General features: G+C 39.3%; 1 protein-coding gene, 1 non-coding gene and 1 pseudogene across 4 annotated transcripts; 2 read left to right on the top strand and 1 right to left on the bottom strand.

Annotated features, from left to right (window-relative positions):
* Positions 1-8770: 8770 nt before the first annotated feature.
* LOC120223580 lies at positions 8771-9129 on the top strand (annotated as a pseudogene).
* A 38900-nt stretch (positions 9130-48029) lies between these two features.
* Positions 48030-239645, bottom strand: SATB2 (SATB homeobox 2). 3 transcript variants are annotated; one of them, XM_039221780.1, is made up of 12 exons: positions 239622-239645; positions 237437-237518; positions 232878-233105; positions 211046-211222; positions 159426-159552; positions 158152-158275; positions 146374-146476; positions 123839-124311; positions 105524-105736; positions 101209-101364; positions 85130-85327; positions 48030-51178 (listed from the first exon to the last, which is right to left on the bottom strand). In XM_039221780.1, the coding sequence occupies exons 3-12, from the start codon at positions 233044-233046 to the stop codon at positions 50717-50719; spliced, it is 2202 nt and encodes a 733-aa protein (XP_039077711.1). In that variant the 5' UTR covers positions 233047-233105; positions 237437-237518; positions 239622-239645; the 3' UTR covers positions 48030-50716. The 3 variants fall into 3 exon arrangements, with proteins under 3 accessions (XP_039077711.1, XP_039077710.1, XP_039077712.1); XM_039221779.1 differs by lacking the exons at positions 237437-237518; positions 239622-239645 and adding an exon at positions 234311-235240; XM_039221781.1 differs by lacking the exons at positions 232878-233105; positions 237437-237518; positions 239622-239645 and adding an exon at positions 217934-217985.
* TRNAQ-UUG lies at positions 125882-125966 on the top strand. Its single transcript has one exon. It is a non-coding gene; the product is annotated as a tRNA-Gln (tRNA).
* Positions 239646-288358: the final 48713 nt, after the last annotated feature.

The following is a 288358-nucleotide window of genomic DNA, read 5'->3' as shown; positions in this document are numbered from 1 at the left end:
GAAAACCTTAATTAAACTACAACTTTAGTCTTGAAACAATTTAGCCACAAAACCCAGTGCTGGCTGAGGTGGTGCTCATAAGCTTAAACTCCCCCTTCCCACCTCTAGTCATATGACTCCTACTGTTCTTCTGTCGTTCTTTTTAATGTTTTATCTTCTAATTTTATTTATTTATTTCTCCTTTTATGTCTATGCCTTAAGATTGCCTGCCAGGGAATTCTTAAGCATGATGTTCTCCCTTGTGGCCACCTCAACTAGAAAAGATGGTGAGGTTGAAATACTTTGATCCTCTGCCTCTTGATTCATTAATTCATTCTTTCATTGAACCTCTACAGCAAAACTGCACCCTGCCATGACATGTATATGTAACTATTATCAAGTAAGTAAAGCAGCCTCAGTGATCCTACACAACTGAATGGCCAGAGGGCCCAAAGGTCTGATGTCTTATAGATGGCCATCTCGTCCTGTGTCTTCACATGGTCTTTCCTCTGGGCCTCCTTTAGACAGTTATGTGCGTGATTCAACTTTGTGTCCCCATATACCTCACCCCAAGCCTGGTACACATTAGTGGCAAATAAATATATGTTAAATAAATGAATTTACACTTGTCCTAGGTGCTTTTAAACTCAGTGAAGCCTACTGATTATTCACTCTTCCTCTTTAAATGGTTTCATCCTTTAATAGTAAAATATTTAATATTTAATTTGGCCACATTATAATGGTTAGTTTGAGCTCCTTCTTTCATGTCTTATATTGATAAGTTAGTATCCATGTATTGTGAGGTCTGATGATTCTTTAAAACTTCTTTCTTATATACGAGTCAAGTCGTTAGGGCTTTTTATCGGTGTTTTTCTATTATTCTAGTTTAGGGGACTCTATTGTCTTGATTTTTACCAAATACATATATTTTTTTGAAGATCAGACTCACATGTTTATGTAAGTCCTTTTGGGCATATACTGTAAATATCGGCAGATGACATCCCAATAGAAATTCTTTCATGAATTCAATAGCTATTGACCATGATAAACCCAGGAAAATCATATTGTTCTATGTGGCAGGTTGTTAGAAAAGACCTAAAAGAGCTTTAACTAAGGGGCCAGGGACATTACTATGCATTTGTCTATTTAACCTTGATTCAAGCAATAAGAGCATTATAAACATTTCTATGGAAGCTCAACCACCCAACATAAAGCCTAGTAAGATAATAATAAAAATCCTCATCTATTTCTACAGGCCTCTTAACACCTGCCACCCAGTGAAGATTCCTGTGGTACCCAACTCCCAATTCCCTCCTCACATGCTTACTGTAACTTACAACAAGGTCCATGAACCATTCTAAAGATGCTGTCCACCCTTTAATATCCTGCACAACCCTAAATTGTGCACAGCTGAGCCATCAGCAGCTAAGGAGAAGGTTCAAAGAATAGCTATTCACAGTAAAGACACAAGATGCAACATGAGGACCAAAGGGCATCCAAAGAATGAAGCCGCAAAGAGCAGACTGTTGGAGCGAGGCAGAGAGGCTCTTGAGAGAAAAGGAAACTTTGAGAGGGCACTTTTACAAAAGATTGAGATAAGTGACCCTGTTTATCCACACAGAGGATTGCTTCCTTTAATTAGATTTCTCAACAGGAAGAATTTGTGATTCTGAGGACATCACAAAGGGCAGGTAATATTCAGATACATCTCTTAAGCATCCTGAAAACCTTGGAGTATATTACTATAAAAGCAACTTTAAAAAAAGAAGAAGAAAGAAAATCCTGACAATTTGTCAGAGGCAGAATTTCTGCCTGTTTGCATTCACCCAGGTACAGTTTCAGTGTATGTAGGTGGTATTTTACATGTTTGTGTATTGAATTCCATGTGATGTATTTTTGAGGAATACAAAATAGTTGTTCAATGATAATAGTATTCAAATTGCACCCTTCCTTCAAAAAATGTACATGCCACAACAAAACCTGAATATAAGTCAAGCACAGACCTAAATGCTTATGATTTCACATGCCGTCCTTTGAATATTAATCATTCCAGTGACAATAATAGTAATCCCTTTTATTTTTATTATACTTTTCAGTTTAAAAAGTAGTTGGATCAGGGGAGTTTCATTTAAGAAATAATATTTGAAGGAATTTCACAACATTTTATAATGATTATATCTGATGGTAAAAATTTTTTTAATAAAAAATGTTTTTTATAGAAAAATACATTGGAAGAATTTAAAGAAGATAATTAAAAGCACTTTAATAACACACACACACACACACACACAGAAACCAACAATAAAATGTTGGTAAATTTCTTTCTCAGGCATATCTCATATAATAAATTATATAAATATATGTTATACACACAATATATATTATACACACAATATATAATTTGATTGTTTGATAGTCTGTTATATTAGGTATTTAGACTCCAATTATTTGCTATTATAACTATAATCTCCATGCTGTACATTACATCCCCAGGGCTTATTTATTTTCTACCTGCAAGTTTATTCCTTTTGACCATCTTTACTCATTTTACCCACCCCCACTTCAGCAACCACCAATCAATTTTCTATATCCATGAGTCCATGAGCTGAGCTCTTTTTTTTTTTTTTCTGGATTCCACATAAGTGAAAAAGTGAGATCATAACTATTTGTCTTTCTCTGTCTGATTTATTTCACTTAGCACAATACCCTTAAGGTCAGTCCATGTTGTCACAAATGGCAAGATTCCCTTTTTTTAAGGCTGAAATGTAATTATTATTTGTATAATATTATTATTTATATATGTTATATGAGATAAAATATATAAATATTTCTATCACATCTTCTTTCTATCAGAGATATCAATCTATATCTCACATCTTCTTTATTCATTCATCCATCAATGGGCACTTAGATTGTTTCCATCTCTTGGCTATTGTAAATAAAGCTGCAATGAACATGAAGGTACATGTACACTTTTGGGTTAGTGTTTGTGTTTTCTTTAGATGTATACTCTGAAGGGGCGCCTGGGTGGCTCAGTTGGTTAAGCATCTGACATCAGCTCAGGTCACAATCTTACAGTCTGTGGGTTTGAGCCCCACATCGGGCTCTGTGCTGACAGCTCATAGCCTGGAGCCTGCTTCAGATTCTGTGTCTCCTGCTCTCTCTGCCCCTCCCCTGCTCGCTCTCTGTCTCTGTGTCTCAAAATAAAATAAAGACACTAAAAAAAAAAAAAAAAAAGATGTATACCCTGAAGTGGAATTGCTGAGTCATATGATAATTCTACTTTAAATTTTTTGAAAAAACTACATGCTGTTTTCCATAGTGGCTGCACCAATTTATATTCCCACCAATAGTACACAGGGTTTCTTTTTCTCCACACTTTTTATTAGTTGTCTTTTTTTTTATAGTAGCCATTCTAACAGGTATGAGGTGACATTAGACTACAAATTCCATGAGAGCAAGTCTCATGCATTTTACTATTCAAGCCAACACCTGATGATAAGCCCTGGACCACTTTTTCTCGGAGCTTATACTAAAGGGAGCTTCCAAATGTAAGTCCTGCCTCTGTCTCTTTGATATGTACAGGTGATATCTCCTGCAGTGTAGGAGTGTCTTTCTCAAACACCTTCTCAAAGCCATTCCTTTAAAATGTAATCATCAGCACAATGAAGGAAATAATCAGCAAAACTAAAAGGCAATTGACAGAATAGGAGAAGATGTTTTCAAGTAACATATCAGGTAAAGGGTTAGTATCCAAAATCAATAGAGAACTTATCAAACTCAATACCCAAAAAACAAATAATCCAGTGAAGAAATGGGCAAAAAACATGAATAGACACTTCTTCGAAGAAAACATTCAGATGACCAACTGACACATGAAAAAAATGCTCAAAATCACTCATCATCCAGGAAATAAAAATCAAAACCACAATGAGATACCACTTCACACCTATGAGAATGGCTAACTTTAACAACTCAGGCAACAACAGATGTTGGTGAGGATGTAAAGAAAGAGGATCTCTTTTGAACTGCTAGTAGGAATGCAAACGGATGCAGCCACTCTGGAAAATGGTATGGAGGTTCCTCAAAAAATTAAAAATAGAACTACCCTATGACCCAGCAATTGCACTACTAGGTATTTGTCCAAGGAATACAGGTATGCTGTTTGAAGGGACACATGCACCCCAATGTTTATAGCAGCACTATCAACAATAGCCAAAGTATGGAAAGAACCCAAATGTCCATCGATGGATGAATGGATAAAGAAGATGTGGTATATATATCTATACAATGGAGTATTACTCAGCAATCAAAAAAGAATGAAATCTTGCCATTTGCAACTACGTAGATGGAACTAGAGGGTATCATGCTGAGCAAAATTACTCCATCAGAAAAAGACAAATATCATATGACTTCACTCATACGGGGACATTAGGATACAAAACAGATGAATATAAGGAAAGGGAAGCAAAAAAGTTATATAAAAACAGGCAGGGGGACAAAACATAAGAGACTCTTAAATATAGAGAACAAACAGGGTTGCTAGAAGGGTTGTGGGAGGGAAGATGGGCTAAATGGGTAAGGAGCTTAAAGAATCTACTCCTGAAATCATTGTTGCACCATATGCTAACTAACTTGGATTTAATTATAAAAAATAAATAAATTATTATGTTAAAATAATAATAATAAAATACACGTTATAATTTTTAAAAAATAAAATGCAGTCATCAGGACTGATAGGGCATGGGTATCTCACCTCTGCGAGAGGATAGAATTCCAACTTTGATAATTGCCAGCCAACAGACACAACTGGCCAAATCAGCATTTGTGCTAACCAATGCTTTGTAATTTTCTACTTCTCTTACTCTACTGAGCTCCTGCTCACCCCCTCCCTACTCCTCATTCTCTTTAAAATTCCAGGTCAACCTTGTACAAATGAAAGTTGAGTTCAGTTATCATTAGGCCCTCTCTGCTTTTGCAATAGTATATTAATAATAAAATCTGTCCTTACCCTTTAGTGTCTGGCTTCGTTTAGCTCTGACAAAGCTTATCCTTGTCTTCTCTATCATTTCAGCTACTATTAGTGAACCAAATATCCTAACAAAAGTAGTTATAACATCTTTCTGTAGGGTTTTATAACAAGGGTATCAGTCAACTGGCATTTTCTGTGTGGTTAGGTATTTTCTTGCTTACATCCCCCCCAGAAGCATTGGGCTTATATATGGTTATAATTGGAATAACATGTTAGACAACTATTTCCAAGCACAAAACCCCAGTGGCCAGTAAAACCTATAAAGATTTTTTAGTATGTGCCTGAAACTTTACTATCAGTCTCTTCATTTTTGCCCCAAAAAGTATATTATCTTTTCTAATCGAAAAGGTATCAAATATCATGACCATCTTTTTGAAGTTTTTCCATATTATATATTCCTTATTTTCTACATCTGCCTCTAGGTGTTAGTTGTCCACCCATATATAGTAATAAATGGCTACCCTCAGCAGGTGCCAACAGAGTATCACAATCTACTCGAGATGCTCCATGTGCTTCCTCACAAAACGTCCAACAACACAGTAAGACTACTGTTCTTAAAGATGAAGAAACTGAGGCTCAAAGAGGCTCAACAAATTGCCAATGATTGCAGTGCCTGTAGATAGCAGAGCTGTGATTTGAACATGGATTGTTTGACTTCAGAGTCTGTGCTTTGCAACCTAAGTGGATATAGTCATACATAGATTTTTGGCTCTTTCATATTTCTCATCTTTAATAACTAGCATGCAGTCAAAACAAAAGTGAATATGAAGGAAAATTATATACAGAAGAAATATTGTAATTATAAAGAAAGAAAAAAGAAAAAGAAGAAAACAGTCAAGCTGTGGCAGAGCAAACTCCAAAGCAATCAAGAGGCTTCTACACCCCTAGTTTTCTTTAAAGGCAGTGTATTACATTCCTTTGAAAACTCTTGCTTTGGAATGAAGGTGGCATACTGTGGGAAGACCAAGGAAATTAAACTTTTTTAATCTTATTGATTCCTATTCCTTTCATTCCATCTGTTTCCTTGGCATGGCAAAGGGGGTGACGATCAATGCAGAGTAAGTCGGCTCTGTCAGTCAGACGATGGTAGCTGACAAACCAGACACAGGCTTGGGAAGGCCTTCCATGAAGGAAAGAATCTGTGCCAGATGACAGGACTCACGGAGAGTCTGACAAAATGTTGCAGACAATCAGGAAGCGTCTGATCCAGATTTCATAGATAATAAGCAGACTCTTTCCCGCGTGCATGCGCATAGATTTGAATATTTCTGGTCAAGTGCCTCATTTTTGCATAGAACAGGAAGTAAATAGAACAGTAAAAAATAAAATGAAAGGGAGCCCAAAGGAGGGTCAAAAATAAAGGAACAATAAACAATTAAATTGGTAGTACAGAAACCTTGGGTATTTTGAGTTCACAGTTTATAATATAATGATGTGAGGGGGAAATGCCTCATAAGTTAATATTTCTGCTATCATTACGTGAGCACAAACACATGGGATTTCAGGAGTTTTCTACAGATTAGAGGCTTCTTTAAAATCATATAGAGCTCAGCTGCTCTTCTACCATACAGAGCATATTTTGCCATTTCTATAAAGTTGTCTCCAACGTAAACTCTAAAATAGCCATTAAATTTGATGACTTTTGCACATGAAAGAATCTAAAGCAAATCCCCAGACAGTCTTGTGATTAAACTCTATTAAGAGGTATAAATCCTATATGTCCTTAAGAGCTTCATGCAGAAGAGGCTTCTACTCTGGCAGAGAAAACACTAAAATGGAAAATCAGTTCATCACAGGAAGTTCATTTTGTTAGGAGCCAGAAGACCCATATATGGCAAGGCTGGAAAATGAATCAGTTTTACCATTTTGTGCTCTCCTCTCCTCACCCTCCCTGTGAAACTACTATCATCAACAAAAGGCATAATGTTATCTCTTTGCCTGCTTTCTCCTGGAGTTGGAGACTCTCATCAAAACAGATAAGAAATGTCAAAAACTGTAATCCTCTGAAAGCACAAGACTGATTTAGAAAATCCACAAGTGCATAATTTGGTTATAAACCCCCTTGGTCAACCCTTACAATTCAACTGTTATGGAGGATGATGGAGTCTTAACCCCAGTACCTCAGAATAAGTCCTTATTTGGAGATAGGGTTTTAACAGAGTGAATAAAGTTAAAATGGTGTCATTAGGGTGGGCCCTAATCCAATATAATGTGTGCACTTATAAAAAAGAGAAATTTGGATGCAAGGAGAGGTATCACATAGAGAGGATGCCATGTGAAGAGAGAACCATATTCTTCACAGAGAGAACACGATGATCTATAAGTCACAGAGAAAGGCTTGGAGCAACTCCTTTCCTCATTTCTAAACCTCAGAACTGTGACACAATAAATTTGTGTTGTTTAAGCCACACTGCTTGTGGGACTTTGTTATGGCAGTCCCAACAAATGAATATAGATTGTAGTATTGGGAAGTGGGGTGCTGCTGTAACAAATAGCTATAAGCGTGGAAGTGCTTTGGAATAGGGTAATAAGTAGAAGCTGGAAGAGTTTTCAGGTGCAGGAGAGAAAAAAAAACCCTGATGGCTTTAAAAAGAATGCTGCCAGAAACATGAATTCTCGGGGCACCTGCATGGCTCAGTTGGTTAAGCATCCAACTTCAGCTCATGTCATGATCTCACCATTCATGAGTTCAAGCCCTGCATCGGGCTCTGTGCTGACAACTCAGAGCCTGGAGACTGCTTCAGATTCTCTGTCTCTGTTTCTCTGTCTCTCTCTCTCTCTCTACCCTTCCCCCAGCTTGTTCTCTCTTTCTCTTTCAGAGATTAAAAATTTTTAAGAAAAAAAGAAAGAAACATGAATGCTCAAGGTGGAAATGAGGAGCATGATATTAGAAACTGGAGGAAAGCTGGCCCTTGCTCGAAAGTGGTAGAGCACTTGTCTGGATTGTGTTCCCTGGAATGGAAAGCACAACTTAAAAATGATGAACTTGGATATTTAGCTAAAGAGATTTCTAAGCAAAGTGTTGGAGGCATAGCTTGGTTTCTCCTTGCTCCTTATAGGGAGATGAGATGCAAGAAGGAGGGAGATGCAAAAGGAAAAAGATAAATTGAAGAAGCAAAAAGGAACCAGAACTTGAAGATTTGGAAAATACTCAGCTGATCCATGTTGTAAAAAAAAAAATGAGAGCAGGCTCTGGAGACGACTCCAAGTGTGTTGCTGGACACAGAGATTGGGCATGTGACTTGTGGATCTAACCACCCATCTCAGTAGAAATAGCACCATCCTGGTCTGAAGGGAACAGAGCTGGGATGAAATGAAGGAAGGCTGTCAGACTTCTGGGATTCTACCGGCAGGAAATGGGCTGATGGACCTATCAGGCAATGAACATGTGTTAACGTTCAAGAAAGGGAAGGATGCCCCAAGGGCAGTTCAGAGGCCCAAAGGGCAGGCTCAGGAGGTGGAGCTGTCTCCTCCTTAGTGCCAGAGGGCAGGGCCACTGCCTCCATTCCACATGGCAACAACCAGCCTCCTCATCATTTTCAGCACCCCCTCTTGACTTTCTTCTTTCTGTGGTCTCACTTCCAGTAACCCAAGTGAAAAATCTGTCATCAGTGACCCCTTTCCTTTCACTCATACTCAATTAGGCATCTGGTCCTGTTGATTCTTCCACTCTTCACAATCACTACTATGGCTAGGGACTGTACTTTTAGTAATAACATGCATCCTTTGCTCTCTCTGCCATCTTTCTGTGCCACAATAATGGTGCACATGAATGCCCTAGCAGATGTTCTCAAGAGCATTAACAATGCTGAAAAGAGAGGTAAATGTCACTTTCTTCTTAGCCTATCGTCCGGTTTCTAACTATGATGATGACGTATGGTGATGGATATCACAAAGCTGGGAAAATTGTTGTGAACCTCACAGGCAGGCTAAACAAGAGTGGAGTGATCAGCTCTAGATTGGATGAACAACTCAAAGATCTAGAAAAATGGCAGAATAATCTGTTCCCGTCCCGCCAGTTTGGTTTCATTGTACTGACAACCTCAGCTGGCATCACGGACCATGAAAAAGCAAGACAAAAACACACAGGAGGGAAAACACTGGGATAATTTTTCTAGAAATGTAATAGGTATGTGCAAATAAAATGCCTCGATGGACAAAAAAAGAAAATGCGTTCTTAACTAGTTTTATAACATTGCACTAAGAAATTTATGTGACTTTTGTTCTCTAATCCTTATAACCATGCAATGTGATGGTGCACTATTCATATTCATTTTATAGGTAAGCAAATTGAGACTCACAGAGGCACTGAATAATTATATTTGCCCAAGATCACACAGCAAAGAAGTGTCTGAGAAGCAAAACTTGAACCAGATCTTCTGGAGCCCCTGAACCAAACTCTTAACTGACATCCTCCCTCCTTTAAAACATCTCTCATATTTGTTTCTTCCTTCCCACTCCACGGTTGCCAGCATAGTTTCACAACCTCTTTTATTCATAAACCATTCCCTCATTCTTTTATTACTGCAAAACACTCCTTGCATTTCTCCCTTATTCCAATTTATCCTCCTTCCAAATGGTCTTTTTTAAATCTCATCTGAAAAAAAAAATCTGTCTTTAAGTTACTTCTTAGATCAAAGACTTATAGTGACTTCTCATTGCCTGTAGGATAAAGCAGAAATATCACAGACAGCTATTTCACAGTATCTTTTACTCATCATGACACCTGTTAAAATCTTGCCCACATATGGGTACTTAGGTGGCTCAGTTGGTTAAGCATTGGACTCTTGCTTTCGGCTCAGGTTGTGATCTCATGGTCATGAAATCGAGCCCCATGATGGGCTCCATGCCTAGCATGGAACCTGCTTAAGATTCTCTCTCTCCCTCTGCCTCTGCCCCTCCCCTGCTTACTCATGCTCTCTCTCAAAAAAATAAATAAAATAAAAATTATGCCCACCTAAATGCCCAGTATCTTTGTGAAAATGTACCTGTTAAACTTTTATCTGAGCATTCACTAGACAAAGGCTCCCCATTCTTGAAATTCTATAATTTTTAATATTCATCTAAACCAACCTCAGGATTAATATGCCAACCACAGAGCCTGTGATCATCATCTTCCCTCAAAAGTTCCTCTCCCAGAGTTCTCTGTCCACTTGCAACTACTCAACATTCACCTTAAATCTGATGCTGCTTTTGACTGCTTCTCTTCGCTTTATCTGCTGCCAAATTCTATTTTTTGTTCTGTCATTAAAGGTGTCTTCGATCTATCCCCTCCTCTCCATTGTCACTATCTCAAGTCTCGTTCATGCCCTCTGGACTTGAGGACATAACAGACCTATCACTAGACTAAATTTCCACCCCAAAATGAGCAAAGATTGACAAGCCAAAGGGGCCAGAGGAAAGAGTCTTGGGAGAGAGATGACAACAGGCCTACAGAGAATAAAGGCAAGAGAATAAAATCCAAACAGTCAGCATACGAATGGATCATGGAAGGTGCTAAAAGCTTGAAGATGAGGACTTGGAGGAGAAGAAAAGCCAAGGTGGGAGAGAGGTGGCTGTGATTAAGAATCAGTTCCTTTTTACTTACTTTGGAAGACGAGCAGAGTTTGGTATTCAGTTTAAGTCACATTTTGGCTATTAATATTGTGCCTCTTTGGCATAGCTGTCTTCTCTGAGCCAAAGTAGAGAGTCTTTCTCACTCTATCTTCTCTACAGCTCAGTTCTCAAATGTCTACCACAACTACTTCTGCATGGCATTTCAGGCTCTGAACCAACGGCTCCAGCCCACCAACTGGCTCCAGCCCCCTCGGCCTGCCAGCCCCATTACTGTGCTCCCCAACCTCTGCTGGCCCAGTCCTGTGCCCCACTCCCCTCCTCACCAGCTCCATCACTGTTTCCTTTCCCTTCCCCACAACCTTCTCCAGCCCCATTACTGTGTCCTGCCTCCCCTCCCTGACAGACCATCACTGTGCTCCCCCTCCCCACACTGGCCCCATCACTGTACACCACCAACAGCTTCCTTCTCCAGGGGCGTCCTTACCCATGCTCTTCTCCTCTGAGACTGCCTGCCTCTCAAAATCTTCTCCCTTTACTTGAGTCTAAGGAAAATGCCACCTTCCCAAGTGCCTCATCTGGAATGCTCTTGCCTCTTCCTTTGAACACAAACAATTCTTTGGTTTAAAAAAAAAATTTAGCCCTGTTTCTTTTCTAGCCCTGCTTGTCTCATGCTGGATATTCACCTGCCTTAGCTTCCCACTAGTAGGTACACAGCCCTTAAGGTAAGGGATAGGTTTGCTTATCTTGCCACATCTAACCAAATATTGTACACAAGTAGATCTCCCATACATATTTATCAAACTCAATGGCATTTAGGCCCACCAGCCTTCTTTATGTTTGCCCCTGTTAGGCAATGAGAATGAGGTGAGTTTCCACTCGGTTTCTGCATGAGAAAACTTCTCATGGAAAATGTTGGCCTCTTTGTTATAGATGAAGCATCAATTAAAAAGCACAAGGTGACACAGTCTGACCCTAGAATATTTCCTGGGGCCCAGACCAAAGAAAGGGACAAATTTAAAGTTGTACAAACCAAGAGTGGGAGGACCGTCTATACTTAGTGACTAGTCTGTCAGAGTGAAAAACCTCAAGTGGGTTGTAAATATAGGGTTGATGCTTTGGGAGATTTTTCTTCTATTTGCTGATTCAGCTCCTACAATCAAGAGATTTTGTTGGTGTTCAATTTTACTTAAGGCAGACTAAATCAACTGATTTCATGTTTACTCCTGAGTTTGTTTTTCTTACCTTGGCTAAACTCTGTTTTACAAGACCCTCTTCAGTTTCGGTGATCAGAGATATGCTTTCATCCTTTAAACTTTTTTTAAGTCACCTACTTCTTTGCTTGTGTCTTCTATGGAAATCTAACTAATTTGTTACAAAATGATTTTTTTTTTTTTAAATTTGCAGGAATCCACAGGACTCTTGCCTTCTAACATTCTGGGTGGTGATACTGATGGATTTTCTTCCCAGCTTTCATTAGGGCCCACTGTGATTTCATGTCTGCACAACATTTAGATGTCTCACTGGCTGGTATGAAACAGTTGTTTAACGTTTTGTATTCCCAAATATACCAGTGTAACTTCTTTCATGATTCTCATTCCTTAGAAATAGAAGGTAATATTGAAAGCATATCTTTCAAGGGACTACTCATTTCAGAAAATCCAGTCTACCCAGTGTTTACTTACGTATGATGACCTTAAATGGGGAAATTAGCAAAACAACAATGATTAAAGTTTCCCAAGCATTGATTGGGCAGAGATTTTAAAAGGCTTTCTCCTAGAGCTACCTGATATGGTCATTAGGCTTTTAGGGGAATAACTAGAAGATTAGACAAAACAGACCAGCATTCCCCTCCACCAAAGTTCTAGGCCAAAGAAAGAAAAAGAAAATAAAGGAAAAGGAAGAGCTCTTTTGGGTTCACCATGTTAATTACCAACCACCTATATTCTTCTTGAACAATTGCTAGCTTCCCCACCTTTCACCCATCTCTCCAAATTACAATCTTCCAAAAGGCTTTGTTTTTTGACAATCTATCCCTATTGCAGGCACCCACATACATGGGCATACATATGCACATGCATACACACATTCACATACTCACAGAGTTTTTCTTTCATATTTGGATTTGCAGAGGGGTCAGAGGAAAAGGGGAGGAAAGACTTAAAAAAAAAAAAACAAAAAAAAACCTCCAGTAAGTTTGATCTAAACAAAATGGTTATTCAAATGGGTCCCCTACTAATTTCACAAAGATGCGTGATAATATCCAACATATGGCTTTAACTATGTTTTTTAATATTAGAAATTGAATGCACATTTTAAGACACAAGTTTTGCTGATATGCTGTTGATAATATAAGAGAACTATTTTCCATTTGTTTCTAATTATCTTAAAGACAGCCTGGGGATCATTTACCCATGGTTTAAGAGCACTCAGATAAGTCCACAGATGCGACAGGCGGGCATGTGTGTCAGCTACTGCAGTAGGGCTGTGTGAGGGTGGTTTAGTAAAGACTATCCTCTTATGTCTGAAACCACTAGATACGGTTCCTAAGGTCAACCAGTACTAAAAAATAAAATCCTTCCTTTGTCAACATTCTTAGGGTGTGGGCTCTCGAGCCAGACTGCCTGGCTCCGCCATTTAACTGGCTGGGTATACTCGATCCAGTTAGTTAACCTCTCCTTGCCTCAATTTCCTCGTCTGAAAAATGGGGATGCACCAACATCATATGACCATCATGAGGAGTAAATACCCAGAATGGTGCCTAAAACATAGAAAGCACTTGATACTTGATCTGGCACCAGTTTAACTCTCTGCTTCTTCTGTCTCTGCCTCCCCACCCCCAACTCCTGAATCTTGCCAGCGAGATTTCTTCCAATTATTCCCACATGCCCTCCCTCAGCTCTCCTAGAACACTCTCTCCTCTTCTGGCTAATTTGTGTTATTCCTCAGTTTTCCAGAAAATATACCAATCTGAGTTAGGCACTTCTCACTTACATGTCCACAGCTCCCCAGGTTTATTCTATTATGGGGGTGTATAACATACCATTTTAATGCTCATTGGTATCCCCTCACTGGACTGTAAGCTCTGAGGCAGGAATTGAATCTGTTCTGTTCATTGTCATTAATCCCACCTTGTTCAAAAGCACTTTACACTGGAACTAACTGGATTTTTTCTTTGTAAAACAGAAAAAAAAAAATCCTCCTCTATCAGTGTACTCATCTAAAATAGATCATAATACAGAGGAAGTAGGAGGAAATTATATGCTTACTTGAGAGCGTTTTTAATTTTAATTCTTCTTGAGATTTGATGACCCCTTTCAATCTGAAAACTCAAGTGTTTATTCAGTGCAGGGACTCACACACATACTCGTGGGTATGCACACATACGTGGGTATGTCCATGCACTCACTTCTGTTATTGCTTCATTTCCATTTCTCACTTTTCCTCCTTTGGGAATGGTTACTAGAGCTCCTGGAGTTGTCTCTCTTATTTCTTATCTACCTCTCACTCATGATTTTTTATTTCTTCTGCTTTGTTTCTTTGCTATTTGTTTGAAATTGTCCTTTTACTTGATTTTACAGATCACTCATGTTGTTCCAGTGGTATGGATTGTTTTTCCCTTCCACTAATGATACTGTTCTAATGTGAAAGTTATGGTTTTTCTGTCTCATTTTCTAAAGCATTGCTAAAGCACTCCTCATTGGTTTTTGTCCATTCGCTTGTTTGTTGTTTCAGTTCTCTTTCTTAAAATCTTCACCCATAAATGTCAGCTCAGTACCTCATCTTCAAATAATTGAGACCCCTTTGCTTGCTCTGTCAGCTCACACCATGGAGTGGGTCTGTGAGTACCAAGCAGCTCAGGCTTCTGGAGCCCAGGGCAGTGTGAGACCAGCTGACTGTGAGAAATAAGGTTGGAGTTTCTCCTCCAGAAGGCTGGTCATGGAAGTGCTAGCAACCCACAAGGGCCTCTGTGCTGATTGCAGGGGCCTCTTGCAGCAGCCTCTGGGCCCCGGCAGCGAGGCTCCCGCCCCCGATGGCCCCTGAAACATCAGTGCCCTGCACCTACAACCCCCTCAGCCCCAGGCCCTGAACTTCTTCTTAAGGATCCCAGATCTAGAGTGGTTGAGCTTCTTTTCAACCTGAGTATATCCTCAGGAATCCTAGAGGTAAGACAGTGGTCATGGGTGTGTGTGAGGCTGCCACCATTTCCTCTTGTTTTCTTTCAAAATTATCTGAAGGGATGAGGGTCAGAGAGGACCATGTCAAAGCTTTTACTATGAAAGAAAACGTTTTTACACTCCAAACAGTTGAAATGCTCAAAGCTAAAACAATCGATTAGGAGCAATGTCCAATTTTTAAGAGAAAACTACAAGATTAAAACTTCTCTGAAGTTTAGTAAGATATCCGGCAAGACACCCAAATTCATATGGGAAAAATTAGCCTCAAAGCTTGATGTACTCTTTGAAATATAGCATGGCTCTCCTGAAACACTGACTATAGACGCGGTGTGGTGATTAAGAACACAGACTCAGTGTGTGTTGCTTTCTCTCTTTGCCTTAGTTTTTTTTTTTTAATGTTTTTTTAAAAATGTTTTTATTTATTTCTAGGAGAGAGAGAGAGAGAGCGTGAGCAGAGGAGGGTCAGAGAGAGAGGGAGATACAGACTCTGAAATAGGCTCCAGGCTCTGAGCTGGCAGTCAGCACAGAGCCCGACGCGGGGCTCGAACCCACGAACCGCGAGATCATGACCTAAGCGAAAGTCGGACGCTTAACCGACTAAGCCACCCAGGCGCCCCTCTTTGCCTTAGTTTTATCATCTGTAAGAGGGAGTTAATAAAAGTACTTGCTACATATAATTCTGTTAATATTAAATGAGTATTGTCTCATTTGGAAAGTGCTTAGCATAGTACCTGCTATAGAGTAAATGCTACAAGAGTGTTAAATAATATACAGTAAAATAAGTACAAGATCAGTATTTAAAGCTGTGAACACTATAGGAAATTTTGATATCCAGGATGTCACAGAAACTTTTTAATCCTTTCAAATGATATTTGCCATGAAAACAGGTCCACCGTTGTCTATTTGAAAATGATGCTCTGATAAACATGACACAGACCGTGGCACAGACAGTTCTGGAATGCCAAGAGTCTCCGATGAGAGGAAGGATGAGGAACGAAGTGGAAAATATCACTTGAAAATGTTTATTCATGCATATGTTTTCATTAGAGCCCATTTTCAACTTTATGGCAGAATCACACAGTCTTTCTGTCAGTTATCTGATATCAGAAATAGTCTAAAGTCTCACGTGTTTTAAAGGTTGGTATACCCTCAAGACACAGCAGAGGTATATTTGCCATGGCTCCCATTCGTTAAGTGTGCCCCACACATTCACACAGTTGCTAACACTCTAACAGACATGTGTAAACAAAGTGAGCAGCCTGCTGCCCCTTTCCTACCTCTACAGTCACAAAGGTGAGAGGAAGAGGAATTAATTCTCAGTATCTGAACAATGACAGAAGTGCCCCCAATTCTAGTACAATTAAAATTTTTTATAATAATAAATAACAAAAGCTAACATTCACAGAGGCACCTTAATATGCACTTCACGTGCATTATTTCATTTGGGTTTCCAAAAAGTAGGCTCTAATATTTTACTTCTCTGATTACCACTCAGCTCTCCAAGGTCTCTCAGGTTAGCTGTGTCTTTCCCATTCCTACAGGCTAGAAAACAAAACAATGAAGCCCATTAATTTAGTTTTAATAAATTTGATGACCCAACGGACAGCAGAGTTTTGAGGTAAAAATGCGTTTTTGATGTGTACAGAAGAAAGGTGTAAGTGGCGAGGTATAAATGGTTGACTATGAACCACTGAATAAGCTTCAATCGGCTGTATAATTCACGCAAAACATTCAGCTTAATCCAGACAACCAAGGACAATGTGGGATTTGATCCTCCTTGATCCGGAGGGGAAGTATTGACTCATTACATTTATTGTCAGCCTTCCATGTTATTGAATGTCATGAGGAATCCAGTTCAAAGATAATCTTATGGTAACATTTTTTTTTAAGAACAGCTGAGGCTCATGCATTGGAGAGAAAACAAATGTATGTGACACACAGAGCCAGCGAGGAGGTTGAGTCAACCGCAAATTTGGATTTTCAAAGCTCCACCATTGCCCAGGTCCTGACCCTAACCTTCTGTCTCCCACTGGCAAAGAGAACCAGAGTGTTCTGCCTCACACAACACGAGAGGCCACTCTTCTGTGTGAAATCCCCCATCAAATTTGCAGAGGTTTTCTGCCATTATCATAGTCCAGGTAGGCAGTTGTCATGAAGCATTAGAGCTGAAAGAGGCTGACAGCATAACTGCGGGCGAGCTCAGGGCTTAGCCGGGTCCAGCACCTGCCGCCTGCTCAGGCAGGAGTGTCCTCTGTCAAGACACAGCCTGGCAAGAGGCTTCAGGAATCTCTTTGTATCAGTGCCCTTCATTGACAGCATGCTGGAGGGCAGCCTGTCTAGCAAAAGCAGGACAGAAACCTTTGCCAGCCACCTGCCTGCCCCCATATGGTGGCCATTTAAAAACCCGTCACTTTTATAAAGAAGCTCTCGAATTATTCATTCATCAAGTACAGTTTTGACTGGCCCAACTGCTGCAATGTATGATCACCTGATTCTGTGATTTGAAGAACTTTGTTTTCACAGGACTACATGTGGGTGTTACTAAGGAAGAGATGGTTTAAATACAGCTGAGTGAGCAAGGCAAGTCCCTTCCACATACTGAGCTCACACTGCTCCAGGAAGGGCATTCCTGGGGAGCAAGAGCACTGTCACACCCAAGTGGATTACAGTCACGTGCCCAGGAGCCTCACGTGGGTCCAGGGATGGAGTGTCTGAGCACTCTTACAATGTGCTACCTTGTTTCCTCATTCACCTGAACTGGAGGCAGACAGCGAATAGGAGAGGAGGTGGTGGGAGTCTGTTCAGAAACCGTAACAACAACAATAACAACCACCACCACCACCACAACAACAACAAATCAAAGGCACCTGAGTGTTCACCTGGGAGGTCAACAAATTCCAGAAAATTTACCAACTGAAATGTACTTTAAAATCACCCATAAATCTGCTACTACTTGCACACATCTCAAACTTCTACCAAATTTTTTCTTTTAAATTAAATTCATGAGATAATGTAGGTATATGGCAATATTTCAGTGGACATGCTGAAATTGTTTTGTTTCCATATTGTTTTACTATCTCTCTCCACCATCACGTAAACTCCACAAGATTAGGGGCCTTGACTGTCATATACCACTATCCCTCTAGGGCCTGAACAGAGCTCAACGTATAAGAGGTGCTCAATAAATATTTAGGAGGAAATTGGGACAAATAAATGCAAAAGAGAATGCATGAATGAATGAATGATATCTGGAGTAAAGTATATGGCTTTTCAAATATTTTGCAGCGGTTGTGATAGAAGTTGAGTACAGCTGAGTGATGAGAGTACTAAAGACTTTTTAAATTTTAAATTAGAGTTGGTACATTTTGGTTGAACATTTAAAATTTTTTTTAAAACCTGGAATAATAAAGAATGAATGAACCAGTCACCTGAGAGTTTAACATAACTCTCTGCTGTTTGAGCATAAGGTTCATTATACACATCCCACCTCACAACGGAGGGGCTTTGAGAAGGCAAGCAGGTGAGTTTTTACATCCTTTCTTCTAAAACCAGATGCTAACGCCCTGGTTCTTTTTCCTCACTCTCTTCCTGCCAGTCTCATCCTCTTTATTCCACTGGCACCTGTGCTCAGAGGATTTCCATTTCCACCCTCAGGTTCCTTTGTGAGATTAAGTCGCTTCCATATATCTGCCTTCTAGGCCTCAAGCTCCACTTGGTGGCGGGGTGGGGGTGGGGGGGAGACCTTCCAATGCAACAGCCCCAGACTGAGCTCCTGTCCATGCTCCCACACCAAGTCCTCCTTCCCTGTCCCACATCTCAGGGAAGATCAATATCACCCAATCTAGAACTCTGGAGACACCCAGAATCCCTCTCAGACTCCACGTCCCATACCACATCCAATCAGTCACCAAGGCCAACGGACACTATGGCCTTAACATCTCTCTTCCGTCCTCCCCTCCCCTTTACTTCAAATACTACCTTCGTTCAGGCTTTCATTATCCTCTCTGGGATCATTGCAATAGTCTGTCACTGCTTGTCCTGCCTCCAGTTTTGTCTGAGTGATCTGTACAAAATGAAGATGTGCACATTACTCTACCTTTCCACCCAGATTGGCTTAAAATCTCTTTATGGCTCCCCATTGACTGATGGTGTATGGTTGAGCCTCTGTTATATATGACCTAGAAGAGCTTTTGTGATCTAGACATTGTCTTACCTCTCACCAAGACTCTTCCTTTGCTTTCTCTGCTCCAGGCACATAAACTACCCAGAGTTTCTCAGTGGGTAGGATTATTTCATCCATCCATCCATCCATCCACCCATCCGTCCATCCATTCATCCATCCATCTATCCATCCACCCACCAGGTAAGGCTCTTGCTGATCTATCTCCCTGTAATTCAATATGCCACTTCTGCCTTCAGCACCAAATGAGTTAGGCCTTGTAAAGGAAAGGTAGTACTCCAGAATGGAACTGTCCCCTCCCCCAAGGTGCTGGAATGGGAGAGGTAACTGAAGAGAGAAACATGGCTAATATTGGGACTGCTTGCTAAGAAACTCCACCAAGGACATCAACCCACAGAAGGCCTCAGTTGTTCTTCAATTTTGGTGTGGGAAAGTATTGGTCAGAGTCTCATAATTTCATGCCTGGGTCCGAAAAATGCCCTCTGAAGAATCTCATCTTCAGTCCTCCTAATCCATCTTCATACTGTTGCCTACCATCTTCCCAACCTTTAAGTAGGTTTCCATCATGCTCTAGCTAAAATGTCTTCAGTAGCTCCTTGTCTTCGACTTGGTTCCTAAGAATGTCTGCCACATCTCCAGTGCAGTACGAGGCACACTCAACACTTCTTGTTGAATGTCAGTGTATTAGCAACTTGAAAACTGATCCAACTAAATGTTTAATTTTTGAGTGAGAATAGACAGATTTAAAACAACAACAATAAACATTAGCCAGTCAGAGACCATGACTCTGTGACATGTGGTTAGGGTCCATGGTTGAGCTGCAGACCTGTCTCTTTGCTTCTCCCAAATTTAAGCAGCAGGAAGTGGTTGAAAAACTATAGGCTTTGGATGACATGGACATCGTTCAAATCGTGGCCCCACTGCCTGTGTGTGATCACGTACAAATGTCTTACTCTCTGTGAGCCTTGGTTCCTTATCTGCAAGTGGAGATCATAATTCCTACATCATAGATGAAGTGGTAACTATGCCCTTTTCAAAGGAAACCTAATTCCTCTTCTCTACTAACACGATATGGCCACCACCCATTCTGATTACTTACCTCAAATTTAGAAGGCACAATGTGTTCTAGCTAAATACTGTTGTTAAAATGACATTAGCAAAAATATAATAACAAAAATGTTTAGACCACAGATGGAGGTAAGATTCTGAGGCTTTGAAGGATAGGATGGTTTTTGAATTGTTTCCTTCTCTTGCACAGATGTTGGATTGTGAGGGACTGGCTGAAATAGATGCTACAGAGAGATCATGTGATGGAAGGAGTGGACTCCAAGGGAAGGAAAACCTTGTTTTTAATTCTTTTAAATTCTTAAGGTCAGCTTCAAACAGGGATTTGGAATAACCTACCCAAATTGGCAGTGACTAGGAAGTGACCCAAGCCAGGGAGCAAATTACTAGCTCAGAGAACCAAGTCACCTTTCTTACAGCCTCCAGCTGAGCTCCAGCTTTGTCTGCCTGCACTGACAGTGCAGTGGAAAGTGTGTCCTCAGAGGGACCACCTCCCACAGAGGCCAGCTCCAGTTTAGGGTTTAGATGGAAGGTATTTAGATAAACTAATAATTGCACAGGGATGTGGTTTGCTCTGGAGAAGTCAAAACTGTGTTTAAATGTCTGAAATTCCTGGTGTCACTAATAATTGTAACCTCTGCTTCAATAAAACACACAAATGATGTTACTGAAACATTGCCAATCACAAGGTATTATTTTTGGTCTAAAACAGATGCAGCCCTCGGTGTTTAAAAGGAGGATGTCTGGATGGATTTACCTCTGCTTGAAGGGAACTTTGACCAAGGCCCCAAGTGTGAGAAGCATCTATTGGAGTGATGGTAGCTCAGCAGCGTGACTGTGGTGCCATTCCTAGCACAGTAAGTAAGGATCACATTGGGAGACCTGTTTAAGGTGCCAGAAGCAATATAAGCCAGTAGTTCGAAGGCAAATGAGCTGGCATATTTAAACATTTACTTGGCAGGTGGGGTATTAATTAATATGGATTATCTCATTTAATCCTCCCATCAATCCCATTTTACAGATGACAAAATTAAATCCCAGAAAGGCTAGATCATGGATTCAAAGACATCCACATATTAAGCACAGAACTGGGATTTGACCCCAGCATTGTCTATACATAAAACCTATGCCCTTTCCATTCTAGCATGTAGCCTCTCTCAGGAATTATAAATAGTAGACCCCAAACAAATGGGTTCCTGGAGTAAAACTGTCAGGGTTCATATCTCTCCCACATCGTTTGCTATCTCAGTGACCAAGGCATTTAACCTCTCTGCCCTTCAGCTTCCTCATAATAAAATGGGAGAGTACACTAGTACCTACCTAACAGTATCATTAAGCAAATGAGAAGAGACAGTACAGATACAACACTCAGTGCTATGCTTCTAGCACTCTTGGACGCAACCAGACACTCAGACATCAAGCCATCAGGCAAGCAAACTTCAGCTCAGCCTGCTAGGGAGAACCCCTGGGTTAGCCCAGAGACCGACACCTAGTCCAACAGAGGACCCAACCTACCACCGATTATCTTGCAGAGAGCCATGGTTAAAAGCCAAGTGCTTCTTTCATCCGCCACAAGGCAGTAGGTATCTCCCAAGTTTTACACTGAGTTGCCCACCTAGGTCTGTCCTGGAGAACATTCCCCAGACACTGCAAACTCCTAGCCTAGTTGCAGTTATGTACTTTTTTTTAGTATTTCGCATCATGCTGGAGTACACCAATAAAGATCTGCTGGGCACATGTGGAAAATATTAGTTGCTATGTGGATTCAGGCAAAAGGTAGTTAGTATCCAAATAAATCAGATTGATGCTTTATCTTAGAACCATTAAAGCGAAGCCTGAATTCAACATGTTCTGGCTGTGGACAAGGCTTAATATAAAAAAACAATCACCCCAACTGGAAAGAACTAAAGTCTTTAGGTACGGTAGTGCTTTCTCCTTAGCCAAAAATTCAGGTACACCAATGTTATACAAGTTAATATCTTGCATGGGATATATTAAACAGAGATAAGGTACACAGCAATTGTACGGAATTATGAAAAATTAGGCAGTGAGGTAAAAGAAATTCTTCCTTTTTCAAGTTAATCATTAACATTTCTCCAGGAAACAAACAACTGAGACTATTGTCTTATTTCCAAAGGTTGCCCAGGGGTGAGCAAAAAAGCTAATTTCATTAGATGCAATACATAATCCAAGGGTGGTCATACAATCATTGCATGCATATGTGCCTGACCATAAAAATACCTCAAGGACTGGGAAGTTTCAAAGTAAATGTAAAAGTAGGATACACAAGGACACTTTCACACAGTGCTTAAACATGTGTATCCTTCAATAAAATGCACAAATAATGTAATTGTTTAAATACAGTCAACTGGCCATTATTCAATACATGTCAGGTGTTAGGAAGGGAGAAACTGACTTCCTCTTCAGTCCTGTTTCTGTACTCTTAGAACGAGAAGTACAGACTCTGTAAAAAAAATACATCATACAAGGCAATCAAGCAAAGCAGCAGAGAGGGGGGAAAATCAGAATTGTAAGTAACCAAAAATTTAAAAATTTTTTTGTAATGTTTATTTATTTTTGAGAGATAGAGAGACACATTTGTGAGCAGGAGAAGTGCAGAAAGAGAGGGAGACATGGAATCCAAAGCAAGCTCCAGGCTTTGATCTGTCAGCACAGAGCGGGACGTGGGGCTCAAGCTCACAAACGGTGAGATCATGCCATGAGCCGAAGTCAGACGCTTAACTGACTGAGCCACCCAGGTGCCCCAAGTAACCAAGAATTTTAAAAGAGTGATCTTTCCATATTTATTCTCACAGTTACTTACATTGCCAACAAAGTTAAAAGTTATAAGTTTTTCACCACTGCATGTAATTAGATTCCACTAACTTTAACAGCAATGAGTGCAGGGTTCCATAATGTAAGGAAAGACCTTAGCACGGTGCCTGACACGTGTAAGAACTTGGGACCCTTATTAATAAACTATTGTGCATTCCCTTTTCCTGAAATTGATCTTATCGATGACATATGTACCATATTTTTGTGTGTGGTTTTGGATATTTCTTCCTTGGAAAGCAAACATTAAAGGAAGGTAGCTGCCTCCTCAGGATTAATCCTGGATAAAGAGATTCAAATCATGTTAAGTTGTGAGGATACACTTGACTCTTGTTCACAGGCTGTGGCCACATCCATTTGTTGAGGCTCCTGATGTGATAGAAATGCCGCAACAGGATTACAAAATTGATAGTGAATGCTAGATGTTTACCCTTTGCAAATTTACATTTTTACATAGAAATTGCAACAGGAGTGTGCCATTCACAATATCATGACATGGTTTACTTTTAAGAAATTGAAATGTATGGACCTGTGGTTGGAGAGACATTTAAATTTTTCCAAAGCCTGTTGTCCTCTCTCAATTGCCAAAACTGTATGTAGAGCCTAAGAGATCCATCCAGTCTAAATATGAGGAACCCTGGCATTATGGGGTAAAATGCGTTCCTCTATAAAAAATGTTAAAAAGATACACTGAAGCCCTGACCGCCAGTGAGTCAGAATGTGACCTTATTCAGAAATAGGGTCTTCACAGAATTATTAGGTTAAAATGAAGTCTGATGGGTGAGCCCTAATCCAATATGCCTGGTATCCTTATAAGGGGAGGAGGGGGAGTTTGGACACAGAGACAGACACACACAGAGAGAAGACAATATGAAGAGATACAGGTAAGACACCACAGGGAAAAAGAGGACACGAGGGATCTATTTAACAAGTCATGAAAGCCAGATTGCTGGCAAGCCATCGGAAGCTAGGAAGAGGCGAGGGAGGATTCCCTATCAGTTTCAGAGCCCCTGCCAACACCTTAATTTCAGATTTCCAGCTTCCAGAACAGTTAAACAACAAACTTCTGTTGTTTTAAGCCACCATGTGTGTAGTACTCTTTAGGCAGCCCTCAGGAACTATGTACCTGGGATTTCAACACCTTCATGGTGGTTCTCGTGGCCTCTTGCCCTTGCTTTGCTGCTGACCACAGGGTCCCTCCCCTCAGACACATGAGGCAGCATGTGATTTCAGTCAATGACCAACCTGGCTCCAGCAACGAGACTAGACTTTGTGGTGTTATGAGATGCGCTGTGCACATGAGCAGAAGTAGTAGTTCATGAGTGTATTTTTGTGCATTACAAAATGAAATTCCAAAAAGAAAGGAGGTAACAATCCTCAGTTGCATGTTCATTTTAGTCACAAGATTATAAATGGTTATGAGGTAGGTCTTCAATCTTTCTGTGATGATCAAACTTAACATAATTTTCAAAGGTTAAAACAATTTTCACATGGGGAGTGTGGTCTGAATGTAGAAAGACCCACATCCACATCACAACCTATGTCAAATTCATATGTTACGCCAATCAAATATAAGAGTATATTTGAGGGGGCATTTGGTTCTTCATTTTTCTTCTTTTTGAATAATTTTTACATTTCTTTTTCCCTTGAATTTCCTCTGCCCTGGAAAGAGTCCCTGAATCTGAGAGAATAATGATTATACTAACAGTGATAATACGTATCACATGCCACCCACCGTGACGAATCTTTTATGCGTTTCCCTTCATTGAAGCCTCAGAATGGTCTTTTGAGGTAGGTACTATTATTTTTGCAGATAAAGAAACAAAATCAGAAGATAGAAGTCACTTGCTCAAGATAAGAAGGTGAGTGAACAGTAGGGGCCAAGCCTGAGCTCTGGCTTCTTGACCTAAAAGCCCCATACTCTTCAACACTGCACAACCCCTCCTCTGCTAGACATTCCCACCCCTGATATCATTTAGATGAGGCTAAATGCTGTGACAAAGATGCTTGGATGCTTCCTGTTTAGATTGACTGCTCTCCTTGTCAATAGTCCTCCTTGAGTTCTGAGTTCTGCATAAATCGCAACAAAAATCTGAGTCATCACTGGGTGGTGTTCATCCTTTCTCCACTCAGTACTTCTTTTCTAAACTCTCAGGGAGCCAGTTGAGGTTATTTACAGCATCATCTGATAATTTATATATACTTAAAAGCACGCAGAGAGTTGGTTTTGACTTCAGGCCAGCTATAGGTATTAATTAATAAAGTTACCATTCTCCTCTGTGATAAAAGGCTCAAAATAAAATTTACAACAAATGCCCAACAAATACCTTACATGTCCAGGTGTTTGTTGATTCATGACATCAGGCCAAATGTGGGTCTATTTAACTCTGTTGCACAGAAATATTACGTCTATTGGCAGTATGGCTTGATGCGAAATTCTTTCCATAGGAACAAAGAGTCCAAGAAAACAATAGGAACACCTGCCATTGGTTAAGTACCAACTCAGCCAGACCCAAAACTGTGTACAAAACTGATCATAAGGGGGCGCCTGGGTGGCCCAGTCAGTTGGGTGTCCAACTCTTGATTTTGGCTCAGGTCATGATCCCAGGGTCATGGGATTGAGTCCTGCATTGGGGCTACATGCTGAGCATGGAGCCTGCTTAAGATTCCCTCTGTCTCTCTCTCTTCTTCTCTCACCCCCATCCCTTCTTCCCCCTCCCTGCTGCTCTCCCCTACCTCTCTTTCTCAAGTTAAAAAAAAATTATAAGTTTCTCACTTTACAGATGAAGATCCTGACACCCAGAGGATGTCAGAACTTGCCGGTAGCCTCCCAGGCAGCAAAAGTCAGCACTAGAATTTCAGCAGAGGACAGTCTAACTCTTAACCACCTTGGTTCCCTAGCCACACTGTGAGGTGCTCACCTGGGGGACAGATAACAAAAGTAGTTTAGTCACCCAGGCAGCATCTGGAGTCCTACCTCAAACTCCATTTAAGTCATTTTTTCTACCCAGAAATATTTTTGTCTAGAGACAAAATGAAGAGAAAACTTACAGTCAATCACACCTGTAATTCTCTCATTAAATAATCCTGCGTCTGAAAAATCCGTGAGATTTAAATCAAGATTATCCAAAAAGACCAGGAAATCACTCAGTTCTCCTCATTCATCATCTCCCCAAGGACAAAACAAGAATATCGCTTTGAGGGAATCAACAGCAAATACTTTTTGATGGCAATATCAAGAGTAATACTTTTATTTGTTGAAAACACATTTACTCCAAAGTGATCTTTGGGGCTGTCACCGCAAATTGCTCATCAAGTTCTTTTATGGATGTCACTGAGTTCTGAGTCAGAGTCAGTTACCTACTACTGGCCCTGTCACCCCAGAAAAGGCCTTCATTGTCTCTATGCCCACTTTACCAATTGGTAAACAATACCCGCCTGTTTCAGGTGCTAATACCAGCAATGATACACATTGGAGGTACTAATACCACCACCATTTCTTTTTCCTTTTCTTAGCATTAATAATGACATATCCTCTGTAGTTCACCACTAAATACTAGGAAAGTACTATTTATTCAAATATTCTCTCATTTACTTCCAGTCACACCTCAATTAGAAAAACTCAGCAATTTTTTTTTTCCTGGGCCTTCACCCTGACATTGTTAGCAGCCAGCACAGAGCCATCCATGGGCAATGGGCCTTCCCTTCTCCCCACTCTGCCTTGTCTACCAGGTAATTAACATACCTGCAGTGGATACATTGATGTACTGAAACCCTCTCATTCTTGGCTTGCTAGATACTATTATAGGATTACATTTTAATTCCTCATCTCCATTACCCGTCAATTTCTTCCATTTAATATGACTGGCATCCATTCTTACTGAGAAGAAAAACTAATTAGCTCACTTTCTGCTTTACATTTATTAAGTATATTAAAGTTTGTTTATTTTTAATTGATAGGGCCAAATCTCTCTAGAAACTTCTGTAACTTTTTTTTCTTCCTTTATTATTTTAATGTTTTATTTATTTTTAAGAAAGAGAATATGAGCAAAGGAGGGGCAGAGAGAGAATGGAACAGATCTGAAGTGGGTTCTGCATCGACAGAAGAGAGCCTGAGGTGGGGCTTGAACTCATGAACCCTGAGATCATGACCTGAACCAAAGTTGGATGCTCAACCAGGGAAACCACCCAGGTGCTCCTTCATTTTCTCCTTTTGATGGAAAACTAGATCAATTACATCTATTCATTCATCCTTTTCTGACAAAGAACAATTATTTTAGTATTGGCAAATCACTGCCAAGTATGAGGCTTATTTGGTAGTTACTCAGAGCACTAGTTCTCAAACTTGGTGGCCCACTGGCATCACTTGGGGAGCTTTAAAAAGGCCAATGTCCAGATGCCATCCTCAAAAATTCTGATATAATCGGTGTGTGGCCTGGGCATTGGGATTTTTAAAAGTTCTCCAGGGGATTCTAAATGCAGTCAAGTTTTGAAAGCTACTGATTTAGAGCTTTGGAAAAGCTAGCTTGAGTAGATTTAGCAAGTCAGGGGAGAAAATTATAATAATAATAGGGATGAAGATATCTTGCTTTCTCTCAGGCAGGGCACAGACTTATGACTGGCAATTCCCGACATTTTCCAGTACACAGTCCTGCGAAGTCAGAGGGTTATACTTCCCCTACAATTTCCCTAATAGCCTCCTTTCTTTTGGAGTTACTCCTTGGGTTTCTTTGACTTTCAGAGTGGAGATATTTTTTAAACATTATTGAAATCAATTCTGATCTTGCTTTTGCAATGCCACAACTTTTAATAAAGAAGATCAGCTTTCAAACAAAGTTGAAGCAAACAAACCCTTCTGTTTGAAGTTGCTTAATAAAAATTCTTCTAAATACCAATCCCAGCAAAGAAAACAGAGAGGACAACCTGAGGGAATGGGGATCATTTCTCTACGATTTGTGACTAAGTTGCTGAGTGTCAAAATGACAAGCCAAGAAAACACCAGGTGAAGAAAGAATCCTGGTCAGTAACGCTCACATCAATGCGGCTAAAAAGGCAGTGTGGTCCTGAATATTTGGCCTTAATTTGGAATTTCCTTGTTTTGGTGAATTTAAATCCTTAGCATTAATGTCATGCAGTTATTTTTGTATGGTTTATTTTCTTTTTCTTTTGGTCACTCAATATTCAAAACAACATGAAATGTACATTCTTCTTCACATGGAAAATGAATTCAGCAACAACTCAAGCACATAATTCTTCTCTGCATGGGGGGAGAGAGTGGACATCTGCTCACCCCAGATCTATAAAACGTGGTGTGTGGAGGAACTGAGGGAGGAGGTTTCCTGTGAAGCTCCTCACTTCACACATTTCAGGAGAGAGGCAAAAATACCAGCTATATTAGAGGTAAAGAACCTGTAATTACCTGAGATTTTTAAAAAATTTATTATTTGTCTGTCTGTCCCCTTGAGAATGAAGGCTCCAAGAGACCTGTATAGTCTGTTCAAGCTGTATCCCTGGGCTGAAATAATGCCTGGCATATAGTAGATATTCAATAAATAGTTGATAATAGCATAAAGTGTTTCCACTTCAAATACCAAACCATGAAGATGAAGAAAAGTATATGTATTCTCTTCTTACTCTCACTGCGAAGAAATGGGATTAAAATGAGTGTTTTCCTCCTAAATTGCATGGACAAGTATGTGCACATGGAAGGGCACATATTCTATTTTCTGTGTACATTCTGCAAGCATCTTCCCCAGCCCGGTCATCTCAATCACTGTCACATCACATCCAAGAGTGATTTCGTGGGGCAGACAAGCTTCCATTCAGAGCCCCAGTCACTCCTCCATGCTCTCAAACAAAGCCTGCATCCACTCCACTCCTGACTCCCCAGGACAGTGGTCCTCCAGCATGGGCACACATCAGCATCACCTAGAGGGCTTATTAAGATACGATTCTGGGACCCCACGTTCATACCACAACAAAATACACCTATTTAACTAAGCCTGCATTTGAACCAGATTAGGAAACTCGGTCCTGTTTTGTGCCTCAGCTCCTGAGTTCCCACGGGGGTAATTTACTTTCACAGCAATTGCTCCCAGTGTGGCTTTCATAAAGCTCCTTAACTTCTCTAAGCCCTGAGCCTCAGATTTCTCAGATTTCTTTGGTATGGATGCATTTCTTTAAAAAAAAAAAATTAATACAGAGAGGGAAACAAACCATAAAAGACTCTTAAATATAGAGAACAAACTGAGGGCTGCTGGCAGGGTATTGGGTGGGGGGATGGGCCAAATGGGTGATGGGCACTAAGGAGGACACTTGTTGGGATGAGCACGAGGTGTTATATGTAAGTGATGAGTCACTAAATTCTATTTCTGAAATCATTATTACACTATATGTTACCTAACTTGGATTAAATTTTTTAAAAAATCTAAATAAATAAATAATAAATAAATAAATAAATAAATAAATAATAGACTGCATTTTAGAGCTGTTTTAGATTTACAGAAAAATTGAGCAGATAGTGCAGAGTGTTGCAATATACGCCTCCCCATACACACTCTCCCTTATTATTAACATCTTGCTTTAGCATGGTACATTTATTATAATTAAGGAATTGTTTCCATGTTCATTAGCGATATTGGCCTGAGATTTTCTTTTCTTGTGTGTGTGGTGTTTTTGTCTGGTTTTGCCATCAGCGTAATGCTGGCCTTGTAAAATGAGTTTGAAAGTGTTCCCTCCTCTTCTTCCTTTTGAAAGAATTTGAGAAAAAAATGGTATTAATCTTTTTTAAATGTTTGGTAGAATTCACCAGTGAAGACATCTGGTCCTGAATTTTGGATTGTTGGTAGTTTTTGATTACTGTTTCAAATTCTTACTAGTAATTGACCTGTTCAGATTTTCTATTTCTTCATAATTCACTCTTGGTAAATTATATGTTTCTAGGAATTTGTCCACTTCTAAGTTGTCCAATTTGCTGTCACTTAGTTGTTCATCGTCTCTTATGATTCTTTGTATTTCTGTGGCATTGGATGTAACATTTCTTCTTTCATTCCTGATTTTATTTATTTGAGTCTTCTCATTTTACTTGGTGAGTCTAGCTCAAGGTTTGTCTACTTTGCTTACTTTTTCCAAAGAAAATAGTCTTTAAGTTTCATTGATCTTCCCTATGGTCTGTCTTTTAATTCCTATATTTAGACCATTCACATTTAATGGGATTATTGATATACTTGGATTAATATCTACTACATTTCTAATTGTTTTCTATTTATTGTTTTTATTTCTTTTTTGCCTTTTTCTCTCCTCTTTATCTTCTGTTTTTATTTGAGCATTTTATGTGATACCTCTTCCCTCTTCCCTTACATATCAATTATATTTCTCTAAAAAAGATGTCAGTGGCCACCCTAGAATTTGCATTATGCATTTACAGCTGCTCTAAATCCACATTCAAGTAACATTTGGCTTAATAGGGGAGAGATCTCTGCTCCATCTCTTACAACATTGCTGTCATTCATTTCCTTTCTCCAAAGCCATAATCACCCAATGCATTGCTGCAGCTTTTATTTTTGAACAATCATTTGTGTAAGTAATTTAGAATATTGATGGACTTTTTGGTACCTTTATCTATTCCTTTCTTTTTGTAGATCTGAGTTTCTGCTCTATACCATTTTCCTTCTCCCTAAAGAACTTCTTTTAGCATTTCTTGCAAAGTGGCCATACTAGTCACAAAATTGCTTCACTTTTGTCTCAGAAAAACTTCTATTTCTTCTTCTTTTTACTAAAGTATATTGACATACAATATTATATTAGTTTCATGTGTCTCTCCTTCACTTTTGAAGGATACTTCCATTAAATACAGAATTCTAATTTGATGTGATTTTTTTCTTTCAACACTTTAAATATTTCTCTCTATTTTCTTATTGTTTGCATATGAAGTTGGATATAATTCTTATCCCTATTCCTTTGTAGATAAGGTGTTTTTTATTCTTTGCCTTCTTTCATGATCTTCTCTCTCTCTCTCTCTTTGCAATTTGAATATGATATGCCTACAGGTAGAAATTTTGTATTTATTTTGCTCTGTGTTCTCTGATTTCCTGGGTCTGTGCTTTCAAGTTCCTTAATAATTTTTGAAAATTCTCAGCATTCAAATATTTCTTCTCCACCTTTCTCTCTTTCTTCTCTTTCTGGTATTCCCATTATAAGTATGTTACACCTCTTGTAGTGGTCTCACAGTTGATGATATTCTCTTTCATTCTTTTCCTTCTCTTTGCTCTTTGTATTTTACTTTACAGTTTCTGCTGACCTATCTTCAAGGTCACTCACTTTTTCCCCCTTAGGACCTGTATTAGCTACTGAGGAACCCATGAAAGACATTCTTCGTTTCTATTACGGTTTTCTGATTTCTAGCATTTCTTTTGGTTGTCTCTTAGCATTTCCATTTCTCCGTTTACATTTCTACTTCTTCCATTAGAACACTAATATACTAATCATAAGTATTTTAAATTGCCTATCTGATATTTCCAAAACCTGGTTTTGATGGATGTTCTCTTTTTTCAGACTATGTTTTTTTTTTTTCTTTTCCTTTCCTTTTGGCATATCTTGTAATTTTTGTTGTTGTTGCTGTTGTTGGAAGCAAGACAGGATGTATCAATAATAAGAACTGAGGCAATCAGTCTTTCAGTGTAGGGTTTAATGTTCGTCTGGCTAGTGGCTGGCTGCAAACATTTGCTGTGGTGGTAGGTGCCAGAGCCTGCAGTTCCCTCTGGCTTCTTCCTCTTGAAGTTTCCTCTTCCTTGTTGTCTTCCTCTTGAGTTTCCCCAAGAAGCTCTTTCTTAAATACAGTGTGTGTCTCGAAGCTCTCTCAGCTGTTATCACTGCTATTATACCACAGCCCTGTTGATATGGTGATATGGTGTCATAGAGGGGGAGCCTCCTATTGAATTATTCTATGATTCGATCACAAGTTTCATAGTGGGCCTGAGTCCCTGAGCTGTGATATTTAGAAGAATTCCTTAGCCTTATTTTTTTTCTTCCACAATGTAAAACAGGAAAGCTATAGGAGGCTGGAGTTGTCTAATTGTCCTTGCCCTGATCAGATAAGGTCAGATAAGGCTCTTTTCAAGTAGTTTCCCTTGAGGGGCAGGCCTTTGTTATGGAGAATGCTCCGGACAAATTTCAAAATGGTTATTTTCCCCTCCCTCTGCTGGAAGCAGGAGGGAATTTTTCTTCAGTCTTCACCTTGAGACACTGGTAGAGGTTTTTTTGGATGTAAAACCCACAAAAGCATATCTTTTCTGCCCCAGGTCTGGGCCTCGGGGTTTTAAACTCAGCTCGCCTTCGGTCTCTAGCAATTCCATTAACCATTAACATTTCTTGTTAGTTGCTGGCCCCAACTGCTTCTGATTCAGTAAGGTCCTCTGCGCTGTCATTTTCTGCATTCTCCTCTCTTTCCAGTTTTGTGGGGCGGCAGTTTGCCCTGTGACCCTGATTCTCTGAGGAATCTAATAAAAGTCACTGGTTTTTAGTTTTTCTTTTTGTGATGACTCCAAGTCCTTTACATACTGGAGACAAACACATTTCTTAATTCATACTACTGTTGAGAAAACTGATGTCATGTTGTATATAAAAGGCCTACCCTGATGTCCATCAAATAGCAAAGAATAATAATTACAACAGTAGACAACCACTTTCAAAAGTACTTTACATGTCTTAACTCAATTCTCAGGGCCCTGTAATAGAAGCAGAATTATTCCCATTTCTACCTGTGGAAACTGAGGTACAGAGAGCTTTCATACCAACTCAAGGATTCTAACCTGAAAAGTCAGGTTCCAGGACACAGGCTGGCATAATCAATCCCTCCTCTCCAGCCACACCTTCGCCAGACCCTGCCTTGCCCTGACCAGTCACCATAAGGACTGGATTCCTGTCTCCACATCTATCTCATGGCTCAAGTCCTCCTATTGCAGCTAGATCTGCCCAACTCCATGCAGATCCTCAGTGGATGGCTCTAGAGCCTTACTAGCCTTTCTAGATCCACCCCAGGCACATCTGTCCCTTGATCTTTCCCACACCCCTGAGAAATGGTTCAGAATTCCCATCCTGACCTCACTCAAGTTACAGACAGAAAACTTGACAAAAGACATTTATATACATACATACATACACACAAGCACACACACACACACACACACACACACACACACACACACATTTTTAAGTGGGGTTCAAACTCATAACCCCGAGAGCAAGAGCCACTCACTCTTCCAACTGAGCCAGCCAGGCACCCCTAACAAAAGACATTAAAAAATGAGTTGTCAATTAACAAAAAATACATGTTAACAGAAGCACACACACTCATGTAACAAAGTCTGTGAATGGTTTTCCTGTAGTACCAAGGGGGATGACCAGAGATTTGAAGACTGTTCATCAGAGCTTTCCTGGGACCAAGAATGATAGAATGTGAATAAAGACAAACAAGGTAATTAACTTGACATAGCATTAAATTAAGGGTCTTAATGTTCCTGGTTAATTGGAGCCTGATCTGCTCTCCACGGTGAAAGGGAAGACACTCTTGTTCAAGGAGAGGCCCCCAGTGACGGTGAAAGCCTCCCCCGGATCTGCTTTACTAGGCCTGCCGACCTAATGGCTTCAACAAAAATGGTGTTTTCTTGATTCTCTCATTGTGGATAGCACATGCTTTCTGTGAATTGTTCTTTCCTGGGAACTACAGGGGAGTGGACAGTGTCCAGGAACTCAGCTGTGCTCACTCTGAAACTTACTTGCCACCTCTCTCTGGTGCAAGCTTTCACTGAGGACAGTTCTGGCAGAAACCACTTCATCTCTCATCAGTGGCTCACCCATTGATCTAACCTGCCCTTTATGAGGGATCAATTTACATCAGGAGATCAGTATTCCAGCATTGCTGTTCATTAGAATTCATTAACAGCTCAAATCAATTTCCCATTCTGTGACTTTTACGGCCCTGAAATCATCTGTCCAGCAGAGCTTTCTAATAAATTTGGGTCAACTTAATACCTATTATCCCACTTTTGTGCTAACAAAAAGCAGCAATGTCCAACCAGTAGTGAAGTGGTAAATGTTTAAAAACCAACTCTCAGAAAAAAGGTGTGTGGGAGGGTGCTCATTTGTAGCATTTGCCAATTTGTGTGGTATAAATACTGCCACTGTGGCAAATAAACTACCAACATGACGTCACCAAATGTAGACTTGGGGAGGGAGACAAACAGCACAGTATTATATAGTATTTCTGTCATACACAGATGGAAATGACTCAAGAGACTAACTAATGCTGGACAGTAATCATGTAGTGATAAGTTTTGAGTATAAACTTTATTTTAATTCATTTAATTGTAAGTTTATATAATTTAATTTTTAATAATGGCTATGTTTAGCCACTAGTTCACAGCATTCTAAAAAATGTAACAGCTATTGCATTGGCTTGAGTAGGCTCCCACATGCTCTTGAAAGGCAGCATGATAGAGGAATGGAAGAAGCATGGCAGTACAAAGGGCCCTAGAATTTAGCTGAGACCATAAGTAAACTGCTTAACTTTTCGGGCTTTAGTGGCTAGAGAAGGTTAACTCTTAAAATATATCCTATTCAAGGGTCCCCTGGGTGGCTTAGTGAGTTGAGCATCTGACTTTGGCTCAGGTCATGATCTCACGGTTTGGGCCCCATGTCAAGCTCTGTACTGACAGCTCAGAGCCTGGAGCCTGCTTAGGATTCTGTGTCTCCCTCTCTCCCTACCCCTCCCCAGCTTGTGCTCTATGTCAAAAATAAATAAGTAAATAGACTATATATATATATATATATATATATATATATATATCCATTTCAAGCTGTAGAACTCTGATTAACAGTTTGCCATCACCACCTCCAAGAACTCTATTCTGTTGCCCTTTGTACTTTATACTTGTAAGTTCCTTTCTACCAAACACAAATGAAATTAATGAATAATAGTTTTCAATAATAATAGCTCTGCATGCCAAGAATATTAACTTATTAAATCCCTACAACCCAATGAGATTGAGACTATGACTATGACTATTTCAAAGATGATGAGTAAATGAATACACTGAGAGGTTCAACAAATGCTGAATGTCCCACACCCTGACCTCTTTGCTTTTAATGTTTATACTCTAAATAAATCCACATGGCATTTCCATTATGGAGGAGCTTTTTTTTTTTTTTTTTTGAATATCTGGAATTCTGATTTCTAAAGGAAAACCTGAAAAACAAGAAGGCTATCTCTGGGAGCAGATACACAAAAGGGTAAATTTTTTTAATGGCTCAAATTTTGAAAAATTTATTACCATGGTGCAAGGCCCTTTTGTTTTTTAATCTAATATCTATAGTAGTTCCTGACAAAGGAAAGAATTCTTTATTAGTTTTTTACAAATACTCCCTTACTATATGATGAGAAAGAAGGCAGCATGGAGTAACAGAAATTTCCACAAACAACTTAGATATTCCTTTACCCCCCAATAAAATCTTATAAGATACCACCAATTACTGTGAGGATTATCTTCATTTTAACCATGTGGTTCTTCTGAATAGAGAGAGTGTATGCACATGAGCCTGAAAACAAGACAGAGAACTGTTGTTATCTTAACATATTGCAACATGTGAAAATAATTGCTTTTAGTGTGGTTGATACTCATATCACACAGAATAAAACTTTAGGGCAAAATTCTTGTGTGTGTTCCATATAAATAACTTGACTCCAACCTTCAACTCTCCTTATATGTCCAAAACTGAGTAGATAGCCTACGACTGACTTAATTTTGCATAAAATTTTCCCAACTAACTCAGTAATCAAAACTCAGACACAAGAAGAATAGGGAGTTAGTTTGTCTATTTCCATAATATTCACAAACATTTGACATGAGTTTCAAAAAAAAAAAAAAAAGTATGTGTACTATCTGTGCTGGTTCTTCTCTCTCCTCCCCTCAGATCTATCCCCCACCCTCCATTGCCCTGCCCTGTGCCAGAAGGATGGCCTCTATTGTTTTCATCATCCAGAGCCCACTGGCCACTGGCTTCCACTTGGAACTGAAACACAGAAGAACAAGGGTGTATGCTCTGCATGCTCTGGTGTGGTCTAAGGGACTTCATCGTCTGGGGCCAAAGGTCCAGCTACACAGTGCCCTGCCCCCGCCCTGCTCCTGGGTTCCTAAATCCCTGCACATGGTAATGGCTTCCCCTGTTGCTCCTCACTTGGGTGCCCAGTAGCCCTTCTTGGTTCCTTTAACGCTAACCACACCTCCATAGGCAAGCCCTTCATTAACCTCATTTTTGTTAAATACTTTGCACGTGCCATCTGTTCCCCGCCCAGACAGTCACGGAAACACCATACTTCAAAGAAATTAGATATGCATATCAAAAATATTTTAAATGATTGGGCTTGATTATTTGTTATATATGATAACTTATCATTTGTGTGTGTGTGTGTGTGTGTGTATACACATAGATCCACATATTTTCCCTTCTCAGTGTTCCTTTAAACAGAACACCTGAATTACTTGACTCAGGTAAAACTAACTTAAAGTAACTTTTCAGGAGATACCCTTGTTGCATAAATTGAGGTAACTGGAAATTCAGATTGCAGTTAGATGCTAAAGAAAAAAAAATAATTTTTAAAAATACATCTTGGTCTCCAGCCATATGTTTTGGCTACTAAATGGCTACTAAAACCTGCAAAGTCCAGAAGAAAATAGGATCCATTATATTCCACACTATAGGACTTTGATTTCATGGTTTTCCATCGTCACCTCAAAGAATTTTTTTTGCTGCCTTTTTACTTTATATCTGTGGATTCCTTTCAAGTCAAACATGAATAAAATGAATTAATAACAATTTTCAAAAATACACATACCTAACATTCATTGAGTCAAATATTGTTTGGTAGGCAAATATTGCATATGCATATTAAAAATTGTCATTTATCTGAAATTAAAATTTAACTATGTATCCTGTTTTTTAAATATTTTTAATGTTTATTTATTTTCTGAGAGAGAGATAGAGAGAGAGAGAGAGAGACTGAGCGGGGAAGGGGCAGAGAGAGAGGGAGACACGGAATCCAAAGCAGGCTCCAGGCTCTGAGCTGTCAGCACAGAACCTGACGTGTGGCTCGAACTCACGAACCACGAGATCATGACTTGAGTCAAAGTCGGATGCCTAACAGACTAAGCTACCCAGGCGCCCCACTATGTATCCTGCTTTTAAAACTTTTGTTTTTGCTAATTGTGGCCCCTCTACACATGTGCGAGGAGCTACCACATTAGACAACACAGACGTAGAACATTTCTATCACTGGGGAGTTTTGTTCTAGATTATTATTATGAGCTCGGTTTACATCATGTGCTAATTAATAAAATTAACAATAATGGTATGCATCATCCTCTCGCCATCTGAAGAGTAACAAACACATTTTGGTAAAAACAGACCTTCGTGTAGTTGAAATCTTCAATAATTACATTTACTTAATCTGCTTTGGGGTGAAGTAGCTACTGCGCCTGTTGACTACCAGCTTTCAAGTTAACATTTTAAGGAGCAGGACAGTCATTTTTCCCTCAGATTAGCCCTTTGAGATAGTTTTCCTTTCAATATCACACGAGGCATTCTTTCAAAAAAATGTATTGCAAAATACTATCTCCATATAGAAATGTATTTAGTATATTATTTGTATAGCTTCAAAAATAATCTTAAGTCTTGGCATTCCTTTGTGGTGTGTTAGAGGCTGGTTGCTCTTATGAGATCATTCCAGTTTCTTCCCTTATAGTTTTCTAAATCTGGCCAGAAATATTTTTCTGATGTTTTAAACACCCTTTCAGTCAGTACCTGGTAAATATGTTGTGATATTCCTCAATAAACTATTCAGAAATGGAAGAAATAGGTTGTATTAAAGGAAGGTATTAAGAAAATTGACCTCTGTTTCTCTAATAAAAGTGGGAGAGACAAGATCTTTCTCACCCAATCAATGCCATTAATTGGTTATTGGAGCAAATGAATGATTCTCTTTACCTGTTCTCCCCTAAGTTTAAGAGGAACGAATCTGCTCAATTAACCTTTGCCATCATGCATTTGAAGCAATTTGGGAAAAGGTTATTTTTCATTCCCCTGGGCTATTCTTGTGTCCCATGCGCTTTAAGAGAAAACTCTATCCAAGACATTCCAACAAATCCAGAAGGAAAAATTCTGATTCCCCTGATGCTTGAGAAGTGAGAATCACAAGCAGGCCTTGGGCCTTTATTTCTGGAGGGAGACAGCTGGAGCTAGCTCTCTCTGAGGGGCTAAGAGCATCTTGCTCTTTATTCGGCTTCTATGATCAGGCCTTCAGTTGGGCATCAGTTTACCCATTGGTAAATGGAGTTGAATAATATATACTTACCACTCCATAGTAAATGAATATTGAAGATCTTTGGCTAAAGAGGGTTATGAATATGTAAAAGCACTGTGAATACAAATCAAGAATTCATGACTTAGTAAAAGCTCAATATGTTGATAAATCTTGAATTTTTGCAAATGCTGAGATGTTTCACTTTTATTCAGAATATATAATAGTTAGGGATTGAGGTTTAGCCAGAGAGGCTTTATGCAAAGGACACATATGTAACTACATACAGTAAAAAGCTGTACATCTGGCATGTTGGGGGAAATTGGAGGCACCAATCAGTCAAAAGTTCTGACTAACAATTTTTTGTTGCTTTTGGTAGCTCTCTTGTTTCTTATCTTGGCCTCTCTGCTAAGGCTTAGAGGCAGAAAAAAAGGTGGAGATTCTACTGAGGCAAAGCTCTGTTGTTGCCCAGAGTCCACTGACACAGAGATGTAGCTTGGCCTCACCCCTGTGCAAAGCCCAAGACAGCCTGGGAGAGCTCCCTGTTCACAAATCATAAGATCTTTAGCTGTGGGATCCTGACGTCAGAGGATAAAAGTGGATACACACGTGGGAATGGATTTGTGCGTGAGTGTGGGCAGAAGTACTCATGGCCCATTCCACACCTTGGTGCTTGTTGGAAAAAAGGGCCTCTTTCTCTGGACAGAAGCAGACCACACAATAAAGCACATGGTTTGCTGAGCCTCTATCTGCCTCTTTACCTGGACACAGCACACCTGTGCTGTGAACAACCCACATAATCATGAGGTGGTCCCAAATATGAACTTAGGGAGTTCTTTGGTCTCTTCAGAAGGATGGATTTGCCTGTGTGAAGACATTTTATTAATTTTTAAATAGCTTGCTGCTGGGGCACCTGGGTGGTGGCTCAATTGGTTAAGTGGCTGACCAGCTCAGGTCATAATCTCACAGCTTGTGGGATCAAGCCCCATGTAGGGCTCTGTGCTGATAGCTCAGGGCCTGGAGCCTGCTTTGGATTCTCTGTCTTCCTCTCTCTCTACTCCTCCCCCATTCATACTCTTTCTCTGTCTCTTTCTCTCTCTCTCTCTCAAAAGAAGTAAACATTAAAAAAATATTTTAAACAACTTGCTACTAAAAGCTCTGTATTCTCTAAGCTCAGCCTGCTACGTAATTTCAGGCGTCACCTGTTTCTTATTTAGAGGTGCAGGGCTAATTCAGTGGCTACCAGTAACATTAGAATTGACTCTGAGCTTCCTAGTAGCTAGGGCAAAAAAGGCAACTCAAAAAATTCAATTGTTCTCATTATCAGCAAAAGAATATAACATACCCATTCCACTGGAGAAACAATGATCTTTTTTACTTCCAACTCTAAAAGAAATTTCTCAAGTGAAATTTCCCTGGGGAGCCAGGGACAGACATTACAGGCAACAGTTACATCATTAGTTTAACAGCAGAAGCAATGGTAAGGTCCATGAGGCAGTGGCTTCTTGTAACAAATGTTGATACCAGCAACGCACAGTTGATTTCACTCTTAGTAGGCTGAGCTCATTTTGGTTTAAGTATGGATCTTCTAGTGCCTGACTTAATCAAAACAGTATCTGGAGAAGTAAATACCCAGTGTATTCCTCAGACCAGCAGTTCTCAAACGTCACCTGCCATCAACTTCTGGGCTAGGATAGAGTTTTCACCGCTCCCCAAAGGAGAAAAAGAAGACCAAGACATATACATTTCATTGCTAATTGGTTAACTTTCATCATGCTTTATTCTAAGATTATGCCCTCCCAGATTTGATAGGGGTTAAAAGTCCTATCTCTGATATAATGTAGGTACAGCAGATGTCATTTTAGATTTAGTATAGTTTGTTGAATATTTTATTTGCCAATATGAACTAGACACCTCTCTGTTGGTCCTTACGTCTTGGGGAGTTGGTTATTACTGGTCCGTGAAGTCCTAATGTCTGGTGATGACACCATGGACTATCTTCCCAAAACAGTGTTTTCCAAAGTAGCAGAGAGTTGAGAGGCATATTTTTAAAAAAAAATTTTTTTTTACTGTTTTATTTATTTCTGAGAGAGAGTGAGAGAGACAGCATGAGCAGGAGAGGGTCAGAGAGGGAGGGAGATACAGAATCTGAAGCAGGCTCCAGGTTCTGAGCTGGCTGTCAGCACAGAGCTCGATGCAGGGCTTGAACCCATGAACCATGAGATCATGACCTGAGCCGAAGTCGGATGCTCAACCGACAGAGCTACCCAGGCACCCGGAGAGGCATACTTGATGAAGCCTTCACATAAGTTCTATGCTGATGCCAAAGATTGCAGAGTCTTCCCACTATTACGAATGCAATAGGCCTCCTCACTGACACTAGAACTGGGCCTCAAGACTACCTGCAGCAACTTTGATTACACGTAAATATTTGAACCCATGATTGGTCAAAACCCTGTCATTCCACTGTTTGAGTCTGGAGGCTTTCAAAGCAGTGTTATCTGTGATATCTGTTATCTGTGAGCTGTCTTTGACGTATAGAAAGGTATCTTATTTTTTGATGGTCCTTCTGATACTCAAGTACTCAAACCTGATGTTTGCCCACCGTGGAATTACTTTTAAAATGTGTTCCCAGATAATCTAATGAGTTGGACTGCATTTGGGAAATATTTAATAATATCCAACTGAATATGGGAAAATGAATAAAGATTGATGGATGTGATTTTACCTTTGACCAAGTCCACACTTAGTCACACTTTACAGTAGTAAAATATCAGGACTAAATATAATTTGAGGCCACTCCTGGTTTCTACTAAGAAGAGAAAACATCAGCACCTTGGGGGACACTGACCTTCCCATCCACAGTAGATCTAAGTTGTTCCTCCTTGGATTTTAGTATTTTGAGGTTTACATATTACCTATCCACTGACATTTCTCTTGAAGGGAAATACCATGACTTCCATAAACATTCCCACATTTACAAAACTGACCACTATACCAGGCATCATCCTTGGTGATAAGAATATAATGATATTGAAAGAAACCCATCATTTACAAGAAGACACTATACTTTAGGTGCTTTAACTTTGATTCTCATACACAAAAATACTGCAGAGAAGGTATTATTTTCCTCTTTTTATTGATGTGAAAACTGAGATTCAGGTTAAATAATAGCCCAAAGTCATAGAAAGCTAAGAAGTGGAGTAATCAGGATTCATACCAGATCTTTCTGATTTCAAACCAAACACCATGTTGTTTGAATAAGACACAGTATCTTTCCTCAAAGAGCTCACAGTCTAGCAATCCCATTTGGCATGCTTTTCAGCCTGGAGTACTTCTGACTATGTCTCCTATGTTTGGTGAAGTTCCCACCTATGAATCTGTATTTCCCCAAGATAGAAGACAGACATTCACATTCACAGTCTTCCCTGCACGTGACTTAGACTCCTTCAATCAGTTACACCTGCATGACACTTTGATTTGGAAGGGAGCACAATAACAAAAAGTGTGCCATGTGGATTCCATTCTGTTAAGGGAAATGGTAGAGTCATCCAGCCTTCAAAGGCAGGAGGGACAGAGACTCCACTGGCAGCATCCATGCTCAGGATCAGAGGACCACGTCCTGACATCTGTGCATCATGGGGAAACCGTGTGGTCTCCACTAGAGAAGTCTGGGACATTGACTCTAACTTCCAACCCTGATTTTCTGACTCTCCCTAGAATTCTCTGAGCACTGTAATGTCTCCTAGTAAATTCCCTTTTCTGCTCAAGCAGCTTGAGTTATTTCTGTTGTTGTTAACTAAAGATCCTGACTTTGTTTCCCTCATAGTGATTTCAAAATAATAGACATTTCAGAAATTTGGTTTGCTGGTTGATGAGTAGGAAGAATAAATTAATGGAAAATACACTTTCAAGGCCCTTCACCATCACAGTTACCTTCTGTCTTCTGAATATACATCCATTTACCAATATTTTTCCAAAACCCATCATCTAGAACTGAGAATAATGCTGTAATGTTGCGTGATTAGCCTAAAGAGGGTAGGATGATCGCTTCCCTTGATCTAAGCTGTATTCATAGAGTTTGAATGACATAAGCTTCCTGTATAGCTACCTCACATGATTAATACAAAAAACCCAAGCACTTGAGGGATTTGGCTCCACCATGAGCTCAAATATGTGAGGTGGTTACTAGAAGAGCTAATGCAGTCTTGGATGGCACCAATGATAGCTCAGGGACAGAAGGGCCGAGCAAGGGTGGAACGGGCTGATTTCCAAAGTCCTAAGCTCCTAACCAGGGAGGGACAAAGGTGCATGGCCTCCAGCCAACAGGGCTTCCAACATGAGAGGGGATTTCTGTCTGAAGAAGAAGATGTGCTAGACAACAAAATCTGTGGTTCAGTGATTTTGTCTTCCAAGAAAGCAGAGAATCACAGACCCGAGTGAATTATCCAGGTGTGGGCTTACAAATGTCAGCCTTATAGGTTCCTGAAGCATCAAGTACCCTGCTTATGCATTACAGAAATATTCAGATGAAGTTCATCTTTATAAAGTAATTCAAATCCTTAATCCTGGCTGAAGTTGAAAATTGAAAAGTCCAACTAGACAAAAACTAGGAAATGTACCCCACTTAAACATTTCTTGGTTAAAAAGAAAAAGAGGCTTTTTGTCCTCCTGGTATTTTCATTGGAGTGAGGGAACTGACAAACAAAAACATGGAAAATAATTATAGATTATGTTAAAAGTGATAAAAAAATTAAAATACGATAAAAGGGATCCAGAAGCAGAGGTGGGTTAGTTTGCAATTTCATTTTATTATTTTTTTATTACTTAAGACAATTTTTAATGGTTATTTTTGAGAGAGAGAGACAGAGACTGAGAGACAGAGTGTGAATGGGAGAAAGACAGAGAAAGAGAGTGATTTCACAGAATCTGAAGCTGACTCCAGGCTCAGAGCTGTCAGCACAGAACCTGATGTGGGGCTCAAACCCATGAACCATGAGCTCATGACCTGAGCTGAAGTCAGATGCTTAACTGAGTGAGCCACCCAGGTGTTCTATTATTTTTTTAAATGTTTATTTATTTTAAGAGAGAGAGTTTGCATGAACTGTCAGCACAGAACCTGATGTGGGGCTCAAACCCATGAACCATGAGCTCATGACCTGAGCTGAAGTCAGATGCTTAACTGAGTGAGCCACCCAGGTGTTCCATTTTTTTTTTTTTTAATGTTTATTTATTTTAAGAGAGAGAGTTTGCATGAATGGGGGAGGAGCAGAGAGAGAATCTTTAGCAGGTTCCACACTCAGCGCAGACCCAACACAGGGCTCAATCCCATGACCCTGGGATCACAACCTGAGTCAAAATCAAGAGTTGGACTCTTAAGCAATTGAGCCACCCAGGCACCCACACTCTGAAATAAGGGAGTCAGAATAGTCCTCACCAAAGAGGTGACCTGTGAGCGGACTGGAGGGAACGGAGGAGAGAGATGTTACTATCCTGAGGAGGAGCCCTCAGCTTTAGCAGGGAAGAGGGAGAAAAGTGAGGGAGAGAGTCGGCCTGGGCCTGTGTATTTTAGGCAGCAAGGAGGCACATGTGACTGGAGCCCGAACAGGGGAAGAGTGGAAGGGAAGGAGGTCAGGGAGGGTCAGATCAGGTAAGAGGATGGTGGCTCGAACCAAGCTTGTAGCAGTACGGAAGCTGAAAGGTTGTAAGACCGTGAATATACTTTGAAGGCAGACTCCCAGGAACTTTGCTGCCAGAATGAAAGTCTGAAATGTCGGGTGGTTAAAGAAACAGAATAAAGAAGAAATCCAAGGTTTTAGGTCTGAGCAACTGGAAGCTTGCAGCTGCTATCAGCTGGGTGGGACACATCCGGGAAGAGAAGGAGGTCATCTGAGCTGTGTGAGGAAGGCCATCCAAGTGGCCATGCTGAGTGGGCAAGAGAACCCTAACAACCTGGAGATCTGGAAAAGGTCTAAGCTGCAGGGAGACACCGGGTGTTGTTGGCATACGGCCACCCTAAGTAATCAAGACGGTGAATGAGGACAGAGTACAGATCCAGGAAAAAGAGGACCAGAAAGGAACCCTGTAGTCCCCTGGCCATTAAGGCCCTGGACAGAAAAGCGGGAATCAGCAACACACACTGAAACAAGCAAGACTGAAGCGGGAGGAAAGCCAGGCTGGGTGCCGTCCGTACTTAGACGCCCAATTGGGAAGATTTCAGAAGGCTACTGAAACATCACATTCACTTTCTTTCTCATTAAGAAAGAAGACCATATTCTAGCTCTTGACAGAAAGGAGAGGAAGGGAGGTGGGAAGGGAAGAAGCTGCAATAAAGGAGAGTGGAAGACAGAGGGAGAAATGAGAGACAAAGCTGTTAGCACAGTAGCCCTTTAGGCACAAAAGCTTTAGATTGTGTAACACTGAGTTTTGAGAACATCAGAGTGGATCCTACTTTCAGACTCATCTGAATTATTTTTAAAAAGTCATTTATAGCATTTTCTTATATTCTGCTTCTCTTTCTCTCTTAGAAAGATGGAGGAAAGAAAGGAAGAGGTTGTTGTAGATGCTTCTACCTATTTAATAATAACAATTCTGAGATATATGAATGATTAGCTCCATTCCCCACAGAGGAAACCGTGGGTCTGAAAAATAACTTAAACTGGCAAACTGGTGAGAATAGGTACTAGGATAGTTCACTGTCCCCTCACAATCAACCGGAGACAGGACGAAATTAGAAAGAATTTTCCCTTTACTTCTTTCTTAAGCCAAGGGAGGGTCCCTAGGACTGCTCAGCCCAAAGCTGTCACTGAGCCTCCCAGAATGCCTTTAGTCTCTGCTGTTTTATGTTAAAATAGGATTATGCCTGTTAATGGATAGTGAATAAATTATAGTTTCCTCTTTAATTAATCATTGCTCTGAACTATTTATTACAGTGTTAATGGAATATTTTTGTAATTATTTCTCCATATGTGAAGGTAACACTTTAAACCTTTTAAAATGTTACTGAAGAAGCTACTTCTAGATTCTTCTGGGACAGTTTTACTAGCAGAGCATGGTGCTTTTTTTTTTTAATAGCCTTTTCTTTCAGAACAAAATTCTATCAGAGATGTCATTCTCAGATAAAATTATGAAAAAGTATGTTAAGAGAAGTGAAAAGGTCATCTCGTATAAAGTATGTTGGCCAATAAATTGATGTTCAGTTCATCCAGCCTTTCTAGGACATTCTAGGACATACAGTGAGAGGTGGTGTGATACAAGGGAGCAAATGCAAGCTGTGGGGGCATGCAGACCTAGCTTTCGACCCTAGCGCTATTTCCTGACAACACTGAATCGGCAGCATTCGAAGTCACCTGTCCCTTATTGCACATTTCAGTCTTCATTTCTGTCTCTGACTCAATAGGACAGTCCTGGGGACATGCTCATCCAGAGAAGACACCGTCACACCTATCGCCACAGGGCCTGTGTCACCTCCAGCTGCCCACCCCTGTCCTCTGCATGGGCGAATGCGAAGAAAGACTTCCCACGTTCCTGCTGAGCAAGCACGGAAACGCAACCACAATGAGCCGCAAGTTCCGGGACAGTGATGGTGACATACCCTGGGAACTCTGTGAGCACAGAAGTATTTGTAACCACACTGGCAGAGCAGACGCAGCGGATCAAGAAGGGCTTCCTGGAAGAAGTGATGCTTGCTTGGGCTGATCCTTCAGTTTGGCCAGGGAAAGAACTCAGGGTGGTGAGGAGGAAGACGTGCAAGGTACAGTGAGTGACAGCAGAGCAAATGTGCCATTCCACTTACCTTCCTCCTATTGACTATGTTCAACACCTTCCCTCATGCCCTCTATGGCAAGAGGCTGTTAGTTGCCTACCCCAGTATCTATCTCCCCTTCCTTTTCTGTGGAATTAATAGAGCAGCTAGAAATATTTCCTAGTCATTCAGGAGTAGCGCTTGAAGAAGTCTCCACAAGAGAAAGGAAGTATGTTACTTTATTCCTCCTTTCATCTTGGTGTCTGGAAGGTGGGTGTGATGGTGAGAGCTCTAGCAGTCATCTTGGACCATGAGAAAAGAGGAACATGGGAACACCAGGAAAAGTGAAGTTGGGAGTGTGTGCGTCCCTGACAACTTCAAGAAGCTTACTTCAGCAATTTCTTTCTTGTAAGGAACAGGTAAACTTTTACCTTGTCTGCATCACTATTTCTTTGTTATTTTTTTCTGTTAACATGCAGCCTTCCCTAAGTGATCCACCTTTTAGGACCATTCCAGCTCACACACACAATTATCATTTTCTTCTCCAAATCCATAGCATGTGTTTGTAACACCCACTAAACAAATACCTCTCAGTCTGAAGACAACCACTGTAGGACTATTTCACTTTTCCTGGACTTATATTAAACCTTTCTGACAAGTTATAAGCTTCTTGGGGGAGAACATCAAGTCATCTATTTTTCCTTGTCACTTCAGTGCCTAACAAATGTTAGGCACTGTCTGGTATAGAGGACATGTTTAATAAATGTTTACTGTCTGATTATGCCAAGATGGCCCTTTAGAAAAAATGCAGGGACTTTTAAGTCTTGGTTCAAACCTTTACAGAAAGAGGAATAACAGCGTAAACAAAAATACCTCCTCTAAGAAAAATTTTAAAAAGATGAAAACTCAACCCATGAAGTGATGGCTCTGAGGTGCTATAATGTGACAATGTATAGAAGTCAAGAAACCTCTTACTCTTTCTTGGGAATAGAAGTTGCTCTCACAGAGCCCCCTTCTAGCAGAAGCCAGTCCATGTGTGGGCAGAGCTTCACTCTGAAGTTTGTCACCTATGATGAAGTTTGACCCCTAAAACACAACCTCATGCACACAGAAGCTACCTGGGCCACAAGGCAGATCCTGTCACGCATGCTTTCCTTCCACGCCTTTATGCCAACTGCACAACTCAGTCCCATTTGCATGAGTAATGTGTTTTGCTTTGTATCGAGCCTCGAATTTTTCTTTAAAAACTTTCAGAACTCTGTGCTTTGGGGCTGTCTGCTTTTCTGCAAATATCCGGCATCTGTCCTTGAAACCTATCTACATGGTCTATTTGTTAAGTATCATGGAATAAAAAGGCAAGTGAAACTAAGGAAGAAAGGAAAGAAAAATTACATCTGTATGTTAACCAAATGCAAAACACACACACACACACACACACACACACACAGGAAAGACAATTTATAATATCAAAAGAAAACAAAATCACTTTTTAATTGACTTTCTCTTTGCCAGTTCTGAAGCTAAGCACTTGCTCCTTCCTTATTAACTTTAGTCTTTTGAGCAATATTTTCCATTGTAAGCACTTTCTAAAAAATCATTTTCACACATTTCTCAGATACATCAATCCTTCCGGCATTCCTCTCTGCGCACATTATGGTACCCCAGCTCTAAATATAAAAGGCTTTTATTATGTCCATTAACCATGGACATATGTGCTCCAAAAGTTTCCTGACACGCAGTCATTTGTGGGTTTTTAATTATAAACAGAAAATATTCACTAGAAAAATAAAGAAGCAAGCCCATAAATATATCTTTATACATTGGAGTTTTGTCTGTATACAACAAAACGTTTGGATAGATGGCTTTCCCCGTGGCCGGCTTCAGAATGTGAGCCTGCATGCATTTATGAACACATAGAGATGTAAGTAAATTCACATATACAACTAAATCCACGCATCGTACAGGACTCAAACATCTGCCATTGTGGGTCCTGCTGCCTTACTTCTAAAACAAGGGAGCGGATGTTTCTTACACTCACCAGGTCTCACTCCACATGAAAGGTTAAAGGGGAAAGAAGGCGATGCCCAGTAAAATACTTGACAAACGAAGTCATATTTATTGAATGCGTTTTATTTTAACAACCAAAAAATTCTAACAGCCTAACAATGCACATAAGTTAAAAATTAATTATCACTTAGTGATAACAAAGATAGTTGATTTACATGGAAAAAAGAACATTTACAATATGTTAATCCTTATTCACATTGTTGATACCGCAATAAAACACAATTTGTTTTTTCATTTCACAAAAAAAAAAAAAAGGCGGGAAATTGTGCTTTGTCAAGAGGCACTACAAGAGAAAGTTTCTTCTTCCAAATAGATATTATATGACAGATATTGAATAAATAGACATATATGCATTGTAATTCGCAAAGATCTGGCAAGACCACAGGCTAAAATGCCCACAGATTCACTTAGAATCACTGCAAACTTGGCAGTGAAATTAAAAAATAAAAGGCAAGACTTAGCATTGAAAAATACCTAATAAATTTTTGGTTGAAGTGTAAAAGATACCAAATGCGGATGCCATCGATAGATGAACCACCTTGTAAGAGCTTGGCAACATCAGTTTCCATTACGTGTACAGAGTGACCTTCAGCAACAGTGTAAGAAGACAATTTGGAAAGAGTAACTCGGAGATCAGGAAGCAGCAAGCGTGGACTTTCGGATTAAAGCTGCAGCATACTACGGCAGCAGAAGGATGGGCCCAGGGCTTAACTGCAAACAGCCATCCTTTTGCAAAGGTATGTGACGCTCGTGTCAAGATAATTTTTTCAACATCGTTATTTGAAAAAGTACAGGAAAATGTCCCTTTAAAAACTCCAGAGGTTACTGAGCAGCTAGAATTAGCTTGTATTGCAACATGTCTTCTCCCTGTATATTGTAAGTTCTGAGTTAATATCTACACATAGAGGTTTTTTTTTTTTAACTCCTACCTTTTATAACTTTCAAATATATAAATAGTATTAACAGTTATATTACAATGTTTGTGTAGTAAACAGAAAATAACTTTCAAAGTGATATTGCATGAGGTCTTTGACAAGGTTGCATGAGAGCAGAACTCCAAAAAAATCCAACCGTGTGGGACTGTCTGGCGGCCACGTTGAAGCATGGGTTAGGTTTGCAAGGCCAGTCCTGAAGGTGAGGTCACCTCTTGCAATTACTCTAAGTACAAGTGGGAAGTAATGCTACTGGTGCTTCTGAGAGGAAGCTATAGGAGGTTTGGAGAGCTATAGTAGGTTGCAGCTTTAATGCTCATTCCACTAAACAGCCAGTCGGCATTAGTTCTGCTTTACGTAAGGTAATTGCTATGTCGGTAACTGAGAAAATGTTTCCGTTTACGATGAGTAGGTGATTCCACTGAAATCGCTTCGCTTACTCTATTGCCTGGAGCTGCACAATGATTCAGAGAAAGGTTCTTATTAGGGCTGCCATACCAGGGAAGGGACGAGGCATGTGAGAGCAGGGACTCTAGAAGTTTGGTCAGGTGGATGGAATGTGGACGAAGAAGAGGAAGCCCAAAGTGAAACAGAAATAGGAAACATCTTTTGGGAGATGGAAGGATGGAGGTTTATTTAAGAGGGAACCCCGTTAACTCGGTGGCAACTTCTTTTCTAACTTAACATTACATTGAACTATTTTCTATTAAAAAAAAGAAAGAAAAAAGAAAAAGAAAAAACAGCAACAACAAACAACTTTTAAATGAGCAGGCTTATTCATTTTAAGATATGAAGCCACAAACAGGTAAATAAGTTTCACAATAAAATGTGGCTCATACTATGAATTCCATACGTCCAACGTCAAAACGTTATTTTATCAAGACAAGTTTTCTCTGTACTGAATTTCAGTTTTATTCATTTGGAATTCCACAGAAATGCATCTGTTCACTACAGTAATGACAAGTTGAATAACGGAACACGTCGAGTCATTTTAAATGTGCATTGTGTCTTAAGAGCAATTTGACTTGTATCATTTTAAGGTGCCCTGATTTTTTTTTTCCACTTTCCTTTCTTCTTTCTTTTTGGCAGTGTTGATTTATTTTGTTTAAATACATACCTCAAAAATTACCCATCAAGCTGCCAGATAGGAAGCCATAGAATTAAAAAAAAAAAAAAAAAATCAGGGACAAACACAGAAAATAAATAGGAATTCAAAAATAGTCACCCCACCCTGAGAGCAGGCCGCAGTTTATCAAAAAGCCAAAGCGACTCACTGTGAAGTGGTTTTTTTTTTTTTTTAATACATAAACAAGTCTCTTCTTTAAGAACTCATTTCACAGTCTATTCTTTCAGATTGTAAAGTTCTCTGTCCCATGCAATTTAATATATATATGTAAATATATAGAGATATATACATATACATATACACACACACTTGTAGCTTCCTTCATTTGTTTCGTAGATCTTTTCGTCCTGGAACTTGCCTGGTGTCTCTTCCGTAAGTGCAAGGATAATGAAGGCAGAGTCTCCTGTGATTATAATTACTATGATCCAGTCAATTGTAAAAGTGTAACACTTTAGTGTCTTTGCCAAGGCGATGTCTGATTCGGGAATACTGAACTTATTCAGTCTATAGGTGTGTCCTGTGCAACAAAAAATGTCAAAAAGGTAAGAAAAATAAAACAGACCAAAAAAAGACAAAAATAAAATAAAATGAAGCAAAAAAAAAAAAAAGGCTTTTAAAGAAATTAAAACAGAAAATCCTTGGACCGATGTATTGCTTTGCCTGGTAGGAGTTCACATTATCTCTGGTCAATTTCAGCAGGCGCGGCCTTGCTTTTTTCGGCATTTTCCTCCTCGGCCTCTACTTTGTACATCTCCTCAGAGCCTTCCTCACTGTCGTTCTCCTCAGACTCTGTCAGCAGCTCCTCGTCCTTATACTCAGCCACGTCCACCGCGGAGCCCAGGTGTTCCTTGAGCTTCCCGTGATGCTTCACGTGATACCGCTGGTTCTGGAAGAACTTGATGATGGTGTGTTTGGGGAGATCCAGCTGAGCAGAAAGCGTGTGGATGGCTTCCTGATCAGGGTACAGGCCCACATCATGGATAAAGCTTTGGAGGATCCCCAGGGCTTCCAGGGAGATCTTGGTGCGAGACCTAGGCTTTTTGGCACAGCTGTCTTCAGTCGGAGGAGGTGGGGGTGGAGCTTCTTCTCTGGGAGGGGAGCTCTCCTTGGCTGGCTGTGACTGCTGTCTATGAAGGACCTGATAATTGAAATTTAAAAATATGTATATATTAACATATGATGCAGGATCTCACCTTTCCAAAGCCACCATTCCTCTAAGCATGTGTTGTCTATCTACCTTTGGAGTCATGCTGTAGTCTTTTGTAAATTCAAGTCTTTTGGAAACTTAAAAGAATTTCTGGAGATTCAGAATCTCATTTACAAAGCAAGAGGTTAAAAATGAGTTTGCTAATGTTTATATTCTGAGACACAAAGAAGTTAAGTCATTTATTGCCCAAGGTCATTTGCATTCAAACAATCTGGCTCCAGAGCCTTCCCTGCTGTTAATCAGCATGATATGCCTGCCTCCTCTCTAAAGCCTAGTGGCAAAGAAACTGGACTCAGTGAGAAAGTACAGGCCTTATGGGTTCAAGTCCAGACTCTTTCACTTAGTTGGATGTCCCTGTATAAGGGAATAACCTCTTTCAGCCTCAATTTCATGATCTATAAAAGAAAGATAAGACACTGACTTTCTAGGGATGCTGTAATAATTAAATAACAGAATGGATGTAAAGAATAGTGCTTACCTTAAATCAGAGGTTGACAAACTTTTTCAGTAAAGGGCCAAATTGTAAATACTGGAGGCTTTATAGGGCCTTAGAGTCTTTGTTGCAATGACTCAACTCTATCTTTGCAGTGTGAGAGCAGCCATAAGTAATATACAAGCAAATGAGCATGGCCGTGTTCCAATAAAACTTTACTTACAAAATAGGTGGCAGATCAGATTTGGCCATGGGCGACAGTCTGTCCACCTCAAGCTTAGGGCAAACATTCAATAAATGAGAGTAATTATTACCATCAGCCTCATGATTACTCTTAAGAGTATAACGGAGGAATAGTTGACATTTCAGCCAAAAAAATCAATACTTCATAAAATTAGGAAGAACTTCTGTTTATTTTCTTTTAGCCTTGATATTGATCCTTAAACAATGTTTTTAAAAAAATGTAAACCTTCCAAATTAATTTAAAGATATAATATTTTTCTTAAATTAAGAATTTTAAATGACTACTTTATACTCTAATCGGTGGGCCTTCTCAATATCACTTTATAAACTATTAAAATTCTGTTTGCATACATTCCCTAATTTGTTTTTTTAAACCTTAATGTTAAGGTTTTCTAGTTGTTGTAATTAATTTAAATTTCTCTTATATTTCTACATATTCCCCACTCATTTAAAAAACAAAGGGATGCCTGGGTGGCTCAGTCGGTTAAGCACCTGACTTTGGCTCAGGTCATGATCCGTGGTTTGTGGGTTCAAGGCCAGCATTGGGCTCTGTGCTGACAGCTCAGAGCCTGGAGCCTGTTTTGGATTCTGTGTCTCCCTCTCTCTCTGCCTCTCCCCCGCTCAGACTCTGTCTTTCTTCTCCAAAATAAACACACACACACACACACACACACAAAACAAAAAACTCTAATGTTTAAACAAATTTCTAGACCCAAGATACAGTTGCTCTTGCCTGTGATGCCATAACAGCCGACTGAACTTCTGAGTTCCTGTAAATGCTCCACTTGACCAGAAGCACAGTACACGGTACAGTGGGCCAATCCCCAAGCCCAATACTCTATATTTATTTTCTTGTTCTTCGATCTTTCTAAACAAAGTCAGATATTCAACCCCGGACAATCACACTCTGTTTGTATTGCTACTGCTAATGACCTATAAAACTTGATCTTGCCCAAATGCCTCAGGAAGAGTGTTCCACTATATGTGAGGCACCGTACTCCCTCAACCCATGGGTTATTTTCCTTGAATAAATGACACCAAACTCATTATTAAATCATTTTAGTTTTGTCATTTGACACTAGGTAGGCAAGCTTATTCTTGATCTTCAACATCATCTCCTCCATGATATAATTTCCTATTTTAATATTAACTTAGTGAACTTCTTCAATTGACCGAAGAAAGAAAGCTATGCAGAGGAGACTGTCCTAATGATTTGTGTCTGCTGCCATCCCAGGCCCATGTGAGATGGGCTTCTTGGACAGAGGAGAGGATCACTGGATCCTAGAGAGTAGCCTTAGCTGCTGCTCGTACATTGTAACACCAGCAACAATATTCTACAATTAAAAGGCTACTGTGATAGTCTCCACTAAAAAGCATTATGTCAACTCCAAAGACAGATCACATTTCCGATACTTGGATCAATGCCTAACTTTCTGGGTCCTTCCAAAGCCTTTACGAATGAATAGTGAGTTCACATTTTAAAAAACACACGTTTCTCTTTTACTCTTCTCTCATATTTTATGCAGCCTCTTTTGTGTTAAAGCAACAAATTAAACATTTTCCAGAACTCAGGGGGAAATCAACCCAATCAGTGCAGAAGAAAGCATGTCTGCTGACATTAAAGAATCAGTAGTACCACCATCCCCACCACCACTACTACCACCACAACACACTACCCATATGACCCATTTTTTTCTTCTTGGGCTAGGAAATATCAACATCAAAGCAAGAATTTAAGAAAAAAAATCTCTGCCATCAATTTCAGTCTCAGAGACCACCTGATGAAAAAAGTAACTTCCTACCAATGTGAAAATGTCAGCCTTTTATATGGAATTTAATAACAAGGAGAAGAGGATGAAACTTTTCAAATAATTATTAGTAATCATGTAACAATCAAAATAATAATAAAAAGGATAATCAAATGCAAATAAGAATATCCATCATAATAAGCTGACAGCTGGTGGCAGAAAGAAATCTAAAATACGGGACCATAAAACAGTGGCACTAAAGGTCCATATAATGTTGACCAATTAAAATGAATGTTCTTGGCATTTTCTTTACTACTTTCAACTAAGAGTAAACTCATGTGGTCTGCTGTGGTAAGCTGGCATCAGCAAAAAAATGAGAGCTCTGTTACTTCAACATCCTAATTATAGCCGGAAGGGAACATAGAGCTGAGCTGTGGGCCTGTTCATGGCACTTTGATGGCAGAAGATATTTGCTCTGAGGTCATAATCTGGGCTGCCTGACCATTGTCATAAATGAACCACCATGTCAACAGGTGAGAATTTTGGGTTTTTTGTTGAGAAAGAGAAAGATAGACACTGAAATTATATATGAAATATGTACTCAAAGAACATATATACTCAAGCACGAGTACCCCCTATTAGAGCAATTGTGTTAATTGGAAAACAAAAGAGAATTAAAATGCCCCATTTTCTAAATTATGCTTGCCTTCTGTAGTAAAAGTCAGCATAATGGTTCCATTTAGTTAAATAATTAGATTGGTTCTTTAGGGGTTTTCCATTTTGCACTGGTTAGATTTAAAGAGATTTTCCAAAACTATACTTTGAAGTTACTATAATCTTTCTGCATGATAGGGTTTGTTCTTCTCCTGGGTCCAACCCACAGGCCTACTTCACCTCCCCTTTCACGGACTCTAGCAGTCCTAACACATGCACGTAGGGAAGCCACACATGAAATAGTGGAACAAGAATAGCTACCCTTTACTGAATGCTTACTCTGTGCCATGTGAGGCTAAGAACTTCACACAGATTATTTTCTTTAATGCGCACAGTTCCTCCTGAAGGTGCTACTTCGATCAAGAATAACCTGGAAATATGCAGCATCTCAGGAAAAGCCTTTAAACTGGAACTTATACACAAAGGGAGCTGTCAGTGTGAGAAAGTAGGTTTCCAAGTGACAGTGGCAATGCCACTTTGGATCCTGTCTCCCTTTCTCTCTAACCCTCTTCTGCCCATTCTCTCTCTCAAAAATAAAAACATAAAATAAATTTTTTAAAAAAAGAAATTATATACAAAGAGAAATGTTTTATTTTGGTCAGACAATATTTTATAGTGAGTTGGGTGGCATGACAATATTTACATGAAGATTAAGTGACATTTCTAGCATCTTCGAGCACATAAGGAGAGAGCAGCCAGAATAGAGAATGACAAAATGAGCAGCTTTTATGTGCAACTGTCTCACAAGTAACCAAAAGGGTTGAATGAAGTTTTTTGGTCATACTGCCCCTTTTCTTTGGCTGTAATTCCCTTTCAATCACAGTATGCATACGACCTGAGACAAAGATTCTCCAGGTTGTGTCTTAACTATCTTCATTCCTCTAAAATGTTCTAAATACTCCAAGTAGAAAGTTGTTTATTATCTCTAGACAATTTTTAGAGAGAAAAAAACCCAAAAAACCCCAAAATACAAAACAGAAAGAGAAAAAAACCCTGCGTCTTCACTAACCAATTGCAATGGCTTATTAATATGACAATCAAGGAGTTCTTTTTTTTAACACTTATTCATTTTTTAAAACAATTTTTAATGTTTTATTTATTTCTGAGAGAGAGAGAGAGCGAGCGAGCGAGCAGGGGAGGGTCAGAGAGAGAGGGAGACACAGAATCCGAAACAGGCTCCAGGCTCTGAGCTGTCAGCACAGAGCCCAACATGGGATTTTCAAGGATTTCACAGACCGTGAGATCATGAGCTAAGCCAAAGTTGTACACTCAACTGACTAAGCCACCCAGGTGCCCCAACAATCAAGGAATTCTTTTTTTTTTTTTTTAATGTTTTATTTAGTTCTAGGAGAGAGAGAGAGAGAGAGACAGCATGAGCAGGGGAGGGTCAGAGAGAGAAGGAGTCACAGACTGAAACAGGCTCCAGGCTCTGAGCTGGCAGTCAGCACAGAGCCCGACGCGGGGCTCGAACCCACAAACCGCGAGTACATGACCTAAGCGAAAGTCGGACGCTTAACCGACTAAGCCACCCAGGCACCCCAACAATCAAGGAATTCTAAATGTCATGCGGTGCTTCCTTCAAGTGGTGTTAAGTACTCTAAGCAAAAGTAGAGTAGAGCCTAATGCTTATAAGACGGTCTTTCTGAGACAAGGAGATCAATATAACCCTCTCTTAATATCCTCCCATCTAAACAGCAGGGGTAGGAACTTTGCATTTTCTTACATTTTTTTCCATTTTATTTATTTTAGAGAGAGAGGGCATGAGCAGGGGAGAGGGGCATAGGGACAGAGAAAGAGAGAGAGAATCTTTAAAAAAAATTGTTTTTAATGTTTATTTTTGAGAGAGAGAAAGAAAGACAGAGCATGAGTGGGGGAGGAGCAGAGAGAGACATAGACACAGAATCCAAAGCAGGCTCCAGGCTCTGAGTCATCAGTACAGAGCCCAACATGGGGCTTGAATTCATGAACTATGAGATCCTGACCTGAGCTGAAGTCAGATGCTTAACCGACAGCCACCCAGGTGCCCTGAGAGAGAATCTTAACCAGACATCATGCCCAGGGCAGAGCCTGGCATGGGGCTCTATCCCATGATTCTGGGATTATGATGACCTAAGCCAAAAATTGAGAATCAGATGCTTTAAATTAAGGTTAATGGAGTATCTTCCCAGTATTTATGTAAAAAAACTGCCCAAGTCCACAAACTTTCCAGCCTCATCCTTTTTCCTCTTTTTCAACATGGGACCAGTAATTGATCTTTTCTTCTTTTCTGTTTGTAAAACCCACCATCTCTCTTCATGTGATTTCCCTAAATAACAGAATATATCCTTCTGTAGAGATAGCCATCCACCCTTTACTCGTTCTTTGCAAACTGAAGCCTTACCATTCATTCTAGCCTAGTTTGTTTTAGATTTTTCTCCAACACAACTGAACTTAAAATCAATTTAGTCAATACTTCTTCTCTGATAATCTCTGCAAAGGGTTTTATTTCATAGTTTCTCTTGTGGATTTTTCGATATCACAATTAGTGTTTATAGCACTGAAATGTCTAAGTAGTGACAATAATAATAATGATGGCAGTGGGAGAAGTAGCAATAGCAGTAGCATTTATATAAAGTTTATGAGCCAAACACTGGCCTAAATGCTATTAATATGTTAATATTATTTATTTTCACAAGAATCTTGCAGATAGGTATTACATCCCACTTTATGATGAGAAAACTGGAGTTCAGATAGCTAATTTGTGTGAGGTCACATAGCTTATAAGTAGCAGAACTGGTATTCTAAAACAGATCTGATTTTATTTTTTTATGTTTATTTATTTTTCAGAGTGAGAGAAACAGAGTGCGAGCAGGGGAGGGGCAGAGAGAGAGAGGGAGACGCAGAATCTGAAGCAGGTTCCAGGCTCTGAGCTGTCAGCACAGAGTCTGACATAGGGCTCGAACTCATGAACCACGAGACCATGACCTAAGCCAAAGTCAGAACCTTAACCAAAAGGCCACTCAGGCACCCCCAGATCTGCCTGATTTAAAGGGGGTGATCTGTCATGCCCTTAAACATTATGTTCTTCTGCCTTCTAAGAGCAAGATTACATAAGAAAATTGAACAGTCTCTAGACTTTGAGTTGACAGACCGTAAGTAAAATATCAGGTAGTAATAAATACTATAGGCAAAACATTAAGTAATTCATAAAGACAAGAGCTGGGGAGAGGAAAAGTCATTTTAGGTATGGTGACTCAAGGAAGCCTCCTTAAAGGCAGCATTTGAGCAGAGGTCTGAAGGAAACAAGGAACAAGCCACACAGACGAGCATTCCAAGCAAAGGAAACAGGAAGCAAAAGCCAGTAGGGAAGAATATCCTTGGTGTATTTGAAGAACATCAACGAAGGCAGCATGTTAGAGCTGTGCCACTCAGAACAGCAGCCACTAGCCACATGTGCCTATTTACATTTTGTTAGATTAATTAAAACTAAAAACAGAGCAAAACAAGACTTCGTTCCTCAGTCATATTAGCCACATTTCATGTGCTTGATTACCGCACTGTGCAATACCATATTGGACATTTCCATCATCACAGAAAGTAGCCCTACTTTAAATAGTCCTATGCTAGAGAGAAATGACAACTGTCAGGTGGCCAGGGCCAAAGCAGGTAGGGCCCTGGCATTTTACTGTCAAGGTGACAGAATGCCCTCACAATGAATTGCAATCATAATCTGATTTATCCAGAAATATAGTAGAGCTTGAAACTGCCACAGTTACTAGAGAAAAGAGAGATATTCATACAATAAGAAAATTAAAGTAAGAAAACCTAGCTTGTAAGGTACTTCTGGACTTTCAACACACTATCACAAATAGCAACACTGTCATAAAAACAACAAGAAGGATGCATTAGTACTTCTATCTTCAAGAGGATAGTTAATTTACATTTGACTGATGGCTGCCTTCTTCAACAGAGGTGCTTATCGTATCTAAAATGAATTATGTTGAAGACAATCCAACCTGGGTTAAAAGAGTAAAAAAAAAGAAGTTGATTTATCAAGTGTTTATGGAATGTCTATCATATTTGGAGGTATTAATTTACAAAACTTTTTAGTACATACTCCTATCTCCAACAATTACATGTTGATGAATAAGTTGTGGATAGGATATGAACATAGAGAAAGTTAAAAGTCTAATAAACTCTTTCTTATTTATTTGCCAAAATCTCTTTGGGCTGAAATAATGACATACATGTACATAAATGGACATAAAGATAGTAATGAATAAATAAAAGTTGTAAATATATTCAAAGGAGACATGAATTTCAAAATAAAACCCCAAATTTCCTTGCCCTGTGACAGAGCACAACCATAATCTGGGCACATGTTGTTCCTCTGCCTTCAAAACTGAAAAGTTTAAAAACACAGGGACAAAATGGTACCATGACAAAAGTCTACCCAGAAAGATAAAGCAGCTCTTCTTAAACCTCTCAGTGTTCAAATAGGTTTTGAAGGCCTCAATGAAAACCAGCTGGGAGCCATGTGTAAAATATAATGGTTTTTGCCTGCAGGGAAGGAAGTGAGATCTTGAATGATTAAGTTCAGGAAAGTATATAATTCACTGTATCATTATGGGGTGAACTAGATTACTTATAATAAGCCAAGACTTTGTGGTCTTTTTTATATAGAGAAAATGAGAAATTATTAGAAAGGTGACTGTAGAGGGTGGCTGCTCCAGGGTGGTAACAGGTTAAAACAGAAGCTTCCCAGATGGATACATCCACCTCTCAATGACAAGCCTAACCCAGAGGACTGAGCCTTACCCAGAACTTCAGGTCTTAAGTGGTGACGCTCAACAACAGGAGAGAACATGAACAAGATGACATTTGTCTCCCTTTATTTTGAGTTAATATCAGAATTATTTTTACTTATCTAATTTGCCTCCTCTATGACAACAGAATGTAAAATATTTGATCCAAAAAAGGAAAACATTCTTCAACTAGAAGTCCTGAGAAAATATATTTCACAGGCAATGAGAACAACTGGTTGGAACAACTGAAAAGTCCCTGTGCCAAACACAATTCGAATTTGTTATAAAAATAAATGAATAAATGGTGCTTTTCAAAAAAATAGATTATATATAAAATATCATGTAATGGAGATATCTGTCTTAAGTTTCAACAACCTAGCTCTATCCCCTAATACTCCATTTTCCCCAAAATCAGCATTTAAGACAATTAATTTTCTCAAAAATTTAGTGGGAAGAACTTAGCATTAATGATTGCTAACTAATATAAATGTTAATGTAATCATTATATATCTATCTCACTTATTGGACTGTGAGCTACATTAGCACACCATATGTCTGGCACACAGTAAGTGGTCAGTATGTCTTTGTTCCGATCTACCGGATTAATTCCATATTTGTTCTTATTTTCAGACCAGTTTTTTCCTGTTTTGCAAGTTATTATTTTTCTTGTTATTGTTCCATTTTAGCAAAACTATGTTAAAAAGTAAATAAACTGTTAGTTATTTTAGAAACATATCTAGTGGGTATCTGAGAGAAGATATGTATATTTTTTACCATTCCTTATTTAAAAAAAAAATTCTAGGCATTGTATAATGCAAATGATGGCACTGGTATATAAATAGTGAGTAGGAATTTGGAGGTCATAAAGTTTTGGCTTTGAATCCAGTCCTTACCCTGAAAAACACATCTGCTTACTAGCCTTGCAGTTCTGAGCAAGTTACTTTCTCTAAGCCACAGTGCTTGCCAATCTGTAAAATTTTCCTTCTAGTGTTGTGAGGATTCAATGAGATAATGCATGCTAAGTACTTAGCGAAGTGCTTGTCATAAGCAGGATTTCTGTAAGCAATAACTACCATTCAACAATGAGAGGAGGATGTAAGAATCAGTTGTATAATGCCTCATGTATTTTTCTATCAGTTATGTGTATTAAAAAATAAGCAACAAATTCAGAGATCTGTTTTTACTTTTTACTCCAAAGATTTACAAATCTACAAATGGGCATGTCTACTGGTAAGTTTTCTTACTTCTTTCTCTCATATTCTACATACCTCTTCATTCTTTAACATGACACCTAACACACAGAAGTTGCCTTTTAAGCATCTGTCACATGGAATTATCTCTCATAGTCATAGACCCGTTCAAGGTGACACCTTCTATTTGCACAGCCTAGGATCCTTTTAGGAAGACATACTTTAACAGTGGTTCTCAAATATAGTCCCCAGAGCCCCGGGGAAATCCTGATTCCCTATCAAGAGGTCTAGAACATCAAAACAAAGACATTATTTGCTTGTTTTTGGCCATGCTGAAATTTGTACTGATGGTACAAAAGCAAAGGTGGGAAAACCGCTGTTAAATGAATGAAGTCAGTGGCACCAAACTGTGCTGGTAGTTGTAGTCTTCACAGCCATATGCACACAGTAAAAGTGCCACTTTCATTTAAGAATGTCCTTGATGATGCAGTAATATCTTATTATATTAAATCTCAACCCTTGAGTACACACCTTTTTAAGAGTCTGTGTGTGGAAATGGGAAGTACCCATAAAGAATTTCAACAGGCTACTGCAGTTAGATGGATGTCATGAGAAAAGAGTGCTTGTGTGGTTATGTGATTTGTGACCTAATCTACACATCCTTGTCATGGAATATCATTTTTGCTTGAAAGAACAATTAACAGACAAACAGTGGTTATTCAGACTCAGGTATCCGGCAGATATTTTCTTAAAAACAAAGTGATCTTGCCACTTTAAAGAAAATAATCTGATAGTACTTTTGCCAATGATAAAGTTTGACCTTTCAAGTGAAAATTAGAATTTTGGAAAACATCTAGCTGCTACTATATGCCTAATAGCTCCCGAATACAAAAGACGTGCCTGATGATATTGGTGGTAATTTAACAAAATTTTTAAAATATACTAATGTGTCAGCATTTGGAAGGTCCACATCATTTGGTAGATCATTACTTTCCAAATGACCAATGCATGACATTACAAAATCACGAATAGGTAAAAGATCCATTCAAAGTACAAGGCAGATCAATGAATTATAAAGTATGAAAGTTTATCAACATGATTTTATATTCCACTTTGCAACTAACTTTTTTTAAATATTTATTTTGAAGAAACAAGAGAGCATGCTCGCATGTGAGAGCTAGAGAGGGGCAGAGAGAGAGAGAGAGAGAGAGAGAGAGAGAGAGAGAGAGAGGGAGAGAGAGAATCCCAAGCAGGCTCTGTGCTGACAGTGCTGAGTCTGAGCCTCAATACAAGACTCAGTCTCACAGACTGTGAGATCATGACCTGAGCTGAAATAAAGAGTCCAATGCTTAAGTGATTGAGCCACCCAGGCACCCTTGGTTTTTAAGAAACTTTTAAGAAACTACCACTTGTAAAGTTTCCCTGTTGTACCAAAGAAAAATATCGCAATTACCTGGAGAGGCTATTAAAATATTCCTCCCTTTTCTAATCACTTGTCTGTGTGAGGCTTGACTTTCTTTTACTCCAACCAAAGCCACATATTGTGTCAGGTAAATGCATAAGCAATTATGAGAATTCAGTTGTTTTCCATTAAGCCAGATATTTAAGATATCTGCAAAAAATATATATAAACAATGGTACTCTTCTCATTTTTTTGTTTTGCAAAGTTATTTTTCATAAAAATGTCTTATTTACATATATGTACATGTATTACTTACAATCGTTTTAAATTAATTAACATTTAAAACATTCTCAGAATTAATTTCGAATGTGGCATATATTGATAGATACATATTATCCTGGAGTCCTCAATAGTGAGAGTGAATGGTGATACTGAGACCAAAAAAGTTTAAAAACTTTTAACTACATGAATCACACTCAACATATCTTTCTCATGAAAATAAAGCATTTCATATAAAATGCAAAATATTCTCTACAGTTAAAAACATCCTTATTTAAGCCAAGACACCAAGGAAGGTCTTAGATAATGAGCGTAAGACAAATTACACATGCATTATGACTTGTCTCCTGATTTTATAAAAGACATTTTCACAGGCAAAACATGTTTAGATACACAACTCAGCACTATTTCTAACTTCAAATGATGTTACTTGAGTTCGACTCTAGGGCTGTAATTTCAGATCTTAACACTATTATAAGACTTATTAAAAACCATGGTTTAGTTTTGTTGCTTTTTTTGGATTATAGAGTATCCTAAGGTCAAAATTCAGGAAATCTGTTATTAAAAAAAAAAAGTATCCATGAAGTGATGACAAATTGCAGACTACAGGTGTTAGATTACATTTTGACTCCAGGCAGGTTTAATATAAGTTGGTTTCCTTTTACAATTGCTCTTAGCACATACAGCTATAGGAAAGGGATTTAAAAGAAAAAAAGAGAGAGAATAAGAAAAAAAAAAAAAGAGTGGTGCTCAATAAAAGAAGGCCACGTCAAGAGAAATCAATACAAACAAGCAAAATGGTAGGAAGTCTGACATGGAAATATGTGTTCAATTTCATCCAGCCTTAGTCTGAGTTTCCTTTAATATTGTAACCAAGATGGTATTGGAACATCGTGTATGTTTTTAATGCAGTTTAATAATTGTTTCTCAAAATAAACACTTTGGTCAAAGATAAAAGCATAAAAACACTGTGACACAATAATCTGTTAAAATAAACTTAGGGGATGGAGGAAGCATAGTTCTTAAAACAGCCTTTGGCTTATATCATTTCCTCTTTGGTAACAAATTGAGAACAACTATACCAACAACTCTGGTATGGTTTGGGGGAATGGTAGGGAAGAGTGTTGAGTCGTTAATCTGACTATTGGTAGTGGCCAGAATATGCAAACCTGGAGGTGGCGGGATGAACTGCTTCTTCAATATAAGGAGAGGAGTTGGCAGAGAGTAAATTAAGCAGGTTTAAGATGACCATCTCATTCAAATAGAGACCACACCAATCAACAATCATCTCTTCTGTCAGAATCCAAGAAAGGTAAACCATAGCCATATATTGAACTTAATGGAAATGATATCTTTCCCTTCATCAATATCACCTGTTAAATAAGTTTATTTGATCATTTGGGGCCTAACGTGACCCAAACCACTTCATAAATGTGACAGACATAATCCATTAGAGGTTTCAGGAAGAATGAACTCTTTAGGATGGTCCAGCCCACGTCTATGTGTCCTGTGTGGGAGAAACCAGCTCCCAGCCAACCTGCCCCAATCTCATTTGCCTGACACCCATGAGCATTCATTTCCTCCCTGTTCCCATACACCTCCACTACCTTTCACATTGTCTTCTCAAAACACAAAACTTACCCTAAAAATTCACAGAGAAAGTCTCTTTTGAAGACCAGATTCAAGGTACAGGTATTAAAGTGTTTTTAGAGACTTTATATTTGAGTTACAATGAGATAAGAGTAACATGGACCTGACCAGAGCTGGCAGTTACCTCTGGGGCTCTGATTTTTAAATGAATGCATGAATTTGTCTCATTGGTATAATCAAGAAGAGAGTGGCTCTTGAACCAGCAGAAATGAAAGAAGGGCTCTTAATTCAAGTTAAAGACACAAGGGTAACTAAATGAAATGTGTAAAGGTTAGGATGACTTCAGTCCCAAGAATTCATAATGGTATTAAAAGAAGAAACCTGGAAATTCATAATTCCTCATCAATGACAAAAGGCCAAGAGAAAAAAATGTGCCAAGGGTTCAAAATAAGAACAATCCATTAGAATTCTTAAACAGTTAATCCAGTTAACTAAGGAAGTCTCAGGTTAAGTAAAATGGAGCCCAAATGAAAACAACTTCATCAAATGCCAGTAATACATGGCCCAGTGAGATCTGAAATTTGATTTTTTTTTAAAGTAATTCAAGGTAAGCTTAAAAGAAAAGGATACAGAGATTACTTCAGATAAATAAGTATCATGTAATAAGTTTAACCAGAGCAGAGTTTTGAGTCCTTTTAAGTAAAAACATGTTACGTTAAATGGAGGTAGAGAACAGATAATATTTTGTAAGAACAGAAACATGTAGTCAGCCAAGGACTAGGTCAATGAAGACTTATATAATGATTCCTAAGGTAAAGCACTAGAGAAAATTGAAGCCACTTCCAAAGCACTGAAATAAAGCCTTACTCTTCCTGACTTACATATAGATTATATAATGCAGTTTGGTAGTCACATGTCAAATTTCTATAATTATTTAAATCCTATAATTATGGTATTATCAAAGCGCTTACTATCTTTTGGACTTTTTATGTTAAAAACAACAAATTAATCTCACAATGTCAATGGCTACCGTTGCAATTATATTTCACAGGAGAAAATGAATATATGAAATTGAGCTCTGAGACTAACATGTAACAAACATGCTTACTGCTATTTAGCTGGTAAATGGGGAAACATGCAAAAATATGTTCTGTTTAAATGAAAATTTTAACACAAATTCATGTTGGTGTGAATAAATGTCTAATTAAAATATAAAAATGAAGCTAAAAATGGCAGAAGATACTATTTAATGTTTCAAATGTAGAGTTTAAAAGTGAAGACAAAGAAGGAAAAATTAGAATACATTATGGAGAAGTTCCTCTCCCAAATGTTAATTTTGAGTGGGTTATAAAGGGATTTTTACCTTTTTAGTGTGTACCATTTTTAAAAAGCACATACCTAATTTTGTCAAAATTTGCTGGTATAAAAAAGAGATACTCTTCCTGACAAAGTTCAGCCAAGACTTGGTTTAAAATTAAAAAAAAAAAAAATCTCCTTAATTGTGATGGGATTTATGTGTTAGCACAACTTGTGACACTGCAATTATGCTGTTTTCTAGTTTCTTGAAGAAGAAGGTTTAAATTACTTATGAAGGGCGTACAGATTAGATTCTTAACTTGGGGGGGAGAAGGTAATCCATGTGCCTGAGGCCTCACATGGGCTATTTAGTATCCCATGATAGGCCACATTTTCTGTATAATTTTTACAGTTGGGGCACTCAGAAGTCAGAACAATCTGACAGTTATGGTTAGTGAAAATATTAGATGTTCGCCAATAAAATACTACCTCAGCATATTTTTCGCTTTCTGAATGTAACCACTTAATAACAGGACTTGAGAAAACTGTACTGTGTGAATCAAACACATAAAAGTACAAATCTTCCTTTTATAGAAAGCAAATCTTAAGTAGTGCATTATAATCAACGATTCTGGTAAAAGACAAAATATCTAGCATTACCACACCACTGACATACTATGGTTTATTATACCCTAAAGCAAACTGGGTAAACAAAGTCAAATGATCAATGAGGGTTTTTTCTCCTCAGACTGAGGTAGAGCCATTGATCTCTATGGAAAATTCCATGTGGTTCATACCAATGAAAAGGTGTCAAATGAGAACTTATTGAACACTTAAGTTTTCAACTTCATTTAATTTCATCAGAGATTGGCTTTCCTTGGTATTATTTTCTTTCAAGAGAAAAAGAATATGGAAAAATTAAATGATATGACGTAAAACTTCCCAAAGGTCAATTCTAGAGTATTCTTTTAAGTTCTAAACCACTTATAATTCAGTATGAGGACACTGGTCTTACATCCTCCACATTAATGATCTTACTAACTAAAACCAGGTATGGGGAAACTTTTGCTTCTAAACTTTGTGGTAAGTACACAGGGTGAGAGGTGGAAAACAGACAGCACCAGGCACTCTTATTTAGACAGTGGTTTCCTCAAGAAAATAAATCTGTTCCCAGAATACCAAGGATGGTCACTGGGAAGAGAAATCACAGTTCCTAATTCCCTGGGGTGAAGTAACTAGATTGGCAATTCCTTTTCCCACAAGAAAGATTCCAGTTTCCAAGCTGCAGATGAACCATTATATTTCCAGAAGGCCAGTCATGCAGCATCCTTATTTACCTCGGTTCATAAAGCAAATCCAGTTTTGTCTCTGTGCCACAGCACCTTGGCTTTCCTAAACATACTTGCTTACCCCTGTGTAGGCATCCTCAGACATGAGAACTGTCAAATCATTATACTTTCAAATGTGAATTTGCTTCAAGGTGGACTTACTTTAATAGCTGAAAACTCAGTACAAAACAAACATACTTACGAATGACATTAACAGGGAATTAATCATTAATGCTCTCAGCTGGTGTCCTAAGACTTCCTCAACCCAAGTTGCCCCAGCCAGCATCTGAGATTTCTTGCTGACTCCTCCACCTCGTCTGAAACTCCACATCTACTCAATCTGCTGCTGATTATGGCTTTTAAACAGTTCTTGGATTAAATTTCCCTTCTCTCTGTGAACCCCATTGCTATTACTCTGTCCTTTATATCTCTCTTATCTGAATTACTACAACTTCCCAATAGGCCTCCTCCCATGACCAACAGAGCATCTTGCCAAAGGCCTTCAGTGGCCTTAAGATGGGTCAAGGCCTCTTGCATATCCAAGAAGGCACTGTGACCTGACTGTAGCTTTTGTTCCTGTTCTGTCCTTGTTCTTCAACTCTTGCCTTTTGGGCAGTGCTCTAAAGCTGGAGCCCCACCCTCATGGTGTTTGGTCCCTCTGATCTCTGTGGCCTCACTTCCTCATGTCCCCTTTACCCAGAAAGTTCCTCTAATGAGGAATTATTTAAGGGACCCTGAGCAGCACTACTTTCTGGGAGCCCTCTGGCTCCTCTTGCTCACCAGGTATGGGCAAGCATACCCCCCTGTGCTTTTCTTTCTCTGTAATCACACACTGTTAGAGTCTTCTGTCCTCGTAACTGCTTCTCCAAGACGCTATGTGCTTGTTAGGGGTAGATTCTGTGTTACATTCATCTCCACACACTCAGCACAGGTTCAGGCACTGTGTTTTGAGTGAGCGGTTGAAACCTAAACTTTATCCTAAAATTTCCAGAATTTTTCTGTATTGGTAATAGCCAATTTGGTTATACAAACCAAAGGTCTTCCTAAAATTTAGAACACATCTAATAGGTCGAAGGGTTTGGGGAAAAGGGTCAAGTTCACATAGGCACTCATTAAAAAACAGTTATTACCGACAAGAGTTGAATTCCAATAGTTTTGTAGTAACGTATTAAATTCACAATACACTGTGCATGGTTAATAATAGCATAAAGTGGCTCATGCAGTTCTTTAATTTCCCCCCAAATCATCTGACAATTACTAACAATCAGAGATATACCTTTACTGGGTTACTATTCTCAAAACTGATATATTCATCATTTTGCTTCACTCTCCTCCTTCCCAATCTGTAGAATATTTCTACTATCAATAGAATTCAAAAAGGCCTACAGCAGTTTCTATGGCAAAAGTAAAAGTTGCAAAAGGGAAAACAGCAAATAGCAATGAGAGAATCCATACAAACATCAAAGAAAGGGAACCTTTAAAAAAGAATAGAGAAAATCTAGATATATTTACTTTAAAATGGATCACATGTATTGTAAGAAAAACCTGAGACAAAAATGGCTCTTAACTGAGTGAAATGTGAAAGAATGTTGTCTACCCTACAAAATGCTATTGAAAGCACTATAGGTTTTTCTTAAAACAAACATTAAATGCCAAAATGATGATCTTTGGAGTATAATGAATGACATTAACCCACATGTGAAGAACCAACAAAACAAAGTAACAAAATTAATTCTAAGTCTACTTGATTCAATTTCTTTAGTTCCAACAACACACAATCCAAAGTAAGGAAAATGGTTTAAAGTTAGGGCCAGACATTGTCTTTGCAGCTTCCTACCTGCCTTGGTAGCTTATTTAGATTTTGTTAAAATTTGTTTTTAAAAATATTCAACTAAAACTGGGGCACCTGGGTGGCTCAGTTGGTTAAGTGTCCAACTTTGGCTCAGGTCATGATCTCATGGTTCATGAGTTTGAGCCCCGCATCGGGCTCTGTGCCAACAGTTCAGAGCCTCTAGAGCCTGCTTCGGATTCTGTGTCTCCTTCTCTCTCCCTCTGCCCCTCCCTGGCTCTCGCTCTCTCTCAAAAATAAATAGCATCGCACAAAAAATTTTTTAAATAAATAAAAATATTCAACTAAAAAATGATTCAACTGTAAATCATGATTCAACTGTAAATCATGGACGTACAGAAAATCTAGAAGCTAAATATAAAGCTGATATCACACTAATACTTATGGAGACCAAAAAGCATTTGGATCCAAAGAATGTTTTTGTTTTAAGGTGTAGTGTGTTTAAGGTATTACATAATCACCCTTACTAAAAGTATAGTTTTTAGCTTTGTCAGGGTCTCTGTTGGAACTGTAATTCCAGACTGAACACAAGATTGTATCAAAAGTCTTTTATCATATTAAAACACTTGATCATGTGTTCCCTCAAGATTCTCAACTTTCTATTTCTGAGAAGAGAACAGATTTAATGAGATATTTTCAAAGTAGAGCTGGTAAAGGGAATATTTGTGAAAAGCACTGCCAAAAAGACAATTCATTTGGTAGACACAGAAAAAGCAAAATTTACCACATATACTGAAGGAATGGGTATTAAATAATCATCTCTGAATAAACTCTACAAATCAATATGGGCCTTTTGGTCTAAACTAAAGACAGCATTGCCTAAAGGAAATCTCTAAGGTCAACCAGCAATTAACTGAAAGGTTTTGATTGAAAATGCTATTGACTGCTTTCATATCAGACAGCTTCCTAGTTATTATACTTCATGGGCTAAGTAGGTGCCAAGACATTAAACTGTCAATAATCTATTAATACTGGATGGTTATGCTCACTCTCCCTGAATCTGCAGGCAAAGATATTCCAGCCAAGTACCTGCTTAGAACTGATGCAAATTCCCCAGCCCTGAGAGGAAAATCATATCTTTATTACCTCCCAGCTTCAATGCCTAGGAGTGTTGACAGAGTATATAAAAAAAATCCAGATAATAAATGCTTATTCAGAGGAGTTAAACTAACATTTGTTTTTCAAAAAATTGCTAAAGGGATGGTGAACATGTCCTGGAATCTGACTTTCTTTCTAAGCCATATTTAACAGTTTCTAAATTGAATGTAATAAACACTTTACAAAGAGGAATGAGAAGTTATTTAAAGTGAGGCTCATAGGTCCCTGCCACTCAGCATCTGGAAAGCAGTTATATATGGGGGCGGGGGGTTGGGGGGGGGGAGGACGACTTTTAATGAATTTAATAGAGAAAAGCACTTTAATTAAATGCTGTCAAAGTGGATTGTATTAATGACTGCACACAGAGGAATTTAAAGCAAGCCAAGTTTATTTAGCAAATAGAAACTGGGCGCTCGAGGCCTGCAAGTATTTATGTTTCCACAGTTGCTGTACATCTCGAAGATGATGATGGTGCCAAATGAAACCACTGAGTTATTAGATATGATTTTATTTATTGTGTATTATTAAAGTTTTGAAGGCCTCAGGGGAATGAATTTCATTTTCAAAATGAAATACCTCATTTGATCAGAAAGGGTTAAGAAAGCAGAATATTGTCCCCCAATGCTTCCTGTGCCCTGGAATTCTGCTACAGCTGAGTGGTTAATGGGGATGACCTTTTCTAGGTTTATCCTGTCAGAATTCACTCCACCACACAGTAGTGGGAAAGAAATCGATGACAGTATTTCTTCTATGACTTTTTCTGTTTTTTTCTTTTCAGTGATTTGCCACTAAACATAATTCATTCTATTACACATAGCAATAAGCTGAAAAATGACCAAAGCTCCTAAAAATCTCCATGAAAATTTGGTTGCCATAACTTTCTTAATGAAAAACATGAAAAGCACCAACTTCTACAAAGAAAAAGGTATCGAATGTTTGACTTGGGGCAACAGGGAAGAAGGGGTCTTCCTCAGTGTCTTCTATTCAGGGGCTGACCACAGAACAAACCTATTATTAATGATAATTTTTAAAAAATAAACAAAGAAAATGTGAGCCTTAATGCATGAAAGCTGTAAAAGATTGAAAAGCTGGTCTGGCTGGAAAATACTATGTGTGTGTCAAAATGATTTTCTCTACCGTTTGTAAAAATGTAATTATCCATGATATGCTATTATCCATGATATGCTACAAGGGTGAGGGATTTCTAGTAAATCCATTGGAAGCTCAGGATTCGCCTTTGGTCTTTAGTTCCTGACACCACCATGTCTGTGAGATCACTAACCACTGCCATGACTTACCACATCCTTCTTGCAGTTATATATACACTCTTTCTGTCTGTCTTTAGATTTTAATTCAAAACATGAGGAAGAGGGAGAAGGAAAACGTGAGGATGGGAGAGAAAAAAAAAACACAAAACCCAGCACTTATTTCCTTTCAAGAACAGAGTAATGATCACAAATGAAGACTTTTAACTTTCTAAATAAATAATCTAATTTTTAATCCCCCACTCTCCCCACCATCCAAGTTATTTATTAATATCACATGTTAGATCTCTGTCTTTGTAGTTCTGGAACTTATAAAGCAACTCTGCATTTCCCATCTGTGCCAAGATGTTTTAGACTAGTCTTTGAAATGCTGCAAATGCAGATGAATATGACATAAAATAGGAACTGATTACATACACATTCTATATGCGAATAATGGCAACATAGAACACAGATGACAGGACATGTTCACATAGTGTACTGTACAACTCTGCCTCATATACGCAAGTATGTAGAGACCATCAAAGTACAGCCTGCTGTCTCTAATATGTCTCCTATTCTAGGAGCTCAAAATAAATGGGTTGATTTCCTGTAAATAAAATGACAAGAAAACTTCTTCTCCCCTGGTACATCAGTAGTTCTAATATGAAGATATATCAAAGAATCATCAACTGATAGAACATACCGATGCATTTGATCCAGAGTGTGTTTTACAAGCCAAAGAATTCGTCAATTTGCTTCTCTCCTTTCATTACTAAGTACATGACTATATTAACTTAACTGCACACACTGCTTAACTAGTTTAGCTCTGCCTCTCTGGGAGGCTTTCATTTCACATGAGGTATAAACTCAAATAAGGATTTCTCTCAAAAGTATATCCCTAAATCACAGCTTACATGGAACTATTTGACATTTGTCCACGATAACTCCTTTCCATGCCTCTATTTCCATACTTTTGAGTATACTGTTGACACAAACTGTCCAAAAACTGAAATGAGAAAAACTATATTTTAAAAATCACTTGCAGGTAGGTATTGTACTTATATACTATATGCTCACATTAGCATGTTCTGTTCATTTAGATCACCATAAAAATAAGATCTTTCCATACTCACATGTATTTCTTTAGGAATTTACATCATGGATTTTAGCTCCCTAAGTTTAGAGTACCTTTTAAAACATAATTAACTTCTCATTTTGAAGAACATTTTGAAGTAAAGAGTTCGGTTTATCACATCTAAGAAAGTAACTCTGTTAACGTAACTTGTCCTTTTTTCTACCGAGAGTCCTCAAACCCACTGGGTGTTCAGGACTAGGAAATCAAACTAGGGACTCATCATGCTACATGGTTCTGATTCTGCAAAATGAGTCTAACCAGATACTCAAGTTAGCCTTGAATACTATATACACAAAGACAAACTTCCTTGAATATGAAAAAATAAATTTCAACTAAAATAGAGTATGAATGAGAAAGAGTAGAAACAAGGACTTTCTAAATAAACTATTTTTAAAAAATCTGGGTGATCAAGTGGGCTGTATACTACCAATCAGCCATTCAGTTCTGGAAATACCTTTCTTTTATACAATTCTTTTTTGTATGTCTTTATGAAAAATAAATACATGGATATCCATAGGGCTTTAAAAAAAAAAAAGTTAATGGGAGTCTATTCAGTGTTGTGCTAGTAAATGTATAACACTGGCTCTTCAGAGAAAAAAGCCCCACTGGATCATCTGCCAGTTCCCATAGTGTGAATAATCCTACCATGGCCAGTTCCATTCTACTAAGGGTAAAAGAAAATTTCAAAATTCCTGAAAACTCAACAGTCAGTGCTGCTAGCCAGTTTCAGCATACTTCAGCATACCCTGAGTCTGCTATAGAAAGTTATACCCATCCCTTTTCTGCCTCCCAGACTTGCTCACTGGAGTTCCTTTGCCTGGCCTTACTTACATGTCATTTTCCTACTCTCAAAGTGATTAGGATGATCCTGATGTGATACACAATTCAACAAAAGATTCCATAACAAAAGGTGAAGGGTTATATGATTTGCAGTGAATTAGATCTAGGAACAACTTGTGAGGAAATTGAACTTATGACCTTAGAACTGTCAAATCTATCCAGTTTGCTTGATCTCCCATTTCTAGGGTTAAACTGAGTAATAATAAAATAAATGAATTTCAGAACTTTGGCAGTTTTCCTTTAATTGAAAGTGGGCTTTTCTATCATTACAAGGGGAAGTTCCAGACTTCAACTTAATAAAAATCAGCAGTAGTTTTCAGCCACATTAGATTTCCACACTAAATAGAAACAGCTGAGAAGCCACAGTAGGTAGGTTTGGTTACAATAGTTTAAAACTCAGTGGCTGGCTTTTCCTTGCAATTGTCGTAACTATGAATCATAAGAAAATCAACGGGATCTCTCTGAGCAGATAAAAGGTGTTCATCATCTGGTATTTTGTTGCCAATTTGTTCTTTCAAAACACATTTGAACCTCCCAGGAGTAATATGGTTTTGTTTAATTTTTTGTTTTCTACATTTTCATTAAAATACTCAAATGGGAATCAGAAATAAATAAGTCAACTCATAGAATGAGTGTTTCAGATAGAAAGACTGGGATCGCCTAACCCATGTTATAACAGTTTACAAAACAAAAGAAGAATTCTAAGGGATATAACCCATCATCCAAGGTCACATGTCCAGTCCCAGTGACTAGAGTCTATGTCACTTGCAGGGCTCTTTTCTTTACCTTATCTTTTTACACATTTCATCAAAAATGGTTCATTGAAAACAGATAGAAACTAGTTTTTATTCTCTACAAGGTGCTCTAGTTCCTGAAACAGTGAATAGGAAGTCTTGGCAGGTAACAAACACATACAGAAATATTTTAAGTTTTTGAGAACTTTTTACTTTCATGTTCTACTACACTCAGATTTAAGCACATTCCAATCATCTATTTTAAATGCATTTTTAAACATTATAAACAGAAGCCCCTGCTTTCATATAAAGCATTTGTTTGTTTCTACCATTATGTAGTAAGCAAGACATCATGATTTTTCAAAATTTAAATCAAATGGTTGTATTTATTATCAAATTCTTAACCCTACAGCTTTTAGTCATGGAGCCATCACTTATGCATTTGTTATGACCTATACTTCAAATAATTTGTTACCATTAAGAACAAAATTTATAAGTATTTTTACTTTTTGTCTTTTGGTTTTGGTAAATTAGAGTTGATTCTGTATTCCTTCTACAATGACCCTAATCATATATACTATACTTTTACTCTTGTTTACTTGCATATATGGGAGGGAAAGAGGTAGAATTCCAGGTAGTGATGCTTGGAATTGAGTCACTTCCATGAAAACCACCCATTATTATTTTCAGTATGAAGGACCCATTAAAGAGTATGCTAAGATGTTAGCGAATTTTGCATCTTTGCTCAACATATCTATCACTACCTAGCCTGCTCTGCAAGTCTATATTCATTTCCCTGCTGGCCTCTAAGAAACTCAAGATCAGAGAAACTTTATTTTTCCTTGCTTGAGTCCATTGGAGGCCAGGACAGAGCTGTTGATGTGGCAGATGTTTATTTAATACTAGACCAAAGACACGCAAACATCACTGTGTGGCATCTTCACAGCTTTGTGAATTCTAATGTGTTGCAAGACAAGAAGGACAGCAGAACTCTCATTGTGCAAAAGCAGAGTGGTCTCTTCGCCTTTTTAAGCTTAAAAAAATAGTGCCAATCTACTTTTGTAATATCCAATGGCATTTTTTAATGCCCTAAAGGGACTGTATTCAGAGCCGAGAAGAAAAGCTCTCACTTACTTTCAAGTAACTTATAATGAGTTTTTAAAAGAGTCTGGAAATGTAGAAAGATCAGATGAAACCAGGCAGCTTGGAGTTTCTCAATCTGTCTCAAAACAATTGTACAACATGCACACAACAGAGGCGACGCACGCTCTCACGTCTTGCTAGTTACAGAATTATATGCTGACATCATCCTTGGTTCAACTCTGAACTCTTTTGGAGTAGGATTATACACTTATTCACCACTCTTCTGAGTAGAATTCTCTCACTGAGTACTGGTATTCACACTAATGATGCTCAGATACCATTATTATTTCTCAGGTGCCTTTCATGCAATCACCTTCTCATGTAAACCTCAAATAATCCTAAAGATTTGGAATCATCGCTGTTTGCAGAAAACTGCAGTGGCTTCTGCAAGACCAGAAAACTCCAATTCCACTGGTCGCCTGGGAATTCACACCCAGCTCTTCTGAAGGTCCAGGGCCCCCTCTCCTCAGGCTTCTGGTAGAGCTGTCATTTCAATCAATTCAGATAAGCTCCCTAACAATTTATATCACTTATGCTTAAAAAGGAAGAAAAGGGGGTTAGAAGAAATCCGTCATTTGGATATTCTACTTTCTATTGAAATATTTTTGAATCAGGTGGTTCAAAATCTTATAAAAATGGCTGTATTCATATTATCTGTAGGTCAAGTTTGTCAGTTCCATCAAATGCATGTCTCAAAAAGGCAATGGGGACCGAGCTTTCCTGGCCACCCTGATACCTGTTTCAGCTGCAACCGCCTCCCGGATTTATGAACTCGTTTGAGTGATTAGGCCCAAAGCCGAGTATGTGAAATTAGCATGTCTGCTCTGACCAAATAAGGAGAATTTCATCCACACAGGGAAGCCCTTCTCTGCAGATGTACATACCTGTTTCCTCTGTAAAGATGATAAATACCTCTCAAACCAACAATTACGTATGAATGAGAAACACTCTGGTAGAAAATTTAAGGAGAAAATGTGAAGCAGGCAGCTAAAACTGTAGGTGTTTTTCTGCCACATTAGCTCATTATTAAGAGACACTTGACCCTCCACAGACCACAGCTTTATCAACACATGCCCAGTGAGTGGTTCAGTTGAAGGACTCAGTTCAAGTACTAACAATGAATTAGCTCACACCCCCCTGCTAAGTAATAATAGGGTTGCTAGTTGAAGAAGTCGCCCTAGGTGGAGAGAATGAACATGGCCAGGGTAAAAAAAAAAAAAAAAAAAAAAAAAGTGTCTGTCTATGTGGTTGGGGAGAAATTAAGGAGGAACAGTCATACGTATTATCCATTTGTTTTCCACCAAAACCAACATTGTAAAATGCCACTCAGTCACTAATCTACATATGTAGTTCTTTCTAGAACTATTTAAATCATTTCAGACTCTAGAGCATACACTCAGAAAATCTATTTTGATACTTTCAAAAAAGTACCTTTACCATTTTTTAAAGGTAATATCATCTCTGAGAAGCTTAACATGTTTTAAAGATGTTATCCCAGTACATTCTGGAAACAACTGGAAAAATAGAAGAGATGGTACCCAAAGTCAACATCAGAGAAAGAAACAGAACCTATGGATCCCCTAAATCATAGTCTGAATTCTCTATTAAGGTAAGGTAGCCAGAGGGAAAATGAAATATGTTTAAAAAAATGCAACTCTGAGTGAAAGAGAAAAGTGCTCAATATATGTGTGAAATTTTATATGTTTTATTCACTGTTATACACATGGTGCCTAGACTTAATACCTGGCATGCTGAAGGAGCTATACAAATATTTGTTAAATAAGTTAGTAAAAATGTGAGAATAAAAATAGCCAGCCTTTTCAATCATGTCTATAACTTGAGGCCTGAAAACAGTTTTATCAAACAATTTTAATCATCTTTACCAAAAGCCAGACTTGGCTAGATATCTACAGAAGTATAAAGGAATGTATTTTCCTTCTCACAGATGAAGTGTAATGAGGCCCTTGGTTAGAACAATGACACATCAATGTCCACAAGTTAGCTTAAGTTAATTGTTGTTTTTTGCAGGTGGGGGAGAAGGGAGGATATGTTTCAACACACTATCATAGGCTATTTATTTTGTCTCTTTCTTTCTCAATATGCTCCCCATTACTCATATTTAACCAGTTTGCCCCTTCACAAAATTAGCCATTGCCCCCTGTTCTTTCAGATAAAAAAAAAAAAAGGCATTTCAGATTATTGAAAAGAAAAGAAGGAGGGTAGGAGGGAAGAAAGAAGGGAGGAAAAAATAGCCACATTGAGTTGGCTAGTAGAAGAATAGCATGAATATCCCCTAACAAATGCCATTGCAATATTTTAAAAAAGACCACTAAGCTTTATGTTCAAGAGCATTATCTTTAGTCTTATTTTCCTAGCAGAACATCAAGTATTGGCCAAGGTGGTAAAGGTTTTATATTATACCTGGTTTCATTTAATATAAACGGAAGAAAAAGACTACGACAATGTGTATCAGGAGAATTCTGCTGTCCCAAAACTTGAAAAAACAGACACAAAGATAATTTATATTAGTGATTTTAGTGGTTTGTAAGCAGTAGGCTCTGCAGACACTTGTATCAATGAGGAGCTATTGTACCAATGGAAATGACACAGTCAATCTCTTTTCTTCCCTTTACCTATTGAGCACTGTTAGGCAAAGTGCCTTCTCTTCAGTTTTAGCATCTAAAAAAATAAGGAGTGTTATCAGTAACCAATGGCATGAGCTGAAGGTACTGTCCTGCCTCTGAAAAATGAAAAATATCAAAATTAGGCTAGTATTTAAAGAAACATAGCAAACATAGAAGAACAAGTTACTAAGAAGACCAAGGTTCTCTATGTTCCCAGAGGGCAGGAAAAGACTGGAAGAAGTGGAACGCAGCTGTTTGACAATTCACTTAGAACCAGTAACTAACCCTGGACATTTAATTCGGAAGGCGGCATGCTGTTAAGGTTCAGCTACTCACAGAGAGAGCTCTGCTTGGCAAAAACACTAGAACAACCCTGCAAATAATGAGAAGCAGTAAGCTAACTCCAATTATTAAAATCATAAGCCTAGTAAATTGTTGAACCCACTTTAAAGAAATAAACAGGCCAGATTACTATAAAATTCTACATTTAATTTCTATGAGTATCTACAGCACAGTGCCTGAACCCATGGAAGAAGCACATGATAAATGTAAGAAAAACTACAATAAAATAAAAAGGCATAATACTTCGGGTATACACAGACCTTAAAATCAATCTTAGGCACTTGTTTCCTACTGCTTATATGTTTATAGCATTTCACATTTTAAAAGTCATATAAATCTCCCTTGATATCAGAATTTCATAAGAGACTTGTTAATCATTACTGTAACCATCTACTCTGATAAATGCAGGGTCATAGGAGCCATGATCTACTAAAAGGCTCTAACTTTCTGGCCCAAGGGAAACCCATTCATAGGTCACCTACAGATGGTCTACAGCCAGTTAGCTTTCTACTTCCCATTCTTTTGACTTAATTCTAATATGTTCCCAAGCTGAGTTCCTCCTTGAAAATGCAGTGCCCTCTAAATTAAACACTTGTATTATTGTTTGGAAATGAAATGTCAAGACAGTTTGCCTTCATGAGGGTAGGGTGGACCAGTCAATTTCTCTTGTTACAAAAATTTACAGTGGTAGTAAATATAGAGTGGGCAAAAAAAGCTGGATTTGATAACCAGAAAAAACCCAGGAGGTAGAGCAGAGGTCATGGGAAGGCCAACTTTTGAGGAGGCAGAATTATAATCCAGAGAAACTATGAGTAGCAAACAGAGGTTGTAAGACAGATAAAGATATAAGTGATAAATCAGATAATGATAGGAAGAAAAGCTTGACAACAGAAGGAATCTGACGTGGGGAAGAGGTGTGTTATATAAAGGATAGCAAAGGAGAAGATGAGCCCATGAATCTCTATGGGAAATTCACTGGGAACTGAATTCTCAGTTCCAGGCTTAGAGAAACCTAACTACATTCATAGTCCTACATCTGAATTTTCAAGAAGTTCTATCACTGTCAATTTCCCTTAATATATCTCCAAAAATTAAGCTAGAATTCCTGTCTTGCCACACACAGACACGCACACACACAGACACACACACCCAGACACACACTCAAAGCTTTAAGAAACTTTTAAAAAGCAGGCAATGAACTCATCTAAATCTGTAGAAAATAACAAAGCCATAGCTAATGTCTGATCTACTTGCTTAGCTACCAACTCTAATGAGCTCTGACATCATTGTCAAAGAAACCTCTCCACTATATTTTGGAAGAAATGGTCTCAAGATGGAAATGTCCTTTTTTTAAGAATAAAAAAATTGGTTGCAAATGACCTCCAAATCTCTTTACATTCCTGAATGACAAATTGAAAACTTCAAACATGGTAAAAAGCTAGAATGCTCCTCAAGTTGAGGGGCACCTGGGTGGCTCAGTTGATTAAGCATCTGACTCTTGATTTTGGCTCAGGTCATGATCTCATGGTTCGTGGGTTCAAGCCTCACATCAGGCTCTGTGGTGACAGTGTGGGACCTGCTTGGGATTTTCTTTCTCCCTTTCTCTCTGTTCCTCCCCTGCTTGTGCCTTCTCTGTCTCTTTTTCTCTCAAAATAAATGAATAAAAACTTAAAAAATAAAAAAGCTCTTCAAGTTGAAAAAATACATGTAGGATGACATAATGTTAATATGAAAAAAACTAGTGTGGCTCCTCATGGATGTTCAGGACTCCAAATATTCTCCCAAGGGAGGACCTACTTATAACCCACTGCTGCAATATATCATTAAAAATGGTGAAGTGTTCATTTGCATCTGTCCTCGGGACTAGAGTAGGGTTTCAGAACTCTGGAGCTCCCTTAGCACACTTTGAATAGCAGCTTGTAATGAACCCAAGAGGGGAGAAATTCTAGTAACCTGGTTAGAGAACTTGCAAACATCCTTAATCGATTAATTAATTAGCCTATTTATTTCTAGAAGTTGTTCCTTTGGAAACACATTCAGAAAGCAAGATATGGCCTATACAGATGGAGTAGAAAGGCATGATTGCATTCACACAACTTAAAGATAGATTTCAAGCACACTGACACATTAGCAGTGAGAGTCATATTCTAAAGCTATCTCAAAAAAGCTTGATGAAAAGTGGAAATTTCAGTCATACCAGTTCTGTGACATCACACTAGTGAGTTACAGGTTTCACCGTGTTAAGTATCCCGCAAAGAAGGCTCACAAAACTATTCAGTAGAATGCTCAGAAATTAAATGATATACATAAACAGCTTTACCTATTACCAGACAGCTAATGGTACATGTTCAGGGGATGGTGGCAGCTGCATGTTGGCAGTGCTTTCCAGCACACAGATACAAGTTAGACTCTAAAGGTAGACAAATGTGCTTTTAAGGTCTCACTTTGAGCATGTTACTTAACTTCTCTATGCTTCAGTTTTTTACATGTGAGAGTGGATAAAAACCACCCTCCCTTTTGGTTTTTCATGAGATTGAAAGAAGACAGATAAACATCTCACATTTTGAGAGCTCTGCACCCAAAAAGGCTAACTGCTGCCAAGGAAGAATTAGAATCATCATTGCCACCATCATCGTCCTCATTGTTATTAATTATTATTCCCAGATTTAATATAGGAAACACAGAATCAGCCTCATAGGTACTTACATTTTGTTTGTTTGTTTTTGTTTTTTTTAATCTTACGGTGTTAGGCAATGAATGGTATGTCTATTCTAGAGTGTCTCCACCCCAGCACTACTGACACTGTTGACAGATAGGTCTTTGTTTTAGGGGGCTGTTCTGTGCATTGCAGGGTAGACAGCAGCATTCCTGGCCCCCACCCAGTAGATACCAGTAACATCTCCAAGTTATAATAACGAAAAATGTCTCCAGATGCTGCCGAATATCCCATGAAAGGCAAATTCGCCGCTGTTTGAGAATCACTGGTTGATACCAATGACAAGGGATTGTTGGCTTTGAAAATGCTGAGAATTCTCTTGAGTGGGCGGCCATCCAGACAAGCAGAGGTACAATACTGGTGTCAGCTGTCACCCACCAGGTCTCACATTCTTACTCAGTGTATGGCATGGAATTTTAAAACAATTCCTTGTCAGGAAACCACACAGCAGCAAGCTCAGAATTCCTGAACTTACAAAATAAGCCATGGAAACACTGTGGTGGAAATATAATAAACCAGTAAAGCACAAACTACACAGACATGAACAATCTGGCAAATGCTCCCCAATCAACCCCACTCAGTGACCTAGTCATAGCATGAGCAATGTCCTTTCTTCTCTGCATTAATAGGGGAGTGTGGTCAGAGGAAAGACTGGGTGCCAAAAATGCCTGTGTTTTCATTCAGCTGGTGTTTCTGGCTTCAGGCAAGGCTCAGTGTCTATGCTCCAGTCTTTCCAACTGTAAAATGGAGTCGGTAATAAAGAATACCCTGATCTAACTAGTTTTTTATTCTAAGTTGAGGATATCCATTCACTACAGGGCTTCAGGTCAAAATAACCACTAGGTGATTTTCCCATCACTATAACCACAAGAAATAATTTTGTCTCTGACCTTTTGGCACGACAAAGTGGACTATATTTCATCTTTTTCATGGAATGTTTTAGTTTCCCATGTCATCTCACCTATATTGGTCTCCTGACCTTATCTATATAAGGACTGAAAACATTACATATATCAGTATTTCATGACCTTTTTTTTTTTCATTATTAACCATGAAGGAAACTTTTTAGGCAGTTTTCCCCCTAATCATCTCCCCTGATTCATGGAATTTTAATACCAGGGATATACTGAATATCTCTTTAATTACTGACTGTGTCCCTAGGGAGGGCCACAAACTATTGTAAAGTAAAGATGTCTATGCTACCCAAGAATCCATTTTCACTTTCTAAGGTAATACTACCCCTCCTGATGGTCAAGGTGAAGATGGATCGATCTAGTTTACAACATGTGTTCCGAGCTTGAAAAGTCACCTTTTATACAGCAGAGATTTTTTAAAAAGTAATCTCTACACCCATTGTGGGGCTTGAACTCATGAACCTGAGATCAAGAGTCATACACTCCACAAACTGAGTCAGCCAGGTGCCCCAACACAGCAGAGATTTAAATGAGTTTCTGAAGAGGCTTAGAATACTGGGAAGAAAACTGGAGAAAGCAGGTGACCCCACATGAGTTCAAAGCTGAACCTCACCCGGAGAGGTCTAGATTCCTAACCTCATTCTTCTAGCACCACAGTGTCTTGGGGCTGACAGCACCCCTAAGTGGCCCAAGCCTAACTTGGTCTCAACTATAACCTAGCTTCATTCTGAAGGGAAATTCCATCAAACACACATTTCTTCATAAACACACATAGGATTCTGTTAGGTGTTAGAATTATGAAAATAAATGGCTTATAATGGCTACCATGGAAGAAATCCGAACCAAGGGCAAAGCCACATGCAGCTTTGGTTTGGCATGTTTGGGTGTAGAGCTGGAGTCACAGAGGCAAGGTGGCCTTAGAGGGGCAGAGTGACATGACAGGGACAAGGCGTAAAGGAATCAAGCGGACAGGATGCATGTGCACATACCCAGTGTGGGCAAGGGGGATCTTGCAGCAGGATAGTGACTGTATGCCTTGAGTGGAGAGTGTCAGTTCCAGCCTTGTGGCCCAGTGGGTCAGATATGATTTTCTGCATTGTTACATAAAATCAACCAATCCTCCTGATGTTGAAGTGTAGGCTTCAGATTTTAAAACCCCTTGTGGCACCCTTCCATAACCACAAGTGGAGTAGTCTTCTGCATGATTTTATATCAGGAGCTCTTCATAATCATGGATTTCACCTATACTTAACAATTTAATGATGGTGCATTTTCTGCCTAGTTAGACAAAGTGCAACATCACCAAACTAGTATTACCCTATGGATGAATTTTAAAATTTTCAAAAACATGTAAATACTTATATCTCTCTAAAAATTTAGTTGATATAAGGGCACAAACGAATCCTAACCCTGAGTCCAATGTCTTAAATTTTGCCCTAATATAGACATTTTTTTAGAAGTCTGAGATCTTTTAGAATATAGTCCCTCCTAAGTAACAGCAGCTGTGCCAACTGTATTCTCGAGTCTCAGGAGTTCTGCCAGTTTGTTCCATTTATTTTTCTTCATTTTTTCATACCATGACTGTAATATAAAATTAATCCAAAGTTTTGTTATTTTGCTGACAAACAAACGCAGGACTTCAAAGCAGTGTCAGTGAGAGACCGGCACAATGTAAAAAAAAAAAAAAGACAAACAACCCATCCCCCCCCCCCAACAGTAATGTATTGAAGAGTTTTATAGTAGTTATGGGATCAAGATCAATGGACAAGGCAAAGTCAATGCAGATAAAATTACCTTATTTATAAACTCTTTAGCTAAGATCTGAATGATAGGAATAGCCTTTTATAGAGTAAGTGAATTCTCTTAGTGATATCAGAAGTTAATGTTAATAGCCACAAAGTGCTATTACAGGAAAATTACAAGCTGACTCTTTCCTAGTCATTAAATATTGTTAGCACACTCTAGTTTTGACATACTAACATAAAAGATAATAAAACTCATAAATCAACTGGTGGTCTGCTTCTAAAATTTACTTCATTCAAACTGGTCATTTAGAATATTCTATTGAATATCCTTTTAGCTACCTAAACATAGGGACCTCATGGAAATGAGAATTTCTGAACAAAGAATGGAGAAAGAAATGTATAGGATCCATGATCCAAATGAAGGAAGATCCTTAATTATAATGGTTTTAGAACTTTTATTTCAAATTTGTCTAAATTTAACTGTGTCATCTTATGATAAAAACTGGATGCTATAAACGTCTACAATCAATTTTTCACTTCTGTTCTATTCTACTTCACAAAGACTGAACTAAATGGACCCTGAATGAAAAGTCCACACAAAGTTGGTAGTTCCCTGAAGATAGTCCTTGGCCTGGGTTGGTTCAACACAGAAGTTTTAACTAGTTCACATCAAAACAAGAAAAACAAGGGTGACAGGAAGTTTCTCACATGACTGAATTTATATAGCATGTAAGATTATTTGTCTGGGGCTATCCTTTTCATTAATTTGTTGATATCAAAAAGTATTTGTTTTATAAAACGATATAGATAATAAATTGGAGCTTCCCTTGAATTTTTCAAATGAATGTATTTTTCGAAAGAAAAGGTTGGTGAACTTATATGGGTTCCCTCTTTAATTTTAATTTCTACTAAATCTCAAACTCTAAAAACCATGTTTTGTGTGACTTAGCATGTTTGTCTAATTATCGATAGGAAGGTGCCCTGGTACCTGGACAAGACCTCTGGGAGGAAAGGACAAGACAGGGGAAGGGGCAAGTGGGTCCTGAAGGGTATGCCCTGGGGCTCACCTCCATGGAAGGAGCTGCCCCTAGCAGAAGTCTAATGCCAGGACAGCAGGCTCCCCCACTTAGCTCTGTACTCTTGTCTTAAAATTTTTTTTAATGTTTATTTATTTTTGAGAGAGACAGAGACAGAGCACAAGCAAGGGAGAGGCAGAGAGGGAGGGAGACAAAGAATCCAAAGAAGGCTCCAGCCTCCAGGCTCTGAGCTGTCAGCACCAGAGCCTGATGCTCTTATCACCCACCTGCTCTGAGTTCACTGTGATCATATTGAGACTGCTTCTAGGTGCTTCTAGCGGTACGATTTCATGAGTCTAATCATTTGGGCAATTCACTCTGTGACTTTGGAAAATGACCAATGACAGCATGAAAGCACTGACTGAGATGTCAGTATTTGGATGACTGGTGATATAATGAACCCGTTGACTTCTGGCTTCTCCCCCAGGCATGTGGGATTGGATTGAGGTGAAAGGAGTTAAGGAGACCTCAGGGTAGAGCATTTTGCCAAATCCTTGACCACCTCTCCTTTGATATCTTGATCAAGAAATATACTCCTTGCTTCCTTCATTCTCCTCATCTTCTCTTCCATTCCATACACACATGCATGCATTCCTGCTTTCTTCTTGCTACACAAAAGGAGGTTCAGACAGAAACCCTGCAGGGTCCTCTTTGGCGGTAGTTGGCACTGGCAATATTGGACATCAGGACAAATCTCAAAACTCACCAAAAAATTTCTGGGCAAAACTCAGAAGTGGTCAAACCTTGGGATATTAACCTAGTTAATATTTCTTCCTAAAAGTTACTGGTTTTAGAATATAGCAAGACGTGGTAGCTAAACTCAATTGCTTTTAGAAAAAAATAGTATTTCTCTCAAAGAGAGCAAATACTAACTAAACAAAACATGCAACCCAAATGAACACAGATTTCTAACAGAGAGGAAACCAAAAACAGCACTCATCAAAACATATTAAGAACCTATCAAAATTTCTCAAAGATTCAGTTGAGTTCAATGGCATTTTCTAGCTCATGTGGATGTATTTCTTTTCCTCAGCCTAATCAACCATTCCTTGAGGGATTTCAGATTAATTTATTAGCTACTTCAGATTTTTTTCTTTAAAAAATAAGTAAACTGATGGAAACTATGAACTCTGTTTCCTGATTGGGAGATTGAATTCTCCACGTGTGCCCTGGTTTCACAGTCGCACAAATAAAACACACCCAGGAAAGCACTTCCTCTTGATTCAACTCCTCACTCATTTTCCCCCCGTGTGAGCATGTGCACACACACACACACTGTGCCCACTGTGAGAACAGGGTGCCCTGTCCTTAGGGACATGGCAGGAGACACCTCCCGATGGGAGGTGGTGTGACCCTTGACACTGTTGGCATCAACAGCCTCTCTCAGTTTGGAGGAGGAAGGGGGCGCTGACCTGCACTGGCTCGGGGGGAAGCTGGACCACATGCTGCATGCGCTCGCTGTGGTGATGCCTCGACTCTTCCTCATAGATCACATCCCTCTCGTGCTGGGGAAGGTTCAGGAAGCGACGGATGGTACACAGGTTCTCCCAGAGGGTGCGGTTCTCTGGGCTGGGGTTTTCCTTCCAGCGGAGCAGTTCACACAGCCAGCCCTAAACGGAGAGAAGGTCACTTGAGTTAATGTGTAGGCTGCAGAGCTGCAGAGGATAGCCTGACTGAGGTCACAGTCTGACAACTCTGAAAAACCAACCAATGACCACACAGGTGGTTACACCAATGGCCATGAATCTTCATTCTTCTTAATGTTCTTATCACTCTTCCTACTGAATATATTTTCAACTAATTTATGGTTCCTTTGTAAAAGATACTCAAGCAAGATTACAGTGATCTGATTCTCCAAAAATAAAAAAAATCATTCATGTTGGTCAGCTACAATTTTTAAAAACTGTCTACTTGGATCCCATTCTAAGAAAAGCTTGAAAATGAACAAATATGTATTGACATAGTGAATTCTAAAGAAGGAGAAATGTCAAAGTGTAAATAGCACTGAATTCTCTAGGAAGGAAATGGTCTTAGAATTATCAATAACTCCTCAAAATAAAAACAACAACCTTAGCAAGAATGAAAAAGTTGTGTGTGTTCTCAATCTCTGAATGCCTTGGGCCCTAGACCCACTTAACCATCACCATCCTGCCACAGCCACACCTGCAGGAAGGTAGGCAGTTGGCCGGGTCACACCTGCAAATGTGCTCCCAATTCTGGCATCCGGATGTTCTCTCACTTGAAACTGCACGAGAAAGAAAATGTAATGCAAATAATGATGGATTATATGAAAATAATACAGAGGATGCTGTCAACATCGCTCACTGACTCATGTCAAAATATTTTACCCAGTAGCTTTCTAACCCATCACTTCCAAGCTACATCGCTAATTTTTAAAACAAGAATTGTCCCACATCATGCCTCTTGCATAAGAGTAAGAATTTTTCTGAAAAGGTGCATAAAGAAACACAAATGACTTTGTAAAAATGAAATCCCAAATCCCAACAAATTCTATATCATAACTTGTAAGCCAATGAAAGTCCCTGACATGCATTATAAAAACCCCATATAATATCGTAAGCTGTTGTTTGTCTAACTCTCCACTGTGTCTTCTGCCTTTACCCAAAAAGAGGCAAGATTTGATTATCTCCGCTGCATCAGCCAAGACAGCAACACCAGCTGTTCTCATTGTGCAGCCTCTTCCTCGCGGCCTCCATGTTAATAACCTGATCATTCCATTTTCTCCTTCAACTGCCGGCTGCAGCACCGCGAAGAGACAAAAACCCAGGCCCATCTGCAGCAGCTGTAGGCACTGAACTGTGAAGCCACTGGGGATTTATAAACTAATCTGTAACACAACACTGCCTTGTTTTTACAAGTGAGAGGCCACATTTGCGCAGACCTGATCTTTTCTTGCAATAAACTGGGAGCTGGGGAGAGTTAGAGGGTTAGGAAGAATGAAAACAAGATACAAAATCATTTGCTTGGAAATGTTTTTCCAAGTATTTTCATAGATTTCTTTCAAGTCAATTGAGAGACAGGTAAATGCTGATTTTCAAGGTGCAATGTATATGAAAATTGAAGACAATTATTTTTATCTCTATCAGGAAATAAATTATATTTTTTAAAAAAATCTCCTAGTCCCAAAGTGTTTCCTCAAGGGCTTCTTTGTACAAAGGAAAGAATTCTTGAAATGGAAAATAAATCATCTGTGGAAAACTGAGCTATTTCTCTATCTCTATACAGATCTGAATAAGTCTCCAACCGAACTCTTTCAAATGTTTCAAACAGGTATGTTTAACATCTCCCAGGGGAGGCTATAGCATAGAGACCAATCATTTAAGAGAAAATAAAAACAAAAACCTACATCTGTTAAAAGATGAAGTTCTGAGATACCCAGACCTTAAGGAGGACACAGCACCTGCTGTTCAGCTTGAGGAGTGAACTGCATTGTGGGAAGCTGCAGCTTGAAAGGAGACAGGTGACAGCTGAGTGGTATCTCCACTTATGATACTTGGAATGTCTCGCACAACATTCATTGCCACATTTGATTTATATGCGCTGTTATAATCTGCACTCATTACAATCACTTAGAACAAACTACAGGCCTCGTTATGGACTGTGTGCTGTCTGCCATCAGTCTTTAAGAAGTGTGGTGCTCAATTTGCCCACTGACATGCAAGGTCCTGACCTTGAAGCTATTAGGGAGCAGATTAGACACAAGTGTGATCATGTGTGCAGGCATAAGCAAACCAAATTAATTTCTGGCACAGGGATGTAGCCAAAAAGACCCTGTTCTTAGGGAACCAGAGAACTTCCTCAAATCCCTGATGGAGCTGAGCTAATAGCATGTTTAAGGGAACCCGGTTTTGAAGATGAAGCACATTCATGGTATTTAGAGGGTTATTAATCTAGTTTCCCCACAAAGTGTTTGCTTGGCTGATCAGATTAAGGGATGGAGCCTTCCACAGTGCACCCCCACCACAGCAGGCCCCAAGAAATCTGTGATACTTCACAGCCTTGGACATATTGCACCATGTGTACCCAGCTGCTTCAATAATTAGCTTATGAATGTATCAGCTGGTTCTGTGATTTTTATAAATAATAACTAACCTACAGAGCAGAAAGATTGTCAAGAGCCTTACAGTAGCACAAAATTGCAAGGTGCTCCTAACTCTGACTTGCTCTTCCACTGAACGCCAATATCCCCTACTAGTAGGGCTCCTGTAATGTCATTTATAAATATTTATTTTGCATTTGAAATGGCAATCTATGTTTGTCAGTTTTCTTCATGGCAGCCACAATTTACTTTCTTTTTGCTCTGGCTCATCGCTCATTCCACGTATTTGTAGACTTACCTTCCGGAAATCTTTTCTCCCACCCCACTTCCCATCTCACCCTCCATCTTTTTATTCACATGATCCTTCCACCAGCCCATTTGGGATGCTTATCTCTGTTTTCTCAATGGGGGACTCTTATTAGCTTGTTTGGTGGCTAATGAATGTGTGAGAAAGTGCCATGTTGCTGCATGAACACACATGTATGAAACTGTGAGTGAACCCACCACAGAAGAGATAAAGAGTCCCCACATTGGGATTTTTTTTTTCATTTATATAATTTTTGCATGCCATCCAAGAAAGTTTTGCAGTATCAGGGAAAAAAAAGTGTAAATGTCAAATAAAACAGTGACAGATGACAGTATTCTCTATTGAATAGCACTGTTTCTGTCGTGCATGTTCAATGGGAACTCATGAATTATTAATAAACAAATCTCCTTTTTCTGTTAAAAATCTCAAGTAGGTTTTTTGTTGTTGTTCCCTGTGTGTTGTGTGGAGAATTCCAGGAGAATTATTTTCATTTCAGAAATGCTGATGCAGAAGTTTATCTGATTTTCAGTCTTGGTCAGCTCTGTAAGCAGGCACCATACCATAGGGTATATAGCTATCTGTAATTTCTCTTTTAGTCTGGCTGTAAATTCTGACCAAAGGTTAGCTGCGTATTCATATAGTCAGCTTAGCCTTTCTAGTATGGTAAAACTGTGGCTAAGTGAGTTACAGCTAGGAAGCTCAGAGAATTTTCAACTTGGAGCCCTGAGACCTAACTGCTAAATTCCTGGTCTGACATTAAATGATTGGGTTACCCTTGGGCAAGTGGTTATCCTTTTACAGCTTCTCGAAATAACCAGAAAAGGAGGGGTTTACAAAAGATGGTCTCTAAGTTCTCTTTCCAGCTCCACATTCCATGGTCTGTTACCTTGTTATTTGTCAGAAATAGCAGATAATAATTAGCCATCGGGGTTAAAGTACAAAGAAACCACCTTGAGTGGGTGATTAAGGGCAACATCACCAGTGATAACATACGGACATCATGAACCCTGTGGTATGACGCATTCCAAAGGACACAACGCAGTATCTGCAGTAGTCTTGCCAAAAATGCATAACCTCAGTTGAATTATGACAAACCCAAATTGAGAGATGTTCAACAAAATAACATATCAGTATTCTTCAAAAGTGGCAATGTCATTAAAAAAAAAAAAAGGAAAGGGGAGTGCCTGGGTAGCTCAGTCGGTTAAGCATCGAGTTCTTGGTTTTGGCTCAGGTCATGATCTCATAGGTCTGTGAGTTTGAGCCCTGCATTGGGTTCTGTGTGGACATCCAGGAGACTGCTTGGGATTCTATCTCCCTCTCTGCCCCTCCCTTGATCATGCTATACCTTTCTCTTGAAATTAATAAAAATAAACTTTAACAAAAAAAGGAAAAGAAAATGGAAAGACCAAGGAATGGCCACAGACTGCAGAAAACTTATGAGAAATAACTAAATGCAGTGTGGCCCCTAGATGGAATACTGGCACAGAAAATGGATATTAGTGGGAAAACTACGGAAATTAGAATAAACTTTTTAGGTTAGTTAGTAGTATTAAAACAATGTTAATTTCCTGGTTTTGATAACTATACTATGGTGATGTAAGAGGCTCACAATAGAGGAAGTTAAATGAGGGTTATATGGAAACTATACTATTTTGTAACATTTCTGTGACTCTAAAATTTATTAAAAACAAAAAATGTCAAAAAAACATAATGTAGAAAAATATACATGAAGCCTAAGTGTAATGATGCCAAGGAATTTATGATTAAAACTCTTTTACCTTCAAACTCTAAATTCAGAAAAGGAATAGAAGTTTAAAGTTCTCATCCTTGTAATCAATGGTTAAAGAGCTCTGAAGTATTCAATGCATAAGAGTAATATTTATAAACATCTCATTTTAGCCATCTAATCAGTCTCTTAACCAAATGTTTGCTTCAGTCAAAAAAACACTCTGACTACCCTTTGCAACTATGTAGGTGAGATGACACCCATACCAGTTAAGATATAGTTTGTTTATGATCCGTATGTTCTGGAAAAGTTGCCTGTCAATCTAAATTTGCAAAGCAAATCATGTTATAAATGTATTAGGAATCTTTACTACTTGAAGAAGTGTGCCATTATTTCTTTTTAAAAAATAAATAATCCCATAGTTTATTTTTTAGTGAATGAAAAGTTTTATTAAATATATACTTAAATGACACATCCCTATTTCCCAATTGAAAAAGCATTTTTAAAAAAGGCAACAATAAGAACCACTATTTGCTCCTGTTTTTCCTTCATGGTCTTGTATTCCTCATCAATTCCTCTATTGACTTTGTGCTCCAGCCATTGTAAATTACTTACAGACTCACAGAAGATGCTTGGTATTCTCATCTCCAGGCATGGACTATGGGGTATATACCTATCCATCTGTGATTTCTCTTTGGTTTTAACCTAAGGTTGGCTGAATATTTGCACAGTTGGTTTAGCATTTTTAGTATGGTAGAACTGAGGCAAAGTGAATTGTAAGTGTCTGAGCACAGCTAATATTGCTCATGTTACTCCCTTGACTGGAATGTACCATTTTCAACCTTCTGTCCCTCATGAGAAGATATATTCCAAGGTTCAGCTGACATGGTATCACCTCATCTGTGAGAACTGTTTGCTCACTTCTAGATGACCCCAAAGCATTTTAACTATACTCTTCCACAATTTGATGATGATTATTATATTATTATATGTGTATTCCCATCAGAATGGTCAGCTTCTTGGGGTGCCTTGGTGGCTCAGTCGGTTAAGTGCCCAACTTCGGCTCAGGTCATGATCTCACGGTTCGTGAGTTCAAGCCCCACGTCAGGCTCTGTGCTGACGGCTCAGAGCCTGAAGCCTACTTCAGATTCTGTCTCCCTCTCTCTCTGCCCCTCCCCTGCTCATGCTCTGTCTCTCAAAAATAAATACATGTGAAGAAGAAAGAAGGAAGAAGGAAGAAGGAAGAAGGAAGAAGGAAGAAGGAAGAAGAAGAAGAAGAAGAAGAAGAAGAAGAAGAAGAAGAAGAAGAAGAAGGAGTCGTCAGCTTCTTGATGGGAGTAGAGGGAAAAAGTTGGTTTCTTACTCATTTTAGCATTCCCAGAGCAGTGTGATTCCTTACACATAAAAGATGCTTAATATATAAATGCTCATTAGATTGAACTGAAATTATCTGAGTGCATAGAAATTAGCCTACTGGCATGTTTTACAGCCTCAAATTCAAAGAGGTGTGGTTGAAAAGGGGCACTATTTCTCTGAAGGAACCCTGTATATGTTCTGAAAATTGTTCTTTCATCTCTAATGCATGAATGCAATAAAGAAAATGGGATGACCCAATTTATATGTTAATATATTATATGTAATATATAAATGCAAACAGTGACAGGTCTCTCAGTACATTAATTCAGTTTGTAATCTTGTACTGAGCATCCTCTACTATGTGCCATGCAATGTGCTGGTATGTTACATATATCATTTGATTTGATTACTTTTATTGAAAAGGTGAATTGAGATCACCAGCAAGGAAGTGAGTTTTCAGGCTATGAAGCTCAGGAAAAATATCACCATAGAGAATATGATATATAAGGTGGATCTTGAAAGATAAAGATGGATTTTACCAGTTGGGGAGAGGAAGTGATCAGAAGCATATTCCAAGCAGAGATAACATTATCAGCAAATACAGGGATCTAGAAAATTATCACACCTCAGGAATCAGAAGCAACTTTGTAGGGCTACTGCAGTCTAGAAACAGAGGTGGGGTCAGATTATAAAGAATAACATGCAAAGAAATTTCCTCAATAGTATGGGCCATGGGACCTATAGAAAGCTTCTAAATGATATGATAAATAACTTTTCTTTCTTTTTTATTTAAAGTTTATTTTCAGAGAAAGAGAGAGTGAGTCTGAGTTGGAAAGGGGCAGAGAGAGAGAGAATCCCAAGCAGGCTCCACACTATCAGGGCAGAACCTGACATGGGGCTTGAACCCACAAAACCTGAGATCATGACCTGAGTCAAAACAAAGAGTAGGACACTCAACAGACTGAGCCACCTAGATGTCCCTTTTCTTTCTCTTTTCCTTTCTTTCCTTTTCTTCCTCCCTCATTCCTTCCTAACAACAAGTCCTTAGGAAAACGTCTATGATAAAGTCAAAACACCACTTGTCCTAGCCTAGATCTTTTGTTTTTCAACAATAAAATTAAGATTCACAGTGACCTGGTAATGGTAAAGTAGACATTTCATATGTTTCACCCAATAGGAGTTTTCATTCTCACACATAAAAAAGTGACATATATCAAAAACACACTATATCAATAATTTTTTAAAAATCTGTTCTCATCGTTTTGACCATTTTCTTTTTTCTGTGTTGTTATTGTTGTTATTCACATGAGAAGTTTTTTTTTTTACGGCTTTCCTGTATTAAAAACAAATCGGGAAGGCAATATCTATTTTACTTATAGAAAATAAGACAGTAACAGAGTGACATTCTCCAAACTACATACCAAAAGCTGAGAATGTCCAAATAATTAGGAATGTCTTTCACAAAACAATAATATGATCAGTGTTTTGAGTCCGGACCCCAGTAGATATGTGTTTGAATCCCATAAGCTCCAAACTACCTTGAAGTGATGGGGGGAGGGGAAGCAAATGGGAAGAGCAGTGTTCCTGTCCGTGGTACTGAAATGTCACTGTGTACTTAGTGATTTTCCTACCCCAGGACACTGGTAATGACTCCAACTTTTCCCAAGTCCCATGTTTTTTCCTTTAAACAATTTAAGTTCTGTGTTGGTGACTACTTTCCTAGTTGTTTACAATATTTCAGAATAAATATAAACCAGCATTTGCTTAGCAACAAACACAAGTTTTCAGCCTAGTCTGATCTACAAAGAGAAACAGAGTAAGTAACTGCTCCTGTTAAGTAAGGTTGTACTTGCCTTGAAGACAGGGCCTTGTCACAGTCATTATGTTGTAATGTGCCCTATGCACCTAACACAGAGCTGATAAGTGAATTCAGTCTACAAATAGTAAAACACCCCCTATCTCCCGTCTTTGCCCCTCTAGGAACTCCAATGAATGAATAAGTCAGCAAATGAACAGTTCTTCAGGAGAATGACTCAAAGCTTCTTGCACAGAAATGTAAAAGGCCATTTACTCACCCACATCCTCAATACAGAAAATGTCAGCATATGTAACCAAAAGGAAATGTTTTCTGAGTGTCTCAAAAGAAAATTCATATTATTAACCACAGACAGTTGCTTTCTAAATGGAAGCACATAAAGTCCCCAAACAAACTTTTGTAACTGTGAAAGGATTTCTCTTCAGCTGGTTGAAACTCTTCTGAAGTGTGAAATGAGCCAGATAATATTCAGCTCTTGTTTCTTAGTCACCAAATTCTCTTTTCATGAATCCAATAAGTGTCTATTAAAATAAATAAACCCCCTAATGATTCAAGATAACCTAATCAAGAAAACTGAAATGGATAAAAGGCTAACTGCAAGGGAGACTTGTCAAGGGCTTCAGTGACTCCCTGACGAGGAGGTCATCTAAACCCGAGAAAGGTTTGTACTTAGCATTTGGTTACAGTTCAAGGTTAATTATTTTATACCTTGAATGTGGTAACTAAAAATGATCTGCTTTTTTTGTATTTTTCAAAATTGTACACAGAGTTCTAAACTATTTTCATGGGGACCAATTTCCAGCTGTCTCTGGGCATGTCTCTCACATTTCTATGGATGTGTTTGTAAAGATTGAATCTGTAATTGAGAGTAATGAAAATTTTATTTCAAAACAACTCCTTAACTTCTGTTACAGAGGACTCAAGACAAGAGGGGATTTCATAAAATCTCCCTCCTTACCAAAGATAAATGGGATAAACACAGCTATATAATAATGTGGAGACATGGTATGATTTTATATAAATATGTACACACATGCATACATAGGAATATGCATCTGAAAAAAGCCATCCATATTTGTCAAAAAATGAATGAACTTCTCCACTTAAATACTAGAAAGGTATTAATAGCAAAACATGCTAGGCTAAAACATCAAGCAGAAAATAACCAAAATATTTCCAGTTCCTGATGTCAGGTCCAAATTCCACATACTTATGACATAATACTATATATTTTGCAGACTACTTCAAAAACTTGTAAGTGTGGGGTGGAGGTGGAGGGGGGAACCCAGACCCTGAGGATACTGGGAATATGACTGTTTTTTAAAATATCAGAGCTGGGATCCGAGTAAGGCAAACAAACAACTAATGCACAAAATTTAGGGAGTGCGACTCTGAAAGTGTGTACCACCTTAACATTTATGCCCTAGGACCCAGCTTGCCGCACCCTGGTCTTGGCCCCGTGAAAGGAAGATGATTAAACTGTTTCTACAGCAAAGTGGTAGGAGCTCTTCATAGGCACAAACATTCTCCAACTATAAGAACCCTGATTTAACTCAATGCACTCTTTGTAAGAGGGCTGGGAGAATTTGAAGAAGTAGTTTTAATATGTCAACCTGATTTGCTTCACATGCAAGTTTCCAAAGGTGCCATGTCATGAACTGGAAAAATAATGTAACTCAAGCATTTCTGCAGTAGATAAAGATGTGCTTAAAACTTATACAAAAACTTGAACTATGGGTAAATGTATCTGACTTTTAAGAACTGCCTATGAACTCCATGATTAATCTTCATTGATATCTAAATAAGAGCTCTCTTGAAAGCTACTGTTAGGGCATGAAACATTAACATAATTAATTATGGGGGTAGTAAAAAGAACCCCATTTCTCACTATAAGATTGATATAAAAACTGAAACCTTGAGGGAATTTCTGATGATAATCTCTCAGAAGAATGTAATCTTTTAACACTATGCTGAGGGGAAAAAAAAGGCAGAGAACGAAGGGCTCAATTTGATGCTTAAATGTCATTGTGTTGACTGGCTGCTTTAATCTGGCATTTGGGAATGTTGAGAAATCTAATTTCTTGACTGCTTGGCACAGTAACTCTTTTTCAAATGATAATTGTAGTGTAAATATATTAATTTTTTCCATTTGAATTTGGTGGATAGCCCTAAAACTGCAGTAAACATGCCCCAATTGACAAAAGTAGAAAGTGCTTCTTGATAGGCTGTCGATATGACCACATTACTGAGAAACCAGCCTGGCAGGAAGGGGCAGCTACCCAGGAAGGCTACATTTTAGCCTGCATTACATGCTAAATAGGAGAGAGCAAAATCATTAGGAGTGAGACTGAGACCACCCACTCACAAACCACTTCCTGTCACTTTTTATACCAGAGAGATGGGGCAGCCAGACATGTACTCCCAATCGCCTGGGCTATCCCAGTACCAGTAAAGCCATTCCCATAAAGGGAATGTAATAAGTTAAGATAAATGTCAAACATCTTTGTGAGCAAAGTAGCAAAACCTTGATCTTTGTGTAATATTTTTGAAAGACTAAGAAACTAATAATGAGATAAAAGGTAGTATTTCATACTTTATAAATTTACCCTCCTACATGAAAAGCTGGGCTTAAAAAAAGAATTATAGTTTTAATTCATCTTACAATTATGTGTTGTACAGTATGATCTCAATTAGTTAAACATGCATGTGCACATCCATATACATATTATACATTAGAAAGAAAGATTCTAAAAATGTTAATAGTGGGGCACCTGGGTGGCTCAGTTGGTTAAGCGTCTTAAGTCAGTTTCAGCTCAGATCACGATCTCATGGTCTGTAAATTGGCCTCCAGTACACAATTCTGAAATCCTTTTCCCCATAGAAGCTGTGTTCTCCATGGTGATTGGGTTTCAGTATGTCCTACGCTTCATGTACATTAGGATTAAGTAGATTTTGTGTACTGACCTTTATTCCTTCCTTATCACTTAGGAAGTAGATTTTGTGTATCGACCTTTATTCCTTCCTTATCACTTAGGAAAGCCCTGCATCGGGCTCCATGCTGACAGTATGGAGCCTGCTTGGGATTCTCTCTCCCTCGCTCTGCCCCGCCCCTGCTTGCTCTGTCTCTCTCTCAAAAAATAAATTAAAAAAATTAAAATGTTAATAACTATCCCTGCACTGTAGAATTACAGGTGATTCACGTTTTTACCTTTATAACTTTTCTTCACTTTCTAAATTTTCAAAAATAAGAATGCTATTACTTAAGTAATCATAAAATAGAAGTTTTTTCCTTAAAAAAATCTATGTACAACTAAATTGTGCCTAGGCATTTTTAAGAGATGCAAAAACAAAGGTTAATGTTGTAGCCCATGACTAAATGAAGAAAACATCTTAGCTCGATATAGTATCACATATACTGAATGTGATAAAAACTCTAACAGCAAAGAATAAAAGAAAACAAACCAAATAATATATCCATTGTTTTTCTTTATGTAGAGTCGTCTATCTTTGCTTTGTTTCTGCTTTATTTTAAAAGGATATGTCAAAAAGAGCTGCATATTTTAAATCATTCAGTGTGTTAAGCAAATCAGACCATCTATAAGGAGAAATTTTATGATAGGGAAGCAAGTTCATAAAATCTGAGTTTGTAATCTACATCTAAAGTTAAGTACCATTCTATTTAGAAATATAATTTATTAAGTCAGTAGGAACATAGAATACATTTTGTTGGGTAGAAACATAAGTGATAAGGAAGGAATAAAGGTCAGTACACAAAATCTACTTAATCCTAATGTACATGAAGCATAGAACATACTGAAACCCAATCACCATGGAGAACACAGCTTCTATGGGGAAAAGGATTTCAGAATTGTGTACTGGAGGCCAGAAACTCCTCTTCCCCAGCTGAAGTGGGATCATGATTATGGCTCCCTCTCTGACTTCTTCATGCAGTAGGAATAAAAGACTCTCCTATCCCTGGTCCTAGTGTTAGCTTCTGTGGCTTGTGGAAGTGGGAAAGTGTGTGTGGTGGGGAGGGGATCTCCAGGGTCTTTAATCTTGGTGGAGATAAGGATATCCTATGTCATCTCACTAGACAGGCCCCTGGGTCTCTGTTTGTTCCCAGATGACTCTCTTTCTGTTACCCCAGCAGTCTCTGGGGTTGGCCCTTTCATTGCCACCACCTGAGATTTCACAACTAGGTTATCTATCTCTCCTTTTTTGCAGTGCCTCAGCGTCTCTCTGCTTTCCAAATATAGAAGGAGCCCTCCCCTCACCAAAAAAGAAAGGTAAGCAAACCCAGTGCCCTGTTAAAGGTTCTGTTCATTTGTTGTCTTTCATATTTTTAAATGGGGGCACAGAAGAAGAGAAATTAAAATAAGCCCCTTCCTGTCTTTCTACCTGTCTTTCTGTCTATTCTGACCCAAACATAGTAGGAAAAGGCAGTCACGTACGTAGTTGGGTCTTTGAGTATACAAATAAGAAAGACTCACTCTCCTTGCCAAAAAAAACACGAACTTTAGATCATCCTCAGCATTCAATGAGCTGAACTACTATAGACTATAAAAAGGAGAAAAGGTCAGCATATGAGAGAAACAGTGAATTTGTTTTCAGGGAAAGGAACAGTTGATGTCAAGGGAAAGAAATGTGGCTGAAGATGCTGGCACAGAGCACATGGCCAGCCCTGAAGGACTGCAGTGGGCTACTGTGTTTTCTCTCTCTGGATTCCCATTTCCCAGATCACGTGTAACAGGTGCAGTTGGGGAGCAAGGCGGAAAGTAACTGCACAGAGAGTAAGACGAATAGAGAGATTACAAGAAGCAGCAGAACAAGGAATTCCTGTGTCCACTCAAACTGCACACTGGGGCCTTCATTCCCTGGTGGCTCTCTGTATGTAAGGGTCATACTGAAGTGATGCAAAAAATGTCCTATATGATTTTAAGTGATGGCTCCTATTGAGGACCCCTCCTACTAAGGACTCGTGATTCACAGAGAACAATCATGACTAACAGTGTGTTCGCTCCCATGAAGACCATCAACAATCTGAGTATTCTGAAGAAAGAAAAAAAAGATAATCCTCAGGATTCTCTCTCTCTCACACACACACTGATCCTAAATTGAAAGTGAGGTGAAATAAACATATCTGCATAACCATACCTTTCCTCTTGATTTTTTCTTCTGCTTTTCCTTCTTTGACTCCCCTCCCATGAAGAGGACGGCAAGGTCAGATAGGAAACATTCAATGGAATTCAATGACAGATTGGCCATGCATGACAAAGGAGCTAGAGCTGAACTGGAGAAAGAGGGCTGCAGATGCATCCTGACATCACACACACACACACACACACACACACACACACTTCCAGTAATATATTTTTGCTAACAGGACCATAGACAAAGCTGTACAAGGGAGTCACCCTTTCAACTCCTTTTCTGAACCCTTCTTCTCACTGTGTTCCTAAACACTCATAGACCTCATAGACCACCTTGGCTCACCACCCTAATCTCTCCAAAATGCTCCTTTCTTTGTCCCACTTCTCATTCAAAGCTTGCCTAACACTCGGCTTTAGGGATGATTCTTAATAGCTGATGACAGCAATTCACAACAAAGAGTGGATGAGGTTTAATGGAGGGTTCATTTCTATTTTAAAAGAAATTTAAAACGGAAGGGAAGGGGTTGCTCTGCATATTTGAACTGTGCCTTCAAGGTTCCAATCTGACTCCAGTTCACAAGAGTTCCTACTTAAAGGTCTTCTAATTTTACCTCCAAGACAATAGAGAGCCCTTGTTATTCTTCTGCCTCCTTAGTCACTTCAAGAACTTCTGAACCCTCCAAAGGAACATAGCAGGAAGAAAGGGGATGCAGAAGAGGAAATGAAAATCTCTGTATTTCCCAATCCCAATTGTATTACCAATCCAATAAAGAGGGTGTGGCCACTTCCCACTGAAGCTTGGAGTGGTTAAGTATTTTGGCCACACACACACACACACACACCTTATGGATACATGCCAAATATGTATACAAGGTATCAAATAGGGCAATCGGTTTCACTAAATGTGCTCTTTATGAAGTAAATGCTGGTACTTACAAAAAGGGAGTGAATATCTTATGTTAAACTGCCTTTGAAACTATCAGGTAGGTTCGCTTGGTTTGGGGGTACCATTTTTATAAAATCTTAGCACCTGATTTGCCAGTCTAGTCAACTCTCTATCTACAATAAGATTCCCCATTCATAACTGAGAGTGAGGTCACTGTCCTAATGAAAAACGGAAAAACCTCAAAGCAACTTATCCCCATGCAGGCTTACTCCTTAATGTCACCCTTTGGCATATTAATTCTCAGTACATCTTCCTCCAGATTCTACAAAATCAGGGCTACTGAGTTCTTCAGGAGGCAACAAAAATTTGGAAAGCCAAGCCTGTGCCAATTGGCAAATACAGCTTTCAATCAGCCACCTGAATTATTTTGGGAGTCTGGAGGCATCACCATTTCCAACAGCCATGGTGCCAAGTCAGCAGAGAGATTACAGGCAGTCTGAATCAAGCTCTCAGACTATGGGTTTCAGTTTTTCTTCATCATGGTTTATGAAAGAAGGACTGAGTGAAACTTTGATATTTACGTCAAGTCACGACTAAGGGGTAGGTTTGCAAAATCAATTGTGTAGCTTTTATACTCACTGCACATTTACCACATATGTCCTTTATTACACAGTGGAAAACCATTAAATGCACAGTAGTTTTGCCAAGTGGCATTATGCATTTAACAGCTTTATTCGTTTAACAGCCCCAACTCTCATTATATTTTGCCATGTGGTACATGGGATTTTATGCATTTAATAGTTTAAGAAGGCTCTATGGTGTTTTCTTTTCATGTATTTCATACTATGGTTGGACATCGTATCTTAACAAACTGTATTTCAATGATTTCATTGATGAGCGAAGAGTAAGAATAATCTGGAAAAATGACTACACTGAAAGTAAACAGGGAAACGAATATTTCAATCCTCTTCTAAATTCCTGGATATTCTACTCCTTTCTCTTTATCAACATCTGAAAAATAACTTAAGTAAGGTTACTGCAAAACTACAGGTAAAATAAGTAAGGTTACTGCAAAACTACAGGTAAAAAAAAAAAAGTCAAATCCCAAAACGATATAATTAGTCTAAATACAGTATTTAACTATCTATCATTTAAAAAAATGATAATTTAATTTTCATTGAAAATAGTCTTGCTTAACAGAAGTACAATATTCAGTAACTCCTTTTCTTTACAGCACACAACAGAAGATCTGTTAAGGAGATGCTGGGCCATTTTACCATTTACATATGTGGGATGAAAACATTTGTCATGCAAGGCCACAGAGGAAATCAAGCTCAGAATCAAAGGATTCTCAAAATTATGCTTCAGCTAACTTTTGTTTCCTCCACCCTGCACTGGATAATTATTCATCCTAGGGATAAATAAGTAACCACCTCAACCTAACCCATTCGAGGATAGGGTAGTAGTTGTCCCTTTAAACGAATTGAGACAGATAGTGGATCCCATCAACTGTTGCTGCTTACAGAAATAAAAAACCTAAGCATCTGTCTCCCCTTTTCCCTGGAGCATTCCATTCCCCACAATCCCGACACTGAGAAATTGTACTGGATAAGCTTCTATGTTTTCCTGTTATGAATTTTAGCACTCATTCTGGACTCCCCCACCGCCCCGCACATGTGTTTTCTCTGGAAAAACAACTGTATTCTACACATAAAAGCAACACCTGACATGGCGAGGTGTCTCTGGGGCTGGAGAAAAGAGGTTATTATAACAAAGTCAGCAGTTCCCCTGATGGGAATAAGAGAGGGGATGAGACAAGATTCCAGCTAACTGAGTCTCAGGAAGATGCTGTTTTGTACATACTAAGTTTTGCTCAAATACAAAAAAAAAAAAAAAAAAAAAGATACATAGCACTGCTTAGAACTATGAGAGAAATCATTCTAGACTGATTCTTTTTGAAAAGAATTTTTAAATTCTTTTAAAAGAAAAAAATCTGGATTTTAACTTAGTCTCTATTTTGAACCCTAATGGGTATAAAAGCAAACCATAGAGCAAAAGGCAGAACATGACAGGTTCCCTAGGGATTATTATTGTTATTATTATTATAGGAACAGATGTATTTTTATTGGTGGGAGGAGGAGAATGGTCTAATTCCAGTCCTCACTTTTGCTCTTTTAAAAAACCACTCACCTGACTTTTATTTGCAGCCACTTTGGCAAACAGGGCTTGAGACACCTTGGCCCTTTTCATCTCCTGTTGGATCTCGTCATAAATGGCAGCTGTGATGTTGACGTTGGCGCCGTCCACCTTAATGGGGAGGTCTGTTGTCGGTGTCGAGGTTTTGGCCTACCAAGAGACCATGAAAATAATAATTTAAAAAGTGCTGCATTCAGCCCAGCCATCTGTGCAGAAATTATCAAAGGATTTCAGTCAGCTGATGCCAAACTGCATTAGCTACAAAGGGACACTTCCTGTCCATTATTCTAATCAGGTTAATTGTGATTGGAAATAATTGCAGTGCATTCCTATAGGACATGCACAGTCTTGTCAACCCTGTCCTTCTCCTCACGGTATACTAGATGGTTCACAGGTACGATGGCTACCCCGGGCACCAAACTGTAAGAGATCCCCCAACTGCAAAACAAGCATGCAGAACACACAGAGTTACCTCTTTCTTTCTAAAAATGGCACACCTAGGAGAAAGAGCCAATTCTTCCAGGAAAAAATGAGTAAATGGGTAGAGGTCTCTAAATAATAAATTATTACTCAATTTAATGCACTCCCCCGAGTCTCTCTCATTCTTTATTAAAGCTTTACATATGTCATTTGAGTATGTATGGTTTCCCATCACTATCATCATTATGCTACCCAGATAGTCACCTAATTTCACCTAGGAAATCAGTGGAAATGAAACAAAATTTCATTTCATAAAACTAGGCTTCAGAATGCCTTTGATGTGCCGTTTTCATTTTCTTAAACTCATATTGTGGTTTTATGTATTCTGCCGTGTTCATTTTAATTGAATGATTTCCCATCAGCTTCAGAGACAAATGAAGGACAATGTAAAAGGTGTCTGTACGTCTTGAGGTTGAGATAACCCTAAAATATTTGCATCTCCGTGATCCAAAGGACTGCCAGAACATTCCTTCTGGTGTGTAATGATGGGGGGCTGGGAAACCTTCTCAGAACCCCAGGGAGCAGCACTCTGGGCAGAGTGGGCACCAATTTTTGGTTCCTGAGCACAGCTGGCTGATTTGAACTAAACTGAAATTTTTCTGTCTGCCCTCACCCTAGAGTCCCAAACCAAGGCAGTTGTCTCCAGATCATTACTTTCCTTTTGTGGAGGCCTTGAGCTAATCTCCCACTGAATCAAGCAGCACGCAGATTTGGAGAGAGACACAGCATGTAGTCTGGATACTGTGGGATCATTCTCCATAGCATCTCGAAGCCGGAGTTAACATCCTAAGTTTCTGTGAAGGTTTTAATTCATAAGACTGCTCACTGACTTTTGCATTCTCCTCTCTCCCTGTCTCATACTATTTTCTAATTACTGCAAAGTAGTAATAACTATAAGGTATGTGGTACTTTTATTTGCCAGGCACTCCAGAAAGTGTTTTACTTTTGTTATTTCATTTAATTCTTTGAAGCACCCAGTAGGTCAGACTTTATTATTTTCATTTTACTAAGGAAGACAAGTGAAAATAAAAGAAGACCCTTAACTTCCTGGAGAGACACACAGCAGGAATGGACAGAACCATGATATGAACTCAAGGGTTTCTGGCTTCGCAGCACTGGCCGGAGACCACTGTGCTAGCCCACCTCCAAAATCCCCAGGGGCTGTTTTTACAAGCATCCTCTTGCTTTCTAGTTTGGGGTCTTCCCATGATAATCCAATTTTCTGTCATTTTTTTCAAGAAACTTCTTTTTCTTCTCAAAATTTCTAATTAACCTGCAGTGCTTTTCCTGTTAAGTACCTATTTTAGAAAAACCTTTCCTCCTTTCCCAACTGAAATTTATTAGCGTCACTGACTATCTCATCTTACTTGACTGGCCAAATCTTCTCTAGAACCCTAGGGGCTAAAGCAAAACCCCTCAAGGCACTATAATATATGGTTAGGAGCCCAGGCCTTGGAAACAAGAGTTCAAATCCTAGCTCTATCATGCGATCTTACACAAATTACTTAACCCATTAAAACCTCAGTTTCCTTACCTGTAAAATGGGAATAACAACACAAAATGGTGAGGACTGAATTCACGCAAAATGCTCACAATACCTGACACAGACTGAGTGCTCAATAAAGGATCATTCTTATCCTTACGTTGTTGTTAAGTACATCAAGAAATACGAGCCAACTTAAAGATTATCAGATGGGACTCTGAAGGTTTAATTTCACATTTTAAATTTCTTCCATTTGTTTTAAACTGATAATAAAATGTTGATGGGGTTCTAGGAAATATTCTCCACCCACCTACGGAGGACTGCCTGAGTACTATAGATTGCTGGCTCCAACTAAAAGCTTAATCAGTGAGTATTCCTCTAATATTTGTTCTCACAAATGAAAGCTTCACTAAGGATCTTTACTATTGAGATATGTATGTAAAGAAGTTTGAGTAAGTAAGTAATCATGAAATGTTTTTAAAAAAAACTTTAATAACTTCCCTTTCTCAATGTTGAACAGAAAAAGAAAGTTCCAAAGAATGTACAAATACCAGTGCCATGGTTGTATTCTCAAAACTATTTTGAGAAGAAGATTTTATATTTATATTTAGAAATCTCAAACCTGTGAAATTAAATGATAAATTTCCCTGTTATTCTTGTCCCCAAAGGGCACTTCTACCTCAGAATTTTCTAGATGACATTTTTCTTCTATTCATTACGGCAAAATAGTGACCCTGGTCAGTTTTGCCTGGTAATTGGTCTGGCTCTGAAAGCTCTCAGGTCTTTGAAAAGGTGCCTAAGATAAAATTGCATTAGAAAAATATTACAAAGAAATGGAATACAAACTGCTTAGACATGAGTTATTTTCTAACAAGGAGAAGTGACTTTTTGAGAACTGGTTAAATGGCCATGAAGCATGGCTGGACTCTCTATAATGATTTAATGGGCTTCAAAAGTGGCAATAATATTGGTGAATTTAATAGAAGTAAATATTAGTGTTAATTAACAACTCATCCAACTCAGTAGCTCAATATGTATGCCTCAATATTTTTAAAAAAATAAATAAAAAGAAAAAAGCTTGGTTACACTCCTCCAAAGTAAGCAGTGAAGAGACTTATTTTTGGTTTCACAGTAACTAAAACCCATAATTCACCAAAGACTAAAGTGAAAGTATCACAATTTGGCACTGCATGACAGAAAACAATTTTCAATTAAAAATCTATTGCAGAGTAAAAAAAAAAAAAAGTTATGATGTGTGAAAAAAAATGGATGTACTTGAAAAAGCTCAAATATTTTTACTAGAATGAAATCTGCTTCTATGTTTAATCAGTTCCTTGGAACTTTCCAGAAAACACTCATAACACCAAAATTAAGCCAAAAAAAAATTTAGTTTCAGAGTACCCATTTTTCTGATTTGTACAAATGTGTACTTGTTAAGTATCTGTTTTGAGGCAAAACTTGCAACCATCTTGGCAACAGTGAATGAGATGGCTTTATCCTAAATCTATTGACTAGTAACAGTTTTGGAGAATTAGAAGTAGGCTAGAAACAAATAGGGTCAGAGGTGAAGTGGAAAGGACACTTGGCTGACTTGAGATGTTGACCCTTTAGTTAGGATCTCTAAAGCGCACAGCATTTCTAGACATGTGCATTTGCAGAAGGACCTGAGAGTAGAATGCTTTTAAGGTGTGGGACAAAAGGAGCGAAGAAAAGCTGGCTGAGTCACTGAGTCCTGTAGGGAGATCACCCAAGGAAGGAAAATCATTAAGGCCTGCCTACCTTCCCACTACCATTTTCTAAGGGATCCCTGAATGATCTCCCAAACGTTCTGATCCAGTCACTACATATGCATGCTTCAACCATACACAGATCTCTCCCCCATTTTGTCTTTTTTGAAGTGCTTAAATGAGAGCTTGGATTCCTCTCCTCGTTCCCTGCCTCCAACCCTAACTGCCACCCCCTCCAACCCCTGCTTCCAAACTAATATACAATTTAAGGAAAGTAGTGCTCTTGCTATGTAAACTCAGTTACAACTCAAATCCCCTGACCCCATCTTAGGTAACCAAATAGTTGTGTGTAAACATTCTACAACCTACCCATCCACCCACTCCTGCCCTTTCTGTGTGGAAGAATGGTATTTTCCTAAAGGGACAGAAATGCCATATGACACAGTAAAGGATAATCACCCTTACATGGTCAGAGGTTCACATCCTCAGACCAACATGACCAGCGAATTAAGAAATCTTTGAATTATGTCTCTTAGGTTTTGAGAAAAACACAGTATCAGCGAAGGCAAGATGTTTCCAAGGCCAAGAGTGAAAAGTTAGTGGAGTGAAAATATCTCACCTGAGGGGTTCGGGAGGAGCTGGGACTGCTAGAGGCTGATGAGACCATGCTCACATTAGGGTTCATGCTCCGTTCTCTCTCGTCCTGGTATATGCGATCCCGCTCCACTTCCGGCAGATTGAGGAAATTCTGCATGGCCCTCAGGTTTACTAAAAGAGACTGAGAGGCTGTCCGAGGGTCTTCTTCCTTACGCAAAATCTCAGACAACAACCCCTGATTAAATGGAAGGAAAAAACAAAACAAAACAGGCCAAGTCACATCTGCAGGTGTGTGTGTAGTTTCCATCATCTGCCCCCTCCCCCTTTATTTGTTGGATGTAACCAGCTGGCTGTGATGTCAAGAACCTCAGTCTAATTGCTGAGGGTTCTCCAGCAGGAAGGTTTTGTGGGAATTTGCTTGCCTTCCAGGGCTGTGCCTTATTCTGGACTGTTCTATTCTGACACTTTATCATCACTGTAATAATCGTCAGTGTACAGAGTTGCCAGCTAGCAAGGTAGGCGCTCGGAAGGCTTGTGAAACTGCAATTACCACCAGGTGCCTCCTACAAGTATTTCAGGAACTGTTAGAACTCTCTCTGCTTGAAACTGGGAACACTTGGCAGTCCTGCTCAGCTTTACAAATCTGCCAAGTTTGGTAAATTTAGTTCCGACATTTAAACAGCATGGGAGATTTACATCGACTTAAAAAAAAAAAGTTTGGCTGAATTTCTGTGTGACCGGCCACTGTTTTCAATATAGATGTTTCTCATGGCAAAAAAAAAAAAAAAAAAAAAAAGACAAAGGAAACGGCCATAATTTGTGTTAACCCTCTGGTAGCTTCTCAATCCACATACATAATTGGTATCCTTGTATATGTACCAAAGGGCACCCAAACTTTTTTTCATGAGATGCCCTCCTCCAGGAAGCTCTAATCCCACAGTTGTTAAAAGAATAGAAATGCAGGCACATCTGGTGAGGGGTCAGAACACACATCAGAGAATGCCATGTATAGACTCAAGATAATTTCGGAATATGTGTGTGACTCATCCCAATAGCTTTAAATAGGAAATTAGTGTTTTCATGTGCTCTGATGTCAGAGAGCTCACAAAGGAAAGGAAAATGTTGACAAGTCCAGAGAAAAGTAATATGCAGGCAAGAAAAGGGCTAAAACCTGAGTTCCAATCACTGAAGTAATGTGGGCAAAAGCTAAACAATTTCCATTCTGCACTCTTGTTAAACTTTCACATGGAGGCATCACTTTTCACCTTCCAATTCGGGGCGCCTCTTTTCAGGGCAGTCTAGGATTATCCTCCAGGAAGAGCTGAAATGCTAACTTCTGTATCTTAGAACACACAGGGCAACCCAAAATTGTGAAAAGTAGATGCCAGACATTTCCACTGAGGGAAATGTGAATGCAAAGAAAACACTATCAAGTTTGTAAAGTATGGCTTAAATATAAAAAGATGTTAGATCCAAGAAGAATATACCACCTCTGGTTGGCCAGAAATCTTCAGGGTAAAGTAGGCAATTTTTAGACAGAAGTAATACATTTATGATATAGTGAAGCAAATATCACAAGAGTGTGCATCACACAGCTATTAGCACTCCAAGGAGGCAATCACCACTCAAAGTATCACATAAGACAATTTATAAGGATGTATCAGTAGCATGCCATATGATAGTTCTGCAATATGCATGTCATGTTGCTTTGAATAGAGAAGTCTTTGCAAATAAGAATAAAATAAGCCATACAATGAAGCTAGAAGAAATGTTATGCTATGTGTGTGTCTGTGTGCATGCATGCCCAAGATAAGGAAAAGGTACGAAAATATGTGAAAATACTGTATTGGTAAAATGATCATAAGAAAATCTAGATTTCTTATCATGCTTTTAGAAGCAAAAGACATCTTTCGTCCAGAAAATGTTATACAATCTAGGTATGGATTCTTTTTTGAAACTCAAAGTCGGTTCTGCCTTAAGTTATCCTACTTTCTGCTTGCATGAAGCAACTTGAAATATTAATAATGAATTTGTTCTATGATAAAAAATCTCCAAATTAATATGTAGAGAAGAGGGAAGTGGATTTAAAATCAATACCAATAAGACACGAAGATTGATGTTTTCTGAGCTTTTCTTAATAATGAACTCGGTGCATACAGGATGAATCCGTCCCCTCCTCCTCCTTCTCTCTCCAGCATAAGCAACTTTAGCATTTTAATAAATCTCTGACTACCAAACATGAAGGAATTTTAGGGGCTGCATGAATATAGTCTTTACACTAGTTATTATAATTATGGTACCTCAAAGGCAGTGTGTAAAAGTATTTTTCTTCTGTGGAACTATTTTTGCAAGGGGAGTACATTATAGTAAAGATCTTACATACAAAATAGTGAAATAACAAAAACTACTGTTCTAGTGGACCAGGTTCAAAATAGCAAGTTTGTTCATTTGTAATCAATAAAAAAAAATTATTCTGAAGTATAGGTCTTTTACTTGTTTCCCATTTGGCTTGGTTGACTTTCTTCCCCCTCTACACCAAAATCCTTGCCCCACGTTTTTTACATGTTGGACAACCTTATAGAGAAATGAATCCATCTCTAAGAAAAATCAAGACAAAGCATCCTTGTAAATGATTGCTCATCAACATCAATTCTGAAGCGAAGGAGATGCGATGTTTGTATTTTAAGGGGCCAGTGGAATATACTATTGCCTCTGTTTTATTTGCCTAATTGAAGACAAAGTCTCTAACCAACAAGGTGGCCACTGCTGCCTCTATGTATTGCCCCAGAGAATGAGAACACTGTTCTAAATTATTTACTTAAAGTCTCATCTGTGTAGCCATGGTCCCAAAGCAGATTCTTTTTACCTCAGACATTTTCAATAACGAGTGGCTAACTGGTGAGCACAAAAAGAGTTTTAGTTGTTTTGTTAAGTCTTTTTCATTTTGGTTATTTATGTGCTCCTCATTATTTAAACTGGAATTTTAAAAAACAGAGTCCAAATTCTGTAGGTTCATAAATGTAGAGTGAGTTTATTTAGTTAGCTGAAAATCATCATAGTGAAAAAAATAAAAAAAAATCAGAAGAAAATCTATGGCATAATTTATACCACAAACCACCTTATCTAATTATCAAGATAAGTAAATGTTTATCATATTGAAACTGTCTTGAATAGAACATAAATTAATAATTTATCTCACATAAATATTTCTAAAGCCCTTGCCACTATGCTGTCTGGCATTTTAATTATCAACCAGCCAGGCAGGAGGTGTCACTTAAACATTCCCATTATGTGGCCTGAGATACAGAGAATGTGGCATGGCACCTGGGCACTGAAAGAGAAAAAACAAAAAAAAAGAAAGGAAGAAAAAAGTGTACTTTTATAAATAGAAAGGTCATGAATATTGAGAATGTGAAAATTGAGGGAAATTAATAAATTAACCAGGATATTGCTTATTAAACTTTCATATCAGTAATCATATTAAAACATATTGCGAGTATTGAGTAAAGTGGTCATTAAGAATTTTTCTCGTTGTAGGCAACAGAGCCTTCTCAAGGGAGAGATTATAACAATTCCCAGCATGGTGTTAGCTGAGGTTATGTAAGACCAAGAAACATGTTGACTGAAAAGGAGTAGTGTGAACATCTGCACAGGGAAGAAAGCCACCTTGCATGACAGCTCTTGGATTACAAGTCACTAAAAAAAGAAGTGAGTTGGGCACAAAAGAACCTCAAATTGGCCTTCTCCCTGGCCTTTTAATGAAAGATTTTGTATATGATGTTGGCAGAAAATGCAATAAAAACAACATAATTGAAAGCACAAGAGATAATATAATGCCATCTAGTTCCGTTGCTACTAGAGGCTATCTCCACAAACAAAACAAAGAATTTGGGCCGATTTTTAAAACGAAAAATTGATATGCTTATTTTGAGTGTTTTAAATAATAATTTCTTTGTGACAAATGAATTGACCTTATCGTTTCTGAATCTGCAATTCCTGTTGATGAGCTTTCTTGTTTATATTATTATGATCTCCATATTTCTTCAACAATTTATATAGTTTGCCCCAAATTGTTCCTGTGTAAAATACATGCTGATAACTCAGAAATGATTGGGAAAAATTACCATGACTGGCTCTCTAAAATTTAGTTTTAAGTTTCTGTACTAGCCTTGGGGCCTTGTCTGGGACAGGTGAGAAACTGCTTCTGATGAGCCCTTAATTGTTTTTGTTTGTTTTATTTTTATTTTTTAACGTTTATTTTTGAGCAGGGGAGGGGCATAGAGAGAGAGGGAGACACAGAATCTGAAGCAGGCTCCAGGCTCCAAGCTGTCAGCACAGAGCCCAACGTGGGGCTAGAACTCATAGACCAAGAGATCATGGCCGAAGTCGGCCGCTTAATCGACCTAGCCACTCAGGTGCCCTGAGCCCTTAATTAAGAGAACCAAAACCTGGGCCAGGTTTTACAAACGCTGAGTTCGAGCCCCTCAAACCTTCCCAGGCCACTCCAGGACTGACAGCAACACTGGAGGTCATTACTGCCTAGATTTCAACAGACACTAGTTCTTCGTATCTCCCAGACCTTTGGTAATTCTGTCAAATCAGGCTCTATTACCCACTGATTATCTAGGGAACCCCAGACTCAGTGTACCTATTACGAAAAAATGACAGATTAGTCTATTAATTCATTTCTTATTTATGACTTGGTATGAAGCTCAGAAAGGAATGAAAAGATTAAGAAGACACAGATTCTGTTGCCAAAGAGTTCACTGTATGATGGTTTATAGAAACACAATGTAAAAGATGACAAGTGTCATAAATTCCAGATAGAATGAACACCGGCTCAGTTCAGAAGAGTAAAAGTATTGCCAACTCAGGGAAAACATTTTGGAAGAAGTGGGACTTAACTTGACTGGGACTGGACATATACACAGTACGTGGCTATAGAGATAACAACGAGACCAGGCAAGGGAGGGATTGGCCAGCATTAAATCACTGGAAGGAAAAGAAACAGCATGACTGATCTAGAACACCAAGAGAAGTTTCTGTTTCCTTAAAAGCTTAAAAAAAAAAGATACAAAAACTGATAAAGTGGTAGAAGACATTTTGAAGTAAAACTACTATAGTCCACATTAATATAATTCTGAACTACTGGAGTATACACAAAATAACCAGCAAACATTACCCCTAAAATGAAGTGATATTAGATAATCTATTCAGCCTTTTTGTCACCTGCAACAAATTAGGCTTTCAATATGCAAAACATCTTCCTTCCAGAAAAACAAATGATCATGATTCCATTTAATTGTAATTTAATGAGGCATAATTTATTTTTTAAAGTGATATATACCAGGTGTGTACTGAGGAAACTGGCCCAGCAAACCCCAGTGCTCCCCCTTGGAAAAAGCTTCAAGCTAGCTGGAGACTGTTTTCATTTCTGTAAATTACACTTCTGTTTGTGGCAGCTGAAGTGGGAGGTATAAAGGGTAACTTGCAATGTTCACATATTTATTGTAACACATACCTTTGAAGTAACTCAACCAAAAAAAATACTCATTTATCATCAAAGCAAATAGTTTCAAAGTTTTGAGTTCCAATCTGAACAAAGATAGATTTTAGAGAAAATAAATCCCATTCCCTAATAATGTATTTTAATTGTATATAAGCTATTTAATAATGATCTTCAGAAATCAAGCTACAACTCTAAGGATGTATGGATTGAAATGTAATACGCAATAGTGAGTCTGAAAATACATATATTTTCATATTTATGTTTTGCTTTAAACAAATGATGTCATAAACAGTCACCAAGGTTCAAAGACACATATACCCCCATTCTACAGATTAAAATTATCGAGGGTCAAAGGTAGAAAGGGTCTTGTCAGTCATATCAGCCAAGCCTTCATCCTACTCCTGAGAATGATCTATCACATACTTGCCTCAAAATAAAAAAAATAAAAAATAAAAACAATCTTCCAAAGGCACTCTTCACGTCTCACTTTTCATGTCTTCCCTCTTTATGTTTGCGTGCTCATTTGTTAGCCTTACTTTTCACACAATTCTGAAATGTCTTGTTCCAGCTGACATGGGAGCCAAAAACCAGAAATCTTTTGTGAAAACCAAGTAACACCAAATTCCTGGTCTAATCGTACAAAGCCAGTTCTTGTATCTCAGCGGCTAGCGCACAGTTACAGAAGCTGTGGAGCCAGCTGTGTGGCTGCAGAATGTGCTGACATCCCACCTGAAGCTGGCCTAACGCAAGTGGTTCTCCCCTCATCTCCAATCTCATTTCCTTCCAGGCATTTTCCCCTCTGCTCACGAATATTAACAGGTTTCCCTGGGTTCCGTATCCATAATCCACAACCCCACTATGAACCTGAATGCTGAAATTCATTTGTGTAATGCTAAAAATACTCACCCTCCTCTCACCCCCTAGAGTACTGCTCAGCCACGAAGCCAGAGTACTTAGGCTGATTTGAATAAAAAGTATACAGGGCACAACAATGACAATTTGATTTTTATTATTAAAAATGATGTGTTAAATCCTCAAAGAAAATGTAGTTATTGCATTAGTTTAATAAAACCTCTCTTTATTACAATATTTCTTTATTAGGAGAGAGAGCCTATGCATGTAGCGTGGTTGTAGAATGGGGGTGGATAGAACTGAGCATCTAAAGGGAATTAATGTACTCTGCAAATATAAATGTATATACAAAAGTAACATTTGCAGACAAATGTTGTTGCTGTAGAAATGTATTCTGTAATTCACTAAAATACTATGTACATATGTGTGTATGCATATACACTGCGGTTGGCAATAGTCTCTCCCTCCTTTGAACTGAGATGGCACTGGTTCTATCTGGCATTTATGACACTCATCATCTTTTACATTGTGCTACCAGAAAACCTCTTCTCTCCATCATACAGTAAACTCCTTGGGAGAAGAATCTGTATAATTTGTGTTTAGTGGGTAGCTGGGAATATGCAGAAATACAAAGCTCTAAGAATGCACCAAATGTATTTTAAAAAAATTTTCTGAGATGTGGGAGTCCTATCTTTGCTGAAGAGACAGGAACTGGCCCTATTGGACCACGTATCACACTAAAGATCTTTTCATTCAACCTACCGTAAACACTAAGATAGTGGAAACTGAAATTCTGAGCCATTCAGACTCCACTTTAGAACAAATATTTCATGTACTCCCAATCTGCAAATTATTAAGTAAAACACTTCTCTCAGAGACAACTTTTCCTTCTAGTGGACACAAGAAAACTATAGTGTGCTACTGACACATCAGAATACAGTCGGCATGCAACACAAAGTGAGTGGGTACAACCAAAATCATCCGTGCTCTCCTAACAGCAATCCCTTTGTCCGGGCACATACAATGGAGGAATTTAGCTAGAAACAGATTTCTGGCAACTTTACTATTTTTACCTACCTATTCAATGCAAAGATAGATGCAATTAGATAAACAGGGTTTTTTTTCTCCCTTTTTTTTCCCTTTTTATCCCTTCCCTTCTTAGGTACTGGAATGGGGGGGTTATGCACAATCCAAGCCAAAATTTTCTAAACACATGAGTACCAAAAATCAAAAGCAAATAGAGAACTGAACAGGTTCTCCTTGGAAACATTTACCAGTGGTGTTCTCAGCTCTGGGCACATACGTGGTTTCTACTAACACCTCAAGTACCTGGCACATGACTATTGCATTCACAAAGTTCTGGGCCCTGGTTATTTCTAGTTTCTATGTGTATTATGTGAAACAACTGCTGGCAAACTGCCCAAAAAATTTACTAGCTTTGGCTACTTTGTCAAAACATTGGCAAAAATAGTACTTTCCCAAAACAAAACAAAACAAACCAAAAACATACATTTATTGAATATTTATATCTCAAATATATCAAACGCATTCAGATATAAAAAGTAAAGCAGTCTGTTAACATATGAGTTGACTTTGTCCTGAAACAGTTATAAAACATTTTTTTTTCCTGCTGAAATATTTCTGCATTAACTTCAATCACCTCCAAGGTCAAAAACATATGTTCTCACACAGTACATGTAACATATCGCAGTACTTATTATCCACAATGGGATTACTGGTTTGAAAGCCTGCTTACCCCTTCAACCTCCCTGAAAGAGGGGCTGTATCTTTCATGTTCTGTTCTATGAGATCAGAAATAATTGAGAATAAAATGGTTGTTGAGCATGTGAGCTCTAAGGGCAAAACTGCTGGGTTCAAAATAGGGCTTCAATTAGCCAAGGATTAAATTAATCTTCCTATGGCACAGTTTCCTCACCTGTAAAACTGATATAATAATTGTACTCCCCTCATAGGATTCCCTACAGCTTATAACTGATACATGTTAAGTGTTCAATAAATCTTAGCTTCCATTATAATGTTTACCATAGCTTCTGAATGCTTAATAAATATTTTTTAGATGAATGAATACAGAATATACAGAACTATATCAAATAATTACAGAACTAATACAAAGTATAATTCTTATTTTAAATTTGTAACTTCAAATCTTCAAGGTCCTCCACTTGCATTCTGCTAAACGTCTTCCCATATAGAAGGCAGAAAATGTAAAGAATAAATTTTAGGAAGCAGAATACTTAAAATTATTTGGAATAGAGGAATGTAAAGAAAATTTTAACTAATTATATAAATTGGAAGGATCATATGGTTTCCAGCACGTCACTAAACCAAAATACTCTTTTTATTTTTTAGAAAAGTGAAACTTTTCTTCAGTAAGTAACTCTGTAGTCATTTAAAATAAGCATTAATTTGCATCACTGTTTAAACATGGGCCATAATTATTAGTGGATGATAGATTTCAGTAGAACATAACTAGTTTTTTATAAGGACATGTAATTAAATAGATTGGAAATTACCAAGGTGTTTCATACATGGTGCGAGTATTATTACCTGAAGGGTTTTTTTTTTTCCCTTCATGAAGGTTTTGCTTTAGAAATATACAGATAGACAAAAGTACAGGTGGAAATGAGATGGAGCTCAAGACAGACAAGTACACATATGTGCATATGTGTGAGTGTGTGTACCAGCTCATGATGTAAAAGGTATTTCCCACAGGGCACTGCAGTCAAAGATGTTTGAAACTGAATGCTGTGATGTGCACTGATAATTTTAGGTACAAAACTTGTAGACAGAATGTAAACAACCTTATAATCTCCAACTGACTTCAAATTGATTCAGTTATATTTTTTTCACAGCATTTCTGGCCTCTAAACTTAATTTGTTTTATCTGAACAAACATGCACTTAACCCCAGGCCAAATGGTCATCATTTCAATCAATGGCCATGAAAGGAACACTCCTTGTGTATTTTTTTTTTTATTACTTTAAATAAGCAATGGTGAAAAGTATATAAATAATGGGATCTAAAGCTAGTGTTCCTTGTATTTCTTCTATAAAAATTCTACTTTAATTGTAAACATCACCCAGGATTGGAGGAGACTGGTTAAATACTAAAATAGACCTTCATACTAAAAATACAGGTCTATATTGAGACACTCATAGGAGGTATAAGAAAGTCCTTATTGAAAATCGAGACTACTTATCTGTGTCAAAGGAGCTGATCACTCCTTGTCAGAAAAAAAGGTGACAAAGGCTTATAAATCTACCCCCTAAAGGAAGACTTTTTAGTTAAAATGAAGAAAACTGAATTTTCTATAATTAGTTTAGTAACTAATTTTTAAGTTAGGGATACTGGTCAGGGATAGGAAATGACAAAACAGGGCTCCGTCATCTTTATTTCCTCTGATTTTTTGGTGCCAGTTTTGTAAAGGAGGGGCAGGTGTCTTTATATATTATGTTACACAAAACTTTCTCTTTCAAGTAGATTTAAGAATGAGGAGACAGTTATTCGGGCACCTGGGTGACTCTGTTGGTTAAATATCTGACTTGACTTTGGCTCAGTTTATGCATGATCTCAAGGTTTGTGAGTTTGAGCCCTGCATGGGCCTCCCCTGCACTGACGGTGCCAGGCCTGCTTGGGATTCTCTCCACTTCTCTCTCTGCCCCTCCCTGACATGCATGCAGTCTCTCTTTCTCTCTCTCAAATAAACATTTAAAAAGTAAATCTTTACCAAAAAAAAAAAAGTAATGAGGAGGGGTTATATATGTTTTGACAGCTACTGAGTCAACCTTCTCTCTACCCAGAACACAAAGCCAGTATCTCCTCCATCCTCTTCAGTTGGAATTGCCTAAAAGGTGCTAATTAATGTTAGTTTGTATATGCACAAGAGGAGCTAAAGTGAGACCACTAATAAGAGGCTATCCATCATCCTTAGGCCATCTAAGAACTTGGAGACACTGCTATCCTGAGAAATATTAATATTATTATAATCTTTAAATCTATGAATTCAAGCCAGTGGTTCTGAAATGAAAGACTGCCTATTTTATGAAGCAAGCAGGGCCATCTTTTCCCACTTTATTAATTTAATGTTCAAATCAAAAGAGGGTGTATTATTGGCTTCAAAACCCAATAACATGTTCATGCCTGATCTGCAGCATTTCATATATACAGGCCACCTTTCAGTGGATGGACTTCCTTTTTCTCACAGGCTTCCTTGTCATTTTATAACCAGCTCACTGGACCATGGAGTCAAGACCCCTGGATTTGCATTGTGCTCTACCTCTGTATGACTTGCTGAGCTCCCGTATCTCTATTGCATAGTAAGAAATAATGATGACTGAGACCAGAGGTTGGCCGAGAAATAATTCTGAATATCCTGGAGGTCAAGTTTTCTACAAATATAAACTTTATGTGTAATTAAATCATGCCTATCTTTGGCTAACAATATGTATAAATCAAACACAAGACTTTTTCCTCCCCCACACTGAATGGTAATACACTTAAGTTCAGATTTCCAAATATTTTGGTTGCTAAAATGTTCATGTTGTTGCTATATACCTCTTCCTAACTGTGCCACTTCAAAGTATACTGTTTAGCAAGTCCTTAGACATTTTTAACCTGAATAACACAGGTGTGCATATACTATAAGCATGGTGTCGATAAAGCATAAAAGCAAAACCCATGTCATTTCACACAGATATGTACATTTCTAGCTGTTGACCTTACTCCCAACTTTCCTGATACATTGTTCAATCTAATTTTCCAATCTGCTGAAAACATTCTCCAGTTGCTGAGTCACTTTATAAAATTGTATTTATGACCCTGGCTTTAAGTTTCTTCAAATGATGTGGCTTTGATGAGTAAAGAGCAGATTTTTTGCAAAATCTCATAAAAAATAAAAAGTAGTCAAATAAGGACAGGTCAACCAAATGACTTCCCAAAGGATTTTTAAAACCTTTTTTCTATCAGATAAGACCCACAATGAACACTTTCTCAAGCAAAGCCTACGACAAAAGGTTGCAAATTGTGTAACTCAGTGACTTTTGCATCAAACTGAAGAAGGAGCAAGATACCAAATTAGAGGCCTACTGTTACAGAATAGCACATTTTGTGAAACACATCTGTGTATCTACTGAAAACATGTTTCTAAGAATTGGCTCAGGAGAGCTACCTGAAACAGAAAATGGACCTGAACTTTCTGAGTTGTGATATAATATGCTAGAGGAAAAAGGAAAATAACTGTATTATATAAATAATGAAGGTGGAAAAAGCCTCATTTTCAAATTGTAGAAACTTCGGACTGTTGATTCCTTATGTAAGGGTATTTCCTGAACTCTAGCGCCAAGGAAAGGGGATAGTTGTGCAGAGAAGGAACGTGGGTCACACCTAATTTCCCCTTTCTGGCACTCTAATGCTCCCATTCATATGTGGGAGAGCAGCCGTTCCAATGGATTTAGCCTAGTTTGGATCAAAGCTTCCTCTACTTCATTTAACAGATTTGCTCAGATGGAAGGTCTCGGAGGAGAAACAGTGTTAGTAAATGAGGGATTTCTGAACATATGAATATGTAGGTCATTGGATTTTTAAATAAATTAGAGAATAGTTTATCTATTCAGGAAGATTCACTGTGCATATTTTATGAAGCCATCCTTATTATAGGTCAGCGGGCATCCCACAACCATTCCTTCATAATACTAAGTCTTTTAAAATACTGTCATGAACCTTTTCATACTGTCACAAGCCTTTGATTAATATTTTTAAGTCCACAAAGTGACAAGGGGCAAAAGAACACTTAAGGTTAGCTTTCATAATCTAACTGTCAAAAAAGCACAGATGTGAGTAAACATAGTAAATAGCAAAGCGACTTATTTAATGTCCATAGGCCTAGGAAGTGAAAGTATGCCAATACTAACATCAATTTAGGATATTAGCAAGGGAAAATGAACTACAAAAGAAAAGAGAAAAGGGAGCTAGGGAGGGGCAGAAGAAAGAAGGAAGGAAGGAAGGAAGAGAGAGAGAGAAAGAAAGAGAGGGAGGGAGGGAGGAAGAAAGAAAAAGAAAAGAAAAGAATAGAAAAGAAAAGAAAAGAAAAAAAAGAAAAGAAAAGAACACTTATTTCTTGTGTCTTCTTATTTCTTGAAATTATTAGTCCTACAAACACCACTTACATCACTGACAGAGCACTGGGCACAGCGAAGGAAAAAAACTACTCTGAATCTCACACGAATTCCATAATTCACCATTTAGGCTTGGTAAGGATGGTTTTCATTTAAGTCAAGTTTGGAAGATGTCATAGGGCTTCAAGTCCAGTATCCATTTCTGTTTCATTCCCTCTTTGTCTTTCTTGTATTTGATAATCATAAGTAAATCTGGCCAGTATCAGTATCAGTCCATTGAATACAGAGGGGTTTAAATAATAATAGTAATGATATTTCTAAGAGAAGGTAGTACAGTAAAACACCGATACTATTTGCATAGTGATATCTTACTTGAGATTCGGAAGGTAGTAAGGCATAAAATTGAAAACAAGTTTTATTCAAACTACTACCCCATGATATAACCAAAAGCCTATTTAGACTAGCAGTGACACAGATCTATAATCTGGGATTAAAACCACATCTTGAGATAAAGACTCCCGTGCAAGTGATTTATTAAGGAAGTGCAGAGGGAAACTGGTGAGGTAGTGGGAAAAGCGGGACAGGGAAGGGAAGAAACCCAAGCAGTCCCCACCTCAGCTTCATTTGTGGAGAGTTCTGGAGTGGAAGCCACACTTCAGTGCTGTCCCTACTACTGAAGGCAAGGGAGCTGGTCTTCCACCCTCCTGTACCTATTAGACTTTGGTTAAGTATTTCCAGCATTGTGCCAGTGTGAGTGAAGCAAAACCCAATAATCTGAGGAACGTCCTTTGAATGAAAAACTAACCAGCAGTTACTAGCTGCTAGAAGCAAAAGTATGGGGGAATAGGAGTGGAGGCAACGTAGAACACCAAAAACAGAGCAGGCATGTTATCTGCCTCGGCTTCCTCTGGTGTACTACCTGTACCACCTCACTTTGTGACCATAGGTAATAGAAATACTTAGAAATATATCACAGGAATTGCCTGAAAATTAATGACCAGGTGAGAAAACATCTCTCATTTGTCATAAATGTCTTCAGAGACTCAAAAAATGGGGTTAGCCTTTTCTTCCAAAAGACTAGTAAAGAAGAAAGTGACAATGCTCAGAATATATTTTCTGTAAGGTCATAATGACAAAACCAGTCTTCTATCACCCTGATGGCACAGACAGGATGTGACGCTCTGCTATACCCTGAATCTAGAACTACATTAGTCTCGTGACCATGCTGAAAATTTGATACCTTGGCATTGGGTGATCTCAAGACACATTGATTAAAATAAAAATGTATTCAAAGCAAGCTCTTGCAGGGCACCTGGGTGGCTTAGTTGGTTAAGCGTCCGACTTCGGCTCAAGTCATGATCTTGTATCTCATGAGTTCAAACCTCATGTCAGGCTCTGTGCTGACAGCTCAGAGCCTGGGGCCTAATTCAGATTCTGTGTCTCTCTCTCTGTCTGCTCCTCCTCCACTCGTGTTCTTTCTATCTCAAAAATAAATAAAAACATTAAAAAATTTTTAAAAAGCGAGCTCTTGGAAATACAGCTCTATTCCCTCGATTGTGTTATTTTATATCACCAGATGACAGAGTGGCAATGGATCAGATATACAGAGTAATTAATAGTTTCTCCTTGGAGACCTGGCATTTTCAAATGCTATTTGTTATGAATTTGAGTTGTTCCTCTAGAAGTTTTAAACATGAAAAGCCAGGCTGATGTGTTTTGTATTTTTCCAGCTTTAGCTTCATTTATGAATGTTATACATGTGATTTGTTCTCTCTCTAATTACTAGTTGTTCACGGTCCAATCATCAAGCACAAATCCATAAACACAAACTACAGTGTGACAAACCAAGGTAATTTTTACTGAATTTTTAATAAATGAATAATAGAGATCATGAACTATTTCTAGAAAATACTCAGTGTACTGAAGGTATGCTACATCTCACTAAAGCAACTGGATACAAGATTGATATTGGCCATAGGTATTCATCTAAAATAAATGATTCTGATCCTGTTTGCTTTGAGAAAAACAAAATGGTCAGATTCTTTTCTACCCAAAGATTAACATTTCATTTGCATTACTATCTATAAAGTTAATTTTTATTTGTTTATTATAGCTGACAAATCATGATATCATTCATAAATGTCTGATTTTACTCAAAAAAGCCTAACATTTGGAAAAATAATGGTTGGTTTCATGGGGCACAGTATACCATATTCTTCATTTAATGATGCTGCTGGTGAAACCCAGCTGTCCAACCTTGCTGTTAGTGACTACAGTATACACAGCAAAAACAATCTGCCTGTTGACCTCCGGCTTAAGTTCAAACTATGTCATTCTGTCAATACCATCTACCTTGATTAGGTTGGGCTTTATACACAACAGGTTATGATCCCAGAGGGATGAAAAGCTTTCCCAAATTAAAAGCAGAATTTTAAAAGGAAATACTCATACATTCCTATGCAGTTTCCATTTGATATCCTCAAGGCTGGCCCATGAACTCAAGCTCATGTTGATTGAAAGTGAATGTTCCTTTCTGGGTGTAGCCATCTTACAAATTTAATGGCAGGAGGAAAATAATAAAATGTGTTCCATGCTTCAATTAGACCTTTTATAACTTGGCACTTGAACGATGGCAATGCCAAAGAAAAATCATTAATCCATAAAAATAGACAAAAAGGATTGTGGAGGAGAAGACAGACCTCCAGGAGTGTAGGGCCTTGGCAGAGCTTTCTCTCACACCAACATGGTCTGTCTTTTGTCTAGCCTTTCTGTGAGTCTTCTCTCAGGCTTCATGCTATTTGGATAAAATATATACTGTATTTGATTCTAAAATCCAAAGTAATACAACCATGCTTTCAATTTTATCCTTAGCCGAAGGAACTGTATATATAACCAATAAAATGTTGGCTAGCTATGAAATGCCTATTCATGCACATAAACGACAGATGAAAGAACATACACACATATGCATGCACATACACACAAATACACAACTACACACATATACACAGAATAAAGACTAAAAGATGCATCCTTCCACTTTGTATTCGGCAATAACATGTAACACATTGGCTCAAAAGGACCAGAAATTTTCATAACCCTAGTTCAGATAACTGTAGACACACAAATGCTACTTTAGTACTTTGAGTCAAAAAAGAAATCATAGAGTGGTATCTGGAACATGTGCAGAACTCTGTAGACCTCCAAACTCATTTTCAAATGCTGTAAACGGAGTCTGTCAATAATAGAATGTATAAATTAGCTAAGAGTCAAGGGAGCAGGAGATTTCACCCTCTTGGTCTCCTGCCACGCCTAATCTGTCAGCACCAAACCTCAAATCATCCCACTGTGCTTCTTCCCGGCTCCCAGTCCTCTGGTTCCAGCATTCCTGAAGACTGTTACCAAACCACAGTGCTTGGTTCCATCACTAGTTCATGCCTGTTAACTTCAGCTGAGATCCCAGACTACCTCACAATTCCTTCTATCTCAGATTGATTCTCTATCACATTCAAGCTGTCAACACACTTTTGACCTCCTTTTCAACACCACAGTTTGGAAAGACTAATTTGCAGCCCCTGCTTCTGGATCCTCAATAGTTAGTCACTCCTCGACTCCTAAATTCTGGCTTCTGCCTTCTCAACTCTAATGAAATTATACTCTAAGTTTGCCAAAGGTCTCTCCCAACCAATTGCCAAATTTCATGGCATGGTTTCAAGCTTCTTATGCCTCTGCAAACTCTTTATTCATATTCTGTATACTCTCACTACTACCTCCCTATTCTTTCATCTCCACCTGCTCCCTTCTCTACTGGCATTTCTTTCACCTCTTTTCCTGGTGGGAGTAGTGGTGATGGTTTTTCCTCTTCCTTCCTTTGACTCTCTAAATCCCAGGCTCTATCAATAAATTTCTAATCTTTCTCTAACCCTGAAAACTCTTTTTAGCACCAAACTCATATTTTGAATGACTTCTGAATACATTTACAGAAATCTGCCAGTACGGGGCACTTGGGTGGCTCATTCAGTTCAGTGTCCAACTCTTGACTTCATTTCAGGTCATGATCTCATAGTTCATGAGTTTGAGGCCCCATCAGGCTCCGTACTGACAGCATAGATTCTGGTTGGGATTTTCTCTCTCCTTCTCTCTCTTCCCCTCCTCTGCTCTCTCCCTCTCTCAAAATAAATAAATCAACATTTAAAAAAAAAAAAAGGAAAGAAAGAAAGAAATCTGCCAGCACTTCAGAGACAAATAGTCTGATCCAAAATAATCTCTCACCTTACTCCAACTATCTCTTTCAGTGTTCTTTCTGATTCTCTAAATAATTACAGATTTATTCTCAGCCACAGGTGCAAACCTTGGCATTATCGTTACTGTCCACCCCTCTTTATCCATTCAGGTGGTTGCACTTTCTGTTAACTTTACTTCCACAATTCTTCTTGATTCTGTACCCTCTACCCAACCACCACTAGCCTAGTTCAAAACGTTACACATTTCAGCCGGACACTTATGGCTGTCTTCTAAAGAATATTCCTATCTTCTTGCTATCCTGAGACAGAAAAAGATCTTCCTAAGGCCCAGTTCTGATTATTAGATTATAGCATATTCCTATATAAGACCTTCAATGGCTTCTAGTGCCTGTTAAATAAAGTTCAAAGTTCCCAGCATGGCCCTAAGACCTTTTGTGATCTGTTTATCCCATTTAAGTTTTATTATCTAGCCTTGCTATCAACTACCAACTACTCCCCCACATGCCTGACTCAGCACTTTTCTTGTTGATTCCTTTAGCCTAAAGTACCCTTCTTCTTCATCTTTGGCTGTTAAATCCTATTTATCCTTCAAGGTCTAACTCCCCAGCAACGTAATATGTGCTGGCCTATGATCTTTTTCATCTTTGCATCTGCACTGAGCTTAGCTTCCTGCCCTGCATTTTGTAGGGTGGTCAAATTTAAACCTACTGTCCTCTTAAAGGCTCACTATATTATCCTACTGCAAGTATTCCTTACCCCCAGCTCCTCATGGATGCCCACTACAACCACTGTTACTCTATTCACCTTACTTTGCATTTTACTTTTGTTATCTGAATATATTTTGGTTTTTTTTTTAACTACTAGGTCATTATCTCCTTGAGATTTTTACTTTTGGTTACTCATGTAAGGACTAAATAAATCGTTCTCAAAATATGGCTACCAGACCAGCAGCATCAGAATCACCTGGGACCTTGCCTCAAATGCAAATTTCTAGGTCCTATCCCAGACTATGGAATCAGAAACTCTGAGATGAGGGCCTCAATAAAATAAGATCTACATAAACAAACTGTTCATCTTTGTATTGCTTACTATTATATTGGCATGTAATTCCCCCAAAATATTAAAAAAATATGAGTAAATTATCCATTACCACCTTATCAATATCTTTTTTTTAATGTTTATTTATTTTGAGAGAGAGAGAGCATGAGTGAGCAAGGTCAGGGCAGAGAGAGGAGAGAGAGAGAAAGTCCCAAGCAGGCTCCATACTGTCAGTACAGAGCCTGACATGGGGCTCAATCCCATGAACAATTAGATTATGATATGAGCCTAAGTCAAGAGTCAGATGCTTAACTGACTGAACCATCCAGGGTTCTTGAGTTGGGTGATGGGTTCACAGATATTCATTACCTTACTGAAATTAATTAATTAATTATGGTTATGCATGGATCAAGTATTTCCTGAGCTAAGGATTATTAGCTTATTCTGTGTGCTCTGAGATAGATAAAATTTTTTGAAGAGATAAAGATGTCACAATTCTGTCCTTCATATTATTCTTATTATTCTTAACCACCAACTATCACGTGCTATGCTAATCATACCTGTGTACGGTTGAATGCCACTCTTGCAAAGACAGCTTGGGACACACTGGCCCTCTTCAGCTCATCTCTGACTTGCTGGTAGATATCTGGAGAGACTTCTACAGAAGAGTTGGTTGGCTCTGGCTTAACTGCTCTGGGAATGGGTGGATGGTTCAGGAACTGCTGGTTGATGGCTTGAGGATGCTGGTGAGCCAGGAGCCGGCTAACGGCAATCTGTTGGTTTATCAGATGGGCCATGGCTATTTGTTGTCTAACAAGCTGTGGACTGAGCTGGGGAGAAAGAAGACCAGGGCTCATGATGGGCTGTAATGCGGGCACTTGGTTTCGGATTGGAGTACTGTGATGGATTTGGCTATGAGGAGACTGTTCGTTGGTTTTCCCCAAGGATGCCAGCTGGTTCATATTTGGTAAATGCATTGGACGCTGGCCCAGAACACAATAGTCAGAAAGGTTTTCTCGTTCCACTCTTTCCACTGTTAAGAGATAAAAACATGATAATTCATCATTATTTTCATTGGTATAATTTATTACTAATATATGTAGTGCTGAATTATCATATTTTTGATATATTAACAACATAAACTTTTTTCATACAAAGCTGGAAGCCCCGGAGTAAAAGTGAGTTTTCCTTCCTTGCAAAGTATTATAATAGATTTTTTCATAGGTGATATGAAAGTAATAATATTTACCACTTCATTTTTCTTCAGTTCTTAAAAGCAGGCATTTTATTGAATAACTAAGACAGAAACCACTAAGCATGATAAATTCTAAATCCTCTCATATTCCCAAGCTCTCTCATCTCCCTCATCACCCTCTGTTATAAAAACACCAGCTGTTCTCATCTTCTGTAGTTTGTGGTTAATGGTGTAGTTCATGGTTATCAGGAAATGACAAGGACAACATCTCCTGCCAAATTAACTGCTACCTCCTAATAAAAATCTCACACAATAAGTACTATACAACTATGGGAACATTCATAGACAATGTGTACCACGTAATATATCCTTTTATCTACTCGCTCTCTTTGTTATAGGAATAGGTCTTTAAAAATTGAATATGTTAATGATTGTGATATGCACCAGGATAAGAAAAAAACTCACAATATTTATAACACCTTCTTGACTTTCCATTAAATAAGATGCTTCTCCCCCCATCCCCAGGATATCTACCCTATTACATCTTATTACACTTTACTAGTGAAAACTTAAGGAATAACCTTGAAAGGCAGAAGTAAAAGTATCATATATGTTCAAGCACGAGAATTTTTTCCTCCCCCAAGAATATTTCCCAGGAAAGAGCAAATCATCTCATAGTTAAATACTTGTCTAAATCTCTGTATTACATTATTATGTAAAACAAAGCTTTGTTTGGAGAAAACACATTTAGGCTGAAACAGCCTCCATCATTCCTAGTTTTAAATCCTTGCAGATGTAACTTAACAATATCTGTTTTTTAAAGTAAAAATTTTAAACAGATATAGTAATTATTTCTTACAGTTGCAAATGTTGGATACGATCATGCAAATGACTACTAGACTTTAAAGAACACTACTTCAGGTAGTCACATCCTGGAGATCAAAAGTAGTCACCCATAGGACAAATTTTTAAAATAATTGTCCCACTATTATGTAAATGGTGCTGTAGTCTGGTATCTGGTTTACAGTGTCAGAATCATATTTTTATCAAAAAAGTACTAAGTCTCAAAATAAAGCTTTAGCAGAAATGGTGTATGCTAGAAAACTGGGCGACTCCAAAGATGGGGTCCTGTAATGACAGGGATATGCATGCCAAAGCACAAGAACTTTAAGGATGGAGAAAAGTAATATTTCTAATTAATATTCTATGTAATATGTGATTTTAAAATACACATGTGGAAGTTAATACATTAAAATGTAAGTAAATATTTGACCATTATCCATATGTCTAATTGCTATTTTATATATTCAAAACTTCTTATTTGAGAAATAAACATTAGTGTCTTGGGATCACCTTATATTCGCACATATACAGTATTTATTTTTGCTTAAAAAGGCAAAGTGAAGGTGCCTGGGTGGCTCAGTTGGTTAAGCGCCTGACTTTGGCTCAGGTCATGATCTCACGATTCGTGGGTTCGAGCCCCACGTCAGGCTCTGTGCGGACAGCTAGCTCAGAGCCTGGAGACTGTTTCAGATTCTGTGTCTCCCTCTCTCTCTGACCCTCCCCTGCTCACACTGTCTCTCTCTCTCTCTCTCTCAGAAATAAATAAAACTAAAAAAAATTTTTTTTAAAAGGCAAATTGAATGCCTAACTTTCCTATGGACCCCTAAATAAGTAAAGTTTACCTCAGACTTGTTTAAAGTCTCCATTTGTAACTTAATCCTTTAAATGTAATTCATATCATTGTATTCATCTTTCCTTCACAAGGTTCAAGGTGAGCAAATTATGTTAATCTCATCCTTTAAATGCAAACATTTTTCAGCCATTGTATTAATAAAACTTTAAGGCATACAGTCTTAAAACCAAACCAAGCAAATGGTTGAAATACTTCAAAAGGTAATCTAACATAGTTTGCCTAGGACAGGAATTACTGTTGTGATTCCTTCAAGAATTACAGGGACCATGGACTGTTTCTAGAGTAAAATTATACTTTATAGACAGAAATACTTGGCCCCTAGTAGACACTTGGTTCATTTTTGTTTAATTCCTTTTGAATTCAGCCCAAACAAAGGCAAATTCAAATACTAAATTATGTGCTCAGGTACTTAAGGAGTAAAAGTGTTTTCCATTTCTTTTTCTACTTAAATACAGAACCATCCTCTTACAGCATGCATTCTTTAACCAAAAGCTAATTTTCCAAAATTTCAGTATTTTCTTTTTTCAATGGCTTAATTACCTTTGAGTGAGTTACTTTCTGGAAATATATCTAAATCACATTATTAATAAAAAGCTCCATTGACAGATCTAGTTATAATTTGCACACAATTAAGCATTAACGTCAGGGGTCCAAGAAACCTGTATGAACTGGTGCAGTAACGATCTGAATAATGTCACTCCATAGTCCTTCAAGGTTATACACAGTATATTCCTTTTCTTATGAGTTCTCAGATCCTTAGACATTCATATAGTTAAAAACGGGACTGTGGAAGTGTCCTTATACAATGTAGTAACACCATGAAGTACTAACTACTTAGAAAACCATAATGAAGGAATTGCAAAGGCAAGTGTCTACACCTCCAGGTAGAGAAAAACAGCCAGAGAAGCCAGAAGCAGAGGTACTAGGGGGAGTATGAGAAAGCCTGCACAGTCCAAAGGAAGCAGACACTACCTTGCCTCAGCTAGGTTTTGTTTTTCTCACATTGTCATTTCTTCAGATTTTTTTTCAAGAAAATGGAAAATATGGATTATTACATGATCGTGCATAATTTTCAAGCATTGGCAACTAATTCAATTTGCATAACACAATAAACACCAAAGGAAACATTTCTGAAAAATAGACACTGCCTACAGTCTTAAAATTTTGCTCATAAGACAAAAGATACCCCTTAACTTGTAAAAGAAAAAAAAAATACTCAATGGCACTCATTAAAGACGGTGAGGCAGACTTTATCCAGGACCATCACAATAGGTAAAGGGACACCAGCAATGGGATTTTATGCTGGGGGAGAGAGAAGTGGCTCAACCCCTGAAACAGCATCAACACATGGGAATTTATAGTCAAAGAGCAAGGTGGGGATCGATGGATGGAAAATTACTAAGAGGAAACATGAGAAGTAAGGGAAGTTCTGACTAAACTAATTTAACTTGATTCTTTGCTAAAAACAGACCAAGGTGTTCAAACATCACCTGAGGGAGATGATAGAAGATGAGAAACCCAATCAGATATCAAGGGGTGATCAGACATCAAGGGTGGGGTTTCAGGTTGAACTGACTCAACAGGGTTCTTGCTCAAACTGGATTTTACAAGGAAGTGCACAGACAGGCCATGGAGAAGATTTAGAAGACTAAGTAAAGTGTGGTCAAATGAAGAAACTTTGTCAATGTTTTTCAGTCCCTGACAGCTCTACAAATAACAGCCAGGGAAGAAATAAAAAAAGGGCAGCCTGGGTGGCTCAGTCAGTTGACCCTCTGACTTCGGCTTAGGTCATGATCTTACAGTTTATGAGTTCGAGCCCCTTGTGGGGTTCTGTGCTGACAGCTCAGAGCATGGAGCCAGCTTCAGATTCTGTGTCTCCCTCTGTCTCTCTCAAATAAATAAATAAACATTAAAAAAAATAAAGAAAGAAAAATATCATCATCCTCACTTTTAAGAATGCTTAAAAATCAAATACTCATCAAGACTTACCAAAGGGTACATCTCCACTGACCAGAACAGTTTATGGTCTCAGTACAACTTGTATAGATTTTGCTAAATTTGAAAAACTTTTTCATTTTTTTCTGCTACCACTCTCATAAAAATAATATCATAATAATATTTTAGCCTCTAAAGCCACAGCAGGTGAAAGACAAATGCTTAAAAAGGTCAGAGGAGCATCACAATGTACAAGACTCCATCTAAAAACTGGGTTTAACTGCTAGGAATCTACCCAAGGGATACAGGAGTGCTGATGCATAGGAGCACATGTACCCCAATGTTCACAGCAGCACTCTCAACAATAGCCAAAACATGGAAAGAGCCAAGGTGTCCATCAATGGACGAATAGATCAAGAAGATGTGGTTTATCTATACGATGGAATACTACATGGCAATGAGAAAGAATGAAATCTGGCCATGCGTAGCAACATGGATGGAATTTGAGGGTGTTATGCTGAGCGAAATAAGTCAGACAGAGAAGGACAAATACCATATGTTTGCACATATAGGGGGATTAGGAGGAACTTAACGGAAGACCGAGGGGGGAGAAGAAGAAGGGGGGAAATAGTGGGGGAGAGGGAGAGAGGCAAACCATGAGGGACTCTTGAATGCTGAGAACAAACTGAAGACTGATGGGTGTGTGTGGGGGGCGGGGGGATGGGCATGGAGGAGGGCACTTGTGGGGATGAGCACTGGGTGTTATATGGAAACCAGCTTGACAATAAAGTATTTGTAAAAAAATAAAACTTCACAATTTTAGACATTTTTAAAAAAGAAATAAATAAAAACTGGGCTTAGGCATTCATTATTTCTTTTCTATTTCTCTCCCTTCCTTCCTTCTTCCCCCCCTTCTTTTCCCCTCTTCCTTCCTTTTCTTTCTTCCCTCCTTCCCCTTCTACTTTTCTTTCTCTTCCTTCCTTTTTTTTTTTTTTAGTGTTTTTTAACATTATTTTGGAGAGACAGAGAGAGACAGAGCATGAGTCCTTCTCTTCCTTTCTTTTTAAATTTATTTGAAAGTAATCACAATGGGTGAGGTGTAGACCTAACAGCAGTGTGTGATTTTGTGTTTTGTTTTTTACTCTAATAGGAAACATAATATTAAGTCTGTATCAAACTAAACCAACTTCAAAGACAACATGTTGGGTCTGAAGGTCCATCTCAGTCTCTGCAATATTTAGGTGTGGAACAAAAATCCTTAAAAGAAGTGAAGGATAAATGGTAGTCCTGCTTCTGATGATGAAAGCAATGTTCGCATTCACAACCAAAAATCTTCTCAATAGAGCCAAAATGCTTACTTATTAAAGGGACATAAAACACACAACCTCTAGGGCTTTGAATCAGAGTTGCAATTTAATTCACAACGAATTTGATTCTACTGTTGCCAAAGTCCTAAAGGTGATCTGTATTCCTGGGAAGGAATGATATCTCCACTTTCAAGTTCAAGTTTCCAAGTAGGATGTGGCTTGAGGAACTGTCAAGGCAAGTGGGGCTGAAATATTTATACGCCTAGTAGCTTCGAGGCTTTCTGTAGCTCTTCTAATCTCTGGGAAAGGGTCTCAGTCCAGGGGCCTTGCAGGTGAACAGTTCAGATCTGGAGTCAGCTCAGGTTTCTGAGGAACTCAGAGTTCCAGGATATCTCAAAGATTCCTCTGAGCTTTCTGGGACAGAGTGAAAACTTTAGGGAATGGGAAACCATTATCTAACCACTCTCTGAACTTCTGGGATTCCATTTAACTCTGAAGTAGGAAAAGGTCTTTGTAGCCCTACTTTAAAACTGCAGGGTCTTCTAAAGCCTCCCAAGTTCACAGATGTTCTAACCAAGAGCACCTAATGACCAGTTGCTATTTAGTGACAATGATTGCTGGCTGTGACTGGTTGTTCATACTAGAGAGTCACACTCCTCCCAGGGAATAATCTGCATTACAATTAAAAGATATTCGGTGCAAAAATCTCATTTTTTTAATGTTTATTTTTGAGAGAGAGAGAGAAAGAGAGAGAGAATGTGAGTAGGGGAAGGGCAGAGAGAAAGGGAGATACAGATCTGAAGCAGGCTCCAAGCTCTGAGCTAGCACAGAGTCCAATGAGGGGGTTGAACTCATGAACCATGAGGCCATAACCTGAGCTGAAGTCTGACGCTTAACCAACTGAGTCACACAGCACTCCACAAAAATCTCATTTTATTTCAAGCAATTTTGCATTACATCCAGGAAGTCAAGTATTTAATTATAACAAATCCCTGATATGTACTTATATTTTATGTACATCGTATATTTCAGGTCTATGCTGTCAGATAGAGTATAGTCCTTGAACCATCAAAATCAATATCACCTGGAAGACTGCTAGAAATACAAATTCATGAGCTCCAAATCAGAATCTCTCCAATGATTCTTATGTACACTAAAGTTTAAGCATCAACACCTATATCATCTTTGTATTAACTGTCTTTTGAAATGGGGAATTTTTATGTATGCTAAAGTTTGAGACTCACTGTTCTATGTTGTCTTTGCTTTTACATTGCTGTCTTTGAGGCTATACCAGACACTTATTAACTGTCAGTCTTATTTTTGCCTCTAACCTTACTTAACATTCACTCTATTATAAATGTATAAGCATTAAAAAATATATATATCTGGGGCACCTGGGTGGGTCAGTTGGTTAGGCATCCAACTTTGGCTCAGGGGATGATCTCAGTTTGTAGGTTCAAAACCCACCTCAGGCTCTATGGTGACAGCTCAGAGCCTGGAGCCTGCTTCAGATTCTGTTTCCCTCTCTCTGCCCCTCCCCCACTCACGCTCTGTCTCTGTCTCTGTCTCTCTCTCTCTCTTTCTCAAAAATAAACAAACATTAAAAAAATTATCTGTGATAAATCTTTAGTTTGGTTGATGATAAATGTTATACTGAAGAAGCAATGATTGGACCTGGTATTAGAAAGCTGTACTCAGCTCCATACCTCTTATTAGCTGTGGGGCCTCCTTGTGGGGCAAGTTGGAGATTCTCTGGATCTCAGTCTTACCATAGGAAAAATATTGCCTCAGAATTGTATCAGCAAAGTTTAGATGATCAGTATCTATGTGAAAGATCTTTGTCAAAGCACTATTGTAAATTTCAGAAAATATCTGTATAATTATGATTAACAGATCAAGCTTCCCATTTCAAAACTCCCTGATTAAGACACTCTGACAAACATCTGTTTCTGAAAGGTCACCTAAAGAACTGCAATCTTTTCTTTTTTTCAAGTCACTATGTCATGTGACATCATACTACTTTTAGAAACAAATCCTATAATTTTAAAGAATTCAGGGGCGCCTCGGTGGCTTAGTCGGTTAAGCGTCCTACTTTCGCTTAGGTCATGATCTCGCAGTTCGTGGGTTTGAGCCCCACATCGGGCTCTGTGCTGACTGCCAGCTCAGAGCCTGGAGCCTGTTTCAGAGTCTGTGACTCCCTCTCTCTCTGACCCTCCCCTGCTCACGCTGTCTCTCTCTCTCCTAGAAATAAATAAAAAGAAAAAAGAAAAGAAAAGAAAAGAAAAGAAAAGAAAAGAAAAGAAAAGAAAAGAAAAGAAAAAAGAAAAGAATTCATTATCAATATAGAATCACATGCCTCACACAGTATACACTGGGATATGTTGCTATTCAGTTTCTCCAAAGGAGGTTCAATAGTTCTTATTCTGGCCTTCAAATTAGGATGTAGAAAAATATATGGGAAATAAAATGGTATAATCTCACAACTCTTGAAATTAAACTTATAGAAATGTTACATAAATACAGTTTTAAGTTTCAAAAGTTAATATAAATAAAAATTTTTTAAAACTTAAGGAATAAAATATGCTCTAAATGTATACATGTTACATTTACTTCAACCAAAAGAAAGAAGGAAAATGTATGTCCTACAGTATTTTTAAAAAGCAAATGTTTGATGTCTTATTTGTATTTCCCAGGGAATGAGTAGGCATCAAAAATGTCCAAACTTAAAAACAAACAAACAAAACCCATAATTTTTCCTCTTTAGTTTACTGCTTTTCTCAGTTGGATTTCATTAGGTCTATTTGCTATAGATGCTATGTAAAGTAAACTTAGTAAAATTTCAATACTCAAAATCTACTCCATGACTAAATGCCCCCAAAATATACTGAAAATTTAAAAGCCAAAGGAGAAATGTCTGATCAGCATACATCAGACGCCTGCCAATCACAGCAAAGATGGCATAGGATAGGTGTTGGAGCAAATTGGGACTTTTTAAGGCCTGGGTTCTAACTTTCTGGGTGATTTTGAGATTATCTGTAAAACAGGGAGGATTATCTGCAAATTGGTTTTAAACCAGCCTTCCAGGTTACTTACCAAATAGTGTCTTAAAGAGAATTGCTGCTAGGATTTTCAAAACAATTCTCTTTCTCATAATGTTTGCTTCTGCTTCTTGACTCTTTATGGTAAGAATTTAAGACTTTCCTAAGACATGTCTCTTTGCCAAACTCCCCATTGCAACAAGAATAATATCAGTTTATATAGTGACACTATCGGTTGATGTAATATTGCTCCTGCAGGTTTATCTAGCAATACTGCTTAAAAGATTGATTAAAATTTCCAGAACTATGAACCTTGTGTTTTAATGCAAACCTTAACATAGTTGCTTTTGTGAAATAACTCCTGGGGTCTGTCCATACTTACAAAGCATGCAATGAATTGGGTAAAAGGCTTTGCACTGAGAAACTTCTGGAATTTTTCGCCTATGGATTTTTTCCTTAAACCATTAAGATGCTTATGCAAATGTAAACGGATTAGCATGAATGAGTGCTAATGGATTCCCTAATAAGATAACACTCTAGTATTCCCTAGAACCTCTCCTAAAAACCCTGAGTAGAAGAATATCAACCAAAGAAAGCGGGGTGGAGGGAATAGCAGAATTTCTCTGTGACTCCTTCAATTCAGAAAATACTCTAGAGGTGATTCTATAAATATATGACACAGGTTAGCTTCTGACACTCTTGGTAGAAATGTTGCCAATAAAGTTAATAATTTCTGATTGGTACCCAAACCTTGGGGAGTGTGGACAAAAGATATTCCTGAATATATCACTGCCTTGGATTTCCAAACCCCCACCCCAAGTTCCTGGCTCTTCAACCTCTTAGCCCCCAAAACTTGGAGCTCAATTTTAAAGACAATGATCCCATCTAATATCAGAGAGTTCCTATAATTTGTTCAAGGTCAAATAGCTGTCCAAATGTAGATAAATATTCAAAATGATTACAGCTGTTGGCTCTAAGCCTCATAAGCATAATAAACAAACCACATGAGCGATAAAACCTAGTTTTTTCTCTTTTTCTGCATAATTCAAAGAAATTCTCAGGGCCTAAATATGTCACAAATACTTTTAAATAAACTTTCTTTATAGAAAAATGCTTATTATAAGTGCAGAAATTCTCATATCTGTCTTGGTCATATACCTCTTTTACAACATAGTTGCATTTCAGGTAGCATGAAGCTCTACCTTTTATATGGTAGCTGAGGCACTGACCTAAGCCCTGCACATATCATTGTCATTAAACTCTCACAACAGTATGACATAGATATTATTATGATCACTTTACTGAAGAAGCTGAAATTCAGAAAAAAAGCATATCACGTACCTACTAAAGGAAGAATCCAATTCAAACCTGTCTTTAGGACCTTAACGCCTTTGTTCCACAGCTTATGCTAAAAGGCCCAACTTGGGGTATGTGGTTATTATTAATTTTAGGGTTTGAGTCAGGGCAAATCTACTTTCCTACAGAGAAGTCCCACTTCTTTATTAGTATGTGCACGCATACATGCACAAGGCATGCACAACCATCGGTGACATGAAGATGGACGGGCTATCTGAATGGTAAGGGTACAACCTGATGCCTCCACTACATGTCTTGTACACCCTTCTAATGTGACAGACTGAAAAGGTGGGTCAGTTCTAAAAAGTGATGAAATCACTGATTTCTCTACAGTTGAAGTAGCTAATCACTAAGACAGGATTATTCACACTTGTTTATTGTTTTAATTCATAAGTACTTACTAATCAACTATTATGTGCCAGAAATGATGCCAGCCCCTAGAGATACAGTACTGAATAATATTAGTTTTACATATTCAACCTATAGATTCGCTTCAGATAATTTAACTGTTTGTTACACACAAGGGCCTGTAACATCTGCTTACAATTTAAAATGTATTTCTATTTGATGATAAAACATAGTTCCATTCAATCTCAATGTTATCATTAGCAATTTATTCTAGTGATATACATATATATATACACACATATATACACAATAACACAAATCATACTCATATTTATTTTCACGAATCTGCAATTCTTTTGTTCTTTTATTTTTCTTGCAGCCAAAAAAGCTTTGTCCTAAAATGAGTGTCATCAGTATGGACTCCCAGCTGACTGATAAAAGACAGGATCACACAATTGAGAGCTTTGTCAAGTACTCTTTATAACCTCTATAAATATGAAATATTTCTTTGAAACATGTAAGCAACAAGAAGTAAAAGGGAGTATGCACACACATATAATATAGGTAATAACCTGAGAATCCCAAGCAATCACAATAAATTCCTGTATGATTGAACTATATGAAATTGACAATATCTAATTTCAATCTATAAAAATAGCAATATAATATGGTTCAGCTTGCTATGTACTTTGATTCTTCTCTCTGAGGTGGATTACATATTATCACTAATCAAATGTTACTGTCCACCCAAAGTCTTTCTTCACTGAGTTAAATTGTTTTTTTTTTTTTTTTTTTAAATTTTTTAATGTTTTATTTATTTCTAGGAGAGAGAGAGAGAGACAGCGTGAGCAGGGGAGGGTCGGAGAGAGAGGGAGTCACAGACTCTGAAACAGGCTCCAGGCTCTGAGCTGGCAGTCAGCACAGTGCCCGACGCGGGGCTCGAACCCACGGACCGCGAGATCATGACCTAAGCGAAAGTCGGATGCTTAACCGACTAAGCCACCCAGGCGCCCCTGAGTTAAATTGTTTTTAAAAAAAGGTATAACACTAATTTCCCTGACAAACCATAACAGCATCTCATGTGCCAATAATAAATATATGCCCAATCACTGAAAATATTTCTGATTTATTCTATCCTAGTCAATAACTGAGGTTCAAAGTCAATTTGTTATCTAAGATCCATTCTCTGTTAACACAGACATGATTTCTAGAGCTAAAGCTAATATTTTATACATATCAAATATAAATCCCACACCATTAAAAAAAAAAACTATTACCAGAAGAGTTCACTAAATATAATTAAAGAAAAATATTACGAGTTTGAAAAGACCGAAGGGTAAAAGGAAAAAAAAACCCAAAAAGCTAAGTCTTTTAGGACTACAAAAGTTAAAGATTTGTTTTTCTCTAAATTTGTTAAAGAGAATCTGTCTCTGGGTTGAGAACTTGCTTGCAAAGTCTCTGCCTAGAGCAAGATATTCAGAGCCAACTTGTTAACTCCTAATAAAACAAGGCTTGGAAGGAAAATGCTTCCAGCCCCATAAGCGAAGTATACCAGCCAGCCGGCATTGTGATAATACCATATGACTGGTTTTCTTAGGTGTATTTTCCCCTTATTATCAACTTCCTTTTTCCATCATATTAAGATCCACAAAAACATATATATCTACCATAAAGCACTTGAAGCCGGACACCTCTGTGTTTTGGCAAAAAAAGCTCAGAGGACCTATTATGTTCCATGGAAAAAGTGAGCATTATTCCACCTCTACCCCTACTGTGATCTCAGCACCCCCCTCCCCATCTGAATACTAGTGTCCCTTTTGGTTTCAAATAATGCTTTATCATAGTTTGATAACATTAGTCATTTTGTGTATTTCCGTAACTTTCTGTACAGGTTAAAGCAAGTTTTATCTATTTGTTTTTATTCTTTAGTCTGAAACTATAATCTCAAAGGTGAATTCAGCATGATAGAAAAAAAATTGCATTTCAAAAATTTAACATCATTGTTTAGGAGCATTCTACCATTGCCAGTTGGCATTCTATGTGTATTAATTCTTTCATCCAGACTATTAAAGGAAAGTTAATCAAAGAAACAATAAACCCATAATTCTTTCTTTTCCATTGGCTATTCTGTTCGGTTTTACAGGACTTAAATATTTTAGGTCATTATTTTAAGGAAAATATTTAATAAACTAGTTGGAAAAACCTTAAAGGGATGCATTTTGTAGGTCCCTAATTTTTACTTAACAAAGGTGTTACTGTCTCTTTCAGTGAAATTGACTATCGCTAAATCTTTAGCTCAGTAACTAATTAACAGGGAAAAAAGGAATGATTTTAACCTATTACTAATTTGCTAAGGACATCTATAATATGAATTAAAGGCAAAGATTGTCTTTTTTCTCTCAATCAAGACATTAGACAGCAAGTAAGAGTAGTCAAAATATCGTTATGTGTAAAAATAAAACTGTTTTAAATGTATAAGTTCAAATAAGTTCATATATTAAATTCAATTCTATTACCATTTACCAAAATAAATACCTACAATGTTCAAAGTCCTATGTTCACAAGGCTTTTGAGGAGGGCACAAAATGGATGTGTCCCTGAAGTGTTCTTTCGAAAAACTTTTGGTCTAATAGGGGATTATTCAAAAGTAAGTCAAAATTACTATAAAACATGGAACTTAGAAAGATGACATCTTGGAGGGCCCAATGTTAGAACACATAGACTGACTTATATTCTATGAGTTCAAATTTGTCTATTCCCTTGGGAGTTCAGGATTCCTATGTTAGATAATCTCAAATTCCTGCAAAAGGTGAAATGAATGACTATCATCAGTCAGGTGAATAGCTAGTAAAATGTCTAGCACAGGCAATGATCATGTTAGACCTAATATCTTACATAGTACTTGTACTTAGCTTTGAGTACCTTGTGAACTTAATAAGTGCTTTTCAGCTTTTAACTTTGTAAATCATCCAAGGAAAAACAAATACTTTTTATTTAATTGATCTAGAAACCAGAGAATTCTCTGATTCTAACCCACTGATTTCCCCCAAATAAGATGATGTCATCACAATCATATCAGATTTTTAATCAGCTAGACACTTCCTGGTCTACATACAAAAACTCACTTCCCAACTGTAGATTCCTCGTTAAGCACCATCAGATCTATCTTTGTTTTTGAGTTTCTCATTTTGTTTCAGGGCAGGACAAATGGAAATCTGAAGCTCTGAGAAATCTAAAGCATACCAAAAGGAAAAAGTAAGAAGTGAAGACCTGAGCCACTATAAACCCCTAACTTTGTCACTTCATTCAGCTCCCTATGCTACCATTGTTGCCAAAATATGGTTGCTCCAGAACCTATTTCAGGCATTCTCCTAACCAATCCCCATCCCAGACATTCTCTCTTTTACTGCTGGTTAATCACAACAGCTACCTATGGGATGACCCACCTCATTCTTTACCCCTCACTCCATCTCCAAAACCTGTCTTCTTGTTCATCTCCTTTCCTTTCCTTCAGATTCTAAAGAAGACACGGCTATTTCTCTTTCTTTCAAGGGCAAAGTATCCACTGTGCTGCAGACCCTATCCCTTCCTAGTTTGTAAACTCTCGCTTATCACTCTTCTTCTTCTCCAGAGCCTTTGGCCTCCACTGGGTCCATCCTCTTTCTCCTGAGTACTGGAGAGGAGGTGAGGAGTGTATGCTACACTTAATCCCAATGCTGTCATTAGCTACTTTTATATCCTTTCCTAAGTCAGTATCTGTTCTCATTTCTATGCCACCTTCCCTGCTTAGATGCATATATATTCCCTTGTTATCACACTACAAAGAAATAGCTCTCTCCAATGTCATTACGATCCCCCTTTTGCCAAAGCTAAGAACCTCCAAATACGTCTTTCCTTCTCCTCCTGGCATCCGTGATAATATTTCCCTACTATTAACCCATCTTGCCTTGGCTTCCATGAAATCTCACTTTCTTCCTATCTTCTTAAGCCATGGCTATTTTCCTCTCAAACCTTCCAATCCCCTCCTGTTCTCATTCTCTTGTTCAGAGAATGTTCTTTTGGTGGTGTTTTAACTATCATGTCAAAAAAATTAGCTTCAAAATTTATTCTCTAGTCCTGTCCTTTGGTCAGCTGGTTCCACATCTTGAATGGCCCAGTGGATATTTCTCCCTAGTTCATCAACTTTCACTAAAGTACCAGCAACCTCAACTTATATTGGTGTGTGTGTGTATGTATGTATGTATGTATGTATGTGTGTGTGTATATATACACACTTACCCCCACACATAGTTTTAGATGAATTCTAAAAGAATTTCTCTCTTTTTTTTTTTTAAGTTTATTTATTTATTTTGAGAGAGACAGAAAGTGTGAGCTGGGGAGAGGTAGATAGAGAGAGGAAGAGAGAGAATCCCAAGCAGGCTCCATGCTAAGCAATTCAATTTCACAACCCTGGGATCATGACTTGAGTTGATATCAAGAGTCAGACACTTAAGCAACTGAGCACCCAGGCTCCCCTAAAGGAATTTCTTTTTTAAATCCTCATTTTCACCATATCACTCCCTTGCTGAAAAGTTTTCACCAAGTCTCAATATACATCAGTGGAACTTACAGAGTTCCCCAAGGTAAGGTCCCAACCTTATTTTTCATTATAACATAAATGTTCCCTATAACCAGATCCAAAAAAAAAATCTTTGTTTATTTCCTAATGTTTGATACTATCATCAACCCCACACCTATTCATGCTCTACCGTTTCTTTTTCACCAAATGTCAGCCATTCTGGGCATCTCTTGCATGACAGTATTGTGATTAATGTACTGTCATGCTAGAGACGCTGGACAACCACCCATAGTTTTCTAAACATCTGTGCTCTTTTGCATCCCTGCATCTATACCCGATAACTTGCAGTTGCTTGAAATGTTCTCCCTTCTCTTTTTGTTCTTGCAAAATCCCACTGTCTTTAAAATATAACTCATGGGCTACTTTTCAAATTACCCTCCCCCCCAACCTAACACATATCAGGTAAAACTTATGGACCATTCTCTGCGCTACCACATGCTCAAGTTTATACCACTGCTCTATTTGCCAGATAGAGGGCTTCCTCCCTTGCTAGGCTGACTGCAATACTGTCAGAGGTAGGAACCATACCTCATGTGTTTCTGGATGTCTCTCACTGCTTCTAGAACTCAAAATGGCCTGTAATAGAAGCACTCACTAAACATTTGTTTGCTTAAAATTAGTTATTTAACTGTAACTATAATTTTCCCACAGGGAGGGACTGTGTAATGTTCCCCACTTAGAATCCTACCAGGTACATAAAGTGGATGCTCAAACTAATTTTATAGATGTAGGCCTTTAGAAACTAAGAACTGTATCTTCTACTTCTTTCAAACAATAATTATATATGATAGATGGATGGATAGATAGATGAGGAAGGAAAGGAGGGAGTTAGAAAAATATCAGTTTCCCCTTTGTATCCTTTTAAAACATATGTTTAAAATGGCATTATATATGGGGCGCCTGGGTGGCTTAGTCGGTTAAGCGTCCGACTTTCGCTTAGGTCATGATCTCGCGGTTCGTGGGTTCGAGCCCCGCGTCGGGCTCTGTGCTGACTGCCAGCTCAGAGCCTGGAGCCTGTTTCAGTCTGTGACTCCCTCTCTCTCTGACCCTCCCCTGCTCACGCTGTCTCTCTCTCTCTCCTAGAAATAAATAAAAAAAAAAAACCGTTAAAAAAAATGGCATTATATATAATATAAGCAGAGGGGAGCCTGGGTGGCTCAGTAGGTTAAGCGTCTCACTTCAGTTCAGGTCATGATCTCATGGTTTGTGAGTTGGAGCCCGTGTCAGGCTCTGTGCTGACAGCTCAGAGCCTGGAGCCTGCTTCGGATTCTGTGTCTCCCTCTCTCTCTGCCCCTCCCCCACTCACACCCTGACTCTTTCTCTCTTAAAAGTAAATAAACATTAAAAAACATTTTGAATAAATAGTATAAGCAGATAGCAAATTTGTTTCTTTTAATCTACAAACCACATTGTTGACAAATGATTGTTCCACATTTTGACATTGATGAACATTTAAAAACAAAGCTAAAGCCAAAGAAGCAACTACCAGTACAGCTAGAATGAGGTTTTTAAGATCCAGGTAAGGAATTGGCCCACACTTGAACTTAGGGTACATGACATTTCCCATATGCCATTCTTTCACTTGGTCACACAACCGATAACTTTTTTAAAAAGTTTTTAAAAAATGTTTATTTTTGAGAGAGAGAGAGAGAGAGAAACAGAGTGCAAGTGGAGGAGGGACAGAGAGAAGGAGACACAGAATCTGAAGCAGGCTCCAGTCTCTGTGCTGACAACTGGATGCGGGGCTCAAACTCACAACAATGAGATCATGACCTGAGCCAAAGTCAGATGCTTAACCTGCCTGAGCCATTCAGGCACCCCATGGCCAATAAAGTTCTTAATGGGAGGGCCAAACAGGCTAAAAGTCTTCAATGAATGCACATAAATGATTATCAGGGTAAAAAAGCACAAGACTCTTCTAAGTGTTGGGAAACCAGTAAGTGGTCGGTTGTGAAAGTGATGTTTCTATTTCCATGAATATTTATATAAAATTTATATAAGTTCAAGGATTTACATAAAAGTCAAGGATTTGATTTTGGCACTAATTTAAGCAAGATGCAGTACAGGCAGAGGAACAAACTTCCTTACCGAACACCTTCATTTAGATCCAAAGCTGAAAGAAAATTTCTTTCATGACTCAGAAAAATTAGGTAGACAAAAGTAAGTTGCTTTTACCTCATCAGAGCTAAACAACAGCAGAGGCAGAAGTACCGGCAGTTGATTAAAGGCATTGTCCTGACCACCGATACCACCATGGCTAAGCAAGGGCCGCCTTACAGAACCAGGTCAGGGGACGTTGATTTCTCTATTCAACTCTGAGGCACCACTTTGTAAATGACACAATCATTTTTGGGTACAAGAGGTGCTTTAAATGTGGTAACATTATATCATTTCAGCTATAATGATCATAATTACTTATTTCTTTTAATCACAACCCACTTAACCACTTTAGTACAGAGGACTAGTTCAAGGAGTTTAATTTTCATTCAACATCTAATCTTTGTGTTTACTGAAACCCTTCACGGGCTTTGTTTACTGTCTGCTTGCTGGCCTGGACGTTTGATCTTGCAAGACTAGATCAGACAGGGTCAGATAAAATACTGATTACTAGAATAACCCAGGCTTGGAAAAGTAACACTGGTTTTTAAAATCCTCATTTCTCCCAGCTTTTTAATATTTTGCAAAATAAGTTCAAATAAATAAAATTAAGACAACTAACAATCAGGGGGTTCTTGAGCAATGATTAAGAAAAGTGATGAGGATAATTTTGCTTTCTGGCCAAAATATGGGGTTTGGTTAGGTCCATTCATTCTAGTGGTATTATTTTATGACACAAATAATTTTACAATATCCACTAGTATATGGTTGAACTTTCAATGACCCTTATTTCTTGGGACACATTAAATACTTGAGATTGACCTCAGCAAAGATGACACTTCATTTTACTTTTGGTGTCAGATGAATATCACTTTAGACATAACATTATTTTCTTTTAACTCATTAATTTTTAATTAGGACACATTTAAAATATACGAGTCCTTTTTTGTTAAGGCACTTTTTTTAAAAAAAAAATATTTTTATTTATTTCTAGGAGAGAGAGAGAGAGAGAGACAGTGTGAGCAGGGGAGGGTCAGAGAGAGAGGAAGACACAGACTCTGAAATAGGCTCCAGGCTCTGAGCTGGCAGTCAGCACAGAGCCCGACGCGAGGCTCGAACCCACGAACCGCGAGTTCATGACCTAAGCGAAAGTCGGACGCTTAACCAACTAAGCCACCCAGGTGCCCCGTTAAGGCACTTTCTTATAAGGTCCCCTGAAAAGTGGATTACCATTAAGAGTGTAATTTCTGATGGTACTGCATATATAATTGCCACTTAGTTTCACAGAAATGATGAGGCAAGTTTACATCTAAATAGTTAATATAAAAGAGATAAGTTACAAAAATAAGTGTTTCATTAAAATGTGTAAACTTGTGAAAGAAAAATGGAAGGGGTAAATTCCACATAATCCGAAGAATTCTTGAAAATAATTTTGGAAGCATGAACATTTCCAGGTCCCTGTGGATTATCCTTGTGTCCAACATTAAAACTCCTACACACTAAACAACTGCTAATATTGGTCTCTTCTTCCCCCCTGCTTTTACACAATATGTACATTTTTTTTTCCTTATACTTGCTTAAGAGCGCTACACTGTAAAATCTAGGGCAGAAACAATTACAGTATGAGATGAACAGCAATAAAAAATGCCATCCAAACCAACCCACTACCCTATCTACATACTTCATTTTATTCAATTATCAAAAATTCCTGGGAAGCAGGTTCATAGTTCTGGACCTTAAAACCAGCGTATACAAACTCTCTCTCCCCATCCATCCTGAATCAACACTAATGTTAACTTAAATATGTCTGTGTCAACCATGATTGTCTTTGAAATTAAAGAAAAAAGGTAAACAGAATGTACTTTGTTGTGATCACTGGGTAAAATAAAGTTAACATGCTAAGCCAAACTAACTTTGGACATTTTAAAGAAGAAGTGTAAATAGTTTAGCTATAATAACAACAAATTCAAAAAATGCACATTAAAATGTTTACTTCAAAATTCAGACAATTCCATTTGTATATAGTTTTTACATCTGCTTTTAATGATATCAAATTATTGATTGTTCATTTTTCTCATATTTATTTAAGCATTAACTATAGAATTTGCAATCTGATCCCTTTTTTTAATCCTTTCAGTGGACTTTTATTTTTGCCAGGTTTTAGTCATATTTACTTTGATCTTCCCGAGTATATAATTATTTTACTGTTTATTTATTTCTATGAAGACAGAAAAAAATTTTGACTTAGGAGATCTATATGTGGCAATTTGTAACAGAATCACATAGCTTATGTCAGGAAATCATGGTTTTGATTAAGAAGCAACCATTTAGTTCCCACTGTTTTATTAAAACAGACATTAGCAGATAATAGGAAACATATTTAACAATGTAGCTGCATTTAGTTTGGAACATTATAAGTCAGCATGAGATTTTCTTCTATACATTATATCAGCCAGGATACATGTAAATTGGTAATGTGGGGGTGGAAACAGCATGGGTAGGGGGCAAGGAAGGGCATGGAACTCTTGACTTCTGGGTTCTCAGGCAGAACCCTAAGGTAGAGTTCTGATGTTGCTACCACTAATTTCCAGATTTGAAACTCAATACTTCTTTTTCTCATTTTGAAAATGGGTGGACACAAACAGAGATTTTACAAACAAAATCATTCCTTTCCCATTGGAAGTGGATTCTACTAGATAGGAACTCCCACAGCGACATCTATTCATAGCACAAAGCTTCCATCAGATGAAATGTGCCTGTATAGGTCCAACACTTCCTTTTCACTGAGGGTCGAAAGTTAATAAAATGTACTTCTCTGGGTGTTTATTTTCTGTACACCATTATACCTGCCATGAGTTCTTTGTTTTTCCTCCCACTCCCTTGGTTGATGAATCAACACCACTTGAACTGTTTTACGGCAGCTTGTGTTTACTTCACACATACCTTAACCTTCCCTTTTCTCCTCCTACTGACACACACACACATGCACACACACACTTTTCAACAGCAATGACTAGCTCCATCTCTTTGAATAGCATGTGTACACAGTGTCTGGCAGCCTCTTCAGGTGTGGATCCTTGACCTCCTGATTGAAATCAAGGTCTCAGTCTGCTTTTATGGCACTTAAGATTTAACTGTGCATTTACTATCTTGAAAAAAAATACAGCTTAAAGAATTGAATCTCTAAGAAAGGGGGAAAAAGTAGAAGATATAAGTGTTAATATATGTGTATGTGAACACACACACACACACACACACACACAGATTCTGTAGTGGCAATTCTGAAAACACTAGAGTGAAGAGCTTCCAGTCTTTCTGAATCTGGAATTATACTCTGGCCTATTAAAAGAGGACGCTCTCTTCCTTTTCTCTTCTAACAGCAAGTAAATGGGATCTAACAAATGACCTTGAAGCTGCATGATTCTTTTGATGTTTAGCCAAAGAGGATATGTTCAAACACTTCAACAATCTTATCTTAAAAGAAAAACTTAGAGACAGCGCTTAGAGAAAAGAAACCCTTCTGAACTACACAATCGTGTCTTATAATGAGAAGGAGTTATTCATCTTATCCTGTGTAAGAGTTAATATTAATAATATCCTAAAGTAAGTGCTCAGACTGAAATCTAAATGCGGCTAAGAATTTTAGAATATGTTGAAGAGAAATGGATCTTAATTCAATTTTCAGTGTACTTAATTCCTCCTGGGTAGTTCAACATCTTGACTTTCCTTATAAACTGGATAGTTAGCATAAAATACTCTCAGTCCTTTGTAATCAGAAACGTACTGCCGATGCATGTAAAGTTCATTTTGTCAAAAGGTAACCTTGTAAACAAGCTCCCAAATACACAAACACCAACAAGCATTACTTGGATACTGTCTCCCTAGAGGAAACCTGCAGGTAGTAAAACAAATAAACTCCTCTTTTACTTTTACCTACCCACCATAAATTGTCATTTGAACCTCATATGGGGGCAGAGGACTGTCAGCAAGGCTATGAATACCCATAATAAAATATGATGGATGATGTCATAATCATGCAAAATATAGACTGGCAGGATCCTTGAACATCAACCTATTATGTCACCCCAAAATTCCCGAAATCCCCTCAGGGCTCATAGCATTTGAATTTGAATAGCATTTGAATTGGGTGAGAACACCAGAATGTTTCCAACATTGACATATTTGCAAAGGCAAAATATCACTGATATATTTATAGGGCTGGATGGTCTAAATAGCATGCCACTTATTATATAAGAGGCTGTATTATCAGGACCAGACACAGTTCCACATTTATTACTGCTAATTCTACTACTACTATTAATTGTTGGTAGAGCATTATAATATTATAGTTATTATTTATTAAGAGACTTCCTTATACCAGTATTAACCTGATTAGTCCTCATAGCTAATGAGTGATTTAGACACTTATTGTTCCAATTTTCAGATGAGGAGATTGAATCTTGGTGCAGTTAAATACGTAATGTGTTTAAACTCACAAAAACACACTAGCAAATGCAGGATAGAGATTTGAACACAAGTCTGCTTACTGCAGAGTCCCTTTGATTTAACCACAGCTCTGAAACTGTCACCAAATAAGCACATCAAAACTCCATTTCTCACCAAAGATTTCCTGCTACCATTGCATCGTTTCAACCTACAATGCCGATTTAATCTACAATGACTGCTTTTAAATTTCCATTAATATGTCAATGGAAATGATTTATTGATTGAGCTATTTAAACAGACATGTCTATCTGAAATAAACCATTTCAAAGTATTTCTAAAAATCTTGGTCTTCACAGTGTCTCTTGTGAAAATAAACTTCATATATTATGCTAAGAATTTAATTCTAATACCACTTAATTTTTAAAAAAAAATTTTTATTTGTTTTTGAGACAGGGAGATAGAGTGCAAGCAGTGAAGGCTCAGGGAACGAGGGAGACACGGAATCTGAAGCAGGCCCCAGGCTCTGAGCTGTCAGCATAGAGCCCAACTTGGGGCTCAAACCCATGAGATCATGAACTGAGCAGAGGTTGAACGCCCAACTGACTGAGCCACCCAGGTGTCCCATAATACCATCTTAGTTTTAAGGGAGCTAATTAGGATCTTCTGATAGGAATATTAAGAATCTTACTTTTGGGGGCGCCTGGATGACTCAGTCGGTTAAGCGTCCGACTTCAGCTCAGGTCATGATCTCACAGTTCATGGGTTCGAGCCCCACGTCAGGCTCTGTGCTGACAGCCAGTGCAGAGCCTGGAGGCTGTTTCCAATTCTGTGTCTTCCTCTCTCTCTGACCCTCCCCTGCTCATGCTGTCTTTCTCTCACTCTCAGAAATAAATAAAACATTAAAAAAAAATTTTTTTTAAAGATTCTTACTTTTATAAAAATTATATACAAGTTTATAAAAATGTATATCTAAAATTAGCATAAACACCAAAGAACCAACAACTTATTGACCCAAGAAATTAAAAACAGGCTTTAAAAACAAAAAAAAAGTCAGTTTACCTTTAATCTTCTTGTACTTCTTATACCATCTCCCAAACTCCTGGCACTTGGTTGCTGACACGTTGGCATAATATGTGCTATTTACAATGGATGAAATCATACTCTGAAAAGGAAAGATACACATAATACTTAATTTTTTCATAAGTGAGCACTCCTTTTAGGGGATAGAAAGGACACATTATAGCCCACACCGATCTCCATCGTCTTTTAAATCTGAAGTAGTCACCCTCATGCAAACTAAACTATTAAATACCAAATACGATGACCCAAATTTACTTTCTTTAACTTGTACTTGTATGACGACAGTGCCTTCTCAAAAAAACCAAATGTGGGGCAATGTCAAGATGGAGGAAGCAGGACATACAGATAAAACACAAGGGGAAAAAACAGTTGTTTTAGGAACCAGAGTAAAAGGTGAGATCAGATGCTCCGGCATCGGTAATTCAGATAATGCCTTTCAGATGTTTCTGTTCTGCTTCCAACGGCAACAAGCTCACACAGCCAAGAATCTGAGAACATCCGTGCTACACACTGCAGAACAACATTTAGGGAAATAAGTTAAATTAATATAATTTATAGAAACGTGTGATTAGCACTTGTGTGAAAATTCACCAAATGAAAAAATTAACAGTGCTTATTTTAGAGCAGGAGAAACTAAACATAACACTTGCACTGTGTTTCAACCAAAAATGAATCAAGGCTAAAACTTTCTGAGTGTTTAAGTACATGATTCCTTCTTGCTCTTCATCCCGTCCCTACTCAACTCTACCCTTCAGCTGACTTGTAATCGGGATGAAAAGGAAAGAGAAGAGCATAACCTGACTTACCACTAAAAAATTAAATCATAATTGCACACCTTGAGTGAAATTTCCTACAGATATGTTTTCAGTCAATATGGCATATTTGGACCATATTTGTGACAGATGTTAACTTACACCTGAATTGACTGTGATAATACAGACAGATTTATACATAGATTTTTACTTCAGCAAATTCTAAAAGCAAATGGACATAAACTCAAGAGATCCAAATGACCTTTGTAAAGTTTTGTATCTTGCCTTGAAATCTCATCTTTCTTCAAAAAGGTATCTCCAGATATGGATGGAACAGCTGAGCAAAATCTCAAAACTTCTAATAGTATTTTTACGAAGTAGTCAAGATAAAAAAAAGATAACGATAAATCAAGGCAATGGTAAGTTATTTACCAAGAGGTTCAATCATCAGCAGACAGTACTGCATAGACTCCCATTAAAAAGTTGTGTCAGTAAGCCCACAGAGTCCTTTTTCAATCACTGTCCAGTACTGGTGGGGGAAGGGAATCCTAATTCAATTTATAGAAACCTCTTTGGCCCTTTCTGCATAGCATATGGCCAAATTCCCCCAGTTGCTGATCTCTAAATGGCAATTCTGTTCTCTAAGAGGAGATAGTAAGGAGAACCATTTTAATCTGAGCATCAGAACACAGCCCTAGGAATACAAAGAGCCAGTATCACCTGAGTGTATCACAGAAAGAGCCTTACCTACTGCCTTAGAGAATCAGTGGAATCCTAATCTCCCTATCTCCCTAAGCCAGGGTTCTGCTCTGTGTGTTATTAACAAAGAAGTAAAGAAGTCTCTTGGCTAGCTGGGCTAGTTCCCTCTCTGGAATGAGTTTTTCTTTTTGTCTTAATCTGTGAAACCCTTAAGGACAGTGACTGTGTCTATTTCATTTCCCCCCTACCCGTGTCTAACACAGTTCTGATGTGGGACATCTATCTGAGTCCCTGAAATAGAACAGATAAAAAGAGACAGAGATGAAATTTTAAAATGCAAACTGAAATGTCATAATAATGAAAATATTAACATGAATAATAGATGTACTAGCCACACTGGTGTATAGGAATAATTGCAAATGTACTTGTCATCTCTGTATGTTGTTTATATGAAAGTTATCCTCTAGAAAGGCATAGGATATATAGCTGTGATACAAAGCTGAGCTAAATCTTCTATTGCAAAGTGGTCTGGAAAGCAGACTAAAATGCAAAGTGTCTTAATTACTACCTGGAGCTGTCTCTCAACTTCCTGGCCCATAAGACCAGGCCACCAACCCACATCAGTGTGGCCCCAGAGAATCCACATTTCCCTCACTCTCTAGCCTCCCTATTTTGTGCTTGCTCCAGATGCACTTCATTGACACCGCACAAGGCCAGTGCCAATCTGTGTGGCAAGGAAGTTAATATCTAGGCTTTCATGGTCCCATCAGCAGATCTTATGCTAGAGTCATATTCACACAACTCATTTAAAAAAGGAGAAGTTGGCTACCCAGAGCCTCAATCAGATTTATTCTTTTCCCCAGATTACCATAAATGAGTCTCTATCTCTACAGACCACACAGAGGAAAAACAGATTTAAAATATGAGTTGAGCAAAGGAATCAGGTAGCAAATAAGGAAAGTTTCTGAGATAATGAGAATCTTTAGTCACTCAGAGGTCTCTCTGAGTTTGTGACACATTTTATTCATATTAATTCCCTGCAGGTCTTTACATTTAGTTGACACTCAAGCTAATTCTACTGATAAAAATTTTTAGAATTCATCTTCAGTGAGCCTTAAAAACCGAAGACGTATATCTGGGGAATATTTTAGACAAAAGGTCATGTTACGTCTTATTATTCCATTTTCAAACATGAATATTCTCTAACCCTAAATTAGACTGTTACATTCTCATAGTCTGAGTTTGAACCAGTGGGCCTCACTAGAATACTCTGGATACATATTAAGGTCATCTTAGTGTCAATTTGTTTTTAAAAGATCAAAACTTACTTCATCATAAACAAAACTGAAAGGAGCTAACACAGACCCAGCACATACTTTTACTCTACATGGAATATGTTTTCCAGAGGTCCTGGGGCAGAGAATCTGCATTTACCACATTTTATTCATTTTACAGCCACATTTTAAAAATACTTTAGTGCCATTGAAATTGGGATACATCTTACAATCAATAGCATCTTAGACCTGATGAGATACAGTTGCTACAAAAATGGGATGAGTAATGATTAAAATCTCTCCCACTTTCCACTCTGCCAAAAAAATCTAATTTCCATTTACTGCTTTAAAAAATATATATATATAGTTTTGTACTTTACATTGCTCTTTTATGTTTTCCAATAATTCTAGAGCAACAACACAATTAGACTTTTAGGATCTCCATGGTTTTTTCTTTTGACATATGAACAAAGATTTGAGTAGCCCTTTTCAATCCAGAATGTAACCAATTCCTGAGCATCCACGTTGTATAAAGCAATGTTGATACAAATGACCAGAAAGAGATGTGTATTATTCTTTTTAATACTTAAAATGATTACGTATTACTGAGGCTCATATTAAAATGACCTTGCATTAAAGCAAGCTTAACTCGGCAAAATGGTGGGCTGTGGGAAGTAGAGGGGAGGGCACACTACACAATCAGGCAGCCCCTTCAGGTACTCTGTCATAGCCATAAACACTACATGAATGGTAATTGTAGACCAAGCCATGCTATGAAAAATATTATGTGTTAAAATAAATAAGAAGGTTTAAAATGCCTTCCCAACTACAGAAACTTTTGGAAAATTTCAGACTTCTTTGTAATTAATCATGCAATCATAAATATGAAGATTTCAAGTGAAGAATAAAATCTAAGTTCCTCATTTGCAGTCACTCCTACACATAGTTTGCCAGTTATATTTGAAGGTTATTTTAAAAAAATAAAATAAGGCATTTGAGGAATTAAAATATACCAGAATCAGTTCCTTAAAAATTTACTGGCCGATTTGAATTTCCAACACACCAAACTGCAAGAGAATATTATACTGTTTTAAATAGATGTTGTTTAAAACAATAAAATACTGTTTTAATATTTATTATAGTTAAATAGATTGGCTTATCTAAGAAGAAATTTTTTTTAGCCTCCTGAGACAAATTTTACATTCACTTGTTTGTTTTTTGATTAGCTCAGAAAATAGAGGTCACCTCTGATTGGTTACATTTTCCAAACGGAGGGCCAAGAAGCTCATAATGAAGAAGCATCTTGCTCAAAGTAAAACAGCAATGGAAAACACCATAAAAAGACACTACCACCAGGCCACATTATTCTATGGTTCTCTTAGGAAGAGAAGCTAATTAATGAAAGAAAGGAAATATTCACCACCACCTCCATCAGTTCAGCAAACTCAACAGCACCTATTACAACCAGACAAAGAGGAAACAAGGTGATAAAAATGAGAAACATAAAGTTGTGACCTCAGGCCCTTTGGAGGGGTTAATTAAGGAGTTTAGGAGCAGATAAAACTAAAGAACCTAAAACCAATTTAGGGGTGCCTGGGTGGCTCAGTCAGTTAAGGGTCTGACTTCTGATCAGGTTATGATCTCATGGTTCATGAGTTCAAGCCCCATGACGGGCTCTGTGCTGACGGCTCAGAGGTTGGAGCGTCCTTCAGATTCTGTGTCTCCCTCTTTTTCTACCCCTCTCCCATTCATGCTCTGTCTCTCTCTCTGAAAAATAAGTAAACATTAAAAAAATGTTAATAAAATATAAAATAAATCTTAATAGGAGGGGTGGCTGGGTGCCTCAGTTGGTTAAGCATCTGACTCTTGGTTTCAGCTCAGGTCATGATCTCACAGTTCATGAATTCGAGACTCGTATCCGTCTCTGTGCTGACAGCACGGAGCCTGCTTGGAATTCTCTCTCTTTCCCTCTCTCTTTGCCCCTCCCATGCTCACATACTCTGTCTCTCTTAAGATGAATTTGAAAACTTAAAAAAAAACCTTAATAGGAAAAGCAAAACATTAAACACAGCTTAAAACAATTTGTACAACACACTTGGAAGACAGAGACCTGAGCACTCCCTCTTCCTCCCCAAGAAAAGAAAGGTAAAATAATTGGATATCTTTTACCACATTCTCCTTGGCTAAGTGAGATTTATTTGTTTGAATAGCAGTGTTATACTATGAGCAGCTAAGATGCACATACATAATATACTTGCTATAAAAAAGAACATTTTAAAACCAAAGTGAATGGTTACACATTCTGTCAGTAGGAGTGCCCTGTGTTAGCAAGAGGAGCGCCCGAGTGGGGAGAGAAGCTTCATCTCATAGCACCCCTTTCCACGTCTGCACGCCGGAGAGAGCATGATGCAGGCAATGAATAATCTATGCATTCTTGCTCATTTTCAGCTTTTTTATTCTGCTCTGCAGTATGCTAAATTACATATTAAACATGAGATTATAATGATACTTCAATCAAGTACAGTAAAGCGAAAAAACTGATTTGGAGGAATTACTTTGTCATGAAAAATTCAGTTAATGTTATTTGGCAGCCTTTTGCTCTCCCTTTCTATCCCCGTTTCTGAGCTATACTATCAGAACTGAAAACTTTGCCATTCTAGTTAAAGGAAACACTTCCCCTGGGATTTGGAGTAGGACAGGACTACCTCTGAGAGGTCCTCCCCTGGGGTGCTGCTGAGTGGTGTGCTTCTCTGCTAGTGGCCCTCTCATAGGCGAAAGAGGGATATTGCTACCTCAGGGGGCTGGAAGGATTCAGAGAGATGATTCATGTAAAAGGTCTGGCACAAGAGACAGAGTCAGAGAGTGTCGGCTCTCTCCCCTCCATGCAATAATTTCATACATTCACGACAATCACCCAGTGAGGGATTCTTTTCAAGCTGTCACTTGTAAGCCTCTGTCAACAAGAGTCATGAGTTTGGGCCTCGAACTAAAACAAACTCACATGAAAATAACTTAAAGGGACCGGTGGCAACTGGTTAACATAAGACAGGATGCATTCCCCACTACATACAAGAATTTAAGAGTAAATGAAATGGACAGTTGGCAACTAGTTAAGACAATACAGGTTCACACAGTTGATCAACCACCTGAATGAAGATGAACACATAGTCGGTTTGTGTTTTCTACCAATGCAACTAGCTTCTTGAGTTCACGGTCCTATTACTTTAGCATATTGTAGAGTCATGTTAGTCCTTTAATGATCTCCAAAAGAGCAACGCTTGCTCAGGATGATAGAAATAATTATCCTACAGTCTATAACTTAAAAAGACTATAAACACTGTATCACCATCATATTGGAAATCTAGTAACATTTTCACAGTTCAATAACTTATGCCAGTCATTTTGTTCCTCAAATATTTGGCAATAAAACCTCAGGTTAAGGGTGCGGGACAGAGTTGTTTTATTGTTCTTGTTGTTGTTTGTTTTTTAAGGGAAGCATTTAATTATTTATTTTAATGTTTGTTTATTTTTGAGAGAGGGAGAGAGAGAGAGAGACAGAGACAGAGTGTGAGAGGGGGAGGGGCAGAAAGAGAGAGAGACACAGAATCCAAAGCATGCTCTAGGCTTGAGCTGTCCGCACAGAGCCCGACGTGAGGCTCAAACTCACTGTGAGATCATGACCTGAGTTGAAGTCAGATACATAACTAACTGAGACACCCAGGTGTCCCCAAGAGCTGCTTTAAAGATATCTGTAAGCTAAACAAAATAAGCCAGATAAAAAGACAAGTATTCTAGGATTCTACTTTTATGAGGCATCTAGATTAAGTAATTTCATATAGCCAGAAAACAGAATACAGGTTATCTAGGGTTAGGATTGGGGAGAGGGGAATGGGGAGTTATTATATAATGGTTATAGACTTTCTTTTTGGGGTGATGAAAAGTTTCGGGAAAAGACAGATGTGAGGGTTGCACAACATTGTGAATGTGATTAATGCCACTGAATTATAAACTTAAATATGGTTAGAATGATAAACTTCGTGTTATGTACTTTTACCACAAAAATAATTTTTAAAAAATATCTAGAGATATTTTTTAACAACCACAAAGAACATGTGGGTGTTAAAGGGGTTGCAAGAAAACACTGGAAGGTGTATGCCTTTGCAAATTATTTGTTCTTTCATTGCAATTTTAAGTTAACAAGACTGTCTCCTCAGTCTTTCCATTTGATCATCGTAATAACCTATGAGGTAGACAAGGAAGGTTCTGGTAGCTCTACTTATTTTAATGGATCAACATCCAGAGGACCTCAGATTTTGTCTTGTAACTCTTCCTTGAGTAAAAGCAAGTAAGCCACAGAAAGATGTGTTCATAATGTCTCCAAACTGGAACAGTTAGTTAAAGAAGACTATTTAATAAGAGACCTAGGACTAAGGTATGTAAGTTAGGATGGTTGGGACACACTATATGACTGAAGGGAGAGGCTGGACCTGGCAACTCAGGGGGACATCAGAGGAAAAGGATGAGGCTGTCAGCACCTAAACACATTTGGAAAGGTGAAATCAAAAATAAATACACAGACACACACACACTCACACACAACCTATACTTTCCAAGCATCTGGCCAGACAGAAAATAACTAAATCATGACTTCCCTCCCTTTAAATATATATGCCTCAGCCCGTAATTGTTGCCCTTTTATGGATTTTCCCACTTTTCTCCTGCCTTCAGAGGCTGCTCTTTTGAACTGCAGAACACTGAGATGTTCAAGAAAATGGATACTGGCCATTGAACATCATTCCTTTATACAATCACTACATCTGAGTGAGGAAATATCTAATATGGGTTGGCCTGAGGATAATGAACAATTATTTCAAAAACAGCCATTTTTTCACTCATGAGCTAGATCTGTTTCACATAGTCCACTAAGCTACTTCTCCCTTTGAAGTAGGTAGTACTAGATACTGCACTCTCTTCATCCTAGGTTGAAAGCTCTATTCCTCTCTCATCTTGCCCACTGCATCCCCAGCCCACTGCAAAATGCCTGGCTCCTACCTGGGACTCCAGTTACGTTGGTGGACTACATCGTCGAATTATGTTTCACCTTCTCAGAACGGAAATGCATTCTTTTTCACATTACATAGGTTGAACCTTAAACAATGCATGCACCTGTTCTATGAGAACCACGGACAAACTAGGTGAGGTTATTTCCACACTGAAAGGCAACTGAGCTATGCAATTTAAGGGAATCATATGGACTGTTTAAAGGTAATAGCTGTAGGATTGATGCTGGGGGCCATAATACATGTCCATGCTCACTGAGGACTACCTCCAATAAGATTTTTCATAATCACACAGCATACTAGAAGCCTAAATCAAATCTCCCCCAAATTTAAGTAATAAAATTGAGACCTGTTTGATTGAAAATGTACTGGGTATCAACCACCAAATTACTGTATTCAATGTTTCTAGTTCAAAACATTTTAGAGCCGCCAAGAACACCATAAAAATAATAAGACTTTGCAGTTTATAGCACTTTCTAAAACATTTTTATATTTAATTCATTAAACATATTACAGCAGTGGTTCTCAACCAGGAATGATTTACTTCCCTCATAGGACATTTGGCAATGTCCAGAGACATTCTGGTTGTCACAACTAGGGGGGGGACGTAGGGGGGAGATGGTGGCATGTTACTGGCATCTAGTGGGTGGAGGCCAGGGATGCTGCTAGACATCCTACAATACACAGGACAGCTTCCCCCCCCCACCTCCCGCCCACCACAAAGAATTGCTCACCCCAAAGATAAATAGGGCCAAGTTGAAAACTTCTGCATCAGAATAACAACTACTTGCAAGGCATATATTGTGCTGAATGCTGAGGAAGTGTAGATGAACAAGAGATGGCTTCTGCTAGTGGGGCAGTCCATCAAGTGATGAGAACTGGCAGGTAGCACTAACAATAGGCTGTGATAAGCACTGTGACAGCAGCGTATACAAAAGTCCACCAAAAGCAGAAGTGACTGCTTCAACCAGGAGGTCAGGGTACTTCACCAGCAATGACTTTCCAGCTGGAATTTGAGAGGTGACTTCCTCAAGTACAAGAGAGCACTACATGCTAGTCAGAAGAAATCATAACTGCAAAATCAAGCAAGGATCAAACTGAAGGACACCAATGTCACCAGCATTGTGTACAAGGCTACCAAAGCCGGAGATTAGCATGGTTTACTTCCCTCTAAGGGCAGTCTCACATGGACAGAAGGAAAAGTACCGTTAAAGTGATTTTTCTGGCATCAAAAACAAATATCAAAAACACAGGTATATGGAGTAGAATATAAATTTTGCATAGTTTTTTTAATAACACAAGAAGTTGTTTTGTTAGACTTGTAATACTATGGGTTGCTCCCACCCTCAGGAATATTTTGGTGACCTGTGAGCAATGGCAAATGTTCTAAAATAATTAATCCCATGTGTCTGGAGCACAAAGAGGATGCAGGTAAAAGGGGGAAGGTGGTGGGTCTGGTGAGAGGTCAGGCTGGACGGTGTCATCTGAACAATTCTTCTAGGCTATGTTATGCAGTCTACCTCTTTCAGACAGGGCAGAGGCAGTCACTGGGGGCTTACAGAGGAGGAAACAGCAAACTCCCAGTGTTGAAAAAGCAGAAATGGCACAAAGGAGGAAGATTTCAGATATGAAGGCAGTAGTATCCACAGGATCAAACATTAGAGTGATAGAGAAGAAACTTTTTAGGCTGGGCAGCCAGCAGGACGGTTGGGGGACAAATAATTTGGGGGAGGGAAAAGGTTCTCATGGTAGGGGTAAAGGTGATCTCATTCAAACCTCAAGACAATCCTGCAAATTATGTGAAATATGTATAGATACAATCATGCCCAGTTTACAGATGAATTCAGTGAGGCTCTCCAGATAGGTGGGTTTGCCCAGGATCACACATCCAGCAAAAATAAATGAATGGAGATGGCAGCTAGGACTCTCAGCTCCCAATCTAGGTTCTTTTCACTCATGCTGTCTTTCTAGCCACATTGCACAGCGATAACTAAACTTGATAATCTTGATATATCAGTGGTGACCAAATTCCCATTGGCTGTAAGAGCCCTAGATAGAATTCTGAATTGGTGATATTAAGTTAGGAGCTTGTCTACTTCCAAGTAAAGCCCATTTTGACTTCCATGTAAATCCAAGAGACAATTAACTATGACTGTGAAATTCAGGACAAATGGATTCTTTTTCCTAAACTCTTCTTTATCCAATCCCTGTATAAGATCAGAATAATTTAAAATTCTTATTTTTGTAACTTCATAAGCAATTACACTGGGGTAAATCAAAATCCTAGCAGTAAGTGTTAGCACCTACATACATACCTGTAGGTAGGTACTGAAGTGGCCTGTGTGAAAGCTATAAACACAAGATTAAGTACATAACTGATGATCAAGAAATACCAGTGTTCCTTTCTATCTAGCTACCTACTACTCAGGTACATACCTTCTTGAGTATTTGGGGGAAAAAATATTAATGGCATGCTTCATCTCAGAGGATTTAAATTCTAAAACATGCTCACAACACATATGAAAAATATTCAGACAATATCATGTCTCAATAATAATCGCTGATACTGGGGGTCCCTGGGTGGCTCAGTCAGTTAAGCATCCAACTCTTTGATTTTGGCTCGGGTCATGATCTCTCAGTCTGTGGGATCAGTCCCCATGTCAGGCTCCCCGATGAGAGCACACAGCCAGCTTGGGATCTTTTCTCTCCCTCTCTCCCTGTCCTTCCCCACACTTACTCTCTCTCACTCAAAATAAATAAACCTAAAAAAATTTTTCTAAATAATAGCTAATACTGTTTATGGAGCATCCTTGTATGCCAGAGACCAAGCCAAGAATTTTTGTGATTTATCTCATTTACTTCTCATTATATGACTTAGAACTATTACTATCCTGGTTTTATTTATAAAGAAAGAAGCTTATGAAAGTGAGGTCATAGAAGCCTGTAAACCAGGACATGAATCCAGATCTAACTGATTCCAGAATTCATGCTCTTAACCACCAGGCTTCCTGCTTCCCCCCAAAGACTCTATTATCCTAGAACACAGCTCAGGGCACATCAAGTTTCTACCGTTCTTGTCACCTTCCCTTGAACTTGACAGACATGTAATTAGTCCATTGTCTTAAATCAAGTGTAGCAACTCACACAGGAAATGGATTTCCATTCATAGCTTTAAACAATGTCAACCTGAGTTCATTTCACAGAGGTCCTAAGCCACTGACCAGAGTCACCAAAATATTACCTCATCGTTAGAAAAAGTGGGTGGGTCCCTTGCCCATGAACACAAATGGAAAAGGCAGGCCTTTCCCACTCTGTTCCTTCCTTTGATCTTGTCTGTCTCTTATTTTTGTGGCTTTTGCTTCTGAACAGTTCACTAAAAATGGAGAACCGCTTTTTCTCATGATCCATTTTCACATGGCAAATCCACAGCAGAAACCATACAATTGTATAAGATGTAAGGATCATTTTTCTTTGCTAGTCAGGGGAAATGTTCAACAATGAAACAAAAATAAATTACGATGGGTTTGACACAGTTGACTCACTCTATTGACTAAATCAAGGAATGTCTAGAGCCTGAGTCTTAGGAGGGGAGTTCTGGATTAGCATCTCAACTTGCCACTTACGCTACTGAGTTAGCTTAGGAAGGTAAAGTGCTTTTCTGAGTCTTGGTTCCTTGATCTATAAAATGGAGATACCTACCAATACCTACCTACCTCCTGTGATATCCATGAGAAGTTAAAGATTGTGAATGTGAAATGTTTTCATATATGCCCATTACATCAAAGCTCTCAGGAAGTGATAACTCTACTCCATAACAGAAAAGCACCACAACCTCCATATTTTTTCCACCTAGAGTGTAGAGTAACTATAATAAAAGACAGTGGACAGCTGTCTGAGCAGGAGGGGCCCTCTTGCGAGAAAGTCCACCAGGGGCTTTCTTCGTTTCCCAGAACCCCGCCTGGATATACTGACCTGGGAGAGAGGGCATTCTTTGGCTAATGTGCTCTGGTTCATCTCTTTGAGCAGTTCCTTTAAGGCATTGCGGACTGTGGCATGGTTCCACTGCTCCGCAGGCAAGTCTTCCAACTTCGAACAACTGGGAAACAGAGTGAGAATGAACAACACGCAAACCTCAACAAAGTGTCCTGGATACAGAATGTGGCAGTTGCTCCTGGGTCCTGTGCCAGCAGTAGGAAAGGTGCTAATGATCAGGGTCTAGTGTGGGCCCAAAATGAGGGAAGGAGAGCAAAACAGCTTCTCTAGGACTTGAACAGAGCCTGACTCGGTCTAAGAAACATAGTCACTTCAGATATGAAGAACTGCTAATGTTTTAAAATATGGTTTTTCCAATTTGTTAATGAGAATGGCATGGCAATGTAATTACAAACTTCCATGATACAAGTTCAGTTATGGGACCTCCCTAACCTTAAATGTAGATAAATGTTCCATTAAATTCGAAGCATGAAGGCCTACTCTTCACTCTCATTGAACAATTCAGAGATGTTGCTTTCCTAACCAAAAAATAACTTTTAAGATAGGACACTAAAGCATCCCCAGGCAAAGATGGGGATGTTGAGTCCCTATTAAAGTACAGATTCTCCAAAGTGAGCACATTCAAAACCCTTACACTAAAGGACAACGTTTCTTAAACCATATCATTTATAGGCACTTTACAATACGAGATTCTGCAGAGAACCTTTAGCCTCTTTAGAGGCATAACTTGTTCTGGATGCTGTATCTGAAAAAAAATCATTTCCAGAACCTCTGTAGGCCTCAGAGTGTGCTTGTCTGAGGCAGCCAACAGAAAGGGAAAAAAAAGAGGCCCAGTGTCAGCACCTTCCTGGTAAGCCTGCTATACAAGCACAGAACTCAGCCCTCAAAACACAAACCCTAAAACAGTAGAAGTGTTTATTCTTCAAATTGTATGTGCTACGTATTTAAACAGAGAACCCATTAAATTAGGGGCTGTGGAAAGTTCCCCTTTAAGGGCCACAGATTTTTAATGATTTATCAAGCTTCCCCTAGGTTACCACTTCACTGCTTCTGAAAACAAAACATAAAACAGTTGGAATGTGGACTATAAAGATGCCTGGCGAAGTGTCCCTCCTTCCCTCCTCTCTCTCCTTTTTTTCATTTCATCCAATGTCTAGAAATCAACAAAGACAGGATGTGCTAATCTCTGCAGCAACTCTGAGTGACAGAGAGGCTCCACGGGTAAGGAAGGGCAGATGTTCAAAGACACCCACCTTTGTAATTGGATTTTCAACGTCACAACATGATAGACATCTTGCAGCATGTCGGCCACTGTTGCGTCGGGGGCATCTGTCACATAGCTGAGGGGGAGAGGGTTCCACCTCCCCAGCTTGATTATTCCTGCAAAGAGAAGAAAAACATAATAAACACATTTCTGCTATTTATTAAACCTTCTCATTGTTTGTTCAACGTTAACAAGGTCATTCAATAGTCAACATTCAAGGCCCACTCAGAGATATTTTACAACCCAGTGCAATAACCTATTTCTTCCTGGACGACGACTCAGTTAACTATACAGGAAGATGAGAATGAAAGGATTGAGGTTTAATCATGGACAATCAGTTCTTTTATGTTTTCCTGTTTCTTAAATTACTTAGAAAACCATACGGATACTTCCTTCCCCCAAAGTCTTGTTTCACATTCTAACTTAAGACTGATGCTAAATATACCGGACTGCTGATTTCATAGACCAAAAAAAAAAAAAAGAAAGAAAAAAAAAGCAAGCCTTAAGTAAATATAAGATTTGGTTTTGAATTGTACAAAATTCCTGTGTGTGGGCTCAGCACACACACAGTCACATCCTGACTGTGGTGTGATCCCCAGTGCAAACAGCATTTGGAGCTGATGAAGCAGTTAGAGTTCACTTCCAGATTTGTGTTTCACCAGGCAGAGGGGTTATTTTCCAATAGCACAATGACTGACCACAGATCAGAAATAGCAAAGATGCCTTCAGCTTCCTTTTTTATTTTAAATTTTATTCCTCTGCTCTTTTTAGAGTGACAATGGTACCATTTCCCTATGGTTTCCCAGCTATGTATGGTAAACATGCATGACAAAGGAGAGGGAATAAAAATCCTGGTCAAACTTACACTATATAGAGCAGTGACTTTAGGAATATCCCTGTGACAAGAGATTCTTCTGATAGCTTCACCAACATGTGGTGAAAATGCTAACTTAGTCATAAGATGGACCCATCTTATCTGGTCCATATATCTGTGTCCATAGGGCATATATAACACTGATGAAGAAAAAGAAAGAAAACTCCATTTCACAAATACAGAGTGACAAAAATTTTATTCGTATGTTTGAAAAACCCAGTGGTTCCCAAGATGTCAGAAACTGTCATACATACATTTCACTAAAACAGCTGTTTTAGTGAAAGAAAAGAAAGAAATTTTTGACAATACAGGTGGGTCCTACTACAGTGTCCTTTCAAAATATTTTTTATCAGAGACAGAGAACACCTGTATACCCAAGTGAACTTTTAAAAGCTTTGCAAAATAATGCTTTATAGCTATGGCAGAAAATTCCAATAATAGGAAATGAACTTTCTGGTCAGGGCACGTCCTGTCCAAGACGAAATCAATGAATGCGCAATGCTTGACATAATGCTTGAAAACAGGGAATAAACAGAACAAAAATATTAAAATGATGCACTGTTTCAGTATTAAGATTTAACAATCTGGTGCTGAATATGCTGCAGTATAAATAGTGCCTGGACTCAGATCCAATAAAGTAACACAGCTCTCATTCATAGTACCGTATGTCTCCAGTTCTGGCTCCTTAAGTCACATTTCACTTGCCAAGAAAAGCTGTTTTCTTGTGGGGATAGTTTTCCTAACATTCTCTCTCATGACAATGAAAAGTGCACAGCAACGCAGCATAAAGCAGTCATGAAATGAACATCCAGGGCCCACTGGACAAGCACCCATGAGAGGCTGGGTCTGCTTCCTGGCTTCCCTTACTCCTTCTGACATTTGAAAATACTAAAAAAGATAACATGCAACGTGTCTAACATACTTCCTTTTTTAAAAATCACTACATAATTTTAAATTCCTTTCCAAAAAATCACTACCATGATAGCCCATGAGTTGAGTATAAATTGACCATCATCTAAAGACACAATATTTTATCATAAGCACCTGGAGGGGAGAAAAATGAAGTCAGCAATTGCACCCTATGATAGACATGGCAAGTGGAAGAAGCCAATTTTGTGGACAAAGGTAACATGAAGCAAATGACTCTGGCAGTTGTCATGGTGCAGTGCACGACTCTAGGGGAGGTTCACCCATTCCTTTTCTTTGTTGAGTACTACTCCATGGTAATAATATGCCACAAGCAGTCAGACACAACAGAATATCTCTGTATGATTCAATTTATATAAAATACAAGAAGAGGCAAGACTACAGGACTAACCTATGGGATTGAAGTCAGAAAGCAGTTACCTCTGGACAGCAGGGGCAACTGGCTGGAAAGAAATATAAGGGGATTTTCTTGTTTGCGCTGGTGGTTGCATGAGTATAAATATTGTCAAATTCATCAAATGGAACACTTAATATGCGTACATTTTACTGTATGTAAATTGTACCTCAATACAAAAAAATGGTATTAGGGGAGGGATCTCTTCAGGATATGATAGACAAATCATTCCAATGGAAATTAGGTAATCTAATCTCCATTTAGGTAAATTCTATCCCCCAACCTTGATGAGCCGGAAGGAGACTTGTCTGGGCTGGAATGAGACACACACAGGTGTCTTCACAACACTTAATCCCTCCACAGAGAGCAGCTGCTACAGGTTGGCTTCTACATCTTGCAAGAGAGCTGTTGACACATGCTACATTCAGGCAATGGGAAGTGGCACGTGCTTTTTCCTTTTCACTCCATTATTAACTAACCTGCATGGTCACAGAAATCATGTTTTTTGCACTACTACCTACCAGGGTCGACAGGTGCAAGATCTGCTAGGATAGCCGTGTTGAGAAGGCTGCGCTCCTTGGCATTACTGTTTTTAGTAAGCCTTTCCTCCAGACAGGCACTTTGTCTAATGTATTAACCCTCTTTGGAAATATATTCCTTAGATACAGTCTTCCTTCCCCAACATAAAATAGATAAAAGTATTACTTGGGCTAGAAGTCAAATGTTAATTGAGGAAATCAAACTGGTAAGCAGTATAACAGTGACTAAGAATGCAGGCTTCCAAGTGAAATTGCCTCGGTTCACACCCTGGCTCCTCCACTCATTATGTAACCTCAGAAAGTTACTTAATTTCTCCATACCTCAAACCTCACTCTATAAAATAGAACAATAAAAGTACTGACCACTCTGGAATACTGTGCAGATTAAATGAAAAGCCCTTCCTTAGTACAGAACCTGGATATAATTAATCTCAACAATTAGCTGTTTACAGTAATTATTTAGACATTTTCAATGCTTCTTTAAAAAAAGATAAAGTCAACTTATTTTTACAAACATTGAGTCAAAGTTTTTTTTTTTATGATTTCATTATCTTTTAACTTTTAATTGCATGATAGGCCTGTAAAAAATCCTAATTATTTTTTATTGTTATTTATTTATTTTTAGAGAGACAGAGTGTGAGCAGGGTAGGGGAAGAGAAAAGGAGAGAGAGAATCCCAAGCAGGCTCTGCACTGGCAGCACTGGGCCTGACAAGAGGTCAAACTCACAACACATGAGATCATGATCTGAGCCCATATCGAGAGTCGGACACTTAATCAACTGAGCTACCCAGGCGCCCCAAAGGCCCTCAATATTTTAAATAAAAAAGGAAGACTACAGTGATTTATGTCAGTCCCTCTTTTCGCACCTGCCCTCCCCACTCATTTCTTCCACCCTTGCTCCTCAGTGCCTCCTTTCCTTCCACCCATAAGCAGGTTTAGATCTCCCCTACTTTAAAAGTAACAAAAACATTACAACAATCTCTTTCCCTTCAGTCTCTCATTTTTTACGTCACCAGATATATTGAAAGTGCACCTCCAATTTTCCGTCGGACCTTCATCCCTAGATATCTACTTTTGAAACTCTTTCCAAGGGAAATGGAAGTTCAGAAGGGTTGCATTACCATGAGTGATACTGCCAGGCAATAACTAAAACCAGATTCACTTCAAATACCATGCTCTCACTCTTCTTAGTATCCTGCAAGTCACAATGGTTCAGGTGTGAGGCACAGGAAAGACCGGAAAACAGCCTGGTTCCAACTTCGGAAGGCCCCGAACGCCTGACTCGGTAACCCACTATGTAGGTCAGCGGTCAGGAGCAAGTCCTGGAGTCAGTGCAGGCTCCTCTGCATGGCAGCTACGAGACTTGGGGGAGTTTGCATAGTCTCTCCAAGTCTGTTGGCATTGTCTGTAAACTGGGGATAAAGCGCTGCCTGCCCTTGAGGGGTGCTACAAGGCTTTAAATGGGAATGAGAATTCAGCAGTGCCGATTGACTCACAATGAAGAATTAGTAAACATTAGGGGAAAACAGATCCTTGGGAGTTTTTTAGTGTGTATGTCACACCACCAAAGCAAAGTGACAGGAAGATTAACCTATAGTGAATGCAGGTGGATTAAAAGAAGGCACCATTCTAAGGAGGGAAAAAGAGCTGAAAAGTTCAGACAGGTGTGTCTAAGTATAACCACTAGCAGCCTCTTCCTTGCTCCTTCCATGAGGATACAGACCCCATCGACTGTTCCAGTGCAGCAAAGGAGCACAAAGAAGAAAGAACAGGCCATGTGCCGGCTAGGGAGACCTGACTTCCTGTGTTGGAGAAAAACAGCGTAACTGTAAGTATACGAATAGAATCTTCACACCTCACGCTTTATGATTAGGCTTTACAACCCCTATCTAAAAAGTGAGCACTAATGATTAAATTAGATAGTGCTATATGCATGCGTATGTGTGTGCACACACGCGCACGCACACACACGCACACCTCAACCCCAGCCATGCATACAGTAAATGTTCAATAAATGACAGTTCCCATTTTTCTCCCGAATAAATTTCACACTCACAGTCTGAAGTACAGATCCCCAACATTCACTTCTAGAAATCGTACACATACTTCAAATCCTCCCTGAAAATATTTCCAACCTCTGCATAGCATTGCAGTCAATATTCCTGGTCAATCTGTGTATCTTACAAAGAACCTACTTTATGACAACACCCTTTTATGTTACTTCACAACTTATGAAGTATTTTTTTTCAAAGCATTCGTTCATTTTCATGAGGACAGCAAGGGGTTAGTATTATAACTGGAAGTGAACTGAAGAGTGACTTTTCAATCACATCAGTGGAGACAGCCAGGACTAGGTGTGGGCTTCATCTGACAAGTTTTCTATAGCTACTGGACTAAAAACCTTTCTTCTCAGCTCTGCTCATGTGCCAATGTTCAAACATACTATGGGCCTCTGGAGAGCCTGGTTAACGGCTTGTCCACAGTCACACATCAGACAGGGCCTTGATATTTAATGTTAAACAACAAAATATGTAAAACCAATGAGTGAACAGGTGACAAGCTCAGAAGACCGAAAAGCCAGCTATACTTGAGACTTCTCTGGAAGAAAACGATCTCCCACAACAGTGCCATTTCAGACATAGGTATTATTTCCCAAATCCGTCTTTCCTATTTCCAAGGAATTTATCATCTGCAAACATTTACAAAATGCCTGGTGTTTAGGACTATTAAAGATGCAGTTTCAAGGTCTTTGAGTCACAAATTACAGGACTTTATTTGGGGTTTTAAATTCATAAAAATGTTAACGTGATTGAATCGAGCACAATATACATAAAATTGTTTCTACCCAGACAAATCTGTTCGCTAAAGTGCACAGGACCTATTTACTTTCTGCACAATGCCTTTAGACCAAAGAACAAAATGCAATTGCAGGTAAATTTCCCATTACTAACATAATATTAGGTTGGGAATGGAGGCAATTTTTGTCTAAAATTAAAAAGATACAGTAATAGAAACCAGTTTTTCACTCTCTCGGTGCAGTATTCTGCCAGAGTCAAAGAGTGACCTATCACAAAAAGAAATCGCAAGAATGCTGTTTGTGTTCCTGTTTGTTATTTTTACTAGTTTGTAACCTATCTCACAGAAACCACATATTCTTCTCAGTGGATAAATAATCTATATCCTTGGTATTATTTACCTCTAACTATATGAAAGGAAGAATGGTGATTAATACACAGTACAGTTCATCAATATTTGATTCAAGTTTTCAAAACATCAATCACTTCTAAGGATAAAACAAAATGTGATGATAATACAATATAATCAATCAAATAGCAGAAAATTTGTATGAGGCACAAATCACCCATTCATTCAACAAATTCTTCTTCTGTTTCTCCAGCACAATTCACTATGATGTAAAGACAGCCCTTATACACACTATCCCTGTAATTACAGAGCTCACAACTGAGTAGAAAAGCTTATTACCACTATATATATACAACTAAGTGAAACCACTCTTAAACCAGAGATTACAGCTTTTACCCCTTGTGCCTCAAAAATGAGAAATAATTACTTCATGAGGGCCTGCAACAGATTGCCTGGAAAGAACATGAGAATAACTCTCATGGTTTGCCACGGCATATAGATCGGTGCTGAAAAAACAGGTATACAATGGGGGTACTGTAGAATTAAAGCCCACAAATCAATCTGTGAGACAGATAAACGAAGCCAGCAAGATACCAGCAGTATTCTTATAATACAGCTCAGTGAATAATTTTTCTTTTATTCTAGGTGCATTTTAACATTTAAAGCAAAGTGAAAACTCAGCCTGGAAAAAAACGAGACATTAGCTTTAATATCTAAAAGCTGGGGTTTATATACCTCATAACTCCCTGCAAAAGATCTCAGCAAAGGAGCATCAATAAAAACCCCAACCTCTGAGCTAAGCCTTGGGGCTTCTGGTTCACAGTATTATTTCCTCAATACACTAACTGCTGATGGAGCCCCTTGTAAAACCGGGAGAACTCATGACGTTGATTGCATCAGTTTATCCTCCTCAGTGGCTGTGTCCCTGTGGTACAGCGTATAATTTTCTGTTGTTCAGCCATGCTTTGTTAAAGAAATTAAAAACTGTCTGTGCCATATAATAAGAACATAGAATTATTTATCCATAAATCAGTTCACATGAAATCACTACCCAGCAGTATATAATAACTCAGCCTGGGTTTCTAACCTGGGCCTGACTGTGGTATATCATCAAATTGTAACAGCATAAAGGCATAAATTGTAGTTATTATTGCTAAACCTGTGGTGGGCATGACTTCTCAATGAGGAAAGAGAAAAAAGGCAAAACAAAGATGGTTTCTGAAGTATACGTGTCTTCTTTTGTACTGCATGGCTTCGCTACACCCCAATAAAATTTACTGGAACTCTTCTACACCTGCTTGGATTTTAAAGACTATCTGTATTTCAAATGTTTTACATTGGGGTAAAGATAAATGGAAAATGAAATAACATTCCTCTGGCATTTTACATTATTCAGGTGCCATTGTAACTTACACGAATTAATGAAACCTCAAAACATACTTGTCTGGGAACCTGCAATACACTTAATCCTGTGTTTATAATAATACAAAAGAAATCAACAGACAAAAATAAATAATTCAATGATTCAGAATAAATGTTGAAGCCATATTGTTATACAAATTTATCTAAAAATCAATAGACACACACATGCACACATGCACACATACTGAAAGCTCTACCTGCAACAATTCAGGCATTATTGACAAGCACAAAGGTGGATTTTTCATTCTTTAAGCACTTAAATTTTTATTTTTTTTTAAAAAAGTTTATTTATCTGTTTTGAGATAGAGGGAGAGAGAGAGCGTGCGAGCAGGGGGAGGGACAGAGAGAGGGAAAGGGAGAGAGAATCCCAAGCAGGCTCCACACTGTGAGCCCAGAGCCCTTTATGGGGCCCAAATCCACAAACCCATCAGATCATGACCTGAGCCAAAATCAAGAGTTGGACACCTGAACCACCCAGGTGCCCCTAACTTTTATTCTTAAATCATACCTGTATCTTTCAGGAGACAGTATTATCAAGAACATTATTAGCATTAAAATCTGAAATATTGGGTGCCTGGTTGGCTCAGTGGGTAGAATATGAGACTTTTGATCTCAGGGTCATGAGTTCAAGCCTCATGTCGGAGGTAGAATTTACTTTAAAAAATAAAATCCTGAAATATGAATTCAGCACACTTTCTGAATAAACTATAGTGATATATAGCTGTCTACCAATCTTTCCTGGAGCTGATCACCTCCTTCTGCTACAGAAACATTCTACTTAAAAAATATATACAGTACCATTTGGTGCCTTGTAATTCTATACATGGTTTTTACATTTTGCAGCATAAAGATTTTGTCTCATGTAATAGATGCTGCTTCACATTTGGGAAACGTTATGTTATAACATTTTATTAGATTATTTAATATAAGCACTAAGTAACTAGACTAAATTAATAAAGACCCTATTAAAAAAAAAAACAGAAAGAGAGAGAGAACAAAATCATTCCACAAATTAAATAAAACTTTCTGAAGTTGGTATTTTAAAAACCTTTATTTAATTTTCAAAATTCCAATTCTTCTGAAAAACAGCCAAAATATTGGTCAGGATATGAAAAAAATATGGTTGGCATTTAGTTATTTGTTTCATAAGAGTGCCATTCAAAACTATTACATGGGGGAAAGAGGAAAAATGAGAAAGAACAGTGTTAGGAGAAATTATTTGGGATCAGTTCTAAGATTCTGACACTGGTTAAAAATTATTTCATCTGGTATATATTTTCTTATTAGTGTTCTCAGTTTAATCACTATCTAAGAGTTTCAAATTAAAGGATTAATTTTGGCAGGTGACACAATCTTCTCTTTTTTTCTCTCCTTTCTATTCAGGAATACATTTGCATAAAGAAATTTCCCTCTAGCACTTGTCCCCCTAAAATATCTTCAATAATCGAAGGCACAAGGGAAAACGTATATGGTGTTAAGCATAGTTTGCTACATTCTAGCAGATGCTATTCATAACTTATGTTTAGCCAGTGTTTCTGCATCCTCTGGGGTAAGAAGTATCCACTACAGATCTAAAAATACAGTTGCTGCACATATTTCCCATACTAATTAATTACATGTACTCTTTTCAGATGGGAGCTCCAATGTTGCAGTAAGTTTTCCTGATGACCTAGCTTCCCATCACTGGACTTAAGACCCTTGGAAACCCTATCAACTGCAAACTCCCAATTATATATTCCAGAATTGTCCCTCAGGCATATTCTGTTTCCTATAATTTAAGGTTACATAATATCTGATCTTAAGTGCAATATTATGGTGGCAGGTTGATTATCAAAGAAAATGTTGCCATATAATATGCAGAAAAAAGTATACTCCTTTATGTTGTACATTTTTATTCATGTGCCAACTAATCTGATTTCACAGTAATTTGTTAAGAAACTGTAGGACATCGAAGCAAATATGGCTATAACTATTACAAAATGGCAACTGCTTTTGGTTTGAAGGCTTTTTCTTTCGGTTTGGTTCCTTTAAGAACATTTTAATAATTTTTACTTTCTATAAATCTTCATACAGACTCTACCACTACTACATCTTATTTTTTTTAATGTTTTATGTATTTTTGAGAGAGACAGAGAGCACAAGCTGGGGAGGGGCAGAGAGAGGAGGAGACACAGAATGTGAAGCAGGCTCTAGGCTCTGAGCTGTCAGCACAGAGCCCAGTGCAGGGCTCAAATCCATGAACCGTGAGATCATGACCTAAGTTGAAGTCAGATGCCCCACTGACTGAGCCACCCAGCTTCCCCAACATCTTATTTTTATTAATGTTTATTTTTGAGAGAGATAAAGAGATAGAGAGACAGAGCGTGAGCAGGGGAGAAGCAGAGAGAGAGAGAGACAGAATCCAAAGCAGGCCTCAAGTTCTAAGCTATGAGCACAGAACCTGATGCAGGGCTTGAACCCACGAAATGTGAGATCATGACCTGAGCCGAAGTCAGATGCTTAACTGACTGAGCCACCTAGGCACCCCTACCATTATATCTTATAATGTACCCAGTTTACAGGTTTCAGAGATGTCACCTTCAAAGAAGTTCTGAAAATTCCCTGACATCCATTTATGTAGGAAATGTCCTATTTAAAGACAACAAACCACACTTTTAAACATGGCACTACGACCTTAATGGTTACAATACAGAAGCCAAGGATCCAATACAAAGGTGCTTGCTCATTAGGCACATGCTTTTTTAATGTTTATTTATTATTTATTTTGAGAGAGAGAGAGCACAAGCGCATTAGCAGGGGAAGGACACAGAGTTGGGGAGAGAGAATCTCAAGAGGGCTCACTGTTTTTGGCACAGAGTGAACACAGGCCTAGATCTCACTTACCATGAGACGAGGACCTGAGCTGAAATCAAAAGTCAGACCCTTAACTGACTGAGCCACCCAAGTGCCCCTAGGCAAATGTTTTTGAATCAAATCAAAGGTAGATTTGTAGTCACAACATACCTGGTGAAGAATAATGACAATGGCCTGTCTGAGCCCCCAAAATATTCAGCCATGTTAGAAAAGTGCCAAATCAATCAATGGGCAACTGAATGGTGGTAGAGACCTAGCAATCATTCCTAAAGAGATGCCTAGTTATCCCATGATAAGCCGGCGAAACAGCTGGAGATGACCTGGAGGGTAGGTGAAGGTCAGAAATCAATTATTTTTTCCCCCAGGACTTTGCAGTTTCGGGATCACTGTGCTGTTGAGAGAGGCCTAATAAAGTGAATGGGTTCTAAATTCATCCCTAGAGCAGCTGCGGGCCCCGCCCTGACTTCTAGAACATAAAGCTCCAAGGACAGATTCTGGGAGATGCTGAGGATGAACCAAGTTTGAGAAGCACTGCCCAAGATGTCCAGTAAAAAAAGGAGGACCTGAATGTGAAAACTCCAATTCACTGATTTTCAAGAGAAGGGCACACAGACCACAAAATTCCCAGGTTCCTTTTTTCCAATTTATCAGCAAAGATTCTCATACTTGTCAATTGAAGAGAAAGGAGAAAGTTATGACATGTGAGAAGAAAAAAAATGAGGTCAGGACTGCATTGTAACTGTTTCTTTTTAAATTTGCAGGATTTGGCATAGGCTGAAAAGGTAAAAGCAGAAGAAAATGATTCCCCATCTATACATAAACTCCAGAACCTCTTTACCTTACTTGGACTATATACCACCAGAAAACACATGCCATGTCATTAACTGTTTTATACAACTCTAGCTACAGCCCCATAAGGTATGACAGTCATATAACAAGAAAGCCACTTTCTTTGGAAGAGCAGTAGACTGAGATCAAGATATGTAAGGATGGTCTTAGATCTGGGGTGTCAGCTGCAGCTCTGCACCTGTAGGCAACCCATTTAACTCCTCTAGGCCCCTATTTTCTCTTCCATAAAATGGGGATTTAAAAGCAAAAACAAGCAAAAAAACCCACCACCACCGATAATAAAAATTCCTCTTGCCTGAATCACAAAGTGGTAATTATAATAAAACATAAGTTAAACACTGAAAATACAAAGCATTATATAAACATATGCTAGTATTCATGAACTGTAAGTTAATATAAAAGAGGAAAGCATTGCATTTTTTTTTAGAATGCTTTTAAGGGAAAGTTTTCTTGAGCAAAAACATGAATCTTCTAAAATGTCACTGGCTAACATGGCAAGTCATCTGACATAATCAAAAGAATCTGGGGGATGTCACTTAATCTCTCTGAAGCCTCCATTTTACCATCTTCAGGAGAGGCTGCAGTATGAGAGGTGTCAGGAGTAGCATCTCGCCACCCGCATCTACTGTACAGCATCCCAGAGATGGATGGATGAAGACGAAGGGTGGGTAGGAAGGTAGGTAGAAAGGAAGGCAGACAGACAGGGGCAGGAAGGAAGAAGGAAAGGAGGGTGGGCCCCTCTGCCACGATCCATGCGCAGCACTAGCTTACTGTGCAGACCCACCCGATGAGCCCTACCAGGACTCTGTCCTCACCATCCTGCTAACCCTCACCACGCAGAAAACTGAGCTCGTACACTTTTAGCACCTTGGGTATCCAGGCAGACCAGCACAAGAGATATTCTAGACAGCTGCTGAAGACACAAAGAAAGGCCTGAGGTGGTAAAACAATCCTCAAATCAAACTTTCTCATGGAATCCATGCCCCTCCACCCCCCAGAGACTTATTGATCTCCCCCTTGTAGCTCTGACATTCTAAATCAAAACACTGCTTGAATACTTTGGGGCCCAGTAATGGTGGCTTTGATTACTGTCATTTTAAACATGCATTAAGCCTTCAAAACTGTGAAAATAAACTCAACATTGAATTGGTGGGTTGATTTTTCTTTCATTAAAATTCTACTTTTCTATTAAAAAAATGGCAAGCACCCAGCTTTTTGTTTCTCAGGGAGGGCTCATTTTTAAACTTTCAAAGTATAGTAAACAACTTCTAAATTCAGGATAATTGAAGGTCTGCCAGTTGGTGAACAAAACAACAATGGCTTTCATATCAACCAAAAAAGGGAACATGGCTCAATCAGGATTTTTTTCTAACTGAATATCATTTTGCCAACTGTACTTCTTACTAAAATAACAAAAGCTGCTGCCTACAGACTACTAATGGACTACTACTTGAATAAATATAATTATGCTCATTACTTCTTTACATTGAAATAATTAGCTAACAGTGACTTTTTATGTTCATGAAAGACAATAATATAATTGCTAGCACAAGATACTTTCGGATCAATTTTGTCCTTCCATTGCACCAAAGAAAAGAAACAAATTGTTTACATGCCTCCACAAAGAAGTAATTTCCTTGTTAAAGATATATTTGTACACATCCTTCTTGATTTACAATGGGGTTATGTCCCGACAAGTGTATCGTAAGTTGAAAATATCCTAAGTTGAAAATGCACTTAACTACCAAACATTAGAGCTTAGCCTCGCCTACGGTAAATGTACTCAGAACCGCTTACATTGGCCTACGGTTGGGCAAATCATCTAACATAAAGCTTATTTTATAGGAATGTTAAAGATCTAATGTAATTTACTGAATCGTGTGCTGAGAGTAAAAAACAGAATGGCAGTGTGGGTATGCAATAGTTGTAAATGTGTCAGTTACTTGCCCTCATGACCTTGGGTCTGGCTGGGAGCTGCAGCTTGCTGTCATCTTTAGTTGTTCAATAGTGTATTATTATATTGACTTTATAATGATCCATTAAAAAAAAAACCTGGTTTTTTATTTTATGTTTATCATGGTATTGCTATGTTATTATACTAGAAGAAAATAATTACCCAAGTTATCCAGTTAAATTATCAACCAAGTTATCACATTAAATTTAATTTATACCAGAAGCAAATAATAAGTTATTAGCTTTTAAGTCCTGATATAACACGTTTCAGTATGCTTCACAGTAAGTTAAACTTATGTAAAATGCTCAGAGACGTTTATTTATCAACTTGTGGTTCTTATACACTTGGAAACATCTCAAAAAGAGCCATAATCAGGGACTATTTCATTTATCTGAATGCCCTAGCCTTGTGACTGACACTAAGTAGAAGCTCAAAAAGAAAAAAAAGAAAAAAAAACAATGCTTGCATAATATTATCGAAACATGATTATGATCTAAGAACTATGAATCCAACAATGATTGCAAATTTCCTCCCCAGCCACATCTATGTCACATATAGTTTAAGCACTTAATCTGTTATTTGTCAAGTAAAGTAAAGAAATTAGAAGGAAGAGCTTTGTAATTCTCGTCCCTGCTGCTGAATTACTTGATGACACAAAATACTGGACTGGGGTGATGCATGTAATAATGCTTATAAGAAACCAGAATAAGACTCCTAAAAACAAATCTTTTGTTCATCCATAAAGCAGTCCATGTGAAGCAAACTGACGTAAACAACTTATTATGGTACTGTATTTGGGGCACAGCTCCTTTCTCTGTCTTACTCATGATGATGTAGTCTATGACAACTGTTTAATATGTTTCTTGACCCTCTACTAGCAAAAAATAATATGAGTTACGAAACGACTTCACATGAGATACCCATGTTAAATACCTAGCAATTTTCAATATGGGCTTGATTTAGACAACTGACAAGCATGATCCTGTTTTCTATAATGTTTTTTTTTGCACCCAAACCTGGAGATAAAGCCCCAATTTTGTCTCCTTGAGTTTCCAGCTCCTGCTTTGTTCATACAAACCTTTAATTCTTTTCCCACAAAACACAGTCATTAGTATTGAAATATTTTTTCAAGATCTGCTCTAATAGAGTCATAGGAGATGCTTGAGATTTCCATATTTGCTGTCTCTATTATCTTTTTGGAAGACAATTACCGTTTCACCCCAGGGCATTCAAAATAACTGTTGCAATAATCCAAAAATTCAATTGCCCAAAGTGGGTATCCTTATACAAATACTCATTCTGGACAATTTAAGGTACTTGCTTTTGCAAGTATAAGACCTCCAGATGTGTTTTACAAAAAGCGACAATAACATTTTGCATCTGGAAGGCAGAGGAAAATGACCTTTCAAAGTCACCACAGCACAAAGTAAAGTCACAGTCCCACCCGTCTCAGGAAAGCCCAAAGTCCTCTGGGAGAAGAAGCCAAGTGACAGTGCAGAAAATCAAATGCCCAGGCTAGTTTGCCTCATCTACATAGACATACTGCCCACGTGTAACCTGACCCATAGCTGTGAGTAAAAATATCACCTCTATTGTTAACTTACTCCCAGCAAATACATTTCTGCTTTAATGGAAAAGAAGATCTGGGTTCACACTAATCAGACCCACGGAAGGCCGTATTAGCAATTTGGCAGGTGCCTGAGGGCCATACCTAATCTGCATAAAATGAAGCAGATTGCAACCGCCCTCATCTTTTTTATTTTTAAACTGGTTTTTGAAGCCGAGCATACATAAAATCTCAGAGGGAGAGACGAGGAGATGGTAGTGCATACATTTTCCTTCATGCCTTGATTTTCATTCTTTTTGTACAAATCATCTTCCTGAATGGCTGTTTACTGAAACCAAGATAAGAAAATAAAAGGTGCTAAGAAATGGAGTAGGCAGAGATCACAAATGCTAAAAAAAAAAAAAAAGTCTTGTAGTAGATCTTCACAATCCTCTATAGTATCATTTAAATCAGTTTGAATTTGAATTCAATGTTCTTATATTGTGTAAAGACATGCTAATGGAAATAAGCTCTGGATTTGGGAAATGGGCTGTAGCTAACAGAAATTCCAAGACTAATAATTATTTGTGAACCTGTCTAATGGAGAAAAACATTATATTAAGTATTACCATTATCATCTCAACACTGGTTTCTGCTGCTCATAGAATAATTTAAAGTGACAGTGCTCTTTACATCCTAGGAATTTATAATCAAAGTCATTATGTTCAAGACTGGATGAATCTGAAAAACAACTCAGCGATAATGAATGATGAGTAACGCAAGCCACGCAAAATCTGGAAAAAGAGGAATAAATGCACAAACGTAAGTGTATCAGACAATTTTTAAAAATGAAGTTAATGTAGGCATGGAAGTCCCCAAAGAAAGCCGTGATGGAAGAATTTGGTTTCTGTTGCTTTAGAAAGCCATGTATAAAGTGTTTAGCAGGACACTAGGGAGCAAAAGGATGTTACAAGAAAATGGTTCTACCTCAGCGAAGCCATATCTTAAGTAGTAAGGTCATTAAGGTCAAAAATAGGAATGCCAAGTGCTTTTGAAGGAGAAGATAAGAGGATTTTGAAGTTGCTTCATAGGGAAATAAGAAGCCATTGTAGACATTAAGAAATGATTGAGTAATACCAATCTATCAGTATCAACCAAAGGCAGGCACAAGCTTTTCTTGAGTTACAGAATCTAGGTCAGAGGGAGACTGCTGCATAACCTGGACCACACAGGAACTAAACAAACACTGTTGCACTAGAGAGAAGAGAGGGTGTCTGCTGACCACCGTGAAAGGAACAGTGCCATTTGAAGACACGCAAAACATAAAGGCAGGTATGCTATAAAGTGAAAAGTACTGGATTAGAATCAGAAGAGCGAGTCACATACCTCTCTGTGCCTCTCAGGCTCCTCCCTGTAAATAAGCTCACAAAGGTCTCCATCCTAAGGACTGTTGAAGGTATTAACCGAGGTAATAGGAATTTAGGTTCTCTGTAAATTCTAAACTGCTAGCCAAAAGTAAGCTGCCATTGTTGTTGACATTAGAAAGAGTAAATACAATGACAAAGAGTTTCAAATGACTGATTTTTTGTTTAGAATCTTAGAATCAGGAGGACTTTATTTTCTGACACTGAGTAAGAGTGAAATTCCTTAAGAGCCAAGGAAATGTTCTAACACAGCTTGATGGTGATGAATAGCCAATCTTTGAACCTTTCAAGACAAAGATAGAGATAAGATTTGACCAAGTAAAAAAATTTCATGTTTGACCGGGAAAGGATATAATTATGGCCTCTTAGGAATGGAGGTTATTTTGTAATTCCCTATATAGAAAAAAAGACGACAAAATTCCAGTGACTATAATGAACTGTAAAGAACTCATTGTTAATTTCTTACTATGAGTGGGACACTTTCTCTTTATGTTAATTTTCACAAAAATCCTATGACATAAATACAAGTGTTTCTCTTTTAGATTAGGCTAGATAACTTGCCTAGGTTCACAAAAATGTTAAATGGCAGGTACCAGAAGTCAGGTTTGCCTGACTCCAGAGACCAGATTACCAACCCCACCCCTCCCCACCTACACACACACACACACACACACACACACACACACACACACACACACACACATCATGGCACCCCTTACTCTCTGGAGAACTCCTATTTAGCCTCTGAGATCCAAATCAAATAATGCCTTCAGCAGGAATAGAACTTTTCCTATCCAACCTCACTGTAAATAGATTTGTTTGTGAAGTAAATAACCGCACGGTTCCTGTGAAATCTCCTTTCCACATTAAACTAGATGCTACTCAATGCAGCTTCCTTTTAGTCATCCTTATAGCTTTAGCACTTAACTGAGCACCTGGAATAAAATAGGCATCCAATTAATATGCAGTGAATGAATCAACAGAATTTAAAGACTCCAATTTGCTACTGAGTAACTTGATACCAACTCTTTCATACTATGATTTTTATTAATCACCCTTATTCATTTCTTGAGAGTCAATTATAAATCAGGTAGAGCTGCCCTAGGTATCTTACATCAATGCACTTATTTAATCCTCAAATTATTTCTATAAAGTAAGAATTATGCCCATTTCAAAGATTAAGAAATCGCAGCAGAAAAAAAGTAACCAACTTGCTACAGATGCACAGCTTATAATAATATCAGGAATTAAGTGCCAATTTTGTGTCAAGCACAGTGCTAGGATTTAACATATATTATCTCCTTTGATCTTCACAACAAACTAATGAGGTAGATGTTATCATCACATTTTGCAGATGAGAATACCAGGGAACAAAAAGGTTAAGTAGTTTCCCAAGATTACACAGCTAACAAACAGTGTAACTACTATTTAAACTCGGGTTTTTATGACTCCAAAGCCCACATTCTTTCCACTATATCAAGATCCTTTCTACCATGTCATGTTGCCTAAATCTATTTTAAATACCTGAGATAAGCACTTGAGATAAAATTAATCTCTAATGGACTATTTAAATCTAAGTCGGTCACATTTATTACATGAGTCTGTCAGAATTAAAAATAACATATCCTGGCAAAAAGAGGTCCAGGGATGTAGACCTGATTTAATGAACTAATCAGTTGTATTTTGTTGGACCCCAAATACCACATACCGCTTTTGAACATAAAGAGCTGTGTAACACTAATATTATCCTTCAAAGGTGTCATTACGTTTTTTCACTCATTCATTTGTTTTAACACTTATGGGGTGTTTACCCAGATACTACCAGTGCAGCGTGGTGAACCAGATTGGCTCAGTGCCTACACTCATGAAACTTAGAGTCTATCAGGTCTAACCAACAAGCAAAGATACAATTAAAAATTTAACAAGTGCCAGGCATGAAAATAATAGGATGTTATGAGAAAGAATAATAAGGTAGTCAGGGAAAATGGCCCAGGGGATGAAAAGGAACCTGCCTTGCCAAGAGTGGTGAAAAGAGGGTGCTGCACCAAAGTGGGGAAAAGAATGCAGGATGCTCCTGGATAGAGGAAGTATGGCCAGGCTTAGGTAGAGAAGGACAGTGTGGCTAGGTAAAGGAAAGCAGTAGGGGCAGGGGTGGGGGGGCAGGCAAAGGATGAAGGACAGATTCGAAAGACCTGTGTGCAAGTCACAGTAAGTATTTGGAATTCACTCTGAATTACATAGAAAACTGGTGTAGGGTTTTAGAAAGGTGCCTGGCATCATTTGGTTTGTATTGAAGCCACCACCAAGACTACCAAGGGGCGATGTGGGTGAGTTTAAAAGGACTTGGAGTAGGAGTAAAGGGCAGAGAAGCCAGTTTAGAGGCTGCTGTGGTGGGGTAGGTGTGAAGGGATGGCAGACTGGACCAGAGGCAAGCAACTTAGACATTTCCAAATCTTCCCCCAATCCAATATCACTGAGCTCCTTGCCATTAAAAAAAAAAAAAAAAAAAAAAATTATACTGAGGAAACCATGATGAAGTTTCAAAGGTCCTGGAGATGTTCTATTTCCTATGGAGGGTGTGATTATAAGGGTGCTTGTTCTATGGTTTAATTGTTCGATGTTAAACATATACATTACTCATGTAAACATGGCATATTTAATAATGAAATCTTTAGAGATTATTAATGCTGTGAGTTTTAAATGACTGCTATATTTTAGAACACTCAGATCTAGTAGTCTTGTAATTTCAGGCACTCTTTATAAATTCTTTGCTTTGACCCATAAATTGGGACAAGAAAGCTCTCTACAGCCCAAATTCTCATGAACCAGGGATTTTCTAACCCCAGGTTAACTGTAGTAAGAAAACCATAAGTTAAATTTAAAATCTGAAGTTTGACAATTTAACATCTTAAATATCAGTGAAAATCATGAATTTGTCAGCTGGGAATATAATCTAGAATTTTAAAAGATATATTGTCCACTACCAATTAGTCATAGAAGGACATCCAAATGCAAAGATATTTATTAAAGAGTTATCAGTGGGGCATCTGGCTGGCTCTGTTGGTAGACCACGTGACTCCTCTTGATCTCAGGGTTGTGAGTTCAAGCTCCACTCTGGATACACAGATTATTTAAAAATAAAATCTTCAAATAAAACCCTGACATTGTCAATTTCTTAAAAAAACAGTCACCAGTAAAATAAAAACTTTTAAAAAACCTAAATGCCTAAAACAAATGGGATGGTTAAACAAATTATGGTATACCTACACCATCAACCATTAGGAAGTCATTAAAAATTAATGCCATGGGAAATATGTGTTATATTAAGTTAAAAAATGTTATATATAGATATAGTTCTGTGCCTATGAGGAAGAAGAAAAAAAGACTATGAGGGATGGCAAAAAGACTTTATTAGCTAAGAGAAGGAATACCTTGGACCATACATGACATCAAACAGGAATCTGACTTTATCCTTCACACTATTTTGTACTGTTCTAATTTTTTACAATGGGTGCATTTATTTCTGTTAAATCACTGTGCTTTCCTTGCAAATTATTAAGCAAAGCAACCTACACACACACACACACAAAAGCTATCTGCATTCAGAAATCTGTTTTATAAATTTTTGACTGCTTTCAGATAAGAAACCCTCCAATTTAGAAACTTTTAGAAATATGAACAGTTCTGATGTTGTCTAAAAGGACATTTAGCAAGAAAGTCCTGATTTTCAAAGTGGCTACTAGATAGGAACACCAACAAATTAAATCAACCTGGTCAGTGAGCAGAAATTAGGTCCTCTCCTACTCTTTCTCATCTTTTCAGCTAACCTGTACGTGGTGCCTTCTGAGAAGACAGGATACCACACCACAGGGGGCTATGGGAATCAGAAAGCAATCTCTGTCAACAAGGGGTTTCTTAGCACCTGGCTTGGAAAAAAAAAAGCAGGTAATTCAAGACACCAATGACAAATCAGCAAGTGAATGATCCCCATGCAGGCTCCCAGGAAAGCCACAGAGCAAGGAGAGGAACTGCCTCTGAATGCCGCAGAGAAGTTGTGCTGGATGAGTAACACTTCCTCTTCGGAAACACTAAAGAGGATCACCAAAAGAGACAAGCAGCCTGTGCCTGCTCAGTGAAAGCAATGTCAATACCAAGACAAGGAAGGAGATTAAAGCACCTATCTGAGTGTCTAGCACTCCTGACTCTGATTTCACTCAATTCCCCCTTTGTGGGCTAAGGAATAATTATGATGTTAACAGATAGAAAACAAAATATAAGTGGCAGCTCTAACTGACATAACCAATAACTCTCAGTTAATGGTTACTTACCTTAATTAAAATAGTGCACATTATTTAAAAGAAAGTTTTAAAATACCATGATAAAAAGCAATTCAGGATATAAAATAGCTTAGTACAATTTGGGGTGCAACCACAAAAGAAAAATATATGTCATTTAGGGCAGAGGTTATTAATTTTTACCATGTATACTGAATATAAAGAAAGTATATTCATTTAAAATTTAAGAACACTGTATTTATTTAATGCTGTGTGAGTCTTTTCAGGCCTCCCAAATAAATAACATTTATAAAAACACTGCTTTAAATTAAATGACATTTTAAATAAAATCACACAAATCTCAAACAAGTAATTTTTTTTCAAAGTATTTTGGCATTTTTTATTTTTGCTTCCCATGTATTCTATTACATCAATTAGAATGCTGGACTACCCATTCTTTTTTCTTTTTGGTTATGCCCTTAAAATAACTGTGATGCTCCCATAGCTAAGAGCTTTACACTTGTAAATAGCCCCTCCCAGAAACCCAAATCTCCATATCTTAATATCATGAAAGCTGGAACTGTAAAATAAAATCTGTTAGCAGCTGAAATCTTAATGAGGTTCTACAAAGAAGCGGCTTTTCTGCAATGACTCAATGCATGGAAACAGTTGAGTAATTATAAATGCATGGGCTGAATGTGAGTTGGCAAATATAATACCACAGAATGTACCCAGAACCAGGGTTGTCCCAGTTCAAATGAGACTGTATTCCTTTACCAGTGCAAGCACACAACTAACCTGAAATGTCTTTGGCTGAGAGATAGGTGTGAGCCTATAAAATTATGTCCCTTGACTCCCCATTTACATGGTGACAATCTGTTCTGGCCCACCAGCAGCCTGTTCTTAAACAACAAAGCACTTCAGAAGGAACACTGCATAACGTTGGTTTCATCTGACATAATAGATGCCAGTTAACTATTGGACTGGAGAGGTGGTTCTCAAAATTTGGGGACATGAGACCCTCCCCCCATAAAGAACTTATGATAATGAAGATTTGGGGATCTGCCACCAAGGGACCAGATGCACCAGTCTAGAATGGGCCCATGCAAAGAGCACTTACATAAGCACCCCACAGACAAGCAGGCCTTTCAGGGAAATACTAGAATAGAGTGTGTCCCCCACTAAGAAGGTGAGGGAGATAATGTAAGTGATGAGTGCAGAGAGGAAGCCACATTTTTTTTTTTTGGAGAACTCCACCACTATCAATTTTTCAGGAAAAAGGAAAGAAGTTTCCTTAAAAGTATTCTCTGAACCTTCACACATATAATTGCAAACTTAGAAAATGTCCTAGAAATATTTTAGTATACTTTTCCCTGGTAAAGAAATCAAACTCCACATGCTTATTTCTAGTTTTATATACGTATATATATATATATATATATATATATATACACACACATACTCATATATATATATATATATATATATACACACACACACACACACACACACACACTTAAAGAGGAATAAAAAAAAAATCTCAGGGCCAAACTCTCCCAAATCCATTCTCACTTAGGAATTCCAAAAATTTAGGAATGTTCAATTATATGACTATTGCATAGTCCATGGCAACTATTATTATATATTCATGACATACTGCAGATAAAAAAGACACAGAGTCTTTACAATAAACACACTTAACAAGGTAGTAAGTTAAAATGTAAACACAGTGAAACCCTGTATTTATGATTATGTCTCCACAATTCTCACTTTTTCCCTAAGCCCATTAAACTCCAAGCCCTATATGCTAACAATGTTTGGTCATCACAACATACAGTCCTTTGTGGGGGAAAAAAAAAAAAAAAACTAGGGAAATGACAAAATCTTCAACTGACAATCAACCCCCCTGAAGAAGAAACCCTTCCACAGAGTCTTCTGAGAGCTTTTAGCATCTTGAAATCTGTAGGCTGCTCACCCAAGTCATCTGGATGATGGTACTTGCCATGAAATACAAGAGCACCTCTATGAAGGTAAACTCTGCTGGGCTGAAATCACAGTAGACTTGAGAGATATGAAGCAATCATAGCATCTCAGGGATACAAAAGCTGGCTTCAACTGATGCTGACAATATAGTTTAAAGATTTTATATTTAAGTAATCTCTAATCCCAACATGGGGCCCGAACTCACAACCACAAGATCAAGAGTTGCTTGCTTTACTAACTAAGCCAGGAAGGCACCCCAACAATATAGTTTAAGCAATGGTGTTTTTAGAAGGACATATGTATTCTACAGTTTAGAAAAGCAGACATCAAAAAGATGGAAAAGAAGGGGCACCTGAGTGGCTCAGTTGGTTAAGAATCTGACTCTTAGCTTTGGCTCAGGTCATGATCTCACAGTTTGTGGGCTCAAGCCCCACATCAAGGTCTGTGCTGGCAGCTGGCACAGAGCGTGCTCTCTCTCCTTCTCTCTGACCCTCCTCCCACTCTCTCCAAATAAATATTTTAAAAGGATGAAAACAAAAGAATGGGCATGTTTCCATGGATACAGTTGTTTTAGAAGAAATAGGTTTGAAAGAATTGTGAGGTTGAGGTGCCTGTCTGGCTCAGCTGGTAGACCATGTGATACTTGACATTGGGGTCATGAGTTCAAGCCCCAGGTTGGATGCAGAGGTTAGTTAAAATAGAATTTAAACAAGAGTTGTGAGGCTGTGAAAACACTTATATGATCACAAAAGTGTGAAGGAATATGAGTAAGTATCATCATTAGAAATAAAAGTAATAACAGTAACACACTATCACTTTTGGTCATTAGCCAATTTACAGTTGAAGCATAGAGAAATGAAGTAACTCCCAAGGTCAGATGCCCTAGTAAGGAATGAGGCTAGGATCTCAACACTATCCTAAAAATCCTTCCGTATGACTGCTTAGGAAATTTTCCCGTGAGCTTAAATTTTTAAGACTCCATAAAAATTGTGGAAAGTAGAGCAGAGAATTGAGCAGAAATCTCTAAGAATTTTATCAAAGAAGTCATAGCTCAAAAAGACCTAAAAGATGGGAAACCTGCTAACTTTAACAAAGTTTTTAAGTGCATTTAGGGACCAAATGATGATCTAAGAAAAGACAGGACAACTGTTTAAGGGAGATGATAGCAGTTAAAAAGATGAAAAGACTGGAGGCAAAACTACCCAATGACAACTATCTCCATTTTATTTGCTGAAGCAAAAGACACTTCAAACCAGAAATGCTAGAACAATGACTAAGAAAGCCCTAAAAGCTAATATAGGAAATAAAGCCATAAAAGAACATCAGGCTGCTATAAAGAAATATAAGTCTTCTGGCCCAAAGAGTTCATGTCCCAGGGTATTAGAATTTGTAGAAGTGATATCTGTTGGTAAAAACAAATAAGCAAATAAGTAAAATTGTGAAGAAACAGAAGAATTCCAAAACAAGTCAAATTTTAACTCGAAGTTCAAAATTTAAAAAGTTAGTCCACAAAAAGTGTAACATCAAACTAAAATCATGTCTTTAAAAACAAACAAACAAACAAACAAACAAATGAAAGAAAATCGTATCTTTTGGTCAAGGGTAAAGGAATAGCATAAATATTTGAGAAAAATTTTTCATGATACCTTAAAGACATGATAGATGGTACAGTTAGGTAGTTTGTGCCTTGTTGAATTAACTTAGTATCAAAGTAAACAGTCATCCTTAATGGTTCCCCTCAAGGTTATGACTCAGTTCTGTCTGGCCCAGCACACTCAATATTGTGTCAATGATTTGGATGAAGATTCTTATAAAATGTCTAGAGTTCATGAAGCCAATAGAGTTAGACTCAAAATTATCTCAATGGGCTACTAAAAAGTGACTAGATAGAACAAAATGAAATTTAACAGGAAGGAATAGTAGAATACCTACAAAATTTTTTATCTTACCTGAATTCAGGTGAGAAACAAAAACCAAACTTGATTACATTAAGGTGACTGATAGGAGCCACTATTGTGAATATCTGCTAAACATAATTAATGCATTTATAGATTCAAGATCACATGTGAGATAATGAGATGAGTTAGCTTCAGAGGGCCATGGATAACTAGAGAGCAATCAGATACGAGGATACAGAGAGTGAAAGGATGGAAACAGGACCAAATGGACACATAGATGTCTGTGGTTGTGTAGCCTACAAACACAGAGGTCTTCAAAGGGGCATTTTTATTGTTACTTTCCAAATATTTGAATTGTCCTATAAGCAAGGGAATAGTATTAATACATTTTGTCTGGAGACTATATCCTTTACCATGTTCAGGAATGATAAAACTAAGGCACATCTGTAGCCTCACAAAGAAGTGAAGTCCCTGACTTCCTGTCCCTGGAAGTAGCCAAGTACAGGCCATATAATACTCTACTGGAGAAGTCGTGGAGGACATGCCTCAACTTGGTGGGGACAGGAAGAGATGATGTTGTAGGACTCAACTATAATCCCAATAGTCCATTCCCATTTTTCTCTTTTCAAAACCAGTCCTATACTGGGAGGGAATTTATAGTAGATTTATTGATGTACAAAAGGCAATGAAACAAATAATAGAAAGCTGAAGTTATATTTTTTTGAAATTCGGATTTAGATAATGTGTAAACCTCCAACGTTTTACAGAGAGATATAGACATTGCATAGTTAATACCATTTCCCAGAAGAAAAGCTTTTTCCGCGGATAGGATGGTGAATTAACACATTTATCATGGCTAACTTAATCTGTGCCCTACAACTGTGCCTATTTTATATTTTCAATACCTTACTTTAAAAATCAAAAGTAGGGTTTTCTGTGTCATGGTGTCATAACACCACCTGCAACAAATGTCAAATGTTCACTAAGGAGAAATCTTTGCTTGGAATATGCATGCTGTTTAGCATTGTTTTGTTTTTAAAGATTTGTCACAGTGCAAATGCCCTTTCTACTGCAGGGGGTAATGTTAAGAAATCCAACTTCAAAGAGTCACTAGCTCATCTTTACAATGCAGTGATACTGCTTGGTTAGTCTGGATTTAATTACCAGTGTGCTAAGGATGAGGGAGGGAAGAAATTTGTCAGCATGACTCCATCTCCTCCATCCCCACCAACCAGCTCCCTTTACTGACTTTGTTTTCTGGTTTGTACACACTCTATATAGCCCAGAGTCATTCGTAAGACTATTACAGAGATTATGAACTGCCTTCTTTGTGTGTGTGTTAGTTTAGCATTTAAGGCTATTTGAGGGATTTTAAAAGCACTATAAGAACAAAAACTTTTGTTTAAAAAAAAAAATCCAGAGCAGGTTGACTTACTTGCTCCCGGAAACTTAACTAGCACTCCTTGAACTCTGCCCTGAGAGGACACACGGTCAGCCAAACCTAATCATGGGATCTGAGATTAGCTTAATGATATTTGAGGCAGCTGGGATAGACCCTGCTGAATTTTGTGGTCCCATTGTAAACTGAATCATTGTTCCTTGGGCAGAGTATTCCCACCTCAATCAGTATTTGAGCTAAACTGCTATTACTCATTCTCAATGCAGATAATTTGACAATCAGAATAAGACTGTATTAATGTCTCATTTATTAGAACTTCACTATTTTGCAGTATCACCTGTAAACTTGCTTCTTTCCAAAGATTTGGACAAAGAATGCAGGGAATTATCATCTTTACCAATCTCCACTCTTGAAGTGAGATTACAACTGAAAAATTGACCTCCCGCACATGTTGCTGTAACTTTAACTGTGGAATATTTTAGGCTGCAGTTCAAGAAAAATGAATGCTCCATTATTTTAACCAACTGCTCAGGGTGGTCACTCTACTTTTTAATGCAATGTGCTACACAGGAATGACATCATAAGGCTATCATAAAAGCAAGTGTTAAAACCTATGATGAATTTTCCTACTATAACTAAGCAGTTAATTAGTGTAAAAGTAGATCAAAACATACACTTATGGCCTGGTAAAACATTTACATTCACTTTTGTAAATACAAAAATAAAAAGTTTTTTAAAAAGCCATAAAATCCCTTTTTGCCTCTTACTTCTAAAGCTCCATTAGTGATCTTAGACGCCTGGAGACTGTTGTTCTAATTAAAGAAGCCGAAATAGTAATTTCTAATAAATAGCATTTCTTAATCTTGGGTAGTTTCTTTCTTCTTATGATAGAGATCTCATTTGGGCCACATTACTATGAAGCAAATCCAAATTACACTGAATTACCTACTGTATTCTACCACATACATTCCCTTTTCATTCTCTAACAAAGCTTCCTTTGCCATGTTTGACAAGGCTTTCTTCCAAGTAGCTCTTTATGTCTAGAGAACAATTTTTCTTCCCATCTATGTCATTCCACTCTTACTTAAAACTTAACTGCATCCTTACTGAGTGGAGTCTGTCATCCAGAAGCTCCGCAAGTATATAACTACATGATGACCCACTTTATTTTTCCTTGCTTATATTTACATCAAACAATATGTGAAGGAAGAGGAAGACAGGGTTACCACCAAATGAATATTGTTCTATTTATTAATATATTTTTAAAATATTCTTTTAATATGAATACTACTATGTTTTAGAAAATTTTATCTTCATGACATTATGAGGATAGGTACTATTTTTATTTACAGACAAATTGAGGTTTACACATTTAACGCAATGTTACAAAACAAGCAAGCGGTAGTCAATATATGAACTCCTGCAGTGTGACTCCAAAACCAGTACTTTAGCCTTGAGAGTAGTTATAGTGTAGTAACAATATGGCAAGCAGTAGGTATGGACAGGACATGGTCCCTAGACTAGAGTAGCTCACAGATGAGAGGACAAAAGACAAGTAAACAGATCAACTATAACCAATTGTACTAACTGCTGTTGCAAAGATAAATGCTATAGGAACATAGAGAAGAAAGCAACTACCATTATTCTGTGAACAGGTGTGGGATGATTGGAGCATACAACCCCTAGTATATTTGTAACTGGATCTTAAGTGTCCCAGGTGGACAAGAGAGGGAGCAAGCATTTCAGAAAGTACACGAGGGGAGAGATTCATGAAAGAATACAGTGCATTTGAAGAACAAGAAACTCAGCTCTGAATGAGGTGGGAGACGCAAGCAGCAACATGGTTGGAAGAGGATGAAAAGGAAGACAAGACAGGGGAGCCTGGGTGGCTCAGTCAGTTGGGCGTCCGACTTCGGCTTAGGTCACGATGTCGCAGTCCGTGGGTTTGAGCCCCGCATCAGGCTCCATGCTGACAGCTCGGAGCCTGGAGCCTGTTTCGGGTTCTGTGTCTCCCTGTCTCTCTACCCCTCCCCAACTCATGCTCTGTCTCTCTCTCTCTGTCTCAAAAATAAATAAAATGGAAAAACAATTAAAAAAAAAAAAAAGGAAGACAAGACATATTGTGCGGCCCCTGAATTTGTTGAATAAGAAAGCAGTGCTGATCTGAGGTTGAAGAAGCAGTTTGAGATAGAGGAGAGCTAGATTGTAAGGATGGAGTGTGACGCAAACTTCGAAAATATTTAACAAGGAAAAATTAAATATGGTGGTGGCCTGAGTCAGGGAGTAAATACTGAGAATTTCTGTTTCCGTTTGGGTCAGTCTTTAGACCAAACAGAAAGAGTCAATGGAAAGGCAGAAATCAAAGGCACGAGAACTCTGGAAACAAATGATGCAGTAAGGGCCTGAAAAGGTGAGGACCCATGGCTGAGTGAGCAAGGAGAGAACACGGCACAAGGCAGGGAGAGGACCCCTCATTGAGCTGTACTCTCCCACTTACCTGTGCAGCACACAGAGAAAGCGCCTGCTTCAGACTTCATTATTTCAGCTTTTGTGCCCTTCTCTATTTGGCTCTATGGGTCTTTGTATTCTCTCCCCAGAGGTATAATAAGTTCCTCCAGAGTAGGGGCCAAGTTTTATATTTTTTTTGTATCTTTCTCCATACTTAAAACAACGTGGACACATCTGAGCTAGTCGTATGTGCTTTATCATGGTGGAATGAGAAATAAATCAGAGACAGAGCAAGAGACAACACAACTTCTAATGGGGACAAGTCACAGATGAAAAATAGAAACCATATCTTTGCTTTATATGGTAAAAGCTGCCCCAGATGGAACTGTAAAATACATGGAGAATGTAATTGAGCTATTTATCAGCAAAAGACCGTGTAATAAATTGTCACATTATAAATAATGCTGTTAGAGCTGGGGCTTGAGAGAGAATCTGCTATCTCATACTTTCCTTGCAGTAACTAAATACAAGTATAGTTGATAACAGAAAATGTCAGTGCCATGGAATATTATGAAGTGTTATTGTAAAAAATATTTTAAAAATCAACACATGGAATACTTTTGCTAGTTCTTTGGTTCCTCAAATGAAGAGAAACATTTTTTTAAAAAATCCTTATCTTTTTATAATCTGTATGTTTATCTTTATAACTTACTCAGTGTTTCATCTGAAAACAGTAGTCTAGAGGACAAATGCAATCGTTTCTTAGCTTCAGAGACCTGGCCTCACAGGTTTTGAAGTCAGTTTTATAGATAAGAAAACTCAGGTTCAGAGAAATGACTTTTTTTTTTTTAAATGTTTTATATTTATTTCAGAGAGAGAGAGAGACAGTGTGAGCAGGGGAGGGTCAGAGAGAGTAGGAGACACAGAATCCGAAATAGGCTCCAGGCTCTGAGCTGTCAGCACAGAGCCCAATGCGGGGCTCAAACCCACGAACCCTGTGATCATGACCTGAGGTGAAGTCGGATACTTAACCAACTGAGCCACCCAGGCACCCCAGAAATGACTTCTTCAAACACATGCATGCTTAACAATGATGTCAAACTTAAGGCCTAGTTTTCCTAACTCATTGTCCCATAGTCTTTCATTAAACAAGTCTAAAATGGAAACCAAACTCTGAAGTTATTTATTCTCTCTGAATCTAATCAAAAGTCCTTGCTGGCACAGTTAGCTTTCTGCCCCTCTGCTCTGTCTTCCCTGATTTCCCATGATAGATTCACAAACAAGCTGTGGCCAACATGTCTACTTATCTACCCAATACCCACTCTCCCCTTCTTAGTTCCTAAAGAATCCCATTTTTTTTTTCTGAACTGCACTATGTCAAAAAAAAAAAAACTTGATTTCCCAGGCTTCTCTACACCTGAAACTGAGCTAAATGACAAAGTCCCAGAGGAAGACATTCCTTCCAGAATAATAAAGATAGAGCTTCAGGAGGAGAGGCATTTCATCTTTTGCTCTTTTTCCCCACCCTCTTCCTGCCTGGAATCTCAACTGGATGCCTGGAAGTATAGCAACCAGTTTGCAACTATAGTAAAAGAGCCAGAGCCCATGTCCCCAGCAGCCCTGGGAAAACTATATTCGCAGGACTGGTCACCCATGTGAGATCAATAGAACACCTACTTGGTTAAGCTACCGTTGAAGAGTTTCTGCTACAAGTAGTCACTGCAATATTAACAGATTAACATCTTCCTGTGTACTGACATATCCCTAACCCGACATAAGGGGAAAGTCTCAAGCAGGAGACTGCTAACTAAAACATGAACTCTTTAGCCTGGCATCTAAGGCTCTTTACAATAGATCCTTGAGTACTGATACCTCCTAAACATACCCTGCATACAACCATCAAAACAGAACTCCCTGCCGACTGTCTGTCTCACCTCATCTCTGCCCATCAGAATCCTACGGCCTTGTCAAGGACCCTCTCACACATCATCTCCCTTATCAGCCTAAATGGATCCCTCCAACCTGGTAAGAGTTCTCCCTCATTTGAACTCTCAAAGCAATTGTGTTTGCCACTCTCCTATGTTACTCTTCCCAACAGTCACTGTGCTTGCATTCTCTCCTAGGTAAGAGGTAACCTAGTGGCAGGACCTTGTCGTTCTAGGATGGAAAGCCCCCCCGCGCCCCCCACGGCACAGTGCCTGACACATAGCAGATGATTAATAATCACTTCTTAAATTGAATTAATAAACACTTCCCCTCTCCTAATGCATCTCTGACTGATCCCGGAAAGAGTCCACGCCAACACTCTAATGACTTAGGAGGGAGCATTTGTGACAGCAGGAGTAGGCTGAGCTGCAGTCGAAACTGCTGTATTGTTTTGACACCAGTGCAAGTGATAATGGGCTGTTACTCGGTGTGTCAAAGCGCTCACTCAAGACTCCCGCGCCAGTTTCTCCTGCCTGTCACAAGCCCCCGTCTGCAAAAGCCTTTCCATGTGAAGCACCATGTGGCTTCTGCTTACGAAAAGCCTCTAGCTGGTCATTCCTCTCCCCACGGATCACAAACAAAACAGAATAATTCCAGCAGGTGCAGGGCCTCAATGGCATCCATCAACATACACCTGTCCCTCCAGAAATGATCCCTGGCAAGCGTGCGAGAGAGGGGTAAAAGGGCAGGACACTGTGGCAAGGGAACCGTCACAGGGACAGAACAGCAATCTTCTTGTTAAGCAAAGGCTACCCCATAGCAACACAGGAAGCATTCAGTCGGGATTGCAAAAAGTTGGGAATAAGGAGGAAAAATCTAAATCTAAAGGGTGAGAGGCCGTGCAATTTGAATACAATCTAAAAAACAAAATAACTCAAATAAGAATGAGAGCCATAAAATTTACATATTCAAATACAGGACCTGGCGTGAGAAACATGCTGTTCTTCATAGCAGAGTTTTAAGTGCAGTGGCTGCATACCTGAAAGTCCCAAGAGAAAATGATATCTTCAGGAACAGAATAGTTCTCAGTTTGTCACCTGCTGCCTGGCCAGGGTCTCAAATAAGCAGTTGTTTAAAACAAGCTAAAACAAAGTAACGGCTACATACGCAATTAATTGGAACGAAGGCTAAGTCATTAATATTATAAATCTCCGAGAGAAGTTGCTAATAACTGCCCATATGAATCACTGAAAGTGCTACAACTTGTAATGTGTGCTATGTGTACTATGATTTAAAACGATACTGCTTTAACAAGCATTTAATACTGATGATACATTGGTTAAAAAAATAACTGAGTGAGCATTAATAAGATCATGCGTATGGAAACTGAAGTTGCATTAAAATGCTATAAATAAATTATTTAATTTGAAGGGAAGGTGAATACTTCATTCATGAGAAATTAGATTAAATGAGTTAATCCCTCACTCTCCCGCTGAGATTGTGCTTGCCGGGTGTCCAGAGGCGCACTGCCTCTCTCACGCCTTCCCACCAGGGTCGGCTGTGGTCACATAAACCTTTATAATTAGCAGCTAGCCCTGTGGTGCCTGCACTGTGCCCTTCCTGGTCCGGTCCTTCTCCTTCCTGACATGATGCTCCACCCTAGCCTCTACGGCCTCTCAGAGGGCAGCCTCCTGGCCCAGCACGGCTCTCTGCAAACTGTCCTCAGCGGGGCTGTACCAGCCCCACCAAGCAACTCTGCCAACCTGTAGCGTCCCCCCCACCCAGCCCCCACCATCACTGCAAATGGCCACAGGGTGAAGAGGTAGCTGCCGTATGCACAGGCTCAGCAGGGTTGAGTACTGGGGAAAGTTAAAAATAGAACAACTGGATCCAGAAAGGAGTGGGCACCAGGACTTGGCAACAGTTACATTATAATATTTGGCAGAAGGAACATTATATTTCTATTTTAGTGTGTTTCAGTTATTTCCATATAGGTGTGGTTCTATTATACCAAAGGGGGTTATTTTGCCTAAGATCTAGTGGATTATACCTTGTGGGAAATAGAATGAACTTTTAAAATGCACAATTTTAAAAACACTACTTTATATACAAACCTATGAATGGCTAATTATCAAATAGGAGACTATCCACTAATAATTATATTTGACTCTGAGGTACACCATGCAATTTTTGATACAGATTTACCTTCGTAATTATACTTTTCTGAGAGTATTATTAGCTTTCACTTGGTAATTCTAATATTAAAATAAATACACACCAAAACACAGTGGGACCACACATTTACTGGCTGGCAGCACAGAAGTCTTTAAATGCTGTTTTCCTGCAGGTAATTCATACTAATTTTTTTTTTCTTTTTAATAATAGAATATTGCTCAAAAAAAAGGGGCCGGGGGGTGGGGATAGACAGGAATATTTTAAAAACTAAGAAAAGGGAGAGAAAGAGTGAGAACAGACTGCAGAGGTGAGGGGAAGGAAGTCAACACATCAGAATAAATGAAAACCCACGAGCCTGGAGCTCGCTCCTTTCAGTTCTTGTTGCTAGTTCTTTACTAGCTAGTCTCGTTATGCTGGAACATAACTGAATGGAACACCACAGGACCTAATGTCTTTATCTTGTTGGGCTTTTCAGTCACACAAGTATGACTTTTTTTTTTTTTTTAAGCCATGGTCTTTTAGTCCAGGTGAAAGAACACCAAAGTAATGGGATCAGCCTTGAAGAGGCTATCGCCTCTCAGGGCAGAGGTTTGGGAAGGAGACTGAAAAGAAGGAGCCCTGATGCAAAAGTGACATTACATTCAAATTTCCCAGAATACAAATACATACTGACAAGGAGTCCTCAGGGGAAAACATTTACATTCCTTCCGCTCCACACAGTCCCAGATTTGCTTCGAGGCAGCTCCACTAGTAGAACCAAGTCAGAAGAGAAAAGATAGATGAGCAACTGTTTCAGAGGAAGGATGGAAGGGAAAATAGTCTGGGTTTCAACACAACTGTGGAAAAATTGGTGCTAAATAAAATGGCCTCACTGTAGTTAAGTTGCATTTGTACTTAGGTTCACTCGATATTTGGAACTCTACAGAAGGAGAAGAAATTGAAGAGATGCAAAATATTTGTCACCTGACTAAAAAACTAGCTCATTGGAGGTGCCTGGGTGGCTCGGTTGGATAAGCATCTGACTTCATGTCATGATCTCGTTCATGAGTTCAAGCCCTTCATCAAGTGTCTTGCTGACAGCTCAGAGCCTGGAGCCTGCTTTGGATTCTGTGTCTTCCTCTACCCCTCTTCTGCACACACTCTGTATCTCAATAATAATAATAATAATAATAATAATAATAATAATAAAAAACAACGTTTTAATTTAATAAATAAATAAATAGCTTATTGGATTAAAAAGCCATCAGTGAAAATTTAAATTCCCATTTGTCATTAATCATAGCTATTTCATTTTTAAAAATACACAATTTCAACCAGATGATTTTGGGGAAGTTCTGTTACATTATTAGCATACATATATATATGTTAAAAATACTTTGAAAAAAACTGGAAAGAAGCAACATAATCCAGAATGCTCTGTCCACAATAAAGAAATCAATTATTTCCCAAGTTAGTGAAGAGCCATGGAATAGGATTTTGTTGATCCAAACACATGAATATAAAGTATCCATTCTTTCTTTCTATACTCTACAAAAATCAAAAGGATAAAGAAAAAAAATCAGTAATTTACATCCAGTATCTTTGAATGAAAGGCTTTATGAATGGAAATTACAAACAACACAAAAGAACTTAATTAACATATCATATCTAGCTTCTACATTGTAAAGTAATAGTAACAATAATAATTGTAATGGCAACTAACATGCACCCAGCCCTAATAATCCAGTAAATGTTTGGATTATTTCACTTAATCTTTCTAACAAGCCTACATGGGAAGTATTATTATTACCCTTATTTTACAGATGAGGAAACTGAGACAGAGAGTCATAGAAATGGAAGCGGTAGCACCAAGATTAAAAGCCCAGCAGTCAGACTCTATAACACCTAACCACCACTCTACTGTCCTGTCCTCAATGAGAACAAGATTGCATTTATCAAGAATGAGAATCACAGAACCAAGCCACCGTTACACCATGTTAGACTGCTCTCAGCTGATCCCATGGTTAGAGAAGCTAAGCCACCAGTATCGACCATCCACCATGACCAATTTCTAACTAGCAATTAAATGTGCTTTTAACCATGTATGCTCATTAGGTTGGAACTTAAATATTTTTTTTAAAAAAAGAAAAGAAAGAAAACTAATGTACAACTGTGAAATTTTATCAGTGGCTTTTACTTTCAAATCTGACAATTTTACATTCTCACAACATTGTATAATGCTATTGGTTGTTTTATATGCTTTCTTTAATAAATTCTAACACTTAATTTGCATTACCATTTTTAGCCAACTTTTTGTTACACATGATAGAAAATACACCAAGAAAAAAAAAAAACAAGACAAAAATTCTAATGCAAGCCTCACTAACACAGAATAAACATCTCGTATGGTGTGAACTCATTGGGCTGGAATCTGATACAAAATTGACTAAGATGTGCCTTATGGGGTTCTGTTTTTATCTTTGACCCAGTGATCTGCTCTCCACTACTGCTCCTACCCACCCATCATCACAAATTAGGTCTCATGGAACACAAAGAGGACAAGGTGAGTGATTTTGGCAGACTTAGTGAAAAATCCATCACTGCCCAACAAAATCCAGTACCACCAGCAATCAACACGTATCAATCTCTCCCACACAGAAGATGACACTCTTATTTTTCCAGAATCCCCAGTACTACAAACAGAACTATTTTGGTTCCACATATTTCAAAGCCTTTTTTTAAATGTAGGACAAACACATGACTGTGGCAGCTTGGGGACACAGGTTCTTTGAGAAGGGCTTAAACTCACAACATCCAAATTTTGAGTTTTAGCCTTAATACCACCACAGAGACCTCCAACAACACACTCTGTTTTTAGTCCAGTGGAAGAAAAAAAAAACTCTTACTCAATCTTGCTATGAATAAATTACCTTCCAGAAGAAGTCAACACATACCTTCCAGGAAACTATTAAATGCACTTAAGAAAGAACTTTCTAAATGCTACCCCCATTGCCCTAAAAATGGCCCATTCTCTCTACAGGATAAAACAACTTGTTTCTAAAGAGTAAGTTAATGGTAAAGGAGGCCAACTAAAAAGATATACCTGCATTCCATGACTTGAGAAGTTCAACCTGGGCTGTGTTTGACATCATGTTTAAAAAAAAATTTCAAGGGCACCTGGGTGGCTCAGTCGGTTATGCGTCCGACTCAGGCTCAGGTCATGATCTCACTGTCTGTGAGTTTGAGCCCCATGTCGGGCTCTGTGCTGACAGCTAGCTCAGAGCCTGGAGCCTGCTTCGGATTCTGTATCTCCCTCTCTCTCTGACCCTCCCCTGCTCTCTCTCTCTCTCTCTCTGAAATAAATAAAACATTAAAAAAAATTTTTAATTAAATAAAATAAAATAAAAAATAAATTTTAGCGCATGTTGTAAATCAGCTCGGGATGCCCACATGAAGGCAGTGCTGCCTGGGAACAGCGTGTGTGTCGTATCATGGCACACTCAGCTGCTCCATCCCCACAAACAGCACTTGTAATGAAAACGCTGCCATATATCTTGATTTGTCAGAGAACAAATCAGTTTTATCTGTTCATTTTGTGGTTTAGTGTCATAGGTATTTTAGAAAACATAATTTATAATTCCTCATGCAATTATATATGAAATTAAATCATCTCACTTTTCCAGAAGCATCAAAATATTTCAGATTAAGTAGAATGCACTTGTAATGTCTTTAAAGTCCTCCTACGAGAAGAAAAAAAATAAGTAAAGGGAAAAGAGGAGGAAATATGTAGCATTTTAATGAGTTAGTCTAGTCATATTAAGTCAGGTCTACAGAGGCTTTAACTTATATTCACTATCACAAGGATGCCTAATCATGCCACAGAGACTCAGGAGTGTGGTGGGTAAGCCACTGCTTCAAGAAGCAGAATGGCTGGGTTTAAACATTTAAATGCTGGCTCCCTCACTTAACTTGCTGTGTGCCCCAGGGAAACTCCGCTAACCTCTCTGTGCATCAGTCTCCTTAGCTGTGAGATGTAGGTAGCTATACCTATATCACACATGGTTTGTGAGCATTAAATGAATTTATATATGTAACATACTTAGAACCATGACGGGCACACAGTAAACTCTGCGTTTGCTAGCATTATAATTAGCAACAATAGACACTTCACTCTTTTTTTTTTTTTAAAGAACTAAACATCTATCAAAACACAAGACTATGTCTTATTGACTAATACTGAGGCATTCCAATGAGAGACAAAAGAAATATGTCCTATTCGTAGGTCCTTCTATGGGTGATAAATTAGTTATTTTAGTAAACTTCAAGACAATGTGGCCAAGATCCCTTATTAAGTACTAAGTGACATGTCAGTCTCCCAGAACAACACAACACCCCCGCAAGTGTCTTAATTCCACTGATTTACAACAGATTTGGGCCCATTCCACCCAACATAGGGCTCGAACATAGGACCCCAAAATCAAGAGTTGCATGCTCTACCAACTGAGCCAGCTAGGTGCTCCCCCATTCTTTTTAATTTACCTGCTGATAGACCCAGACAAATTCATAATCTTATCATTACTCACAACATGAATCTCCCCATAATAGTAAGACAGAAAAGCAATTGTTGCTCTTCATTGCATTTGTTTAAACTGCAAATGGGTATATGTAACATCCATTAGGGTTTACAAGTACAAGAGAAATAGAGCAGCAAATTATAACTTAATATGTTACATAAGCCATCTTTGACTTACACATTTATTTTTATCATAATGAGACACTGGTTTTATAATTAAAACTCTTTCATATAACTTGATATTTTGGTCACATGAGTACATTTCAACAGATAATCTGATTTACATAAATCCTTACCAATCTTTGCCATGTCTATTATTAAAACCCATCTAAATATTTATTGAAAGCAAATTAGCTTCTAACTATCCAAGGGCCAACAACAAAAATCATATGGGAAGAGACTGATCCCTAACTCTGAGGTCAGAAATCAGTGTGGGCTGACTGACTCCTGAAAAGCACAGAGAAAGGGCCTGATCAGAATGGTGCCAATGATACTATTGGGAAGGGGTTTAGGGTAGGTGGTCAAATACATCTAAATTCTAACTAGACTATCTCACACCTGCTAAGCTACAGGGAAGACTATGAAGTAAAGTTGGGTCAATCTTAGAACTATGAAAAACAGAAGGGAGACAGAAAGCTGCTCATCTCTTTTCCATGCCCAGTGGGATCTGAGGCCCACTAGAAACAGACAACCAAAAGGGATCACAACCCATTGCTCCTGCAAGTATGGGAGCATTCATGGTTTGTTTGACAAATCCCCTACCTCCAATAGAGGGCTATCCTAAATCAATTCAAGCACAGGAAAAATCTTCCCTAAGAGTTTCCCCCAATGACTCTTTCATAAAATCTCCATCCTACTGCACATAGCAAAATCCAGAGGCTAAAAAATAGACAAACTGTCATCAGTTATTAATTCCTGGGCCAAGGGACATCTTTAACACAGGACTGTCATTGTAAAACTAGTATGCGCTCAGTAACCAACCCACACAATGCTGTATTTTTTTAAAGAGGAGAAAAGGCCAAAATGTGGGTAAGAACAAAACTATTATAAAAACAAAACATGAAGTTAATTAACTGATGTTTTCTGAATGACACATTGTCTTTTTACTCTTATACCACCTTAAAAAAAACTCTACCACAAGGCAAAGGTAAAAAGAAACCAGGTCAATTTCTTTTTTAATAACTGGCCTTTCACCTATAAGGAAGCAAATAAGAAAAAATTTATTCTCAATGGACAATGATATTCTCACATAAATGTAGGAATAAGTTACTCTGATTGTCCAGCATTGACTAGGCATTGTCTGTACTTAACACCTCCTAATTTACTGACTGCTTCTAAATCCTTTTAGATAACCAAAAGAAAGCTAGTGTTTCACATTTGATTTGAAAACCAAAAGCTTTGCTATTTTGTAGTATTAAACATAATAAGAAATATGTAAATTATACATTATAATATTCAGTGAAAAGCCACAGGTGAAAATATTGCATGTATACAACCCCAACTATGCAAAAGAATGCCTTAAGCCATAACTAAAGGGGAATGCCTGCAAAAGTTATCTTCATTTATCTCCAGGAGCTTGATCCTCGGGCAATTTTTTCTTCTTTCCACTTTTTCTACATTTTTTAGTTTTCTAAAACTAACAAGCACTGGTTTACTATTAGAAAAAGTTTTACTTTGTACGTTTATAAGGAGCTTAGATACACACAAATGGGGTCTCATAAAATAAGTTCTCATAAAATGCCATCCTAAAACAGCAAGTTCAATTTTGTTATTTAAACTCAAAACAAGCTCCCTACTCAATTTAAAAATATATATGTTCAGCTACCAATTCCAAAATATCAATCTTTGGTTCATGCCTGTAAAATATAGTTAGTATCAGTTTGAGTTGTAGACTAATGTCACGGACTAAAAATATAATGCCACTGAACAGGATACTGGTGAAGTACACATTCACTGGAGCCAGTTTCTGGTGTCAGCCAAGCTTTTTATCTCTCGGAAGTAAATGTACCTCAAGGGTCTCCATTTCCTAATTGGTAAAATGCAGACAATAATATTATGTACTCCATCGGGTTATAATAAGGGTTAAATGCATGAATACAGGTGGAGCAGCTAGAACAGTTTCTGGTACATAAAAAGTACTAAATATTGGTGCTTAATATCCATTAATATTATCAATTTTATTAAATATATTTGTAACATTCTATCACATAAAAATGTCAGTTGCCCTCAAAAAAAATTAAACCATGGCTTAATAATAAGCTAATTCTGACTATATTACATTTTATCCTATACCAAAAATAAAGCAGTCCACACAGGTAAATTCTTCAGAAAACTGAGATTTAATCTTTTAAGTACCCACATCATTTTATTTTTAATCCTCAAACCCCATTCAAGATCTTCAATTTTGTTCTGGCTTAGTAGAAGCCTAAATTTGCCTAACTCCCTTACAAACAAGATGGGGAGAATAAGGTCAACATAGGGTAATATAATGTCAGATCCTACCTAACATTTTATTATATATTTATTATTTATTTTTTATGTCCCCTACTGGAATATACCTTGAAGACAGGGGCATTATGTTTGGCTCTTTGCTGGGTCCCCAACACTTAGAACAATGTCTGACACATTTGTTAAGTGAATGAATGACAAAAAGCAGAGAATGAAGATGTGATTTTTAAGTTTCTTTGTAGCTCTCCTCTCCATAAAATGCGAACAGTAAACTCAACCGCATTTCTTCCAATGGCGCCCAAAAGACGAAAGATCTTAATAAGGAGCTTTTTGTCCCCCCAAATAATTCTGATATATTTTCCACTGCAGAGTATCTAAAGCAGGTCCCCTTTCAAAGAAGTCTCTTCTCCACCCCACAAGAAATCACTATATTCATAATGATAAAACAAGACATTTCAAATTGTTATTTATTGCTGTGGCTGTGCAGCATATTCTCAAGAACCACCATCTGAAGTTGGTAAAACTGCTCAGAGCTTTTGATCAAGAACAGACTGCCCTCTTAATCTGCTCCCACGATGGTAGGCCCAGCTTTTATCTGGGAGATTATTAGACTTTGTAGAGCCAAATTACTGAGGACAGAGGTTTGCCTGGGCTCTGAGCTTTCCAGCGTCTCACTCTGTGATTTACAAAACTGACAGAAAGAATATGTCAGATGTATTTCCCAGCCGAAAGCGATGGAGAAGCTGAGAGGAACCTCGGGCACTGTCTATTTGCATATAGCCTGCAGCGATCTTTTCAAACCCCAGTAATGAGCTTGTAAAACAGTAGCGAAGATTTGCTCTTCTGTCCTGGGTGATAATTCCTCAATTCAAAACTGGGAAGACAGAGGAAAACCTCTGTGTCTTCTCTCATTGATACACAACTAAGTATGCCAATTACTGCTTTTGAGCAAGCAAATGGCACTCGCTCTGGAGCTCACAAAGCTACCATAAAAAAAACTGAGTTGCTTAAAACCCATAAAAATGGATTTTAAATGCTCATCACACTCCTGTGAAATGTCTCTAGCACCTCGGAAACCAAACCAAGGTGCCCACTAGTGACCAAAAGACCAGCAGGATGCTTTTCATCCCTGCCTCCCACCACAACTGCCTAACTTGTCCTCTATCACACTGCAGATAAAAGGGGTCCCTGACATCTCAGAATACTTCATGTGCCAAGCTACTGCAATAAATAATAAACTGCCCACAAACTGATAACTATGCAGATGAACGAATATTGAGTTGAACTCTCACAATACTCTTAAAATACATAATATTGTATCTGAGAAAATTTGGCTCTCCAAAGCACAAATGTAAAATGTACACTTATATAAGAAGTAAAAGACCTACAATTCTGAAATTTCACAATTTTGCAAAGAGTTAACTGAAATTATAAGATGCAAATGACAGAGCTCTTGTCCATTTGAAAAAGGAAAAAAGAAGCAGGGAATTAAAAAAAAAGCATTTTAATATTACAAAATGCTGTATGGCCAAGAATTTTTCAATTGTTTATCATGAATGTCAAAATAGGCGTTACCTAGAGTTGAAATATAATGGTATAGCACCAAGACTGAGATTTGTATCAATAGAGAACTTTATATATAAAAGATCTACCCAAAAGGTAATAGCACTATCTATTGAAGCATTTGTAAGTGTTTCAATGAATATGTTCTTTATTAAATGAGTTTCTTGAATGGAATCTGTACTACATCTCCTTAAAGCACAGAAGGACCTGAGTCTTCAGTAAATAACTTTCTTACATTTAAAATCTATATATTGGTAAAAGACAGTTATACTTTAGAAGGAACAGAATAAAAAATTAATCACAATATAAATTGTATCACAGTATCACCAATTTTAGGTTGCAGCTTACCTACTCATAACTCCTCAAAGTTATATATTTTTAATGAGATATACCTTAATTATTAAATAAAAGCTGTATATCACTGTAGGTTAATCTGTTTAACCTAGATCACTTTACAGGAATGCCAGAACATAGAACTCAGATGATTAGACCCCTTCGGCTCATGGACATTAACACCTAAAGTATAAAAAGAGGGATTTAAAGCAATTTTAAAAATGCTCCAAAGCTAATGGCCACCATGGCCAACTGCCCAAGAAACAGCTGACTAAAAATATTGCTAAAAACTTCCCTCATCATCAAAGAAATAATGAGCTAGTTTTTTAATGAATTATCTTCAGTGATATGATTTTTTAATTGCCTTTTAAATAGAAATTGCAAGGTCAAAGGTAAAGTGAGATCAGATCAATTTTTTTTTTTTTAATTCACTGCCCTTAACAATTTTAATCAAGTACTTCCTACTCAACTGCTAGGCGTCCTGCATATCAAGTCAGATAGGGTCTTCATCCTCTATAAATTTAAATATAGACAATAATTCCATCAGTCAACCTATATATTTTAAATAACACATATTTGTGCCAATATAAATACAAGGAATACAGAACTATAAATATCTATATTAGATATTCATTCTTAAATATATATTGGGCAAGGAAGTAAAATGAGCATTATTCTTCCTTTGGCTTTTAAAAGTAGTGTTTCAGGTTTTGCTCTTTTTGCAGGTAAATAAGCATATATGAATATTTAATTTTATGTAGTAGAGGAGGGAAGAGTGTAGGGGGCATTGTTAGAGATTTGTATAGGCACAGTCAGTGTTTTATATTTTGGCCCAGCCAGCTCTAATGAGAGTTGAGACATGGTTAACAGCAATTTTGGGTAGCTTTTTTAGCTCTCTTTTGAGAGCCACAGAATTTTTTAAAACGCAGTTTGTTTGTTAAAAGATTGCTCCAAGGCCTAAAATTTCTAAATATGCGCCTTTTTTCAACATTGCCCTTATAAAGAAAAAAACTGTTGAGAGACTCCCAAACATGAGAGTTTAATTAAAGAAGGAAAAGTAGGGAAAAAAGGAGAAAGAGCCAAAGAAAGAAACCAAGGAAAGTAATACAAGGCAAGAGATCATTTTAAACATTTTCAATAGGGACAATGTCAAACTTTCAGAGCATAAAAAAAAAATCTTTCAGCTCCAGACAACATATGCCTTTTAAGCATCCTCTCTCAAAAAAAAAAAAAAAGAAGTTATTTTTCTGAATTCCATTACAAGGTTATAATTGCTGGTATTGTGGTTATGTTTTTACGATAGTCTTTATCTTTAAGAGATATTTAGTAAAATATTTATGGATAAAATATGAGGTTTAGGATGTGCCTTAAAATAATCCAGTGGGAGAGAGGTAAGATGTAGGTCAGGGCAGAGATGAAACAAGACTGACCATGAATTCCTAACTGCTGAGGCCAGATGATAAATTCATGATTATTTATTTACTACGTTAATTTCTCTATTTTGTATATGTTGCATATTCCCAGAATAAACATTTCAGAGAATTAAAGATCAGGGCATTTCAAGCACTGAACAATCTAAAATGAAAGTATGTTTATTTCTAATGTTAAAATTTACCAAAAAGTAGCTTCTTTGTAAAGTTCTCCCCAGTAGTATGTTGTAAAATGCTAACTCTCTGAAAAGTATATAATAATGAATAAATAGTATATAAAACAGTAATAAATAAGTAAAAATAAATTAAGGCATTCCTTTAAAACATATCCTTATTGTTTTGGTTTTAAATCTTGTTCTATTTATTTATATCTTTGTTTCTAGTTCATAGAATAAAATTGTTCTCCCTATATAAAATGCCTTCAAAGATGAGGTCTGGATAAATACTGACAAAATAACCTCTAACTTTTGATCCTAAGAATTTGGGTCCCAGCGATCCCATAAGTATCTTTTGAATAAGTAGCCCCTTGAGTCTAAAAGCTATTACTCAGAGTGTTTTGGCACCTTGAGTGCAGATAAAACATTACTGCTTATGGAATGATGACATGAAAAAATCTAGAAATGATGATGCTGATTACTAAGGAGTCAAATTATATTTTACTTTTGATAAAAATAGCTAATTCATGAAAGGGAGCCAACTTCACAATGACACACAAGGAAAAAATATTCTTCATGGATAGTTTAGTAATACTGAACCTTAAATATGCCCGTTTTCATTCAACAAACATTTATTGAATTCATGTAGACTTCACACTGTGCTATGTATCACTCTGTCTTAAGGGAACTAAATAGTTTGTAGTTCAGAGCCCAAATCTGAACAGTAAACTGGCACTTTTTAGAACTGCATGTATATCTCCAGGATAATAAATAATACCTTCAATCCATTTGTTCATTCTTCCAACATTGACTAAATGCTTCCCACAGGTGTCACCCTTGTATGCTAAAAAAATGAGCCTCTAAGAACACAAGAGTTTCACCAATAATAAAGCCAAAAACAGGCCTATCTTAAAAAATGGAGACAACAGGGGCATCTAAGCGGCTCAGTCAGTTGGGTGTCCAACTCTTGATTTCAGCTCACAGGTTATGATCTCACATTTCGTGAGACAGAGCCCGAGTCAGGCAGTGTGGCATCTACTTGGGATTCTCTCTCTGCCTCTCCCCTGCGTGCACTCGCTCTCTCTCAAAATAAATAAGTAAACATTTAAGAATAAATAAATAAAAACAAAAAATGGAGACAATGGTGGAGAGAAATGGCAAATAAATAGCTTTCCTTGAATGAGATAAAGCAAGAACTTTTTGGAAATTTTAACCCATATTTTCCATTTGGTCACCTGCTTCCAAAAACTGACAAGAGGAAGAGTAATTCTTGAGCACTTTTCAAGAATAAAATTAACATTTAGTTATAAATTAGCACTAAACTCTAAATAAAGCTTATATGCATTTCGATTCTTTAAACCTTAATATTCAACATTTCTGAGCTCAGAGGATCAAAAATCAACTAATAATTCCTTTTCTTGTTTATTAAACTACCAAATGTAAGCTCCATGAAAGCAAGGGGTTTTTTTGGGTTTGTTTGTTTGTTTTTTTTTTTCCCAGTTCTTTATCACCAGAGCCTAGAATAATGACAGGAACACAGTGGGCATTTAATACTGCTGAGTTAATTAACTTGAAAATCAGAACTGCTGTGGAATATGTTTTGTTTTCCTACCATGGATCATTTAGGCTTCCTAAGCAGGAACAGCATATTTGAATTACTTAACCTACTATAGGCCTGCTATTAAGTTTTAGGAATTGGCTTCAATAAACAACAATTCTGTGAGATTTGTCTTTTTGTTTGTTTTTAATCAAGGCTGTCTCAGTTGCCTAAAAAAGTATCTCTGTATAATTTATCATTATTGAGTAAATATAATCATTATCAAATAAATACAATCCTTATGTGTTCAGTAAGCACCCAATCTAAAAAGTCCTGCCTTTCAGGGCTCATGTCAAAGAGTAAGAAGCAAGCATATTAGATAAGAATTGACGCCTACCCCAACTCTAAACTCCCACTGATCAGGTCTGTCACAGGACAGCCCTGTGGTTAAGAACACTGACTCTGGAGTCAGATCACTGGACTTCAGATCTCAGCTCTTCCATCCACAGCCCTGTGAGCCCAGGAAAGTTACTTCTCTTCTTTGTTTGCCTGTCCCCTTATCTGTGAAACGGGAACATATAACTTATTTCAAAAAGCTGTTGTGGTATTTAAGTAAGTCAGTGCATGTAAATCTCTTAGAATAGTGCCTGACATATTATAACTGTTCAGTTAATATTAGCTGGCACTATTAAAACTGTAAGACATCTCCTGTTTTATATATACATCACAGGGATTTATTCATGACTTATTCTATTTTTTATTTTAAACTGAAAAAAAAAAAAAACCCAATAGAAATACATCTGTATCATGCACAAGTTTTCACACTTGAGGATTCATTAGGGACAAAGTGAACTGCTTACCAAAAGTGGGTAATAAGGTAGAAATAACAGATTCTCACTTATTAAGAGCATTCAAGGAGAGGCACCTGGGTGGCTCAGTGAGTTAAGCTGCCAACTCATGATTTTTGCTCAGGTTTTGATCTCATGGTAGTGAGACTGAAGCCCTGCATCAGGCTCCATGCTGAACATAGAGCCTGGTTGGGATTTTCTCTCTCCCTCTCACTTTGTACCTCTCTCTCTTTCAAAATAAATGCATAAACATTTTAAAAAGAGAAAGAATTCCTGGAGAAAGTAGAATTTCATTACTTTATTTTTTAAAAAATGTTAATGTTTATTTATTCTTGAGAGAGACAGAGTAGGGCAGAGGGGGAGGGAGGGGCACAGAGAGAGGGAGACACACAATCTGAAGCAGGCTCCAGGCTCCAAGCGGTCAGCACAAAGTCTGATATGGGTCTTGGACCCATGAGCTGTGAGATTATGGCCTGAACCATAGTTGGACACTTAACTGACGAGCCACCCAGCCACACCAGAATTTCATACTTTAATCCTACTACTCACACTATGATATTTTAATAGATTTCCTTTGTATTTTTTCTATGCATACATGAATAATTTCATATAATTGAGACTGTATTTGGCACTCTGCTTGATTTACATAACATGCTATTAAATGCATTTTTGTGTCACTTTTTAAAAATATTTTAGGTGACTGCATAAATTTAATTATTCCAACATAAGCAAGAAAAAAATGGTAATACACCTTCTCTTGAAGCCATAATTTTTATGTACTCAAGACCCCAAAAATAACCAGTCAGAAAAAATTTTTGCTTATTTATTGCTCAGCCTATTTGTTTTGTTATTTAAAATAATTTTTTAATGTTTATTTATTTTTTAATGACAGTGAAAGCAAGTGAGGGGCAGAGAGAGAGACAGAGAGAGAGAGAGAGAGACAAAGAATTGGAAACAGGCTCCAGACTCTGAACTGTCAATACAGAGCCTGATGCAGGGCTCAAACTCATGAACTGTGAGATCATGACCTGAGCCAAAGTCGGATACTAAACTGACTGAGCCACCCAGGCACCCCATTGCCTGTTTGTTTTTGAATAAAATTTTCTAGTCAAAAACAAATTTTACAGTCTGAAAAAACAAAACCAAAGCTGGAGATAACACACTCCTGATTTCAAACCATAGTACAAAGCTATAGTAAACAATATGGTATCAGCACAAAAAGACATATAGGGGTGCCTGGGTGGCTCCATCAATTAAGCATCCAACTTTTGATTTTAGCTCAGGTTATGATCTCACAGTTTCATGGTTTTGAGCCCCACATTTATGTGCACTGACCACTAGGAGTCTGCTTGGGATTCTTTCTCTGCTCCTCCCTCTCTCTTTCTCTTTCAAAATAAATAAACCTAAAAAATTTAAAAAAAAAAAAAAGACATATACATCAATGGAACAGAATAGAGAGACTAGAAATAAACTCACACATATATGATTAATTAATCTACAATAGAAAAGCCAAGAATAAACATTGGAAAAAGCACAGTCTCTTCAATAAATAATGTTGGGAAAACTGGACAGTTACATGCTAAAGAGTGAAACTAGACCACTAACTTGCACATTTTAGTGCAAGTTAATCTTTGCACTTGCAAAGATTAACTCAAAATGGATTAAAGACTTGGATGTAAAACTTGAAATCATAAAACTCCTAGAAGAAAACACATGGAATAGACTCCTTGACATAGGTCTTAGAGACGATTTTTTGGATCTGGCACCAAAAGCAAGGCAACAAAAGCAAAAATAAACAAGTGGGACTATATCAAACTAAAGAGTTCCTGCATGGCAATGGAAACCATTAACAAAATGAAAAGGCAACCCACTGAATGAGAAAAAATATTTACAAGTCATATAACTGATAAGGGGCTAATATCTAAAATACATATAGAACTCATACAATAGCAAAAACACAAACAATCTGATTAAAAAATGGGCAGAGGATCTGAACAGACATTTTTCCAAGGGAGACATATAGATGGCCAATGGGTATATGAAAAGATGCTCAATGCCACTACTTATCAGGAAAATGCAAAACCACAATGAGATATCACCTGACACCTGCTAGGATGGATATTATCTAAAAAACCCCAAACAAACAAACAAACAAAAAAACACAAGAAATAACAAGTGTTGGCAAGGATGTGGAGAAAAGAGAATACTCATGCACTGTTGATGGGAATGTAAATTGGTGCAGCCACTATGGAAAACAATATAGAGGTTTCTCAAAAAATTAAAAACAAAGCTACCATATGACCCAGCAATTCCATTCACTTCTGGGTATTTATCCAAAGAAAACACTAACTTGAAAAGATACATGCACAGCTATGTTCACTGCAGGATTATTTATAGTAGTCAAGACATGGAAATAATCTGTGTCCATCAATGGATGAATGGCTAAAGAAAATGTGATGTAAACACACACACACACACACACACACACACACACTACTGAGCCATAAAAAAGAAAGAAATCTTGTCATTTGTGACAGCATGGATGGAACTTGAGGGCATTTTGCTAAGTGAAATAAGTCAAACTGAGAAAGACAAATACCATACAATCTCACTTATAAGTGGAATCTTAAAATTTTTTTTTTTTTAGTTTATAAAACCAAGCTTATAGATTCAGAGAACAGATTGTTGATGGTTGCCAGAGGTGGGGGTGGGGGTGGGCAAAATGGGTGAAGGAAGTCAAAAGGTACAAGCTTCTAGTTATAAAACAAATTAAGTCATGGGGATATAATGAATAGTATGGTGACTACAGTTAATAACACTGTACTGCATATTTGAAAGTTGCTAAGAGAATAAATCTTAAAAGTTTTCATGATAAGGAAAAAAATTGTGTAACTACATGTGGCAATGGATGCTAACTAGACTAGATGCTAACTGGGGTAAGTACTTCACAATATAAACAAATATCAAATCATTATATTATATACCTGAAATTAATATGTTTATGTCAATTATGCCTCAATAAAAATATATATAAATAAAATTCTAAAAGTTACTTTAAAATTTATAGGAAACAGAAAAGAGAGATGATGACCACTTACAAATTTAGTCAACTGTGCACAGGGAAGAATCAAGTCACTATCACTGCCACCTCCCCAAATCCGCCATCCACGTTGGCAACTATGAATAGCTACTTGAAAGAACTCTCTCAAAGATGTGGAGAGATCCCTAGCTATTACCAAAAGCCTTATGGGGCAGAACTAAAAGAATGAAAAGGAAATAAGAAAAGAATAAAAGGAATGAATTTAATTTGGGGAGCAGTTCCTAAGTTAACACTCTTCTTCCAAAACTAGAAGACTTTTGATTCAGAGATACAGACTCATGATCCAACATAAAATGTGCCTGCTGTTCATTAGATCTTAGGCTACCTACTCTAGGAAAAGCAAAACACCTGCCATCTTTTGGCTTTTTGCATATGCAAAATAGCAGGTCAGATGTATCCTGCAGCTCTCATCTTTGAGAATCACAGAGAGCTAATGGTATTATTAATCCTGGGACATAAAGGGTTGGGCTCAGTTAGAAACACTGTGCCCATCCTTTATGACAGTATCCTTTGCCCATGTCCTCTCAAGTCCCAATATGTGGTTTCAAATAAAGGCTGGAGGATGTGGTGGTGGTGGTGTTGGAAATCCTTGAACTCCATTTTAGTGGAATTTCTATCATCCTTTAGAAGCAAGTAACTTTCTTAATAAAGTCTCTTCAACTCACTTGGAGGGAATGCCTTCTCAAAAAAAGAAATTAACTATCCCATGCTCACAAGCCCATGGGTGCATTACCTTATGGTTAGGATAAGGCATCGCTCCAAAATAATGACATTGCTAATACATTTTCTTATTTCAAGGCAATCTGGGTACTATCTAATTCAATTATTGAAACTCTTTTCTGGTCATATGAGAATAATAAAATCATATTTCAAGAACCTCAATTTTTTGGGGCGCCTGGGTGGCTTAGTCAGTTAAGCGTCCGACTTTCACTTAGGTCATGATCTCACAGTTCGTGGGTTCGAGCCCCGCGTCAGGCTCTGTGCTGACTGCCAGCTCAGAGCCTGGAGCCTGTTTCAGTCTGTGACTCCCTCTCTCTCTGACCCTCCCCTGCTCACGCTGTCTCTCTCTCTCTCCTAGAAATAAATAAAACATTAAAAAAAATAAAAATAAAAAAAAAAAGAACCTCAATTTTTTAAAATAGGCTCAAGCAACTTGTTCTCCTTACAGTTTAGTTCTGCCCAACTTTTCTAACACAGGAAAAAGAGGTTCAGAAATGTTCCATTTCTCCAGAGCAAATGGATTTGCTAGGTCATCCAATGACATCCCCATCTTGGGGGAAATTACCTAAACAATGAATGAACATACAAACAAGATCAAAACAAAATAAAACAGAAAACTAGACCCACAGAAAATCAGATTTCAAATATACGGTTATATTTTGTTCTACCTCCTTCTCTAGCTGTCTATCGCTCTGCTGTTTGTCCAGCACACAAACGAGCAATCTCATGATGCATTCTGTTTGGTCTCTAATAAACATGCAACAAACTGCATACGCTTGATGATCTAAAAATGACAACAGAGATCTAATACATTCATTTCAAAATAAACAATTGCAAGTTCTTCCATTTATGCAAAACAGAGATCAGCAGCCTAATTTAAAACTAAACAAACTGCAAACTGCAATTTTTCCCCCTCTGAAATTACAGTACAATACCTGCTGCTAAAACCTTTGTTTACCTACAAAATAAAGTATTTATCTGTGATCTAGAGCGACTTCAGAATGTTGAGTCAACTTTTTAAATGCATAACATTCATATTCAGTATTTCTGAGTCCTGGTTTTCAAAAACTTTGGGGAAGCAAATATTTGATTTTGACTTTTCTCCTGTTTAATCCTCCATTGTAGGCCATATCCCCTGCTAGTAAACCTATGTCACCTTGGTGGGCAGAACTCTCAGTCCACATCACTGAATGGAACAGTGTGGCTCCCTAGTGCAAATTTCCTGAGAGCCCCTTCCCTGAGCGTGTGCCAAGAATCAAATCTTGGCCACTTAGTGCTCCATGCTCCACATGTGAGCTCACGGCGCGTTGAGCAGCCGTGCTAACGGAGATGGATAGCCCTGTCAAACAGGAAGCTGGCACACCAGGATGCAAGCAGTGGGATACAGTGACCTTTACATTCAGAAAAAATATCCCTAAAATGGCATTAAAAGTTTGGGGGGGATAATGGGGTGATTCCTTTATTTCATTTAGGCAAATAGCATAAAATAAAAGCAACGATGTCCAGGAGGCAATTTGCTCGGGATGAAATCTTGAATCCCTTGCACAAGAAAGTCGTTGGAGAAAGGAAATGAATCATCTTTTATCACACTGCTCTGAAAGCAGTGGACTCAACAATTCAGCTGTTACCACTGCACCCGACAGGCCAAGTACTCAGTTTCGAACAGTACTTGGACTCGCAATAATCGATGGGGTACCAACTGCCCTGGGAAAACGTTCTTGACCCCTGGTTTCAGATGGGTTGCTTTCTTGGTAGAATTAAAATCTAATTTAAAGACTTAACGTATTTTTTAAACAGTGATGATCTGCTTACAGAATCAGAGTCAAGAGCTTGGATGCTAAATCCCGTGTCCTTGGTTGCCTTATCTGTAACTTTGTATATATTGTCTAATCTCTTATAGTCTCCTTATCTGAATAAATAGAGGCTTTGACTGACAATTCCTAGGAATTATACGAAGAGAGGCTCATAAAAAAAGTTGTAAAAATCTGTGGTACATACACACAAATGTTAAGTAAGAACAGTAATACAGAAAATCAATATGTAAAGCAAGACCTGGAGGTCACCTATTGCCTTCCTTTGGTTATAAGCATTATCATAAACTATAGGATTCAGTCATTTCAGCTGAAATACAATAATAACCATTCCACTGGGTCAAAAAGTTTTCTTCCAGTTTTTCAGGCTTGGGGGATATTTTTGTTGTTATTTATTTTGTCAATTCTTTGCCATGAAAGAACAATAGGCTATGCTTCAGAGTGAAGCAACGCAAGGTCACAATCAGCTCCCCAGTGCTCTACAATACATGCAGAAATAATGATGCAATTTTAATATTTAATTAAATAAAATGAATCAATCACAAAGACACTGAAGGGTTTTTTTGTTTTGTTTTGCTTTGTTTACTGAATGGACTATACTAAAACTACAGAGCAGTTTTCAAAGGTAACAAAAGTATGGTAAAATGCACCCATTATTTTCTACTTAATTAAAAGCTCACTGTAATGTGTTGAGGCTGCACGCCCAAAGCAATAAATAAATTTAGAAAACTGAAAGCTTATACATCATGTATTGAAGTTTGGAGAAGTTAGGATCAGACATCTCAGCACTCTGAGAACACCAGTTTTGGGACTCAGAGAAAATAACAGAGCTATCAATGCCAAAAAAACCTACAATGATCACTTTAAAATGCAAGCTTATTTTGGTGACTCTAGAGTTTTCCCAAAGAAACCAGAAAACAAGATTCTGCAAGAAACATTCTGCTATTCACTGTTTGGAAAAGATGTTAAATCTGACCCTTCTCCTCCGTCCCTTGTTTGGACAATTATTTCAGGAAACACATTCTTCCTCAAATCCTGACATATGGACGCACAAGGAGGAGAGCGGGGACACACATTAATACCTTGTGCCTGAGCCGCGGAGCTGTGGGAGTACCCCAGGGCCAGGAGCGCGGTCTCCACCAGCTGGCTAAAAAGCACATCTTTTCGAACCAGGACGAACTCTGCGTGTTCTTCTCTGTTGTCATATTCAAGAGAGCCATCCAACTGCTCCACCACACAAAAGACAGGAATCATCAAACCTGAAGAGACAAAATTCAAGAGCAAAACACAAATATTACAAAGCAAATCTCAGCCACCATGATGAAAAGGGAAGAGGCAGTTATAAAAGTTACTCATCTGTGATCAAAATGGTTTAGATTAAACAAGCCTCTTAGTTGGATGGGGCTAATGGGAAAGCTGGGTTTTTTTTCCCCCTTCCTTATTGCTATCAGACTGCAGCAGAATTGCCCCAAGGCGATGGCAGAAGCCCTCAGATTCCAGTCATTAAAAAGTGGAGTGCACCGATGAGGTGTCCTGACTGAGACTCTAACTCCAAAGCCAGCACACAGCTGAGGTCAAGATAACCTTCTAGACCCTTACATCCTTCATGTCTATGGTTTTATCATTAACTATTCATCAGGACTAATATTTCCAGATCAGATCTGCTTCTATCTGGAAATATAAGAGACCTAGTAGAGAGGCATATTTGATTTCAGGGTCCAAGCTATCTTGTGAATATGTACAAGAAAGTCAATGGGAACTTTTTTTTTAAGTTTATTTATTTATTTATTTATTTATTTATTTATTTATTTTTTGAGAGAGAGAGCATGCAAGTGAGGGAGGGGCAGAGGCAGAGAGAATCTCAAGCAGGCTCTATACTATCAGTGCAGACCCCATACGGGGCTCAGACCCATGAACTGTGAGATCATGACCTGAGCCGAAATCAGGAGTCCGCTGCTTAACGACTGAGCCACCCAGGTGCCCATCAACAGGTAACTTTTTAAAAGTCCCTTTTGTAGCTTTTACTTTTCTACATCTCGATAAATTGGTCATCAATTAGCCTGAAAATTCCCTGCTCCTGAAAATCTTAACTGACATTTAACTTACATCAACATACGCATCCAAATGTAAAACTCTGTCTTTTTAAAATTATTATTTTACAGGGGCGCCTGGGTGGCTTAGTCGGTTAAGCGTCCGACTTTCGCTTAGGTCATGATCTCACGGTTCCTGGGTTCGAGCCCCACATCGGGCTCTGTGCTGACTGCCAGCTCAGAGCCTGGAGCCTGTTTCAGTGTCTGTGACTCCCTCTCTCTCTGACCCTCCCCTGCTCACGCTGTCTCTCTCTCTCTCCTAGAAATAAATAAAAATTTTAAAAAAAAATTTTTTTAAATAAATAAAATTATTATTTTACATATTAACACCAGTTACCACTCTAAAGGGAACTATCTTTTCTTGTGTTTTCAGGGAAAAGAAGTAAACTACCCTAAAGAATAAAGCAAATTAGTCTTGTTGAAAATCTGTTGAAATCTGTTGTCACTGAAATATTTCTCTGCTTTGTATCAAAGTGTGAAAAGCTAAAAAATGTTTAATTCGCCAAAATTTTTTTTATAAAACTGTTTTTTATTTTTAAAAAAAGTCATACAGTCATTTAAATCTAAACAGAGCCAAGGCATAAGAAGATCAAAGTTTTACCAACATACAAGTAATAAACATGGACTCTGCCTCACATAATTCACACAAATTAGTACTTTATAGAAGATCTGTTCTGGGTCTTCTCTCTTTGTGCAAGAAAACCAAAAGTTATGAAGGATAGGTGGGCAAGCTGAGAGATGGGAGAGGCGGGCAATTAGCTAGTCATTGCTGAAGGCTCTTTACAATAAAAGTGAGTGAGACCTCTGGGTAAATGAGGTATGGGAGTCCCGCCTGTGACACCAGGACTGCACAGGAGGTTTTCTAGAAGCCTCTCCCATTGCCTAGACCTTAGAAGCCTCCCAACTCACTCTGGTCTGGAAAGCAGAGGGTGGGAGCAGACATTGCAAACTACCAGCTCACAGATGTAGATTTTTGTTCTAAAGATAATACAATGGTGCAACTGGTTCCCATGTGCTAATTATTATTATTAAAGATAATAAGTATAGGGTGTAATTATTAAATATAATCATTATTAACAATAATAACATTCATTAAGAACTGTTATCACTAAGGATCATGGTAATTATTATTAAGCCAGCACAACAAGCAAACAAGTCACACCACACCATCCCCACAACAACTACAGACTCTGCAATTGCTCTTAAGAAGAGTAAGGTAGCATTACTGTTTGTAGCAGATATAGTATCCATGGTATGGATTTATGGAAAATAGGCAACAAGGGTGGAGCGGACTGATTGCTTTAGACAAACAAGGGAATTTAACCTGGCTGCATGATGCCTTATGAAATACTTTTTAAAACTGTGACCAGTAATGGCATATCAAATGTTTAGTTATGCCCAATTTATTCCCAAATGTATGTAACACATGAAACGAATAATATAAATCAGATTTCCTTCAAATTATCTTTGTGCTCATTCATTTATCCAGTTTTTATTCCCTGAACACCTATTGTGTGCCAGGCATCCCCTGTGGCTTTAGGGATACAAGCAAGAACAAGTCTGATGTGGCTCCTGCCTGAAATGCTGTTGAAGGTATTGTAAAATCTTCCTAAGCAAGCATAATGGCATTTTATAGGACCTATTCATCAGAGTCCTTACCAGCTGGGAATAACCCCCATTTAGACCTTTTAACTCTTACATACTGGTATATGATCTTTGTCCAAGGAAGCAGGTTGATTTCTCTTTTTAATGATTTAAGCATATGCACACAGAAGGCCACGTAGTCAGTGCATAAGCTATACTTCATCACTAATACCTATGTGTACATAAGTTTCAGTGCTGAAAATCCATGTGCAGTTCCTAATGTCAACATCTGAGTGTCACACATCTGGGAATCACAGATAAGGCCTTTAAGTGAATCCAGTTGCTCCATAAGCTATCATGTATCCATTACTTCGGAACCATAAATCTTCCTCAAGTCTATGGTCAACTGAAAAAGACTTAAGTCCCTATAAATTTTTAAAAGTAATATTACCAGTTCAATGAGTGAGATATAAAATATGACTTTAAAGCACAGGGGTCTATACCATTCAGGAACTTACGTTTTGAAAGTGTCAGTTACCAAAATATTTCCTAAACATTTTAGTTCAGTGATTAAAGAAAGCAATTGTTATCTGACATGACAGCAATCACTCCTTACAATCAAAAGACAAGCACCCATCCTTCAGAGGCATCACCTATGAAAGAAAGAAAGAAAGAAAGAAAGAAAGAAAGAAAGAAAGAAAGAAAGAAAGAAAGAAAGAAAGAAAAGGGACTTTGAGGTCGTATATAAAATAAAACAATATTAATCAGAAGACTATGACAACAGAATTTACTCTGAAAGCACATATATATGAGATACTAACAAATAAAAGAGATTATATTTAACCCCTAGAAAAATGTATGTTTTTACTTGAATTTCATAGATCTAAGCAATTATGAATTTTTTACAATGAAATGCAATTTTTACAAAAGAAGAGGAAACATAGGTATGATTACTAATGACAATGGCAAGAGCAATTAAAAATAGTAAAATAGTATGGTTAGGGTCAAGTGGGAGGAAGAAGAAAATTAAGGCATAGGTTTTAAAAACTTAAAAACAAAAAATCCCTGGGAAAGAAAAAGATAAAAGGATGAGTAGGAACACACACACACACACACACACACACACACACACACATACACACACACACACACATATATGTAAAATAGGTCATATACATATATATAAAATACTACATTTGGTCCCCCTGTCCCACCACTTACTCCAGGCAAAAAGAAGCAAAAAAGAAAAAGAAAGAAAGAAAGAAAGAAAAAAGAAGGAAAGAAGGAAGGATGGAAGGAAGGGAAAACAAGAGATAAAAAGATAGAGTATATGATAAGCAATTCAAAGAATAAATTAAGAATAGGAGGGAAGAATTAAAAGGTAAGTTCCAATAAAAGAAAAACAACATAAAACAAAAATGCATTCACAACATAATTGAGAAATGGTCAAAAAGAGAAAAGAAAGAAATTCTTACTCTGGTCCTGTAGCTGGAACTTAGGGCATTATTTTTCTTTTATTGTCACACAGACCCATTTCCAGATGATCCACTAGGGAACTTTGAACCTTTTGATTATAAGCCTCGCTAAGCCTTTTACAATTGTGGCAGGTGAAGCAGGTAGTTTCATCTAAAGGACAAGCACGGGGTCCCAGCCTTTTGCTAAAATTAAGAGTTGTTCCGACAACTGAGATGAATGGTGAGTTCTGTTGTCACGGAGGCAAAATAAGCATGGGGACTCCTTCCACTAGAAAAATGCATTTCCCAATTGTCATTAATTCCAATGCCCAAATTGTCATTTCCATCATGACATTATTTCTGAAGAAGCGTGTTATGATTATAAAGGTAATCTAATCTTCACCACCACAGCCATGGGAATAGAGACACATGGAAGATGGTCACATGTACTGGTGACTAACTGTGTCAGGAGGCAGGCAGCTCTTGGATCAAATCCTGGCACTGTCATTCTCTACCTATTATAGTCACCTCAGGTAATTTATCTGACCTCTCTGAGGCTCAGATTCCTCCTGGCTAAGATGCAAATAATAAAATCTACATCACAGAGTTGTAAGGATTAAACAATGTGAAATAATTAAGTTGTCTGGCTACCCCCAAACAATGAAACCTATTTGTTTCTCTTTTTTAAAAATCAGTATTAATACCATTCATTAATATTAATACAGAGGAAAATACGAAACCAGTAACTTTTTTCAGGGTCCATAATCAATGCTCATGATACTTACTAAAAAGCATTTCTTCAGAATAAAAATGATACTCATAATCACTGAATTACTAAAGATGTTCAATGCACCTCATAGCAAAAGGGTGTAAGTGTTAAAAACACATACTTTATACTCAAACTCCTTGTCCAGTAAGGAAGCTACTAACTACATGTGGCAACCAAACACTGAAATTGAGATGTGCTTGTAAGTACAAGACACACAGAATTTCAATGATTTAATACCAAAAACGAGATGAAATATAAAGACATCATGAATCGTTTTTAAAAATCAATTGCATGGATATTTTGGATGCACTAACTTAAATAAAATACAGTATCAAAATTAATTTAGCCTGTTTCTAACTTCTTTTACACAAAGCTACTAGAAAATTTTAAATTATACATGTGGCTTATATTGTATTTCTAGGAGAGCTGCTCGAAGCAATCTGCCAACATACACAATGGTTTTTCTGACACAGGATAAAGTCATCACAAACTGATAACGAAGACAATTGTGCAATTGTCTTGAGCATTTCTTGGATGCCCCTCAGTTATCTTTCCTCTGTGTTCTAGATCTTAGGAGACTTGAGGACAGATGTACTATTGGTTAAACTCCCAAATCTAACATGATATCTTCTCTGCATCATCGAGCAAAGTGTAGACCATTGTTTTACTGCTAACCATATTAATCCAAATGTTTTAATAAGGGAAAGGCGTTTCCCCCCTTCCTTTCATTTTAAAGAGCAACTGCAGTTTTGAGGAAATGCCACAACACTGGTGTGAAAATGACTGGAAGAACAAGTATTCTTTGATGCTCTGGATATCTAACCTCAGCAAGGAAAGATGAAAGAAAGCCCAATGGTGGGGGTCTAGAGGACAGGATTCTACTGCTTTCCACAGAAGCCACACTGAACAAACCTCTCCCTTGCTTAGCACCTCCTAATTCATCACATATATACTCTAACATACACAGGTACCTTTATCTTTCTCCCAGCCTTTACCCTGGGAGGAGGTATTACTATTCTCATCCAGTAAATGAGGAAACAAACTATGAGAAAATAAGTAACATGCTCAAAGAAACAGTGAGGCACAAATAGAACAGTTCAGGTTAGCCAAGTCTACGTCTCAAGGACACTACTTTCTAGGGGTGGAAAAGTACATCAGAAACCCACACCCTCAGAGATCTAAAGGCTTGGCCTGGCCCCTTCACCACTTGTATTATCCAATGGGTGACATGCATTGCTTAAAAGTAAATTCACCTTTTGACATGTGAGGTACTGTGCTAGGCAGACAGGAGGAATCAAACACAGTTCCTACCCTTTAGTCACTTGAAGACAAAGGCTCAAATAATGAGTCATACTCTAGTGTAGGTGAGAGTGGGCTCCAGCCTCCACCCAAAGCCCTTTGTCTCTTGGGTCCACCCTTATTCTTGGGCCTGTGTCCTGAATGACAGGAGCCAGTCTGAGATGATAGGAGGCCAACCTTCCTCCTCCTCTCTTTCCAGGGTCTCCTGAAACTGTCTGTTTCCAGAGGGGAGGCAGCCATGGGCCCACTCCCTTCCCTGAAGCTGGTAGTATATCTGGTTCTATCACCTGAGAAGGTCCCAGGGATAATTGAAGATTATAAGGGCTTTAGGGCAGAGCTTCTCCTATCTGTTCTTTATATAAAACTGAACCTGGAGTAAAGCACCACACTTAGCAACCACCACAATCAATAAATCATAGAACCCTGAAACACTGAAACAAATTCTACCAATTAAGCCATGGGAGTACAGGCTCTACCAGAGGACCAGGAGAGAAAGGAGTGAGGGGTGGCAACTATCTTATTGCAAATGTATTAGAAAAACAATTTACTTGCTCTACCACCTCATTCTCCTTCCCCTCTCCTTCTCTCTCCCTTTCTCTCTATCTCTGTTTCTATCACACACACACACACTGAGTCACACACACAAGAAGCAACTTCAATATTAACCTCTAGTATTAACTTCTAGACACTTCCTCCCACCCTAACACAATAAAGGCAACTCTAAGCACCAAGATTCCGGCAAGAAACGGAAAGGAAGAATAAGGTGCCCCTCACCTCCTTCTTGGGGTCCCAGGCAAAATTTCAAGATGGATCAAGTGAGTCTTTCTTACTCTCCTCTTCTCTGCCCCTGCTGTCCCCTCCCAGGCACCCGACCTCCTAAGCTGTGGTAACCAGAGGCTCCACATTCCACCACTCCACCCCAGCCTCCCAATCCCCCAGGGGCTGAGCTCAAAAATTCCAAAGAGATTAATAGATAAAAAGATGCTACACTTTGCTATTTGAATGGTTTAGCAGTCCTTTAATCTCCTTAGATATATTTTCAGTGTAAAATGAAACACATTGAATCCCACATTAACTTCTAATGGGAAGAATTTCAGGTAATGTAATTTAAAACAAAACAAAACAAAACAAAACAAAACATGTTTTCACCAGTCTTGGCATTGCGCAGGTGAGAGGGGAAGAAAAGCTATTTGGGGGCAAGGGAACCATCCACAGATGGACTGGAGATCCTCTAGGCTCTCCTAAACTGCTCCAGTTTCCAAAGTTCCTCTCTGACCCTTGCTTGTGAACAAAGATTCTCTGAAGGATTAATTCATTTGTCGTTGCTATTGGTTTACTTTCTTCAGTCTCACAGAAGAGGAAGCAAGAACTGACAGAGGGGCAGCGACCTGCATTGTTCAAAGGTGGAAGAACACAGTTAACCTACAATGACGGAGAAGGCAAAATTTGCTTAATAATTACTCTAAGGGCAAATGAAGCCATATATGCAGAAATTTGATTTCATGTTCATCCATGACCCAGGTGCTTGTAACTCAAGGTTAAGCCTCCAAATAAAGTCTCAACAATAAAGCTCCTTAATGCTTCTTTCCCTTTGGGGAAGTGGGGTTCAAGGAGCTAAGATTACCAAGAAATACTTTATTCTCAAAATTCCGTCTAGTAAAACCAAATACTACCTTGCAGCCTCTGAGGCAGATCTTAACTCTGGAAGATAAGAACAAAAATAGGCCAGGGGTGGGGAAGTCACGTGAACTCTAGTCCTCTCTTCCTTACCACCCCAAATGCTCAAGCTGAGCTTCAAGCAGTAGGGAAAAGAGATGGGTTCTGGTCTCCCGGGCCTGTCCCCAGACTGAGAGATCGCAACTCAACCTGAAGTCAGTCCTGAAGTCTGCAGGAGAAACCCCACGTCTCTCAATACTCTTCATTTATAGAAATGTGGTAGCAGGATCAGGTTGGCCAGGCAGTTTGCAAAACAGGATTTCACAGGCACACAGTGGAACAGTGTGGCTACTTATCTAAACAAAAAAAGCCTGAGCTACACCTGGGAACTGGGCCATAGCAAGCCTGACCCAAGGAACTAAATTCCCTGATGTTGGGAATGTCCAGTTAGAGTGAATGAGGGGCCTGCCTTTTCATTCTCCAACATGGGCTGGATTTAGATAAGTCTTCTTCATTCCCTCACTCCCTGCGCCACCCATGAGCCTGTCTTATAGCAAGTCCAAAATAAATGTTAACTCACAGGTAAAAAAAAAAAAAAAAAGCTGTGACTTCCCACCTGAGCTTGTCACATCACTGTAGCCCACTGCACGGCAGTGAGCATCAGTATGCAAGAAAAGCTTTCTAAGAAACAATCAACAGGAGTGGCCTTAGGAGCTCGCTCCATGTCCTCAGGGGGAAGTACACCGTACCTCGGGGCTGTGTGCAACCACTGGGGACAGAAATCGTTACTCTACCACTAGGAAGGCATCACAGTCTATCGGTGTGAGACTCAAGTGGCTAGCAGCACTGTGCTCTGTGACTATACATATTCTGGGACCCTGGGAGTCTTACCTGCAGTCCTAAGTGTCCTGCACTGAAGGGCTGCAATATCTTTTCTAAATCAGAGCAACAAAATGTTCACTGATTGTGAATTTTAAAAAAAATTTTTTTAAGAAAAATGTGGAATATGTAAGTTTGATCATTACGGAAGAGTTCAAACACTGTTTGAATGTTAAACATTGTTTAAGTATCCCTTAGTTCAAAGCTAAATTTTTGAAGTTCTTTTCACAGTGGGTTATAAATGCATGTATTAAGTCTTGAGACTCGATGCCATGTTAAAATGACTATACCATAATTCATTAACAGTAAGATTTCTGTCCATTATATAAAATTTTATTCCAGAAGTTTCTGAGAAGATAATATTTCAGATAGTATTTACGAAGAGATGTATTTGCTGCTCCCCTCATTCTCATCATCCTCTCTGGAAAAGCTATGTGCAACTCAGAGTACCAAAAGTCAGAAAAAGAGTCAATAAAAATTGTCTTTATAGTAGCATTTGCTTCCGCATCTCAGGTTTTGAGCTTTGCCTAAATGTTATTCTATCTAATTTAACAATTAAAATAAAAAATCCTTGATTGATTTCTCCAGTGTAGCGTTAAGGAAAGGTTAACTGTACTGAGGTTCATGAGCAAGAAATTAATAAAGGAATCAAGCACTCAGCTCTCAATAAGACAAGACTACCCAGATTTCTAGTGGGAATATTTCATAGCACAAGCATGTTTTCTTTGGGGAGTTTAACTCACCAAAATTATTAAAAATTGAGATCAAACACTGGTGCAAAACCCCAAAGGAAATCATACTAGAGTGGAGAGATTTTTATCAAATAAAAACCTGAAAAGGTGAAGTTTTTATAGTAAAAAATAAAAGGGTTTCTCCTTACAAAAGGAAACCCTACTCTGTATGTTTGGGGATCAAACAGCAAAACATGTATGGATGTCTAATAGATGTGTAAAAATCATCACTGCAAAGTGAATGCAAATTTCACAAAGCCACGCTTAAACAGACAAGCAGCCATTACCTAGACTAAAAGCCACTCTCATTCATGTATCCAACAAATGCATCCACCAAGAGGAAACAGCAACCAAGCCCTGGAAAGGACTAACATTGGGGAAAGAAAAAGAAAAGAACACAAGGAGAGAACAAGACAGTCAGAAGCATAGTGTGTATTCTGAGGTTCCCTAAGGGTACACTGAGATGTTTGGACTGCAATACATAGTATATTATTATTGTGACTGAGATGAAGTTAATAAAACCCAGCATACAGACAAGGGAAACTCAGGTCCCCACTGATGGAATACTTCCCAGACAAGACATTTTAAGTAGATATGTACCTGTGCAATTTACAGCAATTACTTAAATAAGAAAAAGAGAACAGAGAAAACTCATATATTATTTTTTCACTTTATGAGTCTAAGACATTCCCTTTGTAATTTCTATAATTTCCAAGAGAAAATTTAAATTTAATATTTTAAAAAACCTAAAGAGATCACTTAAGCCACAACATATAAATCCACTGAAAATCTTATTTTTCATCCTTAATGTTATGCAAACGAGATCATCTATCCATAGGAGGAATGTTTTTCTGCTTTTAACAATCTTTCAGAAGTGTCACCCAAGCCCCAAAGTGTATTTCTCCCGAAAAGAAAAAAAAAGATAAATGATAAATCATGAAGGATAATACAAGTTTCTACCTTCATTAAAGCAAAAGATCGTGGAAGAGTACTGCAGCTTTTTAAACCTGGGTTAAGCCCAGGTATGAAACATCTCAATCTGAAAGATTCTACTTCTAGATCCCCTGGATTCATAATTTCTTTAACTCTCAAATAACTTCTGAGCCACAAAATCAAGCATATTTATGTAGCTTCTCCCCCACTCCGAAAAGGCCACAGTTTCAAAACAGATCTAATCTCACAAGCTCAACCCAAAATAACAGAAGGACAAGTCTTAAGACTTTTTTTTTTTTTTTTTTCAAAATCTGCATTAAAGGAGACAGGGGCTCCTTCTGGGTGAACTCCAGTGTGGCCCTGGTGCCTTGCCTGTCATGGTAAGAGCTGCGACTTCATCTCAGCACCATCGCTGCCCGCATCTACATAAAGAAGATGAAAGAAACTATACCTAACAGTTGCTATGATATACATGCATCTCTTTATTTTGTTAAGAGAAGTAGGATGGACAAAGTGTTATGTTTTTAACAAGCAAGACTGTGTTTATTAAATATCTGAGAGGCTGGCAAAGACAAAGATGACTTCGCGAGTTCTATCAAAGGGAAAAGAGAGCTGGACCCCAGAGGCTTTCCTTGGGTAAAGAGAACTGTCTCCCTCAAACTTGTTTTCCAGCTATACATCAATCTTCAATATAATTATGTTTGACAGAATATAAGCTCTTGGCAGTTAACTTGTTTACAATAAATGCCTAGTTTGGGTACATGGACTGTATTTCAGTTTTATAAATATCAAACACAAACCTACAACAGTTCCATTATGGGGCTGAGAATTATTTTGCTATAAATCTTTTTATTAGGGGGCCAAGGGAATTACTTTGCAGCTTGTTTTCCACTAACCACTTGGAATAGTGTGAAAAGAGGTACATTTATACTCTGACCCTGTGCTAATTGGAATTCTATACATTTCCATGGGAGAGTAGTATAGTATCAATCCTGAAAATGCAGGTTGCCTCCCACCCCCACACATTTTTTGTCATGATGGTAATATATATATACATGCAACAAAAATGGTTCTTGCTAAAATTATGGCCTTTTCATACAGTTCTGATTTTCTTCAAAGTCTCTTGGGAACTAATGGCCATTTGTGACAGCACTGGCAGGCCTTCAGTGGTGAGCTCCAGTTTTGGGGAGTTTGTAAGTTAGCTGTAAAAATGTGCTTAAGGCCCAAACTGACTATATGAATGGGCCTGTAAATAGAGTCAGTTTTGCTGAATATTACCTAGAGATTCATTGGAGGAGGGAAAAAAAAATCAGGATCACCTTATTTAGTCTTCTAAAGTACCTTTACTTGGGTCTTAAATGTGTACAACTTACTTTCAGAGAACTATTTGCTCCTCTTATACACCCTCAAAAATAAAGGGTGTTCAGTCTTCTAATACCACACCTGCCACATCTATAGCACCGAACCTTGTCTGAATGAAGCCTCAGGAACTGAACGCTAGACAAAGCTTCAAGGGTGCCCTGGCTTAGCCCCACTCCGCGAGCACTTTCCTCCAGCACGCACCTTCACTAGCATTCAGCATGCCTTCTGGGGTTCAGATGAGGATGACCCATCCTTGCAGAGTTCCCCACTTGTCTTTAATTTCACAATTACCTTGTAATCAGTTTTCTGTAATGGTTCAACTCTAATACAGTACTAATATTCAGAAAATATTCATTTTTAATTTTCCAAAATACCTACTACTGGAGAATTCAGTCGCTTTATGATTTAACAGTGAGATTCCAACTTCTCTCCTTCTAGTCAATGTTACAATTTAAGGTGACATAAAATGAAGAATTTTTTTGTTTCTCCCCTTCTGATCAAGAAGACTTGAAACTGATTTATAAGTTTCAAGGGTCATCAAATTGGATTTTATTAAAAATTTTACCACATGACTTTCATACATGAGAGAGAGAAAGATGAAAAATATTTTCATTGCATTATCAGAGCCACAGGTCTTTCTTGTTAATATCAAAAGCACTAGTTTACAACGTGAACTAATGGAAAATTGTTAAATTCACCTAAACTAATCAATCCTTTTTTTTTTATTTAAATAAGCCCTTTTAAGACTTTGACTATTTAACTGCTATTTGCTCAGGGAAGGGGAGACATGGAGAAGGTGATTGTACAAAAAAAAAAACCAAAACAAAAAACAACAACAAAAAAACACCCTTTTTTTAATTATACAACAAAAATTCCCTCCAAGGCAAAAAGACATTATGCCAAGTTCCACCCAAAATTAATGTTTAGGTTTAAATTATAAAGTCCAGAAAAAACGGAACCACTAATAGACCCTTAAAGCTCATGGCATTCATTGCCACTGTTAGGTTATGTAAATGTTAAAATTGAAAAACCCTTTGCTGACAAAAGTATTTTAATGAAGGTGCTATTAAGTAGACTCTCTGAACTGAATTTAAACAAAACAAAACAAAACAAAAAGCCTTTTGAGCTGTTTGATATAAATTCCACTCTAAAGGGGATTATGCCTCGGACAGCTCTGGTCTTAGTAGACCTCCACCAGTAAGGGTTTACTGCCTATCTTATTCCTTTCATTTTAACATACTCAGAAAGATTTTTTAAATATTGAACCCAAGAAAATTCTTAGCCACAGATCAAAGAAATGTTCTCCTCTAACTCTGTTAACCTTGTCTAAACTTTGGGCTCCAAATACTCTGATGGCCAAAACTGTTTGTGGTTGTAGTACCCCCACAATGGGCAGGGGTTAACTCTACTGTCTGGCTAACTCCACTGTCATCACCAAAGTTGCCAGAAGCTAACAGTTTCTATGAATAGAGTAAGAAATACAGCCCAGAGTGAAAGGAAACTAGCCACTGATTTTGGCGGCTGCCATCCAGCTCACTCGGAGCTGCTGGAAGCTTCGCTCTGGGGAATGAGGCAGGGAGGCTGAACAGTGCGAAGCATCATGGATTTAATAATGGTTCCGATGATGGCCAATGGAGGCCAGAGCCTATGCATCTGAAGTGACAGTCTATGTTGCCTGAGTGAATGTCAGTGATGTGTATACATGGAAACTCAGGGCCTCCACCAAACCTCACGTGTGCTGAGAAGAAATAAGGGTGCTCATCATTCACCTTCAACTCTCTCTCCCCTTCAGCCTGGTTGTACCTTCCCGAGGAGACCCAGGATCACACCTAACCTTTACTCAGGAGAGCTTTGTAGTCTGAGAAACATTCATCATGTTTGTTTTCCACTTACACAGGTTTAAAGAAAGGTTGGGGGAGAGAGTTATACCTCAGGTAGAAGATAAGAAAATGCGACTGCCCTTCTCAAACTGCATATAAAGACAAAATCAATGAGCACTTTTAATTGTCTCCTGAGCAACCACCTCCCAGGGGCTCCTCTAAGAACTTCCCAGGGAGGAGAAAGAAAATGGTCTCTCCCCAAAACAGATTTTAGCTAATAAACACAACAAAGTAAGTGAAAAGCATTTCAGTTATTCTGCATCCTCTCCAAGACTAAAAATTTGTACATTGTGTGACAGGTCCACCTCATTTTTCTTAATGATGTTTTTATTATTCTTTCACTCAATTAAAGCAGAAATGGATATTGCATCTTCTGACTGTATAATTGTTATTGTAATCTGTTTTCGATCACTACTAGGGAAATGGGTCCAAAACAACATAAACTCTCCACTGCCTCAGAAGGCAAGTCATTTTCTTTTACTACGACACTTAAAGAGACATTTATCATGCTGCTCTGTTAGCATCTTTGGATTATGATAAAAGAAAGTTCTTGTTTTGTTAACCAAAAAAATATAATGTTTTGAAAACACTGCTATTTAAAGAGTTTTGATATGAATGCATTTTCCTAATAAACTGTCAATTTTGCCTTTCCTTATACATAAAAAGAATTGGAACAAATGCAATAAAAATACGCAATTTTAACACGGGAAACAATCAGAAAATTTGAAAATCAATCATATTCAGTTATAAAAGGACTGATACACTCATTTTTCAGCCAAAGAGAAAAACAAGTAAAAAATTTTTTTAAAGAAAGAAAAAGATATCTCTGCTTAATGTGATAAAATTAAAATTGTTTCTATGAAATATGCAAATCACCGCTGTCAAATCTTAGTGCTTTGGAAATATTTACTCTAACCAGGGTCTCCATTAATTTTTTTTTTCATACCTGTGCAAGTCTTCATCTCATAAACCCACTGAGCTGCTGGGTACATTTCAGTAACTGTGCAACCATCAGTGGGCACTAAACAGTCTGGTGTGAAATGCACACTTTTTTTTATAAGTGGTAGCTTGCACTGTTTTCTCTGAACTTTTTAATCTTTGTTGTTATGTTAAATGCTATCGTTTAATAACTCACTGTGCTAAGACAGAACTCCATTCCGATAAGCAACTAGTTAAAGGCAGATACAAATTTGCCTTATATCGTGAACAAGTAAAATTAAAATCTACTTCCCCTAGAGTTTTACTGTCCTAATGTGTCAGAGCCACAAATAAAGAACATTCTTCCTACGATATGACTGCCCTAATTTGCTGATAACTGTATTGCAAGGTTCAAATTCTTGAAATTTCTATTAATGCTCTTTTCTTCATTTTAGGCATTTGCCAAACTAGTATCTATAATATTCACTAGTTCACTTTTTAAGTTTTAAAGGTACACACATCAACGAAAATGGAAAAAATACATTCCATAAACCCCACTGCCATAATTATATATCTAAGGCACATTCACTCCATATTAGGTCGTTTTTACCTAGATTTTTAAAAATCTGGAATAAGTAATACTTTGTAAGGGAGAAGAAAAAGATAGAAGTTGTAGAAGACAATTTCTGATGCAGGTTTTCACTTTAATTATACTGATTTTGCCACAATTTTTTAAATCTTTTGCTATTAAACAGTAAAACAATTCTGCTAATTGAAAACAACAACAACAACAAAATCACTGAGATACAGTTTCATGCTTTTGAAAACTCCACCATGGAACATTTTTACATAAACACTGTAGCATGAAGTGCTTGTGAGGCTTGTTTCATGCAAAAGAAGAAAATAAATGTTAGGCTGATCACTGACAATACAGGAACCAATGTGACTTTGGAAAATGGAAAATAACACACTATAGGGGCTCCATCTGTGCTTTTTTGGAAGTCTGTAAGTACTCAACTGGCTTTTGTTTTAACTCATACCTCAATTCCACTCAGGGCCGTCTACCTGGACTTTGAAATATCTATCGCATTACCCGTAAGTAGGAGGATGATGAATCCTTTGTATATAAAAATCCATTTTTAACACATAGACATTCTCAAACCTCTATTGCCCTTTAAAATAAAAGAAATTCACAACCTCCTTTACTGGCACCCTAAATTAATGCTAGAGAACAGTGGTGATTTGGAAGTGAGAAAGGCCCCATACAATCAAAGTCAGCAGAGGGAAATCACTCATTTTAAAATCACTATAAAGAAAAGAATGGAAGCTAAAAGGCTAACTCTCTTCATTTGTTGAGCTAAGCATAAAGGTCTTCTACTTGAAACCATTTTCACTTCTCTCTTTCTCTTTTTTGTTTCTCTTTCTTTCTTTCTTTCTTTCTTTCTTTCTTTCTTTCTTTCTTCCTTTCTTCTTTCTTAAAAAATAATGAGTTAAAATGTATGGGTTAGATCCAATATTTCACTGCTGTTCTTACTCTTGGGGAGTAGGGGGTGGGGTGGGGAACGTGCTGCCAAAGCTTCTGAAAAGAGAGTTTGGGCTGCTAATTTTCCGTTCACAAAATCTAAATTCCCCGTATGCATCTCACACAACTCATGAAATAATATGAAACAGTATTATATCACTGCAAATTGAGACATTTTTATCAAAATAAAGAGTGATGATGCCAACATTTCATTTGTCATTCCCCACTTGTCACTTTTCACTGACAAACTGTTACACATACAACTTTTGTCAAATGCTCCATCTTTAAATATGTTCCAAAATGCCATTGTATCTCAGCATTCTTATAAGGAAGATAGCAAAAACCACATTACCCCACATTAGTTATTTAAGAAATTTATTAGTTTTTAAAAAAGCCTACTTATTAAAGAATATAGAGGACTTTTATTGATTTACATGCTATGTGGGATAAAGTTTAGATTCCTAACATAAAACAAATTATGAACATATTTTGTGTGCCTAATGTGAGATTATTAGTTGTAAGAAATTTTGTTAACAGTGAAGAATAAGAGTCATTTTAATCAACGGCAACCTAAACTCTCTAAAAAGATCTAAAAAACAATAGAGTTTAGAACTCATCTAGCCCTGTTAATGTCTTTTTTATATATGAATATAAAGCCTCCACACTGAATTCTTTTTTTAAAAAAAGAAAGCTAAAGGTTTTAAATTATCAAAGTAGAACCACTTAAACTTGACTGCTTACCAGATAGATTCTGCCAGATATACCAAATAATTGCCTGCCTTGCCTGGAATAAAGCTGATTTCCATGTTCTTTAAAATATTCAAATTCCTATTTCTAAATCTCTAATAAATGATAATAAGTCTGTTTATATATACATGAATATAATAATATACATACAAGATATCTAAGATGTACAGACTGATTCGACTAGTCACGACCCCCTGGGAAAAGATTATATTGCTTATTTTCTACAGGGGTTAAAAAACAGATGCCTTGAGGGACATCTATGTAGTTCCAACACACACACACACACACACACACACCCCACATACATACACATTTCACTGCAGATGATCTTGAATATATAATGGTCAGTGGGTTTCTGCTGATGGAACACAAGGCTTCCAAAATTACTTGAAACATCAAATTATGCTCAGGACTTTGAGGGGCGGATACCCTATGTTCTGTTTAATGTGTATGTTCCATTGCATATATTTTTTTAACCAAGTATATCTTTATTTTAATAACAGGCCAAGGACTAAAAACACTTTAGAAAAGAGCTATTTTTCTACCTCAGCAAAACTACAGAGGACACGCTAGATTGTTGGATGACCCCAAAGCCTAAGTTCATTCTATTTAAAAGATCTCAAACCCTTAAAAAAAAAAAAAAAAAAAAAAAAAAAGTAGGATGTAAAAGGGAAATATAATCTTTTCTTTTTTGAGGTAATAACATGAGGCCTCCCTACAAACATATGGGGTGCATCCTTGGCTAAAATGAGTTTAATGAGTTTTTGTCATTTACCCACGTTGACAAATATGTTTCTAAATTTCCAAGTAATTCATACATTTCAATATGTCAATATCTACACTCTTTCATCGGTATACTCCTTTCAAAGAGTAAAACGTCTCCCTGTGGTGCTAATATGGTAGCTGCACCTGACCTGAACTGCATTTCTTTTAATCTAAAAGGAAATGTTCCACATGTAGACAATTAAACTAACTGTTGTTGTAGACAATGTTCAGCTCTAAATGAGGCCCTGCCCAACAATCGTGATCACATTTGCTTCCCTATTTGAATACATCAGTGTGTATTGCATAATGATTTTTTTCCCCTTGTAACAAGACAGTTATGTTCTTCAAAGGGCTGCCTATTAGCAAGAAGAATAGGCCTACTTTGGGTCAACTAGTTATAAGATAACTTTAAAAGGCAATTCCTCAATAAGATTAAATCATGATTTTAAAAATAAATACTTTTTCCAAAAAAAGGAATTAAAAAAAAAACATAACAGCAACTAACTCTAAAAGATATTCCCGGTGTTCAAACATTTTCCCCTAAAATCTAGAACATTTAACACCAAAAAAATTATCAAAATTCATAGGAAAATGAAAAATATCAAAAAGATTTCTGATGTTTAATGCCTCCTATCAGCAAATACACCATCTGGTATGCTCAAGCGCTGTTCATTCAGTTTAAATAAAGCTGTCTGAAAGTTCTTCTTTAAGCCAAACGTTTAAAAATGAAAATGCTTGTGTTAACAATGAATGAAGCACAATAATTTATTGCTGTTAAAGCACAACTGGCCAGCACCTTTCAGCAGTCCAGGAGGAAAGCAGAGAGCTTCGCTTCCTCTGGAAACTTGATTGGCATCACTTTCATTTTATGCTGTAGGTTGCGTGGCGGAAGCATTACACACAGCAGAACCTTTTAGGTACTTATGTTAATGGTGATAAAAAGGATCATCTGATTCTTATTTTCGTCACCCTTAATAATCTTTTCTTTTCTAAATCTTCAAATAGATCTGTAAATTTTAATCAACAATTTCACAAATATAAATTTCCCCACCATTAATCATCCTTTTTCAAAATCCTTATGGAGTGAATTACTAGCTGAGAGGGGACGCCAATTCTAGTAAGTGAATGTTACCCAGCAGGGATATAAAGCTGTCAACACCACGGTGCTCTTGCTTGCTCTAAACTCTCTTCCAGCCTTCGTATGTTTTTTAAAGAGATATTAGCCTTTTTTTTTTCTCCTAGGGACCTTCTATAAAAGCTGACTGTCATACACATCTGAACACTTATTTTATTACATACATGCTTTAAAACACAACTTAGATAAGAACAAAAACATCCTAGAAGGTCTTGGAAAGACAAAGCAAAACTGATCTACTTTCAAATAGTCTTCTAAATTTAACCACATTGTAAACAACACACTAACTTTTAAGTCCCCTATCAAAACGCAACCTTGAGGACTATGATAGTGTATCTACCACCTCAACTAGTTAAATCCAGACACTAAAATATTTTTTTTTTTAACAAACGTGTTCTCATCAAAAAACATACCAAACTCTCTTTCTAAAACCGCAGAATAAGGGCAATAGAATTTACTATTACAACCAAGGCATTCAGAAACATTTATTCATCTCACTGTTTATCAAAAGCAGTAAGATAAACTGCCATGTTATTAGGCAACCAATTAGCTTAATGATCTCCCCATTTTTAGGGGGGAAGCTTTTAAGAAAGAGAATCACTAAAGATTAACAAACACATCCTATCAAATTTTGAGCCCTATTTTTAAAACATAAATTACTATAATCATCTTTATAACATTGACAAGACTACAATATATCTGAAAATGATAATAAACGATATAGTGCTATAAATATTTTGTAGTTGTCCATGTTTATTATATTGCTTTATAAAGAAAATTTAAACAAAAGAAAGTAGGGTGATAGAAATATAATCTAGTTTATATTTATCCTATGTTCCCAAAAAAGAGCCTTTCAATGGCAAAGAACTTCTAACTAGAAATGTATTTTAAACATGATTAAAATTTTTAAATATTTTTTAAAGGCCTTGCTCTTTCCCCATCTATATACATGATTAAAAGTTACAAAGAAATGAAACCGTTACCATCTCAACATACATTAGGACACCAAGTAAACTTAAATCCTTCCAAAAATATTAACATTCAATAAAAAACTTTACACTGTCAAAATTTTATGTTCTAAGTTATTATATCTTAAAATTTTCTATATTAAAATCTTTCTAATCTACTATGCCATACAGAATACAATCTTTCTCTATAAAAAATTTTTTAAAACCCACCATATGTAAACTCTTTTAGCCACCTTACTATTAAGTATTAAACATAGTACTTACTGAGACAAACTAATACCATCTTTATTTTCATTTTGGAAAGCAACTAACAAAGCCTTTGATATTACTAAATTAAAGCTCAGTAAAAGTGACTAAAGCAGCTTGTTGAAACAAACCTATTATTCCTCTTGAAGACTTAATTTTACTTTATACTAAATTTATAGTAAGTGGTCAAATGTGAATTATAGTCTCAGAAAATAAAAAACGCAACCACTATTTCACACTAAATTTAGGTATTCCTGAGTCAACGAAATTAGGCAGCTTCCTTCTTGGTTCAGTATAATGTAGGAAAAAAGAAAACACTTGTTTTAAGGAATCACAATTGTTAACAATTACATTCTAAAATGTTTAGAGACTTCTTTCAATTTAGTGAATTTTAGTAGGTCTTCAGAAAAAAACCAAATTCTATGTCCAAGTTTTTTCTTTATGCATAAGGCCACTTTGAGAACACACCTCCTCCTCCAATGATTTCCGAGTTTTTCAATCAAATAGTATCAGCACTTATATCATACACTTGGTTTTACCATATTTGCTATCTATTTTTCTTTCTCATATGCATATACTAAAATGTTACAAAAAGCCTTAAGTTATTGTTCTAGTCTCAAGATAACACATTAATAAACACAAATTTTAAAAAGTGGGTCACAGAACTATCAAGTTTTCTTTTGCTTCATTGAAGTGTATCTTTTAGCCCCTAAAATAAAAGGTACATAAGCCACAATATACAGCCAAATAAATTTTTAAAGCTTTAAAAATTGTGAGAATGAGTGCTTCTTAAGGCAAATCGTTCTGAATGTCTACTATGGAGAAATAATAATAGCAAACTACGTAAAAATAGAAACGTGTTATTTTATAAAATGTCTTTTAACTCTTTAAAAGGGCATGGACATTTTAGACTTAAGTCTTTGCTTTGAAATACAGGTTATGGCTATTTAGAACATGGGGTTGGAGTTTATCATTAAGTTTTGCCATGGTTTTGTATCATTTCGGGCGGGCTAAATATAAAGAATTATGTTAAGTAAGCTACTGCTGAAAATATTAGGGGGAAAAAAACCCTCTAGAACCAAAGAAGGTTTAAACTGGTGATTTATCTCAAACACAAAAAAACTGCATGCCATGCTGAATTTGCATTTTGTACGCAAAAAACAACTTAGCAAACAGCATAAGAGCCTCAAAATATTTCAGTAATGTTTAAATTTCTTATTTATATCACTTTATAAAATTATTTTTCCTAACCACTTTAAAGGAAAGCGGTTGTTTACGTAGTAAAATCTCTGAAAGTTTTTCTTGAAATAGTATTAAATTCTTGGAAAAGTAAACAGCATGTAGCCATTAGGACTACTTTACCATATTTTACCTGTTGTGCTATAATTCATAACAAAGTTACAAATGCATAGGACTTTAAACTGTTTAGAAAACGGTGACCTCAAAACTTCTAAGGGCCTGACATATTTCATGATGCTTCTTTATTTCCCACTTGAACTGTGGCAGGAAATATTCCCAGTTGTTACTAATTTATCTCGAAGCACTATCCTAACTACAAAGTAACACCAACACTCTTGCTCCTGAGCATTAAAGACTAGTCCACAAAAGCGATCGCACCTCCACTTCATCTCTACAACAGACACTCTGAGGCAAAGCAAAAGAGTTAAATCACTAAAAAGCTCTCTAGGAAAATCTAGAAACAGTTAGCTGGCTGTGACATAAACCTGCCAACACCTCAGCACACAGTGGCAAAGTGCCCAAAAAATGCCACCCTCTGGGTAAACCACTTTCTTGTTTTAACTCTACATGAAGCTACCAGTTGCAGATGAGAGGCGACGGGGGCATTATTTGGCAACCTGGAATTCACTTCCTGTAATCCTACACCGCGACAGCGCCTAATCAACCTGAACCCTGACACCCGGGCCATTATCGCCGGGCCGCGGGGCTGCGCGCGCCTCCCCGCTCCGGGCTGTTACCTCCCACGGCTTTGGCCACGGCGCCGTTGGGCCTCCCGCGGGCTCCCATGGGGCTGCCGTTCTGCTCCAGCCGGGCCACCTTCACCGGGGGAGGCCCCTTGACGTCGGGGCTGCCGCTCCGCCGGTCGGGGCTGTCCCGCAGACACGGGCTCTCGCTCCGCCGCTCCATGCTGCTCCGACTCGGAGACAAAGTTCCCACCGGCAGGTCGCAATAAAACGCGCAGGGACCTAGGGAGGGGGCGGGGGGGAGGGAAGGGGGAGGGAAAAAAAAAAGAGGGAAAACCGCTCACACACGTGATAGACGTTCAGGCCAGTGGCGGAGCGCTGCACCAAGCCACACAAACTTCCTCCCACGCTGCCCGAGGGGCCCGAGCCGGGAAGCGGGTCCCCACCTTACACGGCGCGGCCGAAGGAAGCTCGAGGTGCTGCGACGCTGCCTAGCTGCTCTCCAGAAGTTAGCCCTCGGTGAGGGTTACCAGGCCAGCGCCCAGGGGCGCCCAGGAGCGGCCCATTCATTGGGACAGGGTTGGCACAGCCGTTCTCAGATGAGACAGCCTCGCCGTGTGGGGGTCAGGGATGCAGAAGAAGTGAGCTTCATAAAAAGACATCTCACCCACTCGAGGAAGGGGTAGGGGATGTACACAAGTCCAGAAGAAACCGAATTAGCCACATCATGAATGTGCTGTGAATGGCGGGGCGGGAGCCAAAGGCCTGCCTTAAGGACTCCTGGAGTCCCTGCTTTTTACCTTGACCCAGCAAGTCTTGAGACACAAACACACTTTGCACAAAACCAACCCAAATTCCACATTAATAAGCATCCAGAAACACTTGGAGGTATTCATCAGAAAACTCTCCAGAATACCCTTCATCACAATGGAGGGGGCTACAACCATTATTTCGGAACGTTCTTAGGTTCTTCCGATCCTAAGTGACTTTTTAAAAGCTCTTCAGCATAAAACACAAAAGCATTTAAATTATTAGGTTAAGAAGCAGCCTTTATCAACCCCAATTTACAAATTTCTCCAAAAAAAAGTTTTCCTCTGGGTTTCTTGGCTGGCAGCGCGCTCCTCAAGGAACCCGCAGATCTCTGCACCCCTGGACTTTTGGGGGGCGTCAGGAGAGGAGGAAACACCTGATGAAACTACATTCACACTGTCACTGACGACCCCGAGAAGCAGGAACCCTGTACAACAAAGTGCGCCAGGAATCCTCGCGGGCGGTCTCGCCGTGGGAGAAGCCGCGTGTCAGGGAGACACGGTGGGGGTGGCAGAGGGGAGGCGAGAGGGGAGCTGCAAGAGACGCGAGATGCGGAGACAGAGCGGGAGGGCTGCCCGCACTCCCTCTGCTACGCTGTCGGGGAGGGAACTTAGCCGGACCCGGGGCTTCCCCGAACTCCCGAGCTTGGAGTGGGAGTCCTCGCCTTGCGTACTTACTGCTCACGGTCTGTCTGTAACTTGGCTGGCTGAGGCTCTGTCCATGGAGCAAAAGTAGAGAATCCAGGGTGGAAAGTTTCTGGTGCTTCGCCTTGCAGTGTTCTCCTAGCCTTCTTTCCTCTTTCCTCCTTCCCCTTTTCCTCTTTCCCAGGTCCTAACGTTTAAGGTCCTGGGTCAGGGTGTCTTCTAGTGCAGTGATGGTTGTTATGATGATGATGATTGGGGGGGGGGGTAGGGGGAGGAGGAGGAGGAGAGGGAAAGGAGGGTTCCTCCAAAGGGGCACCCGAGCGAGCGGGGGAGGAGACGGCGGAGGAGGGGAAAAGAGAGAAGGAGGCTGAAAAAGCCTTTTCACACCTTCGGGAAGGAGACCCGTTCGGGAGAGAAAGGGCTGAGGACTGGGAGGAGGCGGAGGTGGGCCGGTGCCGCCGCTTCGCAGGTCGGCTAGTTCGCGAGAAGGCGCGGCCGGAGCCTTAGGGCCGGTGTCACCCAAAGCCAAGAAGGCGCAGGGACCCGGGACCGCGCGCAGGAGGAAACGCGGCTGCTGCCCAAGCTGTCACCTCCAGCCTCTCCCCTCTCGGCCGCCGCCGCCAGCAGCCGGAGCCGGACTCACTGACAAGCCGCAGAGAGATACACTGAGAGGGAGATGATTATTAGTTGCGTTGAGTCATCAGGCAAAGTGAGTCCTTTTGGGTTGTCCTCGGTTTCCGATTTCTCCCCCTCCCCCTTTCCGTCCCCAAATCTAGCGCCTTCAAAATAATAATTTGGGGTGGGGGTAGGGGAAGTCTCTGGGTTATTTCGGGATGGAGGTTGGGGGGGAAAGATCTAAGCCCACGCCAGACTGGTCCACCGCAATGAAGGAAGAGAGTGGGGGGCGGGGAGGAGGGCTGGGGAGGTTGCGGGGGGAGGGGGGCCCCGCCTGGCAGGAAATTAAACATCAATCAATCAATCGCTGTGAGCCCGGCGACCCAAACAGCGGCGGGGCTGCGGAGGAGGCAGAAGGGACTGGCGAGGGGCGGGTGGGATGCAGGGAGGAGGGTAGAGGAGGAAGCGGAGAGTCGGCGGTGGCAGAGCGGTGGGGCGAGGACCGCGCGCGTCGGGCGGCAGAGGACCGATGGCAGAGAACCGAGTGCCGCTCGAGGCGGTGGCCGAGGCCGGTGGGTGGGTGCGCCCGGGTGCAGGCGGGCGCTGGGGCTCGGGTCTGGTCCTCCTCCCGGTGTCGGGTCCTGGGCGCGGCCGCCTCGCCCAGCCCCGAGGCGCACTCGTCCCGGCGCGGAGGCGGCGGCGACAGGGCAGGCGCTGGTTGCCTCGTTTCCCGGCGGAGGCGCAGACCTACGCGCAAGGAGGCAACCGCGGCTGCCTCGGCTCCGGGTTCTGCTAACTGCGCCGAGTACTTTCGACTTTGGAGATAGGAGGGCTATCGCCTCCCCCACCCACCGCCTCCGCCCACCACCCACCGCCTCCGCCCCTCCGAGCAACTTTTCCCGATGCCTGTGAGCTCCCCCTTCGCGCAGAGCCGGCCGTCCGGGCCCGCCGCGCCGCCGCACGCGCGGGGAAGGCCGCTTCTCCCTCAGAGCCGGCGCGGCTGTGGGTCCAGAACAATAGCCCGGGTGTCCTGAGTGGCAAGAGTACCAGCGCTGCCCGCCGGGCTGCGGGTGGGACAGGAGAGGGGGCTGCGTGGGGGGCGCAGGGCGGGGGGCATCCCTGGATGACGTCCCTGGAGCGCTCGCAGCGCCGGCGACATCTCGAGCAGCTCAGCCCGGGCCGCCTGGAGGCCGTGACGCGGAGGCAGTGAGAGCGATGGGGCTGCCTGTCCTCCGGCTGCGGGTCTGGGACTCCTGGGACCCCAGGCGGCTCAGGCACTAGGCTTCGAGCGCGGGCAGAGTGTGCGGTGAGGACCTGGTCTCCTCGTCCCGGGGGAGGCCGCGCGGGGGCGTCCACAGCAGGTCCCGCGAAGGTGTAACTGAGCCACAAACTTTTGCCGACTCCCGCGGCCGCAGCCGCCCGCAGCCCGACTCCAGCAGCGGTGCTCATTTAAGGTGGCGCGGGCACTAGCCGAGCAGGCCGAGCGCCGTCCGCGCTTTTGTCCCTGAGGTCCCGCTTGGGCGCGGGACCTCCTTAAAGAAAAGCACGTGGGCAGGGGTCGCGGCCCCCGCAAGCCGCCTGGGGCGCCGGCTTACATTCGCTGTCCGGACCCGTGGCGGGAAAATGAGGACGCGTCCCCGCCCGCCTTGAGGCCAGTGAAGCCCCTCTGCTGGCGGCACCTCCAATCCCTACCGCACACCTTGTGTCTCCTACCTAAACCCCTGGACCCGGAGGACTCCCAACCATCTCGCTGCCTGAGCCGCCAGTCCCCCTTAAGAAGTGTTGGCTGTACGGCGGCGCCAGAGGGCCAAACTAAATTCGGTTTTGGGAAACGCGCTCGGGGGGTAATTCTGGAAATCCTGGGCTGGTGCACAGAAGAGGGAAGCCGCGTCAGCCTAGTGTGCCCAGAGGTAGGCCGCCGTCCACTCGCCGCACCTACCCGGTGGGCGGCGTGCGCGCAGCCATTCCCTCAAAAGCAGAGGCCTGGGAGGCGGGGGGAGCCTCTGGAAGAGAAAGGGTCCCAGAAACTAAACCTGCCCCGGCCTAAGTCTCAACGCCCAGATCCCGGAGAATCCCGCACCCAGACGCCGCCCACCAAGTTCCAAAGGAGTCCTAGGCGACCCGGGAGGCTGTCGGAGCCCAGCCGAGAAAGGGAAGCGAGTTCGAGAGTAAATCTTCGGGGAGCCACCCTGGGAGTTTTAGGCAGCATTTTCTTTTCCCTGCTTTTTATTCCCTAAATCCCATCTCCCCCACTTCCCTGAGCGAACGGGTTAGAGAAAATGCACAATTCGAAGTCTGAGAACAAAGTGGCTCGAGTAAACCAACTCGTTGGTGGTAGCTAAAAGGTTTTTGGCTGCAAAGAAACAAACTGTAAGTTTGATAACAAACTTTTTTTTTTTAATCTGTAGTTTCACGTCGGAATGGGAAGGGGGTTTTGCAAAACACAACTACCACTGTCAAAGTTTGAGCCCGTTTTCAAAATGGGGAAAGACGCAATTCTTACAAATATCTTAACAACGATAATAATGCTGTTTCTTTCCTTACCTTGGTGTTGAACTGCAGAATCCTCCTCCGGATCAGTGTCCAGGAACTTAGAAGAAATGGTGATATTAGGACTTCAGTACTTCTGGAAAAAAAAAATGCAAATGGTTTAGCCAGGATCTTTCCTGTCTGATTCGTCACTATTATTATATCTGATGATGCGAATGGTTGGAGCGATTCAATCTTAAGTCATTAATGAGCTATTTTATAAACACCACTGTCTGAAGATCTTCATTTACATTTTGCGAAGGATCACTTCGCTAACCTCACATGCTTATGTCAACAGCATGATTACTAGACTTCAGTCACACTCTTATAAACAACACAGCGGTATTGTTAATGGGTTAATATTTTATAAAGTCTAAATATTTTATTATGTTTTGAAAGGAACTATTGATTCTAAATTATTAAATCCCTGAGAAGGGTGATTTAAATAAAGTATACAATTAAGTACAATTAAATGTACATTGTGGCTAGTTTGTTTTCAGATTCTGCACCCTTTTTAAATTAGATTTTCTCATTATTGGAGTTTCTTCTTGTCCGTTTTTGATAGTGAACAAAGCTATCATTTTGGGCAAAAGAACTCAAGATGTATAAAGGTGCATTTAACATAAAGGAAAATACCAAAAAATATGGGTTATTACCAGAAATGTATTTTGAATATTTGCAGATTTATATTTAGTGACACATTTTACAAATTTCTTTCCATTTGGAAAAGGAGAATTCTAGGAAGTTTTGTGATATATGCCCGATGTGCAGGGGTTCTTTCCCCTTGATTTTGTCCCTTTAATGGCCTTTTCTGTTTCAAATTACATAAGCTTTTTAATGCACGATTTTTGTATTGACCTAATTGCAACTGAAGTAAGAAATTCTTTTCAGCATGTTTAATTTTGACCGTAAGAAATTCTAAATAACGTTTTTATCTTTTGCTAAGATTTTCTACTTTTTAAAACAGTAAATAAATTACGATTCAAAAGTTTTGTTTGGTTTCGTTTTATATTCCTCAAGTGGCTTATTTCCAAACATTTTTTAAACAAAATCACACTCAAGAAAAGAATTGGTTTTAATTACGTTTTTTTTTTTAAATAATTTGATCCAAAACGCATTTTTGCAAAAATAGTTTGCTCCAGTGCTCAAAGCATAAAGTTCACGTTGGGGGACATTTTTATCCCTCAATTTGCTTCTCACTGACGTTTTTTGTCAGGAATCTACTACGACGTCTTCCCCTCTCCACCCCCACCCCCAATTTTTTCATATGTCATTTAGTCAAAGGTCGCCTGTCTTTCATAATCACACTGAGATTTGTTATTTTAAAAATCAACGGATCTTTATGCGCTGGGCTTAAATATGCATGTTTTTTCTAATTTCCATGTTCTCTCCTTTTCTCTCTATCTCTTGTCAGGCCTTTCTTCTCCTTTTATGGCCTGCACTTTTACTGACATTTCTTGATTTCTCTCTCTCTCCACACCGAGGTTTCTACTACGCTAGCTCTTGACTCTGGCCAACCTTCCCCAATGACCGCTCAGGACCGCCTAGGCCCAACTGCCCGGGGGTAGAGTGCCGGCTGCCAGGCATGGGACGCCGGCTCTCGCCGGACTACCCTCGCCGGACTACCCAGACCTGTGAGGGCCCAGCATCCTTCACCGGGCTTCCTGGATTTCGGGTCTGGTCACCCTGGCAAAGAGGCCCTCCCGGCGGAGCGCTGCCTCCTAGAGAACACGAGAAAGTTGTGCCGCGTTTTCTCCTCCACTCTCGCACACACAAGAAAAACTCTACGGGAATTGCCAGCGTCGAAAGCCTTCTCTGGCTCCTAGGAGCCCACGCAGGCCTGCCTCTCCCTCCCCCCTTCGCGCCCCCCCAACCCCCACCCCGGGCTTGCTCTGCTGGGGGCGAGAGGAGGGCGGGAGCGAATCGTTTCTCTCAAATGAAGCCCACACCAGTTATGAAGCCAATTTCCGCCACGGACTGTCCGGGGAGAGTTGGGCGACCAACATTTTCACGAACCGCATAACTGCCCCAGGCTTGGATTGGAAACTGGATGTGCCAAGGGAACTAGGGCCCGAGGCCAGGACGCCCCAGGGGAATGCGCCTAGAAGAGCAGATCAACTAGGGTGGGCTCCAGCCCTTTCCCAGACTGCTCCGGGGCGTCTGGGGACTGACCAGGGCGCAGGGGGCGGGGGACACTTACTTCGTTGTCCGCACGCCTTCCTCTTTGGCACCAGAGCCGGACAATCCCAACCCGCGCCAGGCAAAGATAAATTACTCCTGGCTCCCCCAGCAGCTCTGGGGCCTGGGCGGGGGCGGAGCGGTGAGGGAGCCGTCGGGCCGCGTAAGGTAGGGGTGGTGAAGGTCCTGCTCCCATCCGCAAAGAAACCAGACCCTGCGGCCCGACGGGGAGAAGCGTCCCAGGGAGAAGACTGGTTGGGGATGGGTGATGGGCAACTAGTTTGTGTTAGATGGTGAACTGAGCACCCAGGAGCTCGGAGGATCCAGAATCGGGAACAGACAATGCAGAGGCCCAGAGGGCGGGAGGGGACACGCAAAGGTCTGCCCAGGAGCTGCCTCGGGCGAGGATAAGGAGCTTTGTGCACTGAGGCCCCAAATGTGGGGGGCGGGAGAACGTGTCGGAGGTGGGCACCGCCTGCCCTGGGTGAGGAAAGCGAAGGGACTTGTCTTGAAGGTAAAGGAGACTTTGGTTTGGAGGTGTGGAAGTGCTTCCTCCGCGGCCGCGGGTTGGGAGGCCCGGGAAGGCGGAGGGCCCGCGGGCTCCGAGCGCCACTCCAGCGACACAAGACAACGCCCCCGGGCTCTTGAATCCTTTCACTCTTTTTCAGAGTCAAGAGCTTAATAGCCGGATCTCCTGCAGCACCTCAAGGAGAGAATGACTGCCCCGCTAATCTAGTTTTTTAAAAATAGAAATCGACTTAAAACGACCGGTAACAAGGCACAGGGGGACAACACGAAACGCTAAAGGAGCTGCGGCTGCCTCCCCGCCCCCACCCCGGGGCGGCCTGGGTTTGAGCCTGGAATCCCGCTCCCGACTCGCTGCGTTTTCTGTCTGGAAACACCAAGCGAGGAGAAAGGGGTCTGTCCCATCTCTAATCCCGGGGCGCAAGGTAGAGGCGGAGAACCTCGCGACCTCGACTCGTCCTTACGGTCCCGTCGCCGCGGACCCCGGGTCACCGCCAGGGTCCCAGACCGGAGATAAGGCATCCTCTCCCGACAGCGCCACCGCGTGGGCTGCGGCCGAAACGTGCGGCGCCCGTTCCGCCCGCCGCTTTCCGGAGCCGGCCTTTCCGCGTCGCCTCAAGTCCACAGGTTAAGGATGCGGCGGCGGGGGGTGGGGGGATGGGCAGGTCCCCGGCCCTGGCCGTACCCGACCGCGCCGACAGAAACGCGCCCAGCAAGCAGAACCTCGGCGCCCCAACCCCTTGTAATGAGAAAGCATACCTGGAAAGTCCAGGCCACGGCGCCCGCCCGTACCCCAGACTGCAGGCTGGGCAGTCTGAAATTCGCGCCCACCCGCAGCCGGGGCCAGCGAGCCCAGGAAGCCCAGTCCGAGGCGGCCCAGGTCGGAGCAGCTCCCGCAGCGTTGAGCGACACTAGGTCCGCACTGGTCTCGAACAGCGCGGGAGAGAGCGAGAAAGCCTGCTGCGGGACCCGAGGTGCCAAGCACTTACTGGGGCCGAGGACGAAGCGGGTAGTCGGTCTATCTGGCGGCCCAAAGCTGTTGGGAGTGGCGGGGAGCCTCGAGGGTTTCCTGGGCTGGTGACTCGCCTGCTCTCTCCGTCTTACGAAGCCCCACGGAAACCCTCATAGTCCGTCAAGCCTTGACTCCCGAGTTATCGCCCGGGTGACTGTGACACGGTGTGCCGAGGCTCGGTCCTTCCCCGCCCCGCGGTGCCTTGCCTCGCGGCCCCGCGGCCAAGCCCAGCGGAGCCAGGCATCACCTCGAGCCGCCCCGGCGCTACGTCAGGATCTGAGAGTCCCCACGTCGGGCTCAGAGGACTTGAGTGGGTAGGCTGGGGCTTATTTTTAATAAATTCAGCTGTTTACATGGACGCGCGCACGCACACACACACAATTTTGGGACTGCCGGCCACTGAAAGGGACAACGACCCGGAAAGGTGTAAATTTCACCTGGTGTCTGTCCCAATTACAAAACTCCTAGCCCCACACAAAATAGGGGTGATGCCTGGAGGCCTGAGCAGTCTCGCCTGGCGGCCATCGGCCACACTCTTGCAAGACGCCAGCCTAGCGGCCAAAACACCCGCGCTGTCGCGGGGGCCGCAGGGCCGGTGCCCAGCCGCGCCCAACGCGGAGCCGCGCCGCCAGCTCGCTGAGCTCCGTAGCTCGGGGTCAGCCGGGCCTGCTCACCCACACCCTCGTCATTGGCTCTGACCTGTTCGCTTCCAAATCCTAACACCCGTAGGCCACGCGGAGCTATCTGCAAGCGTGCCAGGGCCCGGCACTCGTGCCAAGTGGCTCACCTCAGCTGGCTGCGCCCGCCTTTGCCCCCCGTGCCAAGTGCCGAGCGAGAGGCGGCGGGTCAGGACTCGGACGCCGTCTGCTCACCTCCAGGAGCCGACAGCGGGTGCCTGCGGCGTCGCTCGTCCAGCCCTGGGGCTGATTTAAATAACTAATAAGCTCAGAGAAATTTTACGAGGGGAACTTTTCCTTTTAGTATCAATAAAGCCTAGTAATTGGCTTCGTTGGTTACCTAAGCTCGAGTTTCCCAGTCTGTCTCTCTCTCTTCTTCTTCTTCGTCTCTCTCTCTCTCTCTCTCTCTCTCTCTCTCTCTCTCATTCAAAAGCAACGTTTAAGAAAACCCGGCAACTGTGGGTGCGTTTGTGTGGGGTGTGCAAGTGTGAGTATGTGAAAGAAGTTGTTTGTTTCAAAAGTCCTTCTTCTGGAGAACAATCGTCATTGTCGCTCAGTGGTGAAGAGTTTTGAAATGTGAACTGTTGTTATTTCAGAAGAGAAAAATGTTAACAACAATTCGTCTCACAGCACAAGTATAGCACAAGGGAGGGAGGGTTCTAAAGATTTTTCCCTTTGGACGTGACAAAGACATTTGCAATGCTTCGCTAATAGTTTGCATTTTAATCAACTTTTACTACATTTTGACTTCAACTCCTGGAATTGTAGTGGACTGTAGTAATATCTGTTGTTTTCTGTAAAGACTTCTATACTAACATGCATTCCAAATTTTTGGTTCCATTTTCTAATCTTTTCGAAAGCATGTTTTTAGTCGTAAAGAATTTTTTCCACCTGGGAACCATGCCTCAATTTAAACATATAAAAGAACTTTCATAAATAATAACTGCAAATAGCCCATTTGTCTGTGTCCACGGAGTTGTTGGCGCCTGTACAAAATCTGGGAAATCTAAAAGCAATCTAAGCATGTTTCTCTGCTTCATATAGAGATATGTATGTTTTCATTAGCTGTATGGAAGTTTAAAAAAATCTTTTAAAAGACTTTTTCGAAAAGCATTAAGCTCAAATCTAGCTGAACTTAAATTCCCTTCCAGATTCAACGTAGCTAGTGCCTGCCAACGTCAACCTAACGAAATGAAGAGTATTTCTGAATCAGATTACTGTTGGGGTCAGAAGCTAGTCAATGAAAAGCAATGAGAATTCAAGTTTGCAAACCGTGGAGGGCAGGGGGGGCGGCTCCCCAAGTTCCCAGGAACACACCCAAACCTGTGCGCTCAGGTCCTCGGTGTTTACATATTATGGAGAACTTCTTTTCACTTTTATTTAGAAAATCGATGAGCTTCCCTTAGTTCGTCTTGTTTCAGGCTGTAAGACTCAAAGCCAGCTCGAGGGTTGCTTTCTGCCAGGTAACTTCCGGAGGCCCAGAGTTATTCGGAGATAGACCCAGCCCTCTGCACATTCCAGGCAGAGAATGGCCCTTCCCAGCACCAACGCCGCCATCTCCCCAAGCTCTCCTCCGCACTCGCGGGATGATGGTACCAGAGCGCCCGACCTTCATCTAGCTTCCTGAGATCGCGCCATGGAGTCGGCACTTGGCTAAAGAGGGAGTGAACCTTGAGCTATGGGTGTTTACGCCCCGTTTCCCTCTCTTCCCAGAGGCTTACAGACAACTTCCCTTCCCATTTGCTCAAGCTGAGCTCCAGTTCCCATCCGTACTCTCCAGGCTTGTCATCACCAGGCTCCTAGTGCCCCGCGGGAGTGGCTACGAGCTGAGGGCACTCACCGCTGCGACCCTGTGTCCCCCACGTTGACCAGGTTAAGGGAAGACGTGTCCTCTCGGCGCTGTCCTCCGAGTGCCAGATGTCGAGAACAATGACAGGGAAACAGGGAAGGATTGGGAAGGAAAGCACAGGGCTGAGTGGGGTAGCTAAGAGCCTCAGTGATGATCAATTCGGCGTCCCCAAACAACCTGGGGCCTCCCCTTCCCTCCCTGCACTTCCACTGCAGGTCCACCCCGGTCTTCGGGTCCCTTCGAGGCTGCTCCATCAACCAGGCTGTCCTCTGGCTTTTAAGGCTCTCACCCCATCCCAATACCTTCTGGCTGTTTGGAGTTTTGTTTCCAGTTAAGCTGTTTTCTCAGGTCGTAGAAACTCCATTTCTTTCCTCTTTGCCTCATTTACACTCCTTTCTCTAAAGAGCATTCCCCCAAGCTTCTGCCAGACCCTATGCAATCTCCCAGAGCTCCATGTGGAAAAGGAGAAGTGATTTGTCTGTTTACAGCAGGTTTAATTAAGACAGTTATGTGCCATGAACTCCTTGGGCCCCAATCAATGCATTTTGATTTAGAAAGTCAAATAGAATCACATCTTACACTTGCGGGTCCCCGGTTGCCGGCCCAGGCTGGAGACAGACGCTGTTGTCCTTCCACACTGGACCTGGGCAAGGCTACCCCAGAATTTGCCACCCTGCTTGTTCCCATGACCCTCAGTAAAGTCTTCCCGCAAGACCAAGGCCTTCCTGGTAAGGGCAAGAAAGGCTGAACGCCCAGACTACTGCTGGTGCCCCTTAGCTGAGGAGCCAGGCGCTAGACTTTTGTGGATCGGGCTTCCCCGCTACCAAAGTGCTCCCTAGCCCCAGGCCCAGGTCCTCCGCTCTCTCCTGCCTCAACTCCTCAGAGAAAGCTTCGGGAGGCAAGTGTCTCCTTTTACCCTAGCTGTGCATCCAGTATCCTCCCCTCCCCCCAACTCTCTGACTTAGGTGTTGGGGCTGCAGCAGAAGCGGTTTCCTAATTTGTCGTCATCTCATCGGAAACCTCAGGCAACTGGAGTGTAAAACTTTAAGGGCTTCCAGGGAGACCCGGACTTGAGGCGCTCAATGGAAAGGGGGCGGGGAGGCTAAGGGTCGGGAACAGGGGTGCACGACAGACGCCCCAACTTGCTCTCCTGAACTTTCCTCCCTTTGCAGCCTGATGCACTAGGAGGAGCAGTGGCCCACCCTTCCCTCCGCTCTCCTCTCTTTCACCCCCTCTATCTCCTCCAGTCCCGGCTTTCCGGAATATCCCGCCACTTCTTCAGTCCTCGGCTAGGAAAGGGGTCAGTGAGTCAAAGGTCGCTCAGCCTCCTCCTCTCCCCTGACATTGTCCATCTACCCAGGACTCGTGTTGCCTGTGGTACCCGTCATGACGCTGTATGGGGTGTGTGCGCCTCTTCTCCTCTCTGTTCCCCACTTCCAGCCCCCAGCATAGCACTCACGTTCCCACCACCCCTGCAGTTCTGATCCCCGGAAAGCTGCGGACCTGCCACTAACTTCATTATATCATCTATAATCGATCCCTTCAGTTTTCAGTAGATTTGAAATCCAACAAGTATACCAGATATTTAGATAGGATTGGCGGGGGCGGGGGGGAGCGGGGGGGGGGGGGATGCTTGAAACATTCTGAGCTCTGAGCATGCCTGCCGGGAAGGAAGTCTCAGAGGATTTGTCCTGAAAGCTGCTGTGAGCAGTCACCTTTGCTCTCGCCAAGGCCTTAACGGTGTCGACTTTGGTGGGCTGTATGTGCTGGGGCTCCCAGGGCAAACCCCCTCCTCGGCCTCCTGCAAGCAGGACAGGAGAATTAGGTTGGAGGGTCGAGTTTTAGGGGCCTTTTAAATTTTTTGTGTTTTATTTCTGTAAAGGACTAGTCCCGACATTAGACGGATGCAGCAGTTGGCCCCAAAGTGGCCTGTGATTCGCCCCTCCCCCCTGTGTCAGTCAGCAGCGGGTGACAGTCTGGCAGTAGCTCTGGTAACGCTGCTTGGCAAAGCTTTGGGCCTTGGCGTCCAACTGAGGCCCAGTAACCCCCATCGTGCGTGCATTTTACCTAGGGTGCTTGTGCGTGCGTGTGGGTGTGGGGGGCTCTGGGCGGGGGCTATACCCACAATCGCAGCGCCTTCCAGCGCCAGGCTCAAGGGTGGACGCGGTGGATGAATCCATGAATCAGCTCCACAGCGGAGGGGTCGAGGACACAGCCAACTCCGTTAAGTGGACTAGGCAGTTGCGGCTGACTGCCCCCTCCCCTCCTCTGAGCAGGCGTGAGGTGGCCCGGGAGCCTCGCCAGCAGCCCCCGCCCCTCAGGCGTGGCTCGGGTCCTGGCAATCTCTGCACTTTGTCATCACGCCCGAGTATTTGACATTCGCAATTATCTGCAAATACCCTGATCGGTTTGTATATGAAACACTTTTTTTCCTGCCTTAAGGTTGGAATCTGGTAAGTTTCAGACAAGTGGTTGCGGGGGGGAGGTGACCCGGGGGACCGCGGGGGACCGGCCCGGTGAACCCGACTCGGCTAGGTGGGCGAAGAGAAGGGATGGATCTGCGTGCCGCCCCCACCTCCCCCACCTCCGCCTGGATGCAAGGCCGCGTGGAGCTATGGAAGGGCCAAGGCCGAGACCCTCGAGCCCTCTTTTAAAAGGAGCGCCCCCTAATCCCCGTGAGAGAAAAGCTGAGTGGGGAGCGGAGATCCCACCAGAGGCAAGGCCCGGAGGTTAATCATCTTGATAATCGGAAAGGGCGCTGCCCGGCCTGGTTGCCGTCACCGAGAGTGTCAGCCACCAGCTTTCGACCCCGCCGAAGAATTACCTGCTCGAAGAGACATCCACGGAGCCCTCCGCTCGGAGTTCTCCCCGCCCGCTGTCTGCGGGAAGTAAACCGCGCCCTTGTTCAAAAGAAGCGGATGCCCCTTTGACCCCCCTCCTCCCCCAGAGGGTTCCTAAATCCAGAAGGGCAGTACCAGCCCTGGGATCTCTCACAACCCCTACATCGCAGCTTCCGGACTACCTGCCTATCACACAGCCGTCTAAGAAAAAGAAAAAAGAAAAGAAAAGAAAGAAAAGTGATGGCAGGGGAGAGGGAGGGTAAAGAAGTGAGATTATGTGTGCTTTTTGCTGCTCTCTCAGGACCTTGATCCTGGCCCCTGGCTGATCTGAGGGCCCTCGAGCTCAGAGACTGGGAGGCCAGACCTTACCCGAGCCAAGTGCACACAGCCCGGGTGCTCCCGGCTTGGCGTCTTACTGGCCAACAAGCCCAGCTACTTTGCTAAGGATACATCACCAACTTTAGAAACACCAAGTCGTTCAGTGAAGCCTCCTCCCCTCGCACTCAGCTTGAAGCTCTGCTACAGACACTGGGCTAAGTTGCCTTTCACACATATTACTCACATTTTCCAGGGAAGGCGCGAAGAGAAGGTTAGAGAAAGGTGGGTGGGTGAGGGATATTGCAACACCGTCAAGAAAAATCGGGGACAGGGATTAAAAAGTCCGTCTTTGTAAGAACCCAACTGCCAAAGCATTGGTATATTCTGAAAAGGAAGAGAGAAGACAGAAGCAGGTCGTAAACGAATCCCTCCATCCGCCCAAATCCCTCCCTCCCGGCGTCCCCAGCTCGGTTCACCCAGACTGGGAACCGAGAGTGCCCTGAAAAGGCATCAGCCCTCTCGGCTCCTGCTCAGTCCAGGTGGGCAAGGAAGCCCGGGCGGCTCGGGAAGGTCTTTAGTCTCCCGTGGTGCCCTTGGCCCACAAGAGACCCACACAGAAAAGGCAGCAGCGGTCGCAGCCGAGGTCACCTTCTCCACTCTCGGGTAGCAACCCTGGCGCCCAAGGCCTCCCGGGAAGCAGGCTGAGACGCCTTCCTTTCCCCGGATTCCTAGGGACTTAGTCTGAGGTGAGGCAGGCTGCGGACACTCACCGGGGCCCTAAGATTAGGCCCCGCCTCAGGCATGGATGCCAAGATTAGGCACAAGAGCCTCCGGCAGCACCACGCTGGTGGGTGTCCACCTGGGTCAGGGCCGTAGGTCATGATCTCAGAGAGGCCAGGCGGTGGGGTAACACCCACTGCACCTTATGCTACCTCCAGGACAGCTCTCGGCCTGCGGAGAAGGCAAGGGCAAGATGTGCCATGACGGGTCAAACGTTCACCCCTTTATATTTTATCTTGTTTTTTTCATGTCCTTATCTTTGTTAGATAAGTGTAGGGCTGCTATATTCCAATAGTTTTTTCTACATGAAAAGCCCCGAATATTGGGCGAGACTTTGCAGATTTCGCTTCCCAGGTGACTGCTCTTCAGTATTCTGTTCCCTGGCCACTCGCCGCTCCCGTAAGTGCCCAGGGCAGCGCCCACTTGGGCAGAACTGATGGCGCTTTGGGCCCGGCCAAGTGCTCATGGCTCAAACCTGCGCGCCAGAACTGCAACCTCGCCAGAGCTGCAGCAGCGCGCACCCCGGACAAGCTGGCGTCCCCGCGCACGTGCAAGCATCCTCCCACTTTGAAACAAACTCGGCCCGCGTCAGTCACCCCAAACGGCTTTGCCTTCGAGGTGCTCCCGGGACCCAAGACCCAGGCGAGAAGTCCCGAAGACGAGGGCGGGGAGGCTGGAGGACTCCTCTGCTCACCTTGACTCGAGACACTCGAAGGCCCCAGTCAACTATCGGTTGTATCGGGGCCGACGGGTGCAAAGTGGCTGCGCCCCGCAGAGGCACGCGCTCCCGGCATCCGGGTCTCGAAGGGCATCTGGTGCCGGGGTCGACTGTACTGACTACCTGCAGCGCGCGCAATCCCAGGCGGGGAAAAGGGCGCCGTGTAACCGGACAGTCGGTCACCTCTCCGGGGATCGGCCCTGACTTTGTTGGTAACTTAAGAAGCGCCTCTGAACGCGGGGAGCGCGTTATGGGGCACCTCCCTGCACAAGCCCCCACCCCCTTCCTTCTTCGGCCTAGAATCTTACCATCCTGCCTCCTCCCCCCCCACCCCCCCAGCAGCCCCGCCCGTTAGAGGCGCACGGCGGGCACTCCGTTTACAGAGCCGCCGTTTTAGATGTTTATTCACAGCTAATTGCTTATGCAGGAAAATGCTCGTTACCCGGGCCGAGCGCTTCCGCCCTGCGCCAGTCGACCCGCCGGCGGCAGCTCGCTCATCCCACCCGCGAAGCCACGAAGGGACCGGCGGCGGGGAGGCGGCGGTGCCACCGTGGACCCAGCCACCAGCACTGCTCCGGACTCCCGGTAGGGGGAGCCTCCTCGGGCGGCCGGCCAGCCCCGGTCCAGGCCTCTCAGGTTGGCCTTGCAGCCTGAGGCAACCCGGAAAGCGAAGCGCGGCGGCGCCTTCACCTGCCCTTCAGGGGCACACTGCCAGCACCGAAGGGAACTTAGGGCCCAGCCTGTTCCTCATGCCCGGTTGTTGCACAGTAAAGAGGACGGATATGACCGAAGTGTATTCTTTAGGTCCAAATATAGTTGGGAAATTTGTAGGTGAGATCATCTCCTTTGCCCTCAACAAATGGGAAGAAAATACATATCTTTCAGTAGTTAAGAACTGCTCTTGGTTCCACAAATTTTGAGCCTTATTTTTAAAAATTTCTGTGACCGAATTTTTTCTCATTGTGTTTCCAAGTCGTTTATTTCCAGGATCGTTAGATGGTCCTAGCACAAAACAGCAGCTCAGATGAGACCTGCTGACTTTGCTGTAGTAATAATCACCGGCGGATTCTCTCCCCTTCTGACTCCAGATACTTGGGAGTTCAGAAGCTTTCATTTTAAGATATGACCAGTGTTTAGAGAACTCCCGAATCCAGGGTCAAAGGGAAAGAAGTTAGCTGGACTATGAACCCACAGGCCACTCTACTGTGCCCAGTGTGGCTGGACACCTGAGCTTGAGGGGCCAGAACCCCCCCCCCCACACACACACAATGCTCCCAACAGATAAAGGCTGCAAATTCTCCTTATCCCCAAAGCCATCCTTCTCACAGAAATCCACAACTCATAAGAGCTCTCCTAAGGCCAAGTCATCAAAAGCTCTTCAGAGAGAATTGCATAAGCAATGAATTTCACACTTGGAAGGAAACTTAATGACCACCTAGTTGAACAGTTGTAGTTTACTGGTGAGCAACTTGAATTGAGTTAGAGGCAAAGATCCCCACTGCATTAGACTGAAACTCTGACCCTCAGTCCAATACAGTTTTGACTATGGGACACCAGGAATGCATTTCACTGTTGTCATTAGCCTTGTGAGTATTAATATGTTTCCACAGATTTTAGGGTTCTTAGTAAGACATACTCCTTATATAATATTATAATGATAGCAAAATCTGCAGGGTCCATGTGTAAAGAATATTATTACAGTTGGTTCAAAGGGAGGCTGCATTTTAGAAGTGACGTTACATATAGCATTGAAACATTTTGGGGAGAGACTAAACAAAAATAGTTGTATTGTTCTGTCCCAGTTTAAGAACATGGGATATATGCAAATATATGAATGAATGGACAAAACAGTACCAAAAAATAGGATTGTTGGTAATATAAAGGCATTCTTTTTTTAAAAAAAGGTATTCTTCTAAATTGTGCAATTAGTGCATCTAAGTGTTTGTTTGTGGGTTTCTTAACTGTTAAATTCTGATGTCGTTTTTATGGACCAAAGGAAAATAATACACATATTCTGAAATCAGATTTGAAAAAATAAAAATCTAATTTCTTAAGAAGTCTAGTTAGCCACAGTAGGGGAAGATTTTTTAATAAAATACTATAGGAATAGGATAAGGCTAGAAAGCACTCCCCACTGGTTTTGTGGTAAACTCAGCTATAAATGATATTTTCTCATTCTCTCTACAATTATTTTTATTTTTTGATAAGGTCAACACAAAAATTGTTATTTACAAGGACACTCCACTATTCCTTTTTTATATCTGGCTCGAAAAGGCAAAGAGATACATTATCAAATGGAAATGTCTCAGTCTCTTTCCGTAACTAATGTCTGATATTTAGCAAATGGCGCTGTGATGTCATTGAAATGGGTATTGGACAAACTACCAATTGATTTATTGATTTCCCTTCTTCAAAGTCCATTGGGAATTGGGGAGGAGAAGGAAAAACAGAGGTTGGCTGAGATGTGCAATACTTCCTCTATCATACACAGGCAAAATTTATTTGGCTGATAAAATTGACAATTCATAAGCATTGCTTACAGAAATTCATAATGGAATGACATTGAGGCCACTCAACTGATCCACCCGCCCCTCCCCCATCCTGTGTTTTTATTTGCCCTTCCACTTTCAACCTTTTAGAGGTCAAAAAAGACCAAGTTTTCAGTTAGCCTATTTACAACAATATGAGCAGGAGGAAAAGAAGGAGCTTCACGGGGCAGGAAATAGAATAGGCACATCTGCTTTCAAACATAACCCCATAAATCCTGCTCCAGGCCCTGACAGGTTAGCAGTATCCCTGAAGACTGGCACTTGCTATGGATCTCACAAGGGGTCTCCATGGGGCTGGAGTGACCTCCCATCTGGGCGAGGCCAGTGCTGACACCTTCCTGTGGCCTAAACCTGTGATGGTTTACAGCAATGAAGAGAACAACACTGTTCCGATGGTCTTTGGTATTGTAGGAGAGGATTTCAAAGCCAGGCTTTTTTTAACCTCAATACTTTGATCAGTTTTTGAGGAGAAAGGCTTTTTTTTTAATGTTTATTTTTTGAGAGAGAGAGACAGACAGACAGACAGAATGCAAGAAGGGGAGGGGCAGAGAGGGAGGAAGACACAGAATCTGAAGCAGGTTCCAGGCTCTGAGCTGTCAGCACAGAGCTTGAGGTGGGATTCGAACTTTTGGATCCACAAGATCATGACCTGAGCAGAAGTCGGATGCTTAACCATCTGAGCCACCTAGGCATCCCCTTGAGGAGAAAGACTTTTAATCCCAGTCCTGTTAAAAATGCCAGCTAAATCACCTGGAGAAACTCTACATTGTTAACATTTGCCTAGGAATTACCACACACAACAATATCTACAGCAAAGCTGAAAATAAATGAATAAAAACAAACCTCAGACTTCTTCTCCCCTGGCACTCCCATGGGTGAGGGGCATTGAATAATAGGGAAGATTTACTATAATGCATTCTAAACACAACTGCATATTAACTACTCTGTTTTTCCTGTTCCCTCCCCCTACTCCAAGTAAAATGAACATCTTTGCCTCCAGAGCTTTCTATTCATTTAGCTCAATCCTCTGGGTTTGGCATCATGATCTAGGAAATCCCTGCTGGCTAAGGTGAGTTGACTTTTCTTTGCCTGTGTCTACGGGAGAGGATGATAGGATATGGGGAAGATAGTTTCTCTTGCTCACCACTTCAGGAGAGGGGTGTGCTTCCAAAACTTGTGGATCATTTTACCTGAGTCATGCCCCTTCCTCCTGAGGCTGGATTCTAGGAATTCAATTCTCCATGAGAAACTGGATGCAGATGCCCATAAAGAAGGATCTGAACACTGCCTGAATCCTTCTCCTCAGAGAAGGCTGATGTGAAGATGCTGGGGGAGGGGGTATCACAGAGAAAAAAGTAGAACTATGCCCATTTTTAAGGAGGTTACACCAGTGTGTGCTTGGACCTGATGCAAAAAGCTCTTTTTAAAAAAAATGAATTTTGGGACGCCTGGGTAGCTCAGTCATGAGCCAGAGGAATTGTTCTAAGGATGGACCCACATCTTCTACCAACCCCGATTTTTTTTCTTGAAAGAAGAAATTTTTTAAATTTCAGTTTTAAATAACCACAATGACTAATGGGATGTATACACTGTTGGATACTGCACAACTTCTCCAACCTCGGCTACCAGATCCGACATCGCCATCATCATTTCCAGTTCCACAGACTGTCACACAGGTCAGGACGATTTTTTTTTAAATGTTCTATTTATTTCAGAGAGAGAGAGAGAGAGAGAGAGAGAGAGAGAGCGTGAGCAGGGGAGGGTCAGAGAGAGAGGGAGACACAGAATCTGAAACAGGCTCCAGGCTCTGAGCTGTCAGCACAGAGCCTGATGTGGGGCTCGAACCCACGAACTGTGAGATCATGACCTGAGCCAATGTCACAAACTGTGAGATCATGACCTGAGCCGATGTCGGAGGCTTAACCGACTGAGCCACCCAGGCGCCCGCCCCCCCCCTTTTTTTTTTTTTTTTGACAATTCAGCCTTTATTTTTGAATGTAATTCTGTAGCTTCAACTTTCTTCCAAGAACTGAGGTCAGGCCAGAGGCAAAAACACACACACTGCTCTCCAACCTGCCATCCTCATCCTAATCTGATCAGACAAGGGAATGCTCCGGGGACGGGGGAGGAAGCTCTATTTCAGCTCAGGTCATGATCTCATGGTTTGTGAGTTTGAGCCCCACATCGGGTTCTGTGTTGACAGTGCAGAGCTTGCTTGGGATTCTCACTCTCCTTTTCTATCTGCCCCCCTCCTGCTCTCTCTCCCTTTCTCTTTCAAAAAATAAACTAAAAAATATTAAAAAATCAAAAATTAAATTTATTTAAACAATAGCATGCATCTTCCTGCAGTGGTAAGTTTAATTGATAACTATTAAAAATTCTTAAAGTATTAGGGAAAGTGAAGCCATATGCTTCAGAACTTTACACTACAAGGTAAGTCAGTTTTGACTTTGTCACTTAACAGTGAAACCCAGGGGAGGTTACCTTACCTTACCTTTCTGAGCTTCATTTTCTATGTCTGTCAAATGGGCACAATACCAACAGCTATCTCATAAAAGTGTGAGGATTAAATGAAATACTGCATGTAAGTTGCTTAAAACAGTTCCTGCAACAGCAACAACTACAAATGTTCACTATATTATGCTGTGGGAATTGCCAATCCAATTGGCTCAGAGACGCAGAGACTGTGTTCCCAGGTCTTTGTTGGCTGCTACAGGGACACATAGTGTCATACCAAAGGGTGAGAACACCTTAGGCTTACTCTGAGTATCATCTCTCTCTCACCCTTCTGCATTACATTTGCCCAGGGACTAATACTGGTTTTTTGTGGAGACGACAAAATATTGTCATTTCCCTCTCTGTTACAATCATGAAAGAAAACGGTTATACTTTGCTAGGTTGGGCAGTTTCCTCCATGCAGTGTATACATTGCTATGCGGTACTCATTGTGGCCAGATCTTTCTCAGGGCTATGTTCTTTTAGCTACACTGAGAGCTCGAGCAGCCCCAGAAGGGGGCAGTGAAAAATCAGAGCAGTCAGGAGCAGCAATGCCAAGGCATTCCCTTCACTTACCTGGAAGACCAAATGCAAAACGGAGGAATCATGCTCAAAGCCTCAGAGGAGCTGTGTCTCCAGCTTTAGCAAAAGCAGAGTAGATTGTAGGAGTTATTGCCAAAGATCCACTTGCTCCTTCTTGTGGCTTTGTGTCTCTTTTTTTGAGGGTCTCTCAAAGTCCACACATGAAGCCAAATTAGCTGTATTTAGACGGGCTTGTTATACACCTGGCCTAACAATGCCTTTGACTTAAGATGTAGGTGTTAAAATGTAGAGTCTTAAGGCCCAGGGAGAGAACATCAGAAGGAAAAGATCCAAGACACTGTCCTGTCTGGTTCTCTCTTTGGTTCCATGTTTTGTCCTTTGTGAGCTCAGCCTAGATATATCAGTTTGAAACATTCAAACAGCAAAATTTCAATGATCTTCCAGACTGTGTTCACTCCCACAAACCAAACATAAATTGCTTTTTGCCAATCGGTTCTCTAGTGCAGCTTAAGGGAAGATGCTACTAACACTCTGGTAACCCTTGCCCCAAGATGAAAACCCTCAGGCTCTTTGGATTGGGTTGTGTTATTGTAAACTAAAGCTGACCTATGGAGCCTCAGCTTTAACTCTCTCTTTCCTTCCCCTTCTGCAAACCAGCCATTTGTTTTTATGTGTTCTGTGGATATCTTCAGTTCTGGGGAAGGGAGAAGGAAAAAAAGGATTGACCTGGATTATAGCCACCAGACTGAATTGGCTGAAAGACTCAGACTTCTGCTGACACCAGGAATCTCAAAACACAGGTCACTGAATCATTTCAATTCAACAAGTATACTGAGAAGCTACTGTTTCTTACACGGTATTGCTCAGCTATTATTTCAAGGAATAATGAAAACAACCACAAAAATAATAGCAAGGAATGCTACTAGGCACTGTACGTGCATTCTCATTTCATACAACAATTCTGTGAGATAAGTAGTAGTATCATCCACATTTCACTTTCAAAAGTGGTTCAGAGGTTAGATAATTGGCACAAGGTCACAGTACTATTTAAGAGTGGGGTTTAACTAGCAGACCTGAGCTACTCAGACTTCCTATCTGGTTCTGTCATCAGCTTAAGAGGTAGAAGTCAGAGATAAGTTTTTATGCATGTGACCTTATTTAAAGGTACCATGTAGCAAACATTTTGAAGTGTGTTTTCAGGCCAGAAGCAGCCACTGGCACATCAAAAATACATCATGTACACCTTCTAAGAACTTACAACCTAAGATCAACTATTAAGAGGACCATATACTGCTTGACCACACAGCTGATGGACAAGGCTAAGCAAACCCGTTTTACAGCCAAATACACATCAACACAAGTTCATCTTTTGGGTGACAATTGCAGAGGCATAGCCTATTTGGAAATCAAGGCTTAGAGGAGAAGCAATCACTCTCTCATTGACAGTATTTAGGGCTTGCTTCTTGGAGAAAGGGGTACCTCTGATGCTGATGTAATTAAGATGAATGAACAGAGCTGTCCACAGTGATCAGGGAGCAACTCAATGTAGACAATGAAGTTCACAGTGTACTGAGGATATGGAGACGGTCTCACCAGAGTAGTGGTCAGAACAGCCAGCAGGAGTCACACGGAAAGTGAGTGACTGCAAGTCAGGGCAAAGGTAGTGTTTTCCAAGTCCACACTGTCAGCTGGTTACTGATACCCCCAACCGCCCCCCCCCCCATTAGCTTTCTCTTCCTTTGTATTCATGATGACCACCCCTATGAAATCCTTCTTCAAATATTTTGTTGGAAGGGTGGCACAGTGGTCTGACACATGTTAAATCATTCAGCTAAGTGTGAATAAAGTTCTCAAAAATGTATCATGGGTTTCCTAGTATGTGTTTAGAACTATGCCAGATGGTATGAAGAAAGCAAAGAATTTATAAGAGTACCCTTTTCCTCCAAGAACTTGGAACACATTTAGGAGACAAAATTCACTCAGGTAAAACAGTCGCCAACAACTAAAAGGGCATCAATTTTCCAAGGAGTGTGTTACCGACAAAATAAAACATCATGGAGGTGATAAGTTTAAAGATTAAAATAGTCCAGGAAAGTGACCTTTTAACTGGATCTGGAAAGATGGTAAGACTTAGGTGGGCTGGGGGACAGGGTGAGATGGGAGCAGAAGCTGGGTGCCATGAGGAAACTATAACAGCCTACATAGAAGAATTGAAGGAAATTATGTTTGGTAGCCAACATCGGTTGGTTATGGAGGCCTAAATATCACCGAAAAGGAAAGAGACCTGATGAAGAAGAAATGAGAGCCATAGTAGCTCCCAACTGCACTCCCTCCAACTTCTGAGACATTTAAAACTGCCTTCATCTCTTCATTATTATAAAAATCCGAAATGTCTTCTGCAAAGGTGTTCAAAAGTACCTGTGAGGAAAACTGCAGCTCAAAAACAGGAAAAAAAGAATAAAAGAAATAGAAAACAACCCTAATAACTCCACTTGGCAAATTCTGAGGTAAAAGAAGGCTCATGGTGAAAGGGATTTTGGAGACTTATCATGACAATATGCAGCACAGCTTTGAGGTACAAAAGATGAGCTGCCAGGAGACAAATTAGAAGGGTAGCAGGCTAGGAAGCTGGTCACGGAATCATGATGGCCAAGTTGAACCACTGGTAGTGGGGATGGGGAGAGAGGGCTGAATCTGAGAAACTCCAGAGCAGGCCACCCTCAGGTGTTCTTCTGATGACTGAGATGTGCGGAGAATCTCCTCAGCCCATGGGGACTCCCGCCCTCTGACAGAGTCACTGGAATCCTTGTCTGGATTTCTCTCATCCCAATCATTTTCTTCCAGAGCCTCGATTGCCCAGCGTCTCCCAAACTGGTCTGAGCCTAGTTAAGTGGCCCTTAAAAGCCAACAGAGTGCTAAAGTTCTAGAAATTACTGTTTTCTTGAGAAGATACTAGAAGCTGTTCTCCAGCTGTTCAGAAATCTTTGTAAAGATTTAGACTCTTAGACTGATGTCTTGAGACCTCCAGATTGAACAGATGAAGAGGGGGTCCAGGCCAGCCATATGCTGGATGGGCATCTCCGTTGGAGAAGGAAATGTAACCCCCAGACGGTCAAAGCAGCATCTATATTTCATAACACAGCACACAACTTCTTTGTTTGTTTGTTTCTCTCTCTCTCCACCAGCAAGTCACTTTCTCAGTTGCTTCATGGTTCTCCACTCATTTTCCAGCTCTGCTTTACATTAATAATCCCTTATTACTCTTTCTATAACCACCAGCAACCCCCTTACCTCTAAATTACCTTTGAATCACGAATCAAGAACCAAACTGTCTTGAGAGTGGAGGTTTTTCTAGGCTCCTCTGTGAAAAGTGAGGTGGATGAATCTTCAGAAATATTAGCACTCATATTAATAGCAGCTCCCTTGGATTTAACAGTAAAGAGCTTGTGACAAATGTCAGGTTTTCATCTAATATTGCTCATTTTATTCTGTCACATGACTGCCCAGTTGAAGCCTAGGTTTCCCAGCCCCCCCTTGTCACTAGGAGTGACTATATGACTAATTTTTGACCAATTAAAGGAGAGAAGTGATGGGTGCTACTCCTGGTCTTAACTTTGAAAGGATCAGGCATGTACCTTCTGTTCCTATTTGTCTACCTGAGGAAATATAAGAACTGAATAAGTCACTTTTAACCTAGATATGAGACTTAAATGTTGAGGAAAGCAGACTATCCTGCTAGTATTGACCACTTCTGGACTGTTAGGTGAAAGAGAATCAAGCTTCTATCATGCTTAAGCCCTCTACTTAAGAGTCATTTTGTTGTATCAGGTGGCCTGGATCCCAGCTAGTGTTATCCTATTTTATCAGTAAGGAAGCTGCGAAGTCAAAAAGCTCCCTTAATACCATTCATATAATCTTCCATGAAGATATCACGACAGAACGAATAAAGGGAATGGCAAGGCATGCAAAAGATTTGAGGAGGATTGGGGGTGGCTGCATAGTATAAAGAATGAATTCCGGCTTGAAGGTCAGAAAAGCTGAATTCTAATAACATCAGTTATGATTTATTGAATATTTACAACGAGCAGGTACTATGTAAAAGCGCCCATTTATTATATGACTTGATACACTTGATGTAGATACTTTTTTCAAAAATCCTTATTAAAAGGAGGAAACTATTCTTATACAGCAAGGAAACTAAGATCAGAAAAGTTAAATAACTTGCCTAAAGTCACAGAACAAATAATGGTTAGAGTCCAGGTCTGAAGCCATATCTGATCCCATTCCCTGTACCTCTGACCATGACATTGATATGTCACTGTCTTTAGTTCTTATACTAGGTTACTACTAGCGATGTGATATTTGGTAAATAATTTTCCATTTCTGGCTCTCATTTACCTTAATTATAAAATGAAGGCATTGACCATCAGTTGTGCTTACTTTAATCCCATCACTGTGTTGAATGATTGTGGTTCTGCATTTGGCTGTACAATGATTGCCTGGGATCTAAGGCATCCAGATAAGTAGCTGAACCTATTTTTCCAACATGCACCATGTCAGTGATCACAGTGATCTCTTAATACATCGCGAAAGAGTGGTCAAGTCCAACAAAATAATCTGTGGCCCTGACCCAGAGGTCATTGCTACTACTCTCCCCAGCCCTCTCATTCCCTAACTCTTCTCTGCCTCATACCTCCTGCTTGTCATTGGCCACCATCTCACAACTAACAGTCTGAACACAAACACGTGGTCGACACTGAAGACTTGTTCCAGGTCTTCTAATATTTCTAAATGACACCATATCCACCACACATATCTTGGCTTTTGTTCATATCCTCATCATCATATCACCATCGCTCTACTGATAGGCAAGCTCTTGTTTTGTTAGGTTTCCTCCTCTTCCACTGGTCCACCTCTGCAAGGGGAAGATTTCTTGCCCTGTTTCACCCTGAAGTAGTGGGCTCTCAGCACCCTCTGCTGGGCTCCATCTGCAGCTCAGAACCTCTCTCTGCAGAGGAACTGGCTGGACCTTTCAGACTTGGACCAGGGAGGTCTCCAGAGGGAATCAAGCAGAGATGCGTGGACAAGTGCATTCCTGCTGAGTAGAAGGCAGTGCTCAAATTTTGCTCCTTCCCTTGATCTTCAACTGGCAGCTTTCCAAATCTTGACATTTGGGCCCATACATTACTTTCCTGATCTTTAAGGGGGCATAACCATTTGAATTCAGGAAGCTGTGGGCCACCTCAGTGACCTCTCTGTACACCAGTAGAAGCCACCAAATGGACCTGAAGCCAACGTTTCCATTATACTATTCATGATCCATCCCTAATTCTGTCATTTAACAGCTTTCAAATGCTGGTCAGGGCAATTTTTTTTTTTTGGTTTCCTAGCTATAACATATGGATAAAAATCTATACATGCTTCGCCTGCCTCACAAGATGTTGTGACAATAAAAAGTGATAATTTGCTGAAAAGGACATTGAAAACTGTAAACTCCTATGCAAAATCCAGTTATTCCTGCTTTGATATCAATGTCTATGCACTGATCTGCAAAGTCCATTTAGAAAAACAATAAAACAAATTCCCACAAATATATTATCTGAAATTTTAAAATCAACCAAATCAGTAGACTTATTAGCCTTCCCAAGCCTTAGTGGGTAATCGAGCTCATATGGAACAGTACCAGTAACCTACCATGTACATTCTACATGTAGAACCTAGGATCGGAAGGTGCAAGGATCACCCCAGAAGCAAATCCCATGCCAAATCTAGTTAGAGCCAAAGAGATCTACATCTGGTCCCTACTCCATTCCTCTGCCATGGGAGTCAACAGGAGGGGACTTCACCAACCAACTCAAAATGCCGGGGATGGGAAGACAGAGTGGGAATCCCCATGCACTTAGCCAGGCTGCCAGCCAGATACACAGGGCGGTCTTTGTTACTCCCCCCTGCACTGAGGCTAAACTCTTCTGGTGACATTGCTGCGTTTGTGGTCCCCATTCCTTTGGCCCCTCTGCTTATGCACTGGACTACAGCGCCCTCTAGGGTGAAGTGTGTCCTCTTAGCTACCGGAGAAGAGCTGTTCAATAGCAACAAAATGCCATATACATAATTGAATTTTTTCTAGTAGCCATCTTTTAAAAAATATATAAGGAAATAGGTATAAAGTTTTAATAATAGATTTTAGTTATCCAAATATATCCAGAATATTTTCATTTTTACATGTGATCAATATAAAAATTTACTAATGAGATATCTTATGTCCTTTTTTTTTTTTTCATAACAAGTCTTTGAATACCAGTGTTTATTTCATATTTATAGCCCTTCCTAAGTTTGGCCTAGCCAAATTCCGAGGGCTCAAAAGCCACAGGTGGTTGGTGATATCAGATTAGACAGCATAGCACTAAAGTGTATCACCTAGTGCCATTTCATGGCCTATGTCCTCAAAGTCAAGTTTCCTAGGCTTCCAAAGTGCCAATAAATAACCTGATGGAAGCTGCCTGTGGCTCCATGGTAATAAGAGGAAATTAGAAGAATCCTGTCTCTCGACTCTTCCTTTAATAACCACACACACACACACACACCTACCTATATACACACATGAACCACACAGATTCCTCCCTCTTCTCCTAAAAATGTAGGCATTTGAAGGAGAAGAGTGGCTTAACCTAAAAGCATGTTGCTGAGATGAGAATTTCAGGTCCGCTGTGGAGAGAGGGTAGCAAATGTGCCGAGGGTATGGGAAGCCCTTGCAGGGTTCCTCAAAACAAGGGTGTGGGTGGCTACCTACCTTTTGAGTAGGGGCAGGCCCTATCCAGTGCAACGGTTCACTGAGGGTTCTGGCGACTTAAGGACAGCAGAGTTCGTGAATGTAATCACCTCCAGTGTTTGTTGGCTGTCAATTTAATTCAACAAGCATGTGTTGAGTACTTACCAAGCACCCTGCTAGACAGTGAAAACTCTGAAAATAGGACCATCTCTTCCTCATCTCCGTATGGCCAGTGTCTCAACTGGTGAGTTTATACAATTTCAGCCAAAAGCAAAAGACATTTGATGTTTTCATTTTCCTGTGCAGCTTTATTTCAGACGAGTAAACATTTGGGAGGCTTTCTTAAACACTAAACTCCACTGGTGGAGTTTCATGTCTACCTAGAGCTCTCTTGGGTGTGTGTGGGAGGGAACTCCCGGGTGAAAACCACAATTCAGACTTCATTGTCTGGTAAAGGAGGGAACCAAGGTCACTAGACCTTGAATAAATCTATAAAGAGATTTTTACAATCCCATACTTTTCACAGGAGAAGGGTGGAGAGTAGTTGGGCGATTGCTACAATTGTTAACAGAGTTTAGTTTACTTCATCTTTAAAGAGCCCAGACAGAACTACAGGCTGGGCTGTGGGGAAGAGGGAGTTGGAGAAAAGGAGGAACCAACAATCCCTAGGCAGAGGAATCTAGTGGGTTTTATGACTCGAGTGGCCAGAAAGATATTTGTACTCTTAGAAATGCATCTCAAGCTTTCAATCCCTGCAAGCTGCCAAACTTTATGGATTATTTTATAAACTACAAAATCATCAGCGTAAAGTATGAAACGGCGAGGCCAATCCATAAAGCATCCTACACAGGTTACACAGGAACCTGAAATAAAAAACTCCCTGGCCTGGGACACCTCCCAGGGAATCGCAATGGGAAATTTTTTGGAAAACAGAAGCGTCTTGTCATCTGTGGTCCACGTGAACAGAGCTCAATCAGGAAAGAATTGTGCACAAAGGTTCATCTGTAAGTCCACTGTTAGCAACCCAAGTGCCTTTTCCCACAGACACATTGTTGTTGACTAGGGCCTCAACCTATCCCAAAAGGATTGTTGAACCCACGGTGCTGCTGAAATATGATACCTTTATAGTGAAAAACAGTGGGGTGTTATGTCATTGCCACGTTAGGAATTAAGCACTAGAGGAAAATAAATACATTGAAAAAGAACTTAATATTCAGACTAAGAGGTGAGGTCAGAGGGAAATCTCATCTATCACCTGTCCCTCACCCTCACAGCAGAGTCTGTGACCCAGAGCCCCTTCCCCCTGCCCCCCTGCCCCACGTGGGCTTGGGGCTGTACCCTCCAGGCCCCCACTGCCTTTCTCTCCTTCTCCAGATGACCAAAGAATTTTTCCCCAGCATTTGCCACCTGACAAATGCAGTTCCTTCCCCAATACTGCCCCCTCCTGGAGAAAGGAGATCTCTCCCCAAAGGCTGTCCTAGTTAACCTTGCCCCATTCCTGAACAGGAGCAGCAAGGAATCCCCTTGGAAAGAAGTCCAAACCAGGGAAGGGAAAAAGGAAGCCCTGAAATTATTTTCTGAGTGAAACTCTTCCTTGAAAATGAAAAGGACAAACCAAGAGGGCTGGTGTTGGTCCCTCAACCTAGGAGGTAGAGGGGTCAGGGATTCAGGAGAATTCCAGATTGTTCAGTAACAGAACATTTATGAATACTAAATTTACTGTCAATGAAGTCGACACACACTACATTTTATAATTATTTAATAAATCTGTGTTAACTTCGATGTTATGGTTTTCTTTTCTTCTATTGAAACAAACAAACATCTGTTTTTGTCAGATCTCAAACCTTTTAGTAGTCCCCAGAAAAGCTACAGAGCCCTCAGAATTATGCCTGTTTGCCAACTGCTTCTAGCCTTCTGAGCTGAGTGTTGGGCTTGTCCTTGGAATGAAGTTAGCCTTAGAATGGATCTTGTCAAGACTCAACTGGCTTTACAATTTCAGGAAAAGGTTTTTTTGTTTTGTTTTGTTTTAGTACAAACCACTAGAGGCACATAGTACAATGAAACAGAAAAACTGGAATGGCATTTTTCCATTCAAGAAAAAATGCTGATACCTTTAGGACTGCCCATTAATTCTACTTCCGGAGATCTACTGTAGAGAAACACTTGCAAACATATACAGAAAAGAATGTACAGAGGCATTCACTGTTTATAATCTTGGAAATTTGGAAGCAACCCAAGCATCCTTCAGAAGGGGAATGATTAAATGACAGTCATGCGTATTGGCCATGGAAGACAATTCAGCAGTTCAAAAAAATAAGAAGTGGATTTATATTTAATGATGTGAAAACCTTTGAATACAGATTTTTTTGGGGGGGAGGGAGAGAGGGAGAGCCCGAGTGTGAGCAGCAGAGGGAGAGAGAGAGAGGAATCTTAGGCAGGCTCCATGCTGAGCCTGGAGCTTGATCCCAGGACTCTGGGATCATGACCTGAGCAGAAATCAAGAGCTGGAAGCTCAACCAGCTAAGCCACTCTGGATCCCCTAAAGACAGATTTGTAAGGGAAAGGGGATTTCAGAATAATCTGAGTCCGAAGATAATGCATAAAACCATGTACTGTTTCTGTGTGTGTGTGTATGTACATGCATACACTAAAGGACTGAAGAGAGATACATCTTACTTGGAAGAGGGGGAGTGGACTTTTTTTGCTTTTCAAGGAAGGGGTATGAAAAAAGCTTCTCAAGTCTTTGCATATTTCTGTATTGTGTGCATTTTTTTTAATAATGGAAAAGTATTCATGTATGACTTGTGTAATTTAAAAATGACATGCAAATAATAACAAAAATATGATAATTCTATACACATAGTTAAGGTAGGCCCAGGTTAGAGCTTAAGTCCTGTCCCCTTTCCGGATTTGGCATGCCTGAGCACGTCTGGTGAGGCTGAATTGCTTAGAATCCATTTTTGAGACAGACAAAGAGCCACCTGGGAGGCATTTGGTCCCAAGGGAAGAGAGAGGCAGGCTCACATGGGTGGCTTAATAACTAGGGTACGGTGGGTGAAAGGGCGGAGCAGGCATGAGCCCAGCCACGTCCAATTTACCGCAGAACATGGGCAGGTGGGCTCCCCCCTTAACTGATGGCTGGAAACTAGGAAACGGCCATTCCGGGGGCTCGGAGAGGAAGGACGCCAGACAGATGGAGGAGAGTTATTCCTATCCTTACTGCCTGAACTTGTGTTTCCTTCTGCACTCCTTACCAGGATAAATGTCACGAAGCCACCCAAGTTTAAAACTATGCAGCCTATTCCTCCCATTCTATTGTCCCCCCACACCTACGTTGCACAGCCCTCTCAATCCTCTCTCAACATGCACCTCCCATCCATCATCTTCTCTCCATTCCCTCTGTGATGACTTTGTTCTGGCCAGAACAGCAAAACCTTCCTGCCTCAAACTATCTGCCACATGGCTGCCAGGTTACTTTCCAAAACCCTGAAATTATTTTCCCTTCTTCAAATCCAATGGCTTTTCCAAGTTCCTAAGAAAGTCACTCTGTCTCTGAGCTGAGCAGCGCATTTGGCCAGTCTTTCCTCTCCTCTCCCACTGCCCTGTTTGTGACTCCTATTCTCCGGGCACAGCAAAATGACTAGCTTCCCCGGTGCCTGATTGTTTTTACAGCCAAGACTTCGCACACACTTTCTTCTGCTTGAAATGTCTTCTGCAGCTTTCTCCATTTGGCAAACTCTTACTCATCCTTCAACATCCAGGTGAAAAAAACTCCACCCCTTCCTTCCCTATGCAGAACCAATGACTCCATCCTCTGTGCTCCCTCACATATCGCGTGCATGCATCTATAACGGCACGGTCACACTGCATGGCCCGGGATGTTTCCAATGTTGCTTTCCAATATAGATCAGAGCTCTTCCAGGATAGGTTTCATTCATGCAACAAATATTTATTATTTACTATGTGACAGGCACGGTTTTGGGTATAGGGATTGTAGCAGTTAACAAGGTGAACAAAGCTCTTAGAGCTTCATTTTAGTGAGGAAGAAAAACAAAAACAAAGATGAATACTGAAAAGGGTATGAAGATAACAAAAATTAGGGTATGAGGAGAGTGAAGAGCTGGGGGCCTCTGTTGAGCAGAGACCCAACACAAGCGACTCTCTGGAGGCAGGAGGCAGGGCAAGCGGAGGATGGAGTCCAAGCAGAAGAAAGAGCTAGTGCAAAGGCCCTGGCTGGGCATGAAGTAGGTGTGTTCAAAGTACAGTGAGCAAGTTGGCATGGCTGGAGTGGAGTGAGCAAGGGGAGAGCACAGGAGATAAGGGAGAGACGGAGACGGGCTTTGAAGGTCCCAGTAAGGAGTCTGGATTTTATTCTGAATGTTGATGGGGTGATCTGATTTAATTTTAAAATTATTTTATTTTTTTAAGTTCATTTATTTAGTTTGAGGGAAACAGAGACAGAGAGAGTGGGAGAGGGGCAGAGAGAGACAGAGAGAGAGAGAATCTCAAGGAGGCTCTGCATTTACATCACAGAGCCTGATGCAGGGCTTGAACTCACAAACTGTGAGATGAGCTGAGCTGAACCTGAGAGTCTGACACTTAACTAAATGGGCCACCCAGGAGCCCCTGATTTAAGTTTTAGAAAGGTCACCATGGCTGCTGTGTGGAGAACAGAGGGGATGGGAGAAGGTAGAAAAGGGAAGACAGTTAGGGGGCTGCTGCTGTTGTCCATGGAAGGGAGTGGTGGCCAGACTGAAAGGGAGCCCCAGAGGAGGCCAGGAGGGAGAAGCCAAGGGTTCAGACTTTAGGTTTTTGGCTCAAGCAACTAAGTGATAGGAAGTGATTTACTTTATTTCTTTCCATATATCCTCCTCATAGGGTGCTGATAGTATAGCAGGTTTTCAAGAAATATTTGCTGAAATTTGCTCTGTGACTACAAGGTGTCATGACTTTCATCTCCACAGTGCTACGAATGTAGGCAGTCTTACGGTTTTTATGAATGATCTTGATATGGAATTTTAAGTCAGAAATCTGATGCTTAAGACCCACCCTTCAATGGCAGTGCTCATGTTCTCAGTGTTAAACCCTGTGTGTGTCCATGCACGTGTGTGTGCACGTGTGTGCGTTTATCCTCACGGAGAATGTGGCCAGAAGAAATATCAGTATCTTAGCTTCGGTTTGAAAAGAAGGGTATTTGGTTTCTTTATGGTGTTTCTCTGTTTTGAAAAGTTCTTAACAGTGAGGCGAGGAGGGTCCAAAGCAGGCATGGGAAGAAGTCAGCAAAGCCTCTGAACAGTAAGTAGATCAGCCTTTCTCCCCCTATATGACATCTCTCTCTCTCTCTCACAGTGCCCTCCCCTTCCCTTCCTCTGGCTGAAACGCCTTCCATGCCCTCAGCTAACCTTACATACAGTTCTGTGTCATGCCACATGTGTGACAGTATGCTGGATTACTAAAACAGAAACAACAATTATCTGAAAAAAAAACCCACTTTTCTAATTTCACCTAGAAATCAATCTCCATCTTCATCACAGAAGATCAACTTTATCACTGCCTCTTTGTCTCAGCTTCTATTTGAAAGAATCAGTGTTGTCTGATGTGATGATGTGTTCTGTATTGGCATCAAGGAGTAAAATAAGACACGGGGGCTCCTTAAGAAATGCTGGGTTTAAGCAGAGTCCTGAACAACTGAACCCTAGGACCATAAGCACATGAATTTACAGATGTTTCTGTTGTAATAGTGTATGTGCAATGAAATAGGCCTGAAAATATTGAGTTCTGTGAAATCTTGCACTCAAAACCACAAAGTTTGTGGAGAAAATGCAGTTGGCCCAAACACTCAAGATCTACGGAACTTAATTAATTAGAGCACTACTTACATCTATAAATAGCACAATTTAAAATGAATATATCAGCATGATTTAAAATGATATCAATTCCTGGGATACCTGGGTCGCTCAGTTGGTTAAGCGTCTGGCTTAATGTTGGCTCTGATTTGGGCTTAGGTCATGATCTCACAGTTCATGAGTTGGAGCCCCACATCACACTTCGCTGACAGTGTGAAGCCTGCTTGGGATTCTTTCTCTCTGTCTCTCCCTTTCCCTCTCTCTGCCCCTCCCATGCCCGTACTCTCTCTCTCTCAGAAATAAATCAACATTTAAAGTAAAATAAAATAAAATAAATGCCCAAGAAAAAGTACTATAATAAATATGGAATTTAAATATTAAAACATCAAATTATTTTGATGAAAGGGTTTTTTGACAGATAAAAGATGGTTACAATTTTTTGGCTATTCCTTCCATTGAGAAGCAGAGTCTAGTTCCCTCTCCTTGAATCTGAACTAGCTCTCGTGACTTGCTTGGCCAATAGAATGCAGCAAAAGTAACATGCTAGGACTTCTGAGACCAATTGTAAGAACACATGAAGCTTCCATCACAGACTCTGAGAATGCTGGCACTGGGAGAAGTCAGCTGCTGTGTGAGAAGTCCAACCACCTGAGATCAGCATGCAGTGAGGAAGCCTGAGCTATTCACATGGGAGGGGAGAGAAAGAGAGAGAGATAGAGATGGAGACAGACAGACACACACACACACACACACACACACACACAGACTCAGCCAGCCCCACGCTATAGTATACTGTGCACTGTAGTCATCTGAAGTGAGGCCCCAGATGCTATGAAACAGAGAGATGTGCTTCCCAAGCCTCGCCAAAATTGCCCGTACACGAGTAAATTAAATATTTATGTTGTTTTAAACCACTAAGTTGTGGGGGTGGCTTGTTATACAGCAACAGATAAATGAACAGACCCGAAAGGGAGCGTTAAGGTCGCTGAACTACAGCAAACAATGCAAACTACACAGTGATGGGCAGAAACAGCCAATCACATACATGGAGACAAGAAGACTATTGTGGGGACAATACTCACACGCATGGCTTTGTGGTCTCCAGGTGTATTAGGTGCTTTACTTTCTGTTGCTGTTATTTGCTGGTATGAAATGTTAAAATGCTAGGGAAAATTATGTTTGAGTAAACACAACTTCCTCATTATATACCCTTATCCTAACTACTAATAGCATATGAGCCAATTCTTACTCAAAAAAATAAAGGCTGCAGAACAACAGATTGTACTTGCTTTGGAAGCCCATGCTGTCCACAGTGTAGGGAGTGAAAATGTCTTGACTGTTTTCTTTGGATTTTATATTTCCGGTTGAATTCACATGAGTCACTGAGAGAAATGACAGCAGGCAGAAAATAGGTGCTGAATACAGGACAGAGAGAGAGAGAGAGAGAAAAGAGCTCCCATACACAGAGTTCTCTTAATTATAAGCAAACAGGGACGAGAAGAACACTCCCTCGATCAGATAAAAGACATCTATGAAAAACCTTAACATTATATTTATTGGTGGAAGACCAAAAGCTTTCTCCTGATAACAAGCACTAGGCAGGGATTTCCAATCTCACTGCCTCAATTCAATATTCTACTATAGGCTCTAGCCAGTATAAGAAGATAGGGGGAAAAAAAAGAAGTTAAAGGCATGCAGATGAAAAGAAACAACAGCCAGTCTCATTCACAGACTATACGATCCTGTGTGTAGAAAATCCTACAGAATCTACAAAACCTATTACAGCCAATATACAAGACTAGCAAGGTCATGACATACAAATTGGTATAAACAATCAATTGTGTTTCTATATGCTAGCAACAAACAATATGAAAGTGAAAATAAGAAAACAGTTTCACTTACAATGGCATCAAAAAGAATAAAATGTTTAAGAATAAGTTTAACAAAGTGTAGGACCTGTATTCTAAAAACTACAAAACTTTGCTGAGGGAAACGAAAGAAGATTTGAATAACTGGAGGGACGTTCCCTGTTAAGATGTTTGTTCTTCCCAAATTGATGTATTAGATTTAATACAACCCCAAGAAGGCTTTTATTTTCTTCTTTAGGAATTGATAAGCTTATCCCATAATTTAGTTGAAATGCAAAACTTGAAGTAACCAAAACAATTTGGAAAAAGAATAAAGTTGGATGATGTATACTACCTAATTTTAAAACTTACTATAAGGCCACAATATTCAAGATAGTGCATAAGGATAAAAGTATAGATCAATGGAGTGAAATAAAAAGTCTAGATATAAATGCTTACATTTATGATCAGTTTATTTTCTTAAATTTTTTTTTCTTTTTGAGAGAAAATAGGGGTGGAGGGGCAGACAGAGAGGGAGGGGACAGAGGATCTCAAGCAGGTTCTGCGGTAACAGCAGTGAGCCTGATGTGGGGCTTGAACTCATGAACCATGAGACCATGACTTGAGCTAAAGTCAGATGCCCAACCACCAGAGTCACCCAGGTTCCGCACAATCAGTTGATTTTCAATAAAGGTGCTAAAGCAGTAGCATGGCAAAGGACAGCCTTTTCAATACATTGTACAGAGACAGTTGAATCTCCACAAGCAAAATCCTTACCTGGAGTAAGGATTTACTTCATACTATGTACAACAGAATGAAAAGACAACTCCCTGACTGAAATAAAGTATTTGCAAATCACATACCTGACAAAGAATTTGTGCCCAGAATATATAAAGAACCCTTAATGCTCAACCATAAAAAAAAGGCCAGTAAAAAATGGGCAATATTTTCAGAGACATTTCCTCAAAGAAGACATAAAGATGGCAAATAACACATAAAAAGATGCTCATCATCATTAGTCATTAGAGAACTGCAAATGGAAACCACACTGAGACACCGGTACCTTCTGGAATGACTAAATGAAAACACAGAGAGAACAACCAGTGATGGAGTTAATGTGGACCAACCGGAATTCTCTTACACCACCGACAGAAGTACCACACGATACCGCTTGGGAAAGCTGGTTGTCAGTGCCTTGTAAGCAGTCACTTACCACAAGACCCAGGCATCCTACTCCCAGGTATTTATCTACTCAAGAGAAATGAAAACATATATTCTCAAAAAAGCACATATGTAAATGAGTTTAGCAGCTTTATTCATACTTGCCAAAGTGTCAAAGAACCCACACATCCTTCAACTAATGAATGGACAAGCCAACTGTGGTACATCTATGTAATGGAATACTACTCAGGCACCCAAAGGAATGAACTATCGATACATACAACAGCATGGCTGAAACTCAAGAGGGTAAACACTGCATTACTTTATGCATCATCTGCATGACACTCTGGGAAAGGCAAAACCATAGGGATGGAGAGCATATCAGTGATTGTGAGAGGATACTGTGAAGGAGGGTATGACTTCAATGAAGCAGCACAGGGAAATCTCTGAGGTGACAGAACTGGTTTGTATCTCATTTGTGGCAGTGGCTACATGACTCTGTACTTGTCAACACTCACTGAACTATGCACCAAAAAAAAAAAAAAAAAAAAATAAGCCAATTGTGCTGCATGTGAATTTAAAAATAAAGTCAAACAAATCTGGTAACATTCTTATTCCCTACCCATTGTATGTGACTTTTTTTTTCTTTTTTGGAAACTTTTAGAGTTTTCTCTTTGTCCCAAATGTTGTAGCATGTTACACTGTCATGCACTGGTATGAATATTATTTTCATGTTCTAAGCCCTATGTGGGTCTTTTAAGTCTATAAATATATATCTTTCAATTCTAGGAAATTATCTTGAAATATTTCTTTGAAAATATCCGCCTCAATATTTTTCATGTTCTCTCTTTGTATGGCAGGTAATAACTCTCCTGGATTGATGTTTTCTTCATTTTGTTTTTCTTAAGCATCACATACCATAAAATTTACCTATTTAAAGTGTACAATTCAATAGTTTTTAGTATATTCACAGAATTGTGCAACTATCACCATAAACTAAGTTTAGAACATTTTCACCACCCTAAAAAGAAACCACATAATTAATAGCCACTGCCCATTCTCCACCCATTCTTATTTTGCATCTCTACTGCTTTCTGTAGATATTCTCAGAGTATACTCACCCTATGCCTTCTACTGACTTGTAAAAATAAGATTGGCTATTGTAGTTTTAATTTTTTGTTTGTTTAATATTTTATTTATTACTGAGATACAGAATGTGAACATGGGAGGGGCAGAGAGAGATGGAGACACAGAATCTGAAACAGGCTCCAGGCTCTGAGCTGTCAGCACAGAGCCTGACGTGGGGCTTGAACCCATAGACCATGATCATGACCTGTGCCGAAGTCACACTGACTGAGTCATCCAGGTGCTGTAATTGTAGTTTTAATTTAAAGGATGCAGCTGTAAGAAAGAATACAGAGAAATGCCACATGCCCTTCACCCAGTCTCCACCAATGATAACATCTTGCATAACTATAGAATACTATCACCACAGGAAACTGACATTGGTGTCATCCACCAGTTTGCATGCATTCATTTTCATGTATCTTTAGTCCTATGTAATTTTACTCACCTGTGTAGATTTAGGGGACTACATCATATCAAGAAACAAAACAGTTCCATCACACAGATCTCTCATGCTACCCTTTTATATAGCCACAGCTAACTTTTCTCCCAACTCTTCCTAAATCGTGGCACACACTTATCTGTTCTATTTCCCTATAACTTTGTCATTTTGAGAATGTTACAGAAATGAAATCACATAACCTTTTGCAACTGGCATAATTCCCTTGAGATCCATCAAGCTGCTGCATGTATCAATAGTTTGTTCCTTTTATTGTTGAGTAGTATTCCCTGGTATGGATTTACCACTATTTAACTACTCACCTGTTGAAGAACACTTTAGTTATTTCTGGTGTTTGGAATATTTGCATATGGGTTTTTGTGTGACATTGTTTCATTTTTCTGTGATAAATGCCTAACAGTGCAATTGCTGGCTCAAATATTGTTACCCTCAAACAGTAACAGTAACTTCCTAAACAACCAAGGACAAATCACTTGCTCTCTCTGTGCCTTAGTTTTCTCATCTGTAACAAGGGATGATAAGTAAAATGTTATGTAAATATAAGTTATTATTGTAAACATTTAACTGTTAAAATGATAAATGTGTGTTGATGCATCATTAAAAATCATCTTACATTTTACGAGTGATTGTATATTCTACACTAAACTAATCCAGGTGATCAATTATTCCCTTCCCCCCACCACTGCTCTCTTGACTGTGGTTCTTTGAGAAGTGTATCAAATCATTTAAGCTGCTAGAATACAATTCAGTGAGAAACTGCTTCTGCCCAGGAAGTCTCGGTTACTGCCATCCCCCAGCCCACAGGGATGAGTGGGAGAATGGTGGGTTTGCAGTGAGGAAGGGGGAATGTAAGAAGATCCAGCACTTAGGATTTCTCACTGACTCCAAACGGGCCCTCCGGCAGAGAAGACACATAAAATGTGTAGCCCTTTTGGTCTTTCTTTCTCTTGAGCACCATTTCTAAACTTTAATGGAAGTTAAACCCCAAACTGAATTGGCCTTCTAGACTTCAACTCTGTAGCACGGGTTCATTATAGGCTTGAAAGAGATACTGGCATGCTGCTGAGAGCCTGACTCCTGGAGAGTCATTTTCTGCAGAGGGAGTCTTACCCAGGGTCTTCCTGTAATAACTACTATCCATTAAATGCACCTAGTTATCTGTAATGTAAGAATAATCCTGTGATTTAACTGCTGATAAAACTTGTTTTGTGGATGAGAGCCATGTTACAACTGTGTTTGAAAAGAATTTTAAACTAACCCTACTGTGGGCAGGGCCCTTGGTGGGCGCTTGAGTGCTAGTTTGAAGGGAAAAAATGTGTGTAAGAAGCATGTGATGTTTTTGCAGTGGTTTGAGGGCTGAGTTTGGTAATTATACTCTCGAATGCGAAAATCCAATGTGGCATAATGAAAAACACACCTCTGTTCTGCTTCCAAAACTAATTCCAAATACAGGACAGTCAGTCTTTGCCCAGGCTGATTGTGTTCCATAAAGTGCACATTTGTTTCACTTCTGTGTCCGTAAGCACCGGCACGAAAATCAGAGACCATAAAAACGTGTGCCACCTCCTTCCCTGTGTTTCTATGTCTTTTCCTCTAAGCTACCCTCATCCTTCTTATTGCTCAATCTACATATTTGAAAACACACACAAAACCAGTCTTAATAGAAGGAAGAGGACAGTAGTCATGTGGGTAGTAAATCAACTGTGTAGCTCATATTATTACTACAATAAAATATTGTTCATTAAGTACCTTGCAGAGTTATAAAAAGGATGGTTTGTATTGGTCAGGAATAAAAAGCCAGCAAAGAATTCACGGAGTTCAGTGTGAAAGTCCTTTTTTGCTACAAAAGTCTCATCCAGGCCCTCCCAGCTACATCAAACATTTAATGATAGGAATTCAAAGGAACCCAAACTCGTGGATTTTGAACCGCGTGTTATAGCCATTCATAACATCTGTCTTCCTTTATCTAACAGTTTGCCAATCAAAAAACAGGAGACATTTTCAATCCTTTTTTGTATGAGAATCAATGGGTGTAAAAATATCGAGTACTTCCCTTACGTGCCTACACAGAGGGCTTATGTTCACTGTTTATATGTTGCTAAGGGTCTTGTCACCTGGTATATGGGACATTACACTCTAATGTATGGGTTACCTGACGGAGAAATTTCTCTCAGAACTCAGCATCAGGAATGATTGACATTTTCCTGAACAACTTTCATGAAAAGATTTTACTCTTTTTGCTTCTGATGCTAGTAAGCTGAAAGTCCTACACTTACTTCACAACTATACTAAACTTTTAGATACGTATTTTGCATGATAATGTTATCCCCAGTTTTAGCTTCATGTCCTCCTCTAATTTCCCCCTTTCCACAATGTCTTCGCTTACTTTTTTCATCTTGCACTATGTTTTAGCATGTAAGCAATTTCACATCCCTTTTTGGAAAAAGGCATGGTTTAAATTTCTAAATAAACTGTCTAGAAAAAGAAGTAACTGTATTTCTGCAGCAGTTACGCCAACCAGGGAAGAGCTAGGGCTTTCTTCACAGCGTCACACATTTCCGAAGATATCAGCTTAGTGGTTTGACATTCGCACCACTGCTAGGTGGTCAACACGGCTGACAGGCCACCACATCCGCTTTCTTGACAATGCATGACAGAGGCCAGTGACCTAAGTCGCAGTGGATGGAACCCAACCTGGCTCCAGTGACTAACAAAGACTTTATCATGCGGTACAGGTGAATGGTGGGTAGAGACCGTCAGCCCAACATCCTGGATATATTTTGGTTCATCTTAAACATTCCTAATAGGTTCAGGTTACAGTGATAAATTACCTCAATGCACTAAAATGCTGACTTTTACTCCTACTATTACCAGCTTGGGAAGTTATTTGTGCCACCATTAGCTGGCAAGTAACCAGCTTGTTCATATTTAGGAGATGCCCAAGTATACTGCTAAGTTCACATCACTTCACTTAACCCTCAAAAAATCCTATGAAGTAGGATTCTACTTCTATTCTACTACTATTTTGCCTTTTCAGGGTTGAAGAAAGAGTTCAAGAACTTCCCCCCATGATCATGTACTAGGTTAGTGGACATGGAATCTGAACTCACCTATGTCTCAACTGTCCATGCTCTCACCCCTGTGCTGTGGGCTTCACACATTACACTGAATACCAAGGGGCATACTGGTGTCAGAGATCCATTATGGTCTTTTGCTTGTCAGGAATGAGGACAACACAGATGAGATTCATGTCCACAGACCACTTAAATCTCACTGAGACAAATAGTCAGATAATCTAGTACCTGGCAATTCATGCAAGTGCAGAGCTGGAATTGTCACAGTTAGTATGTGACATAACTAGGGGCACTTATGGGGCGCCTGGGCGGCTCACTCAGTTGAGCATCTGACTTTGGCTCAGATCTTGATCTAAATGCTTGTGAGTTTGAGCCCTGTCTCAGGCTCTCTGCTGTGAGGGTGGAGCCAACTTCTGATCCTTTGGTCCCCACTCTCTACCCCTCCCCCACTTGCATGCACGTGCACTCTCTCTCTCTTAAAAATAAACATTTCTTAAAAAAAACAACAATGAAACCAGGGGCATTTAGGCTACTTTGAGAAGGTATCCATAGGAAAACGCCTTCAGTGGGGCCTGAAAAGTCAATATGATCTGTAGTGTCATTTGTCCAGATTTTAATGGTTCCCATTACAAACTGGATATTGCTGCCTATAGAAAGCTACAAATTTTTAGCCCAATAATGTTATAAATAATACACTGATTAAAGGTTATATATATTTTAATAGTTTTCCAGTTGAATCTTTTTATATTTTCAGGTCTACAAACTTACTATCTGTAAAGAATAATAATTTCATCTTCTTATTTTTATTTCCTTATTGTATCAGTTAGAATTTCTACAATAACACTGAACAGTAGAAGACTATGGGTATTTTTGTTATGTTTTTTCCTTTAAGGGAGTTTTTAGTGTTTTACATTAAGTATGATGCTGGGTAATCTGCAATGTTTAGACAATATCTTCTTCCAGTTTGCTGATAAACTTACCACACTTCACAAAACCTATAAGAATAAAAATATAACATTGTGCAAAGTATGTGAAAGAAGACCTTAAATAGGAATATAATCCATGTTTCTAGATAGGAAGATAATTTTGTGGGGAAAAAAGTTGTTTTTCCAAATACTTGACAAATTTAATGCAATGCTTTAAAATCTCAATTAAAAACAAGCAAGGGGCACCTGGGTGGCTCAGTCAGTTGGGCGTCTGACTTCGGCTCAGATCATGATCTCACAGTTCATGGGTTCAAGCCCCCTGTCCGGCTCTGTGCTGACAGCTAGGTCAGAGCCTGGAATCTGTTTTGGATTCTGTGCCTCCATCTTTCTCTGATCCCCCCCTGCTCATGCTGTCTCTCTCTCTCTCAGAAATTAAAAAATATTTAAAAATTTTTTTTAAAAAGCCAGGAAGGCAACTTATGGAATGGGAGAAAGTATCTATAAAGCACAAATCTGATAAGGTTAATATCCAAAATATATAAGGAACTCTCACAACTCAATAGTAAAAAGAAACAAAATAAACCCACCCCAAAAAACAAATAACCTGATTAAAAACCAGGTAAAGAATCTGACAAGACATATTTCCAAGGAAGAAAATGGCCAATAGATACATGAAAAAGTACACAATATCACTAGTCATCAGGGAAATGCAAATCAAAACCACAGTGATAATGGAATCTCACCTCACAGTTGTTAAAATGTCTATCCTAAAAAAGGCAAGAGATTAAAAAAATGCTGGTTAAGGATGCAGAGAAAAGGGAATGCTTGTATACTGTTGTTGGGAATGTTAAGTTGGTCCAGCCACTGTGGAAAGCAGTATGGAGACTCCTCAAGAAATTATAACTAGAACTATCACATGATCCAGAGATTCCACTTCTGAGTATAAATCCAAAGAAAATAAAATCACTGTCTCAAAGAGGTATCTGTGTTCCCATGTTTGTTGCAGCATTTTTCATTATAGCCAAGATATAGAAACGACCTAAGTGTCTATCAATGGAAACAGAAAATGTGACACATGTGCACACACACACACTCCACACCAAAGTATTATTCAACCAAAAAAAGAAGAAAACCTTGCCACTTATAACAACATGGATGAAATTGGAGGGCATTATGTGTAGTGAAATGAGTCAGAGAAAGATAAACAATGCATGGAATCACTTACATGTAGAATCATAAAATATAAATAAGTTAAATTCGGAAACACAGTAGAATGGTGGTTGCCATGGGCTGGGAGGTGGGCAGGGAAATAGGGAGTGGTTAGTCAAAGGGTACAAACTTTTAGTTGTAAGATGAATAAATCCAAGGATCTAATGTATAGCATGGTGACTGTAGGTAACAATACTGTATCTTATACTTGGAATTTGCTAAGAATGTAGACATTTTTAAAATTAAAAAAAAATATGTATTTTTGAGAGAGAGAGAGAGAGACAGAGTATGGGGGTGGGGGACAAAGAGAGAGGGAGACACAGAATCTGAAGTAGGCTCTGAGATGTCAGCACAGCTGATGTGTGGCTGGAATCCATGAACCCTAAGATCATGACCTGAGTCAAAGTCAGACCCTTAACAGACTGAGTCACCCAAGTGCTCCTCTAAGAGTATAGACCTTAAGCATTCTCATAAATAAATATATTAATTAATTAAAAATAACCATGTAAGGTGATGGGTATGTTAATTAGCTTGACTGGGGGAATTTTGTATACATCAAATCATATGTATGTATATATCATGTTGTACACTTTGAATATATTACAATTTTATTTGTCAATTATACCTCAATAAAACTGGAAAATTTATTAATTAACCATAGATGCTCCTCAAAATATAGTTTTAAAAACTACAAGCAAGGGAAAGGTCAGGGTAAAAATGATTCTGTGGATAAAAAGATGTGGTATATATGTACAAAAGAGTATTACTCGAAAATCAAAAAGAATGAAATCTTGCCATTTGCAACTATGCGGATGGAACTAGAGGGTATCATGCTAAGCGAAATTAGTCAGCCAGAGAAAGACAAAAATATCATGTGACTTTACTCATATGAGGACTTTAAGATGAAAAACAGATGAACAGAAGGGACAGGAAGCAAAAATAATATAAAAACAAGGAGGGGGACAAAACATAAGAGACTCTTAAATATAGAGAACAAACAGATGGTTACTGGAGGGGTTGTGGGAGGGGGAAGGGATAAATGGGTAAGGGGCATTAAGGACTCTACTCCTGAAAGCATTGTTGCACTATAGGCTAACTAACTTGGATGTATGTTAAAAAAATAAATTAAATTTAAAAAAGATTCTGAAGTTTAGCTGGTACAGGATTGACCAAGAAAATGTTTTAAAAAGAAGAATGAGAAACTGTTTATTTCTTTTTTCTTATTTACCTATCAGATATTAAAACTCATGACTAAGGTAATAAAAGAAGTGGTGCATAGTCATACAAAGGACAGTAAAGAATATGAAGTCCATAGGCCTGAATTTCTGGGGAGCTACACCATTGAAATAAGAGATGGGCCCCTTGTTTAAGGAGTCTGCTAGTGGGAAGCATCACTGGGCAGGAGTACCTGCTTCTAGAAGACGTGGCTGTGCTGTGGCGACTAAGATGAGGCCGGGGAAAAAATCAACTTACACTTGTAGCTTTGGGGTGGTGAGTGGGAAAGATGTGGGTGAAACTATGGTAGAGGGCAAGAGGGTTAGTGAGAAAGAATTTTCTGCATGTTTTACTGCATGCAGAGAGAGATGTGCAATGCCTTTGTCAGCATCCCTCAAATCCACCATGCTCTTCAATGCTTTTGGAAAAGAGTATTTGTTGGGTTTTTGTTTGTTGTGGGTGATAATGTGATGAAATTAACTGTAAGGTAAAAGAGAAGGTCCAGTATTACTTAGATGACAGAAAGATTTAGTGACTGATAAAGTTGACATTTACTATAAGTGAGGAGGAAGTGGTGTTGGGACAACCAGTTCATTCTTATAGATACAAGTGTATGTGCCCGAATAATTTTTGAAATTTTTGCCATTTATTCATGGCCATTTAAAAATATAATGATGCATCCTAGGGGCATCTGGGTGGCTCACTAGGTTAAACTCAGGTCAACTCTCAATCTCAGCTCAGGTCATGTTCTCATGGGTTCATGGGATCAAACCACGCATAGACCTGACAGCGTAGAACCTGCCTGGGATTCTCTGCTCTCCCCAACTCATTCTCTCTCTCTCTCTCTCAAAATAAACTAAAAATTTTTTAAATAAAATAAAATAAAGTGAAGCATCCTCAAAGAGGCACAACCAAATGAAGTTTTGACTTCTGTTTTGCACTCTCATTATTTGCTATATGTTACCTCATAGCCTACTGTGTAATTTTGATTGTATATTATTTATATTATGATGTTAGTTTTAAATAGATTTTACTTATTAGAATAGTTTTAGATTCATACCACAACTGAGGAGAAAGGACAAATATTTCCTATAGACCCCCTACCCCAACCCTATCCCTACCAGATGGAAAATTTGTTACAACTGATGAACCTACATTGACACATCGATATCACTCAGAGTCCATAGTTAACATTAGGGTTCCCCAGGAGCTCCTGGGTAGCTCATTTGGTTGAGCACCTGACTTCAGCTTGGGCCATAATCTCACAGTTCGTGGGTTCAAGCCCCATGTTGGGCTCTGTGCTGACAGCTTGGAGATTGGAGCCTGCTTCAGATTCTGTGTCTCTCTCTTTCTCTGCCCCTCCTTCACTCATGCTCTGTCACTCTCAAAAATAAATAAACATTAAAAAATTAAAAAGAAAACTACAGATGGTAAAGCCCTGGGTAATTAAAATATTTGGCCACATATTGAAATATCAATCATAATTGTTATAGATAGGCTAAAGGCAAAGAAGGGGATTTAGTACATTACTTTTCAAGTGTGAAAATTGTAAATTAGAGATCAATCAGTTAAATAAACCATATATTTTTGGAGTCTTCTTGGAAATGCTCTAATATCAAACATATATTTTGCAAATACGGTGTTCCCTTTGGTTTGATTGGTCACTGTCTTCCCTGGTTGCCTTGATAGGATTAACGTTCCTTTTAACCCCACTCCCCCTTTCCCACACTTCCCTACCTCTTAACATATAACTGAATTTTTTCTGATTTTTTCACTCTTCTTAAGCATTACCTCCAAAGCCAAAATCATAAAAAGAAGCTATAAGTCCAAAAGCAAACTAAACAACAAACAAAAACCCAAAACAACTCCCCTATCCTCACCAGCAGTACCATAATAAACAAAATTAAAACACAAATAATGAAATGAGGAAAATATCTGTAATATAATGGCCACAGGTCAATTTTGTTAATATAGGAATACCTCTTAAGAATGAAAAAAAAATCCTGGAAGAAAAGTGAATTAAGGGCATGAACAGTTGACCAAGAAGAAATACAAATGAATAAAAAAGGTATAAAAAATTATTTGAGGGGCACCTGGGTGGCTCAGTTGTTTAAATGTCCAACTTCAGCTTAGGTAATGATCTCGCAATCTTGAGTGTTCAAGCCCCATATTGGGCTCTGTGTTGACAGCTTAGAGCCTGGAGCCTGCTTCAGATTCTGTGTCTCCCTCTCTCTCTGAATCTATTCTCCTTGCACTGTCTTTCTCTCTCTCTCTCAAAAATAAATAAACGTTAAAAATTTTTTTTAATTATTTAATCATACTCATATTTAAATACGTAAATGAAGACTGTTTCAAGAGTGTTTTGCTTATCAGATGGGGAAAAATGAAAAAGAGTTCCAAAACCTGATGAGAATGTGGCTGAATCTTCCTGGAAAAAAATTTTGATGATGAAGATGAAAAATCTATAAAATGTGTGTAATCAGCTCTCCCAGATCCATGAAGACACCCACATAGTTTGTGGCCACAGTTTGTGCTTGTGGCGGAAGGCAACCTAGATGTCCATCACCCTGGCAATGAATAAGTAAACACCTGCATATGGAGGAATGCTGTGTAGTAATGATAATAAATCAGTTGTATTTTCATAGTACAAGGATGTATCTCAAAATCACATTGTTTAAGCCTAATATGTAGGAAACAAAATGAGATTTTTTTGGCACAGTGTCATTTATACACATTAAAAGCACATAAACATACCAGCACCATGAATTTCTCAAGGATATATGTATTTCTAAAAGGAATATGGAAAATGAATTGAAAGGGTAGATAATAAATACACTAGGATGGGCATGTGGGAGGGAAAAAGACAAAGAATGAGGAGAATAAAAATAACATGAAACAAAATATGAGAGCAGTCTTGCCGAGACTACAGGGCCATGAAGCCCATGAGAAACTCAACTTTGGGCAGATAAAGTGCATCTCTATGGAATCAGCAGTTGTACTTTAGAATTTACTCTAAGAAAATAATTTAAAAATCTCTGCTGAATTTCTACTTTTCAAAAAACTGAAGTACAATATATCTCACAATAAAAAAGTCATAAACAGAAAGCCTGATGATTTTTCACACAGTGAACACACTCATATAATCACCTCCCAGATGAAGAGATAACAATGCTTTCAACTCCCAGGAGGTCCTTGAGCTCTACCAAGCTATTACTGGCCTTCATCAAAGGTAACTGCCATTCTGATTTCTCACACCATAGATTACTTTGATCGGTTTTTGATCTTTCTATAAGTGGAATCATGCAGTATGTATTGTCTGTGTCTGCTTCTTCATTCTCTGTATTGTTTGTAAGATTAGCCCATGATTTTTGCAAAGGACAGTATACTATTTTAAGGTATAAATGTATCACAGTTGATTCATTCTACTATTGATGAATGCTTTGTTCTCAATTTTTGGTTATTAGGGATAGCATTGCAATGAACATTCTTGTTCCCGTCTTTTGGGACACATGCATGCTTTTCTCTTTGGAGAGGAAGAGTCCTTAGAAGACTTATAGTTGGATCATAACATATGCATATGATCAGCTTTCGTAGATACTGCCAACTCATTTTCCAATGAAATTGTGCCAATTTTGTACTTCTACCAATGGTATATGAGGACCCAGTTGCTCAACATCTTCTCCAACACTTGGGACTTGCCAGTCTTTTTTATTTTGGCCAGTCTGGTACAGATGTTTTGTTCTCACTACTATTTGTTTGTTTGTTTGTTTGTTTGTTTGTTTAAAATCAGCTTCTGGATTTAATTTCTTTTAAAATCCAGATTAGGTTACACAGCCTAACACATCCATCACTCTCTCAACAGTCCCAAGCCCCAATGTCATCCTACTGTACTTATTGGTTGACATCCCAAGTACAGATCTAATCATTCTGACTACTCTTCCTTACACATCACCTATTGTTTCTACTGGAGGGAATTATGCAACAATACAAGTTGGTACCTCTTTATAGTGAGGGCCAACTTTCAGTGGGCTCTCTCTCTATCTCTACTGCTAGTCTCTTAGTCCAGACCATCTTCATCTCTTATGCATTTCTGTAACAACCACCTGTGCTGCCTCCTGGCACTTCTTTAATCTTTTCTTTAGCGGGATCTTTCTAAAACACAAAACTGATCACCTTATTCCCTGAATTACTCTTCAATGACTCCTACTGTCCTCAGGATATAGAACAAATTTATTTCAGATTTAATTTTTAACACTCCCTAGGCTGCCTCCCCCCAAATTCTTGACATTCTAACTCAGTGTTTTTCAAATATGTTTAACTTGGTTCATGCACAATAATGAAACAAGGTTTTTTAAAATAAGATTTAACCTTTCTACAGTGATGCACTGTGACATTTTCCTTTCTGTTTTAAATGAAAAATTGGCATGACCAACAACACTGGTTTCATCACTGAGTAAATTGCTACTAGCACTTTGTAAAATATTAGCCCTATTGTACGTTGTTCAGTTTCTGTAAAACCCTCCATTTCTCCTCTCTGGAACCCTCTGCCACATATCTCTACCAGTAGTCTTTCATCTTTCAGGACTCTACTCCAGGAAACTTCTCTTGCTCACTCCTCCTTTTCCAACTGTGTACTCGCTCTGTATTTTATTTTATTTTATTTTATTTTTTTTAAATGTTTTATTTATTTCTAGGAGAGAGAGAGACAGCGCGAGCAGGGGAGGGTCAGAGAGAGAGGGACACACAGAATCTGAAGCAGGCTCCAGGCTCTGAGCTGGCAGTCAGCACGGAGCCCGAAGCGGGGCTCGAACCCACGAACCGCGAGGTCATGACCTAAGCGAAAGTCGGACGCTTAACCGACTAAGCCACCCAGGCGCCCACTCGCTCTGTATTTTAATTGCCAGTTTATTTACTTAACATTTTCCAATGCACTGTAAGCTCCTTGGAGCCAAAGAACAGGATTTCCTTGTTCATCTTCATAGCTCTAATGCCTCAGGCACTCAACAAATGTGTGTTGAATGAATGAATGATATATATAAAATGTTTATTATAGCACATAATAAACACATATATATGTTATTATTTATCCTTCTAATTTTATAATATTGAAAAGTTTAACTTGCCAACATTAAGATATTTAAAAATATATTGTTATGATATAATGTTGTTAATGATTTAGATGAATATTTATTGTTATGAAACAATGTCATTGGTCTATTGGGAAGATTAAATGAAATAGAGCAGATAAATTTCTCATTGGTACACGCAAGTACTCCTCCAATATTCAACAGCCACTTTTGTTAGGAATTAATGAGATGCATTCATAACAGACAGATACTAGGATAAAAGAAAAGTTGGTAGTAAAGAAAGGAAGGTGGCACCAAGAGTCCAAAACAGAAGAAAAAAAAAAAAAAAAAAAAGGAGGCAGAGGCAATACCTCTGGAAGCTGTCTTTGTGTTGTTAGCTCCACACCCCCATTTTACAAATGGAGAGATGAAGTCCAGAATGCATGGCGGGGCTGGGGGGTGGGGGTGTGTGTGTGTGTCCATCTTTGGACATATGCTGGAGCCCAGGTTCTGATCTACAGCTGGGAACTCTTTAAAAAACCAAATGAAGGGGTACCTGGGTGACTCAGTCGGTAGGCATCCGACTTCGGCTTGGGTCATGATCTCATAGTTCGTGGGTTCTAGTCTTGTGTCGGGCTCTGTGCTGACAGCTTGAAGCCTGGAGCCTGCTTCAGATACTGTGTCTCCCTCTCTCTCTGCCCTTCCCCTGCTCACTCCTTGTCTGTCTCTCTCAAAAATAAATAAACATTAAAAAAATTAAAATACCAAATGAAAAAGGAACTTGTGAACATATCTTTCAAACAAAAATTATTTTTGCAAATGCCTAATGGAACTGAGAGGAACCTCCTGGGGAAGCTTTGCAGGAAGTTCACCTTTATTAGGACACAGAGATTTACAGGGTTCAGTGTACTGCCTAATTCAGACTCCCTGAATTCCCTTTAATATGCCACATCAACTTATTCTCAGATGCAATGCAATGCAATGCAATTATTTTGACTTAATCTTTCTTAGTTACAATTATATTTTAGCCCTGCCCTTTTTGCCATCACCTTGATTATATTTTGCATGCTTTTCAATCACATATTGACTGATGTGTTTTGGGACTGTGTTATTGGTGACACATCTCATCTTTTACAATTCAATCCTTCTTAATTTCAAACTGAAAATGTTCTTACTCTTTTTTTTTAACTGAAGTATGGCTGACATACAATGTTAACTAGTTTCGGATATACAACATAGTGGTTAGACAACTCTATACATTATCCTACGTTCACCATAAGTGCAGTTACTGTCTTTCACTATACAATGTTATTACAATATTATTCACTATATTCCCTATGCTGTACTTTTCATCCCCATGACCTATTTATTTTATAACTGGAAGTTTGTAGCTCTTAATGCCCCTTCCCTTATTTTGCCTATTCCTCCAACTCTCTTCCCTCTGGCAACCAACAGTTTGTTCTTTGTATTTATGATTCTGTCTCTGTTGTTTTTGTTTGTTTTATTTTTTAGATTCTATATATAAATGAAATCCTATGGTATTTGTCTTCTTCTGCCCAACTTCGTTCACTTAGTATAATACCCTCTAGAGTGCATCCATATTGTCACAAATGGCAAAATATTTTCTTATGGCTGAGTGATCTCTCTTTCTCTCTCCCCTCCCCTTCTGTCTATCTGTCTCATATCTTATCTGTCTCTCTAATCTCAAGAGTCATAATCTCACAGTTTATGAGTTCCAGCCCCCCAACCCCCCAGCTTTGGGTTTCTCTCTCTCCATTTCTGCCCCTCCTCCTTCTCTCTCTCTCCCAAAATAAAGAAATAAACTTAAATTAAACATTTAAAACAGACCTATTAAAAATTAAAATGCTTTAAGTTCTGATTATTTTTATATTATTAAGGTAATATAATGGGAGAAAATGGTAGTCAGATAAAAGGTATAAAGTCAAATGCAAAAACAATGTCATTCAAGCAGATAGCTACCGTGTAGACTCTGAAGATACCTTCTCTTGCTACTTTAAAGAATCCAACACTGGGATATTTCAGTATCTCTCCTATTTTCTGCTCTTTTCTTACTCTCCTTTCACCTCCTTTGTCTCAGTGTCTTACCCACATTCATTCCTTCCCTCTTTGTTTTGCCCCTCTTTGTACTTTGTTTGTGTGGCTTCCCTCCTGACTTTGTTATATTTTCCTCCTTCTTCCCTTTGTTCTCCTTTCCATTTTCACTTGATGGGCCCCTCACCAACTCCCTGGCTCCCTCTTATCTTCATTTTTCTTGGTAGACAGTGCCTTTGTTCTGACCTTTAATGCAACCCCAACCTAATTCTGGGCTCTTATTTCAGACTCCTGAGTCCTACCACCCAGCAATCCACTTCTCTTATTAGGATTTAAAGACAGCTGGTTTGTTCCTTTAGTGAGAGGAATTTTTGACACTACAGGATGAAGCAATTGGGCAGACAATCTTTTCAATCTCCACATGGGTATTGTGAATGGGAAAGAAGAAGCAGAGGTTTTAGTACCAGGCCGCTCTCTCATGGCTGAGGAGGGATGGTTCATCGCTCCATTTTCTTTATCTCCTTAGGTTACTCTCTGGAACTTGACTGGGCTTCCCAGTGTGATCAGTTTCTCCATGACAAGAGGGCAATTCTGCATTCATCCACAGCTTTAGCAAAAATCTATCCAGTGTCCACTGCGAACTGAGCAGAGCTGTTGGGGTTGTACAGGATAACTGAGCAGTCCTTTGAGTGGTTCTCAGGCTCTATCTGTTTGATCTAGAGAGGGAATGGGATCTCCTCCTTCTCGGTTCAATGTAATTAGCTTGGTGAAGAGAATGGAGCCTTCAGACAAGCAATGGTGGCAACATATCTCTCTGGATGCTCTCAGCCAAAAGAAGGGAGAATGTGGACTCTGTATTAGGACTGAATCTAGGAGTCTTCAATGGAACCTCAGGACAGCTTCCAGCACCACTTAGTTCCATCCCTTCCTCCCTAGTCTCAGGAAGAAATGCTAGGTTTGACTTTTTAAAGTATTATAATTACCATCCTTTACATGAACTGCTTATACATTTAAATATAACTAGTATGTTAGTATCTAACAGGGTGATTATGAATACCTTTACATATATGTCAGACTAGCACTGTTTATAAGTTATATTTGTTTTCATCTTTCCACTGCATTTTCTTATGCCCAGTTATTACAGTTTTTTTATGTAGTATGCTCATATACTCAAGTTTGAACAACTAAAGGTGACATTAGTCTACAGTGCATTAGATCAAATAGATTTCAGGAACAGTAAGCACAGAATAATATATTTTATATTCTTGGCTTGATCATCTGAAAATTAACTCTACCAGGATTTATGTCAAAAGAATGAATATATAAACTATTCCTTCTAAGTATAATTTACTTGTGTGGGCATTTAATAGAATGCCTAGTCTCATAGATAAAGAATCACTGTATGATTTGAGCATATATTATACAATGTACATATATATATGTGGAAGAGAGAAAGGAGTGTGGGAGTGTGGAAACTAAAATTCAGTTGCTACCACAACTGTATATGTCCTAAACTTTTTTGCATCTTGGGTATTTTATCCTCAAAACTAGTTTTAAAATTTGAATATGTAATTACTTCCATTTCTTTATGGGTTGTAGAAGAAGTTAAAAATATATATTTATTCATTGGAATCTATTACACAGAATTTTTAGATATTGCAAAAAAATTTTTTCCCATTCCTCCTTCATAGAACTGTAATTTTTGCTTATTGTTTAATAAAATGTGGGGAGGGGATGAGTTGAGGGCTTAGTCTCTGCTGAAGATCTACTGTGTTTCTAAACACATCTTGTATGATAGATAAAATATTTTGGAATCTTTATAGAACTATGGCTATTAAGTTCCTGAGGTCAGGTATTGGATCCTCAATGCACTGCCACTGGACTCAATGTATAAAGTGGTTCAGGAAATATTTCTTGAATGATTGAGTCTATGAATTACCTATAGAACTGACTCATTTACTTAAGTAGCCAGCCAAATCAGTTTACTCAATTGCATTGATATTATGGCCTTATTTAGATATAATCTATAAAGTAGAGAGTCATAATGAGGGAAGGGATATAAAGCTTCTTATTGTTGTATTGTGGTAAAAAGATAATATAAAATATTTCATTGTATTATGTGGCACATCAAGAGAAGATAAAAACTTTCAGGACTATGAAGAAAATACTCTCTAAACTTTTGAATCCCTGAATAGCACTGGGGGGGCGGGGGTGGGTGGAAACTCTGAAGACAATAATTTTAAAACAAAAACAAACTAGTCCTTTAATTATAGCATAATTATCCAGATTTCAAACTGTGAATTCACTTTTGCTTTGGTCTTTTAAATAAATTATGCATGTTTTCCATATGGGGCCCCAAACCAAAACTCCTTTTTAATCTGGGAAAACATTTCCAAAATCCAAGTTAGTATCCATGCTCTGGCATATTAATTTGACTTTGGATTCTTCCATAAACTTTCCATGTTTAGCAATCTTTTTGAACTGTCCCTTGGGATACACATGTTTGTATTACACATATTCTATGTCTTTTAATAGTAACGTTTAGGAATTCAGTAGGAAAAAAACAATGCCCTTGTAAATTTGATCTCTTTTGCAAACATCAGGACATGAAATGTTCTTTGGCTTACCCCCCACTAGGTTTACATTAATAAACCATCAATCGTGAGCCCAAACACCCAATTCCAAAGACACTTCCAACTTCAATATTATATGCTGTTTTATTCTTTTGTGCATTTAACAGAGGATTAAGGCATAGTACATTTTTAATTAACTGAAATATTAATGGCAAAAGGCTTTTAAGAGAAAATTTTTAAAGAATTACTCATCATAAACATGGTTTTAATAGAATTTATTTATAAGGCTGGGTAGAGAACCAGGAATGGATAACTAAAACTCTAAAACAATGTTTTCCTTTTATATAAAATGGTTAACTTAAGGAACTTCATAGATAACAGCAAAAATGTGGGAACACTCTTGGGGGTTATGTACTCATCACAAGCACTGAGATTTTCTACTCTTTGGCCAAGTTTTTGTGAAACTGCTTATAATAAACATGTAGAGCCTGGATTGTGTTTAGCCAATCAGTTTCCTTCATAAACCCACATCCACCATCATAAATACCTCTCTGGGGGCGCCTGGGTGGCTTAGTCGGTTAAGTGTCTGACTTTCGCTTAGGTCATGATCTCGCAGTTCGTGGGTTCGAGCCCTGCGTCGGGCTCTGTGCTGACTGCCAGCTCAGAGCCTGGAGCCTGCTTCAGTCTGTGACTCCCTCTCTCTCTGACCCTCCCCTGCTCACGCTGTCTCTCTCTCTCTTCTCTCCTAGAAATAAATAAAACATTAAAAAAATAAAAATAAAAAAAAATAAATAAATACCTCTCTGGTAGCCACCAGGAATCCTGAAACTGTAGCAAACAAGATGATGTATAGTAACAGGACCTGAACCACAGCACTGACCAATCTATCACCGTCCTGCTTTTAACTCTACTGTCTATACTATACAAAGCAAGGTCAAGATTTTATACTTTGTCCTTGATAGCATTTCAATATTGGCAATGGACTAATTTTCATGGCTTTGAAAATTTTGAAGTCAGTTAATCCAATTTGGTTAAATTTAACAGAAACCCACCAACAGTGGCTTAAGCAATAAAGTTCTCTGTTTCTCAAATAAGTGAGAAGTCCAGAAGGAACTATTGTAGGCAAAGA

Source organism: Hyaena hyaena, unplaced genomic scaffold, assembly GCF_003009895.1.
Source record: "Hyaena hyaena isolate Hyena2069 unplaced genomic scaffold, ASM300989v1 scaffold_1009, whole genome shotgun sequence".
Lineage (NCBI taxonomy): Eukaryota > Metazoa > Chordata > Mammalia > Carnivora > Hyaenidae > Hyaena > Hyaena hyaena.
Note: the sequence above shows the minus strand (reverse complement) of the source record. Positions and strands in the feature narration are given on the sequence as shown.

Coding starts and splice junctions, on each gene's coding strand:
- SATB2 (XM_039221780.1), bottom strand. CDS start 233,046: ATGGAGCGGCGGAGCGAGAGCCCGTGTCTGCGGGACAGCCCCGACCGG. Junction 146,477..158,151: donor AAGAATGCCCTCTCTCCCAG/GTCAGTATATCC, acceptor TTTCCTTTTCAG/AGTATGATTTCATCCATTGT. Junction 124,312..146,373: donor GAAGTACAAGAAGATTAAAG/GTAAACTGACTT, acceptor ATCTCTTAACAG/TGGAAAGAGTGGAACGAGAA.